Genomic DNA, 275,435 nt, shown 5'->3' on the forward strand with positions numbered 1-275,435 from the left:
TCCTGTTGCTGCCAATCCTGCCCATCAATCTCCCATCACCCCTCATTTTCCCCCTAAAGGGTCAGATCAGAGACAGGCCGCATTATTACTGGTGCCAGCCACAGTAGCATTCCCCAACATCATTTCCAGTGCCAGCTACGTTCACCAAGGCAAGCAGAAGAAAGGATCACAAACCTGTCGCACTGTCCAATTAGCACAATTAAGAAATTGACAAATACTATTTAAAAGCTGGTTAGAGGGGACTGTTTCAGGGATGGACCAGATACACGTGTTGTTTGGAAAAAACAAAGAGACAGGTAGAAAGTGGGAAGCCAGTCTGCCTGTCCCAGGGACTTATGCCCAAGTCTCAAAAGTTTCAGTGGCAGAGACAGAATATTGAATATTGTTAGCTAGGTACCCTTGGTACTGCACAGATTCTGGGCACAGTGGGCAATCATCATTCAGCCAGTATAGTGCCAGCACATTCTTGGCATTTTAATGGAAGAAAACTGAAGGACAGCTGCAAGGATGATGTTAAAATAAGCCGACCGCAAGGAAGATAGATAACAATAGGGACAAGAATTTTGGGACCATTGACAATGAGGGCAAGAAGTTCAACAGGAATGACAGAACAAGAGATTGAAATACTCGGAAGCTATATCTCTGTGTCAGATCTACTTATGAACAGAATTTCCTTGAAATCAGTGAGATTGAAACCTGAGCAGGGAGATAAAAGGAGGGAACAAGGATAGAAACAAAAGACAGAAAAGTAAGGAGCAGAAATGGAAGCCAGAATAAACACGAGCGTAAAACAAATGGGTCCATAGTGCAAAATAAAACAAATAATACAAAGGTCGAAAAAGACAAGTATAAAGGCATTGTCAGAGATACTAAGAACTGCCAAATGCTGGAGTTAGAGATAGAGGAACACAGCAGGCCAGGCAGCATTAGAAGAACAAGAAAGCTGACGTTTTGGGTCGGGTCCCTTCTTCAGAAATGGTGTATTTGGATCTCTGAAGAAGAATTCCGACCCAAAACATCAGCTTTCTTGTTCCTCTGATGCTGCCTGACCTGCTGTGTTCATCCAGCTCCACACTGTATAAAGGCAAGACCATAGACCATAAGACATAGGAGTGGAAGTAAGGCCATTCGGCCCATCAAGTCCGCTCCGCCATTTAAATCATGACTGATGGGCATTTCAATGCCACTTCCCTGCACTCTCCCCGTAGCCCTCGATTCCCTTTGAGATCAAGAATTTGTCGATCTCTGCCTTGAAGGCATCCAACATCCCGGCCTCCACTGCACTCTGCGGCAATGAATTCCACAAGTCCACCACTCTGGCAGAAGAAATGTCGTCTCATTTCAGTTTTAAATTTATCCCCTCTAATTTTAAGGCTGTGCCCGTGGGTCCTAGTCTCCCCACCTAATGGAAACAACTTCCTAGCATCCACCCCTTCTAAACCATACATTATCTTGTAAGTTTCTATTAGATCTCCCCCCAACCTTCTAAACTCTAATGAGTACAATCCCAGGATCCTTAGCCATTCATCATATGTTAAACCTACCATTCCAGGGATCATCTGTGTGAATCTTCGCTGGACATGCTCCAGGGCTAGTATGTCCTTCCTGAGATGTGGGGCCCAAAATTGGACACAGTATTCTAAATGGGGCCTAACTAGAGCCTTATAAAGCCTCAGAAGCACATCGTTGCTTTTATATTCCAACCCTCTTGAGATAAACGACATTACATTCACTTTCTTAATTACGGACTCTACCTGCAAGTTAACCTTTAGAGAATCCTGGACCAACACTCCCAGATCCCTTTGCACTTCTGATTTGTGAATTTTCTCACCATTTAGAAAATAGTCCATGCCTATATTCTTTTTTCCAAAGTGCAAAACCTCACATTTACTCACATTGAATTTCATCAGCCATTTCCTGGACCGCTTTCCTAAATTGTCCAAATCTCTCTGCAGCTTCCCCACCTTGTCAGTACCACCTGCCTGTCCACCTATCTTCATATCATCGGCAAACTTCGCCAGAATGCCCCCAGTCCCTTCATCCAGATCATTAATATATAAGGTGAACAGCTGTGGCCCCAACACTGAACCCTGCGGGACAGCCCTCATCACTGGTTGCCATTCCAATCAAACACAGACTGGGTGACGGCTTTGTGAAACACCTCTTGTCTATCCACTGGAATGACACTGATCTTCCAGTTGTTTGCCATTTCAATAAATCACCTTGTCCTTATGCTAATATTTCTGTCCTGGACCTGTTGCAATCTTCCAATGAAGCACTAAGCAAGCTGAAGGAATAATGCTTCATTTTTCACTTAGGCATTTTACAGCCTTGAAATCTCTCACTGAATTCTACAACTCCAGAAACTGACTGCATTACACATGTTCTCCATTTTCTTACATTTCTTCCTCTCCCCTACTGCCTCATCTTGTTTACTTTGCTGTGTGTAGAGAAAACCTATTCATTCCCTTTCATATCCTAATTCACAAAATTTTAGATCTCTTTTTCTATTTTATCTCCATTAACAAGCCTTCGTCTTTTGTATTGGGCCTCTCCACTATCTGCCCTTTGCTCCTCCTCTTCCCATGTCAAAAGAACAGGAAAAGCGTTTCAAACACCTTTCAGTGCTGAAAAAACAATCATAAGTCACAAGTGACATCTTTTCTGGCTGTGACAAAAATAAACTATTCAGCCCCATCCTTCTTAACTTGTCCACAAGCCTTTGATGCAATTTACTATATAATCCCCTGCCAGAACCTCTACACATTAGAGCTTATGACAAAAGCTTCGTTGAAAAGGTAGGTTTTAAGGAGCCTTTCATGGAGGGGAAGGAGAGATTTAGAGACAATGATCTTAAGCATGGAATTCTAGAGGTGAAGGCCAACCACCAGTGACGAGAAGAAGAAAGCTAAGGATGCACAAAAGACCATGAAGCGATGTTAACACAAGGATGAGAACTTTAAAATCGAGGCATTGCCAGACTAGAATACAACATAGATCAACAAGCATGAGGATGATGAAAAAACAAGATTTGGTCCAAACCAGGAAAATGGCTTCAAAATTTTCAAAGATGTTATCTATGCAAGGGGCAGACTGTTGGAGGGAAATCAGGAAAATATTGGAAGAGTCAACTCTGGCAATAACAAAAGCATCATCGAGTCATAGAGAACCCGACCACAGAAAATGTTTTTCTCAAATCTCCGCTAAAGCTTCTGCCCTTTAATGCTGTTAATAATGTGATAATTGAAGGGTGTTTTCTCAACTGGAAACCTGTGTCCAATAAGGTCCCACAAGAATCAGTGTTGGGGCCTTTTCACCCAGAGGGTAGTGGAATCTGGAACTCCTTCCCTATAAGCATGGTAGAGGCAGAACCCTTCATAACATTTAAAAAATATTTGGATGTGCTCTTTTTGTGATACGAAGGCTATGGGCCAAATGCATTAAGATGGGATTAGAATAGTTAGTGGTTGGTTTTGACCACTGGGGATGCAATGAACTAAAGGACCTTTATCTGTGCTATAGATCTCTGTCAGAAGTGTAGCTGTAAGTAAGCTACTGCAATTATGAGTCTAGTTCAGGCAGCAGCATGGAATTAGCTGCTGGGGAGTGAATTTTGTTGTAGAAGACAAAAGCTTCAACCTTCCATATATTCAAATGGATGAAGTTTCTTCTCATCTAGCACATGATGTCAAATGTGTAGTCTGAAAATACAGCACCTGTGAATGAATGAAGAAAGTTGATTGTGAGATAAAGCATGTGACAACTAGCCCTACGCTTTCTGATGATGTTGCCAAGGGGCGGAAGTGTGCATGGCAAAACAATAAGAGGCCTTGGATGCATCCTTGTAGGGTACTAGAGGTAATTTTCTAGAATTGGGAAACAAAGTCATTGCAATTGATACGCCAACTATTAATAAAATGAAAAGAATGGCACTAAGTGAATGCAGTTTCACCCAATTCGATGAAAGTGGCATTGTGTCTTAATGCACACAGCATTCACAATAAGGTAGATGAATTGAAAGCATAAAGAGATACATGCAGTTTTGATACAGAGACATGACTGGAGGGTCATCAAGGACGGGAACTGAACATCTGAGGTATTGGAATATTTAGAAAGGGCAGACATATCAGAAAAGGGGTGGGGTAGCATTGTTAGTAAAGGAGTGCAATGCTTACATGAGGAGTCTTGTTTTATGTGGTCCACTGCGGAAAAGCAAGTGTAAAGTAATAGAAATGTTCATTAAGATAGAGACTGAAGAAGTTGAAACTAAAACTCGGGTCTTGAATCTAAATAAATGGAACTACAAGGCCATGAGGCATGAATTAGCAATGATGGATTGGGGACCTTACTAACACAGTTGGTAGAGGAACATATGTATGACTTATACCATCTATTCATTCATATCGGATGTAAAAATAATTCAAGAAAGGTGGCTAAACCACTACTTGCAAAATAAATTCAAGTAATAGCTTAGAATTCAGCAAAAGAGGAAAAGATATTGATCAAGAGGCCAATTTGACAATATGAGAGTAAATTTGCAAGTAACATATTATAAAAGTAGTGCTAACCAAGCATTTGAAAAGCATAATAGGATTAGACAAAATCAGCATGGGTTTATGAAAGGAAAATCATGCTTATGCTATCTCCTAGAATCCCTATAGTGTGAAAACATTCCATTCAGCCCAACAAGTTCACACTGTCCTTCTGAAGAACAATCCACCCTGACCTATCCCCCTATTTTTTCCCTGTAAGCCTGCATTTCCCACATCTAATCCACCTAATTTAGACACCCCTGGACACTATCAGCAATTTAGCCCAGCCAACTTATTTAACTGCACATCTTTGGACCATGGGTGGAAACTCACACAGACACAGAGAGAACATACAAACTCCACACAGACAGTGGCCCCAGGGTAGAATTGAATCCAGGTCCCTGATGCTGTAAGGCAGCAGTGCTAACCACTGTGCCACCCCAATTTTCTCAGGACATAATTAGTAGAGTAGATAAGACAGCGCTGATGGATGTGGTATATTTGGATTTCAGGAAGGCTTTTAAAAAGTCCAACATAAGCTGGCAAAATTAAAGCATGTGGGATTTCGGATAGTGACCCTTCTTCAGAACTCTTCACTGGACCTAAAGTGCAAACTCTGATTTCTCTCCACAGATACTGCCTGACCTGTTGAGTTTCTCTAGCAATTTCTGTATTTTGTTCCAGATTTCTAGCATTTGCAGTTCTTTGTTTTATTTTATTACAGGAATAAGTATGTCTTTTTCCAGGTGACAGGTGGTGACTGCTGAAATACTGCAGGGATTAGTGCTTGGGCCCAACTATTCATGGTACCTATAAATGTTTTGGATGAGGGAATCAAAAACAATATCTCTAAATTTGTTGATGACACAAAATTGGGGGGATTGTGAATTGTGAGGTGGATGCAAGGAGGCTTCATGGAGATCAAGTCAAGTTCAGGTTGTGGGAAAACACATGGCAAATATACAATGTGGATGAACATGAAATTGTATACTTTGATGAGAAAAACAGAAACTGAACATTTTTAAAATGGCGATATATTGGAAAGTGAGGATGTACAAAGAGATCTGTATGTCCTTGTACACCAGTCAATAAAAGTATACAGACAGGTGCAGCATACAATTAGGAAGATAAATGCTATGTAGCCTTCATTGCAAGATGATTTGAGTTCAGAATAGACATGTCTTATTGAAATTTTACAGGGTCATGGTGAAACCACACCTGGAATATTTAGTGCTGAATTAGTCTCTGTACCTAAGAGAGGATCCACTTGCCATAAAGGGAATACAGTGGAGGCTAATTGGAGTAATACCAGGAAGCCAGGACTGTCAAATAAAGACAGTTTGCCTGACTGGGGATGTATTCGTAAGACTTTATAGGACTGAGAATAGATTTGAAAGTAAGAATGCAGGTACAGCAGTCATTAAAGAAGGCAAATGTAAAGTAGACACGTGCAGCAAGCAATTAGGAAGACAAATGCTATGTTAGCTTTCATAGGCAAGAGGATTCAAGAACAGGAGCAAGGATATCTTGCTGCAACTATACAGGGCCTTAGTGGGACCACAACTGGAGTTTGGGTGCAGTTTTGGTCGCCTTATCATAGAATCCCCACAGTGTGGAAACAGGCCCAAGGGAGGATGCATCAACGGTTTACCAGACTGATTCCTGAGATGACAGAACTGATGTACAGGGAGCGACTGGATCAGTTATGCCTATATTAACTAGAATTTAGAAGAAAGAGAGGGGATTTCATAGAAACCTAGAAAGTTCTAACTGGGTTAGACTTGGTGGGTGCAGGAAGGATGCTGTCAATGACCGAGGAACCCAGAATCACAGTTATAGTCTAAGGATAAGGGATTGGCCTTTTAGGAAAGAGATAAGGAGGAATTTCTTCACACTGAGGTTAGTGAGCCTGTGAGATTGTCTGCCACAGAAAACTGTTGAACACAGAACAGTACAGACAGGAACATGCCATTGAGCTCAACAAGACTGTGCTGAAGATTTTCTAACTTTTGCCTTTACACTGTGTATTTCACTGTTTTACCTGCCTATTCATGTAGCTGACAAGATGCCTCTTAAATATTGCTATTGTATCTACCTTACCCACCTCCTCTGGCAGCACATTCCAGGCACTCATCCCCCTCTTTGTAAAAAAAAACTGCCTCTCATATCTCCTTTAAACTTTCACCTTAAACCTATGTCCCCGATAATTGACATTTCTACCTATTCTTTCCATGCTTCTCCTAATTTTGTAAGTTTTTCACGTCCTCCTCATTCTTCAATGTTCACGTGAAAACAAACCAATTTTGTCCAATCTGTCCTCATTCTTAATACCTTCCAAACCAGGCAACGTGGTAAACTGTTTCCATACCCTTTCCATAGCTTCCACATCCTTCTTGTAGTGTGGTGACCAGAACTGTACACAATATTCCAAATGTAGCCTAACTGGAGTTCTATACAACTGTAACAATACTTACCAATTTTAACACGCTATGCCCAGACAGAAGTCATATGCCTTCTTGGACACCTTATCCACTCATGTTGCCACTTTCAGGGAACTGTAGATATGTACATTTCGAGATCCCTCTATATGTTGATGCTACTAAAGGTTTAGCCATTTATTGTATACATCCTCCTGCATTAGGTTTCCCAAAATGCATCACCTCGCATTTGTCTGGATTAAAATCCATCTGTTGTTTCTCTGCCCAAGTTTCTAGACTGTCTTTATCCTGTTGTATCCTCTGGCAATCCTGCTTGAAGTGAAAGTGACACAATGGCACCTGGAACTCAGCTTTCCAAAGGTATAGATACCATGCAACAGGTACAGCTGGATTCTGCTATCACAAATACCAAAAGTATTGGAAGGTAATGATTATAATCATATCCTTCTGTTATGAAAAAAAATAGCTCTGTAAATGGACAGGTAACGTTGTGTTTAATTTAGAAGATACACGTAAGGAACGTAACTCCAATTTTAACATTGATTCCTACAGGAAATCATTGCTTCACTTAAAGTCATAATTTTCAGGAGCACACTCCAACTTTAAGTGTGACCACCTTGTATGGCCTCAAGGTCTGCATTGGAGAACTGATAGGCAACACCTCCTGCATTCCCAAGCCCAGTATGTTGCTCATAGGTATTCATGACTGAGGAACATAAGGAATTATTTTACTGCCTCAAAGTGTTGACAGAACAGTGCAACCAGGAAAGCACTAGATTCATCTTAGCTGTACTCTGATCACATAGCAATACATCAGTTTTATGTCACCCAGTGCCAGTTTGCCATTTTAGCCTGGATGTGCTCCCCCTTAATTATATTGTAAATGTTCAAAGGTGGAAATCGGAACAAGCAAGTGAGATCTTTGGGTGGATTTGTAATAATCATCATAGGAAGCAGGAATGGCCTATATTACTTCATTCATTTTGTTTTAGACCTGAATTACTTGGAACATTACAAGTTCAGTTCTGAGCCCAGTGATTGTTCAGATTGTTACAGAAATTCAGGTGAAATTGGTTTGATGATAAAACCAAGAAGACAATGCTCAGTTTGGAAATCCGATTGCAGGCCTATCACTGAATCTGAAATTAATCCTTGGTTTGACAGACTCATTGCAATGTCACTTAATTCATCAACAACATTGAAATGTCGCTGAAGAAAGTATATCACACAGTTAGTGGAAAACATTATATAACACATATCATTATTACTGAGCTAGAATCCTTATATGCAGTCCATCTTGTAATTGTTACAATGTGAGGCATCTTCAGTGACACTTGCCTTACAGGGCTCCTGACAGTATACACTGATCCATAACTACACATCTCCCACCAATCCATAATTCCATTGTATCCCAGAGATTAATACATTTGTGCAATGCAAAATTTGGAATTTGTTTCTTTCTTATTTCTGGTAGCCCCTTTCTCTGCAGGATTCAGCACAAACCCTCTATACAAACTGCACATGAATGTTTTTGCGATCTCGTTAGTGTTTATTGTTAATAATTACAACATTTAACCTTATCCCAAACTTTTCCTAAACCTGCTGTTGCTTCAGTACTGATACCACAGAACTTCTGATCTCTGGTATAACATCTCCTGCTTGTCTTTTCATACTTTCTATGTAGCTATTTTATTTGTGTCTACATTATTTCATCATGTACCTTTTCCGCTTTGTTGTAATCTTATTCCATGCTTCTGAAGTCTCAATTACTCCCACACTCACCCATTCTCCTAATTCTTTCGACTCTAGATCAAGACTTGTTTCTTGTGGAGGATTTCAACGTGTGCTGGGTAAGATAAATGTTGAGGCAGAACAAAACATCATTTTTTTCTGCCGAAGCTGCCAGGTCACAGTCTACAGGCACTCAGCAGTAGATTCAAATTCAAGTGTCATTAGAAGGAATATCATAGACTGTGTGAATAAACTCATGTACAAGATTACTTGAGCCCTAAAGATCAGAGAGCTTGCATGATCACACTGAACACATAGAAATCTGTACCTTTCTCCAGGAACAATAAAAGAGAGATCATCTATAATGTACAAATAGCACACTGCTGGGCAAAGTTTCTTCAGATTATGTATATGACTTTAAGAACCAGGAGCAGCAGTAAATAATTCAGTCGATTGAGCCTGCTCCACCATTTAATATGATCACGACTGATCTTATCTCAGCCTCAACTCCACTTTCCTACCTGCTCTCCATAACTCTTCAACCCAGTACTCATTAAAAATCTGTCTATCTCCTCCTTCAATTTACTCAGTGTCCCGGCATCTTCCACAGTCTAGGTAGTGAATTCCAAGATACACAATCATTTTGAATGAAGTAAATCATCCTTATCTGATTTGAATCTGCTATCTCTTATCCTAAAACTATGAGCTCTCATTTCAGATTGCCCCATAAGGGGAAGCATCTTCTTTATGCCTACTTTGTCAATTCCTGTGAGCATCTTATATACCCCAATTAGATCTCCTCTCATTTTTCTAAACTCTAGACAGTATAGGCCTAAAGACTGTCTTATGGTCATATTGTGGAAAGGTAAAAAGACAAATATGTGTACTCAACACATTCTTATCCTTTAAACTGCTTCAGCACGAAATAAAGTAGAACATAGAACAGTACAGCACAGAACAGGCCGTTCGCCCCACGATGTTGTGCCGACCATTGATCCTCATGTATGCACCCTCAAATTTTTGTGACCATATGCATGTCCAGCAGTCTCTTAAATGTCCCCAATGACCTTGCATCCACAACTGCTGCTGGCAATGCATTCCATGCCCTCACGACTCTCTGTGTAAAGAACCCGCCTCTGACATCCCCTCTATACTTTCCTCCAACCAGCTTAAAACTATGACCCCTCGTGTTAGCCATTTCTGCCCTGGGAAATAGTCTCTGGCTATCAACTCTATCTATGCCTCTCATTATCTTGTATACCTCAATTAGGTCCCCTCTCCTCCTCCTTTTCTCCAATGAAAAAAGTCCGAGCTCAGTCAACCTCTCTTCATAAGATAAGCCCTCCAGTCCAGGCAGCATCCTGGTAAACCTCCTCTGAACCCTCTCCAAAGCATCCACATCTTTCCCATAATAGGGCGACCAGAACTGGACGCAGTATTCCAAGTGTGGTCTAACCAAAGTTTTATAGAGCTGCAACAAGATCTCACGACTCTTAAACTCAATCCCCCTGCTAATGAAAGCCAAAACACCATATGCTTTCTTAACAACCCTGTCCACTTGGGTGGCATTTTAAGGGATCTATGTATCTGCACACCAAGATCCATCTGTTCCTCCACACTGCCAAGAATCCTATCCTTAATCCTGTACTCAGCTTTCAAATTCGACGTTCCAAAATGCATCACCTCGCATTTATCCAGGTTGAACTCCATCTGCCACCTCTCAGCCCATCTCTGCATCCTGTCAATGTCCCGCTGCAGCCTACAACAGCCCTCTATACTGTCAACAACACCTCCAACCTTTGTGTCATCTGCAAACTTGCTGACCCATCCTTCAATCCCCTCATCCTAGTCATTAATAAAACTTACAAACAGTAGAGGCCCAAGGACAGAGCCCTGTGGAACACCACTCACCAAAGTAAGTATGATAAAAAGTCATAGAGCACAGAAACAGAACCTTCAGTCTAACTTGTCTGCGCCAACCAGACATCTCAATATGACCTAGTCCCATTTGCCAGCATTTGGCCCATATCCCTCTAAACCTTTCCTATTCATATATCCATCCAAATGCCTTTTAAATGTTGTAACTGTACCAACCTTCACCAGTTTCTCTGATAGCTCTGATGCAGTATTCTAAACCTGGCCTAACCAATGTCCTGTACAGCTGTGACATGACACCTCAACTCCTGACCAACGAAGGCAAGTATGCGAAACACCTTCTTCCCCATGCTGTCTACCTAGGACTGTACTTTCAAGGAACTATGCACCCTAGGTCACTTTGTTCGGCAACACTCCCTAAGGTCCTACCATTAACTGTATAAGTCCTGCCGTGGTTTTCCTTACCAAAATGCAACAGCTCACATTTATCTAAATTAAACTCCATCTGCCATTCCTCAGCCCATTGGCCCGTTTGATCAGTGTCCTGTTGTACTCTGCGATAACATTCTACACTGTCCATTACACTAGTTTCAGTTGAAACTGGAATGAAACATATATAAAACTATGACATTGTCAGGAATGTAATGTGAAAATATGGACCTTTGAGCATGTTTTGAAGCATAAGGCATAGTAAATGTTAAATAGCCTGCTTACATTTTCCTTGAAGTGTTTTGTTCTGTCTTGAACTTTCTACTGATTCAATGATGCATATATAAAACTTATATAGATGATGTGCTAACAACAGTCAAGACCAATAAGGAGTACTTGGAGAACTTAGACAAAATCCTTAGATGGGTGTACACCTTATAAGGGAAAAATATGTGGTCCAGGCTCCCCAAGTGACCTACTCGGGCTGCAGAGTTGACAAAACTGGGTTAAAACCATTGGAAGATAAAGTGAGGGTGATCAAAGGTGCTCCAGTTCCCACATCTGTACCAGACCTTAGGTCATTCCTTGGGCTGGTGAATTATTATGGAAAGTTTGTACATAACCTGACCTCCATCCTGGCACCTTTGCATCAAGTCTTAAAAAGGGGTCAGTCATAGAAATGGTCACGTAGGCGAGGCATTGCTTTCAAGGAAGTGAAGCAGTTATTATACTCTAATGCTTGGCACACTATGATCTCCCAAGTGAGGGACCAGGTGATTGAGAGAATGGCAGGCTGAGCGGGATATTATGGAGGTGTTTAAAATGATGGATGGATTGTTGGACTCACTCGTTGGGTAAGGTGTTTGAAGTGGAAAAGGATGGTCAGCCTAAAGGGCCTCCAGGGTCCTCAATCTCTGTAACAGATTCCCTGAACATGTGATGGGAATGGAGTCACTCCCCCACCCTTCATTTTTTTTTCATTGCTCATAATACATGGGCATTTCTAGCTAGCCAGAATTTATTGTCTGCCCTTAGCTATCCTTAAGCCACTGAAGTCCATGTGGGAAGGTTTAAAAGGAAGCAAGAGAGGAGCAGTAATGGAGCAAGAGAGTTTGTCCTGAATTGTCTGCAGGTGTTTATTCTCTCTTCTATTTGTCGTTCCCAGGTCGTTACATGGTTCAGTGGATTGTGTGATTGAACCCTCTCTACATGCAACAGGCTCACTGAAGCTAATGGGCTTTTTTCTTCATTTTCCTTTCTACATTCATATAAGCCATACTCCAGGACAAGTCTTCAACTGCCGGCTTCTGATTGTGTGTGGTCCAATAAATCCAGCAACCAAGTAATGGAATAATCTTCCCTCGGAGGTGTAGGGAGAGTTAAACGGCTTTCCCTCACATGAGACACACAATAAGTCAGTGTAATCAGTTCTGAGGAAGGGTCACCGGACCCGAATCGTTAACTCTGATTTTCCTTCACTGATGCTGCCAGACCTGCTGAGCTTTCGGGGAACTTCTGTTTTTGTCCCTGATTTACAGGATCCACAGTTTTTTTTATATTTTGTTTATATTTTGTAATCAGTGATTCAGCAGTTTTTTTTCTGATATGCTCATTGGTGAGCGGAGAAACCCTTTCTCAGTCCCACTTTTCGCAACCTTTATTTCAGTTTCTGATCTCTCCCAGTCTCGCAATTTGTTGGAGCCCCCAAAAGCTCCTCAACTTCTCTCACACTACTTCCCGGGAAGTGCAAAAAGTTACATCCTATTTTATGTCATGTTTTCATCACTGTAAAACATTCCAAAGTGCCTAACGAAAGTGTCACCAGTCAAAAATTCATCCTGATTAAAAGGAAATACTAAAAGAACTAAGGAAATACTTGTTTCAAGTAGTAAAATTTAAGGAACTCTTCAAAACAATGAAGGAGAGGAGGTGAAAATTGTATCAGAGATAATGGGAACTGCAGATGCTGGAGAATCCAAGATAACAAAAGTGTGGAGCTGGTGAACACAGCAGGCCAAGCAGCATCTTAGGTGCACAGTGAGACAGATTTTGACGAAGGATTATCTAAAATGTTGGCAACGAAGTGACGGCATTGAGGGCTGGATCCTGACCTCAGGCTCGTCCATTCTCGTCTGCCTTTTCTTTAACTTTCGTTCTAAATGTTTAGGTTTTTTTTAACCTTTTTAACAGCATTGGTCCCCTTCGCAGAGTGTCAGTATTAGCGGGAGTAGTTTATTCCTAGAATGTCAGCAGCAGCGGGTTTCTTTGCTAAAATAGTGGTTCAGGGAGGCAGCAGCAATAGCAGTGATGTAAGCCAGAACAAGGCACCAGCTTCTTTGGTGTGAGTGATAATGGGAATGCTGGAGAATCCAAGATAACAAAGTGTGGTGCTGGATGAACACAGCAGGCCAAGCAGCATCTCAGGAGCACAAAAGCTGATGTTTTGGGCCTAGACCGTTCATCAGAGACCCTCTCCGATGAAGGGTCTAGGCCCGAAACATCAGCTTTTGTGCTCCTGAGATGCTGCTTGGCCTGCTGTGTTCATCCAGCTCCACACTTTGTTATCTTAGCTGCTTTGGTGTGGTGGGCTCAGCGTCACGTTTGGAATCCACAGTTGCATTGCTGAGATTAGCCCAATGTGGACTCACGGCAGCAACCATGTTACTGAAGGCAAGATGGTGACACAGTTCCAGTAGCGGCGGTGCAGCTTCAAGACATGGTTGTGTCTGAAAGTGAAGGTAGTGGCGTTCAGGCTGCGGTGGCATGTGGGGACTTGGCACCTGAGCATTTGCAGACTCTGGGATGGCTTTGTTTTTCTGGCAGTAAGGATTCATGGCGGAGTTGGGGAAGGGACGTTTCTTCACCCTGTATTTTGGATTCTAAAATGGCCCTGGAGAATGGTAGATAATAAAATGTGAGGCTGGATGAACACAGCAGGCCCAGCAGCATCTCAGGAGCACAAAAGCTGACGTTTCGGGCCTGGACCCTTCATCAGAGAGGAGGATGGGGAGAGGGTTCTGGAATAAATAGGGAGAGAGGGGGAGGTGGACCGAAGATGGAGAGAAAAGAAGATAGGTGGAAAGAGTATAGGTGGGGAGGTAGGGAGGGGATAGGTCAGTCAAGGGAAGACGGACAGGTCAAGGAGGTGGGATGAGGTTAGTAGGTAGGAGATGGAGGTGCGGCTTGGGGTGGGAGGAAGGGATGGGTGGGAGGAAGAACAGGTTAGGGAGGCAGAGACAGGTTGGACTGGTTTTGGGATGCAGTGGGTGGAGGGGAAGAGCTGGGCTGGTTGTGTGGTGCAGTGGGGGGAGGGGACGAACTGGGCTGGTTTAGGGATGCGGTGGGGGAAGGGGAGATTTTGAAGCTCGAGAAGTCCACATTGATACCATTAGGCTGCAGGGTTCCCAAGCGGAATATGAGTTGCTGTTCCTGCAACCTTCGTGTGGCATCATTGTGGCACTGCAGGAGGCCCATGATGGACATGTCATCTAAAGAATGGGAGGGGGAGTGGAAATGGTTTGCGACTGGGAGGTGCAGTTGTTTGTTGCGAACTGAGCGTAGGTGTTCTGCAAAGCGGTCCCCAAGCCTCCGCTTGGTTTCCCCAATGTAGAGGAAGCCACACCGGGTACAGTGGATGCAGTATACCACATTGGCAGATGTGCAGGTGAACCTCTGCTTAATGTGGAATGTCATCCTGGGGCCTGGGATAGGGGTGAGGGAGGAGGTGTGGGGGCAAGTGTAGCATTTCCTGCGGTTGCAGGGGAAGGTGCCGGGTGTGGTGGGGTTGGAGGGTAGTGTGGAGCGAACAAGGGAGTCACGGAGAGAGTGGTCTCTCCGGAAAGCAGACAGGGGTGGGGATGGAAAAATGTCTTGGGTGGTGGGGTCGGATTGTAGATGGCGGAAGTGTCGGAGGATGATGCGTTGTATCCGGAGGTTTGTGGGGTGGTGTGTGAGAACGTGGGGGATCCTCTTTGGGCGGTTGTGGCGGGGGCGGGGTGTGAGGGATGTGTTGCGGGAAATGCGGGAGACACAGTTAAGGGCGTTCTTGATCACTGTGGGGGGAAAGTTGCGGTCCTTGAAGAACTTGGACATCTGGGATGTGCGGGAGTGGAATGTCTTATCGTGGGAGCAGATGCGGCAGAGGCGGAGGAATTGGGAATAGGGGATGGAATTTTTGCAGGAGGGTGGGTGGGAGGAGGTGTATTCTAGGTAGCTGAGGGAGTCGGTGGGCTTGAAATGGACATCAGTTACAAGCTGGTTGCCTGAGATGGAGACTGAGAGATCCAGGAAGGTGAGGGATGTGTTGGAGATGGCCCAGGTGAACTGAAGGTTGGGGTGGAAGGTGTTGGTGAAGTGGATGAACTGTTCGAGCTCCTCTGGGGAGCAAGAGGCGGCACCCATACACTCATCAATGTAACGGAGGAAGAGGTGGGGTTTGGGGCCTGTGTAGGTGCGGAAGAGGGACTGTTCCACGTAACCTACAAAGAGGCAGGCATAGCTGGGGCCCATGCGGGTGCCCATGGCCACCCCCTTAGTCTGTAGGAAGTGGGAGGAGTCGAAAGAGAAGTTGTTGAGGGTGAGGACAAGTTCGGCTAGGCGGATGAGGGTGTCAGTGGAGGGGGACTGGTCGGGCCTGCGGAACAGGAAGAAGCGGAGGGCCTTGAGGCCATCTGCGTGCGGAATGCAGGTGTATAGGGACTGGACGTCCATGGTGAAAATGATGTGTTGGGGGCCAGGGAATTGGAAGTCCTGGAGGAGGTGGAGGGCATGGGTGGTGTCACGGACGTAGGTAGGGAGTTCCTGGACCAAAAGGGAGAAAATGGAGTCCAGATAGGTGGAGATGAGTTCGGTGGGGCAGGAGCAGGCTGAGACGATGGGTCGACCAGGGCAGGCAGGTTTGTGGATTTTGGGAAGGAGATAGAAACGGGCCGTGCGGGGTTGGGGAACAATGAGGTTGGAGGCTGTGGGTGGGAGGTCCCCTGAGGTGATGAGGTCATGAATGGTGTTGGAGATGATAGTTTGGTGCTCGGGTGTGGGGTCATGATCGATGGGGCGGTAGGAGGTGGTGTCGGACAGTTGGCGTCTGGCCTCGGCGATGTCGAGGTCAGTGCGCCATACTACCACTGCGCCACCCTTGTCTGCGGGTTTGATGGTGAGGTTGGGGTTGGAGCGGAGGGCTGTCCGTTCTGCAGGGGAGAGGTTGGAGTGGGTGAGAGGGGTGGAGAGGTTGAGGCGGTTAATGTCTCGACGGCAGTTGGAGATGAAGAGGTCGAGGGAAGGTAGGAGGCCTGGGGGTGGTGTCCAGGAGGAGGACTTGTGTTGGAAGCAGGTGAAGGGGTCAGTGGGGGGAGGGTTAGGCTCCTGGTTGAAGAAGTAGGCGTGGAGGCGAAGGCGGCGGAAAAACTGCTCTATGTCCAATCGTGACTGGTATTCGTTGATGTGTGGTTGTAGGGGGACAAAGGTGAGCCCCTTACTAAGGACTAACCGTTCATCCTCAGTCAGTGGGAGGTCTGGGGGGATGGTGAAGATGTGGCAGGGTTCAGTGTGGCTGTCTTCTCTGGGGTTGCTGGCTGTGGAGGTTGTGGGCGGAGCGATGAGGTCGTCGGCCGTGGGCGGGGTTCTGTCGGCGTTGGCCGTGGGTGGGGTTCCTTCGGCGGTTGGAGTATCGGGGTGGGCGGCAGCAGCTGCGGTGAGGGTGGTGTGTGAGGTGTTGTAACTGGAAGTGGAGGCGGTGACTGCAGTAGCGGTCCCGGAAGTGGTGTGGCCAGCGGAGGCGGATGTGACGTCATCGGTGGGGTCTCCGGCCGTGTCCTCATGGTCAATGGCGGCGGGTGCATCGTGGGGGAGGGGCAGGGACAGGCTCGGGATTTGGGAGGCGCAGGAATCCTCTTGTGGGTGGCAGGTCCCAGTGAGTTTGTTGTACTTACGATTTTTGGTGTCCAGTAAAGCTGAGTGAAACTGGGTGTTCAGTCTGTGGATCCTGCGGAGGATAAAAAACAGCAGGGGTCCTTTGCAGGTCTGGGAGAGGGAGGCTCTGAGCTGGGGCAGGCTGGATTGCAGTGTGTGGAGGTGCCGGCGCATGGCTGCGAGTGTCTGTTTCAGGAGTCGCAGGGAGAAGCGCTTCTGAAGGGTCTGAATATTCTGGGTGTAGAGGTGGTCACGGTTGGGGCCAAATTGGGAAGGCTGAAATGTAGACTGTAGTCCATTGGGGATGATCCGGTTGCGTAGGCAGGTGCTGAGGAAGGCGATGTGGCTGTGGTACCTGGTTTGCTTCAGGACATGGTCGAGCAGTTTCAAGGCCGAAGAGATTACAAGAGAGTTGCAATGGGAGAGAGATTCCCTGAGGTTGGTCCGGAGGGAGGAGGGTAACTTCTTCACGTTAGGCATCCCTGGAAGAGGCTTCGCAGTGAGGTTAAAATTGTATCAGTGATAATGGGAACTGCAGATGCTGAAGAATCCAAAATAATTTGCCCTCCAACCCCACCACACCCGGCACCTTCCCCTGCAACCGCAGGAAATGCTACACTTGTCCCCACACCTCCTCCCTCACCCCTATCCCAGGCCCCAAGATGACATTCCACATTAAGCAGAGGTTCGCCTGCACATCTGCCAATGTGGTATACTGCATCCACTGTACCCGGTGCGGCTTCCTCTACATAGGGGAAACCAAGCGGAGGCTTGGGGACCGCTTTGCAGAACACCTCCGCTCAGTTCGCAACAAACAACTGCACCTCCCAGTCGCAAACCATTTCCACTCCCCCTCCCATTCTTTAGATGACATGTCCATCATGGGCCTCCTGCAGTGCCACAATGCCCGGCACCTTCCCCTGCAACCGCAGGAAATGCTACACTTGCCCCCACACCTCCTCCCTCACCCCTATCCCAGGCCCCAAGATGACTTTCCACATTAAGCAGAGGTTCACCTGCACATCTGCCAATGTGGTATACTGCATCGACTGTACCCGATGTGGCTTCCTCTACATTGGGGAAACCAAGCGGAGGCTTGGGGACCACTTTGCAGAACACCTACGCTTGGTTCGCAACAAACAACTGCACCTCCCAGTCGCAAACCATTTCCACTCCCCCTCCCATTCTTTAGATGACATGTCCGTCATGGGCCTCCTGCAGTGCCACAATGATGCCACCCGAAGGTTGCAGGAACAGCAACTCATATTCCGCTTGGGAACCCTGCAGCCTAATGGTATCAATGTGGACTTCTCGAGCTTCAAAATCTCCCCTTCCCCCACCGCATCCCTAAACCAGCCCAGTTCGTCCCCTCCCCCCACTGCACCACACAACCAGCCCAGCTCTTCCCCTCCACCCACTGCATCACAAAACCAGTCCAACCTGTCTCTGCCTCCCTAACCTGTTTTTCCTCCCACCCCAAGCCGCACCTCCATCTCCTACCTACTAACCTCATCCCACCTCCTTGACCTGTCCGTCTTCCCTGGACTGACCTATCCCCTCCCTACCTCCCCACCTATACTCTCTCCACCTATCTTCTTTTCTCTCCATCTTCGGTCCGCCTCCCCCTCTCTCCCTATTTATTCCAGAACCCTCACCCCATCCCCCTCTCTGATGAAGGGTCCAGGCCCGAAACGTCAACTTTTGTGCTCCTGAGATGCTGCTTGGCCTGCTGTGTTCATCCAGCCTCACATTTTATTATCTTGGATTCTCCAGCATCTGCAGTTCCCATTATCACTGGAGAATGGTGACTTGTATACTTTTCACTGTAGTCCTTTACTTGGGTACACATTACAATAAAATCTGATAAAAATGAATAATAAAGATTTCTTTAGCTGAAAGCAGATTGCTGAAGGCTAAAAGGAAGCTGGGAGATGCAAGAGGCCAGAATTGGAGGAATGTTAAATTCTGAGAATGTTGAAAGGCTAGACATAGTTGCAGGGATAGAGAGGATTCAAGCTGTGGATGGTTTGAAATACAAGGATGAGAATTTTTAAAATGGAGGTGTTGCTGGACACAGTCAATAAACTTCAACCTGCACATAAGTAAATGGCAAATCGGATTTTGCATCAATTAAGATAAACCACGGAATTTGGAAAGAGATCATGTTTATGATTGGTGCAAGATAGGACCATGATCAGGAAAACATTGAAGTAGTCAAGTCTGAGTTTCTCCAGCATTCTATTTGAATCAGATTTCCAACTTCCATATTATTTTGCTTTTATATGACTTAATGCCAACCTCCTGCCTTCTCTCTGTAGCCTGCACATTGTTTCTACTTACATAATCATCTAATACCTTCCTGAATACTTCAGTTGAACCTGATACCTATTTCCAGGCTGAGCTTTTTAGATCCACACCACTCTCTGTGTAAAAATGTTGTTCCTCATATCATATGCTGTTACGATATGAAGACAGACACCCAAACCAAATCAGGCTTACTATGTCTGTGTTCAGGACTATAAAATTAAAACCTTCAAAGAACTTCAAAATTGACCCCAGTGGTTCTAACCAGACTTTTGAATAACCAATCCCAAACTCTATGAATAAGGTACTTGTTTGTATCTTAAACAAAAGATTTAACAATTTATTAACAATATAGTATTTTTAATAGTGCCAAACTAATCAACAAAGTAATCTGAGCTGTGCTTTAAACCCAAACGCAGCTTTTTCAGCGTTCATTCACATAAAAGACAATAAAACAGACACAAAGGATAAATAAAAGATAATAATAAAACTGGCCAGATTATTTAAGAGTTTTCACAATGCATAGGCATTGATGATGGTTTCTTTGTTGAATTCTGAAGATGTCACTTTATAGTTAACTCAAATAAATAACGGCAGTAATATTTATAACTTTTTTTTCTATTCTCTGAACTTTCAAGAGCTGATAAGGGACCTTAAGCAGGAAGTTTTCCAATCTTCACGCTGTAACATAACCAGATTCATTATCACTGACAACACAGTCCAAATTTCAATTCAAACTCTGACCACTCCCCTGACGGACTGTCTCCTCCATGAGGTCCTAGTTACCTTTCAACATCTGCCGTCTGCTTGAATGTGAGGTCTTTTCTAGACTTGCCGAAACCAGTTCTCAGGTACTGTCATTGTTAATAGCCAGCTTCTGCCACCTGTTTAAACACAATGCTCTTCCCTGGTGACAAAGCATCTGCAGAACCTTTTGATCAGGAGCCAACCTGCAAGTACCTTCCAAATAAACAAAAGCTTGTTTGGTCTGTTTTTCTTTTTCTTTTAACAGAAGCTGTCACCAACAGTCCAAAAGTCATAGCTAAAGCTCACAGCTTCCAGTTCACAGCTCCAAACCAAAGTTGATAATAGAATAAAATAAAAATAATGGAAAAGTCAGCAAGAATTTTAACAATACACTTCTGCAAAGCACTTTAACTACGCCCTATCTCATTCTTGATCCTTCTACAAGCAGGATCCCAGCAGGAACAGTTTCTTCTTATCTATTCTGTCCAGATTTCTCATAATTCTGAAAGCTTTAGTCTCCTCTTAGCCTATGCCTTTCTATTGAAGATAGACCCAGTTCTTCAATCTATTTTTACTGAAGTTTCCCATTCCTATTCTTTTAAACTTCTTCTGCACCCTTTCCAATGCTTTCACATTTTTACCTTATTATACATTTTAAGTGTAATGCCCAGAAATTCTGGTTTTGGTCTCCAGTTGTTATTGTTCTTTTTAACCCATGAAATATAACTTCTCTCACACAGCTTTTATGCAACACTGTATAGAGCACCTTTTGGAACTTAAGATGGCACAGTGCTTAGCACTGCAGCCTCACAGGGCCAGCCACTTGGGTTTGATTCCAGCCTTGGTTGACTGTCTATACTAAAACTATACATTTTAAAATGTTTTACCAAAAAGATCCTACCTATTATTCTTGCACATGTTAAGTAAGTGTCACATACAGTGTGGAATCAGACCCATCAGCTAACAAGTCCACACCGACCCTCCGAAAAGCAGCCCACCCAGACCCATTTCCACCTGCACCTACCCAACCCCCCCCCCCCCCCCCCCCGTAACCCTACACTTCCCATGGCTTACACACCTAATCTACACATCCCTGAACAATATGAGCAATTTAGCATGGCCAATCTACCTAGCCTACACACCTTTGAACTGTGGGTGGAAACCAGAGCACCCAGCGGAAACCCATACTTACACAGGGAGAATGTGCGTGGAGAATGCATCTTTGATGCTGGAAGTGGACTCTGGGTGTTGAGTGATTTGTTTGGTCATGCCATATCAACAGTCCCCCAGTGAAAATTGGATTGTCCTCACAAAGAAAGCGTACTTTATCTCCAGGTCAAATCTTTGCGAAAACAAGATTTTGTTTGTCAACTCAAAAAATCAGCATTGATTGGAGAAAGCAATCAAATGTTTCGACAAAGGGGGCACAGCTTTAAATTGAGGGGTGAAAGATATAGGACAGATGTCAGAGGTAGTTTCTTTACTCAGAGAGTAGCAAGGGAATGGAACGCTTTGCCTGCAACGGTAGTAGGTTTGCCAACTTTAGGTACATTTAAGTTGTCATTGGATAAGCATATGGACGTACATGGAATAATGTAGGTTAGATGGGCTTGAGATCGGTATGACAGGTCAGCACAACATAGAGGCCGAAGGGCCTGTACTGTGCTGTAATGTTCTATGTAAAAAATTGAAAATGGTACCAACCTCTCTTTTTAATTTTATTATTTAAAATCTATGCTGTAGAAAGCTTGTTCTCAGAACTCAGAAAGGCTGTATTTTGACAAATACCCAATTTGAACTGAACTTTTGTAAAGAAATTTGAGCTTAATTGACCATGAACAAAATCTGTCAGCCCAATAACACTGCTGAGGCAGTACACCAAATAAATCATCAAGTTTCTTGTTGCCATATATGAATGTGAGATAATTTTGCAAGAAAGAACAAACAAGCAGAATTTGGTAATGCTTGAAATTGCATAGGAATGTTTGCTGGTCTGTTTTAACCATATTATGAAAACATGCTTTCTTTTAGACTGGTCAATAAGGTTTCAACACACCTCCTGAATTAGACAGAACAGTACCTAATGTGATGCCCCACTTAGAATAAAAGAATCGTGACAAGAACACAGCATCAAACTGAAACTTAAATATGTGCCTTGGGTATAATGTTTAGATGAAATTAAATAACTAATAGCTTTCTCTTGTAGATTTTTGTGCCTTTGTTTATGATACATTTTAGGATAACTGAATTGAATGATTTGGTCACCACGCTGAGACCAGATGATGTGGATACTGATGCCCTCCACTACCTTTTGATTTTTCAAAAGGAATCATCTGGAAGTTGAGAGTGAGTGGCATGATCTTGGGACACCTATGTAAGTATACAGAAGTGATGGTTGCATTGAAGTAAGAAAGTGTTAGGGAATGCACTGAAGAACAGACCTCTAACACACAAAAAACCTACTTGACAAATGGTGATTGTGGCCCGGAAGATCATAAAAACAACTTAAATGATAAGTAACTGACAAAATCCTTGGAGAAATTGACTTAACAACAGAGTGGTTAGAGGGGTTAGAAATTTAAGTATAAAGAATTTTTGGTGTGGATGATTGAAGGGTTAAAGGGGGACGTGTTTAAGAAAATCCACAAGATAGCTACAGGTGAAGGGAGCACTGGAGAATCTTTTAAGTTCATGCATAATCTGTTGCTGTAATTAAGTAGATCATAACCAGCTAAAGCTATGCCAAAGTCCTCAGAGGATGATAGTATAATTTCAGTACAGGATGAAGGAGAAGAGAAAGACAAATTAAACAATTTGCTGCAAAGAAACACAGCATCATAAATCTGGAAGTAATTCTTTCCAGGCAGAATAAGGCCCTCCAGGCTATTTCTCGGTTTGGCCATTCAATTCCCCCATTATCCGTCAACTTAAATCAATCCTCGACCGCACCAGTACTTCAGAAAACTATTTGGTTAAAATCACTAAGCAGAAATGAAAAAGAATGAGAAATGCAAAAAGTAGGAAGGTGCGTTTCATAATGTTGGTCAGAACTCATAGTGCATGATGTTAGATTGATGTTCATTAGCTGCCTGAGCTTGATATTAACTATTCTAATAACTTTAGTATGTTATCTGCAGTTTATAATTAAAACGTTAAGGAAACAAACTTGTACATTGGAAATAAATGGGTTATTTAAGAACTAATAATTGTGAAGTTAGAATCTATTTATTTGTATTAAATACTCAGTCATGAAAAGTGGGGTTGGGGACAGAAGGGGAGTGGACATGGAGCGAAGGGAAGAATTGGCGTGGAAGGGAGGAATGAGTCTAGGGAGGAGTGGTGAGAGACGGGAGAACTGGATAGAGAGAGTAGCGTGACTGAGGAGGAGAGAAGATAGGGATGAGGGGAAGTTGGGGTTTTAGAGAGGGAAGGGAGAGTGTGGGGAAAGAGAGCGATTAGGTGACGGTGCAGTGAGGCCAATGGAGGGCAGGAAGTAAGGGAAGAACGGGCCAGGAAAGAGAGAGGAGGGATTGGAAAAGTGGGTAAATTCAGGAGAGAAGAGTTGAGCAGGGGCAGTGGGAGGGTAAACTTGGGAAAGTGATGAGACTTCTGAGGGAATAGTGGGAGAGAAGAGGGAGGAGGGGATAGAAAAGATTGGAGGGAGAATGGCATTGGAAGAAGGAGAGAGAAATGACAAAAGACAATGTATGGGGGAGGGCAGTGGAGAGAAGGGTGCTGTATATCAGAAGTGAAATGATGTGCCAACCAACTGGATTTTTTGTTCTGGATGAATTAGTGAGATGCAGAGGCTACAATGGTTACCTGTGTTAGGTGATGTGCAGACATAGAAAAGGTAAAGTGGGCAGAGGGTTAGCAGATTATGAAAGAGATCACAGAGATTTGGGAAGTGATGGAGGAAGAGAGAGTGTCAAGAGAGGTAAATGGGGAATACATGGAGAGAGAATGAAGACTGGGTGAAGAGGATGGAGATACAAGACAGGTGACTGTGCATTCTTTGGCAGCACAGCTTAGGGCCTATCACACTTAGGGATGATATATGTCACTTTACAATCTGAGAGAGATATACAATAAACAACAAAATGGTTCAGAATCTGCATTTGTACATGAGGGAACAGTGAAGGGAGAGCTTAAAAAGAAGTGCATTCATCAAATCCGTCCAGATCTGAAGATCACCAGAAGGTCAGTTGGAAACATTATGTAAAGCAAAAGTTATAATCATTTGAGAGAAAGAACAGTCAGTGAGAAGGGGACCATTTACTTATTACACACTGGATGTGTGACGAAAAACAGTCTCTAGTTGGTCATTAGTCACTAAAAATCCTTTGGTTAAAATATTTGTTCAGAATCAAAAGTGTGCCAAACAGCTTGTTGGGAGGGTACTAATAATCTGTAATACTGAAATGAGGAATTCTAAAGTTCCAGTGGGCTCTGGAAAAACAATTTAAATAAACCCCAAAATAGAATCATTTTTCACTGCTGTCATTAAGGTGAAGCTGAGGAAGATTGTTAGTAAGAAATAATCTGTAATCAAAATATCACTGTTCGTGGCCAGAATACTAATGTATTACCAATCAACAAAAAGAAAAACTCATTATAACTAATCCTGAGGGTTAGAAATTTGGCATCTTTACCCTGTCTGGCCTATATTTAGCTCCAGATCCAGGGCACTGTCGTTGATTCTTAACTGTTCTCTAAAATAGCTGAAATAATGTGGTTATAACGAAGCAGGCAGTGCACCACCACCTCAGGACAATTACGTACGGAGAATAAATGCTAACCTTACCAAAGATGCTCGCAACCTGTGAATGAAAAGGTAGTTAAAAGTTATAGAATCATACAGCACGGAAATAGACCCTTTGGTCCAAATAGTCCACACTGAAACAAAACTAGTCACACCTGCGTACTCCTGCCTCATATCCCTCCACACCTTTTGTACTTACGTACATATCCAAATATATTTTAAATATTGTAATTATGCCCACATCCACCATTTCCCTAGGAAGCTCATTCCACACGGGAACCACCCTCTATGTAAAAAAATTATGTCTCATCTTTTTTAAATTTCTCTTCTCTCACCTTAAAAATGTGTCCCCTTGTCTTGAAATCCCTCATTCTAGGGAAATGATAGCTACCATCAACCCTATCTATACCCCTCATGATTTTATAAACTCCTACAATGTCACCTCTCAACCTCCTATATTCCAGTGAAAATGTCCCAAACTGCCTGGCCTTTCTTTATTACTCAACTGTCTATACATGACAACATCCCTGGTAAATCTCTTATGAATCCTCTCCACCTTAATAATACCCTTCCTACGACTGGGTGACCAGAACTGGACACCATACTGCAGAAGAGGCCTCACCACCATTCTGTACAATCTCAACATGACTTCTCAATCCTGTACTCAAAAGACTGAGCTATGAAAATAACCCTGCTAAATGCCTTTTTAACTACCCTGTCTATACGTAACGCAAACTCCAAAGAATTATGTACCTGAAGCCCCCAATCCCTCTGCTACCATTAATTGTATAAGTCGTACCAAAGTTTGTTGTACCAAAATGCCATACCTCACATTTATCCAGATTGAACTCCATCTGCTATTTTTCAGCCCATTGCCCCATTTGATCAAATCTTTGTAATCTTAGAAAACCTTCTTCACTGTCTACAATCCTACTGCTTTCGGTGTCTATCACAAGCTTACTAACCATGCCTTCTATATTCTCATCCAAATCATTAATATAAATGACAAACAAAAGAGGACCCAGAACCAATCCCTGTGGAACAGTCTTGGTAACAGGCCTCTAATCTGAATAACAACCTTCCCCACAACTCTCTGTCTCCTAATGTTAAGCCAATTATGTATCCAATTGGCAATGTCACCCTGAATCCCATGTGACCTAACTTTACTGTTCAGTCTACCATGTGGTACCTTGTTGAAGGCTTTACTAAAGTCCAAGCAAATTTCGGCTACTGCTCTGCCCTTATCAATCATTTTGGTAACTTTCCCAAAAAACTAAATCAAGTTTGAGAGACACAATATTCCTCACACAAAACCATGCTGACTATCCTTAATCAATTTTTGCCTCTCTAAACATCCATAAAACATATCTTTTAAAATTACTTCTCATAATTTGGAGAGAAAAGGGCCCCTTAAAGATCAGCAAGGCGCTTATGTGTGGGATCACAGGAGATATGGGAGATACTAAACAAGTATTTTGAATCAACGTTTACTGTGGAGAAAGATAAGGAAGATAGAGAACATGGGGAAATAAATAGTATCAGAGATAATGGGGACTGCAGACGCTGGAGAATCCAAGATAACAAAGTGTGGAGCTGGATGAACACAGCAGGCCAAGCAGCATCTCAGGAGCATAAAAGCTGACGTTTTGGGCCTAGACCCTTCATCAGAGAGGGGAATGGGGAGAGGGTTCTGGAATGAATAGGGAGAGAGGGGGAGGCAGACTGAAGATGGAGAGAAAAGAAGATAAGTGGAGAGGAGAGTATAGGTAGGGAGGTAGGGAGGGGATAGGTCAGTCCAGGGAAGACGGACAGGTTATGGAGGCGGGATGAGGTTAGTAGGTAGGAAATTGAGGTGTGGCTTGAGGTGGGAGGAAGGCATGGGTGAGAGGAAGAACAGGTTAGGGAGGCGGGGACAAGCTGGGTTGGTTTTGGGATGCAGTGGGGGGAGGGGACGAACTGGGCTGGTTTTGGATGCAGTGGGGGAAGGGGAGATTTTGAAGCTTGTGAAGTCCACATTGATACCATTGGGCTGCAGGGTTCCCAAGCGGAATATGAGTTGCTGTTCCTGCAACCTACAGGTGGCATCATTGTGGCACTGCAGGAGGCCCATGATGGACATGTCGTCTAAGGAATGGGAAGGGGAGTTAAAATGGTTCACAACTGGGAGGTGCTGTTGTTTATTGCGAACTGAGCGTCGGTGTTCTGCAAAGCGGTCCCCAAGCCTCTGCTTGGTTTCCTCAATGTAGAGAAAGCCACACTGGGTACAGTGGATATAGTATACAACATTGGCAGATGAGCAGGTGACAATCTGCTTGATAGTGAGTTTTGAGAAGATTTGTAGCTCAGGTTGAGGTTCTGGATGTGAGTTTGCTCGCTGAGCTGGAAGGTTAGTTTTCAGACGTTTCGTCACCTTTTTTTTTATTTGAAAAAATATACTTTATTCATAGAATGTACAAAAAATAAAGCATTTATACACCTACCCAGTCATGCAAGCCACTCCGGGTTACCCGGGGGTACGTACACCAACTAAAGGAAAAAAAAACAAAACAGAGGAAAAAAAACAAAGCAAAGAAACCGCCCCGGCAGTCGTCACCCCGCACAGTCCCAGTTGGCCCCCTGACCAGTTGGGGAAGGCGCCAGCTGGGCCCAGTTACCAGATAGGATTCTTTTCCCTTTTCCGGACGAGGGGGCTCACACGGTGGTCTTTCCCCACCGCGCCTTGGCGGCGGCTGCCCCAAGCTTTAGCGCGTCCCTCAGCACGTAGCCCTGGACCTTGGAGTGCGCCAGTCTGCAACACTCGGTCGGGGTCAGTTCTTTCAGCTGGCAGACCAGCAAGTTGCGGGCAGACCAAAGAGCGTCTTTCACCGCATTGATGGTCCTCCAGGCGCAGTTGATTTTCGTCTCGGTGTGCGTCCCCGGAAACAGCCTGTAGAGCACGGAGTCCCGCGTCACGGAGCTGCTCGGGACGAACCTCGACAAATACCACTGCATCCCCCTCCAGACCTCCTGCGCATAGGCACACTCCAGAAGGAGGTGATCAACAGTCTCGTCCCCCCCGCAGCCACCTCGAGGGCAGCGTGCAGTGGTGCAGAGATTCCGGGCATGCATAAAGGATCTCACCGGCAGAGCCCCTCTCACCGCCAGCCAAGCAATGTCCTTGTGCTTGTTTGAAAGTTCTGGCGATGAGGCATTCTGCCAAACGACTTTGGCAATCTGCGTGGGGAACCACACGACGGGATCCACCCTCTCCTTTTCCTGAAGGGTCCTGAGGATACTACGTGCTGACCACTGCCTGACGGCCTTGTGGTCAAAGGTGTTTCCTTTCAAAAATTTCTCCACGAAGGACAGGTGGTACGGAACGGTCCAACTACTCGGAGCGTTCCGCGGCAATGAGGCCAGGCCCATCCTTCGCAACACCGGGGACAGGTAGAACCTCAGTAAGTAGTGACACTTGGTGTTTGCATACTGAGGATCTACGCACAGCTTGATGCAGCCACACACAAAGGTAGCCGTCAGGGCGAGGGTGGCGTTCGGTATGTCCTTTCCACCATTTTCCAGGTCTTTGTACATGGTGTCTCTGCGGACCCGGTCCATCCTCGACCCCCAAATGAAGTGGAAGATGGCCCGGGTGACCGCAGCGGCGCAGGTCCAGGTAATAGGCCAGGCCTGCGCCACATACAACAGTACCGAAAGCCCCTCGCACCTGACAACCAGGTTCTTACCCGCGATGGAGAGGGACCGGAGCGTCCACCTGCCCAGCTTCTGCTTAAATTTGGCAATATGCTCCTCCCAAGTCTTAGTGCATGCCCCAGCTCCACCAAACCAAACACCCAGCACCTTCAGGTAGTCTGTCCTGACGGTGAAGGGGATGAAGGAGCGGTCGTCCCAGTTCCCGAAGAGCATGACCTCGCTCTTACCCCTATTGACTTTGGCACCCGAGGCCAGTTCAAACTGGCCGCAGATGTCCAACAGCCTACTCACCGACCGACGATCGGTGCAGAAGACGGCGACATCGTCCATGTGCAGGGAGGTCTTGACCTGAAGGCCTCCGCTGCCTGGGATAGTCACGCCCTTCAGGCTCACGTCCTTCCTGATGGAGGCGGCGAAGGGCTCCACACAGCACACGAACAAGGCAGGAGAGAGCGGGCAGCCCTGCCTGACTCCAGATCTAACAGGAAAACTGTCTGATTCCCACCCGTTGATCGAGACTGCGCTAACGATGTTAGCGTAGAGCAGCCGGATCCAATTGCGGATGCCCTCCCCGAACCCCAATTTGGAGAGGACGTCCCTCATGTAAGCATGAGAGACCCTGTCGAAGGCCTTCTCCTGGTCCAGGCTGACAAGGCAGGTGTCCACCCGCCTGTCCTGTACATAGGCGATCGTATCCCTGATGAGCGCGAGGCTCTCAGTGATCTTCCTGCCCGGCACAGCACAGGTCTGGTCAGGGTGAGTCACTGACTCCAGGACAGACCTGACCTGGTTGGCAATGACCTTGGCCAGGATTTTGTAGTCCACGTTCAAAAGTGAAATGGGACGCCAATTCTTAATTTCTTCCCTCTCCCCCTTCCTCTTGTAAATGAGAGTGATGATGCCCTTCCTCATGGACTTGCACATTTCCCCTGCCCGAAGCGCACTATCGTACACCTCCAGCAGGTCCTGGCCGACCAGGCCCCACAGAGCGGAATACAGCTCGACCGGTAAGCCGTCGCTTCCGGGAGTCCTATTCCTCTGCAAGGACTTGAGGGCTCTAGCCAGCTCGTCCAGGGATATCAGCCGGTCCAGCCACTCCTTCGTGCCGTCGTCTAAGACCTCCGTGATAGACGACAGGAACAACTCGGAGGCCGTGCTGTCCGTGGGCTTCGTGTCGTACAGTCCGGCATAGAAGGATCTGCTGATCCTCAAAACTTCGGGCCGAGACAACGTCACCGAGCCGTCGTCCTCCTTCAGCCGGCTAAGCACAGAGCTCTCTGTGTGCACCTTCTGAAAGAAGAAACACGAGCACGTCTCATCCTGCTCCACGGAGCGGTCCCTGGACCGGAAGATTATCCTGGAGGCCTCCGCGGTGACGAGCGAGGCTTGCTGGCCCCTCACCTCGCGGAGGTCCTCCGTGACATCGACCCCCATCAACTGCAGAAGGAGCAGGTTCTGCACCCTTTTCCAGAGTCGCGACAGCTTTCCCCGCCTCTCTCTTGCCTTCTGAACACCCTTGAGGACAAAGAACCTCTTGATGTTCTCCTTCACCATCTCCCACCAGTTGCCTGGAGACTCAAAGAGGGGTTTCACGGTTCTCCAACCGGCGTACTCCCTCTTAAGCTCCTCGACGTTCTCTGGGGTCAACAGAATCGTGTTGAGCTTCCACGTCCCCTTGCCGGCCGGCTGGTCGTCCTGTAAGTGACAATCGGCCAACAGGAGGCAGTGGTCAGAGAAGAACACCGGCTCGACACTGGTGGACCTGACCGAGAACGTCCGTGACACAAACAGGAAGTCTATCCTTGAGCGGATAGACCCGTCTGGCCGCGACCAGGTGTACCTCTGCTGCGCTCCGTCTGCAGGGGTGCTGAAGACGTCGAGCACCTTGGCGTCCTTCACCGTGCCCATCAGGAATCTGGACGTGACGTCCAGTTGAATCCCCCCACCCGCTGTCCCCACGCCGGATCGTCCATCTGCATCAATGATGCAGTTGAAGTCTCCGCCTAGGATGACCAGCCTGGACGTAGCCAGCAGGGGTGGAAGCCGCTGCAGGACGGCCAACCGCTCACTCCGTACCGCTGGGGCGTACACGTTGATCAGCCTCAGGGGAGCATTCCTGTAGGTGATGTCAGCCACTAGGAGGCGCCCCACGACCACCTCCTGAACTTGCGAGATGGTGAAGTTGCGCCCCCGCAGCAGAATAGCCAGGCCCGAGGAGCGACAGTCGTTACCCCCCGACCAGATCGAAGGCCCACAGGTCCAGGCGCCGGACCATTTCCCGTACCTGCCGAGGTGCGGTATCCCACACTCCTGCAGAAACAGGAGGTCCGCCTTGATGGTGGTCAGGTAGGCCAACGTGGACACACATCTCGCGGTTGACTTGACGCTGCGCACATTAATGCTCGCAATTCGTACCCCCATTGTGGGCAGTGACCGCAGTACCCTCCCCAAGTCCAAGGTCCAGCCCCTCCATCTGTCCCTTCATGCCCATTGCCCGGGCTAACTGCTGGACGCTCTCTGGGCTCAGGAAACCGTCCGTGCTGCCTTCCGGGTGGCATCCCCCCGTCAGGGGTGCGGAGGCAGGAGGGTCCGGCTCCGGGTCAGGCTGGGGACGCGCTGTTTCCTCCTTCCCGCCTGGAAGTTCCGGGGGGCCCTCCAGTGCTCCAGCGGCACTTGACTCGGTGTCGGAGTGAGCCTCAGGACGCCTCCCATCACCTGGAAGCGGGGTGCTGCTTTCCTTCCCCCTCAAGACCTTTAACTTCTGCTTCGGGTGGGACCTCTCCGAATCCTCCTCGTCAGAGGAGCTCTTATAGCCCCCCTGTAGCTGCCTCTTCCCGCCTGATTGTTGCGGTTCCTGGGCCCGTCGACGCACCTTCCTCCTCGCTTTCCGGACTGTTGTCCACTCCCCTGGGTCGCCTGTCGCCGCCTCCATTGGCTCCGGGTTGTCGGGGGGGATCGGAGCCTGCAGGGGTGCTTCGCTGGCCTCGGGCCCATCCTGCACGGCCTGGCCCTCCTGCACATTAGTGGGGTCCTTGTTGGGCCCTGGTGCCTTCCTCTCCTCCGGGGGGGGCTGGCCCCGCATTTCCCCTGCCGGCGACCTGGGCGTAGGTGGCACCCCGCTGCGGGCATGCCCTATAGAAGTGGCCCGCTTCCCCGCAAAGGTTGCAGCTTCTCTCTCGTGGGCAATCCTTTGCAAGGTGTCCCTCCTCCCTGCAGTTCCTGCAGATGGTGGCTTTGCAGTCGGCCGCCATGTGACCTGACCTACCACAGGCATGGCACACTTTAGGTTGCCCTGCATAGGTCAGGTAGCCCCTGCTCCCGCCGATCGCGAAGCTGGACGGTGGGTGTGCGACATTCCCGTCTGCGCCCATCCTCAGCGTCACCTTGACCTGCCTCTTACTCGTCCAGATGCCAAAGGGGTCCACAATGTCAGTTAGGTCCCCTTCCACCTTCACACACCTTCCGAGGAAGGTCAGGACATCAACTGCTGGCACATGCGGGTTGTACGTGTGTACAGTCACCATACGGCTCCTCTGTGCTGGCATCACAAACAGTGGGATAGCGGTCAATACAGAGAGGGGGCCCTCACCTCCTTTCTCCTTGAAAACCTCCAGGAAGCGCTCGCAAAGCTTGGCACTCCGGAAGGTCACGTCGTAAAAACCTCCTCCGGGGAAATCCTGCAGGCAGTAAATGTCCGCAGCAGCGAACCCACAACAGTCCAACAGGACCCTCTTCACGAAGAAGGTGCGGTCCACAGGTGCACCTTCATCCACCTTCTTTACAGAAACATGGATGGTGTTCCGGACCCCCTGACCTGGGGCACGAACACTTGCCGCAGCCATCGTTGCAGGTTGGCTGCTCCCCTGAACCAGCGTTAGGCCGAAGCCAGCATTAAGATCCACTGGTCGCAAAGGTGCACAGCCAACCCGACGTCCTCCTTTCACCTCCAAGATAGCACTCTTGTCCTCTCGGTCCACAAGAGAGTGGGTCTTTATTGTGTTCGAGATGTAAGCTAGTTCACTGAGCTTGCCGGTTTGTTCCCAGATGTTTCGTCACCATTCTAGGCAACGTCATCAGTGAGCCTCTGATGAAGCGCTGGTGTTATGTCCCGCTTTCTATTTATCTGTTTAGGTTTCCTTGGGTTGGTGATGTCATTTCCTGTGTTTGTGATGTCATTTCCTGTTCTTAGAAGGGGAAGTTGGTGAGGTTGGAGGGGAGTGTGGAGCGTACAAGGGAGTCACAGAGAGAGTGGTCTCTCCGGAAGGCAGACAAGGGTGGGGATGGAAAAATAGCTTGGGTGGTGGGGTTGGATTGTAGATGGCGGAAGTATCGGAGGATGATGCGTTGTATCCGGAGGTTGGTGAGGTGGTATGTGAGAACGAGGGGGATCTGGTTGTGGTGGGGTTGCTGTGTTGCGGGAAATGTGGGAGATGTGGTCAAGGGCGTTCTTGACCACTGCGGGGGGGAAAGTTGCGGTCCTTGAAGAACTTGGACATCTGGGATGTGTGGGAGTGGAATGCCTCATCCTGGGAGCAGATGCAGCGGAGGCGGAGAAATTGGGAATAGGGGATGGAACTTTTGCAGGAGGGTGGGTGGGAGGCGGTGTATTCTAGGTAGCTGTGTGAGTCGGTGCGCTTGAAATGGACATCAGTTTCTAGCTGGTTACCTGAGATGTAGACTGAGAGGTCCAGGAAGGTGAGGGATGTGTTGGAGATGGCCCAGGTGAACCTGCAGTTGAGGTGAAAGGTGTTGGTGAAGTGGATGAACTGTTCGAGCTCCTCTGGGGAGCAAGAGGCAGTGCAGATACAGACATCAATGTAACAGAGGAAGAGGTGGGGTTTAGGGCCTGTGTAGGTGCGGAAGAGGGAATGTTCCGCGTAACCTTCAAAGAAGCAGGCTTAGCTTGGGCCCATGCGGGTACCCATGACCACCCCCTTTGTCTGTAGGAAGTGGGAGGAATCGAAAGAGAAGTTGTTGAGGGTGAGGACGAGTTCGGCTAGGCGGATGAGGGTGTTGGTGGAGGGGGACTGGTCGGGCCTGTGGGACAGGAAGAAGCAGAGGGCCTTGAGGCCATCTGCATGAGGAATGCAGGTGTATAGGGACTGGACGTCCATGGTAAAAATGAGGTGTTGGGGGCCAGGGAATTGGAAGTTCTGGAGGAGGTGGAGGGTGTGGGTGGTGTCACGGACGTAGGTGGGGAGTTCTTGGACCAAAGGGGAGAAAATGGAGTCCAGATAGGTGGAGATGAGTTCGGTGGGGCAGGAACAGGCTGAGACAATAGGTCAACCAGGGCAGGCGGGTTTGTGGATTTTGGGAAGGAGATAGAAACGGGCCGTGCGAGGTGGGGGAACCATAAGGTTGGAGGCTGTGGGTGGGAGGTCCCCTGAGGTCATAGATGGTATTGGAGATGATGGTTTGGTGCTCGGGGGTGGGGGTCATGATCAAGGGGGCAGTAGGAGGAGGTGCCAGAGAGTTGGCATTTGGCCTCGGCGATGTAGAGGTCAGTGCGCCATACTACCACTGCGCCTCCCTTGTCTGCGGGTTTGATGGTGAGGTTTGGGGTTGGAGCGGAGGGCTGCCCGTTCTGCAGGGGAGAGGTTGGAGTGGATGAGAGGGGTGGAGAGGTTGAGGTGGTTAATGTCTCGCCAGCATTTGGAGATGAAAAGGTCGAGGGAGAGTAAGAGGTCTGGGGGTGGTGTCCAGGAAGAGGAGGTGTGTTGGAGGTGGGTTAAGGGGTCAGTGGAGGGAGGGTTAGGCTCCCAGTTAAAGACGTAAGCATGGAGGCAAAGGTGGCAGAAAAACTGCTTGATGTCCAAACGTTACTGGTATTCGTTGATGTGTGGGTGGAGGGGGACAAACGTGAGCCGCTTGCTTAGAACTGACCATTCGTCCTCAGTCAGTGGGAGGTGTGGTGGGATGGTGAAGATTTGGCAGGGCTCAGTGCCGCGGTCTTCTCTGGGGTTGCTGACTGTGGAGGTAGTGGGCGGAGTGGCGTCGGCACCAGTGGAGGGCGGGGTTCCATTGGCAGTGGGCGGAGTGCGTTGGTGGTGGGAGGAGCGGGCTGGGCGGCAGCAGCAGCGGTGAGGGTGCTGTGTGTGGTGTTAGTTCTGGAAGTGGAGGCAGTGACTGCAGCAGCGGTCCCGGAAATGGTTTGCCCAGCGGTGGCGGATGTGACGTCATCGGTGGGTTCACCGGCCATGACCTCATGGTCAATGGTGGGGGGTACATTGTGGGGGAGGTGCAGGGACAGGCTCGGGATTTGGGAGGTGGGGGCATCCTTTGTAAGGTGGCAGGTGCCAGTGAGTTTGTTGTACTTACAATTTTTAGTGTCCAGTAAAGCTGAGTAGAACTGGGTGTTCAGTCTGTGGATCCTGCGGAGGATAAAAAACAGGAGAGGTCCTTTGCAGGTCTGGGAGAGGGAGGTAATAAATAGTGACATCTTGAAAAATGTCCCTATTACAGAGGAGGAGGTGCTGGACATCTTAAAACATGTAAAGGTGGGTAAATCCCCGGGATCTAATCAGGTGTATCCTAGAACTTTGCGGTAGGCTAGGGAAGTGGTATCTGGGCCCCTTGCTGAGTTATTTGTATCATCGATAGCCACATTGATAGATGGGTACAGAACTGGCTTGAAAAAAGAAGATAGAGGATGGTGGTGGAGGTTGCTTTTCAGAGTGTAGGCCTGTGACCAGCAAGGATCGGTGCTGGGCCCACTGCTTTTCATCATTTATATAAATGATTTGAGTGTGAATATAGGAGGTATGGTTCGTAAGTTTGCAGGTGACACCAAAATTGGTGATGTAGTGGACAGCAAAGAAGTACGACGGGATCTTGACCAAATGGGTCAGTGGGCCAAGGAGTGGCAGTTGGAGTTTAATTTAAATAAATGTGAGGTGCTGCATTTTGGAAAGACAAATCAGGGCAGGACTTATACACTTAATGGTGAGGTCCTGGGGACTGTTGCTGAACAAAGAGACCTTGGACTGCAGGTTTATAGTTCCTCGAAAGTGGAGTTGCAGGTGGACAGGATAGTGAAGAAGGGATTTGGTATGCCTGTGTTTATTGGCCAAAGCATTGAGTAAAGGAGTTGGGAGGTGATATTGCAGCTGTACAGGATATTGGTTAGGCCACTTTTCAAATTCTGCATTCAGTTCTGGTCTCCCTGCTATAGGAAGGATGTTGTGAAACTTGAAAGGGTTCAGAAAACATTTACGATGATGTTGCCAGGGCTTAGAGAATTTAAGCTATAGGGACAGGCTGAATAGGATGAGGCTACTTTCCCTGGAGCATCAAAGGCTGAGGGTTAACCTTATAGAATCATGAGGGGCATGGATAGGGTGAATAGCCAAGGCCTTTTCCCCGGCATGGGAGAATCCAAAACCAGAGGGTAAAGCTCCAAGGTGAGAGGGGAAAGATTTGAAAGAGACATAAGGGGCAATGTTTCCGTGCAGAGGGTAGTGGGTGTATGGAATCAGATGCCAGGGTTGATTGGAAGGGAAGCCAAACTGGGAAGATGGTGGAGCGGCAGGAGTTTCTGGGGTTAATTTGGGAAGCACAGCAGAAATTTATAAGGAAGAAGGAGCATTCTAAAGAGAAGGGGAGGTAATGGCCTAGTGGTATTATCACTGGACTATTAATCCAGAGGCCCAGATAGTATTCTGGGGACTCAGGTTCAAAACCTGCCATGGCAGATGGTGGAATTTGAATTCAATAAAATATATGGACTTAAGAATCTAATGACAACTGTGAACCATTGTCAGGAAAAAAAACCATCTGGTTCATTAATGCCCTTTAGGGAAGGAAACTGCCATCCTTACCTGGTCTGGCCTACATGTGACTCCAGACCCACAGCAATGTGGTCGACTTTTAACTGCCCTCTGAGCAAATACAATGGGTAATAAATGTTGCCTGGCCAGTATTGCCCTCATCCTGTGAATGAATAAAGGAATAAAGAGATGCAGCAACTATAAGCTCACAAGGGATGTCAGGAATGGCATAAAAGCAAAAGAAGAAGCATAAAATGGGATAAGATTGGTGAGAAGACTTTTAAAAACTGGCAGGGGATAAACAAGGCAATTGAAATATGAAAATATCTAGTAATATAAAATTGCAAGTGTGTTTTTAGATATCTAAAGGCTAGATGGAGGAAAGCATGGATATTGGACCGTGGAGTACTTGTAAGTGCATGTAAAATAGGGCCGAGTCAGCACAATTACATCGCGGGGTGGGTCATGCCCAAAAAATCTGTTACAATTCTTAGAGGATATAACAAGCAAGTTAGACAATGGGAAGCCAGGAATGTGACCTATTTGGATTTCCAGAAGTAGCAAGAACCGCAGATGCTGGAGTCAGAGACAACAAAGTGTGGAACTGGAGGAACACAGCAGACCAGGCAGCATCAGAGGAACAGGAAAGCTGACATTTTGGGTCAAGACCGTTCTTCGGAACATCAGCTTTTCTGTTCTCATGATGCTGCCTGGTCTGCTGTGATCCTCCAGCTCCACACTTTGTTGTGTCTGGATTTCCAGAAAGTCTTGACAAGGTGCCACACAGGAGATTGGAAAATAAAATAAGAGCCCATGGTCTTACGGGCATCAATAAAGAATTGGCTGATTGGCAGAAGGTAGAGGGTAGGGATAATGGGATCTTTCTCAGGGTGCCTGCTGGTGACTAGTGGTGTTCCGCAGGGGTCTGTATTAGGACTACAATGATTCACGTTACACATTAATGGTCTGAACAAAGGAACTGACAGCATTATTGCATAGTTTGCAAATGACACAAAGATAGGCAGAGGTAATTTTGAGGAAATGGGAAGGCTGTAGAAGGACCTAGATAGAATAGGGCAAAGAAGTGACAGATGGAATACAATGTGAGAAAGTGTAAGGTTATGCAGTTTGGCAGGAAGAATAGAAGCATAGACTATTTTCTAAATAGGGAAAGGCTTCAGAAAACTGAAGCACAAAGGGGCTTCAGGGTCCTAGTTCAGGATTCTCTTAAGTTTAACATGTTCGCAGTTGTGAAGGTAAATGCGATATTGGCATTCATTTCATGAAGCCTAGAATATAAGAGCAGGGATGTACTGCTGAGGCTATATAAAGATGTGATCAGACCACATTTGGAATATTATGGGCTGTTTTGGGCCCATATCTAAGAAAGGATGTGTTGGCTTTGGAGGAGGTCCAGAAGTTTACAATAGTGATCCCAGAGATGAACAGCTTGTCATAGGAGAGGGTGATGACTCTGGGTCTCTACCTGATGGAATTTTCAATGATGGGGGCGGGAGGGTGTTCTAATTGAACTTATACAATACTGTAAGGCCTCGATAGGTGTACTTTGAGAAACTTTTTCTATTAGTAGGAGAGATTAGGATGCATGGGCACAGCCTCAGAGTGGAGGGATGATCTTTTTGAACTGAGTTGAGGAGGAACTTCTTCAGCCTGTGGGTGGTTAATCTGTCAAATTTATTACAGCAGAGAGATACGGAGGCTTACTAAAGCAAAGATAGATAGGTTCTTGATTAGTAAGGGAATAAAGGATTACAGGTAAAAGGCAGGAGAATGAGGTTGAGGAACATACCAGCCATGATCAAATAGTGGAGCAGACTCAAAGGGCCAAATGGCCTAATGCTCCTCGGTCCAATGGCTATAAATAACCCATAGACCATTCGCCCCAATTTGTCTTGGAATGTGTTTGCCAACAGTGACACGGCAAGGCAAATGGGCCTCATGGTCACTCAGAAGCACATATGCACACAGTAGCAGACCCTGTCCAGCACTGCATCATCTACAAAGTACATATTTGCATAGAACAGCCACAACATTGATACAAAGTTCTGTATCAAAAAATACCTCCAGGATCAATCGGGGGAAAGGATGATTGGAAAAGGGTGTGGGTGATGACTTGACAGGGGAGATCAGACCAAGAGGAAAGGGAGGAAATCGAAGGTTTCTCCTGTTCTCTTTCCACACCCCCTTTCCTCTCCCTCCTGCACTCCTCCGGTTCCCTCCAAGATCCTGGTCACGATTTCCCCCAACTACCCCTCCCTGGTCCCTATTTCTCCAGCTCCCTCCACCCTGTCCACACATATCTACACACCTCTTCCTGATCACTCCCTCCACCCTTCCTGGATCCTGACCTCTACCCTCCCTCAGGCCTTGTCTTCTCCCCTCCCCAAAACTGCATGTTAAAGTGGCATGTAGCAGAAATGCACTGGTGTCAACAAACACAGTCAATTTAGATTAGGAGTATTTCCCTGATGATGTCTCTGTTGAGTTCACACCAGCAATTCCACAAATGTTTGGTCTCAGGTCAGCAAAATTATAATCTCCATCCCACATTGCAAGAGACCCCCTGAGAATACTCCTGTCCACCAAACTGCCTGCTTAATTTTAATAAGCCTTAACAATGCTGTAAATGTCCTAGACATTTTATGGGACTAGAATTTATTAGTTAAGAGAGTAGCATTTATTTCAATTGTAACAGAAACTCTTAAATGATTTATAATTTTCCTCATTAAAAATTAACAAGCAGCACAATTTTCGCAGATATGTAAACTGCTAGGCCAAAAATATTCCAAAAATACCAAAATTAATAGAATTCACTTTGATGTAATTTCTAATTATTTCAGACCTCCCGTGTGAATATATTAGAATCAGCAGTTAAAGAAAAGTTTCCCCATAAAGCCCTGAGCAGTGAAAAAAAGATATCTTTTGTGAATTATTGTAAGGGTTTCTTATACTTCTGAAATGTTCAGTGAAAATTTCTTGTTTCAGGATTCTGGCCCCATCCCCAACCCACTTTGTAAATGTAAAGGTTAACCTTACCACTTTCATGTGATGTTGTATTGTTCAACACTATTCCCTAATTATTCAACGAAGATCCCTTAATGAAATTGAGTTTTTCTGTGGTAGGTTTGTTTTGATGCTTTATAACTATTATATAAGATTTATTTTAACTCTCACTTATTCTTTATTATTTTAAAAGAATCCTTTGTTAAAAGTTTATCAGTAAAAGGATGTTTAATTTTTGTCTTCAGCTTAGTTTACATTTCTACCTCATGTTGACATCAGTGTTGTTTGTTCCTGGAGTCTAATGATGGCCATGTTATAAAGATCTTTGAATGTCATCGCTTGTTGTGTGCTTCAGGCTTTGTGACTGCGGTATCTCTCCTGTTGTTAATATTTTACACATAGGTGTGATTTTGCTGGGCCTTTCTCTAGGCCTTCTTTTGTGTGACTAAATAAATGTCGATACTTTTTTTGTTTCAACTGTTTATTACATCGTAACTTAATTAACAGATCTTCACATCCCCTTCCGCATATGTCCAATTTGCAAAGTGAATCTTTCTGGATTCTCCTGCTAGCTGAAAGGGTGTTTTTAGTGACTGGGTCCTTGCTCTACTTGAATGCTAATCTTTAAATGTATTTAATATTTATATGTGTTGTACCAAATGAATTGTACTTGTTTCTCAAACTTGTATTTTGCAAGGGAATGTGTCCATGCACATGCACCATTGCAAGGGAGTGAATGCATGTGCGCACCAACGCAAGGGAGTGAAAGCACAGTGCAAGAGTGTGCGCATGATTGTGAGGGCATGAGAGTGTGTGTGAGAGCAGAGTGTGTGTTTGTGTGTGAAGGGAGCAACGAGAGAGTGTTTTTAAGGTCTTGATGAAAATTTGTAGCTCAGCTTGTGGATGTGGTTGTTCATTTGCCAATTGTTCCGTGGTGTGTATACGTTTAGTTACCATTCAAGGCAACATCATCAGTGTGACCTCGAATGAAAGCATTGGTGTTCTGCTCTATTCCGAATTTATATGATCCTGTAGTATGGTGGGTCCTGTCACTTCCAGTTCTGTTTTTCAATAGTGGTCTGTATATGGGGTCTATTTCGAATTGTTTGTTAATGGAGTCCCATGTTGGGAACCAGGCCTCGACAAATTCCCTTGTGTAGCTGTTGTTCAGTTATCTCAGTTGAACTGATGGCCTTCATTGTCTCTGAGTATTGAGACAGGTGAGTATTGGTCATGTCTTTCTGCTGCCAGCTAGTGTTCATGTATCCTGGTTGTCAGCTTCCTCTGTTTGTCTGATGTAATGTCTATTGCACTCGCTGCATGGAATTCTGTATATCACTTTAGTCCTGTTTACTGTCTGTAAGGGGTCTTTGATAGCATTTGGCACAGTGTTGATGCAGATTTGTGTATAATCATGATCCTATGTGGTCTAAGAAGTCTGAGTGTCATGTCCGATATATTTTTTATGTAGCATACAGTTACTAGTGTCTTCTGTTGTACTGTATCCTCTGATTGTTGTTTTGTTTTCTAGGCATAAGCATACAAAGCTTCTTGTGTATCCGTTGTCGATAAATTCCTCGTGCAGGTATTCATCTTCCTTTCTCCAGAGTTCTGGAGTGTTGCCATATGATATGGCTCGTTTAAATAATGTCTTAATGCTGCTCAGTTTGTGTATGGTGGGATGGTTGCAATCGAAGTTCAGGATTTGGTCTGTGTGCATGGCCTTCGTGTACACTCAGGTCTGGAATTCACCGTTAGTTAGTCTCTCTACCATTACGCCCACGTGCGGGAGCTGTTTGTGGTTTTCTTCCTCTCTAGTGAATTTTATGCAAATTGGTGGGTTTCTTCTTCTACTTTTGTGCATTTGATTATTACAAATGTCTCATCCACATATCTTACCCACGGTTTCAGTTAAAGGAAGAGCTGTGTGTTCCAGTCCCTGCATCACTGCTTCTGCAGTGAGACCTGAGATGAAACCAGTGTGACGTTGTATATTTGGCCATTGAACGTGAAGTGCGTTGTGGGACTTAAATCTAAGAGTTTCAGTAAACTGTCCTTGATGTTGTTGTTGCTGGTGTTCAGGATCAGTGCTCCCAGTCCTTTTAGTGGTGTGCCTATTGTCTCTCTGGCTAACAGTACATCAATGGACATAAATTCTGCATTAACATCAAAGGAGATCATGATTTCATCCTCGTCAATTTTTGTGTCCCTGAGCCATAAGCATGGATTGTGAAGATCTACTAATTAGGTTTTTGAGTCTCCGTTGTCATTCCCTCACTAGCTTGTAAGTGCACCTTGTAAGGAAACTATTGGTCTGAGCGGGATTCTAGGTTTGTGTACCTTAGGGAGTCTGCAAAAGCAGGGTGGGGGTGGTGTTTGAACCATTGGTTTCATTGTGATGAAGTTGGCATTAGTGATACCTCCTGGGGCAGCACAGTGGTTAGCAACGCTACCTCGCAGCACTAGGCACCCAGATTCGATTCCAGCCTTGTCAACTGTCTGTATGGAGTTTGCACATTCTCCCCATGTCTGTGTGGTTTCCTCCCACAGTCCAAAGATGTGCAAGTTAGCTGTATTGGCCACGCTAAATTGCCCACTGTCAAGGGTAGGAAAGGTATGGGGTGGGTCTTGGTGGGCGCTCTTCGGACAGTTGGTTTAACATGATGGGCCAAATGGCCTGCTTCAACACTGTAGGAATTCTGTATTTAGGTTTCTTGAATGTCTGGGCTATCCTGTTCTCTAGATGTTGAGTAGGGTTTGATGCCACTTGCATGTGGCTGTATCTGCAAATAGTGCTTGTGTATTCCTAATGTAGTCTGTTTTGTTCAGAACAATGGTCATTCATCCTTTGTCTGCTGGTAGAATTGTGATAAATTTTCTTTCTAGGGCCTTTCTCTCCGCTGTGCTTAAGGTGTCTGATTCATCTTTACGGTTAAGTGCTGGGACTAGTTTGTCTGATGGCCTGTTGAGTTTTCTCAGTGAGTCCATTGGTTTTTAACATTTACTCTAGTGCTGCTAAGAAGTCTGTTTTACTCGCGTCCTTGTGGGTGTAGTTAAGTCCACATATCAGGTTGGCTTTTTCTGTATGTGAATTGTTTGTCGGATAGGTTCCTTGCTCATGTGTCTGCTTTGTTTGTGTTATCCCAGTGGATTAGTCCAGTTAGTTTCTCCTGTAAGCCGAGTCTTTTCCTTGTTCTGGTTCTCTGTCGTCTAGTGCTTAATACTGGTTTGTTCCAGTATTGTGGTCCACTGTTGGTTGGCCGAGTTCTGGTACAAAGATTTTTGGCACACAGTTTCCCACTCGTATCTGTTGAGGCAGTTATGGGCATCTGTGACCACTGCCCGTAGCATTCTGCAGCCATTTTGCTCTGCTATTCTTGCTTGTGGATTGTTTGCATTTCACGTGCTGATGCAATACACAATTCCTGAGGCATGAAGGAGCGAGAGGGCAGGCACGTAGGGTGTGTGTGAGCAAGAGCGAGAACGTGGGGGAGCAAGAGCATGTGCATGTGTGAAAGAGTGAGTGTGTAGGAATAAGGGAATCGGTGTGCGTGAGAGGGAGTGACAGAGTACATACATGTGTAACAGTCAGTGTGAGGGAGTGACTGTGTATATTTGAGAAGGATGGATTGTATGCATGAGGAAGAAGGAAGCATGTTTGTGAGAATAAAAATGAGAGAGCAAGAGTGTATATATGAACTCTAAGACTGAGTTATCCAGACACGCATCTATTCTTCCTCCTCTTCACCAAAAATATTTCCCAAAAAAACAAGCTAGAAGAGGAAAAAACAGGTGTGAAGGCAAACCACATTGGACCCACGCTTTTAAATAAATTCTGCCAAAGTCAGCTTGAAATGTGTGCCACCAGAAATTAAAGCAAGATCAGTGATTGTTAAAGCAAAAATTTTGCTTTGCTGTGACTCCTTTCCCTGGTGATCAGAACTTGAACCCTAGTCTCCCTTTCTCTTACACCTCTTCTTAACCACAATGGAATAAAAGATTTTAGTGGTTAGCTCAGCTGCTGGGAACTTTCAAAACTATTTTTTTTATTAATTACTCATTTCTTTATCTATTTAATGGTTTGGAACTTCTTTTAAAATTCATTTACTGTTCCCAACTTTGTCTTTCTGAAATTTGCTCACCAGGCCTCTTTGGCGAGAGCAACAGTGAAATGTGGTTCTCCTCAAGCTTGTTTTAAACATTAAACAGACGTTCAAGAAACTTATAGGAGGTGCACTGAGGATGTTTACCTCGAATGTAATGGAACATTTGCAAACCAACCTACCAGCTCAACCAGCAAATGAACAACCTTATCAACAACCTGAGCTGCAAGTCTTCTCAAAAACTTTAAAGAATTTTTTTAAATTTAAAATTAGTGTTGGTCTTACACAGTGGCCCAGGTACAGTTAATGGAAGCAACAATTATTCATGAACAAGAGTCGGTCATTTGTAGACAGGATGAACAGGACCCTGCTTTGCGCCTTAAACAAGGTGGGGGGGGAGAGAAGAATTCCTTGGTTGCGTTCTCCATGGCAGCTCAAGACCAATCGATTTTCAGTCAGCACACTTTCCTCATGTGGTATAAGTTGTTGCCTTCGTAATTCGATATTCTTGCAATTGTCCTGATGGGCACTTTACAAAGAGTTTTGACAGGATGCCCTTTATCCATCGATACACATGCCAGGGTGTTCCAAAAGCGACTGCGTGCAGAATGGGAACACCGCGGTCAGCTGTGAACCTGCTGGTGTTTCACCAAGTAGGACGATCGACTGAAGCCCTTTCCGCACAGGGAGCAGGTGAAGGGCCTCTCCCCGGTGTGGACCCGCCGGTGGCTGAGTAAGTTAGAGGCCTGGGCGAAGGCTTTGCCGCACAGGGAGCAGCTGAAGGGATTCTCCCCGGTGTGGACCCGCCGGTGGCTGAGTAAATTAGAAGCCTGGGCGAAGGCTTTGCCGCACACAGGGCAAGCGAAGGGCCTCTCGCCGGTGTGAACCCGCTGATGGGCCAACAGGTCCGAGGACTGGTTGAAGGCCTTGCCGCACTCCGAGCAGGCGAAGGGCCTCTCGCCGGTATGCAGTCGCTGGTGTCTCTGCAGGGTCGACGACAGGGTGAAGGCCTTGCCGCATTCAGGGCAGGCGAAGGGCCTCTCGCCGCTGTGGACCCGACCGTGCGCCAGGAGGCTGGCCGACTCGGCGAAGCGCTTCCCGCACTCGGGGCAGGCGAAGGGCCTCTCGCCGCTGTGTACCCGCTGATGCCTCTGCAGGTTAGAGGCCTGAGTGAAGCCCTTCCCGCAGAGGGGGCAGGTGAACGGGTTCTCCCCGGTGTGGACCCGCTGGTGGGTCTGCAGGTTGGAGCCATGCGTGAATCGCTCCCCGCACACGGGGCAGGCGAAGGGCCTCTCACCGGTGTGGACCCGCCGGTGGGTCAGCAGGTCCGAGGACTGGTTGAAGGCCTTGCCGCACTCGGAGCAGGCGAAGGGCCTCTCACCGGTGTGCACTCGCCGGTGTCTCTGCAGGGTCGACGACAGGGCGAAGCGCTTCCCGCACTCGGGGCAGCCAAAGGGCCTCTCCCCCGTGTGACTACGCCGGTGCGTTTCCAGCGCCGAGGGGTAGGTGAACTTTTTTCCGCAGTCCCCGCACTGACACAGCCTCTCCCCGCCTCGGTCACAGACGTGAGCCTCCAGACTGGACGGCCGGTCGAATCCACGTTCGCACACCGAGCATATGAATGGTTTGTCGGCACCACAAACGCTGCTTTCCCCTTCCATGCTGTGGATGGGTTTTCAGACCCTTAAGAAGTTGGCCGAATGGTTCAGGCTGGCGAAATGTGTGCGCTGCCCCCGCTGCAAACCCATTCCCCGGCGGCCGGCCCACTACTGCTGCCCCGGGCCTGACATGCACGGGACTTGAACTGAGCAGACCAGCATCGGCCACTAGATGGAAGCTGGAACTTTAGTGTGAGTTCAGAATGGGAGCTAAAGAGCTAACCGAGGAAGAAACAGCATGTAGGCGTGAGAACCAAATGATGTTAAATAGAAACCCGCAACAGTAAATTGATATTACTACTTCATCGGTGGTGAGGAAAACAACGTTAAGTGAGTTGATTTTAAACAAACTTACTGTACACAGTGCAGACACTGCAGTGAGACTCTCAGTCTCAAGTCAGTTTAATCATACAAACCCCGGCACTGTGCACACGTTCTCCCAGAAAGAATGAAGGGGGTTTACCAGCACACAACGTATCGCAAGGTCCCACAGCATCAACTGTAATGGAAACACACTTCTGACAGGACTGTGACCTTGGCACTACACCAGCCCAGCCTGTCTCTGCCTCCCTAACCTGTTCTTCCTCTCACCCATCCCTTCCTCCCACCTCAAGCCGCACCTCCATTTCCTACCTACTAACTTCATTCCCACCTCCTTGACCTGTCCGTCTTCCCTGGACTGACCTATACTCTCCTCTCCACCTATCTTCTTTTCTCTCCATCTTCGGTCCGCCTCCCTCTCTCGCCCTATTTATTCCAGAACCTCTCCCCATCCCCCTCTCTGACGAAGGGTCTAGGCCCGAAACGTCAGCTTTTGTGCTCCTGAGATGCTGCTTGGCCTGCTGTGTCCATCCAGCTTCACACTTTATTACCCTTCTGTTATGGTCCCACCATGAATGCAGCTTGATTAGAACCTCCATTGGTAAGGATTTCATTGTAAATAGAGATGAGTCTGTTGTTACTACTCCAAGACAAGCACGCTCTCTTTTTGGATTCTGAGAGCTGAATCGAAGAGGTGATAAATTGGCAAATGGAAATAGCTGTTGTTCCTTACTAAGCTTCAGTCAAATAAGTGATACAACCAAGGACTAGACCAGCAATCAGAATTTTAGAGACAACAAGAAACTCAGGGTCTGACCTGTTGAGTGAATGGAATTTCACTAAAGTAATGAGCGAATCCTGATTTGTTTTCCCCATTGTAGATGAGAGAGCATCGTGAGCAGTTATTACAGTTTACTAATTCAGAAGGTGCCCAAATAAACCATTGTTTCAGCTAGATGGAAGTTTTAGAATCTTGGACAGTTGAATGGAAGGAGGTGGAACAACAGATGTTGCATCCTGTGAAGGACTCAGGAACAAGACTGAGTGTTGAATGTGGGAAAAGAGTGGACCAGGATATCTGAGAAGGAATGGGCCCTTCCATGTAGACTTTACAGTTTGGGCACTGCAGAAGAGTCAGGACGGGATAGAAAAGCTGCAAGAGTCTTCATTTCCTGGCCCTGACCAGTGAAAGGAGAGAAGGTGGACAGGCAAACATGAGAAGATGCTGGCAAGGCTAGAAATGCGAGATAGTAGATGCTTGTGGATGTGGTGCCAGTCAAGCAGGCCGCTTTGTCCTGGATGGTGTCAAGCTTCTTGAGGGTTGTTGGAGCTGCATCCATCCATGCAAATGGGGACAATTCCATTACAGTCCTGACTTGTGCCTTGTAGATGGTGGATAAGCTTTAAGGAGTCAGGAGGTGTGTTACTTGCTGCGGTACTCCTAGTCTCTGATATGTTCTTGCAGCCACTGTTTATGTGGCAAGTTCAGTTCAGTTTCTAGTCAATGGTAACCCTGAGGATGTTGACAGTGGAAGCTTCTGTGATGTAATGTCATTGAATGTCAAGTGGTGATGGTTAGATTGCCTGACATTTGTGTGGTATGAATGCTACTTGCCGCTTGTCAGCCCAAGCCTAGATATTATCCAGATCTTGTTGCATTTAAACACGGACTGCTTCATTTTCTGAGAGGTTGCGAATGGTGCTGAACATTGCACGATCATTGGCAAACATTCTCAATTCTGACCTCATCACGGAAGGAAGGTCATTGTTCAAGCAGCTGAGGATGGTTGGGCCTCGGACTCAACCTTGAGCAACTCCTGCAGAGATGCCCTGGAGCTGAGATGACTATCCAACAACCACAACCATCTTCCTATGTGCCAAGTATGATGTCCAGGCAGCAGAGAGTTCTCCGCCCAGACTTCTGTTGACTCCAGTTTTGCTGGAGCTCCTGGTGGCACACTTAGTCAAATGCAGCCTTGATTTCAAAGGCCGTCACTCTCACCTTCCTTCTGGAATTCAGCTCTTTTGCCCCTGTTTGAGCCAAGACCGTAATGAGGCCAGGAATTGAGTGGTCTTGGCAAAACCCAAACTGGGTGCCAGTGAGCAGGTTATTGCTGAGCAGGGGCTGCTTGATAGCACTGTTACATCTTCCATGACTTCACTGATGATTTGAGAGTAGACTAATGGATCATAACTTGGCTCAGTTGGATTTGACCTGCTTTTTTGTGCACAGGACATACCTGGGAAAACGTTAAGTAGACGCCAATCCTGTAGCTATACTGGAACATCTTGGCTTGGAATGTGGCATGTCAGGAGTACATTTTGCCAGAATGTTGTTAGGCCCTGCAGACTCTGCACTATTCAGTGCCTCCAACTGTTTCTTTATCATATGGAGTGAGCTAAGTTGGCGGAAGGCTGATATCTATGATGTTGGGAACTATGGAAAGAGGCTAAGATGGATCATCCACTCAGCACTTTTGGCTGAAGATTTCTGTGAATGCTTCAGCTTTGTTTTTTGCATTTGCGTGTTTGGCTCTTGCATCATTGAGAATGGGGATTATTCAGGAAGCACCTCCTCCAGTGACTTTTTAATTATCCACCACTATTCATGACCCAACATGGCAGGACTGTAGAACTTAGGTCTGATCTGTTGGTTTTAGAATCATTTGGCTCTGTCTCTCTCTTACTGCTTATGTTGTTTGGCATGCAAAATGTCACAATTGGTAACATCTCCAGATTGAAATCAATTTTAGGTATGCCTGGTGCTTTCCTCCTGTCACATCCTCCTGCACTGTCTATTGAACCATGATGGATCCCCTGACTTGATGGTAATGGTTGTGTGGGCGATGTTCCGGGCCATGAGGTTGCAGATTGCTGTTGATAGTCAACAGTGCCTTCTGGAAGCCAAGTCTTGAGTTGCTAGATCAGTTCTAAGTCTGTTCCATTTCGTCTGGTGATAGTGTCACACAACACAGTGAAGGGTATTCTCAATCTGAAAGTGGGACTGTGCAGTGATCACTCTTACTAGTACTGTCTTAGATATCTGTGGCCAGTGGATTGGTAAGGATGAGGTAAAGTATGTTTTTTTTCTCTTATGCCACTACCTGCCAAGTACCCAGTTTAGTAATGTGGAGCTGGAGGAACACAGCAGGCCAGGCAGCATCAGGGGAGCGGGAAAGTTGACGTTTCAGGTCGGGGTAAGGGTCCTGACCTTTAGGACCCTACCAGCTCAATTAGTAGTGCTGCTGCTGAGCTTCTTTTATTGATGTATATATAAATTCCCCTACCAGAGCACATTCTGTGACCTTACCATCCTCAGGGCTCTAACATGTAGGTTACTGATTCATCAACTATGGGGGTGGGAAGAGCCATATAATGTAGTCAGCAGGAGGTTTTCTTGTTTATGTTTGAACTGATTCCCTGACACTTCATAGGGTTATATTTGCATATGAGCAGCTCAGTGGTTAGCTTTGTAACCTCACAATACTAGCGTCCTGGGTTCAATTTGACCCTTGGGCAATTATCTTTGTGGAGTTTACACATTCTTTCCGTGTCAGCGTGTTCTCCAGTGCTCTGGTTTCCTCCCATAGTCGGAAGATGAGCAGGCTAGGTGGATTGGCCATGCTAACTTGTCCGTTGTGTTCAGGGATGTGTAGAGATTAGGGGGTGCACTGAGGGTTGGTGTGGACTTGTTGGGTTGAAGGGCCTGTTTCCACACTAAAGATTCCATTAAAAATTGATGGGAAGTCTACAGTGATACGGAAAGGATATGGAAGTGTGCAAAACCTAACTGGAATTCAATATGGAGAAAATGTGAGGTTTTGCACTTTGGCAGAAAGAATAGAGGAGCTGAAAGTTATTTAAATGGAAATAGACAGCAGAATGCAATAGAAAAGAGGGATTTGGAAATCCTCATCGATAATCACAACATTAGCGTCCAAGTTCAGCAAGCTATAGGGAAGGCAAATGGAATATTGGCCTTTATAAGTGATAAAAGTAGGGAGATTTAAAACACTATTCAAAGATCAGAGCAGGAAAATTGAACAATTCTAGGTCTTTCATCGAAGGAAAGATGTGCTGGTATTGCAGGCAATCCAGAGAAGATTCCCTAAACTGATACCAAATATGGAGGCGCACTGCCTTATGAGAAGAAGTTGAGTAGTTTGGACCAATTCTTATTGGATTTAATAGGATGAGAGGAGGCCTTATTGAAGCAGTCAAGACACTTAAGAAACTTGACAGGGTAGATGAGGAAAAGTTGTTTGTCCCTTGTGAGGCAGTCTAGGACCAGAGCATAATCTTAGTGTAAGGGATTACCTATTTAAGGCAGGTGAGGAATTTCTTCTCCCAGAGGGTAGTGCATCTATGGAATTATTTACTGCAGAGGATTGTTGAGGCTGGGTCATCACGTGTATACAACGCTGAGATGGACAGCTTTTTAATCAGTAAGGGAATTGAGAGTTATGGAGAAGAGGCAGGAAAGTGGAGCTGAAGATTATTAGATCTGCTGTGATCTAACTGAATGGTAGTGTTGACTCAATGGGCAGAAAAACCTACATCTGCTGCTATATCTTATGGTCTTAAGTGCCCTCTGAATGGCCTTATGGGCTACTTAAGTCAAGGGAAAGTAATAAATGACAGCATGGGCAGTGATACACATCCCATGAAAGATAAAACAAAAAATACTTAAAAACAAGAGCATTGTATATAAATTGCAGTCAGTAATTTTGCCATTTAGGATTCAAAATGCATCTTTGGGTAGCCCTGTCAACAGCTGAAAGATATTTCCTGGGATAGGGTTTATCCCAGAGGAGCTGACTAGGGAAGGGATTATGTTTGATGGGTCGTTGGAAGCTGGCACTGTTAAAAAAACGCAGTGATTGGGAATTGTGACACTGCAAAGCCCAGCCTCCTCCATATCAACAATGATGGGTTATAGGTTCCTAACTTGTTTCCCTACATTATAACAGCTAATATATTTCAAAAAATAGAAGTGAACTGAGAGCCTTAAGCACAGAAGACCCATGAGTGCAAAAGGTTGTATAAAAATGCAAGTTTTTCCTGTCAAACATACTGACAGGCTCTTTGGTCTGAGACTCAAACCAGTAGCAAGAGAGAGCAGGGCTGGGAACCTGAATCTCAATTCCCTAACTTAAGAAATATCTACAAGATAGAACGATTAAAGAGAGTTATTTGGAAAACAAGGGGTTTGCAAAAAAAATGAGTTTTATATAAAAATTATTGTCAATTTGATGTCTGTGTAAAATTATGAACACAGCTTGGGATATTCCTGCTGATTCACTGATCCCAGTTGATGGCTGGACAATTTTCCCTTGGACAGCAGCTGCCCCAGAAGAACTCTCTCGAGGAAGAGTTTTGTTCACTGCATTCCTGTGTTCAGTGAAAGCTGGCTCTGTAGACGTAGCATACAGTAATTGGGAATTGTGACACAGCAAGACCAAATGGGGCTAAGTTCATTTAGTTGGTGGCAAAGCTGGCTTGTAATGCAGAGTAACACAGAGTAAGTTCATTTCCTGCACCAGCTGGGGTTACCATGAAGGACTCCCTACCTGAGGTGTGGTGACCCTCAGCTTAAACTGCCACCAGTCTTCTCTCTTTAATGAGAGAGCAGTTCAATGATCTGCTAAGACTATAGCAAATTCACACTTTAAAACTAGAACTCCATCAACTGTAAAGTGCCTTGGGATATCCTGAGATTATGAAAGATGCAAATATCCCTCATTTTACTTCACTCGAAATTTTACTTCAAATCTCAAATTCCTGACTGAAAGAATGTCACCAAAACCACAGTTAAACAGAAAATGAAAGCGTTAAGAGGAAAAAAAAAACAAAGCAGCAGGTTAAGTACAAGTTACAGTCAGTCTGAGACAACAGTGTCGAGCTAGAGGAACACAACAGGCAAGGCAGCATAAGAGGAGCAGGAGATGTTTCGGGTTGGGACCCTATTTCTGAAAATTGCCATCTCTGCAGTCAGTATAAGCTCTGATGAAGATTATAAATGCACCTTTTGGATATTTTTGCTCTTCTACTGATTCCGGTTAATCTCTGGTGGACATTCCCTGGTACAGTAACAATCCAAGAAGAACTACATGTGGAATGAGTTACGTTTGATGGGTCAGTGGAAGCTGTCACTGTAACCAAAACACACTAATTGGAAATTGTGACAGTGCAAAGTCCACCCTGCTCCACATCAGTCAATGGTAGGTTAATAGATTCTAGACTTTTATATCCTATATATCAACAGTGACTGCATTTTCAAAAATAGATCTCCATTAGCTGGAAGGAAATATCGGATGGCTTGAGGTTGTGTCGAGTGCTTCAAAAATACAGCTCATTCTCTGTTTACTCTTTAATAGCATTGTCAGAGACAATGACCCTTTAAGAGACACTGATTAACAGTGTATAACCCCACCCCACCCCACCCCTCCCTAAACTGTGATGGATGAAGCTCAGGCCCATTCCAAGGAGGAATGTTTAAAGCAGAGGTCACTTGCGGCTGAGAATAAATCTCGAGTTCCTCATCCATACACACAGGGAGCTGCTAAGCTAAAGTTGAGGGATATTCCCCTCTCTCTGAACACAACTAACCCATTCCATTGGAGTGGAGAAAAGCTGCACATGCATGCAATGGTTTGATCAGTGGGACATTTAAGATCACAAATCCAAAGAGGAACAAGTGATCAGTGCAACAACCTAAACCCCCCAACCAAGTGCTTGTACTGACACCTTACATCAGCCCGCCCTGAAAATGTCAGAATCCTGGGTCTTACACTCTCCCTGTAATCATACTGGGCTCTACACATGCAGTGGGATCCCAGTTTGCTGTCAATTCATATCAGCTTATGATTTTTTTTTTGGGTCTATCTGTGTTCAGTCTCCTCAGTCTGTTGCCCTGGAGTCTCATCTTTCCATTATTCAGAAGCAGGGTTTTCAGTGTGCAGTCACCTGGCTCACTGCAGGAACACTATGACTACAATCATGTGAATTGAGGAGAAGAGTAGGAACAGTGTCTCAGAGACCATGATCGCAGATTCCCTCAAAAATGTCTCCATGTTCACCAAACAATGAGAGAGAAAGAGTTGTATGTTAAAATGTCAGGATGGAACAACCTGACCCCAACCTAATGCAAAGTTTGATACTCTGACATTTTTTAATGTGTGGATAGAATGTACCAATTACAACACATTTATTCTCACTTTGATGTTGCAACATACCCCTGCCATTTCTCCATGAGCTGGTTAATGGAGCAAGTCAGTCACGCAGCACTTGCTGGCCTGATGTATTAAAGTTGTCACTGAGACACATGCATATAATCTTTCGGAAGACTTGGTTAGATACAGCTCTAGCTCTTAGTCTGTAGCCTTGTTTATTTGCTTCAGTGTGCATTATGTCAAATGCATTACCATCGTCAACCTTCTTGTTACGTCCTCAAAAAACTTACTTAGGTTTGTCATATGTAACTTTCCTTTAACAAATCCATGCTGACTCTCCTTGATTAATCAATCTTTTTAAAATAAGGCTTAACCTGTTACTCAGACTTTTATCCAATAAATTTCCCACCTTATTTAAGAAGGCACGTACATCCCTTCTTAAATAAGGAGACAAAAATCATATATGGTGCTCAAATGTCACCAAGTGTAATAGATCTTTCTGACAATTATACTTCACCCCCTTTACAGAAAAGTCCAAGGCTCCATTAATTGGCCTAGAATTACATCAACTTTCTCCATTTTAAACAATGGCGCATTATTAGCTGGCAGAGAACAGGGCAGGATGCACTATTGAGTATGTTTAAAGCTGAGTTAGACAGATTTTGACTCACAAGAGTCATGGGTTCAACAATTGAAATGGATTTGAAGGCACAATCGGATCAGCCATGATTTCTTTGAATGGTGGAGCAGACATGAGGGACTGAATAGCCTCCCGCTGCTACGTCTTACAGTCTGACAATATTAGCAACTCTAAGCCTCTGGCACCTTGCCTGTTGCAGGAGAAGATTGACAGTAAAAGCCAGAGCCTCCAGCATTTCTTCTCCTCTAATGGCCCAGGATGCATGTGACTGGGTCACAGATGTATCCTTTTTTACATATATAAATCCCCATAATACTCCTGTCTCACCATGTTACCATAAAATAATCTTAAAGTATTCTTTAAGAACAGTCACAATATCTTCCAGGCACAAGTTATCCTTATGGTACCGACTAAGTCCTACTATTTCTTTAGTTACTATCTTTCTCTTTATACAATTACTTGAGTTTTACCTTTATTTTATCTGCTTTCTTTTCATATTCTTTCTTTGGTGACCTGAATTAAGAAGATTTTCAAACCACCTCTATCTTAATTTGGAAATGTTTGTTTTCAAATCGTCCTGAGTTCCATGTTCAGCCATAGGAGGAAACATCCTCTCAGAGTCCATCCTGGCAAGCCACTTGGAATATGATATGTTTCAAAAAGATCACCAGCGATACTTCTAAACTCCAATATATACATACTCAATCTGCTGTTTCACCATGTGACAACCTCTTGATTCCAGGAGTCAGCCAGATTACCTGTAAACTGTTTCCAATGCAAGTATATCCCTTCTTAAATAAGGAGACCAAAACTATATATGGTACTCAAATGTCACCAATACCCTGCATAGGTGTAACAGGACTTTCTGACATTTATACTTCACCCCCTTTCCAGAAAAGTCCAAAACTCCATTTGCTGCCTGATGTACTTGCTGTACCTGAATTCTGTGTTTCTTTGTGCTTCCTGTATTCTCAGATCCCTTCTACAGTCTCAGAGATAATGGGAACTGCAGATGGTGGAGAATCTGAGGTAACAAAGTGTGTACCAAGATGCTGCTTGGCCTGCTGTGTTCATCCAGCTCCACACTTTGTTATTTCCCTTCTACAGTCTCTCCATTTAAATAATCTGATTTTCTATTCTTCATAACAAAGTTGAAACCGCATATTTATTCGTATTATACTCAAACTATTGAAAGTTTCTTACTTAAACCTTGTTCATTCCATAGGGCTCCAGTGCTGTCATAAGAATTCATTAAGGAGACCTGCTGTCAACTGCTGCTGGACATGTGACAAAAGTTGTGTTATTTATATAAAGTTCCATAAAACTATCATTTGGGGATTTCAAAATCATGGCATATGGGTATTAGTTACTTTTATGAAATTGCAAAACAAAACGTAAAGTCAGATCCAATCCATCATTTGTCAGAGAAAAGGACCCCATCAAATGGAACGAGGTAAGATGTAAACTGGGGTTTATGGAAGTTAACGCAAATATGGAAGGCTATTAGATTATTTTCAGTTCAGAATAATTGATTTTTTTTGTTTAGAAAACCAGGAGACTGAAAGTCTCTAGGGCAACTTGGAGGAGACTTGACTGGGTTCAAGCAAATTTAATTTTATCTCTTCATGGGAGAATAGAACAATTTAGAAAAAGCAGAGTTTCCTCATAAGAAAAGTTTTAATTTGTGCAGCTTCCAAACCAGGAGAGTTTAGTTACAAATCTGCAGGTTATTGGAAACAGACAGTTTAAGCTGTCATTTTTGTGAGTATTCATTTGAGAATACACCATCAGATTTATTCCTGAAATGATTTGACTTTCCCATGAGGAGAGATTGAGTAGAATGGTCATAAACTCTTTTCAGTTGAGAAGAATGAAGGACAATCATAGTGAAAGTTTCTAAGATTCATAGGGTTTTACAGGAAAGCTACTGATTGGCTGTTTCTCCTAGCTGGACAGTCTACCATATGGTGTCACAGGGTTAGAATTAGTGATTGGCAATTTAATAGCAAAATGAGGAAAAATGTCTTGCTCAGAAGGTCTTGTCCAAATTAGGAAAAGTAGGCCAGTCAGTCGCTTGAGCCCAGTCTATAATTCAATAAGATCATGGCTGATCTGATTGTAACCTTAAATCCATGTTTTTATCTACCCCTGATAATTTTTCATCCCCTTGCTTAACAAGAATTGTGAAAAGGTGGATGCAGAGAGGAGGTTCTCCCTCTTGTGGTAAAGTCTGTTCAAAACAGAGAATAAGCAAGGTTTTTCTCCAGCATCTGCAGTTCCCATTATCTCTAAGGTTTTTCTCTCAATGGGTTGTGAGTCCTTAGAAATCTCTTTCTGAAATGTTGTGGAAGCAGCATCAGTTGGATGTCCATCACTGCTAGAGCTGTGGCCACACCACAAGAGTTCTTGAGGCCACAGTTTTGAGGCTTTGGAAGGACTTGGCCATCAGTTGACAAAGTTCAGATGTAATGTAGGGTGGAATGTTCGATAAGGTGACCTATGTGTATTAGCCTCAAGATGGTATGCAGGCAGGAACGCTCAGCCTATGGAGAGCCCTTCTCCTGGGTCTGCTGTATTCCCATTTGGAGTTGAAGAACACAGCCGCCTCATTCAATTTGGAGGCTTCATTGTTGGTGATAGGGCCAACAATCCCAATCAGACCTCATATGCCTTGATTGTTACACTGGGATAAGTGTAGCTTTTAAGATGCTGTTATTTTGTGGTTGGTTGGCTCAATGAGCTGGTTTGTTGTTCCTTGGATGTTTCATTACCCTGCTGGGCAACATAATCTGTGCAGCCTCCGATGAATATTGTGGAGTATTCGCACCTGTTATTTACACTCTGGTGTCTGTTGAGCTGGGTTACCTCACTTTCGGTTTTCCTGCGCCTTGGAATGTATATGGGGTCTACCTCTATGTGTTTATTGATGGCTTTCTTAGTGGAGAACCAGGCTTCTCAGAATTCCTGTGCCTGTCTCTGCTTCACCAGCCCCAGGATCCTCGTATTGTCTCAACTGAGCTGGTGGCTTTCCTTATGCATGTGGATGGAGATGACTGAGTATTGGTCATGTCTTTTTGTTGCCAGTTGATGATCATGTACTCTTGCGGCTAATTTCCTTTCTGTCCAATGTAATGTTTGTCACAGTCCTTGTAGGGAATCTTATATATGACATTTGTCATGTCTGTAATGGATAAGACAACGGATACCTGAAAAACTGGGTCAGAAGATGCCCATTACATGAACAACACCAGGAAGATACTGCACGCCCTGACACACTCATGATGTTACCTTACATAAAAAACACATCTTAAATAACCACAAGACTCCTATGACCACTAGACATCAGAGTTGCGCACAAATCCACATCAACCCTACGCCAACTGCTAACCCAAACCAAAGACCTACTACCCACCATGGACATCACATCATAGCATTAGAGGAGGCTTGGGGGTTGTAATATTCCTTAATTATATCCATCAACTCTTAAAAGATTTTTGTATTTGGTGCTTCAGGGAAAGTTAGGATCCAAGGAACAGAAAAGGCTGTGGGTCCACAAGCTGTCAGGAGAATTACACACTGCTTTTTATCTATTCCAATGTCATTTGTCCAGGGAAAAAAGCCTTTTCCCCTTCCTATCAAATTAGGGGTCAATTCTGAGATCAGGACTGTTTGAGTATGGGATCTGGCTGGCTCATGTTCAGGGTGTGAACAGATCTGAACAGTTTTGGACATTTCTAAATAGACTTGAGGATTAGCGTCCGAGATATTTAAATAAAACTTCCATGAGAAAAATCAGTTTAATTTTGGTTACTTGCGGTTGATTAAATTAAAAGTGAGGGAAATGACTGTTAACACTGCTAAAGAGGTTCTGGGGTTTGAAAATGCTTCCCAGATTTGCCAGGAAAGTTTAGAAAGACAAAACAAGGACATTCTTTTATACTTAGCAAACAAGCTAGATTTGGGTTTAACGAAGGATAAAAGAAAGCTGAAATTGTCAAGGAATTGGTCAGCACTTAGGCATATCAGAAAACAAGGCATGTGCAGTGGAGTTGAGACAATTGAAAATTAGACAGTTGGAGTTAGAAGAGAAAGATGGTAGAGAAGAATCTTAGCAGAGCCAAAAGAGGGGAAAAGAAAGAGAGAGAGCAAGAAGAGAGGGAAAAAGAAAGAGAGAAAAAAGGGAAAGAATGTTTGAGTTGGAAAAGAAGAAGTTGGAACTTGAAGCAAAATGATTAGATTCCCTACAATGTGGAAACTGGCCCTTTGGCCCAACAAGTCCATACCGCCCCTTGCAGCATCCCACCCAGACCCATCCCCCAATAACCCACACACTCCTGAACACTACAGCAATCCATCTAGCCTGCATATCTTTGAACTGTGGGAGGAAATCGGAGCACCCAGAGGTAACCCACACAGACACAGGGAGAATGTGCAAACTGTGCACGGACAGTCGGCCAAGGCTGGAATTGAACCTGGGTCCCTGGTGCTGTGAGGCTGCAGTGCTAGCCACTGAGCCACTGTGCCATCCCCAATGACTTAAAGTAGCAGAAGGAGAAAAGTACAAGATCGAAGTGAGGATGACCAAAATCATCATAGCCAACAGCCTAGTAAATATGAGATAACATGATGTGAAGCTGGATGAGCACAGCAGGCCTAGCAGCATCAGAGGAGCAGGAAAGTTTGATGTTTCGGGTTGAGACCCTTCTTCAGAAAATGAAAGCCTAGTAAGTATGCTCAAACATGATCAAAATTCAATGAAAAAGATGTAGAAGCCTTTTTCATTTCCTTTGAAAGCTGGATAAACAGATGAATTGACCAGAGGCTGTGTGGACAATGTTACTTCAGACCATAGATAATGGGAACTGCAGATGCTGGAGAATCCAAGATAACAAAGTGTGAAGCTGGATGACCACAGGAGCACAAAAGCTGACATTTCAGGCCTAAACCCTTCATCAGATGGGGGGATGGGGAGAGGGTTCTGAAAGAAATAGGCAACGAGGGGGAGGCAGACCGAAGATGGATAGAGGAGAAGATAGGTGGAGAGGAGAGTGTAGGTGGGGAGGGGGTAGGTCAGTCCAGGGAGGATGGACAGGTCAAGGAGGCGGGATGAGGTTAGTTGGTGGGAAATGGAGGTGTAGCTCTCCCCCCACTGCATCCCAAAACCAGCCCAGCTCGTCCCTGCCTCCCTAACCTGTTCTTCCTCTCACCTATCCCCACCTCAAGCCGCACCTCCATTTCCCACCTACTAACCTCATCCTGCCTCCTTGACCTGTCCGCCCTCCCCGGACTGACCTACCCCCTCCCTACCTATACTCTCCTCTCCACCTATCTTCTCCTCTGTCCATCTTTGGTCTGCCTCTCCCTCTGTCCCTATTTTTTTCAGAACCCTCTCCCCATCCCCCTCTCTGATGAAGGGTCTAGGCCCAAAACGTCAGCTTTTGTTCTCCTGAGATGGTGCTTGGCCTGCTGTGTTCATCCTGCTTCACACTTTGTTATCTTACTTCAGACCATGTTGGTAGTGAGGTGTTTGTAGTGTTGTCAGATGAGGTGTCAGGAAGTTACAAGGATGTTGAACAGGCTATTTTGTGTGCCTATAACTTGGTGCCAGAAGTCAATAGACAATAGTGCCGAAACATAAGGAAGAAACCAAGTCAGAGTTATGTCGAGTTTCAAAGAATTAAACATAGCAACTTTGAGAGATGGTGAGAGCATTAAAGATAGAAAAGACATATGAGAGAGAGATCATTCTGTTGGAGAAGATCATAAGAACTCATACTGAGGAACAGAAAGTTACCAAAGAAGAACTGCAGAGATAGTAGATGAATATGCATAAGTGCATAATTTGAAATTTAGCTTCCAACAGCAATTTCACTTCATGAGGGCTAGAAAGTGGGAGAAAGGGAGGGTTCTTCAATGAAAAATGAAAGTAGATCACACTGGGAATAGTTTTCACAAATGATAAAAGAAACGCAAGAGGGTGAAAATGAGATGAAAGGCCTCTGGCGTTTTCACTGTAATAAGGTGGGACATTCAAAGTGACAGTGCTGGTGGCTTAAGAAGGGCACTGGGAAAAAGGATATGGTAAAAGATGCTAAATCAGTGGGATTAGTTGAGGTAATGAAGGAAATCCCAAAAGGAGTCAAGGAGCTGCAGGAGAGTGTACAGCCTAGTTACAGGCTGGATAGTGGGACAGTGTGCGATCTTTGTGAAGACCTCACCTCTGTGGGTAAGGTTTACTCAGGAAGAACATGGGGACAAGGTAAAGAAGTTGTGAGAGATATGGGAGTTGGTCAATCTCTAATAGTGAGATATGAAAGCATTTGCCCTCCTTCTGAAATATCACCCGAGAGAGCTGTAACCTGTGGAATAGATGGACAGAGATTTAAGTGTTCCCCTGTGTAAGATCAGTTTGGAAAGTCAAATCAAGACTGGGGAAGTGAAAGTGGTAGTGATTGAAAGAGTGTCAATTTCAAGAGTACAGTTTGTTCTTGGAAATGACCTGGCAGGAGCAAAAGTGGGAGTGGTGCCCCTTTTAATAGAGAAGCTGAAGAAAAACCAGGGAACTGAGGAGTTAAAAGAAAAATACCATGGAATTTTTCCAGACTGTGTGGTGACAAAATCCCACGGTCAAAGGTTAAAGCAAAAGGGGAAAACCAAAGAGAAACATAGCTGACACCCTGTTTGACAACGTGTTAAGAGTCTAACCAGGTAGAGGATCAGGCAGAGCTGTTTAATTCTGTAGGATTACTGGAGTTACAATGAAAAGATGAGAAAATAAAAGATCTATGCTTTAAAGTCTACTTGGAAAAGGAATCAGAATGTATTCTGAGTGTTATTATCTCAAAGATAGAATCCTAAGATGAAAATGGAGACCTTGCCAGGTTAGTGCAGAGGAGAAATTGGCAGAAGTGCATCAGATTGTATTGTCAGTTGCATACAGACTGGAGGTGTTACAGTAGCACGCAAATTACCCGTAGAAGGCCATTTAGGAATGAGGGAGACTCAGGCTAAAATACAAAAGTAATTCTATTGGCCCAGATTGCATAAGGATGTAGTTGAATTTTGCCATACTTGTCATACTTATCAAATTGTAGGAAAGCCACAAGCAGTAATAAAACCAGCACTTTGATGCCAATTCCCGCCTTTGAAGAATCTCTCATGCAGGTAATGGTTGTTTGCCTAGGTCCCCTCCCTAAAACCAAAAGTGGGAACCAGTATTTGCTAACCATAATGGATGTGTCTACCAGGTTTCTGGAGGCAATTCCATTACAGAGTGTCAAGGCAAAGAGGGTGAGGAAGACTTGGTTGCTTTCTTTATACATTATAGCCTACCCAGACAGACTCAGTCAGACTAAGGGTTCAATTTTATGTCCAAACTATTGAAGGAGATCATGAATAATTTAGCATCAAACGCTTTAAATCAAGTGCATACCACCCTGAATCCCAGGGAGCATTGGCAGGTGGCAATCCTGAATACCACCCTGAATCCCAGGTGGCATCAGATCCTAAAAACCATGTTGGAAGGCTTATTGCCAGGATTACCCAAATGACTGAGACAAAAATATCCCAGTTATATAGTTTGCCATTAGAGATGCCCCAAATGAATCGACTCAGTTTACTCCATTTGAGTTGATGTTTGGACACAAAGTAAGAGGGCCTTTAAAATTAATTAAGGAAAAGTTGATAGGTCTGAAGTCAGAGATCTCAGAGTTGGATTATGTATCTGAGGTGAGGGAAAGATTAAACAGACTCGGTGAATTAGCTAGACAACATCTGAAGGTGGCACAGCATCTAATGAAGGAAGAAGCAGATAAGAAATCTAAAATTTGGATGTTTGCAGGAGTGGTTAAAGTATTGGGTGATGTTACCAGTGGTACAATATCCCTTCAAAGCAAGATATAGTGGTCCTTATCAGATTGAGAAGAAATTGAGTAAGGTGAATTATCTGGTAAAGATGCCACATGGAAAGAAGCTTTATCAGGCATGTCATGTGAACATTTTGAAACCCTACTATAACAGGGACAGGGAACTGGAGAAACAGGTATTAGTTACTATCTCTCAGCGTGAGAAATCAGAATCATTTGATTTTGATGTGCCTCAAAGCATGTTAAATAATGAGGAAGTTCTTAGAGAGTAGGATAGAATAGTGAGATATCTGTCTGAGGAACAGAGGACTGAATTGAAAGGTTTGTTGCAGAAATATGAGGACATCTGTGGGAATAGAATAGGAAGGACCAGTACTATAGTGCATGACATTGAAGTAGAAAATGCTGTTTCAATAGAACAACAAGCTGCACAGGTATAGAAGGAAATGGAAATGATGCTGCAAAAGATGCCATCGAGCCAAGTCAAAGTGAGTGGAGTTCGCTGATCATCTTGGTTCTAAAGCCTGGTGGTACTTGACGGTTCTGCGTGGATTATCGAAAGGTCAGTGCTGCAACGGACTGTGTGGAAAAAGTTTGACAAGCCACTTACAACACCAAGTTGGACTTACTTCATGGTTACTGGCAAGTACCTTTGTCAGAGAAAGCGAAAGAAGTTTCTGTGTTTGTAACCCCAAATGGGCTGTGTAATTTTAAAGTAATGCCCTTTTGGTATGAAGAACACACCAGCCACATTTCAAAGACTTATGAACAAAGTTGTGGCAAGATTGGCTAATTGTGCCATCTATATAGATGATGACATGATCTTCAGCCATTCATGGAAAGATCATGTGTGTATTTGGCAAAGCTCTTTGAAAGACTACAGGGGGCAAAACTGGTTAAAAACTTAGCAAAAACTGAATTTGCAAAGGCAGAGGTGACATTCTTGGGACATAACATTGGATGTGGAAGGATGACCCCAAGGAACGTAAAAACGAAGGCCATCAAGTAACTTCCAAGACCATTCTTGAAGAAAGGTTCTTCAATTTTTGGGCCTGAGCAGATTCTACCGGAAGTTTTTGCCGAACTTTAGTAATATGATGGATTTGCTAAAGAAGAACATGAAATTTTGGTGGACAAAACAGTGCCAGGAGGCATTTAAGAATTTAAAACCCCCATTAATGACCGCACCAGTTTCAGCTACACCAAATTTCTCAAAATCCTTTAAAGTCGCAATCAACACCAGCAATATTGTGGTTGGAGCTGTGTTGATGCAGCAGGATGATGGCGGAATTGAGAGTCCAATTAGATATTTTCCAAAGAAACTCAATATTCATCAGAGAAAATACTCTACCTTTGAAAAGGAATTATTAAGTTTGGTGCTGGCCTGACAACATTTTAATGTTTATGTTACAAACAATATTTCAGCGATGGTTGTGTACACCACTCTCAACTGGGGTATTTTAATCTACATGGAGGCTGAGTAAACCTAATTAAGACCAATGTTCATGTCGAATTCCTGGAATGTATCTGAAATGATTTCCTGCAAGTTGAAAAACCATCTGGAGCTATTTAACATCCATTATTGTGCAATGACAAAGGATTAAATAATTCAAAAGATAAAGTGAACCAACTTATTTCAGATGTTACAGATTGTAATGGATTAAAGGAAGGAGTGAGCAAATTTGTCAAAAACTAATAAGGCTAAGGGTTGGAAGCATTTTAAAACTTAGCAGAAGGGAACCAAGAAGAAAATGAGAATAGGATATCAAAGTAGATTAACATGAAACATAAAAATGGATTGTACCACTTCTAAAATAAAACAAAGAACTGTGAATGTTGGAAATCTGAAACAAAAACAGAAAATGCTACAGAACCTCAACAGGTATGGCAGCAACTGTGGAGATGAAGACAGATTTAATGTTTCAGGTCCAGTGATCCTTTGTCAGGACTGAAAGCAGATGAGAAAGGGTAGTGTTTATGCTAATAACTTGGGTGGTTAAATTAAGGATTGAATAGAATGCATAGAGACAGTGCTGAGGAGAAGACAAGAAAGGAAAGGGAAACAAAAGTATTACTGATGATAAACTGAGAGAGAGAGATAAATGCTGGGTAGGGTGCTAAGGAGAAGTGTAAATGGCTGGTTGTGCTAAGCCCATACAAAACAGGATTTAGGGTTGTGAATAATGAATGTGGGAGAGTGTGTTCACATTCACATAAATCTCAGTGTCGAGTCCTGATGACTGTCAGGTGCCTTGGGGGAAAGATGAGGTGTAGTTCCTCCAGCTCCTCCAACAAATTCAGCACTGAGAATGAGTAACTAAAACAAGTCAATATTAGTTAAAATGTAATGTTGGATAAATTATTTGGACCAATGGTTGTTAAGCCACCTAGACCTGAAGCTGTACATTCCAGAGCATTGAAATGTGGCCTACATACTTAATAGGGCCATGGGTAATGTTGTATAACCAAGGGATCTAGGGGTTCTGATACATAATTTTTTGAACTTTACATCACTAGTAGACAGGGTTAAGAAAGTGTTTAACGAGCTTGCTTTCATTGCTCAGACCTTTGAGTATAGTAGTTTGGATGTCAAGTTGAGGTTGTACAAGACATTGGTAAGGCCTGTTAGAGTCAAAGAGTCATAGAGTGCTATGACATGGAGACAGGCCCTTTGGTCCAAACTGGTCCATTCCAACCAAAATGTCCATCCTTGCTAACCCCATTTCCTTGCACTTGGCCCTTAACCTTCTGAACCTCTTCCTTCCATGTACTTGTCCAAATGTCTTTTAAATGTTGTTAATGTACTTGCCTCAACCACTCCCACTGGCAGCTCCTTTCATATATATATACCACTCTCTGTATAAAAGAAGTTGCCCTTCAGGTTCCCATTTATCCTTTCCCCTCTTACCTTAGACTGATGCCCCCTAGTCCTCGATTATCCCACCTTGGAATAAAGACTGAGGGCATTCACCCTATTGATGCCTTTCATGTTCTTATACACTTCTATAAGATCACCCTCGGTATCCTACGCTTGAAAGAGTCCTATCTTGTCCAACCTCTCCTTATAACGCAGTCGCTGGAGTCCTAGCAACATCCTTGTAAATTTCTTCTGCATTCTTTCCAGTTTAATAACATCATTCATATAGCAAGGTGACCAAAACTGAACACGATACTCCAAATCTGGCCTTAGCAGCATCCTGTATGACTGCAACACAACTTCCTAACATCTATACACAATGTCCTGATTGATGAAGGCCAGTCAAAGCCTCCTTCATTGCCCTGTCTCCTAGTGACTCCACTTTTCCACTTTCAGAAAACTGTGCCCCTGAACTCCGAGGTCTGTCTGTTCCACTACACTCCTTAAGGTCCTAACATTCACCATGAAACTCCAACCTTGATTTGACGTTTCAAAATACAATACCTCACTCTTATCTATATTAAACTCCACCTGCCATTTCTTGGCCTACTTCACTCGCTGATCAAGATCCTGCTACAATTTCCAATAACCTTCCTCACTGTCCACAATACCACCTACTTTAGTGTCATCTGTAAACTTACTAATCATGCCTTGTACATTCTCATCCAAATCATTGATATAGATAACAAACTGCAATGGGCCAAGCACTGACCCCTGAGGCACACCACTAGTCACAGATCTCCAGTCCTACGAGCATCCTTCCACTATAACCCTCACTTCCCATTGTCAAGCCTTTTCTGAAGTTGTCTACAGTTCTGGTCACCCAGTTTTAGGAAGGATATTATTAAACTGGAGAGGGTTCAGAATTGATTCACAAGGATGTTGCCAGGAATGGAGGATTTAAGTTATAAAAATTGGATGGAAAGGCTGGGGCTTTTTTCATTGGGTCGAAGGACGCTGAGAGGTGACCTTGTAGAGGTTTATTAAATCATGGGGATCTTAGATTAGTTGAATAGCTTGAGTTTTTTCCTGAGGGTGGAGAATGTCAAACCTAGGGGACATATTGTTAAGGTGAAAGGAGAAAGATTAAAAAGGACATTTTCACACAGCGTGGTTCATTTGTGGAATGAACTACAGAGGCAGTGGTGGATGCAGGTACAGATACGATGATTAAAAGACATTTGGATAAGTACATGAATAGGAAAGGTTTGGAGGGATATGGGCTAAACACAGGCAGATGGGACCAGTTTAGTTTGGAAACATGGTCAAGCATGGACTAGTTGAACCGAAGTGTCTGTTTCTGCGATGGATGACTCTATGATGATGAGAAAGAAGTCATCTTTGACAATACTGTTGGAGGTTTTTGGAGCTCTTACTGGCAAAATAGATATAGGAGAATTGATGGATGTGGCGTATTTTGGATTTTGAGAATGATTTTGATAAGTTCCCCCACAAGATGTTAGTCAACAAAATTAGAGCACATGGGCTTGGGAATATTTTCATAAACTAAGAATTAGTTAATGGACATAAACCAGACAGTTAAGCATAAGGAAGTCATTCTTAGATTGGCAGGCTGTGAGGAATACACCAGGAACAGTGCTTGTATATCAATGGTATGGATTTGGAGACCAATAGTAATATTTCTAAACTTGCTGAAGACCGGGACACAAATCACAGGTCCTGGGGCACCCCCTGGGCTGGACCCCTGAAACAAACACAGCAAATCACTGGTCCCTTTGAGCTCCAGGGCTGCCTAATGGTTCCTGATGTACCCTCTAGCTCCATTTCCCAAGCCCTGGTGGATGACACAAAACAAGCTAGTCACATTGTCAGAAAGATGCAAAGAGACTTCAAGGGGATTCAGAAAGGCTAAGTGAGCCAGCAAGAACATGACAGATAGAAAGTCGTGTGGAAGGACGTTATCCACTTTAGTAAGAAAGACCAAGGTGCAGAATATTTCTGTGGTGAGAGATTGGGAAGTGTTGATATTCAAAGGAATCTAAGTTTCTTTGTTCCTTAGAAACTGAAAGTTAATATGGAAGTGCAGCAAACTGCTGTTTTTGCAAATGGGTTTGAATGCAGGAATATGTAATGTTGCAATATCATAAGGATTGTTGTGACCTAAGGATGGATATTTTTGTAAATGGGATGGGGTTAAACAAAGGTTCACCAGATTAATTCTTGGGTTAGAAAGACTTCCAGTGAGGAGAGATTGAGGAGACAGTGCCTCTTCCCTGCCGAATTTAGAACGATAGATGATCTCATTGAAGCATTCAAAAGATGGTAGGAACTCTAGAAGGAGAGGACACCATCTCTGGATAGAACTGAATTGAGATGGATTTCTTCACTTGGAGTAGAGAATGACTGGAGTTCTTTACTCCAGAAGGCTGTGGAGGTTCAGCCATTGACTAAGCTCAAGAGAGCGTGAGCGATAGATTTCTCGATATTTATGACATTAGAGATAAGGGGATAGTTCTGAAAGGTGCTATTGAGATAGAAGATCAGTAACAGTCGAGCTGAATTGCAGAGTAGGTTTGAGGGCTTTATTAATCTACTACAGCTCCTTTTTCTACTTTTCCCGTTTTCATCTGACCCATCAACCTACCATTCATTAAGATGATACCTGATCATCTATCTCAACTCCTCTTTCTTGCACACTTTACCCTTAACTTCCTTTTTACATCAAAGTCCATTGTATCCTGACTTGAATATAGTGTGTTGAAAATATGTAACCACTGAGCATCCGTGGTTCTTTTGGGTTCAGAATACACAACCTTTCAAGTTAGTAGCAGGAAAATGGCATGAGAAAACCACCAAACTGAAACAGGGACCTCCTGATACTTAGATAACAAAGTGTAGAGCTGGATGCACACAGCAGGCCAAACAGCATCTGAGGAGCACAAAAGCTGATGTTTTGGGCCTAGACCCTTCATCAGAAAAGGGGAATGCGGAGAGGATTCTGAAATAAATAGGGAGAGGGGTGAGGCGGGCCAGAGATGGATAGAGGAGAAGATAGGTGGAGAGGAGAGTATAGGTGGGGAGGTAGAAAGGGGATAGGTCAGTCCGGGGAGCACAGACAGGTCAAGGAGGCACGGTGAGGTTAGTAGGTAGGAAATGGAGGTGCGGCTTGAGGTGGGAGGAGGAGAAAGGTGAGAGGAAGAACAGGTTAGGGAGGCGGGGACAAGCTGGGCTGGTTTTGGGATGCAGTGGGGGGAGGGGAGATTTTGAAGCTGGTGAAATCCACATTGATACCATTGGGTTGCAGGGTTCCCAAGCGGAATATGAGTTGCTGTTCCTGCAACCTACAGGTGGCATCATTATGGCACTGCAGGAGGCCCAGGATGGACATGTCATCTAAGGAATGGGAGGGGGAGTTAAAATGGTTCGCGACTAGGAGCTGCAGTTGTTTATTGCGAACCAAGCGTAGGTGTACTGCAAAGTGGTCCCCAAGCCTCCGCTTGGTTTCCCCGATGTAGAGGAAGCCACAACGGGTACAGCGGAACCCCGCAACCCAATGGTATCAATGTGGATTTCACCAGCTTCAAAATCCTCCCTCCCCCCACTGCATCCCAAAACCAGCCCAGCTTGCCCCCGCCTCCTAACCTGTTCTTACTCTCACCTATGCCCTCCTTCCACCTCAAGCCACACCTCCATTTCCTACCTACTAACCTCAGCCCGCCCCCTTGACCTGTCTGTGCTCCCTGGACTGACCTATCTCCTCCCTACCTCCCCACCTATACTCTCCTCTCCACCTCTCTTCTTTTCTCTCCATCTTTGGTCTGTCTCCCCCTCTCTCCCTATTTATTTCAGAATCCTCTCCCCATCCCCCTTTTCTGATGAAGGTTCTAGGCCTGAAACTTCAGCTTTTGCGCTCCTAAGATGCTGCTTGGCTTGCTGGTTCATCCAGCTCCACACTTTGTTATCTCGGATTCTCCAGCATCTGCAGTTCCCATTATCTCTGGCCAAGCATCATCTTAGGAGCAGAAAAGCTGACGTTTCAGGCCTTCATAAGCCCGAAACATCAGCTTTTCTGCTCCTAAGATGCTGCTTGGCCTGCTGCGTTCATCCAGCTCCACACTTTGTTATCTCAGATTCTCCAGTATCTACAGTTCCTATTACCTCCTGATACTTAGCCTGTCTTGCACTGTTAACTGAAGTATTTGCTGAACTATTTCACAGAAGTATTTCAAAGGTTTCACGGGGGCTTTCCTTTGCAAATTTCCCTTCACACTTTGTTGAACTACTTTCAGATTTGCTTGCCGGATGTCATTACCATTCAAATCACAAACAATGCTTGGATGAAATATTTTTGTAATCTTGTAGTTTCTTTTAAACTTGAGATCAAGTTAAAATATCCACTCTGGAGCAAGTGGATCTTAAACCCACATCTCCTGGTTTAGAGGTAGGGACATTGCCACATTACCACAAGGGCCCCTTAACTGGGACCTTCCAGATATTCTCCTAATTAACCTGTATTTAATTCAAGACATTTTCATTGACTTCACATTCTACCATTTGCCAAGACAGGATTTGAACCCAGTTCCCCAGAACATAATACCAGTAGGCATCACCTCAGTTGCTGACTTCACATGACTCCCTTGTTCACAGCCTAGCTCAACACCTTGCTCCCTCATTCACTATCCCTCACTAAATTTCTCCCACTCCCTGCTTTACTCCCTAGCTACCAGGGGCAGTGTACAGCAATGCAGCACAACTGTTTGGAGGGAGCAGTGAGCAAATCCCCATCACAAAATTTGAATTATTTTAAATATTAGAATAATTGTTTTCCTCAAATATGACTCATTTTATTGACCTGTTTCTTTTTGATACAGACACCTTGCTGCAACATTGCCTGCAATAAAATGATGGGTGCATGGGTGGTTAGTGTGTCCCTGAAGTAATGGTGATGACCAACAAGCCATTGTAACATTTAGAGACATTGATATGACAGTATGTAATTAAATGAATGGAGCAATACATAGAATCATGTTACAGATGAGCAACAGACGAGCACAGGCTTAATGGAGCAATGCGTGGAATCATGTTACAGATGAGCACTGGCTGAAAATAATGGTAGCATAATGTGATCGGTTAGTCAAATCACACGATACATAAGCATTATGTTAAAGACAACGGTGGCATGATGTGATAGGTTAAGTGTAGAGTAGAACTCCATTGTGGCAGGAGATGATTAGTTTAGAAAGACAATACAACCTAATGTGTTTGGTTATGCTAATGATACCAGATAAGCATGGCAACTAGAAAAGTACAAAAGTAGCGAGCCCCAAGCAGTCGGGGCAGTCGGGAAACCATTTTTCTGATTGTCACAGCTTTTGTATGCAAATAAAAGTTTAACTCCTTGAGGAGTTCTCTGTCTCCTGCTGTTTTAAACAGAGAATTGAGAAGGACCTCTCCACCACACATTATCATTTCATTTTTCTGACATTGGTTCTGAATTGTTGTGCATGCTTTGAGGTTTTCACCCTTAAACACAAAACCGAAAGTAATGCTATCATTCAGTGCTCTAAGTCCTTATAAGGGTTTCATTTTTCATCTTCGTGTCTCACTCTCTGTGTTGCTGTATGAAGCCTCTGCTGCTGATGCTATAATTGAAGTTCAAGTTTCAGAGACAGTTGCATCTCCACGTGTACTGGAGCATTTACTGTGAACATAGTTTCTGTTTGAAATTATTTGGAGAAATTTGGACCTTTGTGTTGCCAGAGCCTCAAGGTCAGCGCCACTCTGAGGAGAATGTCTACAGACTGTAAAATGGTGGAACAATACAACAGTTCACAGTCTCCTGCTGATTTGGGCTACATCATGTGTGAATACTGTATCGAGAGTCCAACACCGGCTGCAAAGACATGTTTAAAATGTGAAGCTTCACTTTGTGCTTTTCATTTGCAACCACATCTGCTCAAACCAACCTCCAGTAGACACATCCTTATTGAACCTGTAGCTGACCTCACAAGTAGGCAATGTCCTGACCATAAGGAACTCTTACAGTTCTATTGTAAAGATGATGCTGTAAGTTTGTGTGGTGGTTGTATAATAGTGGGTAGACATAAGTCCCATACACTGCAGAGTTTGGAACAGACGCAAGCCTCTATTCAGGTGAGTGATGCAGTTTCTGATATTAATAGCAGTGATTTTGCTGATGATCAGCATTAATTAAAACAGATTACAAATGGTGCTGAGTTAATCCAGTGTTTTCTTACTGACCTGGACCTTGGTTTACAGCTGGTTGCTTCTTGTAAGTCAGATTTGCTTCATCCTCTTTCTCTTACATCCTGAGAAAACAGGCTGGGCACTAGAAGGGGCACTGGGCACTAAAGTGAGGCTAAGATTGCCCCCACCAGAACTGGCACTCCAGGGCTCAGGGCTGTAGAACAGAGCATAAGGATCCTGTGTAAAACTGCAGGATTCTGTCCTCTGAGCAGTAGGGACAGGGCCACCACTATGGGGGGAGTGAGGGAACACCCGTGGAGGAAACTCAGTGGGTGAAAATACTTTTCACAGCACAAAGCAATTGTTGTTCTGGGCAGCACGGTGGCTCAGTGGTTAGCACTTCTGCCTCACAGCACCAGGGACCTGGGCTCATTTTCACTCTTGGCCCACTATCTGTGTGGAGTTTGCACGTTCTCCCCGTGTCTGCGTGGGCTTCCTCTGGGTGCACCAGTTTCCTCTCGCAGTCCAAAGGTGTGCAGGCTAGGTGGATTGGCCATGCTAAATTACCTCGTAGTGTTCAGGGATGTATAGATTAGGTGGGTTTGCAAGGGGATGAGTCTGGGTGGGATGCTGTGAGGGCTGGTGTGGACTTGTTGGGCCAAAGGGCCTGTTTCCACACTGTAGGGATTCTGTGAGACTTATGGGCTGCATGGACAATAAATTCTGACACAGCCAATGATGCCTAAATCCCATGAATGAATTTAAAAAAAATTCTGTATTGCAACTATTCTGTGAATCATTTTCTATCCACAACTGATCGGCTTACTCCTGAAAGTGAATAATTTCTCTTTTACACTCCAGTTTGAAACCTTTTCTAAACACTTTCCAGAATGAATTGCAGACAGAAGTTGAGAAGCTTCGAAGAGTCCAGCAGAGTTGTTCCAGCAAACAGCGAGACTTAGACAGAAGTGAAGCTGAAATACAGGTAGGGAAAAATGGAACTGGAACTGGATTCACTCTGAAATCTGCAGCCATGTTGGGCAAAATTCTAGGGACGTCCTGAGGAATACAGGAATGGCAATAGGCTATTTACAACCTCATGCTTGCTCTGCCTAGCCATGAGATCACAGTTGATCTGTGGCCTAACTCCATCTTCATACCATTGACCCACACTCAATGACCCTGGTGGATATAGTGCTGTTAATCTCAAATTTAAAATTAACAATTGAGCTAGCATCATCTGCTGTTTTCAGGCATGAGGTCCAAATGTTTGCCATGCTGTGTGTTTCTAAATTTCACTCCCAAAAGGTTGATATCCTATCATCCTACATTTCCTAACCAATGGAAACATTTTCTCTCTATTACACTTCCATCTTCCCTTAAAACCTTGTAAAGTCAATCAATTCACTCTTTAACCTCTTAAATTCTAGGACATAAAATCCTGGTTTGTATAAATTCTCCTCATAACTTAATTCTTGAGGGTTCAAAACTCAAGGTAACACTGTTGAAACTATAGAATACAAAGAGTTTTTCCTCCCAGTGGAAATCACCCACTGTTTGTCTATCTTTAACAGCGATGGGTTAGTGATCTAAAGAAACTGCCCTGTCTCTGGAAAGTGCCATGTTTTCAGGGTAACAGCTTTAAGGAATGGCCGTTCGTAATGAGAGTTGGCTTTGGTTTCAGATAAGAATCAACGAACTGAAAGAAAATCTACAGAAGATCTTCTCTGAATGGAAGAGAAAGCTGGAAGAAGGTGAAGCATCCACAATGTCACTGATTGATGAAGAGGGTCTTCGCATACTTTCACAGATTAGAAGCTGTTCCGGAGCTTTAAATCAGAGAATGGAACTGATAACATTAATTGATAGGGAAACCCAGAATGTAATACAGAAAGATCCTGTCTTCTTTATTCAGGTACATCTTCAATTTACACAGGACCAGGACTGGGGTTAGAAAGTTTCTGTGAGGCTAGTAGGAGGGCAAACTTGTTAGAGCCCAGCACTGGATCTACCCTTGCGTCCCGCCCCCAGAGTGTCGGTGTCCTCTTAGTCCCTACCTTTTGTTTGTTGGTGTCTCCTTAGTTCTGTCTTTCATGTGTTGGTACAATCTCAGAACAAACAGCAGTGAAATGTGGGTTTGTCCTCATTCCTGACACTAGCCCCACCTACTGTTCCACGCTAAACTCTTTCCTGTCAATCCCAAATTCATTGTTTAGTTCCACTGTGTTGCTTTATTCACTGACTGATTTGACTTTCTCTCTTAATTCACAGAACTCGAGGCAGCTCCTTTCCAGGTAAGTTCCTCTCAGTCATTTAGTAGCTGCTGCTGATAGGATCAGAGTGAAAGTAGAAACACAGCTTGGAACCTTTCCCAGATACTATGCTTTCATACAGTGGGAGTATTAAGTGAGAATTAGGAGATTCTACACATACACTGACAACACTCGGCTCAACCTCACCACTGCTTCTGTCCACCTTCCATTGCCTCTGAATTTTTACTCAATATCTAGACTCAAATAAGCACAACTACCTCCAGTTGGACATTGGGAAGCCATTTTACTCTATCTGTACTACGGATTAAATTCCTTAGCCATTGATTCAAGCCCCTACTACCTGAGGCTGAACCAAACTGTTTACAACCTCAGCATTTCTTTTGACCTGAGCTGAGCCTGCAGACAGATATCCTCTCCATTACCAAAATCTCTTTTTTCACATCTGTAAGCATTACCTGTCAGTTATCTCAACACATCTGTTAGAAAATAGGTGGAAGAGTAGGCCATTCGGCCCTTTGACCCTGTTCCACCATTCAATATGATCATGGCTGGTCATTAATTCTATACCTTGTCCTGCATTCTCTCCATGACCTTTGATATATATGTCTTCCTTGAGAGCATTCGCTATTTTGGCTTCATCCACTCTCTGTGGCAGAGAATTCTGAAGGCTCAACACTCGCTGAGTGAAAACATTTCCCCTTGTTTCAGTTCTAAATGGCTTAGACTGTGACCTGTGTTTCTATACTCTCTGGTTGTCAGGAACATCTTTCCTGCTTTTACACTGTCTAGTCCTGTTAGAATTTTATAGATTTTTATAATATTCCCCCCGCCATTCTTCTAAGTAGCAGTGAACATAGTTCTAACTGATCCACACTCTCTTCATATGGTTTGCCTGTCATCCCAGGGATCAGTCTGGCAAACCTTTGTTGCATTCCCTACATAACCAGAACATCCTTCCTCAGATAAACAGACCAAAACTACACACAGTACTCCAGCTGTGGTCTCACCAAAGTTCTGTATAATCGCAGCAAGGCACCCTTTGTAATATTCCCCCCGTCATTCTTCTAAGTAGCAGTGAACATAGTTCTAACTGATCCACACTCTCTTCATATGGCTTGCCTGTCATCCCAGGGATCAGTCTGGCAAACCTTCATTGCATTCCTACATAACCAGAACATCCTTCCTCAGATAAGCAGACCAAAACTACACACAGTACTCCAGCTGTGGTCTCACCAAAATCCTGTATAATCGCAGCAAGGCACCCTTAGTCCTGTACTCGAATCCTCTCGCTAGGACAGTCAACACCACCATTTGCCCTCTCCACCACCTATTGAACTTACGTGCTTAATTTCAGTAACTGGTGCACAAGAACACCCAAGTCTCATTGTGCATTCCCTTTCCTAGTCTATCATATTCAGAAAATAATCTGCCTTCCTATTTTTGCAATCAAAGTAGATAACCTCAGATTTATCCACATTATACTTTGTCTGTCATGCATTTACCCATTCACTCAACCTGTCCAAATCTCACTGAAGTATCTCTGCATACTCCTCACAGTTCGCCCTCTCACCCAGCTTTGTGTCATCTGCAAACCTGGAGATATTACATTTAGTTCTTTCATCTAAATCATTAATATATGGTTGGGGTCCAAGCAATGATCCCTGTGGTAGCACATAAGTCATTGCCTACTGCCCAGAAAATTACTTGTTTATTCTGACTCTTTTATTTCCCATCTGCCAACCAGATCTCTATCCATGTCAGTACACTACTCCTAATTCGTGTGCTTTAATTTTACATACAAGTTTATTTTTGAGTCTCTTCTGAAAGTCCAAGTTAACCACATCCTCTAGCTCCCACGATCAACTCTAACAACTACATCCTCAAAAGAATTCCAGTAGATTTGTGAAACAGGATTTTCTATTTGTAAATCCATACTGACACTGCCCAACCTGTGACTGTTTTCCAAGTGCTCTGTATTAAATCTTTTCTAATGAAGTCTAGTATTTTCCCCATTCCCAATATCAGGCTAACTAGTTTGTAATTCCCTGTTTTCTCTCTACCATCTTTCATAAATAGTGGCTATATTTACTGCCCTCCATTCCATGGGGAATGTTTCAGATTCAGAATCTGAATATATGTCCTCTGGTGCACTCACTGTTTCTAGGGTCACTTCTTTATGCACACTGGGATGTTGATTATTGGCCCTGGATATTTGCCAGCCTTCGACCCCTCTAATTTTCCCCACATCATTTTCTTACCAATACTGATTTCCTTCTGTCCCTCCTTTTTCTAGATGCTGACTTTTCCAACATTTTTGGGAACATTATCAACATTGTGAGCTTCTTCGTGAAGACAGAACTAAAATATTTATTTAATGGGTCTGCCAGCTCTTTATTTCTCACTGTAACTTCCTCTGTTTCTGACTCTAAGGGGCCCTATATTTGTCTTCACTAATCTTTTCTCCTTGCATAGCCATAAAAACTTTCACAACCAGTTTATATATTCCTGCAGCTTACTCTCATAGTCTATACTTCCCCCTCTTAATCAATCTCTTTCTCTTCCTTTCCTGAAATAGGAATTACTCCCAGTCATCAGTCTGAAGCTGTTTTTGGCCAATTTGTACACCCATTCACTGGATTCAATACTATCCTAATTTCCTTTGTAAGTCATGCAGGCCCATCTTCCCCATTTTATTTTTGTTACACAAGAATGAACAGTTGTTGTAGTTCACCTCTGCATTCTTTAAATATTTGCCATAGTCTACTCACTATCATCTCTTTAGATTTTGGACCCCAATCTCAGAATCAGCTATGTCACTCTCCATCTTAATGAGAAATTCTATCATATTATGCTCACTATGTCCTGCCCAGTGAGAATGTCAATTATTCCCTTCTCATAGCAAAGTACATAGTCTAGGATGGCCTGTTCTCTCATTAACTACTCAATGTACTGATTCAGAAAATCATCTAATACTCACTGTAGGAATTCCTCCTCTATTGTGTTGTTACTGGTTTGATTTACCCAAACTATATGCCAATTAAAACTGCCCTTGATTACTGATGTGATAATGGGAACTGCAGATGCTGGAGAATCCAAGACAATAAAATGTGAGGCTGGATGAACACAGCAGGCCCAGCAGCATCTCAGGAGCACAAAAGCTGACGTTTCGGGCCTGGACCCTTCATCAGAGAGGGGGATGGGGTGAGGGTTCTGGAATAAATAGGAAGAGAGGGGGAGGCGGACCGAAGATGGAGAGAAAAGAAGATAGGTGGAGAGGAGAGTATAGGTGGGGAGGTAGGGAGGGGATAGGTCAGTCCAGGGAAGACGGACAGGTCAAGGAGGTGGGATGAGGTTAGTAGGTAGGAGATGGAGGTGCGGCTTGGGGTGGGAGGGAGGGATGGGTGAGAGGAAGAACAGGTTAGGGAGGCAGAGACAGGTTGGACTGGTTTTGGGATGCAGTGGGTGAAGGGGAAGAGCTGGGCTGGTTACACCTCCTCCCACCCACCCTCCTGCAAAAATTCCATCCCCTATTCCCAATTCCTCCGCCTCCGCCGCATCTGCTCCCACGATAAGACATTCCACTCCCGCACATCCCAGATGTCCAAGTTCTTCAAGGACCGCAACTTTCCCCCCACAGTGATCGAGAACGCCCTTGACCGCGTCTCCCGTATTTCCCGCAACACATCCCTCACACCCCGCCCCCGCCACAACCGCACAAAGAGGATCCCCCTCGTTCTCACACACCACCCCACCAACCTCCGGATACAACGCATCATCCTCCGACACTTCCACCATCTACAATCCGACCCCACCACCCAAGACAGTTTTCCATCCCCACCCCTGTCTGCTTTCCGGAGAGACCACTCTCTCCGTGACTCCCTTGTTCGCTCCACACTGCCCTCCAACCCCACCACACCCGGCACCTTCCTCTGCAACCGCAGGAAATGCTACACTTGCCCCCACACCTCCTCCCTCACCCCTATCCCAGGCCCCAAGATGACTTTCCACATTAAGCAGAGGTTCACCTGCACATCTGCCAATGTGGTATACTGCATCCACTGTACCCGGTGTGGCTACCTCTACATTGGGGAAACCAAGCGGAGGCTTGGGGACCGCTTTGCAGAACACCTCCGCTCGGTTCGCAATAAACAACTGCACCTCCCAGTCGCAAACCTTTTCCACTCCCCCTCCCATTCTTTAGATGACATGTCCATCATGGGCCTCCTGCAGTGCCACAATGATGCCACCCGAAGGTTGCAGGAACTCATATTCCGCTTGGGAACCCTGCAGCCCAATGGTATCAATGTGGACTTCACCAGCTTTAAAATCTCCCCTTCCCCCACCGCATCCCAAAACCAGCCCAGTTCATCCCCTCCCCCCACTGCACCACACAACCAGCCCAGCTCTTCCCCTCCACCCACTGCATCCCAAAACCAGTCCAACCTGTCTCTGCCTCCCTAACCTGTTCTTCCTCTCACCCATCCCTTCCTCCCACCCCAAGCCGCACCTCCATCTCCTACCTACTAACCTCATCCCACCTCCTTGACCTGTCTGTCTTCCCTGGACTGACCTATCCCCTCCCTACCTCCCCACTTATACTCTCCTCTCCACCTATCTTCTTTTCTCTCCATCTTCAGTCCGCTTCCCCCTCTCTCCCTATTTATTCCAGAACCCTCACCCCATCCCCCTCTCTAATGAAGGGTCCAGGCCCGAAACGTCAGCTTTTGTGCTCCTGAGATGCTGCTGGGCCTGCTGTGTTCATCCAGCCTCACATTTTATTGTCTTGATTACTGATGTTCCTTTATCGCTTGTAGTTATAATTTCCTGCTTAATGCCCCCATAACATTACAACTTCAGTCCAGGGGTCTATATACAATTCACAGTATCATTTTGTGGTACTTCTAAAATCTATGCATACAGATTCCACTGGAGCTAATATCTCACTATCCTTTTCATGTCTTCTTTAACTAGCAATGATATTGTCGTGATTGGAACAAGAGCCAGGCAGATCTTATTGACTGTGGTATCCCTGAATGGGGTTGTTAATCTGGGCCAATCAGGAAGCCCTGGCTGACTAATGTAAACATGAGATTCAGAGAGTCTCCTCATTCTAGGGACTGGCTTTCCTCTGGCTGGTCAGAGCCTGTGTACTGTATGCTTGTAAATAAAGGCTGACTCGGTGACGGGATGCCAGCCTCTGTGCAGTTATTTCAGCTACCCCACCTCCTATTCCACTTTGTCTTTCCTTGGTAAAATCTGAATAGCCCTGGATATTCATTTTGCATTCCTGATTACCCTGTAGCCACATCTCCATAATCCCAATGATATCATTTCCATTTATATCTATTTGCATCACTAATTCACCCATCTTATTGTGAATATTCTGCACATTATGAATAAAACCTTGAGTCTTATCTTCTCAACATTTTTAGTCCTCTTCACATTGTTTTGCACTGTGGTTCTGTTTGATTCTTGCCCTTGAATTGTCTACCCATCTCTTTCCTTATTATCTGTTTTGCCTTTTGATTTTTGTGCTTCTTTCCCTCTCCTCTGTCCCTGTATAAGTTCCATCCTCCACAACAATACCATACTTACCAGGCCTGTCCGGATGTAACACATCCAAATTTTGCTGGTCCCATCTGCCCCAGAACTGGTCCCAATGCCCCACGAATCTGAAACAACCCCCACACTCACCATCTTCCTAGCCACCTTTTCATCCGATATATCCTACTATTTCTACTTTGTCTAGCACATGATACTGGTACCAATCCTGAGATCACAACGTTTAAGGTACTACTTTTTAACTTTCTTCCTAAATACTTATGTTCTGCTTTTACTGAGGACCTCGCCATTTCTGGTTATGTGGAGATCATTTTGACTGCAGGGATTCTGATATTTTCAGGATGGGTTGCTGTGGAATGTCAGTACAAGCTTTAGAAGGAGGGCGCTGATCACTCATTCCCCTATAGGCTTCTAATCTAAATGAAATGTGCCACTTATCAGATCATTCTCTCCTCTTCAATTCCAGAGTGACTGAGATTCAGAACATCACAGAGCTAGACGTTCCAGTGATCACCCTGAACCTGTCCAATATATCTCAACATCTCCAGAAGAAGCTGAGTGGATGGGAAAGATACCACTCAGACATATTGGGAATCATCAGTAAGAACATGTAATTTTTCTCCAATCTAAGGGAATGACAGCAGGTCGGGTTAGTTGTGTTTATATGGCTGGGAATATCCCTGAACTTTATGTCAGCTCCCCTTGTGAGTCTGAATCAAGAACCTAAGATTCATCCTCTGAGCCCAGTGACATCTGCTTCAAACATTCCCTGCTAGAATAGGCAGAATAGGCCAGAGGTTCACCCAGCACAGTTTAATGAGTGATGGGAAAGGAATTACACACTGTGAGGTTGTCTCTTAAAGGGACACTGTCCCTCACAGGAATGACCACAGCTCCACCCATCATGGGCCAGAGTAAGAATCAAGATGTCTTTTGCAGAATGCCATCTCTCACAGGCATGCAAGTTCCATTAAGTAGTACGGTAAAAGATAAGGCATATTGTCTTTCCCAATTTAGGTCAATACAAAGATCTAAGTTCATTTTTTGAAGTATGGTCTCTGTTGTAATGTAAGAAAATAAAAGAATGGAATCTTAATAACTGTAGTGTTGTCACTTTAAGAGTGATGTCCCTTTATTAGGCCCAGCATGCAGATAAGCCTGTACTTGCATGCCATGGTGTGACTTGAGGTCACACCACATTGTAGCAGCCAGGACACAAGAGATATGTAGGGATCACAATGTAATGTCTGTATTTGTTCGACTGTAACTAAGGCCACCAGAGGTCTTCAAGTAAATGGAATCCAGGCACTTCATTTTGGTGCGCAATGATAGCATGAAAAATATTACTTGGGTCAGAAGCCTGAGTATTACTGCACACCCACTATTGAATGATGTGAAGGATGCTGGACCTTGCTAACCTTTAACCCTAAACCTAACCTATCACCGTTTATTTTGTTTATAGTGTCAGCTTCCACCGAACACATGGACACATCAAATGTATCTCCTTTCCTACACAGCACCTCTGGGAAAGCCCCTGCCACAGGGAAAGTCCTCCAGGCATCAACTCAGCTTTGCAGGAGAGCTGGACTATCCCGAGGTATGTTGATAATATTAAAGAAGGATCACATTAAATTTAATTTTTCAATGTTCAGTACTAGGAATTCAAGTTCCTATATCTGATTCCTCTTCACAGTACTGAATTGGTCCTTCAGGGCTGTAGAGGGTTTTGATAAACTCAAAATGCACAAGGAGCAAAAATTTATTGTATAGATAGAATAACAACTTAATTATAATTTGCAACTGTATGTCTGCTAATCTTGTGTGAATTGTTGGAGACTTTAATCAAGTAGTCACTATCATTATTATCAGATCTCTCTCAATTTGCAGATGAGATCTGTCTGTTCTGAGTCATGGGTTTATCTCATGGGTTCGCGTGTGACTGTCCCACAGATCTTTGAACATATGGGTATGTCACCTCACAGGGCAATGGGATGGGGAATGCAGGATTTTCTTCCTTTTATTTTCTTTCTGCGCATGCCCTCCTTTATCATGAAAGCATCTGGACTCAGAACACACTGCAGCTTGACAGACAAGTCATTGTCATTTTTGACAATGGGTAGCAAGCTAGCCATTAAGTCAATGTTGTCTCATTTCATGGAGATTTTCTGATTGTGTTTTTGGTTTTATTTTCTTCTCTGGAATGGTGGCTATTTGAGAGTTGAAGGAACCTTTCAGCCATCAGAACAGTGTCCAATCCATTGTTGGTTTTCCAGAATGTCAGCAAAATTTCTCATTCCAGCTGACTGAAGGACACTAGCATTTGCGTGGAAGTCCTCTGATTAAATCCAATGGATAAATTGGAGTGGAGGGAATTCCTCCAGTGCTCTGTTGCAATAGTGACCAGCAGAGATAGACATGACCTACACTGAGTGTCATTGTCCATTCTGCACCGGATTTTCCAGCCTTTCCAGATCTCTTCAATTCTGCATAGAAAAGACTCAATCTGTCCTTCAATGTTGCTAAAACAAAGCTTAAAATAACTGAGAGCTGGACAGTCAGAGCTTAGGGCATTGTATTTGAATGCATATAACATTTGAAACAAAACAAATGAACTAATTGCCCAAACTGAGATAAATAATTAGGAAGGTCAGGCAGCTAAGAAAGGGTGAGCAGTGACTCTGTTAGAGATAATGTCTAACATGATTTAATTTTATATACAATTTAAGGGAGAGAATAGTAGGTCCAAGGTTACTAGTTTGAATTTAAACAAGGACAATTAATAGGGCATGAAAGTGGTGAAAGTGCACTGCAATTCAGCTTAGGGGATAGGTCAATAGAGATGCAGTGACAAACATTTAAGGCAATACTTGAGAAAGCACAGAATAAATTTCCAATAAATTTCAACAAATAAAATCTATTCCATGGGATGGATTGCCATAAGTGGTTAACTAAAAAAGTCAAAAATACGAAAAAAAACGAAGAAAAAACATATAATTATGCAAAGATAGATGACAGGTAAAAATATTGGATAAAACGTAAACGTGGCAAAGAAACATGAACAAACTAATAAGAAGGTAAAAATTAGAATATGAGACAAATTTAACCAAAAGTATACAAGCAGTTAAGAAAAAGTTCTTCTGATATTTAAAAAAAGGAATGTAAGTGTTGGCCCTATAGAAAATGAGTTAGGGGAATTAGTAATGGAAGACAAAAAGATGACAGATGAATTGAACAGATATTTTGCACCAGTCCTCTTGAGCTGACCCAAAAGTAGCTGTAGATCAGGAATTGAAAAGAAGGGAGGAACTGAAGAAAATGGCAATTACTAGGGAAGTAGTACTGAGTAAATTGTTGGAACTAAGTTGACAAGTTTCCTAGGTCCAAATGGATTTCGTTCTGGGCCTTACATGAAGTATCTACTGAGATAGTTGATGTGTTGATTTTAATTTTCCAAAACCCATTAGATTTGGGGAAGGTTACTTTAGCTTGGAAAATAGCTAATGTAGCTTATTTCTTCAAAAAGGGTTGAAGGCAGAAAGCCGGAAACTTAGCATCTGTCAAAGGAAAAACTATCACAAGTTAGTTTTGAAGACATTGTAACAGGGTACTAAAATAAGTTCCAAGTAATCAGCAGAACCAATATGGGTTTGTCAAAGGCAATTTATGTTTAACTAATTTATTGTACTACTTTAAAGAAGTAATTTGTGCTGCAGATAAAAGGGAACCAGTGAATGTTTTGTGCTTAGATTTCCAGAAGGCATTTGATAAGGTGCCACATTAAAGGTTATTATGGAAAATAGAAGCTTATGATGAAATTTAGAAGATCAACTTGCTAACAAGAACCAGAGAGTGGGGATAAATGTCTTTTTCAGGCTGGCAGGATGTCATGAGTGATGTGTCACAGTGGTTAGTTCTGGGAGGTGCAATTCATGTAAATGATTTAGATAAAAGGATCAAAGGTATGGCAGTTAAATTTGCTGATGGCACAAGGATAACTAGGAAATTGAGTGTGAGGAGGACAGAAGGAGTTAAATGAATGGGTGAAAATCTGGCAAATTGAGTACAATGTGAAATTATCCATTTTGGCGGAAAGATTTTTTAAAAATCATGTAAATGGTGAGAAGTTGCAGAACTCTGAGGTGCAGAGATATCTGGAAAGGTTGATAAGCTGATAGAATGTTTTATTGCAAAGGAAATTGTATGAAACAGTACGGGGGTTGTACTTCAGTTTTACAGAGCATTGGTGAGACTGTATTTGGAGTATTCAATACAGTACTGGTCACTATATGTATAGAAGGATGTTAATGCTTTAGAAGTAGTTCAGAGGTTTACTAGACTAATACCTAGAATAAGTGATTTGCCTTAAGGAAAGTGTGGGCCTGTATCCTCTGGAGTTTAGAAGATTCAGAGGTGATGAAATTGAAACATATAAGACCCTGAGAGGACTTGAGTGGGTGGAGTGGAAAGGATCTTTCCTTGTGTCGGAGAATCTAGAACTAGTGGACTGAGTTTAACCATAAGGGGTTGCTCATTTAAGTCAGAAATGAGGAAACTTTATTTTTCTCGGAGGGTTATGATTCTTTGGAATTCACTTCCTCAAAAGGCAGTGGATGCAGTATCTTTAAATATTTTTGAGGCAGAAGTAGATAGATTCTAGGTTACCTAGGGATTCTAGCCTAGAGTTTTTAAAAAGTTCATTTGTGGGATGTGGATGTCGCTGGCTGGCTCAGGACTGATTGCATGCCCCTAGTCATTCTTGAGAAGATGGTGGTGAGCTGCCTTCTTGAACTGCTGCATTCCACCTCCTGTGGGTTGGTCCACAATGCCATTAGGGAGGGGATTCCAGGATTTTGACCCAGGAACAGTGAAGGAACAGCCAAGTTAGGATGGTGAGTGGTTCGGAGAGGTGATTGTTATGAAGCAGAGGTTGACATCACTCTGAGAACTAAAACTGAAATACCCAAAGAGGAGTACTTGCCCTATAATCTATAAAAGAAGTGTGAAAAGTGGTATAACTTATCTTTGTGAAATTGCCCTCTTCTTTTATACCCTTGATGACATATTAATTTCGTACTCTAAGATTGGTCGTATGCTGTGCATGGTCCAAATTGATTAGATAAATTCAAAGTTGTTGTCTTGGTTTAAAAAAAATGTTGCTTGACCTGCTAAATGTACAGTCTTTTGATACAAATGTTTCAATTCAGCAGCTCTCCATGTACTTGCAAACCTTCAAGCTGCTGCTCACAGACTTTTTTTTAAATCTCTAAGTACAGAGAAAGCATATCATATTTTAAAGGGACCATGCAATGTTCCCCGACCCCTACCCCAGCAATTTACAGCAACTTCTAATGATTAAATAAGATGAATCCCTGACACTTTACAACAAGTAACAATTTATTTATCTAACTCTGACAGTAAACAAATAAACTAAACTATTAACAAACCAAATAAACCCCTTCCAACTACTAACTATTCCCAAATAAATGAAGATTCTAATGGTATGCTGTTCCAATAAATACACATGCCACTTAAAAATAAAATTTAGTCTCTCGAAATTACAGCCAGGTTATATGTCTTCCGCAATGCTCTGTGCCTTCTCTATTGATTCTTCTGTCAGGAACATTAACTCGTTACGCTGTCAGTACCGTTGATATTTAGATGGTGCTTTCTCTAAGACTTAGAGGAGACTGTGAGAGCCAGCAATTCTCTCTTGAGTGCTATTTACTCTGGCAGGTGGCAGTTAGCTCTCCCATCTTTGTGAAATTGCCCTCTTCTTTTATATCCTTGATGACATATTAATTTCGTACTCTAAGATTGGTCGTATGCTGTGCCTGGTCCAAATTGATTAGATAAATTCAAAGTTGTTGTCTTGGTTTAAAAAAAATGTTGCTTGACCTGCTAAATGTACAGTCTTTTGATACAAATGTTTCAATTCAGCTGCTCTCCATGTACTTGCAAACCTTCAAGCTGCTGCTCACAGACTTTTTTTTAAATCTCTAAGTACAGAGAAAGCATATCATATTTTAAAGGGACCATGCAATGTTCCCCGACCCCTACCCCAGCAATTTACAAACATCAAGTTCTAACTTGATATCTCCCAATTGACAAATACACAACCCAACTTCACAACAGTCGTGTACCCATGTGTCTGCTGCCCTTCTCCTTCTGGATAGAAGTGGTTGTGGGTTAGAAGGTGCTGTCTGAGGACTTTTGGTGAATTTCTGCAGTGTTTCTTGTACACAGTGCTTATTGCTGCTACTGAGTGTCAATACCGAAAAGAATGGATATTTATGGATGTGCTACCAATCAAGCAGGCTGTTTCATCCTGGATAGTGTCAAGCTCCTAGAGTGTTGTTGGAGTTGTACTCACCCAGACAAGTGGGCAATATTTCATTACAGTCCTGACTTGTGCCTTGTAGATGGTCAACAGGCTTTGGGGAATCAAGATGGGAGTTACTTCCCACAGCATTTGTAACCTCTGACTTGCTCTTATAGCCATTATGTTCATGTGATGAGTCCAGTTGAGTTTCTGGTAAATGATAACCTCTGGCAAATTGATAGTGGAGGATTTCAGTGTTGGTAACACCATTGAATGTCAAGGGGCTATGGTTAGCTTGTCCCTCATTGGTGTTGGTTATTGCTTAGAAGTTGGGTGGTGTGGATGTTACTTGCCACTTGTCAGCCCAGGTGTATATGTTGTACCAATCTCTTGTTGCATTCGAACATGGTCTGCTTAAGTATCTGAGGAATCGCAAATTGTGCAAAACATTTTGCAATCATTGGCAAACTTGCTCAATTCTGACCTTATGATGGAAGGAAGGTCATTAATGAAGCAACTTAAGATGGTTAGGCCAAGAAAACTACCCTGAGGAATTCCTGCAGAGATGCTCTGGAGTGAGATGACTGACCTCCCACGACCACAACCATCTTCCTATGTACCAGGCATGACTCAGACCAGTAGAGAGTTTGTCCCAAATATCCATTGATTCCAGTTTTGCTCTGGTTCCTTGATGCCACATTCTGTTGAATGTAGCTTTGATGTAAAGGACTGTCACTCTTACTTCACCTCTGGAATTCAGGCTTTTTTTACCCATGTTTGAACTAAGGCTATAATGAGGTCAGGATTTGAGTGGTCATGGCAGACCCTAAATTTGAGCACATGCTGCTTGATAGCCCTATTGATGACACTTTTCCATTACTTTACTGATGATCGAGAGTAGACGGATGGGATGGTAATTCGTTGGGTTGGATTTGTCCTGCTTTTTATTTATAAGACATGCCTGGGCAATGTTCCACATTGTCGGGTAGATGCCAGTGTTGTAATTGTACTGGAACAGTTTGGCTGGGGGAGCAGCAAGTTGCAGCCCGCAGGCCTTCAGTACTAGGGCCAGAATGTTGTCAGGACCTGTAATCTTTGCAGTGTCCAGAGTCTCCAACTGTTCTTTCATATCATGTGGAGTGAATCAAATTGGCTGAAACCTGTAATGTTGGGAATTAGTGGAGGAGGCTGAGATAGATCATCCATTCAGCACATCTGGCTGAAGGTTACTGCGAATGCTTCAGACTTATCTTTTGTCAAGTTTCATCCTTATCTTTTGCAGGGCACTTAGATTGGAGTAGCAATCACAAAACCCTGCAGCAGTAGCAGCCAGAAGGCAGACTCCTAGTAACCTGTAAGCCTATAAGTTTAGCACAGCGCAGATTGGGGTCTTGTCTTTACAGGGCACTCAGCTTAGAGCTGCAGCAGTCAGGAGGCAGGGAGGGGGCACAGCAAGCTGTAAGCCTGTAAATTTGGTGCAGTGGGCATTCAGGCCTAGTCTTTACTGGGCGCTTAGCTGGGAGCAATGAAGGGGAGGGACACAGTAACTATTAAGCTGCAGGAATACTGTGAGAATCGCCAGCGCACCTCAGGATTAGTGAATACCAGGCACCTGACAACTACAGGTTAACCCTTTCTTATCCTACAGATTTTTAAAAAACTCTTTCATGGAATGTGGCTTTGTTAGCTAGGCCAGCATTTATTCCTCATCCCTATTACCCAGAGTGCAGTTAAAAGTCAATCACATTGCTGTAGGTTTGAAGTCACATGTAGGCCAGACCAGGTGAGGATGGCAGTTTGCGTCCCTAAAGGACATTAGTTAACAAAGGTGGGTTTTTCCAATAAACGACAACAGTTTCACAATCATCATTTGACTCTTAATTCCATATTTTTATTGAATTCAAATTCCGCCATCCTGCCGTGACAAGATTAGAACTTGGGGTCCACAGAACATTAACTGGGTCTCTAGATTAACAGTCCAGTGATAATAGGCCATCGCCTAGTGGGAATTTAATTACAGTCAACCTTTTCACAATCTTAATGATAGAGTAGGAAGTCATCAAAATAAGTCTAATAATTCTAGATTGAAGCATTAATTGTAAATTTATGAAATATTAGGAGCGGTCAGCCGAGCAGAATGTGTAGCTTGTAGTGAGTGGCAGAGCAGGTTGCAAGGACTGAGTGGCCTCCTTCCTACACTTGACAAGGCTGATCTTTTGCAGACTTAGGCAACCACCTCTCTCAAAGGCCACCATTGACAAGGAAATGCCAGGCAATAAGCTACACCAGTTTAGCCTTCTGCAAAGTCCAGGAGAGATTGAATGTTCGACAACAAAGACCTTTGCAAGTCAACAGAAGTCCCTTTTTCAAACAGCAGTTATCATCAGGACCACAGTCCTGACTGAGACTGGGACACCCGAGCTGTATTCAAAATGTGAAGTTCATAATTGGAGGGAGAGAGCCCAGGGCAAACTCCTGGGAGATGAATCTTCCATATCCACCCAATGTTTAAGTTGCAGAGATGTAACAATGTCATTGTGTCTCAGTGAATATGTGCAAAATCCCACACTGCATTTAAACTACCTGCCGTTGTGCCACACTGCAGTGTTTGCATCGAGTGTACAGACTAGGACCACATGTTGCTATTTAACACACATTCTGATGAAAATCATTTATTTACCATGGGAAGAACCCACTCTTACAGGTAGTATCGGGTTGATGGTGTCTGGGAAATACTTACACTCGCACCTTACAGCTGTCACTTATTGTTCTGAGTGGTTTAACTCTGTCTGATCAATTTCTTCTCTCATCTTTAGAGAAAAGTCCATTGAGCCTGGATCCAAAGACAGCAAACTTCAACTTGGCTCTGTCTCATGATCTGAGATCAATGACATGGACTGAACAGCAACAGCCCTATCCATCTCACCCAGAGAGGTTTAAGCATCATCCCCAAGTCCTCTGCTCTCAGAGCTTCTCCTCAGGATCCCATTCCTGGGATGTGGCGACTGCTGGAATTTACTGGGGAATAGGGATTGTGTGTGGGAATGCGATCAAAGAGGGAATAGATTCATACCTTGGCAACAGCATTAACTCATGGTGTTTATACTTTTATGCTGGTTCTTTTCTCAGAGCCTGTCACAACAACAAGGCCATATTTCTCCGACAATTTCCATTAAATAGCAGGATCCGAGTCCAGTTGGACTATGAGGCTGGGACTTTGTCATTTCACCAGGCTACTGAGTCACTGACACATTTACACACTTTTCAAACCACATTCACTGAACCAGTGTTTCCAGCTTTTTGTTGTTGGAATGAATCCTTAAGACTAATTAATTAATTCTCATATCTATCATTCAGTACACTCATTTTTCATTTCAGAAGCATCATTTGGGATGGGATCTTGGAGTGGTTCCGTTCCCAATTGCATGTTTTAGTGCTGCCATTTACTGATTGGAGTACAGAGGCAGGCCCCTCTTGTTTCTGCACTCTTGGGTGACTTAAATTTAAAATCTGTCTCTCTCTGATGATGTCATTCCCAGGTCTGTGCCTTCTGATGATGTAAGTAACTCAACTAGCTGTTTTTAAAGATGTCACTGATTCTACAGCCAGTTGTGTTGTTGCGTTTTCCGCAATTCAAAGTTTTCCATCCCAAGCTGTGTTGCCCCATTGGCAATTATGCTTTCCATTGTCAAGGCCCAAAGCACTGAAGTTCCCTCCTTAAGTACATCACCTCTCCATTTCAAGTTCCCAGTAGGATGCTACCACTTTGTCCAAGCTTTAGCTCTACAGTCTGAAAAGTTCTTTATGTGGATTTGTTTGCTTCTTCTTTTTACTCAGCCTTGTTATCACGTACAACCAAATTACGGTGATTGGCTTTTGTTTTTGTTTTTGTTTTTAACGATCAGCCTTCACAAGTAAAGCACTTGTGTGGCCAGTTAGATATTTACAAATGAAGCCCATTACAGGCAAAGCAAATTATCAAAATTGAGGAAGGGGTAGGGAGGACATTAGGCTTTATGAGGGCCTAAGCAACTGAGCTCAGAGCTTGACAGAATTTAAACCCCCAAATTTATATGAAAAAATCTTCTGGAAGTCCTGCTTTTTCGTTAAATGTTAAAATTATCACTGTGTTTATTGTATTTTTAATAAACCAATTGCTTTTGATATCAGTGTTCAAAGACAGCAAACTTCAACTTTCTTCTCTCCCTTGTGTTTTTTTTTCACTTGTGTCTTTTTCTTCATCTGCCAGCGGCCCAGATTAGAGGCGGTCAGCAGAGGGGGAGGGCAGCCAGTGGCTCAAAGAGGAGCAAAGACAGCCAGCAGGCCCACAGTGGACCAGAGATGACCAGTGGCCAGGAGTGAAGCAGGGATAGCCAGCAGCCCAGAGCGAAGCGGGGAAAGCCAGTGAAGGGACGACCAGCAGTCTAGAGCAGAGCAGGGACAACAACCAGTGGGCCCACAGCAAAGATGGCTACTGGTTGGGAACTGGTGGAGTCAGGTCACACCTCTTGGAAGCCCCTATAGAAAGATTGCAATGTCTATCTTTTCAGCTTGATTTCTCATTTTCCTAACTTATACACTGTATATTGGTAATATAGTGTAAACTACTTTTTTAAAAATCTTTTGTTGCTAAGATTTGTACCTAGGTACTTGTACCTAAGATGTACCTAAGATACCATGTTTTGGCGACATAGTACACTTTTCACTGTACGCCTGTTCTTTTGTAACTTGAGTACATGTGACAATAAACCTAATTCTAACCCTGCAATGTTCTTCTCCCCCATCTGGGAGCTAGTGCCAAAATTGGGAAAGCTGTCTCACAGACTAGTCAACCAACAGCCTGACAGAGTCATACTTGCAGGATCATATAGGCAATGTCCCGAACACAACTATCACCAGCCCTGATATGTCCAGTCCCACTGTCAGAACAGACCCAGCAGACGTAGCAATACAATGGTGTAGAGTCAGGAGGGAGTTACTCTGGGACTCCACAACATAATTCCAGATCCCATGAAATCTTATGGGTTCAGCTTAAGCATGGTCATGGAAACCTCCTGCTGATTACCACGTACCATCCTCCCTAAGCGAATGAATCAGTACTCCTCCATGTTGAACAACACTTGGAGGATGCACTGTGGATGGCAAGGGCACAGAATGTACTTGGGTTGGGAGATTTCAATGTCCATCAATAAGAGTGGTTCAACAGAAGTACTTATCTCACAAACTTGGTTGAGTTTTTTGAGGAAGTAACCAAGAAGATTGATGAGGGCAAAGTGATAGACATTGTTGACATGGATTTTAGTAAAGCTTTTGACATGGTTCCACATGGTAGATTAATTAGTAAAGTTAGATCACATGGGATTCAGAGTGAGCTTGCCAATTGGATACAAAATTGGCTTAACAGCAGAAGACAGAGTGATGATGGAGGGTTGTTTTTCAGACAGGAGACTAATGACCAGTGGTGTTCCACAGGGATCGCTGCTGAGTCCATTTTTCTTTGTCATTCATGAAAATGATTTAAATGAGAAAATATAAAGCATCGTTAATAGGTTTGCAGGTGACACCAAGATTAGTGATATAGTGGACAGTAAGGAGGCTTTCTAAGAATACAAAGAGATCTTGATCAGGTGGGTTATTGGGCTGAAGAGTGGCAGATGGAGTTTGATTTGGATAAATGTGAGGTCTTGCATTTTAGTAAAACAAACAAAGGCAAGACTTATCCAGTTAAAAGTACGGGCTTGAGTAGTGTTGTAAAACAGAGAGACATGTGGGTTCAGGTACATAATTCTTTGAAGTTTGTTTCACATATAGAATAGAGTGGTTAAGAAAGCATTTATCATGCTTCCCTTCATTGCTCAGACCTTTGAGTATAAGAGTTGGGACATTATGATGTGCAGATTGTACAAGATGTTGATGAGGCCTCCTCTAGAGTACTGTGTCCAGTTCTGGTCTCCGTGTTATTGGAAGCATATTATTAAGCTAGAGAGGGTTCAAAACAGATTTACCAGGATGTTGCCAGGAATAAAGGGTTTGAGTTATAAGGAGAGGCTGGATAGGCTGGGACTTTTTTCACTGAAGCGTAGGAGGGTGAGCACTGACCCTATACAAGTTTTTAAACTAATGAGGGGTATGGATCAGGTGAATGGCAGGAGTCTTTTCCCTAGGGTGGAGGATTTCAAGATAGGGGGCATATTTTTAAGGTGAGGAGAAAGATTTTAAAAAGTCATAAGACTCTTTATTTTTACACAGAGTGGTTCATTTGTGGAATGAACTTCCAGAGGAAGTGATGCATGCAGGTACAATTCCAATGTTTAGGAGACATTTAGATATGTGTGTGAACAACAAATATTTGGAAGGATATGGGCCAAGCACTGTCAGGTGGGACTAGTTTGGTTTGGTACAGCAGACTGGTTGGTTTGAAGGGCCTGCATCCATACTGTAGGATTCTATGACTGTGCTGATGGATCTGTGTTAGGTGCTTAAAGACATCACGAGGCGGTGGTCAGATTCTCTCTTATTGGAGAAAGTCATAGCCTGGCATTTGTGTGGCGTGGATGTTACTTGCCCATTTTTAGGCCAAGCCTGGACATTGTCTGAATCTTGTTGCATTTGAGTATAGACTGCTTCAGTATCTCGGGAATTGTGACTGGTGCTGAATATGGTGCAATCATTGACGAACATCCCCACTTCTGACCTTATGATGGGAGGAAGGTAATTAATGAAACAGCTGAAGGTGCGTAGGCCTAGGACAATACCATGAGGAACTCTTGCAAAGATGTCCCGGAGCGTAGATGACTGACTTCCAACAACCATGGCCATCTTCCCATGTATCAGATATGACTCTGGCCAGTGGAGATTATCCGCCCGATTGAGTCCAGTTTTGCTCTTGCTCCTTGATGTGACATCAATTTGACTATCCATTTGAACAAACGGTCAAACGCGGCTTTGATGTCAAATGTTGCCACATTCCCATCATTTCTGGAATTTAGTTCCTTTGTTCATATTTGAACCAAAGCTGTAATAGGGTCATTCGCTGAGTAGTCCTGGTGGAACCCAAACAGGGCATCCCTGAGCAGGTTATTGATGAGCAGCATGGAAATAGACCCTTCAGTCCAACACCAGTCCATGCCAAACATAATCCCAAACTAAACTAATCCCATCTGCCTGCTTCTAGTCCATATCCCTCCAAACCTCTCCTATTCATGTATTTATCCAAAATGCAACATGTCATTTTTATCTAAATTAAAATCCATCTGCAATTCCTTGGCTATTGACACATTGAATCAAGGTCTCAATGTACTCTGAGATATTTACTGTGGAGAAGGGCATGGGAGCTAAAGCACTTCATTGGACAACCTGCAGTCTTCCAGCACCTCACTCATGGTATTGATGGTACAATAGCTCAGCAAAGGGCCCAGCAATCTCTTCCCTAACCCCCTATAAAGTTTTGGGGTAAACCTGATTAGATCCTCGGATTTGTCCACCTTTATGTATTTTTAGACAACTAACCCTCCTCTATCATATTCAAGATATCACTATTTATTTCACAAATTTCTCCAGCTTCCATGTCTTTCCCCACAGTAAATACTGATGTGCAATTTTTGTTTAATATCTCACCTATCTCCTGTTGTTCCACATATAAATGGCCTTGTTGATATCTTCTCTCTATTAATAACTATTCTCTCTCTAGTTAGTCTTTTGCCCTTAATGTATTTGTAGGATCTCTTTGGATTCTCCTTAGCCCTATTTGCTGAAGCGATCTTATTTCCCCACTTTGTCTCCTGATTTCCCTCTTAAGTATACTCCTACTTCCCTTATATTCCTTTAGGAATTCACTCAGTCCAGCTGTCTATACCTGAGATATGCCTCCTTTTTCTTGACTAGAGCCTCAATTTCTCTCGTCGTCCAACATTGACTGCACCTACCAGCCTTGGTCTTTGCACGAACAGAAACGTACTGTCTCTGAACTCTGGTTATCTCATTTTGAAGACCTCCTGCTTACCAACTGTCCCTTTACCTGTGAATAGCCTCCAGCAATCAACTTTTGAAAGTTTCTGCCTAATTCTGTCAAAATTGGCCTCACTCTAATTTAGAACTTTAACTTTTAGAACAGGTCTAACCTTTTCCATAACTATTTTAAAACTAGTAGAATTATGATCACTGGGCACAAAGTGCTCCCCCTGCTGATACCTTGCACTGCCTTATTTGCCCCAAAAAATTTCAGTTTTGCCCCATCTCTAGTAGGTATTGAATATTGAATAATTTTCTTGTACACATTTAACGAAGACCTCTCCATCCAAGTCCTTAACATAATGGTAGCCCCAGCCTATGTTTGGAAAATTAAAATCCCCTACCATTACAATCCTATTACTCTTGCAGATATCTGAGATTTCCTTAGATATTTGCTTTGTAATATCCTGCTGCCTACTGGGGCGGCCTACAGCACAATCCCAATAGGGTGATCATCCCTTTCTTATTTCTTAGTTCCACCCAAATAACTTGACTCCACATTCTCCCAGGAATATCATCCCTAAGTATAGACATAATAGTATCCTTAACCAAAATGCCGTTTCCCATCCACTATTGCCCCCACTTTCTATCTTTCCTATAGCATCTATACCATGGAACATTAAACTGCCAGTCTCAGCCACCTTTCTGTAATAGCTATGAGTACAGTAGCTCAGTGGTTAGCGCTGCGGTCTCACAGCACCACTGACCTGGGTTGAATTTCAGCCTTGAGCGACTGTCTGTATGGAGTTTGCACATTCTCCCCATGTCCGTGTGGGTTTCCCCTGGGTGCTTCGGTTTTCTCCCTCAGTCCAAAGATGTACAGGTTAGCAGGATTGGCTGTGCTAAATTTTGCATAGCATCCAGAAGTATGTTGGTTAGGTGGATTATCCATGGAAAATATATTGTAAGGGGCTAAATCTGGATGGGATGCTCTTCAGAGAGTCACTGTGGAGTGATTGAGCTGAATGGCCTGTTTCGCACTGTAAGCATTCTATGAAATTCTATCCCAGTTCCATGTTCCCAACCATGCCCTTAGTTCATCTGCACTTGCACTGAAATAAATACAGTTTAGTTTATCAGGCTTGTCTTGTTCTCTGCTTTGCTCTTGCCTACCTTGGCTATTGAACTTTCTCCTCTTCCCTAGTGTATCAGGCTCAGACATATCTTTTCTCACAATCTCTTTGCTCCCCCATACACTTTACTAGCTTAGAGTTCTGTTTGATAGCACTGTTGATGACATCTTCCATCACACTACTGATATTCAAGAGTAGACTATTGGGGTGGTAATTGGTTGGGTTGGATCTCTCCTGCTTGTTATGTACAGGGCCTACCTGAGCAATTTTATACATTGTCAGGTAGATGCTAATGTTGTAACTGTACTGAAACAGCTCAGTTGGGAAGCAACAGCAATAGTACAAGTTTTCAGTACAGTTGCAGGAATGTTGTCAGGGCCCATAGCCTTTGTAGTATCCAGTTCCTCCAACTGTTTCTTGATATCATATAGAATGACTCAAATTGACTGAAGACTGGTATTGCTGGGGACTACTGGAGAAGGCCAAGATGGGTCATTCACTCAGCACTTCTGGCTGAAGATTTCTGCAAAAGCTTCAATCTTATCTCTTGCACTGATGTGCTGGGCTCTTCCATCATTGAAGATGGGGTTACTTGTGGAGTCTCATCCTCCGAAGAGTTGTTTAGTTGCCCACCACTATTCACAATTGAATACAGCAGGGCAGTTGATTTGGGTCTGACTGGTTAGTTATGGGATTGTTGAGCTCTGTCTTTCACTTGATTTATGTGGCTTTGCAGGCTCACCAGGTTGGCCCCTCCATTTCTAGGCATGCTGGTACTGGTCCTGGCATGTCCTCTTGCAATCTCCACTTTACCAAGGTTGATTTGGCTTTATGGGAACGTTGAGTAGGGAATATTCTGAGCCAAGAGGCTATAGATTTTGTTGGAGTAAGATTCTGCTAATGTGAGATAGCCCACTGTGCCTCATTGATGCCCAGTCTTGAGTTGTTAGATTTGTTTGATGTCTGTCCCCTTTAAAACAGTGATTGTGCCACACAACACAATAAACTATCCTAGAAGTGAATAACAGATTTATTCTTCATGAGGGCTATGGGGCAGTCATTCCTACTGACACAGTCATAGACAGATGTACCTGCAACAACTTGGTTGGTGAGGGTGAGTATGTTTTGCCTTTCTGTTAGTTTGCTGAGCCCCTGCTGCTGACCCAGTCTAGTAGCAATGTCATAGAACATACAACATTACAGCACAGTACAGGCCCTTCGGCTCTCGATGTTGTGCCAACCTGTCATACCGATCTCAAGCCCATCTAACCTACACTATTCCATGTACATCCATATGCTTATCCAATGACGACTTAAATGTACCTTAAGTTGGCAAATCTACTACCGTTGCAGGCAAAGCGTTCCATTCCCTTACTACTGTCTGAGTAAAGAAACTACCTCTGACATCTGTCCTATATCTTTCACCCCTCAATTTAAAGCTATGCCCCCTCGTGCTCGCCGTCACCATCCTAGGAAAAAGGCTCTCCCTATCCACCCTATCTAACCCTCTGATTATTTTATATGTTTCAATTAAGTCACCTCTCAACCTTCTTCTCTCTAATGAAAACAGCCTCAAGTCCCTCAGCCTTTCCTCGTAAGACCTTCCCTCCATACCAGGCAACATCCTAGTAAATCTCCTCTGCACCCTTTCCAAAGCTTCCACATCCTTCTTATAATGCGGTGACCAGAACTGTACGCAATACTCCAAGTGCGGCCGCACCAGTTTTGTACAGCTGTAGCGTAACCTCTTGGTTCCAGAACGCGATCCCTCTATTAATAAAAGCTAAAACACTGTATGCCTTCTTAACAGCCCTGTCAACCTGGGTGGCAACCTATGTCCTTTAAAGACCCACCCAGTTTGTTGAGTAGTGTTGCCACCAAGAGACTTGTAGTGAAGGACATGATGCCCCTAACCCCAGTATGTTTTGAGGCCTTGTCACTCCCTCAGTGCTTTAAACATAGATTAGATTAGATTCCCTACGGTGTGGAAACAGGCCCTTTGGCCCAACAAGTCCACACCGCCCCTTGGAGCATCACACCCAGACCCATTCCCCTACAACCCACATACCCCTGAACACTAAGGGCAATTTAGCATGGCCAATCCACCTAGCCTGCACATCTTTGGACTGTGGGAGGAAACCCACGCAGACACAGGGAGAATGTGCAAACTCCGCACGGACAGTTGCCTGAGGCTGGAATCGAACCCGGGTCCCTGGTGCTGTGAGGCTGCAGTGCTAACCACTGAGTCTCAGTGCCGCCCACAAACGTAGAACATATGGAACATAAGTACAGACCCTTCGGACCACGATGCTGTGCCGACCTATTATCCTACTAAGATCAATCTACCCTGCATACCCTACATTGTACTATCCCCCATGTGTCTATCCAAGAGTCCCTAAAAAGTCTCTAAAGTATCTGACTCCACTACCACTACGCATTCTACATGCCCATCTCACTCTGTGTAAAGAACCTACCTCTGACATCTCCACTATACCTTCCTCCAATCACCTCAAAATTATGCACCCTCATAATAGTCATTCCTGGGAAAAAGTCTCTGGCTATCCACTCTGCCTATGCCTCTCATCATCAAGTCACCTCTCATCCTTCTCCACTCCATGAAAAAGCCCTATCTCTCTCAACGTTTGCTCATAAGACCTGCTCTCCAGTCCAGGCAGCATCCTTGTAAATCTCCTCTGCACCCTCTTTAAAGCTTCCACATCCTTCCATAATGAGGTGACCAGAACTGAACACAATACTCCAATCTGTCTTCAAGTGTTATTCAATGTGGATGGTTACTAATGTTAAGACTCTCAGAAGGCAAAAGGCAAGGCAGAAGATTTTGCACTGATCTTCGGCCAGAAGTGGCCAGTAGATAATCCATCTCAGCCACCTCCAATGGTCCCCAGCATTACAAGTCTAATACCAGTCTAGCAAGTTTTGAGAAGATTTGTAGCTCAGGTTGAGTTTCTGGATGTGAGTTTGCTCGCTGAGCTGGAAGGTTAGTTTTCAGACGTTGCGTCACCATTCTAGGTAACATCATCAGTGAGCCTCTGGTGAAGCGCTGGTGTTATGTCCCGCTTTCTATTTATCTGTTTAGGTTTCCTTGGGTTGGTGATGTCATTTCCTGTTCTTTTTCTCAGGGGATGGTAGATTGGCTCCAAATCAATGTGTTTGTTGGAGTTCCGGTTGGAGTGCCATGCTTCTAGGAATTCTCGTGCGTGTCTCTGTTTGGCTTGTCCTAGGATGGATGTGTTGTCCCAATCAAAGTGGTGTCCTTCCTCATCCGTTTGTAAGGATACTAGTGATAGTGGGTCATGTCTTTTTGTGGCTAGTTGATGTTCATGTATCCCATGGTGGCTAGCTTTCTGCCAGTTTGTCCAATGTAGTGTTTGTCACAGTTCTTGCAAGGTATTTTGCAGATGACGTTCGTTTTGCTTGTTGTCTGTATAGGGTCTTTTAAGTTCATTAGCTGCTGTTTTAGTGTGTTTGTGGGCTACCATGATGCCAAGAGATCTGGACAGTCTGGCAGTCATTTCCGAAATGTCTTTGATGTAGGGGAGAGTGGTTATGGTTATGGTTTCTGGGCACATTTTGTCTGTTTGTTTAGGTCTGTTCTCTACTTGTTGTCTCTCATCCCATGAATACAAGGGAAAGAGGTGAGAAAGAAAGATTGGATTAGATTCCCTGCAGTGTGGAAACAGGCCCTTTGCCCCAACAAATCTACACGGCCCCTTGGAGCATCCCACCCAGACCCATTCCCCCATAACACACACACCCACGAATACTATGGACAATTTATCATGGCCAATCCACTGAGCCTGCACATCTTTGGACTGTGGGAGGAAACCAGAGCACCTGGAGGAAACCCACACAGACACGGGGAGAATGTGCAAACTCCACACAGTCACCTGAGGCTAGAATCAAACCCAGGTCCCAGGCACTGTGAGGCTGCAGTGCTCACCACTGAGCCACCATGCTGCCCCAAAGAAACGGAAAGTATTGGGAGAGAGAAAGGGATGAGAGAGACAGACCTCTACTTATCCCATATTCCTTTCTCTTGTATCCCTTATTTTTCCTTTTCCTCATGTCCTTTCTCCTGTCTTTTTCTATTGCGTCCTTTTCCCCTCCTTCTCTTCCCACACTCATTTTCCTCTTTCTCTCTCCTTCACTCACATATCCTCATATTCATCCTTTATCTCATATTCCTTTCTCTCTAACCCATCTCCCACACCTTCCTATCTCTGTTTTTTCCCCTCTCCCACTCCTTCTCTCTTCCACTCTCTTCAGCTGGAGTACTGTGCATAGTATTGGTTACCAGATTCATAGAAGAATGTAAATGAACTGATGCAGCTCAGAGAGGTTACCAGATTAATCCTCAGAATTGGATGGGGATTATTTTATGAGATAAGTTTGGACATGCTCAGCTTGTATCTGCTAGAATTTAAAAGAGTTAAGAAATGACTTGTTTAAAACATTAAATCCTGAGGAGTCTTGATGTAGATGCAGACAACATGTTTCCTCGAGGGGAGAACATAAAATTAGGAGTCACTGATTAAAAACAATGGGTTGCCCACTTTAAACAGAATGAGTTGAATGTTGTTCACACAGCAGGTCATGACTCTTTGGGACTCTCTTCCTGAAAAGGAAAGTGGTAGAATCTGAGTCCTCAAACATTTTTAATGCAGAGTTAGATAGATTCTTGTTAAGAAAGCAGTTGAAAGGTGACTGGGGTGGGCAGAAAGGTTGATTTGAGGACACAATTAGGTCATCTATGATCTTATTGAATGGCCTACTCCTTTTCCTAATTTGTATGTCATAAGCCCTTGCCTTTCCTCTTGTCACTTTTTCCATCATTCTCTCCCCTTTTTCTTGTATCCTTTCCCCTCCCTGTTCTTCTCATAGCCCTTCCCATCCCTCTCTACCCTTTTTCCCCAGATGCTCTCCTACTTGGCCACCTTTAATTCTAGGAAAACGATCCTTGAGTCCTTGCCTCCAAAGAATTGCATCCAATCAACAAGAAGAGACATCAGTGAATATTTTGGGTTTTAATCAAAGTGGCCTTTTATTTTTAAAACCCCAGAGTATCTTAACTACTGTCCAGTAAAAGGTGATTTCTCTTTGGAAATTCCTATTCAGAAGATTCACTTTCAATCTGCAAAGCACGGGTCTCAATCTAAATGCATTCCAGTTGGAAATCCCACTCGGTGCCATGACTAAATAGCCAATTAGGGCACTGTATGGTGAACCATTCAGGATAGCAAAATGAAATCCAAAGCACTGGTTAGATCACAGCTGGAAGACTGAACATTTCTAGTCCTCTTGTATCAGGAAAGATATACTCACATTGGAGACAGTTCAGTGAAGGTTCAATAGATTGATCCAGTCATAGAGGGTCTTTCTTATTGATTGGGCTTGTACGCATTGGAGTTTGGGACATTAGGAGACCTTACTGAAACAGGATTTTTATAGGACGTGTCGGGGTCAATGCTGAAAGATTGCTTCTCTGTGGGAGAGTCAATGACTAAAGGGCATGAGTGGGTCCCTCCTCTCCCTCACCCCCCGCGATTAAGACAGAGATGTGGATTTCTTTTTCTGAAGTTGGTGAACCTGAGGGTCATTAAGTATATTCAAGGCTAAGATTGCTTTGTTGTTTTAAAATCTATCAATGGCTACCAGAAAAAAGATAGGCATGTGGAGTTGAAGAACAGATCAGTCATAATCGTATTGAATAGCTGAACGGTAGAGGATACTCAATGGCCTTAATGGCATATTTCTTCTCCTATGTAACTAACCAGTACAACTTGCAGTGCAGCCATGTTCCAACGGCCAAGCTGATCTTTTTGCTTTGGCACATGGGTAATACAGCAGTTTGTATAATTCAACCCACTGTTTCAGGTCAAGGACCTATCAAGGTAATTGAACTCAAATGTTAACTCTCCCTCTACCATAGCTCCTCAGTATTTTTAACCTTTCCAATTTAAAAGTAGTTTACATAACTTTGGCTGGAGAACTTGATGTACAGAGAAATAGTCCCCTTCCATAGGAGAATCAAGAACAAGAAGCACATTCATAAAATTGGACCCATTAAGAAAATCAAGACTCAATTGTTTCCAGTAGAAACCAGGAGCTTGCTCCACAAAATGCTACCTGTAAAAGCACAAGATGATCATTAAACTCAATAAAACTATAAAGTCAATCAAATGGCCATTCTAAATATTAAAATTTAAATTTTAATTTGTAGGCTTCCTCAGAAATGTAATTGGTTTTTCCTTGCCAGATGTTTGGTGGTGGTGGGGCACTTCTGAAACTTCTATGAATGTCAGAATTGGCTATTAGGTTTAATGAGCTGAACCTAGTGTTAAAAATTATTGCTTTCTACAAAAACACACATAGCAAGAGATTTGATGTTTGCTGGATGGACAACCCCCCCACCCCACCCCACAATCCAGTAACACTTGTAGGCAAGAAATAATGGGAACTGCAAATGCTGGAGAATCCAAGATAAAGCGTGGGGCTGGATAAACGCAGCAGGCCAAGCAGCATCTTAAGAGCACAAAAGCTGATGTTTCGGGTCTAGACCCTTCATCAGAAAAACACTTACAGGCAACTCAAGCTTTTAATTTTAAAAAAAAGCTCTTAGGAAATGCATCAATGGAAGGGAATTGTAGAGTGGATAAGGAAACAGGTTGAATCGCTCTCCTCTACATTTCTGTAATTTGGTTCTGTCAATACTTACATATTATATTGATCCACAGAATTACTAAATGGGGTAAACACTGATGAATTATGAATGGGATCGTAATGTAGTACGTACCAGTCATTTGCTCTCTTTAGATCATAGGCTACTGATGTACCAATTTCTCATGTAGAATCCTACACCAATCACAGACAAAATTTGACTTGAATCATCAGGGGAGCTGAGCCTGTCCTCATCCAATAATTGCACTAGTGTTGTCCAGTTGCAATCATTGAACAAGTATCAGAAAGCTGGTAATGCTGTCTGGTTAGCTGGGTATCTGGTCTGCAATGCAGTGACTCCAACAGCACAGGTTCAATTCCCATACTATCTGATATCGCCATGAAAGACCCATCTTTTCCATCTTGCCCCCTGCCTCAGGTGGGGTGATCCTGCGGTTAAACTTAACACCAGTTGTCTCTCGTGGTACAGCACCCTATAGTCAGTTTGGAACTGTGGTAACTTTATTTTATTGCTCTCCAGAGTCAGAAAGGGCTACGACTAACTATGGCCTCATGGCCAGGATGAGCTGCTGTTGCAGACTGATTACACATGGTATCATCCACTTCATACTGTCCAGTTTCACAGTGCCTTTGCAAACTACTGTTTGAGGGGTGATCTTAAGTTCTACTCTGAGATCAAGTTTCCCCTAACAGATCAAAATAACACGACTCAAACCAGTGATATTCTTAAATATGGTTTTAATACTCTTCTCCATTTCTGTACATCACAACACCAAGTTGCTGCTTGGAATCTTTCTGCAGAGGCTGTAGTGCACGAAAGCTGAGATCGACCCCTTTTCTCTGAATTCAATAGATCACTTCCTTATCAGGAGAATACATTGGTCAAAGAAATACAAAAACATTTTGGCATCATTTCCAAACTTAAATAGTTAACATTAAAACTACAAAAGGAGCTGCATACTTTCCAATGCATACTTCTTATACCAAGCAGTGGGCTATTTGAAAAAGTAAATATATATTTATTTATATATATATATATTCTTCTGGTTTATGTATCAAAATGGCCCCATTTACACAGTATGAGCAACCCAGTGCTAAAAGCATGGTCCAGCACAATTCTATTTTGAACAGGAGCTGGGGAGGACGAATAGAAGGACATTGCATTTTTGCTCTTCTTAACCTCAAAGTTCTCTATAAATCCTTTTGAGTACTGAAAACTTCAAAGGCCAAAATGACAAAGACAGAACTGCAATCATGTCATGATCTGCACATTTGCTTTCTTAATTCTAGTTTATATATTCAGCATTAGAAATTTACTCATTTAAAACAGAAGACTATTTTTGGATGTTTGGACAAAAAAGCACGTTTCAAAAGCTGCAAACGGATTTCAGTACTCAGAGGGCTTTTTGAAAACTTAACATTTTAATCCTAACAGTGAACACAAGCATAGTGGGAAACTGATTTTAAAATGTCAACTTTCTACAGTGTATTATTGTATTCAACTAAATATACATCTTGTTAGAAACAGACTTTGGGAACAATACACCGTACACATTACAAAGTTGATGATATGGAATAGGTGGAGGCTCTTGTTGATTAATGGCAATGGTGCTATGCATTGAATAGTTGTCAGATAGGAAAGAACTCCTAATTCATATTAAACTGGCCAGTGAACTAAACTGCAACACTGGGCCTGAGTTAAGGAGTTTGAAAGAGATGTTATATTTTTGAAAATTCTAATCAGGAATCATCTTCCCCATTATTTGATATAAATAAGACCACATCCCAACACAATCACTGCCTTCCTCTTATCCTTTAGAGGATTTCACAGGTAAACAGATATTGGTTTGATTCCAACATTACGTCAAGCATGTACCACGAGTCACTCAGAACATTATATTGTGTGCACTGTGTGCAATGTAAAAATGTACATTGACTTGTCCCACCTTTAACTCATAACTTCACTGCATTCTTCAGCACTCATTACTGAAATGTGACAAATGATATAATTCAGTTAACAATCTTAATGACCTTGCTTCAATTATATTAACAAGTGACTACTTCAAGCACAACAAGGAATAGCAGATACCATCCACTAAGAGATTTCAGTAAACAGGCTGGTCAACAAAACCTTCCTTTGACATTTTCCATCCATCCACCTCCCAATCAATGCCTGTCCAACAATTCAGTACAGCTCCATCCCAATGTCATTGTTCAAAGACACTCCCTTTGTACTAATGTGACCTCACTGCTCTGTGCAGTTTTAATGTTCTATTTTAACCAGCTTACAGTTTGACTAAAACAATCACGCTTTCAATAACATTTCTCTTCAATTGCTCTGGTTCAATAACAGCCACCTTACTCCATCTGTCCAGGTTGCTGGATCGTCAAATCAGGGGTTTAAATTTGATCTTCCTTGCACTGTCTCAACAGGAACTCAAACCCCAATGGAAATGTGATACCTGCATCTAATGAGTGGATGATGGTGCCTGGGTATCTTTGCTAGAAAGTGGGCTACTTAGAAGAATCACACAGACATCAATTTTCCAATTTGCAGTTTGTGCAGCAGAGGCTGGGTCCTGCAGCATGATCCCAAGGGTGCGCCCAGTTCATACGCGTACTGTACCAACAATAAACCCCAATATGGAGCAGATCCTAAGTTAATACAATACACAGCCATCTAGATCAAAACCATCACACATCCCAAAGTTAGAATTTACTGGCTCTCGACTTGCAAGCAGCCAAAGGAAACCTACTGTTAATACAATTGAATGGGAACTCTTGTCTAAAACCGTCGAGACCACTGCAGGTACAAATATTGCTTGGGGTTACAGCACCTTATACCACCACTAGATATCGCTAGCACCCATCCTGTCAATACCTTGCAGTAGGCAAAATGCTACGGAAGTGAACCCCTCTAAATTTTTTTATATAAAAGGCTTGAGGGTCTCTTTCCTACTCCCTTTGCAATGGCGGAAGCCAAAAAGAAAATTATATGCAAATCTGAAAATTCGCCCCAACCCCCACTTTACTTCAAATAGATTAATTACTTGCATGACAAAGGCCTTATTCTAGCCCCCTCCTTCTCATGTACAGCCATGGCTCAATATAACCCATGTAAATGGGGTCATATACTGCACAAGTTACTCAAGTTGCCTTTTTTCAATATAGAAACTCTCTCCAAGGGGGAAAACAGAGAGCTCATCTCCATTCAGCCTGCAGAAATGAAGTTCAATAGCATTCCATTTTTATTATTTGCCTCTACATATGGAGGTAAAAAAATCTGAATTTCATAAAATACAACAGCAACAAAAGTCCCATTGAAGTAAAAATTAAAAAAAAAATTTCAAAAGATTAGTCCAAACTGGCATTAGGAACACAGTAGTTTGGTGTTGCTGCTGTATTGACACTATGACAAATTGAACAGTGTTATTTTTTTTTAAATTCACCATCTCCAATATATTTAGAGTATCACAAGTTGTGTAAATGTCTGTTCTAAGGCAGGGATTGATTATTCCGCTGTGGATCTTCACTCCTTGGGTTGGATGCTGGAGGGTTAGGCACCTGTAACCAGACCTAGTCCGAACTACTTAGTAGTCGTCCAGGTCATAAAAGTCTTCCTCATCTCCCTGGTATTCCATTCCTTGAAAGTCCACTCTGTACCGGAGGATACCTGTTTAAAACAAAAAAAGTGGAACTTACAGCTTCAGGAATTCCCTAAAACCCTTGAGAAACAACTGAATACAGTCACTGCTGAAATACATGAACCACGTTTGCTAATTTATGCTGAGCAAATTCCAAGAGTTTAATCTGGGTGCCTTGTACATTTGATGAATATCTATCAGCTTTTTTAAGCTCCAGTCATCCTCCCAATATTAGTATTCTTACCTAGCTCCCCCAGTCAAGTCACACACTATTGTCATCTGCATTATTCCATGGTAAAATCTGATTTTACACTGATAAAGGAGATGAACTGTTAACTGGAATCAAAGACATGACATGACTGTTAGAGTTTGGGAACAGTTTTTTTTTCAAACCTGCAGCACAGTCTTAATTCATCCAGATCCATAAGTCTTGCATGACAATACTATGGCTTTAAGTTATTTTGTCCTTTTTTGGAGGTTAAGGTAGAGGCACCAAACAATCGCCAAATCCATGAGTGAACAGCTTGTGAAGCTTGGGGTATTTTCTTTAAATAAGGTTGGAGAATAGAAGTAGCCTGGATGGGTGTGGTCAAGCTTACACAGAACCAGGATTTTAGTTTTTAAGTTTTCAGCAGTTGTTGCCAGGGCCTCTGAAGGCTTGGAAGCTGCAGTAAATCTCTCCAGGCTGCTACACTCAGAATTTTCTCTACATGCTTTTATCCTCCTGGGCTACTTGAGTTGCACGCGAGACAACCTGTTTTCTGAATTTGCCTTTTGCTAAGGGTGCATTTATGGGGTATTACAATATTAGAACAGTTAATTAGTAATAGTTACTGTATCTTTTATTGTTAAGTGTTCAAATAGACTTAAATTATTCCTATTTCTTCTTTCTTTTGTAGTTTTTAACTACAATGGATGAATAAAGTGTGTTTTGTTTTAAATCCGGTAGTTTGACCAATCAAATTGCATCTGGGACACAACATCTTACATTTACCTTTGAAATAAGAAAAAGTTAGGGTCTAAATTACCTTCTGAACATTTTGAGGGGGTTTGGTGTGGTCTATAACATTTATTATTGGCAGTGTGCAGAATCAGAAACTATTTAACTCAACAACAAAAACAGAAGTTGCTGGAAGTTCAGCAAATCTGGCAGCATCTGTGAAGAAAAAAATTGGTGTTGATATTTCGGGTCCAGTGACCCTTCCTCAGAACTAATGTGCTTAAGATGGTTTTAAGGCTAGGTCAGCGTTTATATAAAGGCTCAACACGAGCAGGATTACAGAGTGGAAGGGAAGGGATAAGAGTGGACAGTTTTATTGGTTGTGGAAATCATTCCACTGGTGAAATTCCAGTGAAGATCTGAGTTAATGCCCCAGTGGGGGTTCCTTTGTTGTAATGGTATTGCCTGTATTTTCTAGAATTTAAAAGAATGAGAGGTAATCTCATTGTAACTTCCAGAATTCTTAACAGGACAGACAGGTAGATACACAAAGTATCCCTTGGCTACAATCCAGAACCTGGGTGTGCAGTCTCAGAATAAAGGGTAAGGCAATTAGGACTGGATGAGAAGGAATTTCTTGACTCAGAGGGTGGTGAATCTTTGGAATTTTCTACTCCAGATGTCATGGAGGCTCAAGACAGATGTTTTGATGCCAATGACATCAAGGGACATGGGCACAGCAATGGAAAAGTGGTATTGAGGTGAATGACGAGTCTTCATCTCAAATGACACAGCAGGTTCAAGGAGCTGAATGGTCAACACCTGCTCCTGTGCTTTAAGAAATTCTGTGTTCATCTTTCTATCAGTAGCTGGAGGTCGGCTAACAAGGTACCATTATTTAAGAAAGGTGGTGATGAAAAATCAGGGAGCAATAGGCTAGTGAGCCTGATGTCAGTGTTGGGTATATCGTAGGAGGGGGTTCCGAAGGACAGGATTTAGATGTATTAGGAAAGGCAAGGATTGATTAGATACAGTTAAAATGGCTTTGTATGTGGGAAATCATGTCTCACTGACTTTTGAAGAAGTGACCAAGAAGATGGATGAAGGCAGAGTGGTAGACATTGTCCACATGGACATCAGTAAAGCATTCGATAAGGTTCGAAATGGTGGGCGAGTTAGTAAGGTTAGATCACATGAAATATAAGCAAAGCTAGCCATTTGGACATAAAATTTGCTTGAAGGTAGGAGATAGAGGGTTATGGTGAAGGGTTGCTTTTCAGATTGAAGGTCTGTGATCAATGGTGTGCCACAAGGATTTGTGCTGAGTCCACTGCTTTTTGACATTAAATAAATCATTTAGTTGAAAACACAGGAGGTATGGCAGGTAAGTTTGTGGATGACACCAAAATTAGTGGTGTCATTGACAGCGAAGGTGGTTACCTCACAGTACTTCAAGGGCCTTGATCAAACGTACAAATGGGCAGAGGAGTGGCAGGTGGAGTTTAATTTGGACAAATGTGAGGTGTTGCATTTTGGGAGAGTAAATTAGGGCTGAACAAAGACACCTTGGGATGCAGGTTCAAAGTTCTTGAAAATAGAGTTGCAAGTAGAGAGGGTGGTAAAGGCGGCACTTGGCATGCTTGTCTTTATGGGTCGATGTGTTGAGTACAGGAGTTGGGAGGTCGTGCTGTGATTGTACAGGACATTGGTAAGGCTACATGTGGAAAACTGTGTTTAATTAATTCTGTTCTCCCTCCTGTAGAAAAGATGCTGCTAAACTTCAAAAGGTTCAGAAAAGACTTACAAGGAAGTTGCCAGGGTTGGAGAGCTTGAGCTATAGGGAGAGGCTGAATAGGCAGTTGGTACTTCCCCTGGAGTGTCAGAGGCTGAGGGGTGACCTTACAGAAGAAGTTTATAAAATCATGACGGGCACGGACAGAATGAATAGTCAAGGTGTTTTCTCCAGAGAAGCAAAGTTTAAAACTACAGGGCATAGGTTTAAGAGAGGGGAAAAATCTAAAAGGGACTTAAGGATCAACTTTTTCACGCAGAGTGGTGTGTGTATGGAATGAATTACCAGAGGAGGTGGAGGATGCTGGTACAATTACAACATTTAAAAAGCATTTGGGTGCGTATATGAATAGGAAGGGTTAGAGGGATATGGGCCGAATGCTGGCAAATGAGACTAGATTAATTTTGGATAGCTCATCAGCACGGATGGATCGGACCAAGGGGTCTGTTTCCATGCTGTACGTCTCTATGACTTTATCTTAGATGTATTGCGTAACCCACCTTCAGCGCAATCTCTTATTTGTATATACACTCAACTGTATGTCTTTGTCTGACTATAAAGGACCAGCAATATGGCATTTTGAGTCATAGAGATATACAGCTTAGAAACAGGCCCTTCTGCTCAACTCATCCACACCAACCAGGTTTCCTAAACTGAGCTAATCTCATTTATCTGCCTTTGGCCCATATCCTTTTAAACCTTTCCTATCCATATCCTGCCGAAATATCTTTTAAATGTTTTAACTGTACCTGACTCTACCACTTCCTTTGGCAGCTCATTCCATATATGCACAACTATCTGTAAATCTTTCGGATTCAGTAACAGTTCCTCAGAACCAGAACCGAAACATTAAGTCTGATTCTCTTCACAGATGCTGCCAGATCTGCCGAGCTTTTCCAGCAATTTCAGTTTTTGTTTCTGATTTACAACATCTGCAGTTCTTTTGATATTCCTCTGTAAATCTTTCCCCTCTCACCTAAACCCTCTAGGTTTTCGGCTTCCCTCCTCAGGGGAAAAGATCTTGGCAATTCACCTCATCTATGTCCCTCATGATTTTATAAACCCTAATAAGATTACTCCTCAGCCTCCTATGCTCTAGGAGAAAAAGTCCCAGCCGACCAGCCTCTCCTTGTAACTCAAACCCTCCAGTATTGGTAATGTGTTTTTTTGCACCCTTTCCAGTTTAATAACATCCTGCTACAGCAGGGCAACCTCAATTGTACACAGTACTCCAAATGTGGCCTCGCCAATGTCTTGTACAGCTGTAACATAACATCTCAACTCCTGTACTCAGTGCACTATTGATGAAGACAAGCATGCCAAATGCCTTGTTCATCACCTTGTCTACCTCTGATGCCACTTTCAAGGAACTATGTACCTGCACCCCTAGGTCTCTCTGTTCAAAACCAGTCCCCAGGGCCCTACCATTACCTGTTTTGTCCTGACCTAGTTTGTTTTACCAAAATGCAACACAGTGCATTTATTGAAAATAAGCTCCTTCTGTCATTCCTCAACCCACTGGCACAGCTGATCAAAATTCTGTTGTATTCTTAAATAACCTTCTTCACTGTCCACTATACTCCCAATTTTGGATGCATCTGCAAACTTACAATGCCTCCTATAGTCACATCCAAATCCTTTATATAAATAACAACCAACAACGGACCCAGCACCCAGCCTTGCAGCACACTGCTAATCACATGTCTCTGGTCTGCACAACAAATCCTCAATTACCACCCTCTGTCTCCTAATGTCAAGCCCATTTTGTATCCAACTGGTTGAGTCTCCCCGAATCCCACGCAATCTAACTTTAATAACAGTCTATCATGCGATAACTTGTTGCAGGCCTTGCTGAGGTCCATGTAGACAATGTCTATCGCTCTTCCCTAATCTATCTTTTGGTCATCTCTTCAAAAAACTCAATCACGTTTGAGGGGCATGATTTCCCATGCTGACTATACCTAATCAGTTTTGCCTTTCCAAACGCATGTAGATCCTGCGTCTCAGAATCCCCTCCAACCAGTTACCCACCACTGATGTTAGGCTAATAAAATATAAGGCTGGATAAACACAGCAGGCCCAGCAGCATCTTAGGAGCACAAGATGCTGCTGGGCCTGCTGTGTTCATCCAGCCTCACATTTTATTATCTTGGATTCTCCAGCATCTGCAGTTCCCATTATCACTGATGTTAGGCTTACCATTTTACCGCTTTTGGAAGTACAGATTAATAAATGGTGGATATTTTACACAATCTCAATGGCATTATAATTAAACAACAATAGTTGGTCAGTTGGCTATACAATTCACAGCTCAAACATGCAGCTCTTACCACCAATCCCACCAAAGCCTTTCACAAACTGAGATCCTTCTTGTGACTTGTCTGTGACGATCTCTAGAGTAGCTCCAAATTTTTTGTAGTTGTTGGCAAACCACTCCAGGAGGGGCATGCTTTCTATTAGTTCATGTTCCTGTCCAGTCTACATTTTGTTTAAAAATAGAAGAAACAAAACCAAAATAATAAATTTTACCTTTTGCAACTTTGACCATGTTACTCACTGAAATTTCAAAAGGATCATTTATTAATTCATAATTAATGTAATTGCACCCACTTCAGTGCAGGGATGTGTGTGTCAAAAATGGCACACAAGATAAAATGTCACAATCCAAAATATCTGTTCTTACCCATACTCAAGTTCAAGGCAATATTTTAACAGGAAGAATAACTGAGACTCAACCCACAATGCCTTCAATTCAATTCAGTCAAGTGTCACTAACTTGAAACAATAATATCAATGTATGAAAACAGCAGCAAATCTTAATTAATCCCATTCGCAACTCATGTTCGTTAGGATAAAATCTACTGTAGCACTAATAAACGTGAATAAGATTTAAGCAAACACATTTAAGTTGGTCACTCCATAGCAACCAGCAGACAGATCAAAAGAAAAATAAAATCAACAGCTGTGCACGAATCTCACACAGCTACTGAGGTACTTTACTCAAGGCTATTCTCGTGTCACAGAACAGTTATTTCTCGGGTCAAGAAGGCAAAGAAAAATTAAACTTAAGACAAGGTTCCTACTCAAAGGAGCATGTAAACAGTTACAAGGTAGTACAGAATGTGAACTGTATCGAAAGGAGAGATATGGTATTGAAGCAAGCTTTGAGCAAATGTATATTGAGCCACGTTACAAGCTCCACCAATTATCTCAAATTGGTTGTTAGTGTAGCTATTTGCACACTCGTGATTGATCAGCAAGTGCTGAAAGTTGTTGGCAAACCACTCTAGGAGGGGCATGCTTTCTATCATATTCCTGTCTATTCTATTTTGTTTCAAAATAGAAGAAATGTCTGAAAGTAGACTTTTTTTGGGTTTTGCAAGCATGGGCTGGTTGAGTTCAGTCTCTAATCTATGCATTATGAACAACCGAAGGAACATGCTGCTTGATCTGATCAGCCAATTGTTGGGCCTACGTACCTGGCATCACACTGGCACTGAATTTAAGATAATCAGTCGAGCTTGTACTGTGGCTCATTTACCCTTGCTAGAAGCGACATATATTCGTACACAGGGACCCGTTCTCTGCAAACAAAAGGAAGATGTTCAAGCCTGGCATTTTACTGAATTACTCAGGAGCTTTGGGAGCCTACATCTCCCACTGCTTTCTCTACAGCAGTGTCTCTGACAAAGTCAACTTGCCAACAATCATCTGCCTTTTCTCCTGTGTATAAATTGTGGTTATCATTTGAAATTTAGCATTCCTTCTTTTGACCTGATAAGTGCAAGACAAAAAGTTTTGACAACAGGTCTTACTTCACGGCAATATTCAAAAGAGTGTGCAGAAACTGAATGATGTGATTTGCTGTCAACTTCATTGGTCTATTGCCTGTTGGACATTGTTCAGCCAACTTTGCATTTCTCCAATTTGGATCTTTGTTCATCCCAAATTGATTTATCTTCAACAGTCTAGGTCCCAAGTTCTCGAATTCTCATTCTCTCACTATTGTCCTCTGGAATTGACTCCCTAAACCTCCTCACCATTTTTTCTCCACTTCTAAAACACCTCATAAAACCTACATCCTTGATCAAACATTTGGTCACCCATCCTAATGTCTGATCTTTGGCTCAATATCAATCTTTTAATGATGCATCAATAAAGCAGCTTGAAGGTGCACCTCAAAAGTGCTGTGTAAACAAATGTATGCTGTATTGTAGGCCGATCAGTACCATTAGATAATTTACAAGCTCCAACATGACCACATCCTAAATGCAAGGACGGAAAAGTAGTCTACACAAACTTTTCATAGGTGTCATGTTAAGGAAATCCCACAAATGACAGCCATTCTATTCAAACATTCCCAATCCTAAGCAAGATCAAACTTTAGAAAATAAAGTCTCAAAGATTGCCTCTCACCCCATTTGCTGCTGTTTTGTGCACAAAAAAAGTACCTCTTTGTCCGTGAAATGGGATTTATCCTTCTCTTGTTCAGGAGTCAGGTACAAGATTTTCTCTTCTAGGAAATCAGAAGACAATTAATACACCTGCTTATCTCAATTACCAATTGTATATTAACAATTACATCTAGTCTTAACTCTACTCTATGGAGTGTAAACATGACGCTGAAGAATTAAGAGATTTCCAAATACCTTCTGTGCCGTGACAGCGGAGAACATATCGCATTATATCTAGATTTTCATAAACTATCAGGATTTCAACGGCACCCATCTCCAGTGCTTTCAATGTGTCATCCACTCCGAAGCAGTACTTTCCTGTATCCTGGCTGATTTCATCAAAATATCGCCCTAAATTTAAATTTAAAAGAAACTTATTTACTGTTTAAACCGAATGATCCAACAAGAGACAGTAAGAACAGACACCAATGTAGGTAACAGAACTTTGAGTGCAGTAGTTAGCACCACTGCGTCACAGTGCCAGGGACCCAGGTTCAATTCCACCACTGGGCGACTGTCTGTGTGAATTTTGTACATTCTGTGTCTGCGTGGGTTTCTTCCGGGGCTCAGGTTTCCTCCCACAGTCCCAAAGATGTGCAAGCTAGATGGACAAACTAAATTGCCCATTGTGTTCAAGGATGTGTAGATTAGTGGGTTATGAGGGATGGGTCTGGGTGGGATTGTCTGAGGGGTGGTGCAGACTTAAGTTGGGCCAAAGCGCTTGTTCCACACTGTAGGAATTCCGAATCTTTTCCCTGGTTATTCTCCACTCAATCTTACCAAAAGTACTCCATATATATGGAGAGTAGGTGAGGGCAATACAATGTTCAGAGAGGTTATGGTTACAGGAGGAACACCCACTGCCATATGGTCAGTAAAAGGCAGCCAATGCCAACTCAATTATCTCACTGCAGTCTGTACAGCTTTTCAATGTGGAGAATTAACCGTCATGCTTTCTACACGATAGCATCGTTACTGTCTATAATGTGCTCCGAGACATTCATAACAGCGAAAGGCGTCATAAAATGTAAGTATTCTTTAAAGAAGAAATACATTTGTAGAGAACCACAGAAGGAATTTCTCACCTATTAGTTTCTTCTCCTGAATGAATTTCACACTGGACAAGACTTCAGCTGACAGTTCGATTGCTTGATTAAAACCATTCTCACCTCCATATGAAATGTCCACCAGTTTCAGTACTTTGCTTTGCAATCGCTGTGCACAAAAGCAGAAAAAAATTATGAGGAGACAAGTATTTCTAGTAATTTAAGGAAAAACACACCATTGGGTACAACAGCACAGAAGCAGTATAGTCTCCCATTTCCAATCTACACTTGCACAGCTTTTAAATACCAAAAGAAATCCTAAGTAGTCATGAGTCATGCAGACAAGGTAGCTCAGACTGGATCTCATGTGTGCCCAAACTCAGTGAAGTCACCTCCCACATGGTTGAAAGATGGAAGCCTTCGCAAGCACAAAAACTTGACATCATTTGTTTCCTTCATTTGCAAACAGCTCATGTTGCTGACAGCAGAATTTGGTGACATGATTCAAGTTTCCTCCAGCAACAAGGAAGCACCAAAGATAGCCTCTTTCCGCACAAACTACAATTAGGACAATAAGTACAAATCAAATAGAACAGAGTGCTAGTTCTAAAGAATAGTCATACTGGACTCTGAACGATAGCTCTGCTTCTCTCTTCACTGATACTGCCAGACTGGAGTTTCTCCAACATTTTCAATGCTTGCTGCAAGATCATATCTCCAGAAGCTTCTGAACACCCTGCACTGCACATTTTGGCTAAAGCTGTTACAGAAGACTTGGAGGTGAAAAGAGAACAAAGAAATGCAGATTATGGAAATCTGAAACAAAAACAGAAATTGTTAGAGAAACTCAGATCTGGCACACCTGTGGACAAAATGCAGAGCTAATGTTTCATGTCCAGTGACCCTTCTTCCGTAATGTTTCTGTACTAGGAAATGAGCAGTCTGTTTCCACCCAGCTCTGAACAAAGGAAAGCAAAAGCTCATTTTCTTCTTAAAACAAGCCGTCATGTTTTTAACAGTTATAACACTTCAAAATAGACCTTCTGATGATTGGGGCAAGTTTAGAAATGCACAGCACAGCACTGGACCTTCTCTATTTGGTACATATTGGGAAATGTGTGCTCCCCTTGGTTTTATGTTATTAAAATACAAATAAATGCCAGTAGCATTTTTCTTTCCCCAGATGTTGGGAAAGCATTTGAAACAATCATCTATTGAGATGAAGGAGCTTCAATTAGCTTCTGAGCCAGCCTGACCAAAAAAGCTCCACGCTTAATTCCCTCCCATTATTTCAGCTGGAAAATTAGCCAGTTTTCCAAGTAGCTTCTGTCAGTCCACTTTTAGCGAGGAAAGAGCAACCATCTTTGATGACTTTCAGTTAGCCCCAGTGAATGAATGTGAATAGTAGGTTAGGGCAGGATAAAATGTGGCTGTGACAGCCTTATTGCTGAGACATTTACCAACATTGTGATGAAGTTCACAGTAATAGGCACTGAAAGGTGGATCTGTACCACAAAACACCAGCAGCAGCTGATGCTCTGTGAAGAGCAGATACATGCCCAAAAGATAATGTTTTAAGTGGCTCCATCAACATAACAACTTGCATTGTTTTGTACCCTTAATGTAGTAAACACATGCCTGAGGTTCTTCAAACTATCCTTCACACCATGGTGAAGAACATCCTATTAGAATTAGTGACTGGGCACTTCTTCAAAAAGGTAGATTTGCAAAGAGGGTCTTAAAGGAGAATAAGCATCAAAAATAGCGGAGTAGGTAGAGAAATCCATAATTTAAGGCTAATCGACGGGATGAGGGGCGTGGGAGCACAGTCCGGTAAATGCGAATTGATGTGAGTACGGATATAGGCTGCAGAGTTCTGGACAAATCCAAACGTATGGATGATGGAAAGCGAGTCAGGAAAGGACTAGGCATGGCTCAATTTCAATTATTTTTGACATTTATGTAAATTATTTGGATGTCAATATAGGAGATATGGTTAGGAAGTTTATAGATGACATCAAAATATGTGGTCTAGTGGACAATAAAGGAGATTATCTCAGAGTACAATAGGATCTTGATCAAATGGGCCAATGGGCTGAGGAGTGGCAGATGGATTTAAATTTAGATAAATGTGTGGTGTTGCATTTTGGTAAGGCAAGCCATGGCAGGACTGTTACAGTTAATGTTAGGGCCCTGGGGAGTTTTGTCAAACAAAGAAGCCAAGAACTGCAGGTGCATAGTTCCTTGAAAGTGGAGTCGCACGTAGACAGGATGGTGAAAATGGCATTTGGCACGCTTGCCTTCGTTAGTCAGAACATTGAGTATAGGCGTTGGGTTGTCATACTGAGGCTGTACAGGACACTGGTGAGGCCACTTTTAGAATACAGTGTGCAATTCTAGTTGTCCTTCTATAGGAAGGATGTTGTTAAATTTGAGAGGGTCTAGAAAGGATTTAGAATGATGCTGCCAGGTCTGGAACATTTGGTTTATAGGGGGAGGCTGAAGAGGCTGGGGTGTTTTTCCCTTGTGCATCAGAGACTGAGGTGTGAGTTTGTAGAAGTATATAAAATCATGAGGAACATGGATAGGGTGAATAGCCAATTTTTCCTAGGGTGGAAACTAGAGGGCATAGGTTTTAGATGAGACAGGATAAATTTATGATGGAGCTGAGTGGTAACATTTTCATGCAGAGGGTGGTACGTGTATGGAATGAGCTGCCAGAGGAAGTGATGTAGGCTGGTACAATTACAACATTTAAAAGGAATCTGGTGGGCATATGAAGAGGAAGGGTTTATAATGATATGGGCCAAATGCAGGCAAATGGGACTAGATCAGATAGGGATGTCTGGTTGGTGCAGATGCATTGGACTGAAGGGTCTGTTTCTGTGCTGTATAACTCTCTTATGATGGAGTAGGTAAAGCTACTGTGAGCTTAGTGACTTTCCAGTTAGTCCAATGAGATGGGCTATCAGCACCTTAAATACCTAACTTTGTCATGCAACTGAAGACAAAGCGTGCTGAATTGCTTAAATATAGAATCCTGAGCTTCACAGTAAGTTACAATTCGATCTTCTTAGGGAAAGCAGCACTCCAGGCCAAGTGTGCAGCCTGTGTCAGACCCTTCACTTGTTTCCTAATTCTTGGCGAAAGACGTCTACACTATCTGCAAGGAGGAAAATTACGGGGTCTAGTTCCCCAAGATAACCATTATTGCACAATGATCACTGGATATTAGTAATTCATGTGACCTGATTTTAAAAGCTATGTTTACACAAAATATTAATTTAGAACCTCTCCTGTCCTTCTTCCCCAAATTTCCTGCATGCTTATGTGCATGTACGATATTTTATGTACAGAACGACATATCCCCAGCATTCCAAATGTTTTGTTAATAACTCTTTCTTTGAATTCACCTTAAAAGGATTTTGCTGCAGATCTTTAAAAAGTTGGAATCCGAAAACTGGCATTTGGCTAACATCTTTCAGCCTAACACAGTAAAGCCTGAAGAAAAAGGAAACAGCTTGCAACAGAAAAGCAACACCTTGCTGTTTCAGGCTTAAGGGAAAAGCAATCATAATTTAAATTCACTCCCTATTGACCATGCCACTTGCCTTGGGCAACAACTTGCTGAGGGATACATGACCAGGAGCAGACCAATCAGCCTGTTCCACAGATCACGAGCAGTCAGTAGTCCAACTTTAACAATCTTCCTTGGCCCCATTCTCCCTTTTATCTTTGGCTAGCAAATGGATTTAAAATCAATCATTTCCTCCTTTTTCAGAGGAATTGTTCTGTACGTCCATCATATTTGTTTGAAGCATTTCTTAATTTTCACCCGTATGGCCCAGTGCTGATTTTTTATTGTCTTGCTCTGGATTCCTCAAGCAATGTAATTAGTTTCTTGCTAACCTGTTAATTTCTTTCAAAACCAAAACTTGCTGAAATCACTCCATATCTGCCATGGTGGTCCACAATATGCAGTGTCTAGTTAGGTCAGAAGCCCCAATCTGGCATTCTGTTGCATTTTCTGCAGAGAAAAGTTGGGCTTATTCTCCACCAGACAGGCATTCCATTACTACTCAGTCCTCCAAAAGTCAGTCTCCAAAGATCAGAACTGACAGATCTTACCCAAATATCAATGCCTGTTAACACTGACATTTTGATGACTCTGAAGCATACTACACATCTCACCCAATGTGTTGTTCCCAAAATTGCACACAGTACTCAAGGTCAAGTCTAACTAGAGTTTTGTACAGCTGTAATTAAACTTCTTCCCACTTGTATTGTAGCCCATTAACATTAATAGTTAACCTTTCCATCAATCTTTTCAACCTGTTTCTTGGAAGATTGCATTACAGTTCTTCTTTGTCCCCTCTTGTGCACCAGAGAAACCCATGGTGCCATGAAGTTCCCATAGTCATCTCCCACCCATATGTATCCAAATAATATAACCTGTAGAAATGGAGATGGCCACAGTGGACTCCTGAGATCCCTACTTTTCTCTACTCTACCCCATAGTCACCCCTGCCTTTCCATCTGTCAAGTCTTCACCTGTGATGCGACCCCCTCAAATGAATGCGTTATCTACAGCTTGTTCAGCATTGCGGATGTTCCACAGTGAATTCACTTGCAGCTCCAACTCTGAAATGCAATTTGCCAATAGCTTCAGTTGGACATTTCCTGCACGTTGTCACCATGGTAATCAGGCCCCTCAAATCAATGTTCTACACAGTGAACAAAATGGATTGGTGAGGGGTGGAAGAATTGGTGAATTAAATTGTACGGTTTACTTTCTAATGTGGGATAACAGATAGAAGGCAGTGGTCTCGTCAAATGCTGTCTCCACCACCAGGAGAAATGTACACACCTCAGAAAACACAAGACAGGTTCATTTTAATTCTGAGATTGGTAGATCTTCGTAACCCAAAAGTTAAGGAATTTGAAGCAAATGGAGATATTTCACAGCACGGCCATTAACTTGACGAATGATGTAGTAGATCAAGGAATAAATGGTTGAACACTGTTTTCCTAAACACAAACTTTTGGTGAAAATCAAAATCCATAACACCTGTTGATGTTGAAAACACTGTCAGCGTGAAGGGTCTGATAAGGAGAGTGAGAAAGTAAAGACATTTGCTGTACAATAGGCATTAGAAATTCTGAGATAGCAAGAACTGCAGATGCTGGAATCAGAGTTAACGCAATGTGGTGCTGGAGGAACACAGCAGGCCAGGCAGCATCAGAGGAGCAGGAAAGCTGATGCTTCGGGTCAGGACCCTTCTGCAGAAATGGGAAGGGGGAATCTCAAATAAATAGAGGAGGGGTGGGGCTGGGGAAGTTGGTGTGATGGTGATAGGTGAATACATGGAGGCAGTGGTTGGATTTGGTCAGTGAGGTGGGAGTGGGCAGATAGGTAGGAGAGAAGATGGACAGGTTGTGTCAGGTCAAGGAGCAGGGATGAGAGGGAGGGTTGGAGGCGAGAAGATTTTGAAACTGGTAAAATCCACATTTAGGCCATTGGGCTGTAGGTTCCCGAGGTGGAATGAGGTGCTGCTCCTCCACTTTGTGGTTGGCGTCACAGTGACACTGGAGGAGGCCCAGAATGGACATGTCACCAAGGAAGTGGGAGTTAAAATGTTTTGCAACTGGAAGGTGTCATTGTTTGTCACATACAGAACACAGATGCTCTACACCGATGTAGAGGAGGCCAAATCAGGCGCAGCAAATGCAGTAGAACAAGTTGAGAGATGCGCAGGTCAAACCACCACTGATGTTGAAGGTTTTTTTTTGCCTTGAACGGACGTTTGAGGTGAGGTGTAGGAGCAGGTGTAGCACTTCCTGTGGTTGCAAGGAAAGGTGCCAGGGGTGGTGGGGTTAGTAGGGAGTGTGGACCAGACAAGGGAGTTGCAGAGACAGCAGTCAGACAAAATGCAGTTACGGGTGGGGAGAGAAATACAGCTTTGGTTGTGGGCTGGACTGTCAGCTGCGGAAGAGGCGGAGAATGATGCGTTGGATGCAGAGGGTGGTGGGGTGATTTGTCTTTATTTTTACTTTTGTTGGGGTGGGGGCAGGTGATGTGAGGTAGAGGTGTGGAAACGGAAGAGATGCATTTAAGGGCATTTTCAATCACTGGAAGGGGTGAAGTTACGATCCTTGAAAAAGGAGGACATTGGTGGTGTGCCGGAGTTGAATGCCCCGTATTAGGAGTAGAATGTGGTGGAGTCGGAGGATTTGGGAGTAGGGGATTGCATTCTTGCAGGGAGGTGGGCGAGAGGAGGTGTAATCTGAGTAGCTGTGGCAGTCAGTGGGCTTGAAATAGATGTCGGTTATGAGGCGATCATCAGAGATGGAAACAGAGAGGTCCAAGGAGGAGAGAGAGGTATTGGAAATGGTCCAGGTGAATTTGAGGTTGGGGTGACAGGCGTTTGTAAAGTTGATGAACTGTTCAAGCTCCTTGTGGAAGCACGAGGCAGTGCCAATACAGTCATCAATGAAGTGAAGGAAGAAGTGGGGGATAGTGCCAGTGTAGCAGCGGAAGAGGGACTGTTCCACGTATCCTACAAAGAGGCAGGCATAGCTTGGGCCCATGTGGGTGCCCATACCACCACTCTCTAGTTTGCAGGAAGTGGGAGGAATTGAAGGAGAAGTTGAGGGTAGGGACAAGTTCATTTAAGTGGAGAAGGGTGTTGGTGGAGAGGGACTGGAAGAAACGGAGGGCTTTTAGGCCATCCACATGGGGGATACAAGTATATAGGGACTGGATATCCATAGTGAAGATGAGGCACTAGGGGCCAGGTAATCGAAAGTCCTGGAGGAAGGAAAGGGCATGGGCTGTGTCCTGGACACAGGTAGGGAGCTCTTGGACCGGGGCAAGAAAACAGAGACAAGATAAGCTGAGATAAGTTCAGTGGGCAGCAGCAGGCTGAGACAATGGGTCGGCAGGGCAGTTAGGTTTGTGGATTTTGGAAAGGAGCTAGAAACGGATGGTGCAGTTTTGGGAAACAATGAGTTGGAGGCTGTGGGTGGGAGGTCACCTGAGGTGATGAGGTTGTGAATAGTTTGAGAGATGATGGTTTGGTGGTCAGGGGTGGGATCATGGTCAAGGGGTCAGCAGGAGGAGGTGTCAGAGAGTTGGCGCCCTGGCCTCAGCTACATAAATGTCCGTGTGCCATACCAAGAGTGCGCCTCCCTTATCCGCGGGTTTAACGGTGAGGTTAGGGTTGGAGCGGAGAGCTGCACGTTCCTTGGGGGAGAAGTCGCAGTAAGTGAGAGGGGTGGACGGGTTGAGGCAATCGATATTGCGACAGCAGTTGGAAATGAAGAGTTTGAAGGAGCGTAGGAGGCCTACCCTTAGGAATTCTGTCTGGATTCAAACCCAAATTCAAAATGAAGAAGTAACTCTCAAAAGCAGTAGAACAAATCCATTCTTCATAGAATCCCTACAGTGCAGAGAGTCCATTGAGCCCATCAAGTGCACCAACCCTCTAAAGAGCAACTCATCCAGACCCACCCCTCAACCCTATCCCCATGGCCCTGCATTTACCATGGGCAGTCACCTAGCTTCCACATCCCTGTACACTACAGGCAATTTAATATGGCCAATCTTGCACCTTTAGAGTGCTACCCTAGCACTAGGCTTGGTGGTCATCAGAAAGCTCTTTTCTGCATTTACCATCTAGCCCTGTAACAATTTTATAGTTTCTACAAGACCCCCTCATTCTTCTAAATTCCAGTGAATACAGACCTAACTGATTCAGTGCGTCTTCATAAAGCAACTCTACCATCCCAAGAATCATTCTGGTAAATCTTTGTTGCACTCCCTACATAGTCAGAACATTCTTCTTCAGGTAAGGAGACCAAAACTGCACACAATACTCCAGCTATGGTCTCCCCAAGGCTCTGTACAATCACAGCAAGATGTTGCTGATCCTGTTCTTGAATCCTCTTGCTATGAAGGCCAAAATACCATTTGCCTTCTTCACTACCTGCTGCACCCACATATACACTTTCTGCAATTGGTGTACAAGAACACCCAGGTCATGCTGCACCTCCCCTTTTCCTAATCTAGAGCCAAAGAACAATCTGTCCTCCTTTCTTTGATATCAAAGTGGAGAACCTCACATTTATCTGCATTATTCTTCATCTGCCATGCATTTGTCATACTGAAACATCACCACATCGTTTTCATTTCATCCTCTAATCCAATTTTGTCTCACCTGCAACTTGGAGATATGACATTTAGTTTCCTTGTCTAAAATTAATATACATGACTGTTTTGGTTCTGTATAAATAGTAGTATATTGTGATTCACAGTTTGGTAGACAGTTTGATATACTTCCAATTCATCGAGCACACAATTAAAATTTAGCTTACCGGATCAAACATGTCAGACTGGCTGAGCTCAGTTTTGAAATCAGCTGATCCAGCCAAGATTAGGCCCGCCACGTTCACCTTGTCGCTGCTGATGAAGAGCTGCACAGCTGTCTCTGCTACCTTCCGCACATAGTTGTGTCTCTTCTCCATTCTCAGGCGAGCAAAACGCAGAGCTGACTGACCTCCTCTGCCTTTAAACACAAATGTTTGGATTTGACAATCTGATTCAAGGAAAGCTGTGCCCACAATCAAGAAACTGAAGAAAACAGAAATACTGAAAATGCACAAGTCTTCATCTATACTTTTCAACAATGAATTACTATGTAATGCAATGAGGCTACCCTGTTCACTGCACAAGGTTCAATAACTAACATTCAAATAAGTTAGCAATATCTTTAATTCTGGTTGTTAGCGGGAAGGAAATTAGATGGGACACAAGACATTCCTGTTCTTCCTCAAATAATGTTCTGTAATCTTACCCTACCATTCTGCAGTTTATCAGTTTAATGCACTGCGCAAAGACACCAGTAACAATACAGCATTCTCTCTGGAATAGCCTAGATCGTCAAATTCAGACCCTAGTAAATTACAAAACTCTCCAGATATGTAAGAAAACATCTAACAAATGGAATTATGCATAGGTCAGAATCTGAGCAGTATCTTCGGTGGGATCCTTAGCCAGTTCCACTGTATAATATCAGCGATTTGTTTTCTTCAAGCTGCTGTCATTTAAATTTCTCCAGGCTTCCTGCCCATTGGAGAACATTACTTTTCTTCATGGTTCTTTTCTCCACTTTTTCCACCCCTCAGTAAATGCTTAAAACTCACTACATCTCTTACCTTTTCTCAATCCTGAGGCAAAAACCATCAGATAAAACAGTAACTCATTCTTTCTACACAAATTCTGCCTAACCAGTTGCATATTTCCAAATTTTTATATTTTCATTTCAGACTTCCAACATCTCCAGTATTTTGTTTTTGGCATTTTGTTAAAATGCTCTCAAACAATGAAGAAACAATATACTCACATACAGATTCCCCATATGCAAACTCGTACACACAAGAAAAGTTATAATACTGTTGAGTTGCGCTGGTTCTTTTAGCGATCAATCATCATAAATTACACATGGCAAGAACTATCCTAATAAATATACGGATTAAAACACGAACAGTTGGCCAGTCAACCACTCAAGCTCCCTCTAGCACAGACTTCGATAACCTCTTATTTATATCTTTATTTCATTTCACCTAGCTGGTATCACGGTTCTCAACGGCCATGCCTAAAGAAAAATAAAAGCAAATCTGTGTCTTAAAATTATACATATGTGATTGTGGATACTGTGTGAGAGCACGTGCAAGCACAGGACACAGTGCGGGTGAGAAGGGCAGAAGGCATTGAGAAAGGGGAAGAGGCGGAGAGAGAGCGAGAGCGAGGGAAGCGGAGGGGGGGGAGGGGAAGGGGGGGAGGGGGGGGAGGGGGAGAGGCGGAGAGAGAGGGAGAGGCGTAGAGAGGGGGAGAGGGACACATGGTGGAGAAAAGAGGAATTTCCAAATCCCTTTTAAGTGTTTGCTGACACTGTATAATTCAAAAGGTTGTATGGCTCTTGTAGCACAGTGGTCTTTGTTTGAGTTCATGCCCTCCTGTTCTAAACATGTTGAAACCTGTCTGCAAAAGGTTGATTGAAAATACCTATGCACTCTTTTAATCTAGACTCCTCCACCAGCAGAAATAATTTCTCTCCACCAACCCTATTCATGATGATATTTAGGTCCTTACTTATTGAACGTATTTATTTCTATGAATCTGTGCTCGATATCCATTGAAAGCCAGTGTAATAGCCTGAAGAATAGGATCCTGAGAGGAGCTAAAGAGTAACTATTTGCTGCTAATGAAATTTGGAATAGTGCCACAACATCCAGAAGTCACGCGTGTCAAAACTGAAGTCACAACGCATCTCAGTGACCTATGAGAAACCTCCAATGATGGTCTCAGAGAGCCACATCTGAGTGGCAGGGAACTATACTTCATTTTGACTCATTGCCCACAACTGGATTTAACATTGATTTATTTAGTCAGTATCAGCAGGTGCAGAGACTGCACACTGACACAGTCACAAGTTCAGCTCTCTGTTTAGCAATATAGTAAATTAATGCACTAATTAGTAGAGAATCAAGGTGAATGGTTGATAAGTAATGAATTTTACTTCTTTAAATTTGAGTTGCTTTTAAAATTTTATTTACAGAAATTAGTAATAAAAAATTACTCATTATTTGTAAAAACTTTAAATGGAAACAAACAGTCTGTATGTGAAAAGTTTAGTTAAAAAAAGGGTTCACACATCATTTTGTTTGGTTTGCAGGCCTCACTGCAAATACTCTCATTGGTTCACCATGCTGAAGCCAGCAGTTGAAATTCCCACTGCAGGCAATTTACCCAGTTAGCATGAAATTCTCAGCCCAGTCAGCAGTCATCACCGCCAGTAGACAACTGACTGCAAGATCTGGGCTACTGTTCTTAAGATGTGATGCCCAGAAAGGAACAGTGCTCCAGATGTGGCTTAACCAAAGGTCTGAACAATTATTTCTTCTGCTTTGATTTGCAAATCACAAAATAACAGAAATCCCTTATTATACCCATCCATCAGCTTTTAGTGAGGTCAGTACTTGTATTCCTGAACCTTTCAAATCACTACCAGTTCCCACTTCTTCTCATTTAGAAAATATTCTAGACTTGAATTGGAAAACAGATGACCTAACATTTCTAACCCAATTCTGTCCACTCAATGACAACATCCAGCTCTCATCTAAACCATCTAACATACTTCTCTAGCAAACATATATACCATTCACCATTAATTACACCCTACCAATCAGTATTATCAACTAACACAACAAAATGTGAGGCTGGATGAACACAGCAGGCCAAGCAGCATCTCAGGAGCACGAAAGCTGATGTTTCGGACCTAGACCCTTCATCAGAGAGGGGGATGGGGTGAGGGTTCTGGAATAAATAGGGAGAGAGGGGGAGGCGGACCGAAGATGGAGAGAAAAGAAGATAGGTGGAGAGAGTATAGGTGGGGAGGTAGGGAGGGGATAGGTCAGTCCAGGGAAGACGGACAGGTCAAGGAGGTGGGATGAGGTTAGTAGGGAGATGGGGGTGCGGCTTGGGGTGGGAGGAAGGGATGGGTGAGAGGACGAACAGGTTAGGGAGGCAGAGACAGGTTGGACTGGTTTTGGGATGCAGTGGGTGAAGGGGAAGAGCTGGGCTGGTTGTGTGGTGCAGTGGGGGGAGGGGACGAACTGGGCTGGTTTAGGGATGCAGTTGGGGAAGGGGAGATTTTGAAACTGGTGAAGTCCACATTGATACCATTAGGCTGCAGGGTTCCCAGGCGGAATATGAATTGCTGTTCCTGCAACCTTCGGGTGGCATCATTGTGGCACTGCAGGAGGCCCATGATGGACATGTCATCTAAAGAATGGGAGGGGGAGTGGAAAAGGTTTGCGACTGGGAGATGCAGTAGTTTGTTGCGAACTGAGCGGAGGTGTTCTGCAAAGTGGTCTCCAAGCCTCCACTTGGTTTCCCTAATGTAGAGGAAGCCACAGTGTACAGTGGATGCAGTATACCACATTGGCAGATGTGCAGGTGAACCTCTGCTTAATGTGGAATGTCATCTTGGGGCCTGGGATAGGGGTGAGGTGTGGGGGCAAGTGTAGCATTTCCTGCGGTTGCAGGGGAAGGTGCCGGGTGTGGTGGGGTTGGAGGGCAGTGTGGAGCGAACAAGGGAGTCACGGAGAGAGTGGTCTCTCCGGAAAGCAGACAGGGGTGGGGATGGAAAAATGTCTTGGGTGGTGGGGTCGGATTGTAGATGGCGGAAGTGTCGGAGGATGATGCGTTGTATCCGGAGGTTGGTGGGGTGGTGTGAGAGAACGAGGGGGATCCTCTTTGGGCGGTTGTGGCGGGGGCGGGGTGTGAGGGACATGTTGCGGGAAATACGGGAGACGTGGTCGAGGGCGTTTGGATTCTCCAGCATCTGCAGTTCCCATTATCTCTAGTATTATCAACTATCCTGAATTTTAGCATCCTTCCTAACAAATTCCCAATGCAAGCCAACAGACTGCCTCCAATAGTATTTGCATTGTTCTTGAATGCCTTCTGAACAGCGCATTAATCATCAATCCTTTATCTGCCATTTTTTTTACCTTCAAGAAATTCAGTTTTGTTTATTCAACATTCTCTTCACAAATCCATGCTGGTTTTCAATGACCAGCTCCAAAACACCAATAATTTCTCAGTTTCTCCTTCCTTATTCTTTCGTGATAAAGTGTCATTGATTTACTTAGTCAGTTGAGTATCTAATGTGTACTGTGACCAACCATCTCCACACCAAATCGAGAATTTACAAATTGACAGAAGTAATTTCAGTTGACCTTGTGTAGAGGTCATATACACCACACCCATGGGGGTGGAGGGGGAGAAACAACATTTAGTAACCATTATCTAACAAGCAAGTTAAAATATGCAGCAACACAGAATTGCTGAATCTAGAAGCCAAGTTGTAAACTTAACCACCATTGCTGGCCTATTTACTAGTTAACTCCCTGCTCCATAACACAGAAACTGAGTTAGACCAAACCTTCACCTAACATTCACCCCAAGCCAGTAACCATGCATCTTCTGCGCACCTCTAATCATGTTTCCTACGAACATTTAAAAAATAATTTCTTGCATTGCCGGCATTACATTAAAATACAGAAGCAAAGCAATAACAAAAGACGACTGGATGTCAATCTGTTTCTCAATAAAAATACAAACAAAGGCACAAATTCACAGCAAAACCCCTAACTGCAGTGCCCAAAGATTTCACGGCACTTTTTTTTAAAAGAAACACAACGTAGTTCCAAAAGCCCAGTTCCCATTCATTGTCTGGCACCTCACAGTACATACCAAAGGCAATCCATCTTGGTACTTTCGTTTAAAAAATATACGGGCTAATAGCAGCCCATTTCAAACCACAAAGTTCCCACTCAACAAACCAGCTGTAATAAAAAAAAGGAGTAAATCCCCAGGCTTTGTGAAGTGGCTGTTGGGTCTCATGTAAAACAAGTGATCTTCCTCTATCACATAATAAACAAACAAGAAATGGTTCTGTATTAATACATTCAATTTACAATACCAACCCATGTATTGACACACAAATGTCAGGCAAAGTACAGAAACAGTAAATGTCAGTGATTATGGAGCTAAGAAAGATTTAAATCAGCTCAAATCAAAAAAAGTGGATGCTCTAAATCAGAAACAAAAACAGAAATTCCTGAAAAAGTTCAGTAGGTCTGGCAGCATCTGAGGACAGAAATCAGAATTGGTGTTTCGGGTCGAGGACCCTGCCTCAGAATTAGGCCAGTTCCACCTATTTGGACCTTCCATAAAGAGACTTAAGGAATATTCAGTGATAGTTTCAGATACATTAACCAGTTTAATAAACAACACACTATGCATAAAGTATTGTTCATTCAAGCTTTGGTCCTATTGTATTTGGTTAGCTAATCTGAATAAAGTTGCTTCATTTTGATATCAGAAATCTCAGATAAACTGAGTGGAGGAAAATTCTTCTGGATGTTCACCTAATGACTTCAGTTGCAAACTGAATGCAAGCCAATGGGAGATGGCGTTTGGGTTTGGCTGCATTGCTTCACCCTTTCTCTAGAATGTGATCATTACTGGCAAAGCCAGCATTTGTTGTTGATTCCTAATTTCCCCTGAACTGAGGGGCTTGCCATTTCAGAGGGCAGTTAAGAGTCATTACACTGCTGTGAGTATGGAGTGACATGCAAGGCTGAGCAGATAAGGACTGCAAAGCTGACCAGATAAGAACTGGAAATTTCTCTTCCTCATGGACATTAAGGAATCAGATTGGATTTTATGATAATTAACGATGGTTGTCAGGTCACAGTCCCCATTATCAAGACTAACTTTGTAATTCCAGATTTATTTATTGAATTTAAATTCCACCAGCTATGGTGGCCACAGCCTCAGAGTGAAAGGTAGATTCTTTGGAACTGAGAGGAGGAGGAATTCCTTAGCAGAGAATCTGTGATACTCGTGGCCATCGCAGCCCTATGCGGCAAAGTTATTGAATGATTTTAAGACAGAACTAGATAGGTTTTTGACTAGGAAGGGAATCAAGGGTTACATGGAGAAGGCAGGAGAATAGGGTTGAAAAGCATATCAGCCACGATCTAATGGCAGGGCATGGCTGATGGGCTCAATGGCTGATAAGACCATATTTTATGATCCCTAGACTGTTAGGCCAGATTAGCCATTAAGGAAATAATAAGACAACAGGCCATCTTATGATATTTTGCAATGACAAAGGAATAATTGGCAAAGTAAATGTAGGAGACCCCTTGGGGATAAGCAACCATAACATAACAGAATTCATCATCAAGACTGAGTGTATGGTAGTTGTTTCCAAGACTATTGTCCTGAATCTTTTGGGCAACTAGAATGGTATGATATGAGAGTTGGCTATGATGGATTAGAAAATGTTACTGAAAGGAATGACAGTGGATAGGCAATGGCTAGCATTCAAAAAGCAAATGGGTTAATGACAAGAGTTGTTTATTCCTGTCTGATGCAAGAGCTTGAAGGGGGCAGTACCAAACTATGGCTTACAAGGGATGCCAGAATAGGCATAAAAATTGGCAAGAAAAAACAAAAAGACCTGAGGATTGAGAACAGTTTAAAAGTCAAAGGAAAACCAAGGGATTGATTAAGAAGGGCAAAACAGGGTTTGAGCGCTAAGTTTACAGGAACAGAACAGTTGACTGTAAAAGTTAGAAATGGGATGAGAAAAAGACTGGTGAATGCTGATGTACACCCCTTTCAATGAGAAAACTGGGGAATTTATAATGAGGAATGAAAACAGGGCGTCCAACTAAATTCATACCTTGCTTGGGTCGTCACAAAGGAGGATACAAATAACATACCAGAAATTATGGAGAATACTGAGTTTAGTGAGAGGAAGGAACTGTAGCAAGTCTGTATTAGCAGAGAAGTGGTAATGGAGAAACCGATGGGATTGCAGGCTGATAAATCCCCATTGCCATGATAATTTGCATTCCAGAGTACTTAGGAGTGGCCCTAGAAATAGTGGCTGCATTGGTGGTCACCTTTCAACTCTGGAACTGTTCTTAGACTGAAGGGTAGCTAATATAGCCCAACTACTTAAAAAAGGGAGGCAGAGCGAAAACAGAGAATTATTGACCAGAGACTCTGACATCGGTAGTGGGGAAGATACGAGAGTCTATTATCAAGGATTTTATAGCACAGCACTTTAGAAAATAGTGGTAGAATCAGACACAGTCACCATGGATTTACTAAACAAAAAGGGGAGGGAAATCATGCTTGACAAATTCTTCAAGGATGTAACTAGTAGAGTCAGGAGCAAGTGGATTTAGTTTATATGGAAGGCTTTCAACAAAGTCTGATATAACAGATTAATGAGTAAAATTAAAGCGCATGGGGTTGGGGGTAGTGCAGCGCATGGGGTTGGGGGTAGTGCATTGACATAGATAGAAAATTGGTTAGCAGACAGGAAGAAACATTAGGATCGTTATATGAATGGCAGCCAGTGACTAGTAGTACTGCAGGCATCAGTTCTAGAATCCCAGCTAAACACAATAGACATTAATGAAGATGAGGGAACTAAATGTAATATCTCAAAATTTGCAGATGACACAAAGCTGGGTGGAAGGGTGAACTGTGAGGAGGATACAAAATGTTGCAAAGTGATTTGGACAGGCTGAAAACGTGGGCAAATACATGGCAGATGCAGTAAAACGCAGCTAAATTGAGGTTATCGACTCTGGTAGCAAAATTAGAAAGACAGATTAATATTTGACTGGCTGTAAATTAAGAGAGAAGGTTCAAAGAGACCTGGGTGCTCTCGTGCACCAGTGTTTGAAAGCAAGGTTGCAGGTGAAGCAAGCAATAAAAGCGACAAACTGGACGTTGGCCTTCATAGCAACAGAGCTCAAGTACAGACACAAGGATGTCTTGCTGCAATTATATGGGGCATTGGTGAGGCACGTGCAGAATACTGCATGCACTTTTGCATTTTCTGAGGAGGGATGTTCTTGCTATAAAGGTAGTGCAGCGAAGGGTTATTGAATTGATTCCAGGGATGGAAAGTCCGACGTATGAGGAGGAATTCAGTCAATTAGGATTGTATTCACTGCAGTTTAAAAGAACGAGGATGGATCTTATAGAAAGCTGTAAGATTCTAACAGGACTAGACAGGTTGGTTGCTGGAAGCATGTTTCCTATGGTGGGGGATGCCAGAACTAGAGGTCACACGTAAAGAATTGGAGGTAAACCCTTTTGGACTGAGATGAGGAGAAATTTCTTCTCACCGGAGAGTGGTGAGTTGTAAAATTCACTATCAAATAAAGTGGTGAAGGCCAAAACATTGTGTTTTCAAGAAGGAATTAGACATAGTTCTTCTGGCAAAATGGATCAAGGGATGCAGGGCAGGAACGGATTAGGCTATTCTACTCAATGATCAGTTATGATCATATTGATTGGCAGAGGCGGCCAGAAGGTCAAATGGCACTTTACTGTTCTATGGTCTAGCCGAGACACATGTTCACTACACCATAATATATCTCTGGTTACAGTACGCAGTTAAATTCAAATGCCACTGGGGTCAGTACTGAAATGGTGGCAAGGAAACAATTCAGTTAACTTAAAATGCACAAGAGACACAAAAATACTGAGTCAATCAGCTACTCTCTATCTAATGCTAGCTCCTTTAGGTATCATCACTGCCTCCTTACCGTGCTTCTTTGGTAGATCCACAGTGAACTTGTGTAGTACCTCCCGTGTGTTTCCCTGGAGCGTACCGAACAAAGCTCCAGTACCATCAATTACGATAAACCCAAATTTGCTGTCGTCAGACAGTAGCGCAGTCAGAGCCTTTCAAGAGAAGTACAAGTCCATGAAAGCAACTACAACATTCAGCATCCCCTGGACAAGCTCAAAGCCCAAATGATTATGAATAATTTACTCATCCGGGGCCAGAAGTGAAAAAGACAAGCTGCCCCAGGTCTGAGTACTCCGGTCTCATCTAACAAGTGGTGTCACATGTCACTCAGCAGTCTGGTTGAAATGTTCAAATCCCATTTAGCAATACAGCATAAAATCGAGTCTACATACCCAGTACAGTACTGATTGAAAGTTGTACTATTGGAGGTACATTCTTTCAGCTGACATATCAGACAGGGAGCTTGTCTGCCCTCTCAAGTGACGATAAAAAAATTATTGCAAAAAACTGGAGCACTCCCTTCGAAACCTAATTTACATAAAGGAACACAGGAACGCCAGTATTCAATAAGATCTTGGCTGACCTATAGCCTAATTGTCTTTGACCAATGTCCCTTTCTACCTTTGCTTGGCAAAAATGCATCTCACTCACATTTAAAACGAACAACTGATCCTACATCGATTGCTGTTCATGGAGGTGTGTTCTAAACATCTACCACCCTTTGTAGAAGTGCTTCCTAACATCTTTCCTTAATAATCTGGCCCTAATTCTCAGACTACGTTCCGTAGTTCGAGGTCACTACCAACAGAAATTGTTCATCGTTATTTCTCTGTCTTATCCTGTTAAGAGCTTGAAGATTTTGATCAGATCTTCCTTAACCTTCAAAATTCAACAGAAAACAGGCCTAATTTATGTAATCTCTCCTCAAAACTTATCCCTGATCATTCTTGTACACCTACACTGTATTCCCTCCAAGGCCAATCCATCCTTCCGAAGGTGTGGTGCCTAGATCTTCTCTCAGTACTCCAAGTGGGGTCTAATCAGAGTTTTGTATAACTGCAGCATAATTTCTGCATACTCGTACCCCAGTCCTCCAGATTTCAAAGCCAGCATTCCATTAGTTTTCTTGATTATTTTCTGCACCTGTTCATGCCATTTTAAAGATGTATGCACCTAAACCCCCAAGCTTCTCTGGATAGCATTTCATTCACAGCTAAAAGTGTCACCATCACTTGGCTGTTTGTTAGATTCTGTGTGCAAATAGGCTGTTACTTTCATAACAATACAATAGTTAAGTCACATTAAAGTGGTTTCAATGCCTGCAAGTTATTTGAGGGAATATAACATTGTGAAAGTTGTGATGTAAAAATAATTATTTCTTTCTACCAAAGGAAGAAAAGGGCACAGGCTACTTACTTCACAGAAAATCTAGACATTCCCTGGCAAGAGAAACTCCACAAACAGCTGAAGTGGGGATGAAGCAATCGAACAATCAGGTAAACGAGGTAAAAATCAACCAACTGAAACGAGTAAGAGGAACACTAGGTACTTGGGCTAAATGGCCCTTTTTAGCCCTGAATCAAGCCTTGCTGGAGCAACCCACTTGCCAGAGCATCTAATTCAGGGACAAACTAGGAATCAAACCAGAGATCCCCTCGTCTGGACCACTTAGTTATGTGTTGCCTTTTGCACTTGGCTACTGGGGATAGCTAAAAAACAAACTGCAGCACATGGCAGATAAACCATGAGAACTGGTACCACAAGGTAAACATACCAAAGGTTACTTACCTCTGTATGAAATTTATTGTCACAGAGATATAGGGATGTATTAATTGGTTTGAAGGGCTCAAAATCAATGTTAACTTTCTTTTCTTTGCCTTCTTCTGTTACAATTGTTCCACAGTAGACAACCAAACCATTAGGTGGTACTACAAGAGGAGAGCAAGATTTAATATTAATGTTTAAAGTAAACAGACCAACCCAAGTAATATCTCTAATTGTTCAAATAAAAAGAAAAATCACAAAAATAGTTCTGTAGTCTATCTTCAAATGCTAATACTGACAAAATGCATCTGTTCTACTTGAAACTACCACTATAAATAATATTGGCAAAACAATACTTAAAGGGTGTGTGTTAAGAATGGGAATTGGACTCCAACCTCTGAACTGCCCAACTCTCAAGGAGCATAACTATAACAATGATCTGGTGCTGCTAACACAGTTTTAAGGTCAATTCGAATAAAATATCTTTGTAATTTTAATTCATAAACTCAAGTCACCCTGCGGACCATCCTATCACAAGTAAAATTAAGTACTTCTGCCAAGTATTTACAGAACAGCACAAACATTCCTCACAGAAAATCTAAATTTATCAGAACCTGGAGCCAAGTTGTGACTTTATCATGTGCCATGGATTTCTCAATAAACCTCTATCGCATAATCTCATAAGATTGCTGTGAAATCTGGGTTTCTCGTAAGTTGCTTCATTTTCAAAGAAAACACTAAATTACCAACTGTTAAATGCCTGATCAGTATTATTAGCTCAAGTACAAGCTCCCCATCTTTACACTAGGTTGGAAGTAGAAAGGAAAATAAGTCAGTCGCAAACCCTGTCACGACTGCACACTGCACAGTGGTTTCCATTTAATTGCTGGCTGGGTCAAATCAGGTTGTAACTGTCTGCCTTAACAGAAACCTGGTTTCTAGTTAACAGAATTGCTGCAATAGGTGCAAGATCCTAAAGCTGCAGATGAAATTTTCCCAACCCAACCCCACCCCTAATAATGCTTGTATACTTTCTACTAAAAAGCATTCATCGTTGTTAATGGCATTAAATACTGCATTCTTGTTAAAAATACAATAACACAATCTGTATGAGCAATTGCAACATGATCGTTACGAGTAGTTAGAAATCTTCCCACAGCGTACAATGATTCTACATCTGGATACTGTTCGCTGTCGAGTTACTCCAGTTTGTCTTCTGATTTACGACAGTGGGGTTTGGCACAGAATGGAGCCTGCAATTATACTTTTGAATAGGTATCCCTATCCAAATGGGCACAAAATGAAATGTCAATCATTTATTAAGTTCACTGAGTTCTTTTTAAATGCCGAAACTGCATTCACGTTAAACTACACTGGTTACCAGAACAGGATAGTGTCTGGATCCTGGTAGCTTTCTGATATAAAACATTCTCATAACAGAGTTGCTCAACAGTTTCACATGGGGAGATAATAGTTTCAATTTTTTTTTTAATATTTGGGCATTGCTGATGAGCAAATTTCAAAACAAGAGGGGAATAAGGTGCATCTGTAAACTTTTAAAATTCAAAAGCAATAAAGAGTAATCATTAAAACTGACCATAGCCCGTTTTGCCTTTTAACCATCTCAGTTAGGAATCAGACAGATTAGACAGCGCACGAGTGAAAGCATGGGACAGAGAATGAGCAAGCAAAAGAGTGTCAGCAAGAGCTCCCAGGTCCTAGTCATAAGGGAAGGTAATGGAGATTAGGACGAGTTAATCACTGGGTTCGAATAACACTGCCGTTGCACTTGCTCTGGAACTACACAAAAGTTGAGAGCTTTGAATTTCCTCTCCCAGCATCTTTGGTGGACGTTTTTTTTTAAAATGAAGAAGGAGGGGAAGGTAGATTGTATGTCTGGCTCAGTCAGTCTCAGGGATCTGACATACACTCAGCCCCTTCTCACCTGTGCAGGACTACACCCTCGACCTCCCTCCCCCCACACCAGCCATCGGGTCTTCTGTTGCCAGTCAACATTTTTTTTAAGCAATGTTAAATACAGGGAATCAGTACAAAGTTTCCTTCCAATGACACAAAACTGTTTCTTTTCTTTTGGGCATGTTAATTCAGCCTTCATTTGATTTTATTCCTGCTTTCAAAAAGGGATGCATTGACCTCAAGAATCTTTAAGTTTGTTTATATAACCATGGGTGTAAAACCACTATTAAACTGTGGGGCTAAGACATGTTAGAGATTAAATCAGCTATTTCTGTTTCACATTTCAGGGGGAAGAAAAAAAATCAACTCATGATTTTCTACCAAATCCTCTGATTTAGGAGCTTGTCTCTTGATTTATGAAACTGCGTATCTATGGACATTTACCTACATTCAAATTGACAGAAATTTCAAGCATGCATGACGTTCACTTAATCACATTTAAAAACAGACTTGGTGTATACGCATTAAATTTTCACAGAACGCACTAAGGTCTCAGAGGCACCACAATATTGCTTCATGCTTTGTAGATCTCATTTGCAAGGTACTCACAAGAGATACAATCACACACATTTAAGAACAGTAAATATTTCCTCAAAATAGTTTCTTTCCCTTAACTAATATTAGTCAAGAGATAACTGATAATAACAATCTGTATGAGCAACTGCAGCATGATCGTTACAAGTAGTTAGAAATCTTCCCACAGCATACAATGATTCTAATTCTGGATATTGTTCGTTGTAGAATTACTCTAGTCTGTCTTCTGATTTATGACAGTGGGGTTTGGGTGTGTTACAAAAATAGGTCAATTTACTTTATCCACCAACTTATTTTTCACGTGATTCAATCTGCCTCTTAGAGCGTTGTATTTTTATGGGCTCCACAGTTCATTCTTGTGTAGCATTTTTGGTTTCTTCACTAAACAATGTCTTATTTGCTTTTCGCCATTCCCTTTCATACGCTGCTTCCTTGCTGGTTTTAATCATCTTGACTTGACTCACTCTGTTAAAACTTAAATCTTTAACAAATCATGATCTTAGCTTGGATCTTTCACTGAACAAGTTAGAAACGCTGATTTCAATTTCATTGCTCTTGTCAATTAAATGAAACTCAGTACATGATCAACACATCAGGCCAATTACACTTTCCACACCGTGTCAAAGTTCAAAAGGTTTAAATAACTTGTACAAGTTATGTGACAGTCAGCCCAACACAAAATACCCACTAAACCTTAAGAGAAACTGTAGATAACAAGCAGTCTGACCTTTATTATACAGTTTAAGACGCTGCTGCACAGATGTAATGGCCCCCAGCACAGACAGACGGTTTACTCGAGATTTAATGTTTGAAGCAGTACCGAACTCATCCGCCAACATTTTTGCAACTCGTGAGATCTGGTCTTTGGGAGGAATGATGAGCGAAATCATACTGGTGCCATTCCTAATGAAAAAGAACAAGCATTCACTAATACTGAAATGACAGAAACAATCTTTAATATAATCGGGGCTCAGTTGGTGGCCCCCTGGCATGAACCTTGGCAAAAGCACTTATGAAGTTCTGTAAATGCTTAAATCATGACAGCCAGGTTTAAAAAGGATTGATCTCAACATTTCTGTCTTGTTAGATAAATCTTTAAAATCACAAAATCTGTATCAGCTAAGATATGCTTTCATTCATAGTTACTGATCTCAACATCAGGTAAGCCTCCTGACCTCAGGGTTCCATGACACACACCCTAGCTCAGATTTGAACAGAGAAGGCTAGCAGTCACAGTAAAAAAAAACTACAAAGCATTCGGTGAAGTAGCAGCTGTGGTGAAGTGGTCCCGAGGTGCAAGCATGGTGGAAAGTCACGTTCATTATAAATTCCCTGTTAAGTTAACAAAAATCCAAAGTGCACAGCCTGAGCAGCAAGATTCCCTGCTGAAAACACCCTGGCCCACAAAAACCTTCAGCAGCAACTTTCAAGTTGGCCTTAAATTGGGAGCCAGGCTCTTTCCAAACAGCCAATTACTTTGCACCAATGGTGACATCATGAAACAGTCCAACAAGAGAAGAAATCAAGGACTCATCTGCCTGCTACAAAAGATCTAAAATTGACTGCAGAGGTTTACTGTGTAAAACAGCTACTGGCAAAGCTAAGTGGGCTAAATCTCTTACTTGTCAGTCACTTGATTCTACGACACAATCTCCCACTACATGCTGTCATGCCCCGAATTACCCAACAATGCAGTACTCACAATGTACCTTCCTACGGCACCACTCAAGTAGCTTCCTGTACCAGCACACACTGAAGTTCCCAATTTCTACAGAGGGATAAAAATCATCCTCTTCAAAGACCGTCACCAGATGACAGCTAACAAAGTACTTGCACAATTCATAAATAAAATCTCAAAAGAACCCACACACATGCCTGAAATCCCATAGTCCCTACTGAAACACATAGTATCGGCAAAACTGAGGACAGGCTCACCTCACCATAGCAATGCTTGCATTCAACTGGCGCATGTTAAGTGCAATCTGGTAATGGACCCAAATGGTGCATGGTTGGTTGACATCAGAAAAAACTACATCATAAACATATATTTTTAAAATTCATCCACAGGATTTGAGCAGTGCAGGTTCAGCCTGTATTTACTAACTATCCCTGATTGTCCTTAAGACGGTGGTGGTGATGGTGAGCCACTACAATGAACCACAATAGTCACATGTATGCATACCACAGGCTCAGTTGGGAAGACAATTCCAGGATTTTGTCCCAATGTGACAGAGCTCCAAGTCAGGATTGCAATTGGCTCAAGAGGGGAACTTGCAGATCGTAGTATCCCAATGACCTTCCCTTCCACGGTTTGAAGATGCTATGAAAGGAGACTTGCCAAGTTACTGCACTGCATCTCCAATGTAGTGCAGAGCGCTACTACTGTACACCAATGGCAGAGGGGATTAATGTTTAAAGTGGTGCATGAGGTGCCATTTCTTCTTCATAACGTGGCTTTATTGCGAGATCTTACTGTTATAAATTGGCTGGCATATTCCATTTCATAAATTTCTGAATTATTCCATTTATCGTAAAGTACTTTAAAAGATACCCCGAGGTTGTGAAAGGTGCTATATAAATTTAAGACCTTTCACGTGCATACAGCTTAACATTTACAAAGATTAAGCACATTTTCAATACATGCAGCTCATAAACTGACACCTAAACAAAGTAAAATTGGGAATGATTGAGCAATCAAAATGAAAGGCTTTTGCAATCGGTGCTTTTGCTACTGTTGTTCTGCAAACTCTTCCACTTCACATTTGTAACAATGGAGCACTACAGTTGGTATAGAGGTGAGATAGTGAAACTTTTTCCAATGAATAACATCGTAGGCTACTTTCCAGAATGATCATCAAATGCCAATCTCAACCGCAACAGGCTGAACACCTGTTTGCTGCAAAAATAATCAAACACCATTTTTCAGTTTTGTGCAGTGATAAACAATCTACATGCTACAGCTTAGCCTCTGTAATGGCTGTCAGATAGTACTTATTATATTGATAATACCAGTTCATCATCTAGATGTCACATACATTCAGATACAGAGCCTCTAGTTTTGTCCTTTCATATTACAGTACGATCCAGGTTTATCCAAATTACTCCTAAATGCGCACTGTCTTTTATGTCACTATATGTTACTCTTTCCCATACTATTACCTCTCTAACCTAATCTCTACTCTTAAATTTATGACTGCTTACCAAATTTGATGCCTTGCCAACACTACTTAATTCTAAGCTTTTGCTACTTTCCTAGTTACATGCCTCACTAGAGCACCGGCCACAGCATAATTCAAGCAGAGGCTGACCTAATGTTATAAATCCAACTTTCTCCAGAATTGATGCCAGTTCCAAATGAGCCAGAGGTCATTTTATTCTCCCACACCAGTCTTTTGGCACCTATTTGTTCCGCCTCTTCGGTTAAATATCTCTATCAGCCGATACTAATTTTCATTGCTCTAACTGAAACAACCTCAAATTTTCAAGACTTTTAAAAAAAAAACTTTTATTGACACTTGAATCTGCACTGAATCCACTAGGTCAATATCCATTACATACGATACACAGTATCCAAATTGTCACCTTGTAATATTGACCGACATTCAGGATTTTAGTGATCAAACTCTTGTGACACTGACAGTAATTGAATATCCTATCACTAGTTACTGGTCAGACTGATCTGAAGAACAGCCTCTGAGGACAAGTTATAAGAAAACACCTAGTGAAATCAACAGGCAAAGGCAAACCATTCCTACGGACGCTGAATTTTAGAAAGTGAAGTTATTTTCACAACAGAAGTACCTATCAAGCAAGGTGGGAAGCTCTGAGAGAAAACTTAAAAATTATGAAATCTTTCTACCTGTTAACAATGTGTCAGTACAAAAAAAAAGTCTGAACAACTGAATTCTTCGGAAGATTCAGGGTTCAAATCCAGTTCTATTCTTTGCAAAAAAAATTACAGAACTGTACCCTACCACAGTGTGACACAGAAGACGCATAGCAAACAAAGCAAATAGCTGTTTGTTTTAAAAACACACGTACTCAAACACTGTGCTGTCATGAAGCTTTAGTGATCAGCTGGTCTTCAAACATAAGGGGATGCCAAGACTATCAACTATCTGACATCATGGTCAGAAAACAACCAGCGAGCTGAGAATCTCTCATTTCAAATTTCTGGAGTCATAGGCTGAACTGAACACATTCAAAAACTGCAAGTTAGCAGTCTTTGGCAACATTTCATCAAATTTAAAGTAATTGTATGAATCTCTTCAACTGTGTCTGTTTTTTAACCAATGAAACCATGTACAGAACAGAATTTCACTGATTCATTCTTGAACATATTGATCACTGTTTTTAAGAAAGGGGGTAGAAATCTGATGACTGCAATTAGGTAGAGCTAGCAAGGGGAGTGAAGTAAAACAAACAGCTCGTCTTCAACATTACCAATAATTTCGGCAGACATTTGTTTCTTTTTTCCTCGGAATATTGGTACCAGTCACTAGGCCAGCACTTATTGGTCATACTTAACACCATAAAATAGCCAACGCATTTTCTGGACTCCAAAATCGAAAGCAATCACTTGAGTAAATAATCATAGGGACTATCTGCCCATGCACCGGACGCGAGACAAAGAGCGAGAGCAACAGGGAGCAAGTGAAATCAAATCAGGTCAAATGTGTCACTCAAAAACTTAAAGAAATAGGCAATATGGAGCCTTAAATCAAACAAATGGTTGAACGACAAAAATCAGCTAATGATGTTATTTAAATGCCTTTCTACTGTGACCCTGATTAGGAGGGTTTCAGTGCTTTCTGCACTAGTATTCTCAGCGTAAAACTATACCTACAATAAACTGAACTCTTTAATTTAATGAACCAATGCAGCATGGGAACTTAAAAGCAACATTTCTCAGTACCATGGACTAACATAGACTCCAGCATAACTAAGTCACATCCTCATCGTACATGACCCCAGGACACAATGAGGTCAGCACAACCAAGCCAGAACCCATTGCCCTACAATATTGAACAGTCACCAAGAACGAAATACAATAAAGTTAAGAAGCCCTGCAACGGTGTCCTATCCCAACCCATCTCAGAAAGTCAAATTATATCCCAAACGTAGTGTGAAAATGACAGCCCATTTAACAATCTGCTCCATATCGTAGTAAGATTTCAGAGTACATAACTTTAGACCACACTCGTCTGAAAAGATGTAAAATCTTGAAGGCCAATTTCTGGAATATCTGCAGCTTCTAAAAAGTGAACAGCAAAAACATATTATACTTGTTTAACAGATGTAGTTAAGTCCCCACAAGGACCATTACGTAGGCCCATTCAATAGGTCTAGCAGCAACTGTGGACAGAGAAACAAAATTAACTTTTCAAATCCAGTAGGATCCTTCTTCAGAAGAGTCATACCAGACTTAAAACATTAACTCTTTTTCCTCACTCAACAGATACAGCCATACCTCAGTTTCTCCAGCATCCTGTCTGTCTCAGATTTCCAGCCTGCACAGTATTTTGCTTTTATAACAATTTTGTCGTTGGGTGAGCTCTCATTAATGTCAGATTTTTCTCCTACTCATACTGGACAGCAGCCTAAGTTTTTGATAAATTGAAATTGCCATTTTCCAAACATCTTGGCACTCAAGGAAAAAATTCATACAAGCCAGCAATGTCAAGAACTCACAGTTGCACTATACACTTGAAACTAGACCCAAAAAAGCTGACAACTGCACCCAGAGTACATTTGGCTTTGGGCCCAATGTGACCCAGTGCAAATAATGTTTCACAAGCTCTAATAAGAGTGGAGGTTTGGGGGCTAAGGGGCATAAATAATCCGGAAACTTGAATTCAAAATCATCAGGGGAATCACGGAATTTAAATTCAACTGCTTATAAATAATTTTGGGAACTAAAATAAAAAGTCGTGTTGTCAATGACAATCATGAAACTACTGCATTGTTGTAAAAGTTCACTGGGTTCTTCACAGGTGGAAATCTGCAGGCCCTACCCAGTCTGGTAATTGAGGATCTCTAGATCCATAATTTTGTCATTAACTATTAACTGCACTGTGAAATGGCACAACAGACTATTTGTTTGTACTCAAATGCTACAAAAAAAATAAACTCAACTAATCATCCTGCATTGAGCAAGGATCAGCTACGACAATGCCACACCAAGCCCAGTCAACCACGAAGGGACTGCTTGGTTAACATTTGGACTTGTGCAGAATCAGCAAAACGTTCCACAGACTCGTTCAACAGTGAAGTGATTGCTGACCTCTCAAGATATATTTACCATCTGGAAGGTCAAGGGCAATAGGTACATGAAAACACCAATTATCTGCACATTCCCCTCCAAATCTCATCATCCTAGCTTGGAAATAAATTGCTATTACTGCATCATTACTGGGTCAAGTCTTGTGCTTCACTATGTAACAGCATGTGGGAGTATCCTCACCAGATAGGCTTCATCGATTTCCCTCCCTGCCACCTCAATTACAATCTTGGTGCTATCAACTGTTTATTTTACATGGCTTCCAATAAATTACTGTTTTAAGTAGTCTTACGGTACTAGAACAATTCTCAACACTGAATTTCACAAAAACTACCTCAATTCATGTACTAAAACTTAACCAGCATCATGCAGGGGGTATATTCAATAAACTCAGTCCATCAGGTTGTCAAAGGAGGTCACATTTAATGCAGCCAATTACAGTCCTATCCGTCTACTTTATCATCTGCACAGTGACACAGTGCGTGATCACTTAGTACTAACAAGCAGCATTTGCTTAGCAACTAACGACTCATCCAGAATTAGAAACATAGGAAGAAGTGCAAGCATTTCAGTCCCTACAGCCTGTTCCACCGTTCCACAAGATCACAGCTGACCTGTGGCCTAACTCCGCAAACCTGCCTTTGGCCAATGTCCCTCACCACCTTTACTTAAAAAATCTCAGATTTAAAATTAATAACAGATCAAGCAGCAACTATCATTTGTAGAAGAGAGTGCAATACCTCTACCATCCTTTGCAATGTGAGCACCTCCAACCAGTAGAAATAGTTTTGTCATCTTCCCTGTCCTGTTAACATCCTGAAGACTTTAACTTGGGTTCTAACAGATCACTCATTTCCCAATCCCATTCTAACATTGAATCGAACAAGCACAAAACAGCTGCATTCCAGAGTAATCCAAAAGTGACTTCAGCATTTCACAAGAGTATAGCACCAATGAACCCTAACAAATTTCAAGATGACAGGAATCAATTCCTATCCAACAGCTGGTGTTATATCTCGCACAAAAGACAGACTGTAAGATTGTTCAAAATCAATCATCTCAGCTGGGATTTCACTGCAGTTTCACAGGGTTAATGTCCTGTATCCAGACACATTGTTTCATCAATAGAATTTTCCCTCCATCCTAGTATCAGGAGTGAAGGCATCCGTTGATGATGGTGTGTTCCATTTCTCAGATAATAAAGCAGCCTGTGCCCATGGACAATATTCATCATCCTCTCCAAGTGGCTGAACCCAGCCACCTTGACATTCAACGCCATCACTATCACCAAATCCCCAACATCCAAGGATAATAATTCAACAGAAAACAAACTGGACAAGCAACATAAATAATACGGCTACAAGAACTGGTTGGAAACATGACAACCTATGAGAAGCAACATAACTTACTCTCCACTGTCCATTCACTATTTAAAGTCACAAGTCATCAGTGTAATGGAACATTTTCCCCTTGCCTGCATGCATGCAGCTCAAACACTCAAACAACTCAACATCACCTAGGAGAAAACACAGCCCATATGCCAACATCAACACTCATTTCCTTCACCAAAGATGCAGAGAAGCAGCAGTATCCATCAGTGACAAGATGCAATGCAGTAACTCGCTCAAGTTACATCAACAGTACGTTCCAAACACACGTTGTCTATCATTTGAGGGTCAACAGAAGCATAGAAACATCACCACACAATGACCGTTCATGTCATTCTGACGGGCAGCTATATCACTATTCCTGAAACTCCCTTTCTAAAGCGTGTGATAATGGGAACTGCAGATGCTGGAGAATCCAAGATAATAAAATGTGAGGGTGGATGAACACAGCAGGCCCAGCAGCATCTCAGGAGCACAAAAGCTGACATTTCGGGCCTAGACCCTTCATCAGAGAGGGGGATGAGGTGAGGGCTCTGGAATAAATAGGGAGGGGGGGGGGGGAGGCGGACCGAAGATGGAGAGAAAAGAAGATAGGTGGAGAGAAGCGTATAGGTGGGGAGGTAGGGAGGGGATAGGTCAGTCCAGGGAAGACGGACAGGTCAAGGAGGTGGGATGAGGTTGGTAGGCAGGAGCTGGAGGTGCGGCTTGGGGTGGGAGGAAGGGATGGGTGAGAGGAAGAACAGGTTAGGCAAGCAGAGACAGGTTGGACTGGTTTTGGGATGCAGTGGGTGGAGGGGAAGAGCTGGGCTGGTTGTGTGGTACAGTGGGGGGGAAGAGGACGAATTGGGCTGGTTTTGGGATGCAGTGGGGGAAGGGGAGATTTTGAAGCTGGTGAAGTCCACATCGATACCATTGGGCTGCAGGGTTCCCAAGCGGAATATGAGTTGCTGTTCCTGCAACCTTCGTGTGGCATCACTGTGACACTGCAGGAGGTCCATGACGGACATGCCATCTAAAGAATGGGAGGGGGAGTGGAAATGGTTTGTGACTGGGAGGAGCAGTTGTTTATTGCGAACTGAGCGGAGGTGTTCTGCAAAGCGGTCCCCAAGCCTCCGCTTGGTTTCCCCAATGTAGAGGGAGCCACACCGGGTACAGTGGATGCAGTATACCACATTGGCAGATGTGCAGGTGAACCTCTGCTTAATGTGGAAAGTCATCTTGGGGCTTGGGATAGGGGTGAGGGAGGTGGTGTGGGGGCAAGTGTAGCATTTCCTGCGGTTGCAGGGGAAGGTGCCGGGTGTGGTGGGGTTGGAGGGCAGTGTGGAGCGAACAAGGGAGTCACGGAGAGAGTGGTCTCTCCGGAAAGCAGACAAGGGTGGGGATGGAAAAATGTCTTGGGTGGTGGGGTCGGATTGTAGATGGCGGAAGTGTCGGAGGATGATGCGTTGTATCCAGAGGTTGGTGGGGTGGTGTGCGAGAACAAGGGGAATCTTCTTTGGGCGGTTGTGGCGGGGCGGGGTGTGAGGGATGTGTTGCAGGAAATGCGGGAGACGCGGTCAAGGGCGTTCTCGACCACTGTGGGGGGAACGTTGTGGTCCTTGAAGAACTTGGATATCTGGGATGTACGGGAGTGGAATCCCGTGGGAGCAGATGCGGCGGAGGCAGAGGAATTGGGAATAGGGGATGGAATTTTTGCAGGAGGGTGGGTGGGAGGAGGTGTATTCTAGGTAGCTGTGGGAGTCGGTGGGCTTGAAATGGACAGTTACAAGCTGGTTGCCTGAGATGGAGACTGAGGTCCAGGAAGGTGAGGAATGTGCTGAAAATGGCCCAGGTGAACTGAAGGTTGGGGTGGAAGGTGTTGGTGAAGTAGATGAACTGTTCGAGCTCCTCTGGGGAGGAAGAGGTGGCGCCGATACAGTCATCAATGTAACGGAGGACGAGCTGGGGTTTGGGGCCTGTGTAGGTGCGGGAGAGGGACTGTTCTGCGTAACCTACAAAGAGGCAGGCATAGCTGGGGCCCATGCAGGTGCCCATGGCCACCCCCTTTGTCTGTAGGAAGTGGGAGGAATCGAAAGAGAAGTTGTTGAGGATGAGGACGAGTTCGGCTAGGCGGATGAGGGTGTCGATGGAGGGGGATTGGTCGGGCCTGCGGGACAGGAAGAAGCGGAGGGCCTGGAGGCCATCTGCATGCGGAATACATGTGTATAGGGACTGGATGTCCATGGTGAAAATGAGGTGTTGGGGGCCACGGAGTTGGAAGTCCTGGAGGAGGTGGAGGGCGTGGGTGGTGTCACGGACGTAGGTAGGGAGTTCCTGGGCCAAAGGGGAGAAAATGGAGTCCAGATAGGTGGAGATGAGTTCGGTGGGGCAGGAACAGGCTGAGACAATGGGTCGACCAGGGCAGGCAGGTTTGTGGATTTTGGGAAGGAGATAGAAACGGGCCGTGCGGGGTTGGGGAACAATGAGGTTGGAGGCTGTGGGCTGGAGGTCTCCTGAGGCAATGAGGTCATGAATAGTGTTGGAGATGATGGTTTAGTGCTCGGGGGTGGGGTCATGATCAAGGGGGTGGTAGTTGGTGGTGTCGCAGAGTTGGCGTTTGGCCTCGGCGATGTCGAGGTCAGTGCACCATACTACCACTGCGTCACCCTTGTCTGCGGGTTTGATGGTGAGGTTGGGGTTGGAGCGGAGGGAGTGGAGGGCTGCCCGTTCTGCGGGGGAGAGGTTGGAGTGGGTGAGAGGGGTGGAAGGGGTTGAGGCTGTTAATGTCTCGACAGCAGTTGGAGATGAAGAGGTCGAGGGAAGGTAGGAGGCCTGGGGGTGGTGTCCAGGAGGAGGACTTGTGTGGGAAATGGGCGAAGGGGGGGGGTTAGGTTGATGAAAGCACTGTGGATTTGGAAAGGAATACTTGTACCTGTATAGAACTTTTCATGACTACAGAACACACCAAAGTGAGATTGTTCAAATACAGTAGAACGCAGCAGGCAACGTGTGCATACAAAGCTTCTACAAGTTGTTACCTGATGATGATGATCAGGTAATGTGATTTTGCAATGCTGACCAAGTGATTGATGTCAATTAAGATACTAGAGCTAATGCTCCTTCTCCTCTTCCAAAACAGTATCAAAAGGATTCATTACGCCCATCAGAATTGCAATATTTTTCCACCAGATAAGGGTTCCAAATAAAGCAATGAGCAGTGGTCAACATTTTGTACTCAACCCTTATCATCATACATTCTAAAGTGCTCAAAGAAGTGTAAATCAAACCAAATCTGACACTGAGTCATGTAAGGTGATAACAGGTCTAAAGACAGGAAGAGAGGCAGAGATGATGGCCTTTGACAGCTGAAGGCACAGTAACCAGTGCTAAAATGATCAAACTCAGGAATACTCAATGAGGTCAAAGTTAGAACAGCACAGCACTTAGTATGATTTTGGGCCTCAAAAGATTACAGAGATAGCAAGGGAGTGATGGAAGGATTTGGAAACAAGAACGAGAATACAGCTGTGAGATTGTTTAACTGGAGGCCAATGTAGATCACTGCGGACACATAGGCAATGGATGAACAGATTTAGTGCAATTGGCAAGACCATGCAAATGCCACATGAGGACGAATGGACACTGTGCAACAATCAGACCCAGTTGGGAAGAACTTCAGCAGTAAAGGCCATTCAGCCACCGATCATCAGGTAAGCGCCCGCCCAGGCAGCCTCAACAACTTCAAATCAGCACACAGAAACTGACAGCCAGGTTCCATACCCACGAAGACACCCTCAACCGTGCTTTCAGTTCATGTTGCGTTACATATGAGCCACCACACTGTTCTGTACCTGTAAACTCTTCCTTACTATCCTGTTTTGACACTATTGCCTGGACAAATTGTTATGAATTCTCTACCTTAATTAGTTGGTAGTTTTGGAATACTTTTTACTTTGGTTAGGCCCTCTGTATGTGACTGCTATACCTATCATGTTATTCCAGTAATTTGGTTTGTCTCCTGCGCCACCTCATTTTAATTTTTTGTAATTATCTCTCCGCCTCATCTAATTCACTTGTTATTTCAGCTGTTAACACTTTACTCACACTGCCTGGCACTCGATCATCTGCACAGACCTATTATTCAGCCAGTCAACACTCCACTCACACCATTTCTATGACTTGTGATCTCTCTGCCTATAAATTCTAAACCCGTGTGCTTCTCTTTCACTTCACCTGAAGGGGCAGTGTTTTATAGAATCCCTACACAGTGTGGAAGAAGGCCATTCAGCCCATTGAGAATACACTGACCCTCTGAGGAGTATCCCACCTCCTACACCATCCCTATATTTCCCACCCTAGACACTATCGGCAATTTAGCATAGGCAATCCAACTAACCCGTACATCTTTGAACTGTGGGAGAAAACCAGAGCATCCAGAGAAAGCCCACACAGACGCGTGGAGAATATGCAAACTCCACACAGTCGCCTGAGGCGGGAATCAAACCTGGGTCCCAGGCACTGTGATGAAGCAGTGCTAACCACTGTGCCACCATGCCACTTTGAAAGTTTGAGAATTCAAATAAACCTGCTGAACTGTAACTTGCCGTCATCCACATCTGACCTGAAATAGCACACTGCTCTAGTGGTTAACAGTTCTGATAAAAGGTCAATGGACTCAAAATGTTAACACTGCCTTCTTCCATAAATATGCCCAGATCTGCTGAATTTCAGCAAGAATTTCTGTTTTTGTTTCAGTGCTTTAGACTCAGATAGTTTCAAGGCAAATGCTAAGGAACAGAGCATGCACCTGGGACTAGTCTTCCCTTTATGAGCTGTTTTTTAAATGCACGGAACCTTTAAATTATTAGTGGTGCAACACTTGCAGGAACAATCCTTCCATCGCTGCAGCTTAATAGGGACGTAACAGAGCTGAAAACAACAGGCAGAATCTTGAGACCTCTCAAGTTTGATGTTGGAGGTGATATTTGATCAAGTGGAAACCCTGCCATTACTCATCTCCAATGTGATTAAGTCTGCGGTGCAAAAACAACGTACCAAATGAGGCAATTCATGCTCTGCTGCTTTCAACCCAGTGGCAGGCAAGAGACTTACTATGTGTGAGTGCATAACAAGCAAATGCGAGGGCACTTGCCCTTGCTACTGGTTCCTTTTACATTCACAGTAGATACTTAAGAAATTAGCTCAGAACAAAGATACATCGTTATGGAGCAGGATTCTAATGAGGGGACAATCTAACTATAATTAACTAAAGGAAATTAATGAAAGTATCAGATTGAAACGAAATAAAGATACATAATGTGGGAAACCAGAGAATGGGAAATATTTAGAAAGCCAGCAAAAGACAATCAACAAAAAAAAGGGATAAGATAAACTACTAGGGAAAACTAAGAAGTAATATTTAAAAAAAAGGCAGCAAAAGCTTCCTTGAATATATAAGCAAGAGAGGTCAAAATGAACATATAACCCTTAGAGAATGAGGCTGGTGATATAATAACGATGGACCAGGAGATGGCAGAAGAGTTGAATAAATATTGTCCTATACCGTAAAGAGTGATGCACACTTACAGCATTCCTAAATGACAATAAATACAACATCCATCACTTGTGAAAAGGTATTAGAGAAACTAATTAGGCTAAAGGTCAATAAGTCTCCTGTTGGATTACATTCTAAGAAATAGCTGCACAAACAGTGGATGCATTGGTAGCAATCTTCCAAGAATCCTTGGATTTGGGAAAAGTCCGTGAGACTGGAAAACTGCCAATATAACATCCTTATTCAAAAAGGGAAGGAGACACAATAAAAGATAACTATAGGCCAATAGCTTAACATGTCACTGGAAAAATCTGAGAGTCTATAATATACGGATGCAAATAAAAAAACAAGGATAAGTAAACAGCTTCATAAAAAGAGAAATCATGTCTAATTCTGGGTGAATGCAGAGTCACCAAGCTTGCAAATAACAAAAATACATGGGAAGGTAAACAGTGAAAATACCAAGACAGGGATATAGGTTGAGTAAGTGGACAAAAACTGGGCAAATGGAAGATATGTGAGGCAATGCATTGTGGGAGGTAGATCGGAATAGGTGAATATTATTCTAACAGGGATTGCAAAAAGCAACAGCAAATAGATTTGGGGGTCTCACGCATGAATTACAAAAAGTTGGCATACAATTCAGCAGGTAACAGTGAGGGCAAATGGACTGTTGGCCTTTATTTCAAAGTAAGTGGAGTGAAAGGGAAATTTGGCAAAACTATTATAAAAATACTAATGACAACAGATCTGGATTACTGTTAACAGTTTTAGTCCCGATCTCAGGGAAGATATACACTGGAGGCAGTCCAGAGCAGATTCACTTGGCTGATTCTGGGTAATGAAGGATCTTGTGAAGAGACTGCTTGTAATCCTTGGATTTAAGAACACAGAGAAAACCTAACTGAAATATAAGACTGCCGGAGAGCTTGATAGGGTAGTTGCAATAGGCTGCCTCTCTTGTACAAGTGTCCAGAACTAGACAGTACAATCTGTTTTTATCCTGTTTTGGGCAGTGCTGAGGAATATTTTCTGAGGACAGTGAATTTGTTGTGGTTGGTTCGCTCACTGAGCTGGTTTGTTAGTCCGCAGAAATTTCATTACCCAGTAGGGTGGTGGCCTGTCTGCGCAGGCCAGGTCAGCGAGTGAACCAACTCAAGAACCTTAGTGAATCTGTGGAATTCTTTATTGCTGAGGACTGTCGAAGCTGGCCATTAAGCGTATTCAAAGCTAGGATAGACAGATTTTTAATCAGTAATGGATCAAAGATTACAGGAAGATAGGAAAGTGTATTTAAGATTATCAGACCAGCTAAGTTCTGACTTGGTGGTGGGGCAGATAGAATGGGATGAATGGCCTGTTTTTGCTCCTATACCTTGTGATCATCACTCTGGTCTGTGACCCACTGACAACTGGATGCTTGTCAGCCTGACAGCAGGTTCCACATCCCTAATGATAAAAGCTGCAAGCTACTGATTAGTTATTATCTGTTGTGGGCACAAAGTCTGATCCCTAGGTCTTGCCCACGGCTGGCGTGTCAAATGCCCAAGAGAACAAGATGTGATAAGTCTTTCTCCAAAAAGGCAACGTAGGGCTCTCCCCAGCCAGTGCCCCTTACAAAATTCCACCCAATGACTTTGAACCTCCTCTTATTATTTGGAGGAAATATTTGCTCATCCTGTACTAGGTGTCATTCAAGCAAAGTGACAATGTATTCACAGTGGTAGGCAGGACATATTCAACACCAATCCCTGAGGAATCCTCTTGAAGGCGACTTCATGTATTCAATGGCTCCTTCTTCAGTCTGACTATTTCATTGGTTATGTGATATAATCACATAGCAACATAGCCTTGAGGACATGTTAACATATAGGGTATTTGGACTCACGGGTGCACAATTAGAAAGGTTCATCAATACCTTCAATAATCATCAGCAATCCATTAAAGCCACAAAACACAGGAAACTATTGATTTCCTGGTAATTATGTTGGCACAACAAGCATTTTTCTTTCAAAGTAATGACACACAAAAAGCCACTCAAAACACATTTGCCAGATTGGTGAGGTCATAGCTAACACATTTCCATCACATTCACAAAGTAGATTTCATTTTTTCTTTAAACGTGCCTCAGATCTCCATTTAACAACTTACCCAAGCATTGAGTCTAACAGCATTCACTGCATTTTCCCCAAATAGTAGTCACTGAACATATACAGCCTTAAAGTGGACACTCTATATTAATATGTGAGCAATTAATTATTTGGGCGATTTCAACTTTTCCTTGCTTCCAGCTATCTGACTTTGGTTTTGTTGCTAAGTTTGAAACTTTTCTCTTTGTGGCTTTCCCCGTTTCCTGTCTTGGCAGCTTTTCAACGCTTCCTGACCACACTTTCAGCCTCCTGCCTCCTCTTTCACGATCCTTGCTGCCCCATCTGTTTCCTCTTACCACCACTGCAGTTTCATCAGACGGTTCCTAGCAGCCTTTTCCCAAACACCTGACAGCTACATAGTCTCCCTCTCTCTCTCACACACACCTTGTGGCATCTTTCTCTCCTGAAGTAACCCCCATCTCCCCAGAACCCTCTTGATTCAATGGGCAGATGGCAAAAAGGCCGTCTCTGGCTCCAGAGACCGGTCACAGTCTTAAGGTGGCAAATCAGTTGGCCCTGGCCCTCTTCCCAGAGCATCAGCCACCACTTACGTCACCTCCTGCAGGATGTCACCAGAAGACAGTCTCCTCCTCTTCCTTGTCAGCATTCTGAAGGAGCTGTTCCCTTCTCCAGTCCCAATGTCTCCCCACACCCCCATGGCACTTTCCCATGCAATCGCAGATTGTGCAACACCTGTCCTTTCTCTTCCTCCTTCCTCACTATGCAAGGCTCCAGGCACACCTTTTAGATGAAGCAACAACCTACCTATACTTCACTCTATCTAGTCTGCTGTATTCCCTGCTCACAACGTGGTCTACTTTACACTGAGGAGACAAAACGCAGAATGGGCAACCACTTTGCAGAACGTCTATGTTCTGACTGCAAAATGACCTGAGCTTCCTGTTGCTTGCCACTTCAACACACGACTGTGCGCCCTGGCCAACCTCTGTCTCAGGCTTACTAATGTGAAGCTCAGGGCGGACTTGGCTTCCAGTCCCACTTCGTTCTCTAGCTTGTTCAATGTAAAAACAAAAATAGAAACTTCTCTTCCTTTTGGACATTAAGGAATGCAAGCTGCAACAAGAGGTTATCTCAGGCCACTCTGGAACATGCTTTCCCTGACTCCATTTCTTCTCCCAACCCTAAAGTGTCAGGTTTTTATTATCACTTCTGCTCTCTGATACTGAATGTTTTGCATCTCCATCACAATGAATTTTGTGCATGACATGGTGAATTCTTCGCACCTGTTTTTTGGACAAGTTCTTCTGCCAACTCCACAGACCCGTTCACTCACCTCCAATACTGTCACTACAGCTTAACTCCTCCTAAAGGCTTTTTAATCTGTTTTCATTGAGAATGGTCAATACAACATCAGTTGTCTTAATTTGTCTGCCACCCTCGCCCATTCAACCTCCCTCCCTCTGAACTGACTGTACTCTATGCTCTCAGCTCCAACTTTATAGCTGAGTCAACAAGGGTGGTGCTGTTGTTATCTAATGTTCTAACCTCTACATTGTGGAGTTTGAGTGCCTGTTCTGGGACATATCCTATCTCCACTTGGATCATGACCCCACCATTGAACTTCAGGCTATTTGTAGTCACAATGGACACTAATTTATCTTATCTGGTAATCTGTTGCCCAAGTATGCCTTTTCTACGAAAATATCAAAGCTAGCCAACTCACTGCATTATCAATACACTCTAGATAATCAAAATGATAGAAAGTATCACTGATTGTATTACCTTGAGGCACTATGCAATAACAACTTGCTCATTAATGCCTTTTGGGATTCCCCAGTCCGATTCAACTTCTTACCTCAATACAGCCTTGTTTCAAACTTGGATAAAGCAAAGCAGAACTCAGGATATGAGGAGATGGTCAATACCACTGCCATCAGGGCAACACTGGCTGAACGTGGCATTAACAAACCCAAGTCAAAGGGAATCAGAGGGAAACATCTCTGATTGGAGAATATGTACCTAACACGAGGGAAGATAGGTGCAGTTGCTGAAGGTCAGACATCTAATTTCCAGAATATTACAGCAGGAGTTCGTCAGGCTAGTGTCCTAAGTCTGAACACCTTTGGGGGCTTCATCCACAATCTTCCCTGAACTTAAGATCAAAAGTGGGGGTGTCCACTGATCACCGCATGATGTTCAGCATTACTCACACAGATATTGACGCAGTCCATATCTATATGTAACAAGACATGGACAACACCCAGGCTTGGTCTGACCAGCAGCACGTAACAATGATTATCTCCAGTAAGAAATTCAAATCTTCTTTGCTTAACACCCAATTGCATCTTCCCTGAATCCCAACCTTGCTCCCCACCACCACCCAACCGCCCTCACTTGCGGAATCAACATCATGCAACATTGATCAGAAAGTGAACTGGACCAGCCAATAAGGAGGTCAGGGGGTTGGGAATTCTTCAGACAGTAACTCACCTAACTCCCCAATCCCTAAATATCATCCAGGAGGCTCAAATTAGGAATGTACTGAAGAGTCTTCACTTGGGTCAATGAGAGTAGCTTCAATAAAGTTCAAGAAGTTGTTTACTAGGTCAAAAGGAGCCCATTTCATTTACATGCTGTCTACCACTGACACACATTGGCAGCAGTATGTACCACTTTCACAATACAGTGCAGCAATTCAAGGTTCCTTTGACAGGATTCCCTAAATCCACAATTTCTACCACCTAGACAGACAAGGCAAGCAGACTCTGGGGAACAATATCAACTTCAAGTTCCCATCCCAAACAAACCACAATTTACATTTGGAATTATGACACTTTTCAATCACGATGAGGCGCTTGATCAAAATCCTTAAACAACACTGTGGGTCTACTTACATAGAGGAATTGTGGGTCTACTTACATAGAGGAATTAAGGGTTATGGTGAGCAGGCGGGTAAGTGGAGCGGAGTCGCAAAAAGATCAGCCATGATCTTGCTGAAAGGTGGCCAGGCTCGAGGGGCCAGATGGCCTACTCCTGCTCTTAGTTCTCATGCTCTTATAAGATGAACTGTAGTTCAGCACAACGTTCACAATAGTAATTAGAGAGGAGCAATAAATGCTGGCCTAGACAGCAATGTTTTAATCCTTGAACAAACAAATTAAAAATTAGAGGAATATTTTTAAATGACTTCAAAGCATTGGTATTTAGAGGAATCCAGGGACATGTGTACACAAATCACAAAGTTAATACACAGCTACAGCAAATAGTATGCTGGCCTTGACTTGCAGTTTAAGGAGAAGGAATAGGACCTTAGGCATACCTCACTAAAGTAAGTATTATGCAAAGTTCTGGTCTCCTGACCTAAAAAAGGACATACTTGTTTTGCAGAGAGTGTTGGATGGTTCACATTGACTGCTAGCATGATAGAGCTGGCCACAGAATAGGTTGAGTAGAATCGACTTATATATGACGCACTTTACAGAAATAAGAGGTTACTTCTTTGAATCAAAGTTATTAAAGGCTCAAAAAGATTGAAGACAAAAGGCTAGTCTTTTCAGCCAATGAATACTTGTGAGGGGACACTACTTCAAAATAACATCTCATTCGGGACTGCGAAAAGGAGAAAACAGCTTCACTCAGAAGTTACAAACCTTTGACAATCGCTACGTAAAAAGTTGTGGATGCATTCACAAGCACATTTAAGCCTCAAATTGACAGACAGGAATATGAAGATCAAGCCAGAAAGTGATACTGATGTAAAAGCTCAGCAATGAATTCACTGAATATTGGAGGCTTGATGGGCCCTCTGGCCTATTTTTATTCCTATTTATATTTTTATGCAACATAAATGAAGCCAGAAGTAACTTATTACATGAAATCAACAACATTAATGTTCAAGATTATAGTAAGGCGAGTTCAAAACATATTCAAATAATTCAGTGCAGTCCTCAGGTTACAGGAATTGGACACATGTTGCTCATACTTATTAATACTACGAGAAGGAATGAACAAACTGCAGCCAAGTGGGATGGCACAGAAATCAGTGGACACAGAGGTCTTACAGGAACAGAAATTTTATGTTGGAACTAACCATACAAAATAATGTACAGTATGAGGCTGTGGCACAAAATTCAAATCTTGTTCATTACATACAACCCTGGATACATTCTAAGGGTCTCCAATGCATCGGACATTACTATATAATAAAAGCACAGACCATTCCTCAAGTATACCACACCAGGATCTCAAACCATGACAATACAAATGTGCAAGACTGACATCCTACATGTGCTGATATCAAGATTAGGTTCTGCCTCCACAGTTGAACATTGCCAATCGCATTGACAACAATTTTGAAAGATACAGAAAGCTGGCCATTGATGATGCATTTCCACCTTCTACATGAAGTCAGTGTCTTCAGAAAAGGGGTGTAAACAGGGTAAAAATGCATTGGTCTTTGTGACAGATATTTGGAGCCCAATGTACAGACTTTGTCACATTATTACTATGATTGCCATCCCTCAGCCAAATCAAATTACTGCCAATGAGACTTCACTGCTCAAACTGCACCTACATTGAGGAGCTGCACCTACATTTTGCAAAAGAGAACAAAGTAGGTTAAGTTGTGGGCAGTAATTCAGCTTCAGCACCTTATAGCATGCACACGACACCACTGGATTTCAGAGTCTCATGAAATGAATCTACCACTGTTTGAGTCAAAAGGATTAGACGATACGGAATCTGTTGTTGATAAAATATTCAACCAGGAGTGGAATACCAACTGTGTATTATACAAACCACAGACTCCAAAGTGTGATATTCTTGGTGTTTATATGACACATTTCACATTCTCAAATCATAACAAAGTGCACCAGAGCCAAAGATTTGATTCTGAATTCCAGCCCGTATATAAAGTGGAGCCAACAATCTACACACATGCAAGATGATAATAACCAATTCAAAATGGGATCTTACGGCTTAGTACGTTTTGAGAATGTTGAAAGAAGATAAATTTTGGTCAAGACGGTTACACTATAATGGGGTTTTATGTTTCCAATGAGTCACAGACCATGCATCAACTTAATACCTAATCATGCAAGATGGTAACTTCAACAATGAACCACTCCCTCAAATGTGCAAAGAAGAATCAGCCTGGATTGCACACTTATCCACAAGAGAGGTTTAGACTCAAGGTTCTGATCTACGGCATGCACGCTACCATGTCAGGAAGCCATCATAAGGTTTGGCAGGCAGTTATTCTATCAGCCACCTAACACATGCATAATAGATCCTAGAAAAACCCGTGTTGCTGGCGTCAAGAGTTTCATGTGGCGTACCGCTGAGTTTGAAAGAATGCAGTCTGTGTTGTGCTAATACTAGTCCAAAATCGCGAAGGGCGATTTAATCCAAGTATCCAAAGGTGGCTGCAGCAATAGTAACTATGAATTGAGAACTGGACGCAAACTGAAAAAGCAAAACAATTCAAGGCTACAAGGCAAAGGTAAGTGGACCAATTGGATAGCTCCTTCAAGCAGGCTGAAGGATTCATTTTGTAGGCTGAATTTCCCACACTATAATCAAACAGGGTCCTTACTGAAAAGAAAGTTCTTAATTTGTTTTCCTTTCCTAGTGACTGCTGGGTAGCTTTATTTGTCAAGTACATGCATGTTGTCAAAGTTAGGCTCACCTGTGGTATTCCAAATATAATCACTGCCCTGCATCCACTTCTTTGTTCAAGAAGCCCAAAGCAGCAAATGAAGAATTAATGCCAGTGAGTTCTTCATCATCGGAAAATAAAGTGTGAAAGTGGTAATGCAGCATGAACAAAGATTTTGAAAAAGTTACCTCAAAAAAGTTATTTAAGAATGTTAATTAAATGGGCAAGGATATGTTCAAGATGGTTTATGCGTCCAAATACAATCGAGCACCAGCCTCATTTATCGTGGCCCTCAAGGCAGGATCCCGCCACGTGACACATATACAAAATATGTGAAAGGCAAGAATCTAAGATTCCAGCATACTGACAACCAGCAAACGGAGAAAAACCTTTTAAAAATGAAATTATACCATTAATTATTATGCAACTGGGAAGGGGAGACATACAATTCTTTGGCAACAGCATGATCATGAGCACAGTGCAAAAAGGCAATGCCTTAAAAGAAACTTGCTTGTTCAGAAGGTGACAAATGTGAAGTAGGTTGTAGTTTCTTCACTGAATTAAAAACAATAGTCACAGCTGGCACAAAAATAATTTTTTGAACTCCATACTAGAAATAGTGTTTGTAGACAAATTAGGTGAGCAGTAATTAATTTACTGAAGGCTGTGACCAGGCTACATAAGAAAAATTTATGCTGGCCAAAAGATTCATTCCAAGCATAAGCTTTACAGAATAATGAAAGTCCAAGAAATGCACAGTAACCTATTTTCAGAAATGGGTTGAGAATGACAAAACAATGATGCTTAATGAATATCTCACCCAAGAAAGAGCAGATGGCTCAGATTTACAGTTTGCATTAACTGTACATTTTGAAATGCTGGCACATGCTTCACCAGGATTTTGAGTGTAGAGATAGTCCTTGTGCTTTTACTGTGTCCTGCATATTTGATGATTCCACACATTACAATTTGAGAATAAGCTTCAGAAAGAAAGAGTCATTTGCTCTTAAATACACTGAAACAAATCCTCTCTAAAGTAAAATTGCTGAAGCAGAACAAACAGAATTCACCAATCGGCTACATCATCCCAAGAACACAACAGTTCTGATGTTGCGAATCCTAAGAGGACAGCTCCACTCCTGACTTTGTAGAAGTCACATAGTCACAACAGACTATTTAATCCATCCATGTTGCCACAACTTTGTATGGTGCTCATGCACCACAGGTTACTACGTACACAAGTGCTCCCTGAAATACCATTCTGATTTAAGCCATGGAAAAATGGCAAAATATATTACCAAAGTGGGAGGCCTTCAAAAATGAGATAACAAGAGTCCAGAGACAGTGTGTTTCTGTTAGCATAAAGGGCAAGGCTGCTAGGTGTAGGGACTGCTGAATGAGTAGAGAAATTAGGGCTCCGGTCAAGGAAAAAAAAAGGAGTCTATTATCAGGTAGAGACAACTGGAATTGAGTGAATCCCTAGAAGAGTATAAGTCTACATCACAACTTAGTGGGAAGGTATAGAAGTGATTGCTGAGGACCTTTGCAAAGATATTTGTTTCATCAATAGGCGCAGGTGAGGTGCCAGAAGATTGGAGATTGGCTAATTATGCCATTATTTATGAAAGGTGATAAGTAAAAGCCTGGGAACTAAAGACTAGTGAACCTGACATCAATGGTGGCTAAACCGTTGGAACAGATTCAAAGGGACAGGATTTGCATGTATTTGGAAAGGCAAGAACTGATTAAGGAGAATCAATATGGCTTTGTGTGTGAGAAACTATGACTAATGAGCATGGCGGGGTGGGGCAGAGAGGAAACACGTTAAATCATCAGGCTGCCATCCAACAATTCAATTATCAACTATCACAGACAAAAAAGTCAGGTGCAAGCAAGGATGGACACTGGACGATGAGAAGAAAGTGGTCAGAGGACAGCTCTCGAGTAATGATCACAGCTAAATTGAGTGAAAAGATTACAACAACGACTGAGAGTAAGTTCCAGATTCTGGGAAACTTGAATGACTTTATCCTAGCACATTGCTGCCAATTAATGCATTCAAAGCACCTCAACTTTATCCATGGCTCAGGGGGAAGTGTAGAGAAATCTATAGCAAATATACACACAATCCATGAGAACATTATGCTTTGAATTCCAGTGTCAGAGACTTAAACATGTCCACAATTAGATGGAATTTCTTGTAGCCAGTTCAAACATATCCTCTGTAGTGATGAGAATAACTAAAATCTTGCTGGAGTTGCAGTAAACATACCAGTCACATGGCTGTTCATGCTATCTGGGCAATGGGAAGAAACTAATCCAATGATATCAGCCACAGTTTCAATTACGAATTTCAGCAAGCCTCAGCTAGACTCGCAAAACCCACAGCATTCACATCTGTAAATGAGATATAGTGAAGCAGCAAATGAAGGAGCACCTCAGGAATCCCAAATCACCACACAATGGAGAACAACATCTATACTCTTTGTCATACATAGTACTGCATCCATGCCATGCTGCCGGTAAACAAGCACACTTCCTACCAGAGAAAGAATTAGTGTTTTTATAGACAGTCTTTTGTGATGTTCTAAAGCACAATATAAAAAAACTAAGCACATCCTAAATGATCAATTATCTTAAGAAAACGCAGCACCCAATCTGCAGACACTAAGGTCTCAAAAGAAGCAATGAGATTGACGACTAAATAAACTATTTTGCTTGATAGATAAATATTGGTCAGGGTACTAGAACAAGCCTGCCTTCTAAGCATGCCATGAGATATACTACATCCACCAGAGGGGGTAAACAAGGTCTCTGCTTAACATCTCATCAGCAAAGGGGCACTTCTAACAACATATAAACCAAAAGAACTTCAGATACTGTATATCAGGAACAAAAACAGAGGTTGCTGGAGAAGTTCAGCAGGTCTGGCAGCATCTGTGAAGAAAAAAATGAGAGTTAATGTTTTGGGTCCGGTGACCCCTCCTCAGAACTTCTAATAACATGCTCAGATCCCAGAGTGGGAATATGAACTCATGATCTTAAGAGCTGAGCATAGTACTTACAACTGAACTAGAACTAACACCTTCAAGGAAGGCGATGGCAGGCAGGAGACAAGAAACGCTCTAAGAAAATAAGACATCACTATGTTCCTTCTCTTGTCTGATGTTACTGCAGAGACAGAGGTGAGTTACCACTACAGAATCTTAGAAAAAATATCCACACACAAAATTAGCAGGGTGGGGAGTCAGGAACAGAATCAACAATCCTGAATTTTGCTCCTAACAACTTTATGTGTGGGTATCAGTTGGGGAATGGACTACAGTTACCAGCAATGTTGCCATGTCTAAATAACCTACTGTCATTAATTAACTGACCTACACAACAACCACTGTTGATGTGATAATTCTGGGTTTTATAAAATTCTAAACAAAAAGGATATGGCAATTCAGCTCCTGTATCTGCTCAGCCATTCAACAACAGCAGGGTTTTTTCCTGCTGGCCCTAACTCCACTTTTCCACCTGTCCCCCAGTAACCCTCAACTCTCTTGGAGATCCCAAATCTGTTTAACTCTGCCTCGAATATATTCAACAGCCCAACATCCACTGCTCTCGAGCATAATCCTAAGGATTAACATCCTTCAGAGAAAAGAAATAACTCATCTGTCGTACAAAGGAAACCCCTTATTTCTAAACTGTATCATCTAGATCTACATTCTCACAGAAGCAGAAATACGTGCCAGTCAAGCCCCTTGAGAATTTTTAAAAAAAATTTTCAACAAGATCGCCTCTCATTCTTTTAAAATACAATGAGTATGGCTCAACCTCCACAAACTTCCCTCCTAAGGCAATCCCTTCATTCCGGCAAATTAGTTCGGAGAAGGCTGTCTTCAGTGCACATAAGCCCCTCCTTAAGTACTCTGGTATTCTCAAGCTCTCTTTTGAATGGTTTGATTGAACCACCCTCTGGAGCAACAAGTTTTTCCACACATCGTCTTTGCTCCTTTTACCAAGTACTTGACATCCATGACAAAAACAGAAATTACTGCAGAAATTCAGCCGTTTGGTCTGCATCTATGGAGAGAAGAAGAAGTTAACGTTCTGATGAAGGGTCACCAGACTCAAAGCTGTTGTGATTTCTGTTGACAAGTCACCAGGCTCAAAACGTTAACTCTACTTTCCCTCCACAAATGCTGCCAAACTTGAGTTTCTCCAACAATTTCAGGTTTTGTTTGAGATTTCCAGCATCTGCAGTTTTGTTTTATTTCACTTAACGTCCGTGACCTCATTCTTGACCCTTTCACAATTGGAACAGCTCTCTACTATGTGAATATGAACAGAATTTTGACTATCGACTTCTACTGAACAACTCTCAGTCTCCTCTCCTCCAAGAAAAACAGTCTTAACTTCAACAAAGTCAAAATATTGCAGATACTGATATCTGACAAAAGCAGTGTACAGTAGAAATAGGTGTGGCAGCATCTGTGAAGAATGAAATAGAGTTAATGTTCAAGATGAGTTGAAGTGTCATATTGGACTCAAAATATTAACCGTTATTCTAACTTCTCCAAACTACCTTCATTCCTGACGTTCGTCATCCTGGAACCATTCTAGCAAATCTTTTCTGCACTCCCTCCAATGAAGGCAACATTCCACTCACGTTCTGATTACTTGCTGTGCCTACATCCTACTGTTTTGAGACTAACACACATCAACATACAGATCCCTCTGTAACACCGAATTCTGCAATGTTTCTCTATCTGAATAACATTACATTTCTAGTCTTCCCTTTAACTTATCCAACTCTTTCCACACAACGAATTTCTGTACAAAATGATAAATGTATTCTTGAGGTCTGCATCCCTACTCTGACTATTTTATCCTGAATTAAGTGTTGACATTTACCATTTCTGTACCATTCCATGGCCAAGAGATTCTTCCAAGATCTGGAGGAAGATCAAGATGCAAACCTCTGATGCTGATCAGTCTAGAGGCATTTTTTGACTAATATAATTTGAGCAGGAACAAGATGGAAAGAGTTAATGAAAGGGGGAAAGAAACTTGCATTGATTAGAAACGCCAACATTAAACAGTTAGGTTAAATGGCCAGTTTTGGTGCTGTGAATTGTGTACAAAGGTCACCTCCATTTGAGGATTTAGAAGCCCAAGGTTTTCACAATCCTCCCAACACCATCCAAGCAGATTTTTTTTGCTGATTTTTCAGAACACACCCGAGATTTCACCACCTCCTGTGTCTTGCTGACCAAAACAGGGAGCAGCATTTAAGTCTGGTTTGAACTGATCACTACACAACTTACTTCCTCCAAGTTGTACTTTGATGTTTTGGGTATACACTACGAGTACCATTTGCTTTGTGGACAGTAAGTTCACAGTAATTGGATACCACAAGGACAGTCTACATCTATTAACAAACCCAGGTGAACAGCTCAGAAAAGCTTTGTAGCAGGAAATTAAGAAAGTACAAGTAAGAAAACAAATATCACTTGGACCAACATTTTTTCATTTGTAGGGAAAAAACCTAGTATTTTCAATACTTAGAAAAACTCATGAGATTTGTCACCCCAAACAAATTATAGTACTCCCAAGCAGAAGTCTCACTCTCTAACAGCACTGCAAGATATATTAATGAAAGGGTTCCCAGTTCAATTCCTAAGTCAAGCCCAGTTAGCTAATCTTAATCAATGCAGACAGGAAGACAAGCTAAACACAGTTCTGGCACTACAAGAAAATGCATGCATGAGGATGGCAGCTAAGAGTATCAGGTAAAATCATCTTTGTCTCACCAGAGACCACAGGACTACACCCACATCAGAGACAGATCTATGGCAGTAGTTTAACCTGAGGGTCACTAGGTCTCAGGCAAGGGGAGAAGTTGAGGATCAGAGTCCTTCATGGAACCTCAGCTGGTGTGGGAACAGAACTCCTGCTGCTGGCATCATTCTATATTGCAAACCTGCTAACATAGCTAAATATCCCCTATTTTCCAACAAGTGTCTGATGGCTGTGATCCCCTAAATGGCTGAATCACCACCTCAGGATAAAACTTAGTGCTGCTGTGTTAAATTTTACATGAGAATAATTTCTTCTTGCTTGTGTCCATTATAAATTAGAAAGGTTGTTCATGGTCAGCACATTAAGTAATTGTTACCATATCTACTGGGACTTCAAAATTCACTTTAGCCTAAAACCCGAATCCAGTTGATCTCTGCAAGGAAAATGACAATAATCCGATTAGAACAGATACAAAAGTGTTTGCATCAATCGTACTGAATCCTGAAAAGCAGACTGAGTGCAAGTATCTTCTTTGCTATTTAGGGCACTTATCTTTACCCAATGTTTTGGTCCCCACTGCTTGCAATGAACTGGCAATCTGCCATGGCCTCGAGTTCAGAACAGACGTTCACATCTTTATGCCTTACAATCTTGGTTACAAGAGAATATATAGCAAACAAAAGTTTAATAAACGGTATAAACTCGTCCAGGATAACAGAATTATTAACTGAACTGCATCCTCTGTCATTAGTCCTATACCTTTTAAAATCATGAGTCAAACAATATTGCACACAAGATTAAAACTGAAGAAACATAATCCTAGAAAAAAAAAGTGAAAACTCATCAGCATTCCATTACACCTGCACCACTTTATGGTCATGTCATGGTACAAATTGCAATGCAGCTCGCGATACCATTCCTTAGGGTTGCAAGAACCGAATTTATTGCTAACTGATAACAAATCATGATCAGCAAGTGGTCTTGATCATTTCCTTTAAGAGAAAAATCAAAGGTAGGACTGCCACTTTGTTCTGCTGAAGATAGATGATTAATTAAAGCTAACCTTCTCAATATAGTTTCAGGCCGTCCAAGCTACAATGCTTTACATTTCACTAGAGAGATGATTCCCTGCACTGGCTGTCATCAATATCTAAGGAACATATCCTGATTCCTGCCCTGACATTTCAGCTTGAATCTCACATGTATAGGTACGTGCGTGTGGAAGTAAGTACGTGTATATCCACATATGAACACATTTTTGCTAAGGAAAAATTTTACATAATTCTACACACAAGAACCCTGCACATGGGTTAAATAGTCTAAAACTTGAACTTTGCTTAGATGTTCGCTTAAAAACACCATTACAGAGTGGGATATAAATAAAGGCGTGATATGTAGAAGTGAAAATGTAGACTATTAACAGAAGTGGGGTCTAGAATTAAATAGCCACGAAGTGGTGGCCCCTGTACATCCACTCATTCAAGCCTATTCTAAGGCAGCTCGATGTGAATGTGAAGGCCCTCGCTGCTTGTGCCTGGTCCATGTTTTCCCCCTCTGAACAAGGGACAAGGATGGGAATTGAGGGAGTGGGGACTGAAGTGCCTTGGGATCGAGGGAGAGATGGATGAATGTTTGCTCACCCTCTGGCGGCCTCCAGGCTCTTGATGAGCTTCTTGATCTTCCAGATCTCCACGTTCCTGTCGGCTGCGGTCGGGTCGTCGGCCATTTTCTTCTCGTTGTGCTGCTGCTGCTGCTCTCGGCGGGCGAGGACGAGGCAGAGACACAGCGACTAACTGAGACAGACTGAGAGAGACAGAAAGAGAAAAAGAGAGGCGCACACACGCTCGTCCCCGGGCGCGCTCACACAGCACCGCGCGCCGCACGTTCCCCTCCTCCCGCGCGCGCGCACACAGACACACACCGACTCCCCGGCTCTCTCGGTCCGCCGCCTGTTCGCTCCCGCTGACGTCAGGCACCGGCTCGCATGTCCGCCAGCCTCACATGGAGCACTCCCACCAGTGACCTCCCTATCAACATCCACAACCCCCATTGGAGCAGCTTGCCACTACGATATCGACTAACACCCTCTCCGATTGGCTACGTCTCGCCACTCCCGACTAACTTTGCGTGGTACCGCCGCGGAACTTGTTGGGATCTGTAGTTCTTTTCCCTATTTCCTCCTTCCTGGTTGTTGTGGCCCACAGTTTAAAACGCCATTATTATTATTTAAAATCACAATCGCATGCAAATTTTTTAAAACCACTACCTATTATTAGAAGTGCCCTGCAAAGGATTTTAACAGTTTATTGTTGGCAAGGGTATACAAATTGATGTTTTTAATTGTTTAACTCCATGGTAGATGAAGTATGTTTATATACCTTCCCAAGGCAAACTGACCAAGTAGTTTTGATGGCAACATCTCTGCTAGCAAGCCAGCTTCCTAAAGGGAATATATCCATCTCCAGACTCTGAAAGTCAGAACTGATTTGAGATTCTGGGTTGAGTTTGAAGATCTCAGCTCGTATTGGTAGATCTATAACTAGCTTCACCTCCCAATGCTTAGAAAGGAAAACATGTCAGTATTCTGAACGTTAGACGACTACCATAATTGCAAGAGTGGGTTACAGGTGTGCGTGAACACTCAGCGTAAACTCTATATTTTCTCACTGCTAGCTTTCCACATGGATGACATGAGCAAAGTAAGATATTACAGACTGGAGCGCAATCGTGACATTTGTGAGCAGGCCAACACTTAAAATAGTGGGGGAGAAAGAAAACTGGGGCTAGGAAAAAGCCCTTCCCTGTAAAGAAAATTCTATGAGGGTGAAGACTCGGCAAACGTAACTTGCAACAGCCAACTTTCCCTCCTAGCTACCCCCACACCCAATTAAAAAATGGGCTGATGACTTGCAGTAGAACAAAAATTTCTGATGGTGCAGGGAACCTGCATTTGCTCCAGTATCTTTGGATCATCATAAACGCTTCGCTTACTAAGATACAAAACATGTTGGACAATTAAATAAGCACATATTTTGACTGCCTTCAAGGCAGCACCAAGGGAGTGCTGTGTTCTCAGGAGTGCCATTCAAGATGTTTCTGAGATTTCCTGTTTGTCTCATACTTAGCATATTTTTCAAAAGTATTTCATCAACAGCACTTTGGTGTGTCCTGAGGTTATGGAAGATCTTACATAAATATAAATCTATTTCCATGTGTTGCAAGGTCAAAAGTCACACCAACACTAGGTTATGGACCATTATTTGACCATCTGACAAAGGGGTAACACTATGAAAGCTTGTGATTTCAAATAAACCTGTTGGGCTATGTGACATGTGACTTTTGGTTTTATCCATCCCAGTCCAACACCGGTACCTCCACTCCGTGTGTTGCAATTTATCTTGCTGTTGCTTATCTACCATAACCATGTGCCACACCGGGGTATTAATTCAAGTTCAAAGAGCAAGGTATTTCCCATTTTTATGACATCCTTTAAGTTCTTCCTCAGATAATTACTCTATTATAAGCTGTTGCATTGTTTTGGAACTTTGGGGAAAAATGTCAAAGCAACAGCAGTTTAAAAAGGAGGAAGGGAGATAAAGGCAGTAACCATGTGGGAAGTGATTCAAACAGAGCAGTAAACCTAGCTATTTTTGCTGTTTGGTTTGATCTATGGGGCAACGTTTTCACACAGAGAGTGGTGCATATGTGGAATGGTAGCTAGAAGTGGCGGAGGCTGGTTCAATTTCAACATTTAAAAGGCATCCGGATGGGTGTAAGAATAGGAAAAGTTTAGGGGGATATGGACCAAATGCTGGCAAATGGGACTAGATTTATTTAGGATATCTGGTTGGTATGGATGAGTTGGACCGAAGGGTCTGTTTCTGTGCTGTGCATCTCTATGACTCTATAAGAAGGACTATCACATTGTATCCCATTCTGTCACCTACCATGCATTTCCTGTGCCCTTGTAATCCCATAATCACGATTCATTAACTCAAATCTGGCCCAATCTTTCCTCCCCATATCTAGCAAATATATTTTATAGTTTGAAATGTGCCTTGTCTTAATGTTTGTCAGTAAGAAAAATAAACGATGTTTACTAAACACATTTCTATTAAGAATGGAGCAGGAAGGTAGCCTTAGTTGTGAGGCCTCCCAAGGCTGAGCAACTTGCAGTCTTCCACTGATATGGTTCATTGGGAACAAATTACTAGGCAGCTGGGGAGGTGCCGGAGGTTGAATGGCAGTCCAGGGTGTCTAACTCTCAGTATTTTATAGGATTGTCCTTTGACTGTTTGTCCTGATTCCTTGAGGGCTCTTTGTTCTTCATTTCAAGGATACCCTGTAGGAGATGGAGTCTGGGACTGTCCTTGCCTTTGCCTTTTGTTTTATTTTTGTAAGCATGTGTACTGTGGCCATAATAGCCATTACCACCCCAAGCCTCCTCCCAATCATTCCCTCTCCCTAATTCTCTCCCAAAAAACACTGACTCTTAAGATGAGCAGTTCTGCCATCAACTACCCCTGATTTCTGTCTGTATGATCTCCAGCAGTCCTGTGCCCCTAGCCACTGTTCTCTCATAACAGTTATTTAACCTGACTATACTTTTATAGGTGGTCTTTTTCATCTTTGCTCCTTTTGTGTCCTTCTCAACACTCTCCTGATGTTTACGGCCCAAACAATTGTTAAGGAGGGAACAAAGTGATTCAAGAATTTTGGTTAAATTTAATTATTTGGAATTATGTTCTATGTAAGCGTCTGCTTCAGTGACCGTAAATAGTCCTGGTAGTTACAAATAGAAATAAACAATGCTGAAAACACTAAGCACGGTCAGGCAGATGCTGATAATGGGAGACCAAGTTACCATTTCAGGTCAATGATCTTTCACAAAAATGGTTTAAGTTCGGCATGTCAGAGATAGTAAGAACTGCCAATGCTGTAGTCAGAGATAACACAGTATAGAGCTGGAGGACCACAGCAGGCCAGGCAGCATGAGAGGAACAGGAAAGCTGATGTTTCGGGTCGGGACCCTTCTTCAGAAAATGTCTGTTGGTATGTCACAGGTCTCAAAGCAGTGCAAACAGTAGAAGTTTTGAGTTGGTGTGTAAAATGGGAGAAATTAACTGACAAAAGGTTAAGCACAAGAGGTGACAATAGGACAAGTAAAGAAACAAAAGATGAGCCTAGAAGAGTGCAAATGGGAAAAGCTAAATCATCAACAACAGTTGCTGTCTAAAAAGAAAAGGTAAGACTTAGATAGAACATAGAACGGTACAGCATAGGAATGGGCCCTTCAACCCACGCTGTTGAGCCAAACATGACACCAGATTAAAAACCAAAAGAACTGTGGATGCTGTAAATCAGGAACAAAAAAAAAGTTGCTGGAAAAACTCAGCAAGTCTGGCAGCATCTATGAAGGAGAAAACAGAACTGAGGAAAGGTTACCGGACCCGAAACGTTAACTCTGTTTCCTCCTTCACAGTTGACACCAATTTTAAACTATGATTAGTTTAATTCTGCCTGCCCTTGGTCCATTTCCCTCTATTTCTTGCACAACTTTAACTTGAAATTGTTAAACTTAACCTCGAGTCTCGAAGGTTTAAATTGTTCCTATCTATTTTTATATTTATTTTCCCCATTTCCTTCATCAGCTTAGCCTATCCTACCTTGAATGTTTATATAACTAAGTTCACATTTTGGAGGAACTTAATAGACATGGAATCAATTTCAAAGCCAACAGGTGATGATGGCAAACAGATTGGCGTTGCTATTGAAAACAAAATGAAAACTCTATTTTTCTGTCTCTGCAGATGCTGCCAAACCCTTTGCATTTCTCCAAAACTTTGTTTATATAGTGGTTGTGCAGAGCTCACCTATCAGCTGTTTGCTCACTGTTTTACATGGGCTCCAGTTTTTGGCAACACATCAATTTTAACATTTTCATTCTTGTTTTCAAAACATTCATTGGCCTCACCCTTCCTATCTCTGCAACATCCTTCAGCTCAAAAACTTTCCAAAACATAAGTGATTCTCTATTTATTGCACATCCTTGATTATTTTCATTTCACTATTGGCAGCCTTCAGTTTTCCAGGCCTGATTTTTGGGAATTCCATCCCTGAACACCTCCATGCCTCTCTCCTTGATATCATGTTACTTAAAACTTAACTTTTGACCAAGATTTTTGGCATATTTTAAAAATCTGATTACGTGGCTCAGCATCAATTTCTGTCTGTCACTGTTTCTGTGAAGCATCTGTGGACGTCTGTATTATATTAAAGATGCTTCACAGAACAACTCACAGGATAAGTGCAAAGTTATTATTTAATGGTTATGCTACGGCCTCAGTGATCTATTTAAAAAAAGGTGAATTTCAATTACAAATAGAAAAACTGGGCTTTAGTTCAGAAAATAAAGAGTTGTCAATATAATATGATAAAAGATTTCAGAGGTAGATGGGCAGAATAGTGTTGGAAGTCAAAGTAAGTGAATTTTGTAACAGATTGGACAGAGGTTCAGAAGCTCAGTTCAGAATATACAGTGGTTGTGAACTGTCAAGTTCACCCAAAGATTTTTCCATCCCGGGTGCGTGGAATATTGCAATGCAGTCATGTTCCACAACCGTAGCTGACATTTCTCCCTCCAAGTATGCTGAAGGAAAAAGTAGCAACCCAACTGAGATCAGCTATACCAAGCTGGAGAATGAACTATGACTATTTTGTTGTCAGTGTTACCTCAGACAACCTGACGCCACTGTCCTCCCTCCAGTAAAGAATCTCACTGCTACTCCTCAGATTGTGACCTCACAGTGGTCACTGTGATGCCGTCACTCCACAATATCCTCAGCTCAGCCGTGAGTAACACTAAAAGGGATTTCCTTGTGCCATCGAGCTGGTACTCACCGCTCCAAAAGTCTTTATGTTTGCTTTTAAAGTCTCTTATCACTAACTGAAGTTAAACTTTGCTGGGTGCCAGATCAGTTAGCAGTCAACTTAATTAACTTGTTGCTCCAGTTGACTTTATATTCAATCAATCTACAGCTGGTCCTCTTCATACATAAAAGTGGAACTTCATAGAATGGTGTTGGCATTGGTGATGTTTGCTGCTCCACACTGCCAACCCTTGTATTCACACCAGCAATGGGGGACATCCTGGTGTGTGCCAGTGTAAAGTGTTATGAAGTAACACAGACTGTAAACTGTGACAGATTGTGATATCATCTCTACAGAATAATACTGTCAGGAGGAGGAGCCTATTAACAGGGAATTAGATACTTGTTTGGAAAAGTGAAATGCATGAGAAAAGTAATTGCAAATCTGACTTCAAAGGGTTTATTCTCTTAATATTATATCAATACCATGATAACAATAACCATTGGCATTTTTGTTTGTTGTCTTTATCGTGGAGAAATGCTCACAGGCATTTTACAAGGACATCATCATACCAAATTGGACACCCAAATGTGGAATGAGCTACTGGGACAGCTGGTCAAAAGCTTGGTCAAAAATGTAGCTTCTAAGAATGATGATAAGAGAGAGAAATGGAGAGGTTTAGGGAGGGAAATCCAAGATGTGGTGTCCTAAAGCAGAGGTTGACCCCTACCTCTAAGAACTAAAACCGAAACCTCACAATGTAATCTGTAAAAGGAGTGTGAAAAGTGGCGTAACCTTTTAGCAACTTTTAGTGTTAAATAAAATAAATCCCTGATACTGACTTTAAAATCAATATGTAACAATTTATTTATCTAACTTTATCAGTGAACAAATTAATTAAATTATTAACAAATAAAATAAACTCCTAACCATTTCTGAATACAGTGATTTTGTAATGGTGTGCTGTTCCAATAAATATAAGTCCCACTCATATAAAATATATTAAAAAATAGCATTTGATCTCTCAAAGTTATAGCCAGGTGATATGTCTTCCGGAATACTCTGTGCCTTCTCTGTTGATTCTTCTGTCAGGAATATTAACTAGTTGTGCTGTCAGAAATGTTGGTATTTGGATGATGCTTTCTCTAAGACAAAGAAGAGACTATGAGATCCAGCGATTCTCTCTTGAGAGCGAAGGACTATTAACTCTGGCCAATGGCAGTTAGCTCTGGGGTTTTCTCCAACTGCCCCTTCTTATATACCCTTGATGACACATCAGTATATTTCTTAGAATAGGACTGGTCCTATGGTGTCAAAACCATCAGATTTAAATTTAATTAGTTTTTGGTATCTAAGTGCGTGGTTCAAATCTCTTGGTTAAATCGAAAAGCTTGTTGTCTTGGTGAAAACTGCTGCTTGGCATGCTAACTGTATAGCACTTTGATACAACGGTTTCACTTCGAGTGCTCTCTGTGTACTTACAAACTTTCAAGCTGTTGCTTACAGACATCTGTTTTAAATCTCTAAACACAGAAAAACATAACATCTTTTAAACAGACCGCACAATGCTTCCCCTCCCCCTAGCATTTTGCAAACACCAAATGCTAACTTCCTGCCTTCCCATCCACAAGTTCTCTAGCCAACTTGGTAACAGAGGTCTGGACAGCTGAAAGCACAACTGTCAATGGTAGAACACAAAGAAGATAAACAGTGCCCACAGCAGTTCTGAGGAAGGGTCACTGGACCTGAAACATTCATTCTTATTTTTTCTTTATAGATGCTGCCAGACCTGCTGAGCTTTTCCAGCAACTTGTGTTTTTGTTCCTACAAGTTTGCAGTTTGGGAACCTGAGATTTTGGAGGTGTCCACCTAGAGGAGGTTACAAAGATGTGGAGGCAAAATTTCACCAGGAGGATGAAAGCTATAAATTGGAAACAATGGAGACCTGGGACCCAGTTATTGGATTTGGTTTGGATATGATACAGTAGAAGAGTATCAGCTGGCCAGTGGCCTTTGGAGAGAAATTGGAATGCACTATCTGAATTGTGATGGACATAGTTAAATTGAACTATTAAAAAGTTAATTAGATTATTCTTAGACTTGGACTTACTGAAGGGAATAATGGGTGGTGTAGGATCATGAGAAGATGACAGGAGAGTTGCACAAGGTGAAATGGTCAATTAGAAAGCTGGTGAAAATAAAATAACATTTGCGTGAGTCTGAGATAAAAGGCTACCTTGGGCAGCAATGGAATTGTAATTTTGTTTTCTTAGAATTGTCAAGCCTGGAAGTGAAAAGCGTTTACTCAAGAGCTTCAACATCAGATGGATTATGTAAGGGCCAGTGGCAGACATGGAGATTAAAGTAGGCAGTCTTTAGTAATGGAAAAGTTGTGGGGTTAGGAGCTATGAAAAAATTGGTACTGATTTGAAAATCAACCCCAGAGTCAATCATCTATCTGTTACAAGATTATGTAATGCTGCAGGGACATCAATACCTACTTTTAGCATGTCAAATGTAACTCATTGTATGCATATCAGTTTGGAATAACCAAAGGATGTGATAATGTGTAAGGTCAAAAGGTTATGTCCCTTTGTCAAGTCATGAGCACATAATCCAGAAACAGGACCATGCAATATTGTTGCACAGTATTGTTGCATGAAAAGTGTTGCACAATTTGTAGACATCATTTATTGAATATTAAATCAAAGGACCTATATGTTGATCCCAGTGTCTTATTCAAAAAGGAGAAACAATGTTCTCATGGTTCTTGGTACCAACATTTATCTTCAACCAACAACATAAAAAACCAATTACCTAATCATTTATCTCATTGATATTTGTGGGAGTTTGCTATATGCAAATTGGTTGCCACTATTTCCTCCATTTCAACAATGTCCACACTTTAAAGCAGCTTCATTAGCTGCAAAGCGCTTTGGGGTACCATGAGGAAATGCTCTGTATTTATAAAAATAAAGATTCCCCTTTGAGATAGGTTTTTTGAATGATAACATGTAATTTTACTAACTTTATTGAATTCCATAATCTTGTCACATTTGAAGCCTGTTTTTGTCCATATTTTTCTGCTGAAAAACTTAGGTAAAGAGTTATTTTTAAGTGGATGCAGAAACAAAACTTAAAAGCATGATCACAATCTCTAGGCATTTGTAATGTGTATTAAGGTTATACATTCGTACCAGTTTCTAGCACAGCCTGAAACACAAGGGTTATCTCAATCTAGATGTTGCCAATAACTTTCACACTGGAAGGAGAATGAGATGTTCCTTTTATTTGAGATTTATGTGCAGCAAAGGGATGGGGTATTTGTGAATTATTGGTTAGTGGCTGTCCTTGTCAATCTTTGTTCAGGAAAGGAAGCCACTAATCACATTGTAGTTTCTTATGGCAACAGGAAGCGACAATTTATTTTATGTAGTACCTTCAACATAATAAAACATCCAAAGCACATCATGGAGCATTGATAAAGCAAAGTATGATATTGAAACATGAAAGGAGATTTTAGGTCAGATAACCAAATGCTTGGTCAAACAGCTTTATGAAGAGTGTTAAAGCAAAGAAATGGAGATATACGTAAAGAAGGCACTCCACCATTAGGAGCCAAGACAGCTGAAGGTATGGCCACTAATGGGCAGATCAATTAAAATTGGAGACATACAAAAGGCCAGAATTAGAAGTGTGCAGATAAGGGTTATGGAGCTGGAGATTACAAAGTTTGGGAGGGGCAAGGATTTTAAAACAAGAATAAGGTTATTAAAAATCAATGCATTGCTTGACCGGGACCGAGATAACTATAAACAGTGGAGGCACTGAGCAGAAAAAAACACAATACCAAAGGGGAAATTAAATTTATTTGTAAGTAAATCGCCCATTGATTTGGGGCACATTAGCACATTAATTATTTGTACAGGATTGGACAGAGGTAAGATTAAGTGATTGAATTAAGTGAACCCTTCTCTCAGTAAACTCTACCAGCTCTACAATTCTGACCCCTTGCACATTCCTGATTTTCATTGCTTCGCTTTTGGCTGACGTGCCTTCAGCTGTTTTAAGTTCTGGAATTCACTCCCTGAGCATCCCTGCTTTGCTATTGCTCACTTCTCCTTTAACATATTCTTTATAATGTTGCTCTTTCAACCAGCATTTATTCACCTGTCATAATAATATCATTTTATCACTCAAATTTTATCCCTTGCCTTGGGATGTTTTGCTACACTGAAAGTGCTAGGTGTAACTTTATATCCAATTGTTGTTCTACATGTCCCCCTCATTATGGATTTATACAAGTTCTTGTTTTGCACCAAGCAAAGCTCCCAAAATGGATTCTCAGGTTGAATGTTGTCCTCATCATGAAGTTAAATTGAACACAAGCAAGTCAAAGACAAATTAAAATCATTAAAGCATCCATAAGTAAAACATCTCTTCTCAATAATATAAACATTGAGGACAGAGGCCTGGAGAGAGTTTTTTTGGAGGGAAAATAAATATACCACGCTTATTTGGGCCAGTATGGGACCCTTTGTTACAGAGCAATTGAGGTACAAGATAGCAGAAGTGCAGCAGGGCGTAACTAGAAATTAATGCTGCGTTGACTTGCTGGGATGGAGGCCTTTCAGAAAAATTGGGTGTTTGGTGTTTGAAACAACCAAAAGGTGTGAACTTTTCTTATAGAATCCTCTGGATAGGCAAATGAATTCAATTTAAGGAGGTTTTGTGAAAATCTGGAATATTTACGGGATGCCTTGGCACACTTCTTTACATTTTGCTTCTTGTATTAGCTTTTCTTTAGTCTGTTTTATCACAATCTCTATCAACCATTTGAAGAAGGAAATCTGTTGTCTTTGGCCTATGTTATTCCAGCTTGATATGAGCATGGGGTGATTCTTAGCTGTCTAAAGAAGTGGCCAAGCCAGCTATTCAGAGTCAACTAGGAGTTGGTCATTGACAGTAATGCCAAAGCCTGAGATTGAATTATAATCAAACCAGGTTGAGAATGATGTTTGTCTGGAAGAAAGCAAGCTACCTCTCCGACGAAGACAAAGAGATAGAGGGGAGAGGTTTTTAGCAGTCAGATTGCAATTTTATACCTGCCCGTTACAGGCACCATTGTCAGTTCAACATAGTTTTCCTGAAATTAAGAAAAGTGATATTTAAGTCAGTGAGTAAAAATAAGTTATCAGCAGGAAGTTGAATTAACCTAGTTGCAGAAATATCAATAGGATTGGGTAACATCTATGTTGAAGGAAATTCATTATCTCAACAACCCAGCAGCCAACAGCATCATCACAGGGAGAAAGATAGGATACATTCTTCTGATTATTACATTGTGACACTAACTATCACTCACTAATGTAAACATGTATGAAATTTAAAGACAGGATTATTTTCAGAAAGGTTAAATTCTGCACTTATCAACACTTACTGTCACAACTTGTGAAAACTGTCCTGCTCTTGGGAAATAAGGCAGGGCAAGTGGCTGAGGTGTTAGTGGGGGAGCAGTTTGAGACCAGTAGCCGTAATTCTATAACTTTCAAATAATTATGGAAAAGGATAAGCATGCTCCACAAGTTAAAGTTCTAAATTGAAGCCAGGATAATTTTAATGGTATTAAATGAGAGCTTTTAAAAGTTGATTGGGGGAGGCTGTTCACAGGCAAAAGGATGTCGAACAAGTGGGAGGCTTTCAGAGCTGAGATAACTGGACTTCAGGGACAGTATGTTCTTGTTAGTGTGAAGGGCAGAGCTGGCAGGAGTAGGGGATACAGGATGACGAGAGATATTGAGGCTCTGCTCTGGTCAAGAAAAAGAGGCAAATGTCAGGTGTAGACAGCTGGGATCAAGTGAATCCCGAGAGGAGTATGTGGGGTGTAGGAGGATATTTAAGAGAGAAATCAGGAAGGCAAAGAAGGAACCAGGTAGGTTTGGCTGATAAGGTTAAGGAGAATCTAATGAGATTCTACAACGATATCAAAAGCAAAACAGTAACTTGGAAGCGAACAGGATCCTCTGAAGATCAATGAGGCCATTTGTTTGTGGAACCACAGAAGATTGGTGAGATCCTAAAGGAATGTTTTCAATCAGTATTTATTGTGGAGAAACATATGGAAGCTAGGGAACTTGGAGTGATGTCTCGAAAAGAATCCACATTACAAAAGAGGGGATTCTGGAGGTCTTAAGACGTACAAAGGTAGATAAATCCTTGGGACCTGATCACGTGTATCTCAGGACATTGTGAGAAGATGTTGCTGAGCCCCTAGCAGAGATATTTGTATCATCGACAAGCCATGAGTGAGGTGCCGGAAGACTGCAGGGGGGCTAACATTTAAGAAAGGCTGCAAGGCATAGCCAGGGAAGAACAGACCAGTGAGCCTGAGGCTATTGGTGGGTATATTGATGGAGGCGACTCAGAGAGATAGGATCTATATGTATTTGGAAAGGCAAGGACTGATTAAGAATATTCAGCACAGCTTTGTGCATGGCAAATTGTGTCCCATAAACTTGATTGAATTATTTGAAGCGATGACCAAGAAAATTGAGGGCAGAGCAACAGACATTGTTGACATGGACTTTGGCAATGCCTTTAACAAAGTTCCGCATGGTAGACCAGTTAGTAAGGTTAGATGTCAGAGACAGCTAATCAATCGGATGTAAAATTAGTTTGACGGCAGGAGACAGAAGACGGTGATAGAGGATTGTTATTTAGACTGCAGGCCTGTGAACAGCAGTGTGCTGCAAGGATCGGTGCTGGATTCTCTGTTGTTCGTCATGTGTATAAACGATTTGGATGAGAATATAGGAGGCATGGTTAGTAAGTTTGCGGATGATACCAAAAAAATCAGTGGTATAGTGGACAGTGAATTGAATTGAATTAGCTTTATTGTCACATGTACTCACATAGGTACATAGGTGCCTACATACAAATTCTCAGAAAAATAAAAAAGTAAAAACTCCAGCATTACAGAAATTCAAAAGTACAAAAGCATGGTAACAAATTAGAAAAATAAAGAAATAAAAATTTTAGAATAACAATCCTTCCACCATAATATAATGAAGAAAAAAATTTAAAAAGAGAATTTAAGACAAAATTTACTCAGACCATTTCACAGCTCTAGGCTTGGGGACCCGACCCCGCTGTTGGAATCCCAGGCAGGACCTACTGTGATGCTGAAAAAAATTCTAAATGGAGCCACAGATTGAATGAAGCTGCTATTAGGAGACCCAGACCAAAGCCGACAAAAACAGCTAGTGAAGCCGCCAAAAGGAATCTCAGGCTGGAAGAGACCAGCAGTGCCGCCGCAAAGGCACTGCAAAAGCCTCACGGAAAATTTGGGCCATTGGAATCCCAGACAAGAACCCCCCCTCATCTTCAGCCACTGTAAAAGCAGTCACGAGGAATGGCCAGATCCACGCCACATTCTCTGCTGCGGCGTCCTCCTGGAACTTCCTTCCTTACCCAAAGCCACCAAAGAAAAGTAAGATGAACTAGATGTTGAGACAGCACCGAACTGCCTCGTCAGAAGCCGCTGGGAAACCAAACTCACCTCCGACATCGCTGCCACAAATCTGTGCTTCTGGGCCCACTTGTAATCTCCAACACTGTTGTGCAACTGAGCTCTTCATCTAGAGGTGAGTAAAATAAAATAAAAGAGAAAAAGAAACAAGAGAACAGAGAGAAAAAAAGAAATGAAAAGAAAAGTGGGCAGAGTGGATGAGCCCCAGGCTCAGAAGCCATCTTACCGGAAGTGAAGAATGTTGTCTAGGAGTACACTGGGATCATGCTCAGCTGGGCCAATGGACTGAGGAATTGCAGATGGAGTCTAATGTGGATAAAGTGAGGTGTTGCATTTTGGTAAGACAAACCAGAGCAGGACTCTCACAGTAAGCAAGAACATAAAAAATGGCAGGAGAGGGTAATGTCATTCAATAACATTACAGTTGATCTTTTCATGGACATAGCTCTACTTACCTGCCTGCTCACTATAACCCTTAATTTCATTACTGTTCAAAAATCTATCTTTGCTTTAAAAACATTCAACGAAGTAGCCTCAACTGCTTCACTGTGCGAGGGAAATCACAACTCTTTAGATGAAGAAGTTCCTCCTCAACTCAGTCCTAAATCTGCACCCCGCTAATTTGGGGCTATGCCACCTAGTTCTAGTTTCACCTGCCAATGGAAACAAAATCCTTGCTTCTGTCTTATCTATTTCCTACATAATTTAAAGGTTGTTGTAAAATCTTTCCTCATAAACCAATCCTCTGAAGTCCAGGATCAACCTCGTGAACCTCTTCTGCAGCACCCCCCCCCAACCACATGCCAGTACACCCTTTCTCAAGTAAGGAGACCAAAACTGTACACAGTACTATGGGTGTGGCCTCACCAGCATCCCATACAGCTGCAACATAACCTCCCTGTTTTTAAATCCCATCCCTCTAGCAATGAAGGATGATATTCCATTCGCCTTCTTGCACCTGCAAACCAACTTTTTGAGATTCATGCAGTTAGACACCTAAGTCCCGCTGCATAACAGTATGCTGCAATTTTTCACCACTTAAATAATAGTCCAATTTGTGGTTATTCCTACCAAAATAGATGACTTCGCATTTATCAACATTGTGCTCCATTTGCCAGACCCTTGCCCACTCACTAAACCTATCTATATCACTCTGCAGATTTTCAGTATCGTCTGCACACTTTGCTCTTCCACTTACCCTAGTATCATCTGTCAACTTTGACACACTACAATTGTGAACAGTTGCCGTGCCAACATTGATCCCTGATGGATGCCACTAGCCACTGACTGCCAACCAGAAAAACACCCATTTATCCCCATTCTTTGCTTTCTGTTAGTTAACCAATCTTCTATCCATGCTAATACATTACTGTAAACCAATCTTCTATCCATGCTAATACATTACTGTAATACCATGCACCTTTATCTTATGCTGCGGCCTTTTGTGCATAACTGTGTCAAATGCCTTCTGGAAATCCAGATACGTCACATCCACCACCACACTCACAATGTCCTCAAAAAATTCCAGTAAATTAGTTAAACATGACTGGTCTTTCATGAACCCATTCAGAGATAAGAACTACCAATGCTGGAGTCAGAGATAACACATTGTGGAGCTGGAGGAACACGGCAGGCCAGGCAGCATCAGAGGAGCAGAAAAGCTGGTGTTTTGGGTCGAAAGATTTCTGAAGAAGGGTCCTAACCCAAAACATCAGCTTTCCTGCTACTCTGATGCTGCCTGGCCTTCTGTGTTCCTCCAGCTCCACACTGTGTTAATTCATGAACCAGTGCTATGTTTGTCCAATGGGACAATTTCTATTCTATTAATGATAGGGTCCTGGGGATTGTTGTTGAACATAGAGACTAAGGGTTGCAGGTACATAGTTCCTTGACAGCAGCATCACAGGTAGACAAGGCGGTGAATAAGGCATTTGATATGGTTACCTTCATCGGTCAGAACACTGAGTACAAGAGTTGGGACATTATGGTGAAGCTATACAAGACATTGGTAAGGCCACATTGTACTACGTACAATTCTGGTCACCCTGCTATAGAAAGATTTTATTAAACTGGAAAGGGTGTAAGAAGATTTACAAGAATGTTACTGAGACTGGAGGATTTGAATTATAAAGTGGGCTGCATAGGCTGGGGCAGTTTTTCCTGGAATGTAGGAAGCTGATGACCTTGTATAGGTGTATAGAATCATTAGGGCCGTAGATAAAGTGAATAGTCAAGGTCTTTTTCCAGGGTAAGGATGTCCAAAATGGGAAGGCATAGGTTTAAGGTGAGATTGTAAAGATTTAAAAGGGACCTGAGGGGCAACTTTTTCACAGAGTGGGTGACACGTATGTGGAATGAGCTGCTAGTGGAAACATGGTCAGCACAGACAAGTTGGGCCAAAGGGTTTGCTTCCATGCTGGATGATTCCACTACTTGTACATGAACAATTAAGTATACTTGCAAAAAGAAAGAATTTATATTAACATAGCATCCTTCACAATATTGATACCTCCCAAAGTAGTTCATAGCCAATTAAACACTTACGAAGCATATACTACTATTGTAATGCAGGGAAACAGAGTTGTCAATTTTAACTTAGCAAGATCCTAAAAACAAAAATGAGATAATGCCCAATGTTAACTGAATGATAAATGAGATAAATGACTAATCTCCGGCTATTACTCAAATTGTTCCATCGATTCTTTATTTTAATTTCTATCCAACTGTGAGTATAGGCTAGGCTCCTTGGTTAAGTGACTCATCTAAAAGACAGAAGTCCAATCACATCCATACAATTCCCTCTGTACTGGGATGCCAGCCGAGTTAATGCACATAGGTGTCTGAAGTAAGGTTAGACCTATAACCAGCTTTCACAGAACCTAAGTTTGATGTTCAATTGTCCATTTATAGATGTGGTTAGGTGAAGTAATTCTTTGTGGAGCAAGTAAGTTAATCTTTGTCCCTTGGGGAATTTAATTCTTAGCTTAATGGAGGTAAATTATAACATTACAATAAATTCTGCAGCAAGCAAGGAATCTATACATCCCACTTTGTTTAACGGTGAATTAACCCCTGAATATGCTCTAAAATTCTGCATCCTTCAGTTACAGCTTCAAGACATTGATCAAGGACCTTTGAAGAATGATATATTAAAGCACCCAAATTTATTTATTTATTTTGCGACTTGCTGTAATTCTCTCTCTGTAGGTTATATGCATGTTTAGTGATTGACATGCCTGTGTGAAAATTCTACACTCATAAAACAATTTTTTCCAAAACACAGTTGCATTCACCAGACACATCTAGAGCTGAAAGTGTAGTCAATCATCTTTTACAAATCATAACCTGCTGGTTAAGGGATTAAAGTAAAATCTACAGAGATATGAATGATTTGATATATGATATCACATGTGAATGTGGCTTTTTATGGTTTAACAAAGGTGATTTAATCTGCTTTGATGAACAAATACTGTGGATGCTAAAAATCTGCAGAAAATATTGAAATGCTGCACGTGCTCAGAAGTCTGGTAGCATTTAATATTTATGACCTTTTGGCAGAACGGAAGTGCATACTGCTCTGTGTTCTGACATATTTCAAAGGAGTTTATCTGGGAGATATTCTTGCGAACAGTCATCCAGTGGCGCAAAGCTAATTGGATGCTTTGTGATCATATTTAGTCACATAAGAGATCAGTACTGTGCCTTCAGTTTAATGCTGAGGTGTACTGCTCTTTATGGTGTGAGTAATGCAAAATCTGTGTTTTGCAGATGTGACATTTCAAGAATGCTATTCTTCATAATTTTTGTGATTATATTGTTTGTACAAAGTAGATTTCCACTACTCACTTAATGTTAAATAAATTGATTGATTAGTTTGCGGTTGAACTGTGGTCATAGGATCATAGAATCCCTAGGGTGTGGAAACAGGCCCTTTGACCCAACAAGTCCACACCAACTCTCACAGCATCCCATCCAGACCATCCCCCTACAACCCATCTAATCTCTGAACACCATGGGCAATTCAGCATGGCCAATCCACCTAACCTGCCCCTCTTTGGACTCTGGGAGGAAATCGGAGCACCCAGAAGAAATCCATGCAGACACAGGGAGAATGTGCCCAAGGATGGAACCGAACCCAGGCTCCCGGCGCTGTGAGGCAGTGCTAACCACTGAGTGCTGCCCCCATGGTGTGTAGACTAAATTCAATCAACATATTGAAATCAGCAAAATCACTTGATGACCGATGATAATATATTCAAGAAAAAAATATAAAGTGGCAAGGTTTCTTTATTCAACTGCTGACCTGATAGACGTATGCTGGTTCACTGATGAATGTCAGATTACAACAATGATCATTTGCACTCCAAAAATGAATTGTTATTGAAAACAAGAAACAAAACAGTGGCTCATAATGCAACCTACTACCAGTGGCCAAATATTCCATGCAATTCTTAAAGCAGGTAATCCTTCTTAAACTAATCTCTGCAATTTAGTGCTATGTTACCCTTCTGTATCATTTGAACAATTTACAATTCTCCAATGGCTCTGGGGAAACAAGCACCATATAGTAGAGTATACACTCTCATACTCTCCTGTGTACAATGAGCTGTATAGACTCTCACACTGCCCTATGTACCGTGTACTGGTTAGACTGACACACTGAGTCATGTGCATTCTATTGCACATATTTTCACTATTGTCAAGCTGTTCTATGTACACAATGGCATACTGTGCCATGGACACTGTTGTACACATTGACATGTTGTGCCATGGACACTTTTGACACACATTGACATGGTGCTCCACATGCACTGTGTTGTACACGTTGACATACTGTTTCCTTCACGCTGTGTTGTACAAATTTGTACATTGAGTCATGTACACTGTGTTGTACATGTCAACACACTGCTCCAAATACAGTGTGTCAGTGTATAAAACACAGCGGACATAGAGCAGTATGCCAATGTGAAAAACACAGGATACATGGAACAGTGCGTCAATGTGCACAACATATTGTATATGGAACATTGTATCCATGTGCACAATGCATTGTCCATGAAGCAGTGTATCAATGTGTACAATAGAATATATATGGAACAGAATGTCAATGAATACTGCGCAGTGTACATGGAACAGTGCGCTAATGTGGATAACAGTTTACATGGATTAGTGAGTCAATATGCACAGCACAGTGCAAATGGAACAACATGCCAAAGTGAACAAGACAGAATACATGGAGTCAATGTATGCAACATGGAATACATGCAGCTGAAATAATTCTTCAGAGGCCGGCATCTCATCACCAGTCACCCATTACTTACAAATGCCCAGCCTTTAACAATAGCACTGCCTCTGACAGGGTCACCCACTATCCCTGACATTCATTCTTTTACATCAGCTGGGTCCCCCTGATTGGATAAGATTAACAGTCCCAATCCAAGTCAAAGGTCATAGGGCAGTCTGATTCTAGTCTTTAACAAATTGGGGTCCTTGGCAGGATCAAAATATCTAATTCCAGCTTAGGTGCAGAGATACTGGACACAAAGACAATGAGTGGTGAGTGTCGGTGTTCCCTTTTCTGCTGTTGCAATTAGTTGATTAAAATAAGGTATGCCTTTGTAATAATAGCTTTTACCATGGCTAAGAGTTTCCCACATGTGGAAAAAGGCACTTGGGTGGTTTATAGAAGGTAAGTAAAGCAAAACGTTTGGAATTGCCGACAAACTGGAGTTAGGGTTGCCTTTGTCCATGTGGAAAGGGGGGCAATTACAACAATAGGTCAGCATTTACAATTGTAGAAATGTAACTGGAATTATTGGAAATGGCAAAAATTCAACTGCAAATAAAACAGCTTGAATACGAAAAGGAAATGAAACAGTTTGAGTTACAATTGAAAGCAGAAGGGATAAAGAGAGAACTATTGAACTTCGCAAGTGGGAACTGAAAAGTGAAAGCTTGCTTAAAATGGCGGAGATAGAGGTAAAAGGTGGGATTAGTGATGAGCACGATGATGGTGAGCAAACCCATCGGAGCCAAAGCTTGGGGGATTTCTTTAAATATGTCCAAGCATTACTGAGGTTCAACGAGAAGGACATTGAAGCCTTTTTCATTTCATTTCAGAAAATGGCTAAACAAAGAAAATGGCAGGTGACCGTACGGGTATCTAAATGAAGTTGGTAGATAGAGCTTGCAAGATGTTTGCATCACTAAGGGAGGAGGTATCTATGGAGTATGATGAGGTGAGGAAAGCCATCTTACGTTCATATGAGCTAGTGCCAGAAGCCTACAGACAATGTTTTAGGAATCTAAAGATGGAACCTGATCAAATGTACATAGAGTTTGAAAGGATCAAACAAAATAATTTTGATAGGTGTAAAGGGCATTGAAAATAGATCAATATGTGTTGTGTTATACACATTGAGGCATTGTTTCATGTACACTGTGCAGTATATATTGACACACTGCTCCAAGTACACCGTGTGGTACATATTGGCACACTGTTTCATGCACATTGTAGATAACAAGGTGTAGAGCTGGATGGACACAGCAGGCCAAGCAGCATCTTAGGAGCAGGAAAGCTGACGTTTCGAGCCTAGACCCTTCATCAGAAATGGGGGAGGGGAAGGGGGTTCTGAAATAAATAGGGAGAGAGGGGGAGGCGGATCAAAGATGGAAAGAGAAGATAGATGGAGAGGAGACAGACAAGTCAAAGAAGTGGGGATGGTGCCAGTGAGTGTAGGTAGAGGGGTAGGGAGGAGATAGGTCAGTCCAGGGAGGACGGACAGGTCAAGGGGAGGCGGGGGGGGGGGGGGGGAATGAGGTTAATAGGTAGGAAATGGGGGTGTGGCTTGAGGTGGGAGGAGCGGATAGGTGAGAGGAAGAAAAGGTTAGGGAGGAGATGGCGTGCTGGGCTGGTTCCACACACACAGTGTTGAACATGTTGGCACTTTAATCCATCTAGACTGTGCAGTACATATTGGCACACTGCTCCACGTACACTTTGTTGTGCACATATAGCCATGATGTTCGCTGTACACAGTGTTGGACAACTGACACACTGATCCATCTCTGCTCTGCCATATTCGCTGACACAGTTTCATGTACACAGTATTGTTTACATTGACATATTGTTCTATGTGCACTGTTCTGTACACATTGACACACTGCTGCATGTACAGTGTTGCACACATTCACACTGATCCATGTGTACTATTTTGTACACATGGACACACTATTCCCGATATGTTGCATTGTATACATTGACACACTGCTCCATACAACCTGTTTGTACACATTGCCATACTGTTCCATCTACACTGTGCCACACATATTGATATGTTGCTCCACATCCGCTGTTTTGCACATATTGAGACATTGCTCCATGCACAGAGTTCTATACACACTTCTCCATGTATTGTACGCATTGAGACAGCACTCCACCCACAGTGTGTTGTACACATTGAGATAGTGTTCCACGTGCAATGCGCTGTACAAAAAGACAGGCTGCTCCAGAATAAGGGGTAAGCCATTCAGGACTGAGTTGAGGAAGAATTTCTTCCCTCAGAGAGTTGTTAACCTGTGCAATTCTCTTCCACAAAAGCTGTTGGGGTTAGTTCATAGGTATATTCAAGAGGGAACTGGAAATAGTTCTTGCGGTTAAAAGGATCAAAGGGGATGGGGAGAGGTTGGAATGGCATTCTGAGATTATACCATCAGATTGAATAACAGTGCAAACTCGAAGAGCCAGTTGGCCTACTCCTACAGCTAGTTTCTGGGTACATCATGCTATAGACATTTACAAAATCCTTGTTGTAATATTGAACACCGACCTTTGACCTATGTATTAGGCAACACGGTAACGTCTTGGACGAAGCATGAGTTGCTGTTTGTTGATTGGCGGTGCCTTGTGCAGCCGATTAGCCCTCCGGGCGGGCTCCACTCAGACCTTTTTCTGGATCCTGCACCGTGCAACCTCGGATTGTGCATCACAGTTCTTGGTCCCCCTCAAAGGCTGAACAGGCAGCGCTGGTAGCTGCCAGGCCCCACTGATTGAGAGGAAGTGTGTTTCCTCAATCGCCTCCCCCCCCTCCTTTTCCGCCTGAATCCCTTGTTCCGGGGTATCCCTGGAAACGGGACACTACCGGAAGTGAGTATGGAAAAAATGGCGGTGGGTGTGCTCGGCTCTGGGAGCGGGAGTTGGATGTGGAGCAGGCGGGGAGAGCGGGCCTTGGCTCGGATACGGCCCGTATTCAGCAGCTGGGTTCTGCTTCTCCTGCCCTGCCTTGGACTACAGCTGGTACCGGTCGCTGCTGACATGACGGACGGTAACAGCGAGCACTTGAAGCGGGAGCACAGCTTGATGAAGCCGTATCAGGGTGAGTGCAGGGATGGCAGAGGGAGGGATTCCACTCCGGGCCTGGAGTCCAAGGGATAAACCCGCCTCCCTCGATCAGAATCGTATGAATTAAAACCTTAAGAAATATCCTCACTCACAGTGCAACGACAGATACTAGAAACGCTCAGCAACTCTGCTTGTCACTGTGGAGGGGAAAAAGAAATCCTTCCATTTGGATGTCATTCCGTCACAACTGAATGAGACAACGTTTCTGCAACCCGTGACCCCTGTGGGGAATTAGAACCTAAATGTTTAACAATGCGCTTTCTGTGCTTTTGAATTTTATTCATATTTCTTTTTTATTAAATCAATGTTAATCCACAGTGGTTCCAGGACTAAGCGCTGCTGAAAACCACTTCTCACCTTCCTTGAACCTAAATACTCGTGCAGCTACTGCAACGTTTTATGCAGTCAGCTCGCTTCCATTCTGCTCTCTGCTTCTGACACACACTCTGACCTCAGTCAAGCGTTCCCTTTCAATTTTGCTCCCACCAATCTGTATTTTCTCCATAATTCTCTGTAAATATACGTTGTATAATTTTGTCCACCTTCTGTTGCAACTGCTCTTCAAAGCAAAGTCAATTTGTACTTTAAGATACTATAATTTTTTTTCATAGCATTGTCTTAGCATTCTTTTGTCCTGTTTTTAAACTTGAATCATGAATCAACAGACCACAAAGTTAAGGAAAAAAAAATCCCAGTTTTTGCAACAAGCGCATTCTAAAAGTACATCAATTAATACATATCTTAATGTATCATTGAGACAACAAAATTAGAACTAATCAAAATGGATTATCGGGACACCTATGAGAAAAGGGACAAAAGTGCCCTATCATAAACTTTTCTATTACAATAACACTCATATTTTTAAATACGTTGCCTTAGCTTTTCATCCTCTAACTTCTCTGTAGCATATAATGAGGTTAGTCAAGTACAACATTCCTTTTTGAAACAGCATGTACTGTTAGTTTATTTTCAATTTTCAGATGCTTTCTTAATCACATCTTGATATCAAAAATTCCAGTGTTTTCTATGCCATTTATGTTAAGGACTTAATTGATTTATCTTTTGCTTTTTAAAATATAGGAATAACATTATTCATCCATATCGGTCCTGCTATTTCCTCTTCAGCTTCTTTAAAGTATGCATGGATGTGATCCTCTGCATGGTTTTCTCCTGTAAGCTTGGCTCGATTATTAATTACCTCTGCCCCGTTTCTCATAGATGTCTTTATCCAGAGGCCACATTGACTATGTTTCCTAGCATGGCAACAAAACGTCTGTATGATAACCAGCTAGCTCAGCGAGCAAGCCAACAACCTTATCCACAATCCGAGCTGCAAATCTTGGCAAGAACCTTAAATGAAAAAAATTAGTGTTCCATTGTACAAAACGTCTGTTTGCTTTTGAAGGACAGCTGCAATAGAAGTTACACAAAATTTATACAATGTATATTAACAGAGTTATGGAGAAACTAAAGATTGCTGGAAGCAAAATTGGAAGGGAAACAATATGGAAGTAAAACAGAATTGCAAATCACATTGCAACAATGACATTACTTTTTTAAAAATGTAATTCCTTTACTATGTGGATGCAAATATTTTTCTTGTACAGTTAATAAAAAAAAAATTTGCCTTATGACTTACACCAACTTAAGTGAACTGGAAAGGTCTTAAGTGTTTCAGCCAAACATCAGTTTACAATAAGCTTAATGTTGAATGAGATCCAGTTGTCTGTACTTCACACCTACATTCATAGGTAAAACAGCGAAGCATAGAAAATAGGAGCAGAAGTAGGCCAGTAGTTCATTCAAGCCTGCTCTGCCATTCAATATGATCATGGTTGATCATCCAACTAGGTACCCTGTTTCTGCTTTCTCCTCATATCCTTTGATCTTATATCTGACTCATGCTTGAGAATGTTCGATATATTGGCCTTAACCGTTTTCTGTGGCAGAGATTTCCATAGACTCGCCACAGTCAGGGTGAAGAGATTTCCCCCACTTAGTACGTGATAAATCAGTTAATTATTTACTAAGTTTTGTTAGATCTTCAGACATTACCTTTGAATTAATTGAAAATATCTCCAAATTAAAATAACATTGAGAGTATATTAATAAGTATGTCAAATTTGCTGTAGCTTTTGATGACGGGAAACGCAAACATAGCAAGAAGAAAAATGCAAACAATGTGCAGGAAAAAAACTCACCAGCTCATCCAGTATTCCCACCAACCAATCCCTGTAACCCCGCATTTCCCAAGGTTAAACCACCAACCTGCACGTCTTTGGACTGTGGGAGAAAACTGGAGCACCCAGAGGAAACCCACACAAATGTGGGGTGAATGTGCAAACTTCGCACACACAATCACCAGAGGGTAGAATCAAACCCAGGACCCTGGCCCTGTGAGGCAACAGTGCTAACCTCTGAGCCATTTTAGCCTTAGACAGTATCTTATACTTATGGTGCCATCTGAAAGCCATGTGATCTCCTTGGAATAAGTGTAAAAACACATGTTAAAAATCCCAATCAGTTCAGGAAAAGTATTTTGTGAAACTTCTCTCTGACCCCCTCAGACAATTAGAAATACTCCAGTGGACTCCTCTTAACCTTAATCACTGATGTACTATATGAACATATCTACCAAGGTGATTGTTACTAGCCAGAAACTGATCCAGATCTCACTAATCCTCAAAAGGAAACATACTGAACATTGACCTGTTACCATTATTTTAATTGAAGATTTTGTTCTTCATGTTCACTGATTTCAGGACTTAAACTGGCAGTGATTTTTCAGAATGTATAGGGCTTGTCATATTTCTTTAGTTCGCTAGAAATTTGTCAGATATAGCGGGCCAAAGATTATTGTTGGATTATAAAGTACAGAAGGTGACCATTGTGCACTCTATGCCTGTAACATCACTGTGAAAGAGCTTCGACTTCGACTTAGAATCCCTACAATGTGGAAACAGGCCCTTTTGGCCCAACAAGTCCACACCAACCCTCAGAGCATCCCACCCCCCTATATCCCATCTAATCTACATATCCCTTGAAGACTGTGGGCAATTGAGCATGGCCAATCCACCTAGCCCGCACATCTTTGGACTGTGGGAGAAAACACATGCAAACACGGAGAGAATGTACAGACTCCACACGGGCGGTCGCCCGAGGATTGAATTGATCCTGGGTTCCTGGTGCTGTGACGCAGCAGTGCTAACCATAACCACTGAGCTTTCTGGTTAGTCAGAACCTCTTCTTTCTCCATTATCCTACAAATTTCTAATTTTCAAATATTTATCCATTTTCTTTTGAATGTTACTGTTGAATCTACTTCACAACTCTTTAATCATAATAATCATAAAAAGCATAAGTTTTTCATCGTCTCTTGTCCTCTTTTGCAATTATCTTAAACCTGACTATTGACCCTCCCGCCAGTAGAAGTAGTCTTAACAATGACAAGTCTGCATTTAGACACCTCCTTTAATGCCCTGAACTGCTGAACAAGAACTTTATTAAATAGAATGTGATGTAACTGTGGAGGTTGACATTCAGACAAGAAATTGAAATCTTGAACAAAGAGACACTTTGAAAGAGACTAGGCAGAAAGGTTTAAGGATGCATTTTGAGATCTGAGGCAGCTGAACGCATAGCCACAAATGCTGCAGATCGCAGAGTTGCAGTGCTGGAGGAGATATAATGGTATAGGCAAATGGTTGGATTTGACAGCAAGGATGAGGTTTTAAATTGTGGAGTTTCCAGACAGAACCACTGTAGGTCAGTGACCACGGGTGATTGGTGAATGAGGTGCCATATGATTGGAACTTAGGCAGTGGATGTTTGGGAGAGTTCAAGTTCATTGAGATTGCGGAGTTGGAGGTTGAACAGTGGTGGAGGCAACTGTAGAGATAACAATGGTGTAGATGAGGGCTTCAGCAACAGATGAGCTGAAGTGGAGGATAAGAATTTTAGAGGCCGAAGTAAGTGGTCTTGGTGATTGAAAAGACATGGGGTTAAGAACTCCGATCTGGGTGAAATAGGATAGAAAGACTGTGAAAGATAACTAGTACCATTTTGTTTTTATACTAAGATGAATTTTGAAGTTTAAAGTGTATTTTAGCCACAGTTATACCGCACAAATTGCTGGTCTCGCTGATGACGCTTTCTCCCTCTCTTGGGGAAGTCATGCTAATGAACCAATTAGAGTACTGTCTGTTCGGCATCCAACAGACGTGTTAGAAGATGAAATGAATAGGTGACAGCAAGGGGAATCCTGACCTATTTCCATCAACTTGGATGATATTCACTAATTCTATTAATCGCTGAAATGCTGAGCCCATTTTGTTGTTTTAATACAAATGTGTTGGTTGTAATCTCGATAGTAATAGAAGATAAACAAAGGGAAAACTCAATTTCACTGTTTGTGGCCTAGATGTGTTTGCATTTCACAACAGACCATAAGTGCTGCAGTTGTCCTTCTACTCATGTTGCAGTGACTTTGCAGCTTTGTAGTTTTGTGTGTATGTGATTCTTTGTCAGAAAAATAGTTCAGATCTTTTTGTCTTCACGTATACTCATCCTTGGACAATCCTCTAACAGCATGCTTCATTCCTGATTACTGCGTACATAGACCATGTTAGTCATATGTCCAGAGCATTGTTTTTGCATACATTTTTATAAAATATTTTAAAAATACTGAGGTCAAAAAGAGCTTTAGTTTAAGGGCTTCCTTATGGTAAGCCACTCCTGCCCCTCCAGCTGTTTGAGAGACAAAGAAGTGTGATTTGAGAATTGGATGCACCTGGCCTGTAACTTGGACTGGCCCCGTCCTCTTCAAAAATGTTGCTTTTGGTCATTTCACAAGTAATGTTTTCCCCTCGTTCTGTTTTGTCAAGGCAGCTGGTCTCTTTCTTATTGGAGGCCTGACTGTACAGCACATAGCAGGTGTGTTTATGTTAACATTGTCTATCGTAGCAGCAACACAGGAACAGGACATGTGAACCAATTGCTTTATGTTGGCATGTTTCGACTCTCAGTTACATTAGAAGCTTTTAATATAGCCTTCTATTTCTTTCTCCTTCCTGTACTTATTTAGCTGCTTCTTAAGTATATCTATGCAAAATATCTCATCTATTTCCTGTGTTGGCAAATTTCACAGCCTGAAAAAAGATCACAGGTCCTTGGATGAATCTGTGTCTATCTTACATTTATAACTCCTCAGTTTTGGAGTCTCCACAAACTGAAATGTTTTCTCTGTTAACCCAATTGAACTATTCCATAATTTAAAGAAAAACTTTGTTACATGTTCTCAGTTCTGGCATCACACTTGTAAATCCATTTTGCATTTTCACCCAAGCCTCTGTAGAAGCCGTGGAATTTCTCCTTCCGCCCTTTACATTGTTCACAACTGGTTGAAACTGCCAGAGATCTGGCTCCCTCTCTTGGTGTTGATAATGTGACCACCTGATAGAAAATTCATGCATCTCTATTCAACTGTTTGCAGTATTATCCACTACGATCACTACTGTTTACAGCAGTTGATTAAGGAAAGTTGGATTTACCCATTCACTGAAATGCATTTCACATCTGGGAGTACAATTTCAGGGGAAAATCTGGACTTGCTGTACCCTGCCATCTGAATGAGAGTCCTTTTAGCCAGGCATGCCGCGTATGAACTGTTCATTTTTAGACAAAAGCTAAATTCTCTACTTGGATGTAATTCTCCTCAACTGGTGTCTATGATTTTTATTAAAGTATGTATTGCTTTTGTAAGTTCATTAAGCAGTAGAATAAAATCCCTGAACTCCCCACCTTTTTAGTCTGAAATTGTTGTCTTGAAGAAATTGATCTGAACTTGTGATGTTCCAACCAATAATATTGAAATTGCCATTCAATGGTTGCCAATATAAGCAAGCACTTGTTTTAACCATGTACATTTTAAGTGCTGAAGAATATACTGAATGATGGTTCACAAAATGTACAAGTGGCGTGTTTCAATTAACTGTAACTGCTAATTTCAGTGGCAGGCCATCCTGAGTAACAGGGAAAGCCATATGCTGTAGCCCTATTGTCTGGGATGAAACGATTGTCTTCTGAACAGAGACAGTAGCCAAGGCCGAGATTCACTCAAATTCAAAAAGCACACGGCACCAGTTTATAGTCAGACAGGTTTATTTGAAAATACAAGCTTTCAGAGTTCAGTTCCTTCCTCGGGCGTTGTGTGAGAGAGAGGGTATAAGACTCAAGAATTTATAAGCATAAAGTTAACAACCCTAAAATTGGCCACTTCTTGTTGAATCTTTTAATCAGTTAGGAAGGAGACTGCTGACTAAAATGCAAAATCCAGATTCCTGTCAAGTCATTGTCCCAAGATAATTGAAGGCTTTATCAGTGTGTATCGGGGTGACATCTAGGTCAGACATGCATTTTAGGTGTGAGGTCTTGCTTAGAATCTGTCTATGTTTTAAACTGGGGTCAGGTTTTTTTTGAGCAAAACAGAATGTATCTGCAAATACACAAACATCTTGGATGAAGTAATTTGCGTGTATGTGTTTGTGAGAAAGATAGTGTGTGCTTGAGAGAGTGAGTTTGTGAAAGAGTGTGTGTGTGTTTGAGAGAGAGTGTATGTCTGTGTGCATGCGTGCATATATAGTGTGGTGGCATCACCTGTCGTGCGACATGAACCCAAGATCACAAATGTGGCCATCCTCATTGGTGTAGGACTTGGCTCTCAGCCTCTGCTCAGTGATTCTGTGTTATGGTATATCTCAAAGTCCACCTTGGGGGAACGCTCATCTGAAGATCGATGGCTGAATGCCATTGACCCCTGAGGCCTACCTCAACTGGGAGAAAACACCCCTTTCTGGTGATTGTTGCACGATGTCCATTCATCCATTTTGTAGTGTCTGCATGGTCTCACCAATATACCATGCCACAAGGGAATCCTTGTCTGCATCATATGAAAGACAACATTGGATAGGTTGCATGAATATCTGCCATGTACGTGGTGACTGGTGTTCCCATGTGTGATGGTAGTATCCGTGTCGCGGATTTGACATGTCTTTTAGAGGCTGCCGTGGCAGGGTTGTGTGGTGTTGTGGTTGATGTTGCCCTGAAGGCTAGGTAGTTTGCTGCCAACAATGGTCTGTTTAAGGTTTGAAACTTGAGAGGAATCTGGATTTTGCATTTTAATCAGCCCACCAGCATCTCTACATCACTCAAATTCAGGAGAATAAGAGATGACTCATTTGAAACCTATAAAATTTTAAAAATTTTTTAAAAGAAAAATGGTGCAAGAAGTTCCCTGATTGGGGAATCTACAGGGTCACAGTTTCAGAATAAAAGGCTTGGCCATATAGCAGTGTGATGAGTAGAAATTTGTTCACTCAAAGGTTTGTGACCCTTTGGAATTCGCTGCCTTGGATGATTATTGATAATCTGGGTGAGTGCATTCAAGACCAAGGTCAATAGACTGAAGGGTATGCTGGAATCAAGGGAGTAATGCCATTGTGTGGAAAGAGTTGCTCTTGAAGATGGCGGAGAGGCGAGAAAGCCCAATGGCTGATTGCAGCTCATGTTTTTTATGTTCTTAACCAGCCCCACTAAAAATAGAGGTCTGTTTACAGATGCTAGGAACAATTTGATTACAGGACAACTCTACACAAGTGTGCAGTGTTGTTGGTTTGAATATTGTTTCCCTTTGGAGAATTACTGTCAGTGAACTGATGTGACATTTCATTCTACAGGTGCTTTCCTGCTGGATTTCACTTGATGTTCCTACATTTGAATCATAAATTCCAGCACCCCATTTTGAATCTGTTTGCTTGAAATAACCCAGGCATTGGTAGTCTTGATAGAGCTATCTTCAAGGATGGATTTATACTGCATGTGGATTTCGTTGTCCTGCTATCTTTCCTTTTTTCACCTTTTTTGTATTATTTCTTTGTCTTTCTCTTTTACTGCAATTCTTTTTCTCATCTTCACTGTACCTGCTGCTTCCGCTACCTTACCAAGGCTTCAGCTTCAATTACACCACTTATCTCATAGATTGTCTTTGTTGCTTTCTCCACCTTCTAAAGTCTCCTCAACTCTGACTTTAACCACCTTCCTCTTTATCTAGTTCAGGAGTACAGATGATTAATGATATATTCTTGTGTGAAACTATTTACTCCTGTTTAGTAATATTTGCTTCTTCCTCAGGACTGGGCTCCAGTTCAATGCCTCTGTGGGATTTTGGTGGGAGCACCATGTTGACGGGTCATTATGTCCGCCTTACACCTGATGAGCGCAGTAAAAGTGGATCAATCTGGAACAGTGTGGTAAGTGAGCAGGGTGGCATTAGTAAAGAGTACACTATTGTCACGAGGTTGCTGATGAAGTGTAATGGGAGTAAAATTATTATACAACACTCACCTTAGATAGCTAAGTATTTTAGCTTCATTAATCCTCAGTTATTTTCCTTCCTGATTTAAGCAAAATTTTCACTGTACAATAATCTCGTGCATGATATAGTCTCATTGATTTTGTTTTCTTCCATCTCTAGAGTATGAGAATTTTACAGTACACAAGCAGGCTATTCAGCCCAAACAGGCCTGTGTTAATGTTTACTCTCCATATCAGCCATCTCCCACTTCATCTGGCATGTTTAACATCTGTGTGAAAGTGAAAGGAACAAGATGTGCCCAACCATTAAATACAACATTACTATTTTCCATATTTATCCCTTGTGGTAGCATTTTCAAGGCACTATCAGAGTAGAGAAATTTCTCTTGAATTCAACACTGGATTAAAATCACTCTCTTGTACTAGTAACCTCTAGGATTGAAATCCCCAAAAGTGGAAAGCTCTCTTTACATCTACTGTATTGAATCCCTCACCTGTTTTTTTCAAGTAGAGAAAAGAAACCCAACACTGTACAGTGTTTCCTGATATTTGTGCACTCTAAATCATTGGTATCACCTGACAAAATTCACATTTAAATTTGATACCTTCATCTTTATTTCCCGTCAATGTGGATGTAGTTTATTTATCAGGAATAAGGAAAACAGAAGCACCTTCACTGTAATGGATAATGACAGCACTTGTTGGACTAGAATTGTGTCAAGAGCAATGTACAGCTGGGTAAATACAGTCTGTCACTGGAGCTGGGAGCATTTCAATAGTGAACTTCATTTTACTGGTCCATTGTGTGCAAGCTTTATCCAGTAGCTGTACCGAAGTGAGGCAGTTGTCGGATTTTATGTCTGACCTCAGTAGTTCTGAGTTATAGCTATGGAAACTTAGGTACGTGGACTTCGGAGCAGAATTAGAGCATTAAGACTGTACAGCTCTTCACACCTGTTCTAACATTATCCCGGTGCATTTGTATAGTATGATCTGCCTATAAAACACATAAGACAAAAAACTATCTCACACAGCTGTCGGCTTTTGTTCCCATTTTTCCTGGTCCGTTGGCTTTGCTCTGGATTCTAATAACCAAAGGCACTTCTAACAATGGGGTACCCAATGTTCTTTTTTAAAGAAAAGTACACTGAAAACCTTTCACCATACAGTGCTTGTGGCCACAAATGAACTCATTTATGTGTACTTGTCTGAGGATCAGATTGTAACAGGTGATCAGCTGGTTCTGTCCCAACCATCAACCACCAATTTCTTGTGGAAGCTCTTAGGGTCGTACAGTACAGAAACAGACACTTCAGTCCAACTTGTCCACACTGACCAGACATCCCAAACTGACTTAGCCTCTTCTGGCCCTTCTCCCTCTAAATCCTTCCGATTCATATATCCATTCAGCAGCCTTTTAAATGGTGTATTTGCACCACCACTGCCACTTCCTCTAGCAATCTGTTCCATACCCTTTGTGCTGAAAAGTTACCGCTCGAGTCTTTTTTAAATCCTTCTCCTCTCAGCTTAAACACATTCTCTAGTTTTGGAATTTGTATAAATTATATCATTGCTTTCTTCCCCTTAGTCTTTTAGTTGATGGGTAAAATCTGATCTATCTTCTGACCTACCACTAGTCTTTTCAGATTTGTACTGTGACTTGAGGGCAGGTGGTGGGCTGTTAGTATCTTAAAAGTGAACCCTTCAATAGTATAGTGTTCGCTCAGCACGATAAATAATCTGCCTCCTTCACGTGCTCATATCAGAGATTGGGACCTGGACCCAAGCGTTCCTAAACTGGCACCAAGGAAAATTCAACATGGAATTTGAATAGGACAACTAGAAGCTTCCAGTTTGCTAATCTCGAGAAACATAACACTTCAATATCCTTCTGTACTAGATTCAGTTCAGTTTTACTGTTACTATTCTGAGACTAGATAATGTCTAGGAAAATTATCTCTGGTTCCTGGTCATAATCTTCATCCCTTGATAACTGTTCAAAAAATGTTTAAACAAGAATAAAATGAGGCTTAGACTGTGTGATCCTCGCCAACATGCAAATATCCTCATTCATTCATTCTCTCAACCCTCATGTTCAAGCAGTCACTTTGGAGACATACTGGGGACCTACAGGTGTCATGACTGTTTTAAAATATTAATCTACAGTCCCAACATGAACCGAGATCTTCAGAATAAGAAGGAAGACAGCAGAAACTTGGGAACACATGCACTAACGTGTCACTTCTTTTAATTGTCTGCAGGCTGGGTTCAGATCAATGCTTGCAAGAAATAAAATAAAATGTAGATGTTGAAGATAGGACAGTGAATAGGAAGTGCCTCTGGACAGCATGTGAGAGAACAGTCCAAGTGAAGGTTTTATAGCGTGGACTCTTCCAGAGTTCGTCTGATGTGTCCATGGCTGCTGAGTGTTATCTGTTTAACTCTGACTAATTTTTGTGTTGAATATAATTGCTATTTCATTGCGACTTCAACAAATGTTGTCTATGTCTTTGCAGCCATGCTACTTGAAAGACTGGGAGCTCCATGTCCAGTTCAAAGTTCATGGAACTGGGAAAAAGAATCTTCATGGTGACGGGTTAGCTATTTGGTACACGAAGGACCGACTAAGCCCTGGTACAGTATTGTGTCCTGTGTTGTCTCGTGATTGAGAAATAGCAGATGGTGAAGTTTCCACAGTTCCAAAATCTTTATTTGTATATTTGGGAATGAATGAGTTAGATTATAGAAACTCCTAACTGAGACCGATGGATAGTAAGTGGGTACTGTGCTAGTATGGACTGATGTCCCTTCACTTTCAGAGCTTGTTTGCTGGGGGACACATCCCATGAAAGTCAGGGGAGAAATAAACTTGCATCAGAAATCCTGCTTGACAGCGCATACGGTCCTGAGCCTACCTTTGAAAGAATTTGCAACCAAAGCACCTTCCAGAATCTGTGTCCCAAAGTGCTTCATAACCCAATTAACCTTTTGAGCACAGCAGCCAATTTATTGCACAGTGAGTTCCCACAAGCAATTGCTAGAAAACCTGTGTTTGTGTGTGTGTGTGTGTGTGTGTGTAGGGGGGGGGTGAAGGAGGGAGAAGAGATTGAATGAAACGTTAGCTAAAACACCTAGAATGATCTTCTCTCATCTTAACAGTGTGAGAGAATCATTTTCATCCTCCAGAGAGAACTTTGATTTAACATCTCATTTCTTCTGCTATATTGGAGTATCAGCCTGGATTTTGCATTCTGAAGTAGACCATAAGACATAGGAGCAGAAATTAGGCCATTCAGCCCATTGAGTCTGCTCCACCATTCAATCATGGCTGGTAAATTCCTCAAACACATTCTACTGCTTTCTCCCCATAACACATGATCCGCTCGATAGTCAAGAACCTATCTATCTCAGACTTAAATATACCTCAATGACCTGGCTTTCACAGCGTTCAGTGGCAGTGAATTCTATAGATTCACCACTCTCTGGCTGAAGAAGTTTCTCCTTATCTCCATTCTAAAAGGCCTTGACTTTACTCTAAGGCTGTGCCCTCGGGTCATAGTCTCTCTTAGCAATGGAAACATCTTCCCAACATCCACCCTATCTAGGCCATTCAGTATTCTGTAAGTTTCAATTAGATCCCACCTTCATCCTTCTAAACTCCAATGAATATAGTTGCAAAGTCCTCAAACGATCCTCATATATTAAGCTTTTCATTCCTGGGACCATTCTCATGAACCTCCTCTGAACCCACTCCAGGGCCAGTACATCTTTCCTGAGAAATAGGGCCCAAAATTGCACACATACCTCTTGTTTGCAATTCTTCTATGCAGAATTGCAACCTGCCTGTTAATTGCTGTGTCCCTTTTCAAGGTAGCAATCTTGCCATGCTAATTTTTTGTGTACCTTGAATGCTGGTGCCAAGCCTTGCTATGTTTGCAGATATCCAAATGCATTACAAAACAGTATGCTGTTGTGAAGTCATTTTGAACAGGTGGTTTTGTACTGATGGACAGATGGTAATCTAAAACTTCTGATGTTTAATGCTGCCCAATAAAACGCAGTCTCTTAAGTTTACAGATCCAGACCTACAGCAGTGAAACTCTTCTTTTTCATTCTTAGGATTTGGATGCTGTTAATAAAACCGTCCTCTATTACCCATCACTAGTCGACCTTGACTAGGTGCTTGTGAGATTTCTATTTGAATTTCACATGTCTGTTGTTATTTGTGGGAAGACCAAGCATTTTGAGCCAGTGACAATGGAAAAATAATTTGCAATGTGATATGTTCCCATGTTTTTGAGTTACTGTCCCGTGTTATTTATTACAAATACAGTGAAAAGTGGTGTTTAGTGTCACCATTCTGGCACTGTCTTAAAACACAGAAAATAAACCAAAACACAGAATATAAAACCAGAAAAACAAAATAATAAAGGTCATCTTATAGTTTTATCTCAATAAAGTTGGGTAGTCTTTGGAGCCACTCCCATTTCCATCTCAGCCATGGGCCTGGATCAGGGCTCGTCACCCCGATGCAGTGAGTCCCTGCCGGTAAACTGATTAGACAGCTGCACCGTCACTTCACACCGTTGCTGCTGGAACAAAGAGTTGCCACTCTTCAGCACTGCCTTGCCTCCACTAATGCCACTGCCATGGGTTCACACTGAGCCAACCTCACCACTTACTGCCGCAGGGTCCTGCACTGGGACCAAACTTGCAGCAAGTTAGATGGAGATTAAGCCGGAAACCTGCTTGACGTGAGACTTTGGGCAGGCTGGTGCTAGCTGTGTCCGCCTCGTCCTGGCATTGCTGCCACCACTACAGGAGTGTTCTACTTCCTCTGGTATTCGGCCCCGCCGCTCCCCAGGCCCCTGCTGCCATCTTCATCTGCCATTCTATGTCATGCAGGATGGTGTGTGATTTGCTGGGAAACTTGGAAGTGTGTGTTAGTCCCTCAACAGAGATTATGTCCTCTCATGGCAAGAACTTTCATGTGGACTGTTTTAATATGGGGAGGATGTTGCGCTTCAGCTTCCACATGGCTGTGGCTGACCAGGCAGCTTTCGCGTTCTCATTGCCTGCCCAAGTACATAGGTATGCAGGGATTGATATCCAGTCTATTGGCCACATTATGTCACACCTTCCATGGGCATTAAATCTTGTAGTGGGACTTGAACCTGATAGTTTTGGCCTGGATACAGGAATGCTACTACTGTGCTACCCCTTATTGTTACTTCGGCTTGATGGTCCTGGCATGCCCCCCATACTTTTCATTAAATCAGGGTTAATTTCTAGCTTGATAATTATGATACAGTGGGGAGTGTACTGGGCCCTGACGTTACACGATGAACTTGAATAAACTTCTTTTGCTGCTGATGACCAATGTAGCCGCTAATTTTTTTTCTTCCAAGCAGAACATCAATGTTGCGAATGATGACACACTGACTAATACCATCACAGACAGAGTCAGAAGTCGCATGACAGCCCAACAGGTTTATTTGAAATTGCAAGCTTTCAGAGTGCCGCGCCTTCAGGTGAGGTGTGATAACGGAACAGCACTTCAAAAGCTTGTGATTTCGTATTAACCGTTGGACTCTAACCTGGTGTTGTGTGACTTCTAACTTCGTCCACCCCAGCCCAACACCAGCACCTCCACATCATTGCTACTGTCTCTGATGAAGGGTCTAGGCCCGAAACGTCAGCTTTTGTGCTCCTGAGATGCTGCTTGGCCTGCTGTGTTCATCCAGCCTCACATTTTATTATCTTGGAATTCTCCAGCATCTGCGGTTCCCATTATCTCTCATTGCTACTGTCAGGTTCGTTTCCGGAGACTCTCACACTCTTGATGTTCTGGATGTGAGTTTGCTCTCGAGTCTCAAAACCCGCTAGACTTGATGTAATAGCAAGACACTAGCCTGGCTACAAAAACACAGTCCATTATTATTAAGCAAGTACAAGCTGTAGAGGATCACTGTACACAACCTGGCACAGAGTACTGAGTTCAATAAGCGATTCTCCCCCAGCAGCGGACAGTCTCTGCTTTTCATATTCTATGCATAAATTGGTTAATCCAAAAAAAATTACTACATTCGGAGCATAGAGAGCAGGATACAGCATTGATCATTCGCGAAGTGACTGATAATGGCAGGATGCGTTTTCAAGTTGCTGAAATTACTGAAAGTGATTTCAAGCTGCCGACGTGTATGGCTTGAACAAAAGGTCACTGACCTGGCCACTTCACTATAAACAGAAGTTTCACCCTCAAACAGAATTACAGATGTCTCACACCTTTATAAATGTTTCCCACCCAATCCTATTCAGGCTGGAAGTTTAAGACAGTTTCTACATACCCCTGTGTAGGAAAATAAGGAGCATAAATATTAATGGAATGTTATCCCATTAACATCTCACTGCCACCGCCACCACAAACTGTTGGCTCAAAGTGGAGAGGATCCCCGAGAAGATTGCACATATTGACACACAGCAAGTTTCTGCAGAGATGAAAGAAAGCAGAGAAGTTCATGAAAGGACTACAGATCACAAACCCACTCAAGTCAACCTACAACACAGACTACAAAGAGACTTTGCTGTTGCACCTCTCAATCACTCCTCAACCATCTTGTACACCAGCTCTACAGCAAACACTGCTACCTTGAAATCAAGATAGAGTCCATGTTCTCAATGCGTGCTCAGGACACAGTGGACTAGCTATGAGATACTGCGAGGCAGACGAGGTAATGGAACTACTCCTATGTGCACACCAAGAACGGGAAATTTGGCATCACCACCAACAGTAACCAAGCCTTTCCTGGTACCACAGCTGAAACAGGTACCACCACAGGAGAACCCGTCATCAACTTGTCTGACCACACCCTTCAACCAGACAAAATCAAAGTTCTCCGCTGAGCATGTCCTTTCCGACTTGATTGGCTGGGTCAGTAGTGGTGCTTCTAACCCACTCATTGTGATGGACATTGAAGTCCTCCATACAGAGTACTGCTTGTGCCCCCACAAACCCTCCGTGTTGCTTCCAAATCATTTTCAACACTAATTCCTTACATGTCTTTCGGGCAATATGAAGTAATCAGGAGATTGCCTTGCCGATGTTTGACCCAATGTCATAAGATTTCATTATGTCCAGAGTCAATATCGAGGACTCCCAGGGCAACACCCTTCTGACTATAAACTACTGTGCTGTCACTGCCCTGTGGAACAGGGCAAAACCAGCGATAGTGATAGCTGTATCTGGCACGTTAAATCATAATCTACAGATTAATATTAGATGGTTGCTTAACTGATCTGTGGGACCAGTCTTCCAATTTTGGCACAAAACAGTCATAAAGATGTTGTAGCATTTACAGAACTGGGTGTGCTGCTGATGTTTCCAGTGCCTAGGCTAATGCCAGATGAAAATCTGCTTTGCTCCTCTTTGACTTCTCTGTAGAGACTGGATTAGGTTGCTCTTTCTTGAAGGATATCAATGATCAAAGGGCTCTCCACAGTGATTGACAGCCATGTGGCCACCCTGCTGAGAACAGTCCATTATCCCAGGTTCACTATTTGATTTTGAACTCCACTAGTTGTGGCATAGACTCTTGAACCCGTGTCTCAACATCAGCCTAAACCTCTGGAGCTGGAGGTAATGGTGTTTCTGGTGCGCTTGCTGGCTCTATACTTTTAGGTAGTGTTAAGTTCCCATTGGGAAGGTACTGTCAATCCAGGTAGTAAAGGTCGTAAGTTTGAATATGTTGCTCATGAAGGCAAACCAAGTTGCTACTGTATATCCTATTCATATTTTATTAAAAGTTACTTGTCAAATTTCTGTCAGCTCTTCACCAGGGTTCAATAGAAATATTTTTTGGAAGGTAGCTAATGTGCCATTATTCTTCATCTTTCTTGGCAGGCTATCCATTGCAGGGGTGTAGCAGGCACTATGCCTGAATTTAACCCTATGTGTTTCAGGTGTGAGTTCATGCTCGCTTTTGATACAATGACTGGGGAGTCAGTCAGAAACATGGCTGTGGCTGATCTTGGCTAACCTGGCTTAGAGGGTGACTCCAGAATCTCGCCTACTGGGTATGTGAGTTGTGAGTGGCAAGCTGTCGAGGAGCCAAGTACTCCCACTGAATTGTTTGCAAAGGTCTATTCCTGAGCTTGCAGTTGAGCAAGAGGTCTGAGAGCAGGGACAGGAACTGGAGGAATGCTAGGGGGATTGTGTGAGTGAAAACACAGGAAGATGATCTTAAGAGCAAGCAGGCCACAGAACAGAATGTCTGTGGCAAACAAAATTTTCAATGTTAAACAAATATTGTCTGTTTTATTATTGACGTTAAAATGAAATGACATTATCGAGTCGAGTTTAAACAGGGAATTTCTGTAGGGATAAGTTGGGCATGACTGGTAGAATACCACGAGTATTTAGTCCTAGGGACTCAACATTTACAAATCTATATTAATGATTTGACAATGAGACTGAGCCAAATATTAGTTGGGAGTGAAAACAGTGAGGACAGAATAAAGGTATTTTGAGTGAGTGGATCATGTGGTGGCTGATGGTGTATAATGTGGGGATGTTATAAGAATAGAAAAACAGGGCTTTTAAAAGGCATGAAACTTTTAAATGTTGATTGTTCAGATTTGATATATTTGTTCAACCATCACAAAGTTTGCATCCAGATACAGCAAACAATCAGGATGGCAAAAGGCATGTGGGCAAGGTAACTGAAATTATAAGAATAAAGAAATCTTGTTCTAATCATGCTGGGCTTTGGTAAACCCATGCACACTCTGTGTAGTTTTGGGTTCCATATCTAAGAAACTGTATATTTGTTTTGGACATGGTACAGCAAGGATTCATGAGAGTGATTCCTGTGGTGAGAGGGTTCTATGATGTTGAGAGGCTGAGAAAATTGAACGTATGTTCTCTTGGTTTTACATAAGTAAGAGGTGATTTCATGAACATACAAAATTATGAAGTAGCTTGACAGGATAGACATAAGTTGTTTCTTCTAGTCAAGAACTCTAGAACACAGGCACAATCTCAGGATAAGGGAGAGGTGATGGCCTAGTGACATTATCGCTACATAGTTAATCCGGAGATACAGGTAATCTTCTGGCAACCTGGGTTCAAATTCTACCATGGCAGATGGTGAAGTTTTAATTTAATAAAAACCTTGAATTAAGAATCTAATGGTGACCATGAAACCATTGTCAATTGTTGGAAAAACCCAGCTGATGTCCTTGAGGGAAGAACCTCACCTGGTTTGGCCTACATGTGATGCCAGACCCACAGCATTGTTGTTGACTGTTAACAGCCCTCCGCTATTGCTGTGCAATAAATGTCGATCTAGCTGGTGATACCCAAATACTGTTCACGAAAAAAAGTTGATCGTTAAGAAGAGGAGCAGAAATTTTTTCACTGAGGTAATTGTGAATCTTTCAAATGATCTACCTTAAAGCATTGTGAATGTTTTGTCATTGAATATGCTCAACATAACGATTGAAAGAGCTTTGATCTGAAAGAATTAGTGGATATGGGAGTGGGCTGCAAGGTGGATCTGAAGCTCAAAGTCAGCCTTGCTTGCATTTAACGGCAGAACAGGCTTGATAGGCCAAATGATCTGCTTTTACTGTGATGCATTTCAACTAGTATTACTGAGAAAAAGGTTATCTTGTCATTATAAAACTGCCTGTGGGACCTGGCTGCATGTAAATTGGCTGTTACATTGTTAAAAAATGTACATCAATGATTAATATTCAAATATTCTTAACTGACTGCAAAACAGTTTGGGACTTCATGACATTCGAAAGATGCTTTGTCGCATAATTTTTTTTAAAAATTGTGTTTCCATGCTAGGGGAAAGAAAAATATCAGCCAGGATCTTGAGAGGCCTGTGATTTTTGCTGTGATTTAACGTGGATGCTGGGTGAGGAGGAGATTCACTTTCTTGGGCTGCTTTTTACCAGGCTGACCTAAATCTGTAGGCTTTACAAAATAACCAATATTGAATATATTATTGGAACTGTTGCACTACTGCAGCAAAACATGTATGATATATGTTTACAAGGTATGGTCTAAGCACTGACAGTAGTGTTTGTTGTCCGTTTTAGTGCTAGAAATTGGGAAGGATAGAATCTTTTACAGAACAATCTGATCAGGCCAATTCCCCCAATCAATGACCGACAAGTTTATTTCCCTTAAGGGCTCATCATGGTCTCTGGGTCAAAATCCTGGAACTCCTTCCTTTTCAGATTGTGGGTGTTCTGTAGCCCAAGTATTGCAATGGTTCAAGGAGGCAGCTCGCCATTGCCAACTTGAGGGCTGTTAGGGATAGGCCTAGCCAGCAAAACTCATGTCGCCTGAATGAATTTTTTAAAACTGCCTTTTGAAATAATTCACTGCCTCTGCTTCTACCACCCTCATAGGTGATTACATTTTTTAAAACTCCCCTTATTCCCCTGCATCTTTTGCCCACAATCTTAAATCTGCCTTTAGCCCTCCTACTAAAACCAGTTAGAAACCATTTTTAGATCTTTAGATCTTTTCTAATCAGTCTATTAGAGAGATGTTATTAAACATCTCTGGAGCAGTTGGAACTTGAACCTGGGCATCCTGTCTCAGAGCAAGGGTCACTACCATTGCATCACAAGTATGTTGCCTCATTTTTCTAACCCTTATATAACCTTTGCAGTCGTATCAAATCTTAATTCAATCCCCTTTGCTCCAAGGACAGCAACCCCAACTCCTCCAACCTAACCTTGTGGCTGATGTTTCTTGTTCTGATCAATCTCCTCTGTGCCTTCTCAAGGACTTAGATGCCCATCCTGAAATGTGCAGTCCAGAGTTGGATGAAATACTCTATTTATAGCTTATAAAAGTTCACTGTAACTTATCTGGTTTTGTACTTAGTGCTCTATTTGTGAAGTTAAAAATCCTATTTTTTTTTTGCCAACTGCCCTGTCAACTTCAGAGATGTACACACTGCCCCTCCCCACACCATTGCTCTGTCCTAGGCACACTTAGAAGATATGCTAATATGAATATTGCTTGTTCCTGTAAGACCATAGACCATAAAACATAGGAGTGGAAGTAAGGCCATTCGGCCCATCGAGTCCACTCCGCCATTTAATCATGGCTGATGGGCATTTCAACACCACTTCCCTCAACTCTCCGTAGCCTTTAATTCCTTGTGAGATCAAGAATTTATCAATATGCCTTGAAGACATTTAACATCCTGGCCTCCACTGTGCTCCATGGCAATGAATTCCACAGGCCCACCACTCTCTGGCTGAAGAAATGTCTCCTCATTTCAGTTTTAAATTTACCCCCTCTAATTCTAAGGCTGTGCCCACAGGTCCTAGTCTCCCCGCCTAATGGAAACAACTTCCCATCGTCTACCCTTTTTAAGCCATACATTATCTTGTACGTTTCTAGTAGATCTCCCCTCAACCTTCTAAACTCTAATGAATACAATCCCAGGATCCTCAGCCGTTCATCGTATGTTAAACCTACCTTTCCAGGGATCATCCGTGTGAATCGCCACTGGACGCGCTCCAGCGCCAGTACATCCTTCCTGAGGTGTGGGGCCCAAAATTGGACACAGTATTCTAAATGGGGCCGAACTAGGGCTTTATAAAGTCTGAGGCACATCACTGCTTTTATATTCCAAACCTCTTGAGATAAACGACAACATTACATTTGCTTTCTTAATCACGGATTCTACCTGCAAGTTAACCTTTAGAGAATCCTGGACCAACACTCCCAGATCCCTTTGTACTTCTGCTTTATGAATTTTCTCACCGTTTAGAAAATAGTCCATGCCTGTATTCTTTTTTCCAAAGTGCAAGACCTCGCATTTGCTCACGTTGAATTTCATCAGCCATTTCCTGGACCTCTCTTGAACTTTCTAAATCTTTTTGCAGCCTCCCCACCTCATCAGCACTACCTGTCTGTCCACCTATCTTCCTATCATCGGCAAACTTCGCCAGAATGCTCCCAGTCCCTTCATCCAGATCATTAATATATTAAGTGAACAGCTGCGGCCCCAACACTGAACCCTGCGGGACACCACTTGTCACTCATTGCCATTCTGAAAAAGAGCTTTTTATCCCAACTCTCTGCCTTCTGTCAGACAGCCAATCCTCAATCCAAGCCAGTAGCTCACCTCGAACACCACGGGGCCGGACCTTACTCAGCAGCCTCCCGTGAGGCACCTTACCAAGGGCCTTTTGGAAGTCTAGATAGATAACATCCACTGGGTTTCCCTGGTCTAACCTACTTGTTACCTCTTCAAAGAATTCTAACAGGTTTGTCAGGCACGACCTCCCCTTACTAAATTCGTGCTGATTTGTTCTAATCCGACCCTGCAATTCCAAGAATTTAGAAATCTCATCATTAACAATGGATTCTAGAATTTTACCAGGAACTGAGGTTAGGCTAATCGGCCGATAACTTTCCATCTTTTATCTTGTGCCTTTCTTAAACAAGGGGGTTACAACAGTGCTTTTCCAATCATCTGGGACTTTCCCAGACTCCAGTGACTTTTGAAATATCACAACCAAAGCCTCTGCTATTTCCTCAGCCATCTCCCTCAGAACTCTAGGATGTAGCCCATCGGGGCCAGGAGATTTATCAATTTTTTGACCTTTTAGCTTTTCTAGCACTTTCTCTTTTGTAACGCCTACCATACTGAACTCTGCCCCCTGACTCTCCTTAATTGTTGAGAATACTACTCATGTCTTCCACTGTGAAGACTGATGCAAAGTATTTATTAAGTTCTTCAGCTGTTTCCTTATCTCCCATCACTAGCCTTCCAGCATCAATTTGGAGCGGCCTAATGTATACTTTTGCCCCTCGTTTGTTTCTTATGTATTGAAAGAAACTTTTACTATCATTTCTAATATTACTGGCTAGCCTACCTTCATATTTGATCCTGTCCTTCCTTATTTCCCTTTGTTATCCTCTGATGACTTTTGTACCCTTCCCAATCTTCTGATTTCCCAGTGCTCTTGGCCACTTTGTAGGCTGTCTCTTTTTCTTTGTTACATTTCCTGACTTCCTTTGTCAGCCAAGGCTGTTTAATCCCCCCCCCCCCCCCGATAATCTTTCTTTTCTTTGGGATGAACCTCTGTACTGTGTCCTCAATTACACCCAGAAACTCCTGTCATTGTTGCTGTACTTTCTTCCCCGCTATGCTCTGCTTCCAGTCGATTTTCATCAGTTCCTCTCTCATGCCCCTGTAATTACCTTTATTTAACTGTAACACCATTACATCCGATTTTGCCTTCTCTCTTTCAAACTGCGGACTGAACTCTACCGTATTGTGATTGCTGCCTCATAAGTGTTCCCTTAGTTTAAGATCTTTTATAAAGTCTGGCTCATTACATAGCACTAAGCCCAGAATAGCCTGCTCCCTTGTGGGCACCATCACAAGTTGTTCCAAAAAGCCATCCTGTAAACATTCCCTTTCTTTGGATCCACCGGCAACATTATTCACCCAGTCCACCTGAACATTGAAGTCCTGCACGATCACAGTGACCTTGCCTTTCTGACATGTCCTATCTATTTCCCGGTGCATCTTGCGCCCCTGGTCCTGATCACTGTTATGAGGTCTGCACGTAACTCACGTTATGGTTTTTTTTGCCTTTGTGGTTCCTCAACTCCACCCACACAGACTCCACATCCTCCGACCCTGCGTCATTCAGTGTTATAGATTCAATTTCATTCTTAACTAACAAGGCAATCCCGCCACCTCTGCCCACCTCCCTATGTTTTTGATACGTTGTAAATCCTTGGATGTTTAACTGCCAGCCCTGAACTCCCTGCAACCATGTCTCTGTGATGCCTACCACATCATTCAAGATGATTTGTGCTCTTAATTCATCTACTTTGTTACGAATACTACGAGCATTTAGGTAAAGTGCCTCAATGCTAACTTTCTTATTATTATAGATATTGGAAATTGTAAGATGCCCTAAGTTATCCTTCCTTTTTGCTGTATTCCTAGTCTGCCTCGAGCTTAAACCCACCTGTACACATGCTATCCTGCTGTTTATCTTTCCATTTAACTCCATACTCCCTGTCGCTTTCTCTTCCCCCTGACTCAGAAGTTTAAAGTCCTTCTGACCACCTTATTTATCCTTTTTGCTAGAACACTGGTTCCAGATCGGTTCAGGTGGAGAACGTCCCAATGGTACAGATCCCCCCGGTTCCAAAACTGATGCCAATGCCCCATGAAATGGAATCCCTCAGCCACGTGTTTACTTCCCTAACTTTCTTATCCCTATGCCATTTGGCACGTGGCTCAGGCAGTAACCCAGAGATTATGACCCTTGAGGACCTGTACTTCAATTTCTTTCCTAGTGCTTGATAAGCCCTGAACAGGTCCTCTACCCTAGCCTTGCCTATGTTGTTAGTCCCAACGTGGACCACAACAACTGAATTCCCCCTCTCCCGCTCCAATATCCTTTCAAGCCAGTCGGAGGTGTCCTGCATCCTGGCACCGGGCAGGCAACACATCATGCAGGACTCCTGATCCGGCTTGCAAAGGATACTATCTGTCCCCCTAATTATAGAAACCCCTATAACAACTACCTGTCTTTTTGCTCCCCCCTCTTGAAAGGCCTTCTGCACCATGGCGCCGTGGTCAGCTGGATCATCCTGTCCACAGCCCTTTCCCTCATCCATACAGGGTGCAAGAATCTCATACCTGTTGGACAAGGTCAAGGGCTGAGGCTCTTGCACTCCTGAACTCAGAATCCCCCTACCTGCCTCACTTACAGTCACACCCTGTTGTCCCTGAACACTTATTGAATTTGAATTACTTAATCTACCGGGTGTGACTGCCTCCTGAAACAAAGTGTCCAGGTAACTCTTTCCCTTCCCGGATGTGCCGCAGAGTTTGAAGCTCAGATTCCAGATCATTAATTCTGATCTGGAGTTCTTCCAGCAACCAACACTTGCTGCAGATGTGGTCACTGCCATTCACAATGGGATCAGCCAGCTCCCACATCATACAGCTTTGCTTGATGACTAAATTCTTGGAATGCATTAACACTTTTCTGTACTAAATTCCCTGTGTCACATGCAGCTACTCTTTGTGTTCTAAAATCAAGCCCTTCGAGAAGGTGCAAGGGAAATTTTCTCAAATAGCACCAGTGCTGAAATATTTAGAGCCTGGCTTGCACTCCTTAGGACAGAGGAGTTAAAGGGAAGCACTTAAAATCTTTAAGACTTATGATCATTTGGGAGAAAAGTGCTTTAAATTGGCTGAAGGGTCATTAACCAAAAGGTGCAAATTTGTTATCATTGGTAAAAAGAGGGAAGAGTGAGAAATTTATTTTGATCTGGAGTGCACCCATGAAAAAGCATTGGAAGAGGATTCAGCTTTCAAAAGAAAACTTAAAAAGGGGAAATGTACAGGGCCATGAAGAAATATTAGGGGAGTGGAATAAATTGGACAGTGAAATAAATTGGATTGCTGTTTGAGAGAGCTTGCACAGGCATTGAGGGCTGAATGGCTTCCTTCTTTGTTGAATGATTGTTTGATACCGAGTACAGTTTAACAATATGTTTTAATTTCCTTTGGTGATAAACCAAAACCTTTCTTTCATTTGCAAGGTGACAGCATAGTTTGGAGTGCTGTTCATCTCACTAATCTGCTTCATTCAGTCTGTAGCTGGTCCGTATAGTTTCTTAATGGTCATCTTAATGAAACTAACTTGACATACACAATAATGCTCTCTATTGATTTTTATTCATTAACAGTGCTGATCACACTTTACAGTGGCAAATGTGTTTGTATTTGTGCCAGAATGGAGTTTAACCTTAAACTGAAAGTTCCCATTTTCAGAACTTCACCAATCATAGACATTTTGAGTTGCTGTGAGATCTTTGAGACGTCGCTCTCGTCATTGAGGGCTGAATGGCTTCCTTCTTTGTTGAATGATTGTTTGATACCGAGTACAGTTTAACAATATGTTTTAATTTCCTTTGGTGATAAACCAAAACCTTTCTTTCATTTGCAAGGTGACAGCATAGTTTGGAGTGCTGTTCATCTCACTAATCTGCTTCATTCAGTCTGTAGCTGGTCCGTATAGTTTCTTAATGGTCATCTTAATGAAACTAACTTGACATACACAATAATGCTCTCTATTGATTTTTATTCATTAACAGTGCTGATCACACTTTACAGTGGCAAATGTGTTTGTATTTGTGCCAGAATGGAGTTTAACCTTAAACTGAAAGTTCCCATTTTCAGAACTTCACCAATCATAGACATTTTGAGTTGCTGTGAGATCTTTGAGACGTCGCTCTCGTTCCAGATTTTAACAGCCAGTGGGGACTTCAACAAGCTGCCTTTTAGCCACATAAGTATCTAGTGCATGGCCTTGTTCTGGGCCACTTAACCCACAGTAAAATACTTAATTATGTGGTAAACTGCCCTTTTTGTCTGAATTTGGTATCTCTAGATTTGACTATTGCACTGCACTTCTTGCCTCCAATTCATTTTTCACCCTTCACAAACTTGAGTTCACGCAACACTCTGTGTCTTAAATGACACCAAGTACCATTCATCCAACAGTGCTGTGCTCACCGATCTACTTGGTGATAGTTAAGCTCCTGGTTAAACAATGTTTTGGTATTAAAATTCTCATTCTTCTTTCCAAATCACTCCATAAATTCATCCACCCTTATCTCTGAACTCCTGTAGTCTAAAAATCATCCCAGATATCTGCACACCTCCGACATTCCCAATTTTAATTCCTTCAACAGCAGCTGCTTTTTATCACTTACCAACAGCCTAAGCTCTAATTACTTCTCTAAACTGCTGTGCATGTGTATCTCTTTGCCAACCTACATCGCTTCCCTTCTTGAAACCTAACTTGCAAGTCTTGGCCACGTGCCTTACCATCTATTTATGATAGTTGGTGTCAAGTTTTGTTTGCTAAAGTTTTAATTGAGCACTTCATAGGAACCTTTTACACATGAAAGATGTAATATAAATGTGAGTTGTTGAGTGCTGAAATCATGTAAAAGGAGCTAATTAACACGAGTTCAGACTAATGAGAGTTGTCTCATGAGTCAGGCTAAATGATTAGAAGTGAGAAAACTGGCTAAAAAGTAGCTTCAGTAATCTGTCAGCTGGATGATAGAAATGGACAATCCACAACCCTTATTATCTAGAAAGACGACCAGCAGACAAAGGGAAACACCACGGTCTGCAAGTTCCCCTCAAAGCTGCCACCATTCTGATTTGAAAATATATCCCTTCAGTGTTTCTAGTTTAGAATTCTGGAACTCATTGTTTAACAGCATTCTGGGCCTATCCACACCAAATGGAGTGCAGTGCTTCAAGAAAGCAGCTCACCACCATCTTCTCAACAGCAGTTCAGAGTAGACATTAAATGCTAGCCCTGCCAGCATTGTCCATATTCCTGAATGAATAAAAAAGAGAAATGATTAACATGGCAGGGTTGACTAAAGCAAGAAATTAAATCAGCCTTCCAATTATTTATCAGTAAAATTGCCACATTAAAAAATAATATTACTGAATCTATTCCTGTTGTTTGTTTTGATTAGTTCAATCACTTTGCTACCCACACTTACACTTTCTCAAAATATTTACGGTGCCCAAGTAAACAGGATAGAGTTAATATGTGGCCTTTTCAGATTTTGTCAATTAGTTTTGCCTATTTTCTGTGCTAAGCTAAGAAAAAGATTTGTCAGCCTAATATGATCACTGGTCTTGCACTCACAGTAGTTTTAAGTGGGCAGTCACTGCAGACAGTAATGGAGAACAGAAACAATGTTGATTATTTTCCTTGCTTCACAAAGGCAGGTGCTTGGTTCCAGCTGTTCTTCACTGAGCTCTGGGAAGCCACTTAGTCCGTTTTTAAATGATCCTCAGCTGCTGTTTTGTTCATTTTCTGGGTCTGGTCAGAGTGCCCTTGAGTCACTTGACTGCCTAGGCTGCTGTGACATCGCTATGTAAACTAATTTTTGTATAAATCCTCCCTGCTATGAGAACAAATCAAATTAATAGTCAAGGTGAGGAACCTTATGTGTGAATTCAGTCGCTCATTCTGTTGCGTGTTGACTTGTGCATGAAGAAAGTGACTTCCATTCGTTCTCATTCCCTCCCTCCCTCCCTCCCCCCCTCTCTCGCTCCCTCCCTCCCTCCCTCCCTCTCTCCCTCTCTCCCTCTCTCTCTCTCTCTCTCTCTCTCACACGCATTTGCTCCCCCTCTTTCTGTCCTGCAAGGTGCAGTTAAAACCAAGGGACAAACTGTTTTGGAACAAGTATAGCTGAGAACATCAGTTCACAACAAACAACTGCACCTCCAGTCGCAAACAATTTCAACCCCCCCGAATTCCTTGGATGACATGTCCATCCTCGGCCTCCGGCATTGCCATAATGACGCCACCAGAAAGATGTAGGAACAGCATCTCCTATTTCGCTTGGGAACCCTGCAGCCCAAGGGTATCAATGTGGACTTCACAACCTTCAAAATCTCCCCTTCCCCAACCACATCCCAAAACCAGCCCAGTTAATTCCCCCGCCTCCCTAACCATTCCTCCCACCTCAAGCCCTACCCCCATCTCCTGCCCACTGATCTGTCCGTCCTCCCTATCCCTGCCTCTTTTACCTGTCTGTCTCCTCTCACCCTATCTTATCCTTTACCGATCTTCTATCTGCCTCCCCCATCTCCCTATTCGTTTCAGAATCCCCTTCCCCTCCCCCTTTTCTGAAGAAGGGCCCTGACCCGAAACGTCAAACTTCCCTGCTCCTCTGATTCTGCATGGCCTGCTGTGTTCATCCAGCTTCCCACCATATTATCTTAGCTTATAGACAGCCATCATAAAGGCATATGTGGTAAAAGGTGTGTAACTAATGTTCTTCTGTTATCTTTCATTTGCAGGCACCGTGTTTGGAAGCAAAGATAAATTTCATGGTTTAGGGCTGTTCATTGACACGTACCCCAATGATGAGAGTGCTGATGTGAGTGCCAGTTGATATCCTAACTTGACTTATACTATGACCTGCTCGTTATTCATGTTCTCTTATATTCACAATAGTTATAGAAAACCTTTATAAACCATTCGTTAGGCCTCAGCTGGAATGTTGTGTCTAATCATGGACACCTCATCGGCAGGACACTTTAGAAAGAATCTTCAGGCTTTTGGGCAAAGTGATGGGGAACTTCACAATTTTGGTAGACTAAAGAAGTTGTTCTCCTTAGAACAGAGAAAGTAATAGGAGCATTCAAAATAGTAAATATTTGATTGAGCAAGTGGAAACTGTTTCTAGTGGCAGAAATATCAATAACTGGAGGAGACAGCTTTGTAGTAGTTGACAAGTAAACCAGAGGGAAGAAGAAGAGATTTTTTAATGGTCATGAGTTTTGATGACCCAGGATGCACTGATTGAAAGGATGGTGGAAGAATGTTTAATAATGTTTTTCAAAAGGAAATTGAATATTTTCTTAGAAAGGAAACTTACAGACCTATGGGAAGAGAAGCAAGGGAATCCATTAAGAAGTAAGGACAAACACAATAAATTGAATGACCTCCTGTGCTGTATAAGTTAAATGGTCTTATGAACCAGGAATGGTAAATTCGTACTTGACCTGGATATAATCACACAAAAGGCTTGCCACAGTCTTGATTCTCAACTGTGTGGCAGTCAGCGTAAACAGCAGGGATATCATTCACCAGTTCCTCAACTGCTAGCAGACACCTCCTGGAGAAATGTAATATTCGTGAAATCTAGAGATGGCCTGCTGGAATTAAGCATTGTGTCATTCAGGTAGAATAATCTTTATGTGGTAACTCTTATTCATGGACCTCTTAGTGGTTTCTTTTTCCTCAGCTAATTTGTTTACTGATACATTTTTGAATGAATTAAGGGTCAATCCCATGGGATTGGAATCACATATATTTATATATCTGTAAACCTGCCAGGCCTTTGAATTGCTATGGCCTGGTGAGAAAGGGTCATCAGTCTCCTTAGTTTTTTTTTTCAACTGTAAAGTGCAAAAATCGAGGTTTTCTTCATCCATTTTAACAAAACACAAGCTTATTATCTGTTAAAACCAAGCACAATAGTCAAGACATGAAATCTAACATATGGCCTTCAGACACATGTGCAATCTGATTTATGCATGCACATATGCATACACATTAAAGAGGTTTGATCCAGAGTAAAAAGTTTAAAACAAAATTTGTTTCACATTCTTTTGAGTGTCCTGGACGTATAAAGTTTTAACCTGAGACCATGGTTGGTTAGTTGATTTCTGAGCCCCTCAACAGCAGAAAATGTTGCAGTTATAAATTCTCAACTCCAGCTGTCTTTTTACCAGTTGCTCTGTGAAAGCAGCTCCTTGATATATTTGCTTGCTTTGGTATTCTGTGTTTACAAGGGTTGTGCTTTTCTGCTTGTTGATTGATGTTTCATCTTTAAGGTGTGAACATTCTCAAATCAGTGTAAATCCAATTAGGAATCAAACCAGGGCTGTTGGGGATTTGATTGTGTAGTTTTGCTGCTTTTGGGAAAAAAATGTTGATTTCAACTTCGCTATTTCTTTTCCAATCCACATTGCTTTCATTAAACTGGACCAGTCTGTGTAGCTAGGTACTGCTAGTAGCCATTTTAATTCAGTAGTTTTGGGCCCAAAACAACATTTTAGTCTATGAAATTCCCCTTATTAAACTGGACATTGGAATTTGAAACTCAGTAATCTATATCTTATAGCAACATGACAGAATGGGTAGCGATAACTTTGGTACTGTAACATGCAGAATATTCCACACTATCAGTTTAGATGTTCTATTTTTACCCCCTCCATGCTTAGAGACACGTGACATTGATGAGGGAAGGTTTGGCTGGAGGGTTTAAGTTTGATGATATACTATCAGGGAATTGTCTTTTGTTTAGAAAATTAGTTCATTCATTTATAATAGGTACCAAATTCTGGTCAATATTATTTCAATGATCTGGGTGCAGTTTCTCCCACAAATCCTGGCAATGTCCTGATTTATTCATTTTATCCTAAGATATCCAGGACAAACACAATAAATTGAATGACATCCTGTGCTGTATAAGTAAATGGTTTTATGTACCAGGAATGGTAACTTCGTACTTGACTTGGATATAGTCACACAAAAGCCTTGCAACAGTCTTGATTCTCAACTGTGTGGCAGCCAGCATAAACAGCAGGGAGATCATTCTGACAGCTGGAATTGAGAATTTATAACTGCAGCATTTTCTGCTGTTGAGGGGCTCAGAAATCAACTAACCAGCCATGGTCTCAGGTTAAAACTTTATGCCTCCAGGACGCTCAAAAGAACATGAAACAAATTTTGTTTCAAACTTTTTGCTCTGGACCAAACCTTTTTAATGTGTGTGTGCATATGTGCATGCATAAATCATATTGCACATGTGTCTGAAGGCCATCTGCTAGATTTCATGTCTTTGCTATTGTGCTTGGTTTTAACAGGTAATAAACTTGTGTTTTGTTAAAATGGATGAAGAAAACCTCGATTTTAGCACGTTACAGTTGATCAAAAAAGATAATTACATTTTAATTAGAGAAAGTGACTGCTACATGCTAAAAAGAGATCTTTGTTGTAACCAACTAAGGAGACTGATGACCCTTTCTCATCTGGTCAAAGCAAATCAAAGGCCTGGCAGGCTTACAGATATGTTAATATGTGATTGCAATCCCATGGGATTGACCCTTAATTCATTCAAAAATGTATCAGTAAACAAGTTAGTTTTATCCAGGAACAACGTCACACTCTCACAATACAATTGCTAGAATGTGCTGTTTGGCACAATAATTTCTTGGGGTTTCCAAAAATTATTGAGATGCTTTTGAAAATAAATAAGAGCTAGGCAGGATGAATTCATTTCTAAGGTATGGAACAAAAGAATAATTGGAAATGCAATCCAAACATTGGGACAGCATGGTTGCGATATATTTAGCGCACCTTTTCATGTGATGGGAAAACAATGAAGCTTTGAGCCAATATGTCACTCTCCTGCCCCCTCAGACGACAACTGAGATTTAATCTTACTGGAGGGCATTACTTGATTAATGACATATCCCAGTTACCACTTGACTTGAAGGGCTTGATCTATTATCTCATCTATTTTTGGTTCGACATAGCCTTTGGCTATTTTTGGATGATAGCTTTAAAATTTTGTGGCAGATTCCCACTTGAAACCCCTGCTTTCCATCATTTTTCCTCTAACCGCATTAGTATATCCTTCCTTTTCTTCCACCTTTACCTGGCATTCCACTTAAATGATTCTGTACTGTTTGCTTTAGTCACTCTAAATAGTAGCCATTGCTAAATTGTAATTTGTTTTTGGGTGAAGACTTTTCTCCTGAATTTGGTATTGGATTAACTTGTGACAAACCCCTTTGTATTGTGGTTAGATAACGAAGTGTGAAGCTGGATGAATACAGCAGGCCAAGCAGCATTTTAGGAGCACAAAAGCTGACATTTTGGGCCTAGACCCTTCTTCAGAGAGCTCCTAAGATGCTGCTTGGCCTGCTACGTTCATCCAGCTTCACACTTTGTTATCTTGAATTCTCCAGCATCTGCAGTTCCCATTACCTTTGTATTGTGGCACTTGATTAGGGCACTCCCATGTGGAAATATTTTCTCTGGGTCTATCCTATCAAACTCTCATAATCTTAAAGACTTCTATTAGTGCACTTCACAGTATTCTTTTATCTATTGAAAGATCCCCAGCCTGTTTACCAAATCCTTAATTTTTTAAGACCAGTGTTTTGCTAGTTGAGGTGCTGATGTTTGTTTTGGGCATGAGCCCAAAGTTAACTCTGGATTGTTTTTAACTGCTCTGTGGCCTCATGTTTTCCACCCTCCATAAATATGAACTTATCCAAACTCTGGTGTTCACATCCTAAGTCAGATTAAGTCCTCTTCATCTGTCTGACCTGTGTTCATTGACCATTTTTGGCTTTTGGTATGGGATTACTTTAACTTTAAATTTCTCATTCTTAATTCAGGATCCTAACCATAAACAATGACTCCAGATATGGGAATACACTAGTAAGCCGTATTTAAGGAAACATAATAAAAACTGAAAGAACTGCAAATGCTGTCAATCAGAAACATAAACAGAAATTGCTGGAGAAGCTCAGCAGGTCTGGCAGCATCCGTGAAGAGAAATCAAAATTAATATGTCGGGTCAGATCAGTTCTGAGGAAGGGTCATCGGACCCAACACGTTATCTCTGATTGTGATCAGAGATAATAGGAACTGCAGATGCTGGAGAATCCAAGCAACTCTATTCCGCTTGGGAAGCCTGCAGCCCAATGTTATCAATGTGGACTTCACCAGCTTCAAAATCTCCCCTTCCCCCCACTGCATCCCAAAACCAGCCCAGCTCGTCCCCTCCGCCCCCCTCCACTGCATCCCAAAACCAGCCCAGCTTGTCCCCACCTCCCTAACCTGTTCTTCCTCTCACCTATCCCCTCCTCCCACCTCAAGCCGCACCTCCATTTCCTACCTACTAACCTCATCCCGCCTTCTTGACCTGTCCGTCTTCCCTCCCTACCTCCCCATCTATACTCTCCTCTCCACCTATCTTCTTTTCTCTCCATCTTCGGTCCGCCTCCTCCTCTCTCCCTATTCATTCCAGAACCCTCTCCCCATCCCCCTCTCTGATGAAGGGTCGAGGTCCGAAACGTCAGTTTTTGTGCTCCTGAGATGCTGCTTGGCCAGCTTCACACTTTGTCTTACGTTAACTCTGATTTCTCTTCTCAGTTGCTGCCAGACCTGTTGAGCTTCTCCAGCAATTTCTGTTTTTATTTAAGGAATACATCTTTGGGACATAGACTGAAAATTGATTTTGTAGAAACAAAATATAGAAGGCTTATTCTCAATTTCTCTTGCCTCCTCAACTGCAGGGAAGCTAGCACTTAGTGAAAAAGCAAATTGGAGAATCCATTTACTCGGGGATTCTGCAAATTTTGCTGATGCTCCAGGATGTGAGACATCAACAAAATGACGTTAGTCTTGAGTTCAACTTTCTCAACTCAAAAGATTCGAAAAAGTTTTAATGGCCTGTTCTTTATTTTTACTTTGTACATGCCATTCTTCCCTTTTTTGAACTTATACCTATATTTCTATATTTCATGTCACATTTTGTGATTTTATTTGGGGTTTGTCATAATAAAATCCATCTTTCCTTTATTCAAGAAACCCCTTATAATGAGCTGCTTGATTTTGACTGGTATTAATTTAATTGATACAGGTGCATGCTGAAAGGAAAATATTTGATTGAAATGTTTAGAAAATATTGACTCACGCAGACACTTGAAAAGAAGAGAGCTGATTTACCCTCCTCACCTAGTTGTAACAAGTCCAGCAGCACTCCCATTGGTGACTGCGCCTTCCACTGGCTCAGCTTTGGAATTCTATCCTTAAACCTTTCTCTCTTCTTTTTTCTCTTCCCTTTCTCTGTCCTGTCCCACTTATGTTCATCTCTTCTTTTCCTCTTCTCTTTTTGTGCACTCTCTTTCCTCTCCTCTAAGAGTCTTTCATTTCTGGTCACCTATTTCACTTACCCTTCTATTTCTTTTCTCTCTCTCTCTCTCTTCTTACTCTCATCTATTTCTCCTCTTCTTCTTATTTCTTCTCTCTCCCTTTGTGTACTCTCTCCCCTCTCCTCGTAAGAGTCTTCTTGAAACCTACCAGCCCTTTTGTCACTGTCCTAACATCATCTCATTTAGCTCAGTGTCAAATTTTGGCTGCCATTGCCCCTGCGATATAACTTGGGACATTTGATTACATTGACAATACTATTTAGACACAAGTGGATGTTTGCTTTAAATCTCCTGACACTTTCTCTGCAGCGGGTGTTTCCGTATGTCTCCGCAATGGTCAACAATGGAACGCTTCCCTATGACCACAGCAAAGATGGTCGCAGCTCTGAGCTTTCCGGATGCCCTGCAGAACTCCGGAATGTAGATCACGACACGTATTTGGCAATTCGCTACTCTAGGGGCAGGTTAACGGTAAGTGACAGACTGCAGAACTGAGAATTTTACTGCAAATAAGGTGATTGCCCCTGCACTGTACAATAATGCAATACAGTATGAGGCCATTTGGCCCCATGCCATGCTAGGTTTTTGAAAGAGCTATCCAATCCCAGTCCCTCACCCCACTGCCCACAAATTTCTCATTTACAACTATATATCCAGTGCATTTCTGAAAATTATCAGATTTTCTCTCCTTAACCTTTCAGTGCATCCCATACATAACTCTCTGCATTAAGATAAAAGTTCTTCTGATGATCTCATTCTCCTGTTGTCAATTATTTAAAATTTGTGAACGATGGTGAAAGCAGTCTCTCCCGATTTGCTGCATTGAAATCCTTCATTTTGAGCAACTTTTTAAATTTCCCCTTAACCATCTCTGCTTTACGGAGAACGGTCTGAACTGTAATCTCTCCATGTAACTAAGGTTCCTCATCCCAGCTATCATTCCAGTAAATCTCTTCGTATTCTCTTTGTAAATTAATTTTCAGAGTCCATTCCTCGATCGCTGCTAACACCATTCACTCCCACCCCACAATTTCCAAGCAATTGTAAAAGGTGTACCACTTGCCCACTCACCACCTCCCTTCTCATTGTCCATGGCCCCAAACACACCTTTCAGGTGAAGCAAAGTTTTACTTGTACTTCTTTCAGCTGTCTTCATACAACAATTGAATGCAATGTGATTTCCTTTGCATTAACCAAACAAAGATTGAGTGACTGTTTTGCAGAACACATCCATTCTGTCCGTAGGAATGATATATTGGTTGCTTTGCCATTTCAATAAATCGCCTTGCTCCCATGCTAACACTTCCATTCTGGGCTTGTTACAGTGTTCCAGTAAAGCTCAACAGAAGCTTGGAGGAACAATACCTCATTTTCCACTTTGGTACTTTGCAGCCTCTAGGACCCAATATTGAGGTCCATAGCTGCGTATGACTCCCGTTCTCCATTTCTCTTACATCCCTAATGCTAACTCTGTTTCTCTTTCTCTCTACAGATGTTGCCAGATCTGAGTTCCTTCAGCACTTCTTGTTTTTGTTTCAGATCTTCCAGTATTCGCAGTATTTTGCTTTGGATTGAGTTGTTTAGTGCATTTGGATCCCAGGCTCCTGTTTGTGCCAAGAGTTAACTCACTACCTCCTAGAATCAATACTCAAACAAACTGAGTCATCCTGACGGAAGATTCTTTGGCAAAATCTCTAGTACTTTCTTCAAATGACTGTTGCTATGAGTCTAGTCAGATGATCTCTGCAGGATATTTGATATTTGGGGCAAGGAGAGCAAAGAAAAAACTAGCATTATAGATCTAGATATTGCTCATATCCAGCAGGTGTGTGTTTATTCCCAAGCGAGGATCACTGGATAGTACAAGCAAATGAAAATTGTAAACTGTCTCTTCATCCCCTATTGCCAATTCCAAAGATGATCAACTGACCCAAATGACAAAAAGTTCTCTTTTAGTTGTGAGTAGTTGAGATCATTTGATAAAGATTGTGCATTTAAACTGAATGAGAAATTTGTCCCAGAAAGAAGTTTTCACCTTGCATCATACCTACAAACTCAGCTGAGGTGACATCTGAATATTCTATTCAAAACAGTGGGAGTGAATTTGATTGGGTTTGAGGGGAGTGCTGGGCAGACAGTGATCTTTTGAATTTGTTTTCTGAGGAGTGTCTCCTTCCTTCCTTCCTGCTCTGTGGCGCTTCCCTTGTAATCTTTTGAGATTGGCAGTTTGTGTTGTGAGAAACTGCTGCTGGCATTGTGACATTTGGCACCAGTTCACTGACATTGGGCTGAGTAAACTCTGCTCCTGGTACCAAATACTTACTCTCTGACCAGCAGCTGTGTAAACCTTGTCCCAAGGTTTAATTTTGGTAGTTTAGTACTGCAATGGTAATTGTCTTGATTTGTTTCTCCTCCCCTCTCCTTGGTTTCTTGCTAACCATATGCTTCTCTTCGTCCTTTTACACTCAACTGTAGATTTGCTAGATTATGCCGTACAATGTAAAGGCGCAGTGGTGCAGTCAACAGAATTGGCTCCTCCCCCTCATGCTCACCATGAATGGGTGACTTCCAAACTAATAACTCCTTCTCTGGATCCACCTGTGTACACTTCCTGGCCACAAAGTCCCTTGGTGCCCCTCCTACAGCATGCAGCTGCTGCAAAGGAAAACCACAAGATTGAGAGAAGACTCGCAGGGGATGCAGGAAATAAATGTTGAGTTTCCTCTTAGCAAGACAGCAGAGCTGGCTCAGTGGTGAAAAGCCTTTGTGACTCTTTTAATGCTTGTTGTGGGCTGTATTGTGTGGCGAAAGCTCCTTAAAAATTTCTGTCCATTTATCCCACATCTGTAAAATTTAGGGTCTGTAATCCTGTCAGCTTAGCAATTGCTTTCAATATATGAAAAATGAGTATCAAGCTCCCACAAGTAGCATTTCCCTAATGGCTAGATAACCTGTTTCATAGATTTAATTGAGGTATAGATATTAATCAAGACACTGGAAAACAATCCTGTGCTGTGGAATCTGTCATCCATTGGAAAGGCAAGCAAGGGCTGACTGTAAACCTTAATCAAAGATGGCATCTCCTACAATACAGTGCATCATCATGAAATGGAGCATTTGCTTAGATTACACACTTGGGTTTTTGGAGTGGGGCATGAGCATACTTGGACTTGAGGGAAGATTGTGCTCCCACTGAGTTAAGGCTGACAGAGTAGATTCTACATGAATGCATGAAGCAACATGCCCAGTGTGAAGCAAAGGTGCTAGCTTGTGTATTGTATTAAGCACTGTAGTGTATTAAGCCATATAAAATAGACTGTTTCCATTTGGATTGAGATTCAGTCTGTGCTCCAGGGGCTGAATGTCACATTCTGGTTCAGAATTCTAACTTGTAGGGTTAGTCAACTGTAGTTAGGAATGGACACGACAATTAACCACCGTGTCCTAGATTTAGCAAATGGAGAAACGGTTAATCAGGCTTTTCCACCCAACCTGAGCACCATTAGTAATACCTGCTGGAATGTATTTACATTGCAAAGGACAGTACCCAGCGTGATTGAAATACTCTTCTATAGTTGTTGCTTTCAGTACATTGATGTACAAGACGATTCAGCCCATTGAGCCAGTTGTGCTGTTCTGCTAAGACAGTAAATCCAACTGTTTATTTCTTGCATCCTGTGTGTGTCTTCCCTCAGAATCTTGGGACTTCCCTTTGCATCAGCTTTATCCTGTAGAAGGAGCATCCAGAAACTTTGTGGCTAGGACCTGTGCCCAAGTGGAGAAGGAGTTGTTGGTTTGGCAGCCACCCAAATATAATGAGCACAGCAGGAGGAGCCAGTTCTTTTGACTGCACTACTGTGCCTTTATGCTTTATGGCAGAACACAGCAACTCTCCGGAAGTTGTGTGTAAAAGGAGCCTGAGGAGAAGGTGGTTAGCCTTGAAATAAAGTAAAAGATGTAAAGTGTCTGTGGAGCCTGTGGTACTAAGTTAAAAACTCAACTGTAATTAACATTCTGTTCTTGTATTATGGAGGATTATAGTTGAAATTTCATCGGTAATATCTATTTGTTGCTTGTTTTGTCAGGTGATGACAGATGTTGAAGACAAGAATGAGTGGAAAGAGTGCATCGATATCAGTGGGGTCAGACTGCCCACTGGTTATTTCTTTGGTGCATCTGCAGCCACGGGAGATCTGTCAGGTAGGACAGAACATCCCTGATTTTCTAACCTTGCTGCCCCGTGCTTTGCTTGCTCAGTTTCACTTTCACCTCCAAGTCAGTAAACTGTGGGTTCAAATCCCCCTCCGGGGACTTGAACGTCAGATCCCCCTCCGGGGACTTGAACGTCAGATCTTGCCTCGTAATCCAGCCCAGTATTGAGGAAGCTTAGCTTTGTTGGAGGTGCCATTTCTCAGTAAGATATTAAACGGAGGCCCTGTTGCCCTCTCAGGGAGATGCAAAAAATCTCATGGGACTATTTTGAAGACAAGCAGGACAGTTTATCCAGTGAAGACCCATATTTATCTCTTAAGCAATAGATTCCCTGGCCATTTATCTCACCAGGGGTGTTTACTGTATACAGATTGACTGACATATTTTCTACAACAGTGATTACATCTCAAAAATACTAAATTGGGCTAAAAGAATAATATAATTTATATGAATTGTTACTGTTAACTCCATCCCAACTTACTTCCTCACTGCCTTCACTTACCACTCTTTCTCTCTGCCCCACTTTCTGTGCTCCCTCCATCTCTCTTGTTGCCCTTGTCCTGCCTGCTCCTGCTGTGTTCCAGCCTATGAAGCCCCTCATTCCATTTGTTCCAATTTCTCTTGCTCTTCTCCTCACTTCGTCCTTTTACCTGTGCTGCATGTTCCTTGTCCAGTTAATTCAGACCTCCTTACACTCAGAAGATTGAGCAGGTAGTTTGAACCAATTTTGTGTTGAACTGTTTATTCCCTTTCAGACAACCATGATGTCATCTCCATGAAACTTTACCAGCTGACAGTGGAACACTCACCAGAGGATGAAAACGTTGACTGGACAAAAATTGAGCCCAGCGTCAGCTTCTTGAAATCTCCTAAAGGTTTGCTTTGCTAGTTTTCTTTTTTTCAAGAGAACGGGGTAGAGAGGCAAAGATAACAGGGTGAAAGGAGAACTGGCTTCTGCTACTTTTACAGTATATAATCAGGTCATAGGTTATCTTAACTGGCTTCCCCTGTATACGTCCTTATGTTGCTTTAACAAATTAGCTAGTCAGTTGGATACCTTTGCAGTTGCCACCAGACTTAAAGTTGCTGCCACAGAAAGAAAATTCTTATGATAATGAACCAAGGGTTTCCCTCCGGTCCTGTTAAATTTAATGCAGACCCCTCTGAAGTTGAAAAGTTGATAGTGTATGGTATTTGGACACCAGAAACTGAGAAGTAACAGGAGAGGTAAATCAAAAATACCCAAGTACATGATTATATATGTGCATTTCCTAGATTTTTAAACGGATGGGAATTTCTTTAAAGAAAGCTGATAGAATGGAAAGCAAAACAGACAAAACCTGAATCAAAAGATGAGAGGGGAGTAGCTCAAATGGAGGACAAAGTAAAATGAGCAGAGTCACCAAACAAACAGCTGAATATATGAATGCCAGAAGTATTGAGAATATAAGTGGCAAACCATGGTTCAAAGGTGAGTTGGACAGTGGTATTGCTAAAACTTTTACAAAAACATGGTTGAGGCTGGAGTAGGATCAAGAGATGAACATTTCTCATTCTTAAGGAAGAAGTAGTTGGGAAACCATCATCAGCTGCCAGTCACCACAGCTCTTGCCACTCATAGTTTGGAGACACATTTGGTATTGACTTCTGTCTCTCATTTGCTGACTGACTGATCGTCTGGAATTTGTGGCACCATAATGAAGGATTAGCTTCTCCATGTGTTGATGGATATTCCTTTCATCCACTCCCTCCAGCCACTCCTTCCCTTACACTTTGGAATTGGCTCCTACTGACTGATCAGGCATTATCCAGTCACAAATAGCATTGTCTGCTGCTTAACAGGCTTAGCACCTGACCAAGGTGGAAATTTTAAAGTTGGCACTTGGATATTTGCAAAATGTCACTAGTTTCCTTTGACTACCCTCAGTTGTTCATCTCCTGCGCTCTAAAGTGAAACAGAATGATATTGAAGTACAACGTTGAGTCCTGCTTTCTCGATAATCGATAATCATACATTTTATCTCCTCATCATACCTTATGTGGTTTGTTTCATTTATAGCTGAACTGAGATCACATTCCTGCTGAGGAAATGATCTATTTCCACCCTTTTTTTAAGATGTTAAGAGTCACCTGGGAGAATTAAGTCATGTCTGAGCATTGAAATATGAATTATTGAAGATAAATGACATGCTGTTGTCCTCAAACTTTTTGACTTGGCTGCAGTGTTACACAATCGACTCACCATATTATTCCATTTTCCAGCTGGGTGGGACTGTCCTCTAATCCCAGAGGGCCTACTTCAGTTATTCCTCTTCCTGCAACATTACCTTTAGTCTTCCAACAATGTATCATAGGTCGATTCCTAATGCTCATTCAGTGCTGTCCCGCGGTGACATTGTTTGAGAGTGTCATGTGGGATTTGACATGTACACTTGAACACAGAGCTCTACCTCATCACCACCTTTCTCAATACCTTTACTGCCTGATTTATGCTGATTGATATCCTGGATGTACAGAAATTTTCTCCTGTGTAATATTGTGGGGATCAAAGTCGACACCACTGGCTCTACCTTGCTTTCCATTTACTGTTTGAAGCTGATATAAGCTTTGCAACCTGGAGATTTGAATTGACCTCAAGAATAACTTGCAATGAACATGAAGTTAAAATGCCAGGTCAGGCATGAAGAGACCTTAAATCCGCTGGCTCAATTCCTCGTCATCTGCTGAGATCCTTATCCATGTCTTTGCTGTCTCCAAACTGAATTGTACTAATGTTGCCTTGCCAGCTTTCTATCTTTACATCTCTTACAAAATTACTGCTCTCACCCTAATTTGCACCAAGTCCTGTTCACCCTGCAGCTCTGCCCATTGGCCTACATTGGCTTTCCATCAAACAACATTTCTGATTTAAAATTCTTATACTTATGTTGAAATCTCTCCATGCCCATCCATAGCTATGTATTATCCCACAGCCCTCTGACATATCTGCATCCATCCAGTTTGGCCTCTTGCTTATTCCCGTCACTGCAGTCATGCCATCAGCTGGCCAGATCCTGATTCTCCCTAATATCTCCCGTGTCCTCCTTTGACACTCTCCTAATGGCTTACTCCTTAGAACAAGATTTTGGTCAGCTTTAGTTGCTCCTCGGAAGCACCTTGTGATATGTTACTCTACTAAAAGGTGATATCTAAATAAGATTGTTATACAGAAATCACAAAATGCTGTCAATGTGTCCATGGATTGGTCAGCTTAACATCTGGAAAAGAAAGTAACTGATTTCAAGAGGACACAGCAGGTAAAATTCAGGGCAGTGATGTGTGTGAAGTGGTACATTTTGGCAGGAAATTTGAGAGATGTTACAACCCAAAGCACTCAATTTTAAAGGGAGTGCAAGAACAGAAGCACCTAAGATATTTGTGTACCGATCGTCATTAGCGTCAAAAGAACAAAAGTAATACAGCCTGTTGAGCCTGCACCACCATTCAGTGTGATCGTGGCTGATCTTCGATTTCAAATCCACTTTCCCACCTGCTCCCCATTTCACTTGATTCCCTGAGACAACAAAAATCTGTCTACCCCAGCCTTAAACATATTCAATGATGGAGCATCTACCATTTTCTGAAGTAAAGAAATTTCAAAGACTTTCAACTCTGAGTGAAATTTCTCTTCATCTCAGTCCTAAATGCTCAACCCTAAATCCTAAGACTGTGTTTCATGATCTAAATTCCTCAGGCAGGGTAAGAATTTTGAAGCATCGACCAGTAAAGCCCCTTTGGAATCTCATAGGTCTCAATGAGATCACTGCTCATTTTTCTAAACTCTGGACAATATAGACTCAACTTATTCAGTTTGTCATTAAAGGGCTACCCTTTCATCCCAGGGATCAGTCTAGTGAATTTTAACTGTTATATGGAGACCAAAACTATACACGGTATTTCAGAAGTGGTTTGACCAAAGCCTTGTTCACTTATTGTGTGAGATCTTCATTCTAGTATTCCAATTCTGTAGCAATAAAGGCCCACATGCCATGTCTTTCCTGTCAGGACAGGCTAATGAGTATATAGGAATCTTGGGCTTTATGAATAGAGGCATAGAGTAAAAGAGATAACAAGGTGTAGAGCTGGATGAACACAGCAAGCCAAGGAGCAGGAAAGCTGATGTTTCAGGCCTAGATCTTCCTTCAGAAAGGGTAGAGTAAAATGCTGGCTTGCCGCAGCTGGACGGTTGAATTAAATTCTGGTCACTACACTTTAGGAAGGATGTGAAGACATTGGGGAAGGTACATAAGAGGATTACGAAAATGATTCCATGTGTATGACATGGTATGAACAGACTGGAGAAGTTGGTTGTTTTCCTTGAAGCAGGGAAGACTAGTCCAGATTTTATGGAAGAGCTTAAATTGCAGAGGATTAGGTAGAGTAAATGAAGAGATTTAAGCTGATTGTGAAAGGAACAGTGTGAGGAAAATCTTTTTATTCAGTGAATAATTGAAATTTCAAAAACATTGATAAGCTGTTGGTTCAAAAGTAGCTTTCTGAATAGAAGGAATAAATATTCCAAATCGTAAAACTGGAAGATTTGTCAGAGTAGCTGAAGAGTGGGACTTAAACAGCGGCAGCACAGACTTAATGCACTTTGGACCTCCCTGGGTACCAGTCCATGGTTCAGTGATAGCTTATATTTTATCTTGAGATCCTTCATCAGAATGTAGGACTTCACCCAGAGAGTTAACTATTATTTATTTTTCGAATGTTGACTGGGTACGTTTATGTTCTCAACCATCACTAAGATCATTGCCTGCTCCTCCTGCATCTTGTTGAGGCTCATCCATTCAAAATACAGAAAACGGGTAACCTGTTCCACCACTACAATATCTCCTCCTTCCGCAATGTGTCCATTATTGTCTGATCAGACCTCTGTGAACATACTTCTGCCTTGAAAGGTATAGCTAAAATCTTTTTGCCTTTCCTTTGTCTCGCAGACAACATCGACGATCCAACGGGAAATTTTCGGAGCGGGCCAATGACAGGCTGGAAGATCTTCCTGCTCCTCCTTTGCGCATTGCTTGGGATCGTTGTGTGTGGTATGGTGGGCGCTGTGGTCTTCCAGAAACGCCAAGAGCGCAATAAGCGGTTTTACTGAGTGGAAACTGTCCAATCAGGCCTTTACAATGTGAAGCTTTCTTTTTCTACAAGATGGTTTGTACAACATGAGGTGTTTATATCCGGATGGGAGAACAGAGATCACAACTATTTTCATATATTTCTATGAGATGATCTGGGGGCTGGTGATGACGATGAATAGAGAGGGGAGTGAGTGGATATCACACAGCTACCTGCCCCTGTCACTTGGTACCACACAGGGGCCATGCTTCCTTTTTTTAAACCGACATATTTGTTGAAAATGCATATGAATTTGTTATTTTGAAACTGTTCTTTTTACTAAAGATTTCGAACCTGTTTGAATTGGATCTTCTATCTACGGAAACCTTTCAGTTTGCAAATGCCACAGGCTTCAGTGTGATTTAGTAGTTTGAGCCACACTGCAAGCATATGCAGTTTTCATTCATATTGTGTGGTTGGATGTTTCAATGGCACCATGTTTCTCTCTAAGCGTTTATTGTTCACATTCTTTCTCAGTCTGCCTCTTTCTCTCTGCTGTCTATGTAAGTTTCTCTTTCTCTGCCTATAAACTGCACCTAGTCTTTGGAGGACAGCTAATGCAGTTTGTTCGACTTGTTTTTAACCTTTGCTTAAATTCATTCTACATCTCGCTTCAGTTAACTTTATTTGCCTATTGAAAGCAGGATGCCTCTTGTTTTGTGACAGCACTTGTGAACCACGTGTGTCATTCTGCAGGATGCTAAATGCGTGGGCCTGAGACTGTGGTTTTAGATGCTGCAGCAGTTTTTTTTTCCTGATTTTGATACTCTTGTGAGCACATTTGCTGGCATAGTTGAGAGAGATATGCATGCGGCTGCAGCATAGTTCTTGAATATATCCTATTTTTTCTTTCTTCTCACTCTCTCCCTTTTTCTCTATCTCCTTTGTTTTTTTTGCTCGGTCTCAATCCCCCCCACCCCACCCCACCCCACCACTTCCCCTCTGATTTATTTTGGTCAATGATTCTCTAAATAAAAAGCTGGAGGATTAAAGTTTTGTCTGTTGTTCTGTCCAGCATTCCCCTTTATTGCTGTCTTCTAATTGAAGCTCATCATATCAGCTCCTAAACTTGCCTTGCCCAGGACCTCAAAACTGTAGAACTTCTCTCTTCCTGCCATCATCCAAATGATTGCTAGGCTTTAAAACCTAAGCTGGCATCACTTAACCACCGCTTCCTGATTTACCTCATCTCTTTTTAGCCTCAGTGTGAGGCTGTGCACTATGGGCCTTGGTCTATCTCCTCAGTTCCAAAAGAAAATGTGGAGCCTAATTCATCACAAAACTACATTCAAAGGATATAAAATGATACTCTTTTATGGATCTATACACGCTGCTTTATTTGTTTGTTAACAGCCATCAGTGACTGGGTCAGCTTTTAAAGAACTATTAAGTGTTCTTAATTTGCACTATTCTATGGCCTCTACATTTAAGCCGATGGCTCCTTCAGTGGTAGGTGGTTCACAATTGTTTTTCCTAATTGGACTGTGGATAGAAGGTTCTAGAGAATGGGATCTGAAAATGTTTACCATCATTGGGGGAGGACACAAGTTGTATTCATGTGACATAATTACAATAATGTAAACTGAAATGTAAGGAACAACTTTGTGTGGGTACTGATAGAAATAAACAGCGATAACAGCCTTTTGTCTGGTGCTTTTCATGTTTCCTCCTTTTCATCACAAAGCTACATCCCAAATGTATAAACTGATCTTTTGAGAGCATGAAGGATGGAAGAGATCAGGAGGCATGAGGCACTTGTCTGTTATCCTAACCCTTCAAATGAAACTTACATGCTAAATGGGTACACAGCCAGGGTTCCTGTTCCCGATTGCTGTGTACCAGTTCTGGTGAGCAAATCCATGGTCCTGGAGGCTAAGATTCCTCCAAACTTAGTCCGATGGCACTTGCTATTTTCGCTCACTCTGCAGGGCTGAGGGACAGATTGCTGTAATCTGAATCAAGACAGAGCAAATGGAAAATTTTGCACTATATTAGTAGAGCACTTTGAAACAGCTCAACTGAAATTAATTTATAGATGGATTGGGTGTTATGCTGATGTTTCGTTTGGGAAATGGAAGCTCTTCAGCTTTAGACTCCGCACCTCGTGAAACTTGTTATTGTTATGAACCAGAATTGACTCTTAGTCGTGCAACATTAGGTGAGATGACCGAAAATATGATCTAAAAGATAGATTTTAATCTATATCCTGAAATATAGAGAGACAGAGATCCAGGGAGACGGTTCTAGAACTTAGGACCTTGAATGCTGAAGACATGCTAAGCAATGAAGATTCAATTAAAATCAGAGATGTTCAAGATGCCATAATTGGAGGAATACATATCCAGGAGTGTTGTAGGGACTGGAGGAGATTATAGACATGTGGAAGGGATGAGCCCACAGAGGAATTTGAACCTGATAGTTTTTTTTAATAGAAGTGCTGCTTAACCAGAACAGAATGTACGTGAGCAAGCACAGGGTGAAGGATGCACAGGACTTGGTCTGAGTTAGGACAAGGACAGCAGAGTTTTGCATGATCTCCAGTTTATAGAGAATAGAATATGAGACAACAGTCTAGTAAAATCTAGAGGGAGTGAAGCCTTGAATGAGGGCTTCATTAGTGCAGGTACAGAGTCAGGCAATGTTTCATAGGCAGAAATGGTCAGTCTTAATAAGCGCCCAATCTAGTTCAGCCTTGAATAAATAGAAGTAGTGACTGTGAGATGCAGTTTGTGGTGGGGACTGTTGTCAGTGACTTTGGCCTTCTGACATGAAATTGTTGGAAATTTCTGCTCATTCAGTAGTGGATATTGGACAAGAAGCCTAATAATTTAGGAGCAGTGGAAGGTTCAAGACAAGTGTTAGTGAGGCAGAGCTGGGTGACATCGCTAACTCTATGCTGTTGGGCGATGTCACTTAGAGGCAGCATGTAAATGAGAAAGAAAGGACCACCGGAGGAGATGCCATTACACTGATCTCTTGACTATACAATTCAACAAAAATATAACTAACAATTATTGAGGAGATTTTGGAAAAACTTGATTTGTTTTCACTTGAACATGGAAGGATGAGGGGTAACCTGACAGTTTACAAAATTGAGGCATGGATAGTCAGTTTTTTTCCCTCGGATGGAAAAGTCAATTACTCGGACATAACTTTGAGGTAAAAGGGGGATCATTTAAAAGAAATGTGGGAGGCAGGTTTTCTTTTTACACAGAGTGTGGTAAATGCCTGGAATGTGCTGCCAGAGGTGGAGGTGGATACAATAGCAACATTTAAGAGGCATCTTGGCAGGTATATGAATAGGCAGGGAACAGAATTAGAATTTGGTTTACATTGAAGCACAGGGAAACAAATACAATGAAAAGTTTAAATTGGCACCGTCTTAAGTACAAGGTACCTAGGTACAAAATCTTAGGTAAAAAGTAAATAAATAAATATGTTAGAAATTCAACGTTACAGTCCTCCTTTAGCCATGCACCCACAGTTGTTGCGCACTGGGATTTTCCCCACAAGGGCTCGATCTCTGTCCTGCACTTGGCCCGATCTCTCGAGCCCCTTGCCTCCATGCAGCTGAGTCACTGCTGACTGCCATCTGTGTTCGTTAGCCACCTCACCACAGGCCACGAGAGTCCTGCTGTGGTGGTGCTCCAGGTCCCCATCCACTTCCATGATGCCACCGACTGCCAGAGTTCTGCCCAGGCACTAGCTCCTGGTCGACCACCAAATTCCCTGCTCTGGGCACCCCAGCTTCTGCTATTGCCACCACTGGCTCCATGACCGAGCTTCCTGCAGAAGGTAAGTAGAGAAAAAAAATTAATGCAAAGCTTGAAAGAAAAAAGCGAGAACATAGAACATAGAACATAGAACAGTACAGCACAGAACAGGCCCTTCAGCCCACAATGTTGTGCCGACCATTGATCCTCATGTATGCACCCTCAAATTTCTGTGACCATATACATGTCCAGCAGTCTCTTAAATGACCCCAATGACCTTGCTTCCACAACTGCTGCTGGCAACGCATTCCATGCTCTCACAACTCTCTGCGTAAAGAACCTGCCTCTGACATCCCCTCTATACTTTCCACCAACCAGCTTGAAACTATGACCCCTCGTGCTAGCCATTTCTGCCCTGGGAAATAGTCTCTGGCTATCAACTCTATCTATGCCTCTCATTATCTTGTATACCTCAATTAGGTCCCCTCTCCTCCTCCTTTTCTCCAATGAAAAGAGACCGAGCTCAGTCAACCTCTCTTCATAAGATAAGCCCTCCAGTCCAGGCAGCATCCTGGTAAACCTCCTCTGAACCCTCTCCAAAGCATCCACATCTTTCCTATAATAGGGCGCCCAGAACTGGACGCAGTATTCCAAGTGCGGTCTAACCAAAGTTTTATAGAGCTGCAACAAGATCTCACGACTCTTAAACTCAATCCCCCTGTTAATGAAAGCCAAAACACCATATGCTTTCTTAACAACCCTGTCCACTTGGGTGGCCATTTTAAGGGATCTATGTATCTGCACACCAAGATCCCTCTGTTCCTCCACGCTGCCAAGAATCCTATCCTTAATCCTGTACTCAGCTTTCAAATTCGACCTTCCAAAATGCATCACCTCGCATTTATCCAGGTTGAACTCCATCTGCCACCTCTCAGCCCATCTCTGCATCCTGTCAATGTCCCGCTGCAGCCTACAACAGCCCTCTACACTGTCAACGACACCTCTGACCTTTGTGTCGTCTGCAAACTTGCTGACCCATCCTTCAATCCCCTCGTCCAAGTCATTAATAAAAATTACAAACAGTAGAGGCCCAAGGACAGAGCCCTGTGGAACTCCACTCACCACTGACTTCCAGGCAGAATATTTTCCTTCTACTACCACTCGCTGTCTTCTGTTGGCCAGCCAATTCTGTATCCAAGCAGCTAAGTTCCCCTGTATCCCATTCCTCCTGACCTTCTGAATGAGCCTACCATGGGGAACCTTATCAAATGCCTTACTGAAGTCCATATACACCACATCCACAGCTCGACCCTCATCAACTTTTCTAGTCACATCCTCAAAAAACTCGATAAGGTTTGTAAGGCATGACCTACCCCTCACAAAGCCGTGTTGACTGTATTTGATCAAGCCATGCTCTTCCAGATGGTCATAAATCTTATCCCTCAGAATCCTTTCTAACACCTTGCAGACGACAGACGTGAGACTTAGCGGTCTATAATTGCCGGGGATTTCCCTATTTCCTTTCTTGAAGAGAGGAATTACATTTGTCTCTCTCCAGTCCTCAGGTACGACTCCAGTGGAGAGCGAGGATGCAAAGATCTTCGCAAGTGGCGAAGCAATTGCATTTCTCGCTTCCCAAAGCAGCCGAGGACAAATCTGATCCGGGCCTGGCGACTTGTCAATCTTAATGTTTGACAAAATTTTCAGCACATCAGCTTCGTCTATCTCTATCCATTCCAGCATGCACACCTGCTCTTCAAAGGTTTCATTCACTACAAAGTTGGTTTCTTTCGTAAAGACAGAAGCAAAAAACTCATTTAGGGCTTCCCCTACCTCCTCAGGCTCCACACACAAGTTCCCTATGCTATCCCTGATCGGCCCTACTCTTTCTTTGACCATTCTCTTATTCCTCACGTAAGTGTAAAATGCCTTTGTGTAATGAGGAAAGAAAAGTAGCTGGAGTCGACAAGCTCCAGCTTAAGAGCCCTACTGTGTCACCATCTTGTTCTAAATAGAGGGGTGCTATTAGTGCGCAGGCTAAACATTTTAGTTCAGAAAGACATCATGTGTCAGCATACACTTGGTGGGCTGAAGGGCCTGTTCCTCTGCTGTACTATTCTTTATTTAACAAGAGAAATGCAATCCCACCCAGACTCAAGATAGTGAATGTTGCTAAAGGTGGCAGACTGGTTGAGAAACATGACAAGTGATAAATTACTATTAGCACAGTCACATAGGATATTTATGACTTTGGGGGCTATTTTTGTGAAATTGTGGGGATAGACTGGAGTTCTGGGAATGAATTTAGGAAATAACATTTTGAGTCCTTGAGAGGAGAGGATAGGTAAGGAAAAGTGTAGATTTGTTATGGTGGTTAGCAGGAACAGTGTGGTTCAGTACCATTTTGGAAGAGATGGGTGATGACTGCAGATTTAATAATTAAAGAGAAAATAGAAGACAACACTGCAAAATCATCCTTCGGCAGAAGGAAGGGTCTCAGAGGGGCAAGATGTTGATGACCGATGCAAACAGGTCCATCATCAGGCCAGTGCTGACTTTTTGATTCAGCTACCAAAGTCAACCTGTTCTCCTGCTCTTCCTCTATAGCTTGGCACATGTTTTCTTTTTAAATTTTTTGCCCAATTCCCTTTTGAAAGGTACTACCATTAAGCTTCTTTCAGACAATGTAGTTCAGATTATAATAATTTATTACATTTAAAAAGAAATGCTTCTCATCTCCCCTCTGACTCTTTTTCCCTTTACCTTAAATCTGTGTTCTTTTGCTAACAAATTAGTAGAAATCATTTCTCCCTGTCCAATTCATAAAACTCCCCCTCCATAATTTTTACTACAGCAATTAAATAACCCAATAACCTTTCAAAAGCTGCATTTTTTTCTCCTTTGCTGAGATTAAAATTGCAGCCTTGGTGGACTGAGATGGGAGGTCTCACATTGTAGTAATATATCTTGAGTCTTGCTGCTTTTCAGTCTGTTGACAGTTTATAAACATAAGGCACACAGTTACCAACTTTTCAACCCACCTGTTAATAAACTCCAGTCTTGTACTCAATCAATTAGCCAATACTCCCAAAAATTTAATCCTGCATATCCCTATGCTTTTTTTGCATCAAATTAAACCTTATCTTGGGATGACCATCTGAGATCACAACCTCTACCCTACACCTAAAAAACATGACACAGAATTGATTGCTGGGAACAGAGATTTCATGCAAAATTTGAGGTATTGCAGCCTCAGAAACAGCAACAAGACACCATAGGAGCGGGAGCAAATTACTGCAGATGCTGGAATCTGTACTGAAATCAAAATATGCAGGAAATCAGTGGGTCAGGCAGCATTTGTGGAGAGAAAGCAAGTTAATATTTTGAGTTTAGATGACTCTTCATTAGAGCTGACATGAAGTATGGAGGGGACAGTATTTTTGCAACAGTGGTGTTGGGGGTGGAGTAGGGAGGGGATGTTGCTAGTTCAGATTAAGTGGTCAGAATGTGAAAAAGGCAGAACAATCGTGTGTCTAACTGCCAGACTGGAAAAAACAGACAATCCCACTAGATTTGGGGGAGGTGAGAGAGGACATGATGACAGAGAACGTAATAAGCAAAGTTAAAAGACAGGGAAGGAATGGGTTCACAGTCTAATGGTGTTAAACTTGATAATGAGCCCAGAAGGTTATAAAGTGCCTAATCTGATGATGAGATGTTGCTCCTCCAGTTTTCTCTGTGATTCATTGGAGATGGCAGCATGCCGAGGACAGACATGTAGGCATGCGAGCAGGACTTTGGTAAAATGACTGGCTATGGGAAGGTCACTTGCACATGGACATGAACTTCAATGCAGTCACCCAGTCTGCCGCATTGGGTACAGCAAATATGATGCACAAAACTGGAGGAGTTAAAGATGAAATGCTGCTTCATCTGGAAAGACTGTTTAGGCCCTTGGGTGAAGGGGCAGGTGCTGCACTTTATGCAGTTACATAGGATGGTGCCATGCGAAGGGGGTTGCTGTTGATGGTAGAGGGATGAACTAGGGTGTCCTGGAGGGAACAATCTCTCTGAAATGCAGGTGGGGAAGTGAGGAGATGATGTGTTTGGTGGTGGCATTCTGCTAAAGTTGTCCGAAATGGTGGAGAATGGTCCTTTGAATGTGGGATGGAAAGTGAGGACAAGGGGGACCCAATCACACATGTGACTGATGGGAAGGGACAAGGGCGGAAGCATGGGTGATGGGTCAGACAGGGTTGATGGCCCTGTCAACCACAGTGGGTGGGAAACCGTGGTCATGGAACACCTTCAAATCGTGAACTCAGGTGGAATTGACATGTCATAGAAATTTGGAAATTTACATGTGGCTGGGGAAAGGAAATGGGGTGTGGATGCTTCATGGTTTCATCAGTGTTATCAGGAAGATATTCAATTAATGGAAGGAGGTGTGGAGAACAAAGCTTGAGTGTGGCATCATTAAAACTCAGTAATCAGGAATGGTGAGTCTTCAGCTTTTTTCACTGCAATGTTTAAACTGATGAAAGGTAAATTTAGATCAGATTTCAGGACATTCTTCACAGGATGATCAACGTTTGCTCCCTGGGTAGAATAGTTGAGGCAAAGAGTCATAGAGTTGTATAGCACAGAAACAGACTCTTCAGTCCAACTCATCCATGCTGACCAGATAACCTAAATTAATCTAGTCCCATTTGCCAGCATTTGGCCCATATCCCTTTAAACCCTCCCTATTCATGTACCCATCCAGATGCCTTTTAAAAGTTGTAATTGTACCACATTTCACTACATCCTCTGGCTGCTCATTCCATACATCCACCACGTTCTACATGAAAAAGTTACCCTTTAGGTTTACCCGAGAGCTCAAAATCTCCAACTCTGGCAACATCCTTGCAAATCTTTCCTGCACCCTTTTAAGTTTGCCAACACCTTTCCTATGGCAGGGAGACCAGAATTGAATCCTGTATCCCAAAACTGGCCAACCAATGTCCTGTACAGTCGCAACATGACCTTCCAACAGACAGCAATCATTTTACAGAACTGTTTGGTGCTGCCGTGGAGCAAGTCAGGGACATGAGCGGGTGAACTGAGTTGGCAAGCCTCATTGCACTGTTTCATCCTGGCCATTTTTGCCAGACTGTGTACATTCATTGAATACTTTGGAAATTTAGCAGATGAGTCATTCAAAAGATACTTCAAACCTGGAGGCACACTGTTTTCAGCAGATTTGTCTGAATCTTTGTAAAACTATCTTCTACTGATTATGCTGAATAGAAGTTCAACTTGTAACAGTGGATCAGAAAGTACACAACTAAAAGTGTTCCCATGGATTTAGTGCTACAGCAAATCTTCAACATGTGCCTTTTCCCAGTTTACAAATGTTCCAAATATTGCACAATGAATTGCTTTAAGACATAATAACTTATGTTGCCCTGTAAGTACTTTGGAAGATAGATGACAAGTTGATGAGTTTAAAACCTTGCGGTAGGGCTGCAGCAGCTTGATTAGCCTTGCTGGAGTCAGTTTGGTACTACACTTTTACTTTTTAGCAAACTTTACTACAAGTTGAAAACAAGGCCAGAAGATCAGTTCAATGGATATGTTTCTGAACAGAGAAGTAGAGCACTCATGAAAAGAATGTTTTCCTGTTCAATAAAATGATGTTTTGCCATAATCCTCCTCCAACTTGCCCTGTTTAGATAGTTTTGAGTGTAGTTGAACCAAAAGGGGTAATAAGTATATCTGATACTTTGCTGACTGATTTCCTGATGTGTTTCCACTGCAGTGTTTCTGAAAACTTGATTTTATAGATAACAGATAAAGTTGTCATTGTCCTAGCTGCTGTCGTTAGAGAGAGAGAGACAGAGGTGGTGGTGGTTTAAAGCCTTGGAGACGATAAGGACTGTAGATGCTGGAAGCCAGCATCTACAGGTGTGAGGCTGGAAAAGCACAGCGGATCAGAGGGCAGGGAAGTCACTGCTTTGGCTTGAAACATTGACTTTCCTCCTCCTCTGATGCTGTCTGACCTGTTGTGCTTTTCCAGCCTCTCACCTATTGACAGAGACTGACAGTGGTTTAAACTGAGGATTCCTCAGGCAGGGGGAGAGGTTGAGAAGGAAACCCCTTCACAGTAATAAGATAATAAAATGTGAGGCTGGATGAACACAGCAGGCCAAGCAGCATCTCAGGAGCACAATTTGGCCCCCTTCACAGTAACCCCTGTTATGGGAAATGAACTGACATTGTTAGTGCTACTCTGCATCACAAACCAGCCATCCATCCAACTGAGTTTCTTACAGAATAGCCTACCAGCTGACACCTCTGCAGTGATTTGCTCCTACTCTCTCTCTTATCTGGGCTGCTTTGATCTGGTGATAAATTTGGGGTTATTCTGTGTATGGAATGCAGCAGCCAGGCAAACAACCAGAACAATATCAGCAGCTTGCATTCATATGATATCCCAAAGGGCTTCACAGGAGCATTTTCAGCATAAAGTATGACTCTGAGACAGATAAGATGATATTAAGTTTCCAGAGTGTCATACAGGAGGAGACAGAGACTGAATGCTTTATGGAGAGCATTACAAACTTTGCCTAATTAAGCCATCAGCTATCTATCTACAATGGAGCATTTAAAATCCAGTCTGTTCAAGTGGCCAGAACAGAACAGGTATCGTATTCTTGGAGGATTTTAGGATGGTGGGCAGTTTAAAAATTGGAATGTGCTAAAATAATGAAAAGATCATGAACACATTTGAACTGATAATTTGAGTGGTCAGCCAGCCCTTTAGTGCTAGGAAGAGGAGGTGAACAATTCTTCATCTTCATTTCAACACAGAGCAGTGAGCTAATTCACTCTACATGAATCATCGTGATCCCTGAAGGTTATACATTCAAACTTTACACAGAAAATATGGAGGTGATTACTTGGCTTCATCCACTAAATGAAGTTTATTATTTGAATTTAATTGGTTTGTTTGTGGTTTGCTGTAAACAATGCTTTTGATAGGCCAATCTTTTGGAGAGAACTTATTGCTGCTTCACTAAGCTTCATGTCATCAAAGTTAAAACAACTCAAATGTGCTGCAATTCAGCCTGGTCTGGGCCTCCACATTCCATCTCTCTGGAAAGGATGTCAAAGGGCAATACCAGAAATAACAGGATAAGGTAGAACTGACAGTGAGTCTTCTCCCCGGAAAAAAGACAGAAGTATTGAGTTGGTTTAAGGTCTTTCAAACTACAAGATGGATTTAAAGACAATGCTTCCATAGATAAAGTAGCGAAAGATAATCACTGTAAATCTAAGTCACTAATAAATCCAATGGTGACTTCAGGAGAAATATCTTTCCCAACAGAATGGGGAAGGCACAAAGAGTGGTTGAAACCAACAATATCTATATTTCTATGCAAACGGAGTATTCCAGTGAGAAGGGTATGGGAACAGGGTGACACCCTCATCCACCTAGCTGAACTTGTCCTCACCCTCAACAACTTCTCTTTCAATTCCTCCCACTTGCTGCAGACAAAGGGGGTGGCCATGGGTACCCCCACGGGGCAAGCCATGCCTGCCTCTTTGTAGGTTACGTGGAACAGTCCCTCTTCCATACCTACACTGGCACTAAATCCCACCTCTTCCTCCATTACATTGATGACTGTATCGGCACCGTCTCATGCTCCCAAAAGGAGCTCGAACAGTTCATCCACTTCACCAACACCTTCCACTCCAACTTCAAGTTTACCTGGACCATCTCCAACACATCCCTCACGTTCCTGGACCTCTCTGTCTGCATCTCAGGCAACCACCTAGAAACAGACATCCATTTCAAGCCCACCGACTCCCACAGCTACCTAGAATACACCTCCTCCCACTCACCTTCCAGCAAAAATTCCATCCTGTATTCCCAATTCCTTCGCCTTCGCCGCATCTGCTCCCAGGATGAGGCATTCCACTCCTGTACATCTCAGATGTCCTCGTTTTTCAGGGACCGCAACTCTTCCCCCCCCCCCCCCCCGCAGTGGTCGAGAACGCCCCTTGACCGTGTCTCCCACATTTCCCGCAACTCATCCCTCACACCCCGTCCCTGCAATAACCACCAAAAGAGAATCCCCCTACTTCTCACGTACCACCCCACCAACCTCCAGATACAACGCATCAGCCTCCGACACTTCCGCCATCTACAATTCGACCCCACCACCAAAGACAATTTTCCATCTCCACCCTTGTCTGCTTTCCAGAGAGACCACTCTCTCCGGGACTCCCTTGTCCGGTCCACGCTCCCCTCCAACTCCACCACACCCGGCCTTTCTCCTGCAACCGCAGGAAGTGCTACACTTGCCCCCACACCTCCTCCCTCACCACATCCCAGGCCCCAAGAAGACTTCCCACATCAAGCAGATGTTCACCTGCACATCTGCCAATGTGGTATACTGCATCCGCTGTACCTGTTGTGGCCTCCTCTACATCAGGGAAACCAAGCGGAGGCTTGGGGACCGCTTTGCGGAACACCTATGCTTGGTTCGCAATAAACTACACCTCCCAGTCGCATTCCTTAGAGGACATGTCCATCCTGGGCCTCCTGCAGTTCCACAACGATGCCACCCAAAGGTTGCAGGAACAGCCGCTCATATTCAGCTTGGGCACCCTGCAGCCCAATGGTATCAATGTGGATTTCACGAGCTTCAAAATCTCCCCTTCCCCCACTGCATCCCAAAAGCAGCCCAGGTCGTCCCCGCCTTCTGAACCTGTTCTTCCCCTCCTCCCACCTAAAGCCGCACCTCCATGTCCTACCTACAAACTTCATCCCGCCCCCTTAACCTGTCCGTCCTCCCCGGACTGACCTATCCCCTCCCTACCTATACTCTCCTCTCCACCTATCTTCTCCTCTATCCACCTTCGGTCCGCCCCCCTATTTATTTCAGAAGATCCTCCCCATCCCCCTTTTCTGATGAAGGGTCTAGGCTCCAAACGTCAGTGTTTGTGCTCCTGAGATGCTGCGTCGTCTGCTGTGTTCATCCAGCTCCACACTTTGTTATCTTGGATTCTCCAGCATCTGCAGTTCCCATTATTTCTGAGATGAAGTAAAAGGGAGGAGGAGAAATCTCGTGAGGAGCTGTAAAACTCTCTGGAGCTAGCTCCCAAGAACTGCATGTACTGGTTACAATTCTGCAGGAAACTGTTTTGTCTGGAAGTTTCACTGTTAACTCTGGTTTGCAAAGGCATTGCTAACGATATGAACAAAAAAAATCAGCGAGCAAATATTTGTGATTTTAAAGTATTCAGCACCTCCGCCTCCACTGTAAGGTGAGCCAATCGGGATTGGTGCTTGGTCACGTGATTCGAAAAGTTGCTGGGGAGAAGTTTGGATAAGGTTTTTCATTTTGAAATCTGACGGAAGGGAGAGGAATTCGAAGCTAGCTGGAGGCGTTAAGGAGAACTGAAAGTGACCAAGCTTAAAGAGTCAATGAAATAAAGCGGAGACCAGACTGAGCGTGCTTCCTGGCTGTTATTGCAATCCGGAGCCTGGAAGAGCCAATGGCGTCTAAGGGGAAACAACATTTGGGTAAGGAGGAATTCTGCAGAAATTGAAAATTAAGGGGCAGGCGATGTATTTGGTAAAATAAGGGAAGAACGTTTCAAAGCAGAGAGTACGTTGCTAGTCATAGTTGCATTTCAATAGTGAGCACTTGGCTTTAGTTGAAGGGGTCTTCAGAATCCTGTTTCCATTTTTCTGTCTGTGGCGTCAGTGTTTACAGCCCCTGAAAGTGAGGAGCTTCTGTTTTCCGTCAGCAATAGCTTGTGTCGAAAAGGTGCGGATCTTGAAAGTTAGCGGGGACACAGGAGCCTTGGAAAGTGTGTCGCTGCAGATCCTGCAATGAACCCCTTGCTTGGAGATATTAAGATTGTGTTTGTGTTTGTGTTTCAAATCGCTAATAGGACTGCGGTCACTTTAAGAAGCAGTGACTTTTAATCCGGCAATTTTGAAAGTGAGTTCTGTGTCAGGTACTTCTCCCCCCACCCACCCACCCAGCACCTGAAGAAGGACTGAGTCTCGGAAAGCTTGTGTTTTCAAATAGACCTGTTGGTGCAGAGATAGTAGGAACTGCAGATGCTGGAGAATCTGAGGCAACAACGTGTAGAGCTGAATGTACACAGTAGGCCAAGCAGCTTCAGAGGAGCTGGACAGCTGTCGTTTCGGTTCTAGACCCTTCTGTATAAACTGCTCAGACTCATCCACCCCAGTCCAAAAACGGCACCTCCACATCTTGAAAGTAAAAGCTGAACGGGTATTCATCTAGCAGCATCTTGGTCTGCTGTGTTCATCCAGCTCTACACTTCGTTATCTTGGATTCTCCAGCATATGCTGTTCCTATAATCTCCAGGCATTCACTTGGTTGTAGGTGAGGGAGAATGCTTGGAGAGATGAAGGCACGTTTGGGATACCCTACCTCAGAAATTTGGTTTATCGTGGATTTGGCAATGCTTGTGAGGAGCAGAGAATATTAGGGCCAAGTTTGCAACCTAGTGCTGTCAGTAGGTGTGTCAGAAATTATCACCTCGAGTGGTATCAGCTGATTCAGAATATCAATAAGTATAAAGTAAAGTTGCGAGGGAGTTCACAAGTAATTGTATATCTAGATCTCTTTGGCAGAAAGGGAGAATGGTGCCCCAGTGGTGATCCCATTGGAGTCGTCATCCACAGGCCCAGGCTAATGACCTGGGCACACAAGTTCAAATCCCACCACAGCAGTTGGTGAAATTTAACTTCAAACAATAAAATTGTAGAAATTCATTGCAAATGTTTAAGGGTTGTTGTGTGGCAGTGGTAGTGTCCCTGAACCAGAGGACCCAGATTAAAGTCCCACCCTGGTCCAGAGGTGTGTCATGCCTGAACAAGTTCTTTTTTTTAAAGAAAGAAGTCTAAAATCTGGAATCTTAAGCGTGGTTAATTAATAAATGTGGAATTAAAATGCTCAGCTCAGTCATGTAATGATGAATTGATTCTCAGTTGTTGTAAAACTTGGTTCACTAATGTCCTTCAGAGAAGGACATCTGCCATCCTCACCTGGTCTGGCCTACATGTGACTCCAGACCCACAGCAATCTGTGTGACTCTTACCTGCTCTCTGAGATGGCACATTCAGATCAAGGTTAATTAGGGACAGGCAACAAATGCCGGTCTCTCCAGTAATGTCCACATTCTGTGTAGGCATAAAGAAAAGTCCTGCTTATTTTTATGCTATTATGCCAATGGAGGTATTTAAAGAAAAGCCATTTTGCTGCTAGTGGACTCCACAGGTGAGGTGAATTTTAAATGCTGCAGCCACGATCCATATATCGCAATTTTTAGTTATTTGATATTGAGAGATTATTTTGCAATTTGCATGTGAGTTACTCTCTTTTTTCTATTCCCCACGTGCACATTATAGGATTCATAGTAATTGTCCAGTGTATACAGTGGGCACATCAAGTTGGAACAATTGTGTTCACCATGAACTTGAGTTTGCCCAGAAATCTGCCCGTTCCCAACTTGCTCACCCAGCAACCCAGTGCTCCCTCACTAACACTGACCTTGAGGCACCAGTGCCTTGTTTTTAAAATTCTCAATTGTGTGCCCAATCATGCATGGGCTTACCTCCTCTGTTACTGCAACCTCCCACCACTTAATGTTTTTGTACTGCTTGTAATGTAATAAAATTCCCCACGGGGGTGGTCAGGAGCAGTAAAGGTTTTGCAGCAGCTTGGAAGACTGGAAGAAATCTGTAAGATAGGGAGAGGCAAGGCCAGGGAGGGTTATGGAACAGGATTGAGAATTTAAAAATCAACACGTCAGGAGCTGGGTGTAGATCAGTGAATACTGGAGTGAAAGGTAATTGGGATATATTTTGGGCCAAAAGACAAGCTGCAGAGTTTTAGAGATAATGGGAACTGCAGATGCTGGAGATTCCAAGATAATAAAATGTGAGGCTGGATGAACACAGCAGGCCAAGCAGCATCTCAGGAGCACAAAAGCTGACGTTTCGGGCCTAGACCCCTCATCAGAGAGGGGGATGGGGGGAGGGAACTGGAATAAATAGGGAGAGAGGGGGAGGCGGACCGAAGATGGAGAGTAAAGAAGATAGGTGGAGAAGGTGTGGGTGGGGAGGTAGGGAGGGGATAGGTCAGTCCAGGGAAGACGGACAGGTCAAGGAGGTGGGATGAGGTTAGTAGGTAGCTGGGGGTGCGGCTTGGGGTGGGAGGAAGGGATGGGTGAGAGGAAGAACCGGTTAGGGAGGCAGAGACAGGTTGGACTGGTTTTGGGATGCAGTGGGTGGGGGGGAAGAGCTGGGCTGGTTGTGTGGTGCAGTGGGGGGAGGGGATGAACTGGGCTGGTTTAGGGATGCAGTGGGGGAAGGGGAGATTTTGAAACTGGTGAAGTCCACATTGATACCATATGGCTGCAGGGTTCCCAGGCGGAATATGAGTTGCTGTTCCTGCAACCTTCGGGTGGCATCATTGTGGCAGTGCAGGAGGCCCATGATGGACATGTCATCAAGAGAATGGGAGGGGGAGTGGAAATGGTTTGCGACTGGGAGGTGCAGTTGTTTGTTGCGAACTGAGCGGAGGTGTTCTGCAAAGCGGTCCCCAAGCCTTCCTCCCACCCCAAGCCGCACCCCCAGCTACCTACTAACCTCATCCCACCTCCTTGACCTGTCTGTCTTCCCTGGACTGATCTATCCCCTCCCTACCTCCCCACCCACACCTTCTCCACCTATCTTCTTTACTCTCCATCTTCGGTCCGCCTCCCCCTCTCTCCCTATTTATTCCAGTTCCCTCCCCCCATCCCCCTCTCTGATGAAGGGTCTAGGCCCGAAACGTCAGCTTTTGTGCTCCTGAGATGCTGCTTGGCCTGCTGTGTTCATCCAGCCTCACATTTTATTATCTGCAGAGTTTTAGGATAGGTTAAAGCCTATTCTCTGTCTCATGAGAGAGAATGACAACTGTTGGTTTAACTTGAGTCAAGTCAAGTTCATCTCAGCCTCTTTTCCCTTCTATTGCCTGAGGTGTGAAGGAGAGTTTTTCATGGTACCCTCAGCTGGTGTGGGAATTGAACCAATGCTGTTGGCTGCACACTACATTGCAAACTAGCTGCCTGGCCAACTGAGCGAAACAAATCCCCAGTTGTGGGAGATCAGTGAAGAACATTTTGGGCAACAAAAGCACGGGGGAGAATCTCAGCAGCAGATGACCTGAGATGAGTGGAGTTGGGAGATGTGGTGAAGGTGGAAAGAGGCAGTCTTTGTTATCATACATGAGGTCGGAAGATCATCATGGGATCAAAAAATGTGATGCAACATTTGCAGACAGGCTGACTTGATCTGCAACTGTTGCATTTATATGGCATTATCAAAGCATTTTGCAGTCTGTGAACTACTTTTGAGTCTGGACATTGCTGAGATGTCAGAATTACAGCAGCCAACTTGAGCACAGCAAGATCCCACAGCACCTCTGTGGTAATAGTCATGTAATCTGCTTTAATGATGTTAGTTAAGGGATGGATGTTGATCGGATCATCAGGGAGCACTTAAATGATAGTACAGCTCAAGAATTGATCCGTCAGCTCGTCACGATTGCACCGACACGATGTCTTTCTAAACTAAAACCTTTTGCCTCTACACACTATATTCCTCTATTCTGCAGCTGCTCATGTTTCTGTCAAGATGCTTCTTAAATGTTGCTATTGTATCCACCTCCTCCACCACTTCTGGCAGTGCATTCAAGGCACTTATCACTCCAAGTATGAAAAAAAATTGCTTTTCACATTTCTTTTTGAACATAATCCCTTTTACCTTAAATCTGTGGTAATTGACACTGCTCCTTGATCTCCAGTCTGAAAATCACCCTTCCACTGCTACTTCTGTCTTCTATGGCTAAGTCAGTTGTGTATCCGACTTACCACTTTTCGTTTCCGCCTGCATGAGGCACCTTGTCAAAGGCCTTGCTAAAGTCCATATAAACAAGATGTACTATCCTGCCCTCATCAATTGCTCCCTTGTGTTTTTTTTTGAGCAGTGTCATTTCTTTTCTGAAAAGTCAATACAAAAGTACCTCTTTATTTGCTTTGCTGTGGGATTTTGAAGTTGTGAAAGATACAATATCAATGCATATCTTTTTGTTTTTCACAAGTATACGGAGGTGTGAGTGGTGGTTGTAAAAAGAAGTTGTTTAAATTTTTTTTGTAAAGTGCCATTGTCAGTCTTTCGAGATCAACCAAACCATTCCCTTCTCAAATACAGACGGTTCTTTCCCCAAATTTATTAGTCATGTATTCCCTCACTCCACCCTCAGTGAACAGTGATTTGCAGACTGTTTGACAGACTGTCACATGAAGCCTCTATCCCCTGTCCATCGCCATCTCTGTATTGGTCAACAGGGCAGTTGAACTGATGGATTAATAGATCTCCACAGTTCTGAGGAAGGGTTGCCAGACCCGAAACATTAACTCTTTTTTTCCTTCGCAGATGCTGCCAGACTGGCTGAGCTTTTCCAGCAATTTTGTTTTCGTTCCTCAAAGACACGTCATCTGATGGCAGTGCCCAAACTCTGGTCTCCACTGCCAGCACTGTCTAGATTGAGACTGGAGTCCTGCACCTTCTGACCTGGGGTGAGGAAATGCTATGACTGAGATACAGACTCACTTCATTCTTGCAACAGATAGACAACACAGCAGATAATAAATGATGAAAGGAATCTCATGAGACTATATAACACAGGAGCAAAAGTAGTCTATTCAGCCCATTGAATCTGCTCCATCATTCGTTCAGCTCATGTCTGATCTGATAATCCTCAACTCCACTTTCCTGCTTTATTCCCATAATCTTTGACTCCCTTACTCATTAAAAATCTGTCTTTCCCAGCTTTGAACATAATATAATGACCTTAATATAGTGCATTCTCCCCAATCTCAACAGTCCTCTGTGCTAAAGAATTCCACAGATTCACGACCCTGAGAGAGAGGAAAAAAACCTTCATCTCTATCTCTAATGTGTGACTCCTTATTCTGAGAGTTCCTAAGCTTGTTAAAAAGGCGAGAGCAGTTAGGCCTTTGTCGAAATGAATGCATACCAACATCCCCTCAACACCTTGCCTGTTCCTCCTCTGGACTGTGAAATTACTTGGATCGCAGTTTATCATATCAAAACATTCTCTAACACTTTGCACAAATTACATTGACTTTAAAGTTCAGTGGCTGTTTGTTTTGTTCTCGTGATTTGAAAAATCCACCAGGGTCAGGTGCTAGTATGATCAGTGTGCCAGTTGCTCTGGTGTGGATGTGGAATGAGAGGGTTGGCTACTGGGAGGGGAGGGAAGGGGCGTGGATGGGAATGTGCAGCTGTCTGGCCTGGGAATTTAGTCCAGAATGGCAGCTTTCTCTCATGGGCTGCAATGTTGAGTTTGCAACTTCAAACCAAACTGATGGCTGATTTCAGCAACTATATCTTATGCTGTAGAGTTCTCCTTCTCAATCCTTTCTTGCTGTAGGCTTTTGAAAAATTCCTCAAATTCTTTCTTGAACAGTGTTTTAAATCCCTCTCTTTTACTGTCTGTAAAGCACATGGAAGTTCTTGTTCTTAGCTGACAGTGAGAACAAAATATATTTGAATACTTTTTTTGAACTTAGCTGGTTCCCACTCCAAAGACATGAGAAATTGCAACAGATTCGGGGCAGCACAGAGGTGCAGTTTTTAATGCTGCTGCCTCGCAGCGCCGGGGACCAGGGTTCAGTTCCACCCTTGGGTGACTGTGTGGAGTTTATGCATTTTCCCCATGTCTATGTGGGTTTCCTCTGAGTGCTGTAGTTTCCTCCCACAGTCCAAAGATGTGCAGGTTAGGTGGATTGGGAATGCTAAATTGCCCACTGTGTTCAGGTGTATGTAGCTTAGTTGGGTTATAGGGTGATGGGCCTGGGTGGGATGCTGCAACGCTGTGGTTTTGTTGGGCTGAATGGCCTGTTTCCACACCGTAGGGATTCCATGATTCTAACAGAATGCAAGGTATTACAACACTTTTGACTTTGACATTAATCCAAGACTGTCTCTTCTGACAGAGTGATTGTAGAGGCCCCCAGTCACCATTAGAAGTAGACCAGGGCATTTTCCCTGGTGCATTGGCTAATATTTATTCTTCAGTGTTATTCAACACCAAAGTATCCGGTCATTTCCCTATAGCTGTTTGCTGTGTGCAAGCTGGTATTTTTCTGGCCTACATTATACCTTTTTAAAAAAAAATCTAAAGCCCCAGATGGCTGTGGATGCTCAGACATTGACCATCATCAATCTCTATATATTCACACAGTTCATAGAACCACTGCAGTCTGGAAGCAGGCCATTCGGCCCACCAAGTCCACACCAACCCTCTGAAGAACACCTCATCCAGACCTAACCCCTACTCTTTCCCTGCAGTCCTGCACCTCCCATTGCCAACCCACCCAGCCCGCACATTCTCAGACCGTGGGAGGAAACTGAAGCATCTGAAAGAAACCCACACAGACGTGGAGAGAATGTGCAAACTCCAAACATCTTTCCGACAGATACTGTATCTAAGTGAATTGAGGTATCTAGGGATAATGAAGGTTGAGTTTAGGCAGATCGGTTTATGCTGAGTGGCTGAGCAGACTTGGTGGACTGAGTTGTATAATCCATCTCCTATAATTTTATGTTCTTTACTTTTTTTGTGCTGACTGGGGGGAGCCACATAAATTGAATATCTTTTAAAATGTGCTGATTGGGGTCCCTCTGGACTGTAGCTGCTAGAGGAGCTACTGACTCATTTGTATTTCACACTGAGGTTAATGTTTAGATTCGCAAACTTGACACGCTGCAGGGGGAGAGATCATAGGATGTCAGAAGGGGATTTGCTGCCACTGTTATCTGTCTGTCAGTGACATTAATTTGTTGCCTCAGAATCTTGATTATCCCTTGAGCCATTGAATCCAAATCTTACTCTTGTGAAACAAGCAACCAAATGTGCACCAATGCTACAATGCAACACCAAGGGAATGCTGCACTAACAAAGGTTCTGTCATTTGGGTGAGAAACTAACCTAAGACTTTCTTCTCAAGGTGTAAAAATCCTGTGACAATGTTGTGAAGACAAGTTTGGGTATCATCTTTGGCGTGGTCAATATTTATTCCCAAAACATCATTATGGAAACGGATTCTTTGGTCACTACCGTATAGCTGTTTTGGCAGCTTACCACATGCACATTGACTGCCAAGATTATAACAGTGACCACACTTTTTGAAAATACTTAATTTGCTGTAAAACACTGTGAGATATCTTGAGATTGTGAAAGCTGCAATAAAAAAATAACATTTTTTAAAGACATTACTTCAAATGCATCTCTTGGGTCAGGCATTTAGTCACCTCTCCTCATGTCTCCTTTGGCTCCATGATCACAGTGTTTGATAGAATTCCAGTCCATCGTATTTTCCATGTTAAAGATGCTATATAAATGCAAGTTGTTGTGTTTTTCAGCAGCTGCTGACTGCATTCAGACTGAAGATGGGAATGACGCTGCAAGATCTGGGACCCTGATGTCCCGGGAGGAGGAGTTGCACGAAGCTTGTTTTACTGCTAAGGCGAAGAGGAAGTTGAGGAAGAACTCGTCACGTGACTCTGACTCCAGCCATGAGTCCTTCTCTGACAATGTGGAAGCTCCTGGCATTAAGGGCAAAACGGGAGACAAGAAATCACGGTCTGGGAAAGGCCGGGGGCTTCCAAAGAAAGGTAAGTGGGAAAGTTCAGGCAGGGCCCGTCAAGGGGGCTTGTGGTTGAAACTTGAATGCGAATTGTAAGTCTTTCTTCAGATTTCTGTTTCCTCTTATCAGATGGACTCTGTATCCTGTCGAAGACCCCAATGGCCTTGTTATAGTATGGAATGCAATGTGACTTGCAGTGATAATGGACGTGGATTAATATTTGGAATTGACTTGCTTTGAGGGGCCCTTCTAAAAGATTCTGTTCAAAAACCATGTGTCAGTAAGCAAGGTTAATGCGGGATTTGTAACTGTTTCAGTACTGGTTTCCTTCTTCCAGTGCAGTGATGGATTCTGATTCACCCTCCCTCCCCCTCCAAATACAATAAGTTATACTGCAATAAGTCAATTCCCGCCAGTGTCAGCGTTGCTATCCCTGGTTGGACAATTTTCTGGGATATTTCCCTGCTGACCTGACACCGCCTGCTACCACAATCAGTCATTCAATGCATCAGTTGCTTTTGATGGTTGCTACAATGCACTGAGTTTTTGATCCATTCTGTGAAAATTGAAAGAACCGTGGTTGCTGTGTATCAGGAACAAAAACAGAAGTTGCTGGAAAAGCTCAGCAGGTCTGGCAGCATCTGTGAAGGAAATATCAGAGTTGACATTTCAGGTCTGGTGCCCCTTCCTTGGAACTGTTCTGAAATGTCAAGCTAATATTTTCTTCACAGATGCTACCATACCTGCTGAACATTTCCAGCAACTTCTGTTTTTGTTCCTGCCCATTCTGTAATTTTATTAGAGTGGGTATGTGCCACAGTCATAGAGGCCTATGGCACAGAAAAAGACCCTTCGGCCCAGTGAGTCTGTGCCATTTTATAGCATTGAACCCAGGGCCCAAATTCACTCCCGAGAAAATAGCAGTCAGAGAGGAAGAAGAGTGCCAAATACATCTCCTTCTCCCACAAGCGTTAACTTTTAATTCTGGGAAAGGCCAGGCTAAGCCAGTGAGTATTAGCATCTCTGACCCAGTCCTGGTCATTGCTGCTACAAACTTACAATCTGGTGTGCCTGCTCATGGTGCCACCAGAGGGGGCTGTTCTCCCCCAGCTGCAGCTTCACTGTCTATGCTTCAGACTGTTCATGTAGGGAAGGAGCGAATTTTTTTTAAATGAAAGAGATTAGGATGGATGATACTTATGAAAGACATGAATTGCAACAAATAAATAGACTTGGAGAACAACAGTATCACTAAGATGGTCAAAGATAAAGTGAAAGAAACTGCTATTAAACATGTTATTTGGATCAGCAGTGCACAGTGTGTCTGCAATAAAACAGGAGTTGGAGGCAATATAACATGGTGGGGAAATAGATATGTCAGGGATCACTGAATCACAGAAAAATTGGGACTGTGATTTAAACATTGCGGTGCGTCACATATTTGTAGTGAGCAGGAGGCTGGAGTAACTGTATTTGGAGTCAGAAATCCTACTGCATGGAGACAGGCCCTTCAGCCCAAGCTGGTCCATGCTGACCAAAATGACCATCCATACTAATCCCATTTCCCTGCACTTGGCCCATATCCTTCTAAACCTTCCCTATCCATGTATTTAGGGTATGCCATTTTCAACGTTGTTAATGTACCCACCTCAACCACTTCTGGCAGCTCATTTGCAATTGTATTTAAAAAGTGATGCAACTATTGGTAAGACAAAAATACAATCCTTGCTCATAAAGACAAAATGATAACAAAGGATTGATCACATTAATTGTTATAGGCTACAGTTCATTGAACTGTAGAAGAGAGATAGAAGAATAAGGCAAATTAGGGAGATGGATTAAAAGGCATATGGGGGAATTTTAACTCTACCTAATATAATTGGCTAGAAGGAATGGGTGAAAGGATTAAGGGAATAAAGCCTCTACAATGAGTTCTTTCTAACCTGGTATTTAAGAAACCCAGCAAGAAAGATTTTGCTGCTGGATCTGTTAGTAGGGAACAAACCAATGCAAGTAAGAGTAGTACAAGTTGGAGAATAATTTAGGATACAGTGACCATAATGTAACAGAGATTAGGGTAGTAATTCTGAAGGACATGCGACTGACGTAGATCTGGTTAATAATTTGGAGAAAAGCCAACTTGGAGAGCCTGAGAATAAAACTTTGGGAAGTAAAATCGATGACAATTTTGGCAAACAAAGAGAAATGTTTAAAATGTTCAGTAAAAACTAAAAATTACATTTAACTGAAAGAAAATCCAAGTTATTGAGGCTGAACGGAGTATAAGTTTAAGATGAAGGTGGATGGGATGAGCGGGTGAGTGGTATGCAAACATGAGGTAGCCATGTTTGAGTCGGAGAGCCTGTTTCTGTGAAATGTACTTATTCTGTGTCATTCACACGGTATTGTAGTGAGGCAGTGGCACAGTGTGCCTTCTGTGAAAACGAGGATTGATCTGACGCAGATTTTGTGTGTGTTGAAGGAGGTGCTGGCGGTAAAGGTGTCTGGGGTGCTGCAGTTCAGGTGTACGATGTGGAGCAGCCGGATGTCCATGATCCCAACTATGATGATGATAAACAGGTATTCTTGGTTTGGTCTCAAATTTATACAGTCAAGTGGCCTTTAAAATGCTAAAAGGACTAGATATGTAGCCTGAGGAAAGCTTTTCTTCTGGTGGAGGGCTCCAGAATGTAGGATTTCTGTACAATGGTGTTCTATATCCCCACTACATACGGGAGCCTGTGAAAGCCATTGCTATTTATACCAACTTCTGTGTTGGAAATATTGTAGGAATGTTTCATAGAGGCTTGTTACCCTTCTGTGGAGAGGGATATGGAATAGTTTCATTTCCTTTTCATCTTTTGAAAAAGTTTGTTAACAAGGATATGTTGATGATGTCTGGTTAGTATTTTATTAAAATAAATCAATGAGATAATGAAATACTGTACAATTATTTACATGCAGTGTCTTTAGGTAGGAATACTGCCTTATTCCAGGAGAAGCCATCATTTGTTTTTCACAGTAACTTCAGAAAGAGTAAATTGACAAGTTGTATTTTGAGTTTCTCTTCATTTCAGAGGATAAATGTGACAAGATGATAAATTACCAGTTAGATTATTTGCTGTTGTGTGTTGCATATGTATTTGGTATAGTTATTGCTTCCAAACTATCCTATTAAAGAAACATTCCTCTGTCTACACGAGCAACCAAAGTTCCTACTTCACAATCTGCCTTCGCAAATGCTTGTCTCTCTTAGCAACCCCCTGATTTTCTAGTGCCATTCCACCAAACAATTTAATATTATAATGCTACGTTACCCTCATGTCTGGTGTCAGCTGTGGCACAGTTGGTAATAGACTTGCCTGAATCACAAGTCCCACATCTGAGCAAAAGAACAAAGAGGAAGGCTGTCAGGGATGTTTGCTTTTGGCTAAAATGTTATCCTGAATCTCTCTCTCTCTGTAACTGTTTGAATGATGTAAAATATCCAAGTGATATTTTGAAGAGTAATCCAGCATCCTGGACAATATTTATCTCTGTCAACATTAGGGAGGAGTGCAGATAGTCTGCTGATGGCTGCTTCTGTATTTAAAGCACTGACTCCTCTCCAAACAAATGCTTCATTGGCTGTAAAATGATTTGAGTTGTCCAGCAGTTTTAAAATGTGCTAAATAAATGTTACTGTTGATTTTTAGCTCATCCCATTTAATAGTCTAAACGTACGCACCTACCCTTGAACAGAACAAGGGAGTGCAGACTTAACATAGGCCATTTAGGAATGAAGTCAGGAAGCACGTTTTCTCTCAAAACACAGAAAACTTTTGCCTACAAAAGGCTGTGGATTCAGAGTAAAGTATTCAAGATTGAGCACAATAGATCTTTGTTTGTATAGCCAGATATGGTAGAACAAAGATCAAAGAATAGAAATCCAGGTACAGGTAGCCCTGATTATAATTAAAAGCAGGTCAGGGCTGAAAAGGATGAATAACCTTCCTTCTATTTTAACATCCCTACTGTTAGGTAATTTCCCTGTTTGGCATGCAGGTGAGCTGTGAGACAAACTTATGTTTGTTTTGTTGTAGGGTGAGACTGTTTACCAAACGGTTGTTCCCGAACTGGATGACTGTGAGTTTGAAAAAGCAGTGACTCCAATAATTCAGGAATACTTTCAACATGGTCACAAAAAAGAGGTTGCTGTAAGTAACATTCCTGTTGCTATCCTATATCTTATGCTTCTTGTCTTCCTTTTTCTCTCTTACCATCCTTTTTCTTTATTTCTTTGCCTCCCTCTTTCTTTTTCTCATGCTCTCTTCTCTCTCCTTTTTCTCTTTGTCTTTCTTTCTTTTTCCTCTCTCGAGCACTCTCTCTCTCGCGGCGTTTCTCCCTCAACACAAATACACAGTAGCAAATGGATTTTAATGTAGAGAGATGAGAGCTCAACTCTGAACTTTAAAAATGAATAGTTCTCTTTAAATGGTAAAATATAAATTAGCAATGGTAGTTCACTGAATCTCTCCGGAAAGACTTGGGGTGGCTGCATAGGTCAATAAAGTGATTTAAGCAGATTACAAAAGCTCAGAAGTGAGATTTGGAAGTCTTACTTTCGCTTATCAAAGCCCTACTTAGATCACTGCCAGAGATACTATGAACGAGGCACTACACCTCCTGAAAGACATTTTGGCTTTGGAGTGCATGCAGTGATAATTTACCATATGATGCCAGATCTTGAAGGATTACATTATTGGACAACATTAATATTGTTATTCCTGGGAATTTCAAAGGTGAAGGAGTGATTTGATCCAGATATATTTGGAGATACGAAAAGGATAAAGGTCAGATAGACAAAGAGAAACTTATGGTGACTGGGGAGCCTAGGATGAAGGGGCATAGTCTAAAAATTAGAGCCACACTTTTAAGGGAATAAAATTGTGAAGTTGTGACTTCACCTGCTTAGGCTCTGAGCTCTGGAATTAGTCCTGTCTTACTCTCTTCATTGCTTTAAATTACTCCTTGAAACCTAAGCCTTTGGTTACCTGTCCTAATATTTCCAGTGGTTTAGTTAGATGTTTTGTTGATGTCACACTTGACAAGGGCTTTGGATTCTTTACTGCATTTCAAAAGCACGATATCAGTGCAGTTCAGTCACTCATCCAATTTGTTTCTCCCCCACCTACTTCACCCCCATAATTCTCCTAACAGTTCCAGTGGAACGCAGGGTAAAAGCAAATTGCACAATGTCAGATCATGCCCCCACAGGACCCTGTGACAAAATGCAGATGGGCATGTGGTGGCTCTGTGTGGGAACAGGCGTAGCCTGTTTGCAATTGGTTCTCACGAGGAATTGAATGCCTCTGTTGCACCGCTTTGCAGACCCTCCTGGCTCAGTTGAACCTCGGCAGTAAGAGAAGCAAGCTCCCATTCCTGTCGGTGAGCATGGCGCTGGAGGGCAAGGCTAGCCACCGGGAGCTGATATCTCGCCTCCTGGCCGACCTGACGGGCAAGCAGATGTCAGTCGAAGATGTCGCCTCTGCTTTTGACCAGCTGCTGAGTGACCTGCCAGACCTGGTCCTTGACACACCTGAGGCTCCACAGGTACGGGTGCTCTGCTTCCGTTCTCACGGGGAACCTGGTGTACTCCCCTTGTCATAGGTAGCAGTGGGTTCAAGTTGATGGCTGCTTATGCATGAGGTTGTCTAGAGGGATAGTTCTTCTACTGTACTCTATACTGCGGAACACCGCAACGGAGGCTGTTGGCCATGGTGAAACACAGGATCAGGAACTTGATTGCTTCAAGTGTTTTTCTGAATTCAGGAATTCGGAGAGAATAGGATTTTGGAGTGAAAAGGGATTTTGTGTGGAGGGGGAGAAGGTCATTGAGCCCACAGCACAGATCAGGGTCTTTCAGCCCATCAAGTCTAATATAAAACAAACACCTAACTGTTCTAATCCCATTTTCCAGTTCTTGACCATATCCTTATATGACTGCAAGTGCACATCTACTTATTTCTTAAATGTTATGAGGGTTTCTGCCTCTATTGCCCTTAAGGGCAGTGAGTTCTAGAATCCCACCACCTTCTGGGTGAAAAGGTTTTTGCTCTCATCTCCCCTAAACCACCTGCATTCCATTTTAAAATTAAGCCCCCTTGTTCTTGACCGTTTGAATGGGAACAATTATATTCTATCTCCCCTGCCCATAAGTCAAGTCCCCTTTCAACCTTCTTTGCTCCAGAGAACATCCAGGTGAATCTCCTTTGTGCATCTTCCGTTGCAGTCACATGCTTCATATAGTGTGGTGATCAGAGCCGCACACAGTGTGGGCGAACCAAAGCTCTGCACAACTTGGACATAATTTCCTTACTCTTATAATCAATGCTTCACATGGTAAAAGTAAGTGTCTTGTATACCACTTTAACCACCCTGCTAACTTGTCCTGCAACATTCAGGGATTTGTGGTCAAGCTTCCTGAACTCCTAGTGTCCTGTCATTTGTTGAGTATCCCTTTGTTTTGTTTCCTTTTTCAAAGTGCATCACCTCACCGTCATTAGGGATAAATTCCATCTGCCCATCAGACCAATCTATTTATATCGTCCTGTCGGCCAACACCTTCCCTTCCCTGTCGGCCAACACCTTCCCTTCCCTGTCGGCCAACACCTTCCCTTCCCTGTCGGCCAACACCTTCCCTTCCCTGTCGGCCAACACCTTCCCTTCCCTGTCGGCCAACACCTTCCCTTCCCTGTCGGCCAACACCTTCCCTTCCCTTGTGTCATCTGACCCCCGCAATGTTCTCACCCTGCTCATTTTTAAATATCATAAGCACTGATCCGTGTGATACCTGATAGCACACTGAGCTCCAGTCTCTCAAACAGTCTTCTAGCACAACTTCTGTCTCTTTTTACTAAGCCAATTTTGGACCCAACTGCCAAGACACCCTGGATCCCATGAGTTTACCTTCTTTATCAGTCTCTCATGTGGGAACTTGTCAAAGGCCTTGCAGGAATCCATAACAACTATATTAACTGTTGTACACTCCTCTTGAACACCTGGTTACCTCCTCAAAAAACTCTACCAGATTTATTAGACGTGACCTCCCTCTGATAAAGCTGTACTGACTATTGCTGATCAAATCTTGCCATTTAAAATGGTGATTAATTTTCTCTTTCACTATTTTCTTCCATATTTTCCGTCCCACTGATGTGAGAGTCAATAATCTATAGTTGTTTGGTCCGTCTCTACTACCTTTCTTGCAAGGTGAAGCCACATTAACTGCCCTGCAGTCCTCTGGTACCTACCTTTTGGCCAGAGAAGATTTAGAGGTGATTCAGAGGACCTATTATCACCTCCCTCGTCTCCCGCAGCAGCCTGGAATACAACTCATCCGAACCTGGAGAGTTGTCTGTTCTTATACTTGTGAAAACCCCCCGAACCTCCTTGTTGTTTATCAATCTTGGCCAATTGTATAACTAGAGCTGGGGATAGGCCTTTAGACTAGATAGTGAAGACAGTGTTGGGAGATTCAGAAATCTGAAGAGAAAACTCAATGCAGTAGATCAGTGCAGCTGTTTGAGTATTGATGGATGAAGCATTCAGAACAGGATAGTTAAATTAGTGACCCCATTAGGAATGAATGTCATTGTCTTTTGTCACAGTTAGAAAGACATGGTTACAAGGTGACCAGGTTTAAGAAATAGACATTCCGGTATGCAAACACCTAAAGACAGAATTTTAAAAAAGAAGAGGAACAACACTGATAAGAATGTACAAGAAAAGGATATTAGTAAGAAAGAATCTTGTCTCAGGAAGTAGAATCAATATGAATGAAAATTGGATGTGAGTTTGCTCGCTGAGCTGGAAGGTTAGTTTTCAGACGCTTCGTCACCATTCTAGGTAACATCATCAGTGAGCCTCCGATGAAGATTCATTGGAGGCTCACTGATGATGTTACCTAGAATGGTGACGAAACGTCTGAAAACTAACCTTCCAGCTCAGCGAGCAAACTCACATCCAGAACCTCAACCTGAGCTACAAATCTTCTCTCAACTTGCTTTGAAAATTGGACATGATAATGTTCCAAAAATTCTCATGAGAGAAGTTTATCAGCACCCTAACAGTTGTTATATTGTTGGACAAAGCATTAAGCAGGAAATAATTGGCATATTGTAACAAAGGCAATATAATAATCATGGAGACTTTAACTTCATGTAGTTGAATCAATCAAATGAGCAAAGATGGTGTAGTAGATTTTTTTTGTAGAATGCTTTCACGACGATATGTTGTGTAACCAACTAGGACGATATTACAAGATAATAAAATGTGAGGCTGGATGAACACAGCAGGCCAAGCAGCATCTCAGGAGCACAAAAGCTGACGTTTCGGGCCTAGACCCTTCATCAGAGAGGGGGATGGGGGGAGGGAACTGGAATAAATAGGGAGAGAGGGGGAGGCGGACCGAAGATGGAGAGTAAAGAAGATAGGTGGAGAGGGTGTAGGTGGGGAGGTAGGGAGGGGATAGGTCCGTCCAGGGAAGATGGACAGGTCAAGGAGGTGGGATGAGGTTAGTAGGTAGCTGGGGGTGCGGCTTGGGGTGGGAGGAAGGGATGGGTGAGAGGAAGAACCAGTTAGGGAGGCAGAGACAGGTTGGACTGGTTTTGGGATGCAGTGGGTGGGGGGGAAGAGCTGGGCTGGTTGTGTGGTGCAGTGGGGGGAGGGGATGAACTGGGCTGGTTTAGGGATGCAGTAGGGGAAGGGGAGATTTTGAAACTGGTGAAGTCCACATTGATACCATATGGCTGCAGGGTTCCCAGGCGGAATATGAGTTGCTGTTCCTGCAACCTTCGGGTGGCATCATTGTGGCAGTGCAGGAGGCCCATGATGGACATGTCATCAAGAGAATGGGAGGGGGAGTGGAAATGGTTTGCGACTGGGAGGTGCAGTTGTTTGTTGCGAACTGAGCGGAGGTGTTCTGCAAAGCGGTCCCCAAGCCTCCGCTTGGTTTCCCCAATGTAGAGGAATTTTTTTTTTTTTTTTCTTCTGCAAAGCGGTCCCCAAGCCTCCGCTTGGTTTCCCAACAACCAGCCCAGCTCTCCCCCCCCCCCCCCCCCCCCCCCCCCCCCACCCACTGCATCCCAAAACCAGTCCAACCTGTCTCTGCCTCCCTAACCGGTTCTTCCTCTCACCCATCCCTTCCTCCCACCCCAAGCCGCACCCCCAGCTACCTACTAACCTCATCCCACCTCCTTGACCTGTCCGTCTTCCCTGGACGGACCTATCCCCTCCCTACCTCCCCACCTACACCCTCTCCACCTATCTTCTTTACTCTCCATCTTCGGTCCGCCTCCCCCTCTCTCCCTATTTATTCCAGTTCCCTCCCCCCATCCCCCTCTCTGATGAAGGGTCTAGGCCCGAAACGTCAGCTTTTGTGCTCCTGAGATGCTGCTTGGCCTGCTGTGTTCATCCAGCCTCACATTTTATTATCTTGGAATTTCCAGCATCTGCAGTTCCCATTATCTCTAGGACGATATTACTTTGTTTGCTCACTATAATGAGGCAGGGTTAATTCATAGTAAAAGATCTTCTGGGAAAATGTAACCATAATACATTTGAATTCCATTTTAATTTTGAAAGCAACATACCTGAGTCAAAAACAAGATGATTTCCAATATCTGTGATATTTTGCTTTCATATTGATTATTGTGTGAAATCTCTGATTAATATCACAGAAGCATTTGTAATAAAAATGGAAAATTGGTGCATTTGGTGGGTCTGAAAATCTTATAGCCTTAACCAAGTCTGGTCTGTGCTCATTCTGTTTCGGTTGGCACTTGGATCAGAACCATGGTACAGGTACAGCACCCCATGAAATTCTGATTGCAGGTAGTTGAGGATGTCCTGTGGGGATGACTTCACCTTAGTCAGTTTTCTCTGTGTGCGTGCTCAATCTTTATAAGAAAAACTAGACAGGTGATGGCACACAAATCCTGATGCAGCACACATTTTGCTACATTATTGAGGGTAAGGACATTAGCAAGCCTTCTTTGTTTGCTAATTGGTGGCACTGGACACAGCCTCAAAGGCAACTTTGGAGGAAGAGGGTTGTGTTGGTGAGGCTAGGGTGGAAGGGCCCCTCAAAATGGTGACAGGACATGGGACACTTGCACTTCAATGTGGGTATGCAGCCATTCTTCTAACTAAAGACCACATATTGGTGTTAGTTCAAATGGTAAGGCCTGTTTTAAAGCTTTCCCTTCAAAGTCTGTCCGTCTGGTTGATGTGTTTGTGTTTATGTGCAGATGTTGGGCCAGTTCATAGCCCGTGCCATGGCTGACCATGTCTTACCCACTGGCTTCCTGGACAGTTACAAGGGGAAGGTTGACTGTGAGCAGGCTCGGTAAGCACTGACAGACTACTGGATGTAATTGTAAGACCTTTGTTACTAAATTATCTGGTGAGTTGGGCCTGTCTTTCTGTTCTTGTTGTTCCCAAAAGTGTTGCATTGAAGGAAGCATGCTTGAGTAGAGCACAGATAGAGATGATGTTCTCCCTCCTCTCCTATGCTTTTACACTCCCTCCTGCTCCGTATCAGCGCAGTCTCATTCCCAATCCCGTGGTCGAGATCATTTAGCTTGAGTCAGCTGAAAGTTGGAATAGTCCTCAACCCTTGTCCAGACACTTACCTTAACTGCACCCGGGGAGGGGTTTCATGGAAAATTCAATCCATTCCCACTCTGAAAAGTGACTGCTAGCATGGAGATATCCCAAGTGAACTAGTCAGACAGTAAATTTCATGGTGCAGTTCCAGAATGTAGGTGATTGCTGGAGTCTATTAATAATATTCAATTTCATACATACATAGTTCTTATGTTCATAGAACTATGAACATAAAAAATGGGCAGGGGCAGGAGTAGACCATTTGGCCCACTTAGACTGCTCTCTGACTTCCAATAAGATCATGGTTGAGCTAAAGTGATCTTAACTTCACTTTCCTGCCTGATCCCATAACCCTTGATCCCTTGTTGATCAAAAATCATCTGTCCAATTTTTATAACAGATTTCCTGATCCAGCCTCCACTGCTCTCTATGGGAGAGAATTCCAAAGACTCGGGATGTTCTGAAAAGAAATTCAAAATGTGCAATTCCTTATTTTGAAGCTGTGGTCCCTGGGTTCAGGACTTCCCCAGTGAAGGGGAACACCCTTTCAACATCTGCCTGTTGAACGCCTCAGAATCTTGTTTCACAAACATCAGGGATTTAAGAACTGACTTAGGTAGAATTTGTGTAAATTTACAACATCAATCTTCTGAAAAGAAGGCACATTTTATCTTTGTTTTTTGCCTTTGCATAAGGGCAATTGAGCTGATAAGTGCAGGATTCAAAGCTTTTGACGAAATGCCTTTTTCAGTAAGTTCTGTACTACTAAACTGTGCGTGGATTTGCAAGCAATTACATAGAGAACACAGCATAGGAGGGGACATTTGGCCCAACTGGGCGATGCTAGCCTTTCTCCACACGCTTTACTGCATCTCAACCCAAGAACACATCCTATTCCTTTCTCTGTCATGCGCTTATTTAATTTACCAATAAATGGATCTATGCGACTTGCTTTGGCCACTCTGCATGGTAATACATTCCACCTCCTCACCACTCTTTTGGATAACAGAGCTTAAACCTTTGTTCAATTTATCTGTGACTTTTTAAAAAATATTTCTGGCCCTGGGTTTTGGACCTCCCACAAATAGAAACATCCTTTCTGTCTATACTGTTCAGACTTTGACTTTCCCTCTACCTTTTTTCTGCTTATGACAGTATCTCTGTTTTGGTTTCATTATTACAAATATAGTTTTTGCCTTCTCTGTCCTTCACTGCCTCTGCATCGTTTTGAGGACATGAAGCTCAGAACTGAGGAGGTTCCATTTGTTCAGTTTAGTAATGATTTGCTTTCATTGCCATCCCTAGGGATGGGTTGAGGAACAAAGGCATTTGAGGGATCTGTTTGCTTGGATTGTGGAAAACCAGTGGACAGGTACAAGTCTCAGCTAAAACTGGAAGCGGGGGACTCATGGTGGGTTGGCAAGTTAGCAGTAACCCCACTGAGCTTTTGTATCTTCTCCCTCATCAGCGTGGCACTGGACAAGGCTGTGGTGCTCCTCAGCATGAACCGAGGAGTGCGGCTGGACAATGTCTGGGGGGTCGGTGGTGGCCTGAGACCTGTCAAGCAACTCGTCAAGGAGGTAAAGTAGGGATCATTGAGAGAAAAGGAGCTGAAGGCTGGTGGAGCTGGGTTAGTCAATGCAGTTCTGCAGTGGAAGTGGGGCATTTGGTCTGGGCGAGAGTGTCAGGTGGGGTTAGTTGTAGAGTTATACAGCATGGAAAAAGACCCTTCTGCGCTGACCAGACACCCCAACCTAGTCCCACTTGGCCCATATTCCTCTCACTCTTTCTATTCACATACCCATCCAGATGCCTTTTTAAATGTTGTAATTGTACCCATCTCCACCACCTCCTCTGGCAGCCTGTTCCATGCATGTATCGACTATTGTGGAAAAAGTCACCCCTCAGGTCCTTTTTCAAATCTTTCCCCTCTGACCTTTTAAACCTATGCCTACCAGTTTTGGACTCTTTCTTCCCTCCCCCCCCCCCGCCCCCCCCCCCCCACCCCAGGAGAAAGACCTTGGCTATTCACCCTATCTATCCCTTTATGATTTTATAAACCTCTTGGGTGGCACGGTGGCTCAGTGGTTAGCACTGCAGCCTCACAGCACCAGGGAACCGGGTTCGATTACAACCTCGGGCAGCTGTCTGTGGGGAGTTTACACATTCTCCCCGTGTCTGCGTGGGTTTCCTTTGGTGCTCTGGTTTCCTCCCACAGTCCAAAGATGTGCAGGCTAGGTGGATTGGCCATGCTAAATTGCCCATAGTGTTCAGGGATGGGTCTGGGTGGGATGCTCCAAGGGGCAGTGTGGACTTGTTGGGCCGAAGGGCCTGTTTCCACACTGTACGGAATCTAATCTTATACAGTCGCTCCATGGAAGAAAGCCCCAACCTAGTCAGCCTCCCCCTAGAACTCGAACTGTCCAGTCCAGGCAACATCCTGATAAATCTTGTCCCCACCCTCAAGTTTAACATCATCCTTCCTGTAGAAGGACGACCAGAATTGTACGCAGTACTGTGAAAGTGGCCTCACCAATGTCTCAGACAGCCACAGTACGAGTCACAGGGACTGTTCTTGTTCTAGCTGCGAAACTGATCTTGTGGCATCTTGCTGTTTACAAACTTGGCAGTTCTTCACATTACAGTCGTGATCACATGCTGGAGGAATTATTTCATTGACTGTGAGACACTTTGCTGGGCAAGTGCAAATTTTACTTTTGCCGGTGAATGCAGTGTTAAATGGAAGTTCTGCTGTGTACACTGACTAGTGTTAAAGAGCTGCAACAGCATTAATGCTTCATGTTCACCAGATGACCCTATTACTGAAGGAATATCTGCTGTCCACAGACTCTGCTGAAGCTGGGCTCTGTCTGCAGAACCTGGAGGTTCCTCATTTTCACCATGAGCTTGTTTATGAGGTATGTCTCACCAGATAGTCAACCCTCCTTGCTGCTTTGTCTGCTGATGCACATTCATCACTGTGTCAGTTGTAATCCCCATACTCCCTTTTTATAAAAGCAAAATGTGCGAATGCTGGAAATCTAAACTAAAAAGAGACAACGCATAAAACAGTAGGTAAGATGCTACTTGTGGAAAGACCATTGACCTGAATAATGAGTTCTGTCTTTTTTTACCTTCTTTGCAGATTCTGCCTGACCTGCTGAGCACTTCCAGCATTTTTTCCATTTCTGCAGGATGTTGTCATCGGCCAGGCATTATCTACCTGTATCTGTGTCACCTTCTAATAACATCATTGTATCATTCAGTGTCTCTGCCTCAATCCTGGTGCTTCTGTTGTTCCCATCTTACTACAACATCATTAACCTCTCTAATACTGTACTCTGCAGGCCGTAGTGATGGTTCTTGAGTCCACCAGCAGCAATGTCTCTGACCTGATTGTAAAACTCTTGAAGAGTTTCTGGGAGTCTGGCTTTGTAACTCTTGACCAGATGAACCGGGTGAGTTTATTGAATCTGCCACTGGGCTTCACGGGGCAAGGACATTAGAGACAAAGTCAATGGAAATCAAAGGGCTGTTCAAATGTCGTCTGGATAATGTTTGATTCAAACGTGAAGGTGATCATCAGGCCAGTTGTAGCTGTCTGAAACAGAGTTACAATTAGCGCTCCACAAATTGGCCAATATTTCCTTTTCAGGTATTTATCCAGTTCTGGATAAGTCCAGTTTTGAAAATTACTGTTGAATCCACTTCCATCATTCTTTTTATCTTACAAATCATCACAATTTATAAAACCGTCCTTGGCTCCTCTCTCTATATTTTGCCAATCACCAACTTTATTTCTCAATGACTGTTCTATCAGTGTGTTTTCTGCACAGTTATTCTATCTAGCTCTTCATAACTTTGAATACTGGAGTACTTTCTTTAAAATGATCATTTACTGGCTTTCAGATCATGTGTTAAAACATTGAAATGGTGAGTTTGGAGGGATACATTTTGATCATTTTACCAATTTATCTAATTTTACCCTATGATCTTGTGATTTCCTTTTTGTTCCTACCTATAATCCCAGATGATAACCTCAGCTAACGTTAAGTTGTTGGACTAGCTGGAAGATGTTTCACGACAGTTATGATTATGTCTTGTAAATCTGATTGGACATGCTTTGGGGCAGGGAGAAAGTAAAGCTCAGTAGCAAAGGAGAGAACACTCCATTTTAGAATAATACAGCCTCTTGCTTCTCTGTTCCTCATTCTTGGGGGTGCTGTCTTTTGGATGCAATGTTAAACCAAAGCTCGATCTGCCTTGTTGTTAATGCCAAATAATTCAAAGAAGAGCAAGAGCATTCTCCTTCGTGTCCTGTCCAATGCCAAACCATCGAGCAGTAACTACCAACACTGATGATCTGGTTGTTATCGTAATGCTGCATGTGGGATCTTGCTTTGCTCAAATTGGCTGCTGTGTTTTGTATATTGCAACGATGGCTTCAGAAGCACTCAATGCCTGTAAAATGCTTTGGGATGTCCTGAGGTTTTGTATCTATATAAAATGCTACTCTTTGTGTCTGTGACTTACTAAAATGCAATCTGCCTTTTCCCCTCCTCTTTTCCACAGGGATTCAAACGCGTGTTTAATGCTATGCCAGATATCAGTCTAGATGCACCAAACTCTTACAGCATTCTGAAGAGTTTTGTGGACCATTGTCACCAACAAGGGGTCATCACTAAAGCTCTCCAAGATCAGTGCCCAACCCGGTAGGATATGAAGCATTGCACTTGCTAAGGAGAAATCCGGCACTTCAGAAACTTAATACCTTTGCAGGTTGTGTCTGAGCATAGGAATGTTCAAGCACCAGAAGGTGGAAACTTTGCAGAAAGTAACTCACCTCCTGATTCCCCAAAGCCTGTCCAGCATCTACAAGGCACATGTCAGGAGTCTGATGGAATACTCCCTACTTGACTGGATTAATGTCACAACACTCAAGAAGCTTGACACCATACAGGACAAAGCAGTGCATTTAACTGGCGCCTTGAACATTCATTTCTGCCACTGGGTCCATAGCAGCAGTGTGTATTATCTACAAAATGCACTGCTGAAGTTGACCAAGTCTCCTACAACAGCATCTAACAAACCCACAACCCTTGCTATCTAGAAGTACAAAGACAGCAGATATCTGGAAACACAATTACCTGCAAGTTCCTCTCCAAGCCACTCAACATCCTGACCTGGAAATAATATCACCATTCCTTCAGTGTCTCTGGGTTAAAATCCTGGAATTCCCTCCTGAACAACATTGTGGGTCAACCTACAGCACATGGATTGCAGTTGTTCAAGAAGGCAGCTCATCACCAACTCCTCGAGGGCACCTAGAGATGGGAGATAAATGCTCAGCGCTGGTCACATTCCACAAAGACATTTTAAAAAAAACTCTGGGTGGCACGGTGTATCGCACCGCTGCGCCTCAGTGCCAGGGACCCGGGTTCGATTCTACCCTCTGTGCAAACTCCACACAGAGTTAACATTCTCCCCATGTCTGCGTGGGTTTTCACCCACAGTCCAAAGAAGTGCAGGCTAGGTGGATTGGCCATGCTAAATTGTCCATGTGTAGATTATGTGGGTTATGGGGGATGGGCCTGGGGGGTGGGGGGATGCTGTGCGTGTCGATGTGAACTTGTTGGGCCAAAGGGCCTGTTTCCACACCGTATGGATTCTATGATTTCCTAAATTTAGCTTTAGTCTGGGTGAGGCAGTACAATTGGTTTAAGCAAGTCAGGGCTAGGGTGGGGAAGAACTAACTATTTGATTTTTGACTTGGTAAACTTCAGTCCCTTTTCCAGCATTTCATCCTAATACAAAGACCAGAATGAGCGAGTTTCACTGCTTCACCTGTTTGTTGTTCACTTTTTGGAGCTTGTAGGTGTATGGTATCACAGGGGCTGCTAAGGAACTGAGAGGTTTTGAGGCCTGGTACATAAATCAGAAAACTCATGAGAAGACACCTAAAGAAAAGGAATAGCTCATAGCATGTGCCCTTTTATGTTTCTGTACTCTTAGAGACAAAGGGGTGGAAGTTATGTTTTGGTTGTACAGAACCTTAGTTAGACGTAATCAGGGATAACGCATTCAGTTCTGAATACTATATCTTCAGAAGGTTAGTTTGTTAAGAACAATGTTGTGGGGTCTGTACCAAATCTTTGCAGTCATCTTTCCCATGAAATAATGTTGGAGTTTGAATGTTTTAAAGTCACTGTTTGATAGTCCATGGTTGTCCATATTAACTTGTGGCATAAACAACAGCTTGGTGTCATAATCAGGTTCAGTGACAAGAACATGTTCAAAGGTTTAAGGAGTGTGGAGCGCTTGGGCAGGGCCTGCAACACACTGACACCTATTTGGGAAAAATGTTGAATTGGTGGATGGAAAGGTCAAGAAGGGTTGTGGGGGCTGGAAGAGGTGACTGCACTAATATAGACACTGGGGAATATGGACATAAAGGTCAAAATTTTAAATTGGGGTCATTATCAGAATGGGAGCCAGTTTAGGTCAGTGAGCACAGACACAAGGAGCGGATGAGACTTAGTGTGAGTTAGGATATAGGTAGCAGAGATGGACTAAATTTCACAAAGATTGGACAGTGGAAGGCTGGGTTGGAGACTGTTGGAATAGTCTGGTCTCCTGTTGACAGCATCATGAAAAAAGGCTTCAGCAACCTGAGCATTGAAGACAAATAGTTGTTTTTCAGTGCTGCAGAATTGATGGGCCAAAGGGTCTTTCTCTGTGCAGTAGGCCTCATGACTTTATGCTTCGTCCGAGGTTTCCCAGGAGTGGAAACCGAGATTTCTTGCCAGTCTTTTAGCATTGACTTGTGAATGTGCTCCCTTGTGGTGGAGTTAGAACCCTACAGAGAATTTCAGTTGAAGCTTCTGCTGTTCATCTAGACAAAGTGCCATTAAAAGTTTGACAAAAATTACTAAAATTAAAAGGTTATGATCATCAGGATACATTGAATACTGCGGCAGTCTTTCTGCTATAGATGCAAAGGCTGAGGAGTGATTTGAGAGATTTTTTTAAAATGATGACGCACTTTTTAAGATGGGTTAGAAAAGGCATATCCATTTGTGGGAGAGCCCAAAACTGCAGATTGTGCATTTAAAATCACTGTGAACAAGCCCAGTGAGAAAGTTCTTCAGTCAGAGTGGTGAGAATGTAGGCTTCACTACAATGTGGAATAATTGAGACGCATGAAACTGACTTAGGAAGATGCTGGATACGTAACAGTGTCAGATGTGTTTAATTTTAAACTTCTGTTGGTCTTTGCATTCCAGATGATATCTATAAAGTTGTGCTTGATGCAGACTATCACTTAGAACACCGAAACGGGACAAGGCCATTGAGCCTGCCCTACCATTCACTGATTATGGCTAATTGAACACTGCAGTGCCTTTTACCCACCATCACCATAACCCTGTACACCGTTGGTAATCAGAAATGTATTGATCTTTATCTTAAACAGATTCAAACTCTAACCCTTCATAACCCGTTGTGGTACAGAATTCCAAAGGTTAACAACCATCGAGTAAAGTAAGTTTTCCCTATCTTGAAACTAGTGGGAACACCTTCATTTTTAAATAGTGGCCTCTGGTTCTCCATTCCACCACCAGGGGAACCATCTTACCTGTCTATCCGAGATAACAAGGTGTAGAGCCTTGTTATCTCGGATTCTCCAGCATTTGCAGTTCCTATTATCTCTTTGCGTGTCTATCATTTTTTTTTAGGTTTCAATGAGATCACTTCTCATTCTTCGAAACTTAGAAAAATGCAAGCCAACTTTTCTCAATCTCTTATTTAATGGACAGTCCCACCATCCCTGAAACAAGTCTGATGACCTATCCTTCCTGAGTTAAGGAGACCAAACTGCGTGCTGTATTCCAGGTGCACACTAACCAAGCTAATGACTTAGGTCCCATTGTACATCTACACCTTCCAACCACGTACCATTTTAAGAATTGTTCTGCACATGTGTTTCTCACACCAAAGTGGACAACCTCATTTTCCACATTAATATTCCATCTGTAATGCTGTTGCCAACTCACCATGCCTGTTCAAATCCTCCTGAAACCAGTTTTCATCTTCATTGTAACACATTCCCTCGTAGCTTTGTATCATATACACAGACTACATTTTTGTCCCACCTACAGATCATTGATATATCATTGTGAACAGCTAGGGCCAGAGTACTGATCTTTGCAGTACCCCACAATCTATCGACATGAGAATGATTAATTGGTTTATTCCTACTGTTTGGAGAGTTAATCAATCCTTAATCTAGGCCAGCACCTCCTACCCATGTGCTTTAGTCTTTCTAATCGGCCTCCTGTAACAGACATTGTCAAAAACCTTCTGAAAATCTAACTATAGTCCACACTCCTTTATCAATTTTGTTTGTAACTTCTTCATCAAACACAATTTCCCGTTTTGTAAATCCACATTGGGCACAGTCAATCTGATTACCATCCAAGTGTCTGTTTATCCTATGCTTTGATAGATTCTAGATTTCCCTTTTGCTGATGTAATGTTGACAGGTCTGTAATTCTCAGTCGTCTTTCTTGTTCCTTAAATATTGTGGTGACATTTGCTACCCATGGAATCATTCAAGAATCTAGAGAATCAGCTTAAGAGGTTGTTTATTTTCTATGTCCAATGTTTTGTTTGTTTTCTGTTCGGTAATTGTGGTGTTCTTTCTGTCATCTATTCCCAGGGAAGCCAAGCCTGCTGTGAGTGAGGACAGGAGTAACTGCGTTGTGCAGGTTGACCAGTAAAAGACCTCCATAAGTCAGAATGGCTGCACCTCAGCAAAGTGTAATGTATCTACACCTGAGGTGCACTGAGATTTGCGTCTGGGTTCTGTGGAATAAAAAGACAAGGCAAAGAATGAGGAGGCATTGTCATTGTTTTAATAATGGCAAACTTGCTAAAAATGTGCTTCTGAGCTTGACTGTGCTGATCTGAAATCGGGTCTTGGGCAGTCGGTACTCAAGGGTTCAGTATAGAACCGAAGCCAGTGGAATGTGAAACTTTGAAGTGTTTCCCATCAGGAATGAGTATCAAGTAAAGTCAGACACTATTTGAGGATTTTGTTTTATTCTGGGCATGTTGCATGCTGCCATATACAAAAGTCAGCTGTATAATTGGGACACTTTATAATCTTTATGGCCTCTTGACAATAAAGTTTTACATTTCATTACTAGAATCTTATTTTTACTTTAATAACATTCATGGTGCCACAGGTGGGTTGATATACAGACCAATAGAACCTGTGCCCAGGAGCAGAGTGGATTAACACACAGAACAACAGGGCCTGTGCTCAGGAGTGGAGTGGGTTAATGTTGAAACCCTGTGCCCAGGGCAAGAGTGGGGTAACACAGACCAGTCAGGCCTTTCATGACTTCTGGATAATCTAAAGTGTTTGACCATCAAAAAATACTTCTGGAGTGTAGTCAATGTTGTGGGAAGAGTTGATTCTATTTTTCTCAATTTAGAAACAAAATAACTACAGATGCTGTAAATCAGAAACAAAAATAGAAATGAATTGAAAAGCTTTGTAGGTCTGGTAGCATCTGTGAGGGGGAAATCCAGTTAATGTTTCTGGTCAAGTGACCCTTCCTCAGAACTGATAGTAGCTAGCAAAATGTCAGTTATATGCAGAAGATGGGGTGAGGGGAAGGGGGTTAAGGAGTGAATGATAGGTGGGGATAGACCCCAGAGAGAGGTTAGGCTGACAAAGGAGTGGATAACGAACAAAAGCAGAACTTGACAAAATCTCAGCAGGTCTGGCAACATCTGGGAAGAGAAATTAGTTAATGTTTTGGGTCTTGTGACCCTTCCTCAGAACCCTCAGTGAATATCAATCTGGCTAGGAGGGGAATAGCTATTTTTGGGGACTGTTTGTGGCTAACAATGGGTTGTGTGTAATAGCAGACTGTTTTTTTCACTGTGTCCTACACCTACTCAAACACAACATAGGTGCCGGGGAACATAAGCACTACTGTTGAATAGCAGTGGTATAGGGGTATGAATTGAGGGGGGGAAAAAGGCCAGATGTGTAGAATGGGTTAATGGTGAGATCCTGTGTCCAGGGGAAGAGTGGGTTAGACTAGTAGGGCCTTTCAAGACTTCTGGATAATCTAAGGTGTTTGATCATCAACAATGTACTTTTGGAGTGCAGTCATTATTGAGCCTGGACGGCTGCAGGGTCCCTAAGAAGAAAATGAAGTGTTGTTCTTCCAGCTTGCACTGAGTTTTGCTGGAGTACTGCTGCAAACCTGAGACAGCTGTTCACCAAAGGTCAGGCTTGTGTGTTAAAGTGACAGGCACCTGAAAGTCTTTTTGTTATTTTGCAAATGTAATGCAAGTGATCCGCAAAGCAGTCACCTAGTCTAAGCTTCGATTCTTCGATGTGGAGGAAACTACGTTGTGAGCAGTGAATGTAATAGACTAGATTGTGTGAAACTCTGGTTCACTGGGAAGGTGTGTTTGGGCCCTTGGATACTGAGGTGGGGGGAAGGAAGTAAATGGACAGGTGTTGTACATCTGTGGTTGCTATGGGATGTGCCAGGAGGCCTTGGGATGGGGAGGTAGCGGTTGTGGGATTCAAGGGTGAGTAGGGTGTTGTGAAGGGAACTGTCCCTGCAGAAGGCTGACAATGGAGGGGAGCTAAATAGGTGACTGGTGGTGGCATCTCGCTGGAGGTTGCAGAAATAGCAGCTAATGATCCTCTGAATGTGGATGCTGGTGGGATGATAGGTAAGGACCGGGGGAAATCCTATTGCTGTCGCATGTGGGAAGAGATGGGGTGAGGGTGGAAGTGCGGGAGATGTGTTGGTCCTGGCTGAAGTCCTGTCAACAACAGTACTAAGGAATCCTCGTTTGAGGAAGAAGGTCAGCATTTTGGAGGCTGTCTTGTTGAAGTTGGAATCATCAGAACAAATGCAACAGAGACAGAGGAACTGGGAGATTGGGATGGTGTCCTTTACAGGAAGCAGGGTGTTAGGATGTGTAGCCCAGGCAGCTGTGGGAGTTGGTGGGTAGCTAGTTCATCCCCAAAAATAGAAACTCTGATGTCAAGGAACGGAAGATGGGTTCAAAGATAGACCAGGCAAGTGTTGACAGCGCATAGGAATTGGAAGCAAAATCAATAAATCTTCTCAATTCTGGATGAGAGAGGGAGACAGAACCCTGGTGGGGGTGAGATAGGTAGAAGGATTGCATGTTCATGGTAAAGAGGTGGTGGCTGGAGCCTGCAAACTGGAAATTCTGAAACTGGTGTAAAGTGGCAGAGGAATTGTGAATGTAAGTGGGGCAGGGACTGGACAAGGAAAGAAAAGACTGAGTCCTTGGAAGATAATAAAGTTTGAAGCTGGATGAACACAGCAGGCCAAGCAGCATCTCGGGAGCACAAAAGCTGATGTTTCGGGCCTAAACCCTTCATCAGAGAGGGGGATGGGGAGAGGGTTCTGGAATAAATAGGGAGAGAGGGGGAGGCGGACCGAAGATGGAGAAAAAAGAAGATAGGTGGAGAGGTAGGGAGGGGATAGGTCAGTCCAGGGAAGACAGACAGGTCAAGGAGGTGGGATGAGGTTAGTAGGTAGGAAATTGAGGTGCAGCTTGGGGTGGGAGGAAGGAATGGGTGAGAGGAAGAACAGGTTAGGGAGGCAGAGACAGGCTGGACTGGTTTTGGGATGCGGTGGGGGAAGGGGAGATTTTGAAGCTGGTGAAGTCCACATTGATACCATTGGGCTGCAGGGTTCCCAAGTGGAATATGAGTTGCTGTTCCTGCAACCTTTGGGTGGCATCATTGTGGCACTGCAGGAGGCCCATGATGGGAATGTCATCTAAAGAATGGGAGGGGGCATTGAAATGGTTTGCAACTAGGAGGTGCAGTTGTTTATTGTGAACCGAGCGGAGGTGTTCTGCAAAGCGGTCCCCAAGCCTCCGCTTGGTTTCCCCAATGTAGAGGAAGCCACACCGGGTTCAATGGATACAGTATACCACATTGGCAGATGTGCAGGTGAACCTCTGCTTAATATGGAAAGTCATCTTGGGGCCTGGGAGAGGGGTGAGGGAGGAGGTGTGGGGGCAAGTGTAGCATTTCCTGCGGTTGCAGGGGAAGGTGCCGGGTGTGGTGGGGTTGGAGGGCAGTGTGGAGCGAACAAGGGAGTCACGGGGAGAGAGTGGTCTCTCCAGAAAGCAGACAAGGGTGGGGATGGAAAAATGTCTTGGGTGGTGGGGTCGGATTGTAGATGGCGGAAGTGCTGGAGGATGATGTGTTGTATCCGGAGGTTGGTGGGGTGGTGTGTGAGAATGAGGGCGATCCTCTTTGGGCGGTTGTGGCAGGGGCGGGGTGTGAGGGATGTGTTGCGGGAAATGTGGGAGACACGGTCAAGGGTGTTCTCGACCACTGGGCGGGGAAGTTGCGGTCCTTGAAGAACATGGACATCTGGGATGTGCGGGAGTGGAATGCCTCATCATGGGAGCAGATGCAGCGGAGGCAGAGGAATTGGGAATCGGCGATGGAATGTTTGCAGGAGGGTGGGTGGGAGGAGGTGTATTCTAGGTAGCTGTGGGAGTCGGTGGGCTTGAAATGGACATCAGTTTCAAGCTAGTTGCCTGAGATGGAGACTGAGAGGTCCAGGAAGGTGAGGAATGTGCTGGAGATGGCCCAGGTGAACTGAAGGTTGGGGTGGAAGGTGAAGTGGATGAACTGTTCGAGCTCTTCTGGGGAGCAAGAGGCGGCGCCGATACAGTCATCAATGTAACGGTGGAAGAGGTGGGGTTTGGGGCCTGTGTAGGTGCGGAAGAGGAACTGTTCCACGTAACCTACAAAGAGGCAGGCATAGCTGGGGCCCGTGTGGGTGCCCGTGGCCACCCCCTTTGTCTGTAGGAAGTGGGAGGAATCGAAAGAGAAGTTGTTGAGGGTGAGGGAGAGTTCAGCTAGGCGGATGAGGGTGTCGGTGGAGGGGGTACTGGTTGGGCCTGCGGGACAGGAAGAAGCGGAGGGCCTGGAGGCCATCTGCATGCGGAATACAGGTGTATAGGGACTGGATGTCCATGGTGAAAATGAGGTGTTGGGGGCCAGGGAATTGGAAGTTCTGGAGGAGGTGGAGGGTGTGGGTGGTGTCACGGACGTAGGTAGGGAGTTCCTGGACCAAAGGGGAGAAAATGGAATCCAGATAGGTGCAGATGAATTCGGTGGGGCAGGAACAGGCTGAGACAATGGGTTGACCAGGGCAGGCAGGTTTGTGGATTTTGGGAAGGAGATAGAAACGGGCCGTGCGGGGTTGGGGAATAATAAGGTTGAAGGCTGTGGGTGGGAGTTCCCCTGAGGTGATGAGGTCATGAATGGTGTTGGAGATGATGGTTTCCCTGGACTGATCTATCCCCTCCCTACCTCCCCACCTATACTCTCCTCTCCAGCTATCTTCTTTTTTCTCCATCTTCGGTCCACCTCCCCCTCTCTCCCTATTTATTCCAGAACCCTCAGCCCATCCCCCTCTCTGACGAAGGGTCTAGGCCCAAAACGTCAGCTTTTGTGCTCCCGAGATGCTGCTTGGCCTGCTGTGTTCATCCACCTTCACACTTTATTATCTTGGATTCTCCAGCATCTGCAGTTCCCATTATCACAGAGTCCTTGGAAGAGATGAGTTCTGTGGGACAGGAGCAAGCAAAAACAATGGGTCTGCCCAGGCAGTCCTGTGTGTGAATTTTGGGAAGGAGGGAGAATTGAGCTGTGCAGGAGTTGGGGGCTGATCACCCTGAAGGCAGTGGGGGAGATCACCAGATGAAATGAGGCTTGTGACTATTGTTGACACAATGATTGATGCTCTACCATGAGGTCATGGTTCAGGGGGAGATAGGAATGGATATTGGAGAACTGGTGCTCAGCCTCTGCTTTGTAGAGGTCAGTTTGTGAGACATAACAACACCACCATTATTGGTAGGCTTAATTACAAAGTCAGGGTTGGACCTGAGAGCATGCAGTGCAGCCAGTTCCTGGGTGGATAGGTTGGAAGGTTGGGGGGGGTGGGGTGGAGGGGAGGGGGTGGTGCAGAGAAATTGAAATGACCAACGTCATGTTGACAGTGCTGAATGAACAGATTGAGTGCAGGTAAAAGGCCAGAGGGAGGGGTCCAGGTGGAGGGAGAGAGTTAGAGGTAGGCAAAGGGGTCTGTGGGATGGGGAGAGGATACTTATCCAAAGAAATGAGCAAGGAGGTCAAGGCAATGGAAGAATTCAATGTCATGTTATTCCCAAAATTTATTAAGGTGGGCATGCAAAGAGGTAAAACTGAGACCATTGCTGAGCACAGAGGGTTCAGTATCAGAGAGTGGAAGGTCAGGAGGGATGGTGAATACATGACAGGAGGTGGAGGTGTTAGGGGTGTTGGAGTCAGAGGGAAGGGCAAGGGAGGAAGGATCTGGAGGACCATTGGTATCTCTAAGTTGTGGCATCTTGTGGGCCTTGACGCCTGAAAGGAAAAGAAAAAAATTTCTTTGTAGTATGTCAAATCAGCCAGAGGATGAAGTGGAATTGGACAGTGGCGCAGCTCTGAGCCAGTGCGGTGCTGTGCTATTGGAGAGATAGGTCAAGAATATGCATATGATGATGCAGTGGCAGTGAGTGTGGGTCTCAGGATGCGGTGAGAGCAGCGTCTGTGGAAGTTTGAACATCGTGGAAGCACCCCGCTGTCACCTTCATCTGGTCCATCTCTGACTCCTCCCTTCCCTTTCTTGGCATCTGCCTTTTCGTTTCTGAGGATACATTGATTGCCAACGTCCACTATAAACGCACCGGCTCCCATGGTTACCTGGACTACACATCTTTGCATCCTGCTTCCTGTAAAGACTCTGTACCACTCTCCTAGTTCCTACATTTCTGTTGCACTTATTCCAATGATGCCAACTTCGATAAGGGGGCCTCTGAAATATCCACCTTTTAACTCAGCTGAGGATTCCCCAGCTCTAACTGTTCCCCGGCCAGTTCTGAACCATCTCCCACACTTCCGCCCTTGCCCCCTCTCTTCCTTGTGGAACTGCTATAGTTCTCTCTTATCCTTACCTACTGTCCCACCAGTATCCAGAAAATCATTAGCTGCTATTTCTGCCACCTCCAATGAGATGTCGCCACCAGATACACCTTTGCCTGCTCTCCCTTGTCAGACTTTCGCAGGGACTTTTCACTCCAGGACCCTGGTCCACTTGTCTCTCAAGCCCCTCAAATGGCACCTTTGGCTGCACCTGCAGAATGTGTAACACCTGTCCATTTATTCAGTATCCAAGGGCCCAAATACCCTTCCAGGTGAAGCAATGTTGAAACTGCACTTCACATAACCTAGTCTACTGCATTCGGTGCTCACGTGGTCTCCTCTACATTGGGGAAACAAAGCGTAGACTGCGTGACCGCTTCACAGTTCACTTGCATTATGTTTGCAAAAAAGGCCCTGAACTTCCAGTTTTCCACCACTCAAACACATCACTCTGTTCTCTGGCCAACATCTCTGTCTCAGGTTTGCTGCAGTGCTCCAGAACAGCTCAGTGCAAGCTGGAAGAATAGCACTTCATTTTCCACTTGGGGTCCCTGCAGCTCTCCAGACTCAATATAGACTTCAAAAACAAAGTTGCTGGAAAAGGTCAGCAGGTCTGGCAGCATCTGTGAAGGAGAAAACAGAGTTAACGTTTAGGGTCCGGTGACCGTTCCTCAGAACTGGGAAACTCAGGAAGGGTCACCGGACCCGAAACATTAACTCTGTTTTCTCCTTCACGGATGCCGCCAGACCTGCTGAGCTTTTTCAGCAACTTGGTTTTTATTCCTGATTTACAGCATCCGCAGTTCTTTTGGTTTTTATTCAATATTGAGTTCAATAACTTTAGGGCTTGAGCTCTTCCATGCCCTGGTCCCAACCCCTACACACAGTCTGCTATTATACACAACCTACTGTTAGCCATTAACAGCTATTCAACTTCCTAACCAGATTGTTATCTACTCCTTTGACTGTCCAACTGTTCTTCTCTCTCTTTGTGCTCTATCCCCACCTATCATTTACTCCTTACCCATCTCTCCACCCTATCTTCTGCATATAAACTGATACTTTTCAAGCCACATCATTATGAGGAAGGATCACTCGATCTGAAATTTTAACTCCGATTTCTCTCCACAGATGCTGCCAGACCAGCTGAGCTTTTCCAGCAATTTCTATTTTTGGCTTCTATTTTGTTGAGCAAGGTTATTTCAACAGCAAAATAATAATGTACAGATAATCTGTTTTTTTAACAATGTTGGTGGAGGGACAACTAATTTGTTTTAACATTTTGCAAAGGAATTCTAATATGAAAGACACCACCTTTGTGTAATTCAGCATTCTCTCAATTCAGCAGTGAAGTGTCATACTGGATTTTCTGTTGCAGTGTTTGGATTGCAGCTAAGAAATTATGCTCTTTTTTTAAGGGAAAGGATTATTTCACCAATAAGATTTAAACTAAAATTTATACTCCTCCCTGTTGGCTATTTGTTTGAGATTTACTAGTCCAGTGAGGCAACTCGGGAAACTTTTACTGCAATTGTCAAGTAATACTTAACAAAGCAGGGCACTGACTTTAAAACAGCACTTGTTTTCCAGTTTAGCTCTGGGTATGGAGTTGACTCTTGGTTTCTTTCCTATACCTCTGAGTCTTCAGCTTCCAAACGGAAAGCAACTTGACGAGCTTGTTGCATGCATTAGTCACTGAGACCTGCTTCATTTTAACTCCTTCACAACACAAAGTATGATCATAGTCATTATTTTCTGATGGGCCTAGTTGAGGCAAGGCTTATTTCTAATTGGTTTAAAGGGTGTGTGATCCATGTGTAATTGGGTCTTGAGGGTGTTAGACATTGACTGGTGTCACCACCCTCTATCTTGTGATAGCTTTCCTTCAATGCCAATTAATCACAGGACTACCTTTCTCTATTGTATAATTCCTTGCTCAAATAAAACGATCTTTCATGGTATCTTCTTTGCTTATTTGTTTAGGAAAGGAAGGTCATGTTTTAAGGGCCCTTTTAAAACCAAGAGCTGCAGAGGAATTGCTGCACTTTTAAAAGTAAGTTACTTGAACTCATTGTGAGTTGCATTTACACTGCTGTTATGCACAGGAGAAATGAGATAAGATGCCATATCATTGGCACTTGTGCAGAGTGAGATTCAGCCAGCAATAGGTAGCTGATTGGTTTGTGTAATTGTGACCAGTTGTGGATGTCAAAAGTCATTAACCTGACAACAGCTCTCTCGTTTCTGGGAAGCTGAACAGCTTGTGAGTATCAACGATGTGGAGCAGAGGTTTTCCAGACTGGAAGGAACAGGTTCTAAGAGTCCATCACTCTGTAGTAAAAATTACTGAAACCTGAAGAAAGCTGGGGTTTTTCCCTCACCAGTTGCTAAAGCTGATCCCTTTAACCAATAACCACAAATCTTTGTAATTAGTGTACCAATCAGCCTGTTGCCTTCTGCATAGAGCTGAAAGAAATTAGAAAAGGAGATTGAAGAACAGAACATCCTAAGAAGCATGAGGAAAATCTAATCAAATCCTGTGGGCCAATGCTATTGAAATATGTTTCCCCAGTTTTTTTGTCCTCATCCACTGATAACACAAAATTTTCTTTGTGTTGTTGTAAATAGACAAGGCTAAAATCAATAGCATTCTGGATTCTAAGGGGTATAGGGATAATGCAGGAGAGCAAAGTTGATTTTGAAGTTCATGTTATTGAATGATGGAGCATAGCTTGTGCCTGCTGCTATTTCTTATGTTCTTCTGTGTGAGATCATACCCAAGGACACCACTTCAGTCTGCCTGCTTGCACTGTGCCCAATTTGAATTGCCTAGAAATTACTTATGGACTAGGCTGTGGTGGTTAATTTGCTCGCTGAGCTGGTTCATTAGTTTGCAGACATTTCATTACCCTTCTGGGTAACATCATCAAGACATTCTCTGATGAAGCATTGTTGCTTTTTCCCGCTTGCTATTTAAACTCTGGGGACCATTGGAGTTAATTACCTCAATTTCAGTTTTTCTTTGTAGTGGTTTGTTTATAAGGTCAATATCAATATTAGCTTACAGTCTGAT

General features: G+C 42.9%; 5 protein-coding genes across 11 annotated transcripts; 3 read left to right on the forward strand and 2 right to left on the reverse strand.

The window, feature by feature from the left end:
* Positions 1–38,932: 38,932 nt before the first annotated feature.
* On the reverse strand, positions 38,933–45,417 carry LOC125458488 (zinc finger protein OZF-like). The gene has a single exon (XM_048543780.2). The coding sequence runs from the start codon at positions 44,967–44,969 to the stop codon at positions 43,932–43,934; it is 1,038 nt and encodes a 345-aa protein (XP_048399737.1). The 5' UTR covers positions 44,970–45,417; the 3' UTR covers positions 38,933–43,931.
* Positions 45,418–46,243: 826 nt separating this feature from the next.
* LOC125458465 (tripartite motif-containing protein 14-like) lies at positions 46,244–88,289 on the forward strand. The gene is made up of 8 exons (XM_059650512.1): positions 46,244–46,340; positions 54,500–54,552; positions 70,939–71,034; positions 71,734–71,964; positions 72,321–72,343; positions 78,351–78,484; positions 79,347–79,481; positions 87,020–88,289. The coding sequence occupies exons 1-8, from the start codon at positions 46,244–46,246 to the stop codon at positions 87,538–87,540; spliced, it is 1,290 nt and encodes a 429-aa protein (XP_059506495.1). The 3' UTR covers positions 87,541–88,289.
* Positions 88,290–100,706: 12,417 nt separating this feature from the next.
* LOC125458520 (eukaryotic peptide chain release factor subunit 1) lies at positions 100,707–182,473 on the reverse strand. Of its 4 annotated transcripts, XM_048543859.2 has the most exons (13): positions 182,320–182,473; positions 174,717–174,796; positions 174,521–174,599; positions 161,733–161,895; positions 134,059–134,234; positions 130,845–130,984; positions 129,070–129,208; positions 120,235–120,425; positions 111,901–112,030; positions 111,011–111,166; positions 110,813–110,877; positions 108,692–108,839; positions 100,707–103,658 (listed from the first exon to the last, which is right to left on the reverse strand). In XM_048543859.2, exons 4-13 carry the CDS (start codon positions 161,816–161,818, stop codon positions 103,576–103,578), a joined length of 1,314 nt encoding a protein of 437 aa, XP_048399816.1. In that variant the 5' UTR covers positions 161,819–161,895; positions 174,521–174,599; positions 174,717–174,796; positions 182,320–182,473; the 3' UTR covers positions 100,707–103,575. The 4 variants fall into 4 exon arrangements, with proteins under 4 accessions (XP_048399816.1, XP_048399818.1, XP_059506752.1 ...); XM_048543861.2 differs by lacking the exon at positions 174,717–174,796; XM_059650769.1 differs by lacking the exons at positions 174,521–174,599; positions 174,717–174,796.
* Positions 182,474–182,537: 64 nt separating this feature from the next.
* lman2 (lectin, mannose-binding 2) lies at positions 182,538–226,855 on the forward strand. The gene is made up of 8 exons (XM_048543862.2): positions 182,538–182,865; positions 191,079–191,197; positions 193,778–193,895; positions 210,179–210,258; positions 216,149–216,310; positions 219,925–220,039; positions 220,807–220,926; positions 225,034–226,855. Exons 1-8 carry the CDS (start codon positions 182,643–182,645, stop codon positions 225,192–225,194), a joined length of 1,098 nt encoding a protein of 365 aa, XP_048399819.1. The 5' UTR covers positions 182,538–182,642; the 3' UTR covers positions 225,195–226,855.
* Positions 226,856–237,897: 11,042 nt separating this feature from the next.
* LOC125458449 (programmed cell death protein 4-like) lies at positions 237,898–266,524 on the forward strand. Of its 4 annotated transcripts, none has more exons than XM_048543718.2 (11): positions 237,898–238,501; positions 246,455–246,706; positions 249,161–249,258; positions 250,761–250,874; positions 252,049–252,270; positions 256,965–257,062; positions 258,791–258,902; positions 260,133–260,240; positions 260,670–260,780; positions 261,895–262,034; positions 266,039–266,524. In XM_048543718.2, the coding sequence occupies exons 1-11, from the start codon at positions 238,474–238,476 to the stop codon at positions 266,097–266,099; spliced, it is 1,344 nt and encodes a 447-aa protein (XP_048399675.1). In that variant the 5' UTR covers positions 237,898–238,473; the 3' UTR covers positions 266,100–266,524. The 4 variants fall into 4 exon arrangements, with proteins under 4 accessions (XP_048399675.1, XP_048399676.1, XP_048399677.1 ...); XM_048543719.2 differs by having other exon boundaries at positions 246,458–246,706; XM_048543720.2 differs by lacking the exon at positions 260,133–260,240.
* Positions 266,525–275,435: the final 8,911 nt, after the last annotated feature.

Source organism: Stegostoma tigrinum, chromosome 13, assembly GCF_030684315.1.
Source record: "Stegostoma tigrinum isolate sSteTig4 chromosome 13, sSteTig4.hap1, whole genome shotgun sequence".
In the NCBI taxonomy this organism is placed as follows: Eukaryota; Metazoa; Chordata; class Chondrichthyes; order Orectolobiformes; family Stegostomatidae; genus Stegostoma; species Stegostoma tigrinum.

Coding starts and splice junctions, on each gene's coding strand:
- LOC125458488 (XM_048543780.2), bottom strand. CDS start 44,969: ATGGAAGGGGAAAGCAGCGTTTGTGGTGCCGACAAACCATTCATATGC.
- LOC125458465 (XM_059650512.1), top strand. CDS start 46,244: ATGGAAGTTTTAGAATCTTGGACAGTTGAATGGAAGGAGGTGGAACAA. Junction 71,035..71,733: donor GAAGTGAAGCTGAAATACAG/GTAGGGAAAAAT, acceptor CTTTGGTTTCAG/ATAAGAATCAACGAACTGAA. Junction 79,482..87,019: donor GAGAGCTGGACTATCCCGAG/GTATGTTGATAA, acceptor TCTCATCTTTAG/AGAAAAGTCCATTGAGCCTG.
- LOC125458520 (XM_059650769.1), bottom strand. CDS start 161,818: ATGGCCGACGACCCGACCGCAGCCGACAGGAACGTGGAGATCTGGAAG. Junction 134,235..161,732: donor AGCCTGGAGGCCGCCAGAGG/GTGAGCAAACAT, acceptor CTTTTTCATTAG/GAATGGCACCAGTATGATTT. Junction 108,840..110,812: donor CCCATTTCACGGACAAAGAG/GTACTTTTTTTG, acceptor AACAAAATGTAG/ACTGGACAGGAACATGAACT.
- lman2 (XM_048543862.2), top strand. CDS start 182,643: ATGGAAAAAATGGCGGTGGGTGTGCTCGGCTCTGGGAGCGGGAGTTGG. Junction 182,866..191,078: donor CTTGATGAAGCCGTATCAGG/GTGAGTGCAGGG, acceptor CTTCTTCCTCAG/GACTGGGCTCCAGTTCAATG. Junction 216,311..219,924: donor ACTCTAGGGGCAGGTTAACG/GTAAGTGACAGA, acceptor TTGTTTTGTCAG/GTGATGACAGATGTTGAAGA.
- LOC125458449 (XM_048543718.2), top strand. CDS start 238,474: ATGGCGTCTAAGGGGAAACAACATTTGG. Junction 238,502..246,454: donor TAAGGGGAAACAACATTTGG/GTAAGGAGGAAT, acceptor TGTGTTTTTCAG/CAGCTGCTGACTGCATTCAG. Junction 258,903..260,132: donor TCAAGCAACTCGTCAAGGAG/GTAAAGTAGGGA, acceptor CATGTTCACCAG/ATGACCCTATTACTGAAGGA.